At 41.0% G+C, this 230,000-nt stretch overlaps 11 protein-coding genes and 4 long non-coding RNA genes across 32 annotated transcripts in view; 10 read left to right on the forward strand and 5 right to left on the reverse strand.

Annotated features, from left to right (window-relative positions):
• Window positions 1-10,349: 10,349 nt before the first annotated feature.
• LOC121718422 lies at window positions 10,350-10,576 on the reverse strand. The gene is made up of 2 exons (XR_006033942.1): window positions 10,533-10,576; window positions 10,350-10,448 (listed from the first exon to the last, which is right to left on the reverse strand). It is a non-coding gene; the product is annotated as an uncharacterized LOC121718422 (long non-coding RNA).
• Window positions 10,577-20,439: 9,863 nt separating this feature from the next.
• Window positions 20,440-66,901, reverse strand: LOC121718260 (NACHT, LRR and PYD domains-containing protein 12-like). 3 transcript variants are annotated; one of them, XM_042103192.1, is made up of 10 exons: window positions 66,878-66,901; window positions 34,163-34,451; window positions 31,890-33,438; window positions 31,245-31,418; window positions 30,870-31,043; window positions 25,198-25,371; window positions 24,482-24,655; window positions 23,950-24,123; window positions 23,443-23,489; window positions 20,440-21,602 (listed from the first exon to the last, which is right to left on the reverse strand). In XM_042103192.1, exons 2-10 carry the CDS (start codon window positions 34,416-34,418, stop codon window positions 21,052-21,054), a joined length of 3,273 nt encoding a protein of 1,090 aa, XP_041959126.1. In that variant the 5' UTR covers window positions 34,419-34,451; window positions 66,878-66,901; the 3' UTR covers window positions 20,440-21,051. The 3 variants fall into 3 exon arrangements, with proteins under 3 accessions (XP_041959126.1, XP_041959125.1, XP_041959128.1); XM_042103191.1 differs by lacking the exon at window positions 66,878-66,901 and adding an exon at window positions 39,748-39,878; XM_042103194.1 differs by lacking the exons at window positions 25,198-25,371; window positions 66,878-66,901 and adding an exon at window positions 39,748-39,878.
• LOC121718259 (NACHT, LRR and PYD domains-containing protein 12-like) lies at window positions 47,356-66,885 on the reverse strand. Of its 2 annotated transcripts, XM_042103189.1 has the most exons (10): window positions 66,791-66,885; window positions 66,030-66,318; window positions 56,735-58,286; window positions 56,081-56,254; window positions 55,706-55,879; window positions 51,961-52,134; window positions 51,319-51,492; window positions 50,820-50,993; window positions 50,555-50,601; window positions 47,356-48,370 (listed from the first exon to the last, which is right to left on the reverse strand). In XM_042103189.1, the coding sequence occupies exons 1-10, from the start codon at window positions 66,824-66,826 to the stop codon at window positions 47,790-47,792; spliced, it is 3,375 nt and encodes a 1,124-aa protein (XP_041959123.1). In that variant the 5' UTR covers window positions 66,827-66,885; the 3' UTR covers window positions 47,356-47,789. The 2 variants fall into 2 exon arrangements, with proteins under 2 accessions (XP_041959123.1, XP_041959124.1); XM_042103190.1 differs by lacking the exon at window positions 51,961-52,134.
• A 2,234-nt stretch (window positions 66,902-69,135) lies between the features above and the next one.
• On the forward strand, window positions 69,136-106,740 carry LOC121718313 (sulfotransferase 6B1-like). Of its 3 annotated transcripts, XM_042103315.1 has the most exons (10): window positions 69,138-69,514; window positions 86,378-86,395; window positions 86,432-86,486; window positions 102,573-102,813; window positions 103,242-103,354; window positions 103,667-103,756; window positions 104,018-104,141; window positions 104,563-104,657; window positions 105,922-106,072; window positions 106,410-106,740. In XM_042103315.1, the coding sequence occupies exons 1-10, from the start codon at window positions 69,447-69,449 to the stop codon at window positions 106,535-106,537; spliced, it is 1,083 nt and encodes a 360-aa protein (XP_041959249.1). In that variant the 5' UTR covers window positions 69,138-69,446; the 3' UTR covers window positions 106,538-106,740. The 3 variants fall into 3 exon arrangements, with proteins under 3 accessions (XP_041959248.1, XP_041959249.1, XP_041959250.1); XM_042103314.1 differs by having other exon boundaries at window positions 69,136-69,514; window positions 86,378-86,486; XM_042103316.1 differs by lacking the exon at window positions 69,138-69,514 and adding an exon at window positions 85,668-85,820 and having other exon boundaries at window positions 86,378-86,486.
• LOC121718431 lies at window positions 71,727-88,545 on the reverse strand. Its single transcript, XR_006033951.1, has 3 exons — window positions 88,462-88,545; window positions 88,135-88,140; window positions 71,727-71,738 (listed from the first exon to the last, which is right to left on the reverse strand). It is a non-coding gene; the product is annotated as an uncharacterized LOC121718431 (long non-coding RNA).
• On the forward strand, window positions 77,679-85,531 carry LOC121718326. Its single transcript, XM_042103344.1, has 4 exons — window positions 77,679-78,206; window positions 82,852-82,923; window positions 83,012-83,468; window positions 83,588-85,531. Exons 1-4 carry the CDS (start codon window positions 77,927-77,929, stop codon window positions 83,616-83,618), a joined length of 840 nt encoding a protein of 279 aa, XP_041959278.1. The 5' UTR covers window positions 77,679-77,926; the 3' UTR covers window positions 83,619-85,531.
• An 11,064-nt stretch (window positions 106,741-117,804) lies between the features above and the next one.
• Window positions 117,805-128,536, forward strand: LOC121718323 (sulfotransferase 6B1-like). The gene is made up of 7 exons (XM_042103342.1): window positions 117,805-118,169; window positions 125,124-125,236; window positions 125,520-125,609; window positions 127,342-127,465; window positions 127,582-127,676; window positions 127,843-127,993; window positions 128,405-128,536. Exons 1-7 carry the CDS (start codon window positions 117,992-117,994, stop codon window positions 128,530-128,532), a joined length of 879 nt encoding a protein of 292 aa, XP_041959276.1. The 5' UTR covers window positions 117,805-117,991; the 3' UTR covers window positions 128,533-128,536.
• LOC121718412 lies at window positions 128,449-143,525 on the reverse strand. The gene is made up of 3 exons (XR_006033929.1): window positions 143,446-143,525; window positions 136,851-136,918; window positions 128,449-128,519 (listed from the first exon to the last, which is right to left on the reverse strand). It is a non-coding gene; the product is annotated as an uncharacterized LOC121718412 (long non-coding RNA).
• LOC121718318 (sulfotransferase 6B1-like) lies at window positions 129,103-152,848 on the forward strand. Of its 3 annotated transcripts, XM_042103331.1 has the most exons (8): window positions 129,103-129,196; window positions 145,610-145,820; window positions 146,899-147,011; window positions 149,909-150,007; window positions 150,454-150,577; window positions 152,050-152,144; window positions 152,347-152,506; window positions 152,718-152,848. In XM_042103331.1, exons 2-8 carry the CDS (start codon window positions 145,610-145,612, stop codon window positions 152,843-152,845), a joined length of 930 nt encoding a protein of 309 aa, XP_041959265.1. In that variant the 5' UTR covers window positions 129,103-129,196; the 3' UTR covers window positions 152,846-152,848. The 3 variants fall into 3 exon arrangements, with proteins under 3 accessions (XP_041959265.1, XP_041959264.1, XP_041959266.1); XM_042103330.1 differs by lacking the exon at window positions 129,103-129,196 and having other exon boundaries at window positions 145,521-145,820; XM_042103332.1 differs by lacking the exon at window positions 129,103-129,196 and having other exon boundaries at window positions 145,521-145,820; window positions 152,350-152,506.
• Window positions 129,187-143,534, forward strand: LOC121718319 (sulfotransferase 6B1-like). 3 transcript variants are annotated; one of them, XR_006033907.1, is made up of 8 exons: window positions 129,187-129,407; window positions 131,464-131,576; window positions 131,796-131,894; window positions 132,940-133,063; window positions 135,639-135,733; window positions 135,916-136,072; window positions 136,736-136,931; window positions 143,459-143,534. XR_006033907.1 is itself a non-coding variant. In XM_042103334.1 (8 exons), exons 1-7 carry the CDS (start codon window positions 129,197-129,199, stop codon window positions 136,861-136,863), a joined length of 927 nt encoding a protein of 308 aa, XP_041959268.1. In that variant the 5' UTR covers window positions 129,187-129,196; the 3' UTR covers window positions 136,864-136,869; window positions 136,938-137,199. The 3 variants fall into 3 exon arrangements, 2 of the variants coding, with proteins under 2 accessions (XP_041959268.1, XP_041959267.1); XM_042103334.1 differs by lacking the exon at window positions 143,459-143,534 and adding an exon at window positions 136,938-137,199 and having other exon boundaries at window positions 136,736-136,869; XM_042103333.1 differs by lacking the exon at window positions 143,459-143,534 and having other exon boundaries at window positions 136,736-137,199.
• Window positions 138,576-143,534, forward strand: LOC121718322 (sulfotransferase 6B1-like). Of its 2 annotated transcripts, XM_042103340.1 has the most exons (7): window positions 138,586-139,309; window positions 140,437-140,549; window positions 141,318-141,407; window positions 142,013-142,136; window positions 142,496-142,590; window positions 142,753-142,903; window positions 143,331-143,534. In XM_042103340.1, the coding sequence occupies exons 1-7, from the start codon at window positions 139,108-139,110 to the stop codon at window positions 143,456-143,458; spliced, it is 903 nt and encodes a 300-aa protein (XP_041959274.1). In that variant the 5' UTR covers window positions 138,586-139,107; the 3' UTR covers window positions 143,459-143,534. The 2 variants fall into 2 exon arrangements, with proteins under 2 accessions (XP_041959275.1, XP_041959274.1); XM_042103341.1 differs by lacking the exon at window positions 141,318-141,407 and having other exon boundaries at window positions 138,576-139,309.
• A 2,291-nt stretch (window positions 152,849-155,139) lies between the features above and the next one.
• On the forward strand, window positions 155,140-155,531 carry LOC121718404. Its single transcript, XR_006033921.1, has 2 exons — window positions 155,140-155,189; window positions 155,401-155,531. It is a non-coding gene; the product is annotated as an uncharacterized LOC121718404 (long non-coding RNA).
• Window positions 155,532-165,187: 9,656 nt separating this feature from the next.
• On the forward strand, window positions 165,188-170,590 carry LOC121718321 (sulfotransferase 6B1-like). The gene is made up of 7 exons (XM_042103339.1): window positions 165,188-165,569; window positions 166,746-166,855; window positions 167,129-167,218; window positions 167,337-167,460; window positions 167,981-168,075; window positions 169,303-169,459; window positions 169,844-170,590. Exons 1-7 carry the CDS (start codon window positions 165,371-165,373, stop codon window positions 169,969-169,971), a joined length of 903 nt encoding a protein of 300 aa, XP_041959273.1. The 5' UTR covers window positions 165,188-165,370; the 3' UTR covers window positions 169,972-170,590.
• A 24,111-nt stretch (window positions 170,591-194,701) lies between these two features.
• vipb (vasoactive intestinal peptide b) lies at window positions 194,702-197,647 on the forward strand. Of its 2 annotated transcripts, none has more exons than XM_042103385.1 (7): window positions 194,702-194,863; window positions 195,112-195,222; window positions 195,412-195,522; window positions 195,701-195,805; window positions 195,964-196,095; window positions 196,528-196,604; window positions 197,136-197,647. In XM_042103385.1, the coding sequence occupies exons 2-6, from the start codon at window positions 195,119-195,121 to the stop codon at window positions 196,568-196,570; spliced, it is 495 nt and encodes a 164-aa protein (XP_041959319.1). In that variant the 5' UTR covers window positions 194,702-194,863; window positions 195,112-195,118; the 3' UTR covers window positions 196,571-196,604; window positions 197,136-197,647. The 2 variants fall into 2 exon arrangements, with proteins under 2 accessions (XP_041959319.1, XP_041959320.1); XM_042103386.1 differs by having other exon boundaries at window positions 196,528-196,600.
• Window positions 197,648-207,246: 9,599 nt separating this feature from the next.
• Window positions 207,247-230,000, forward strand: part of slc29a1b (solute carrier family 29 member 1b) — a 37,700-nt gene continuing 14,946 nt past the window's right edge. The window contains exons 1-9 of one of the 7 annotated variants that reach the window (XM_042103289.1): window positions 207,247-207,458; window positions 223,828-223,928; window positions 224,404-224,485; window positions 225,096-225,292; window positions 225,936-226,075; window positions 228,122-228,256; window positions 228,484-228,581; window positions 229,072-229,141; window positions 229,326-229,402. In XM_042103289.1, the coding sequence (XP_041959223.1) occupies window positions 223,900-223,928; window positions 224,404-224,485; window positions 225,096-225,292; window positions 225,936-226,075; window positions 228,122-228,256; window positions 228,484-228,581; window positions 229,072-229,141; window positions 229,326-229,402 (828 nt within the window). In that variant the 5' untranslated portion in view covers window positions 207,247-207,458; window positions 223,828-223,899. Of the gene's footprint in view, window positions 207,459-209,394; window positions 209,731-216,770; window positions 217,003-221,554; window positions 221,766-221,893; window positions 222,205-223,827; window positions 223,929-224,403; window positions 224,486-225,095; window positions 225,293-225,935; window positions 226,076-228,121; window positions 228,257-228,483; window positions 228,582-229,071; window positions 229,142-229,325; window positions 229,403-230,000 lie in introns of those variants that run through there. The other 6 variants (XM_042103287.1, XM_042103285.1, XM_042103286.1 and 3 more) reach the window with 6 other exon arrangements.

Consider the following 230,000-nt stretch of genomic DNA (forward strand, 5'->3'; position numbering starts at 1 on the left):
GTTTCACATCCAAAAATAAAAGATCGATAAAACACATCGCAACTACAGATCAAAATGCAATTTTGCTAATTGCAGCACCCCCTACAGGTCAAAGGTCAACACATTGTTTGAGCGTCCTCCTAATGGGGTCCTGAACCTATGTAGTAAATTTGGTTATGATACATGGCAGGGTTGCTGAGATATGAGCTCACTTCCTGTTTGGCGGCTTCGCCGCAAGTTTCGATTGGCTGTTACAGCCGAATGCTACTGTCAATCGTTCCAAAAAACGATGCACTGATAAGGCATGGTCTGAAGATGTTCTCTGCCAATTTTGGTGAGGATCCGCTGAAATTTGTGACCTGCGAAAATTCGTACGTGTTTTTGATTAAATCCAATATGGCGGCCGAATCAATTACGATGACATCACAAGTTGGCTTGGGTCGGCCTAAGGACCTCCAACAGTATTACCAGACACCACTAGTGCGTTTTAATTCTAAGCGCAACTGCTGGTACAGGCCAAAAGGCATGTTTCTTAATTACAGCGCCCCCTAGAGGTCAAAGGTCACCAGATTTCTTGAGCGTCCCCCTGATTGGGTCCTGAGTCCATGGACTAAGTTTGGTTATGATAGGTGAATGGGTTGCTGAGATATGAGCTCACTTCCTGTTTGGCGGCTTCGCCGCATATTTCGATTGGCTGTTACGGGCGAACGGTTTGAGTTCCGAAGACGAAAAGGAGTATCTTTTGTGAGGCTTGGTCTGAAGATCATGTGTGTCAAGTTTGGTGATGATCGGACAAAATTTGTGACCTGTGAAAACTTTTTAGTGTTTTTGATTAAATCCAAAATGGCGGAAAATCCATCATGGCGGAAAATGACGTCATAGGATGCGTTGAACTCGGCTTGGTCCAAGGATTCTAACAATACATCATTTTTGACAATCGGGTCATCTAGTCAAAAGTTACGCGCGTGAACGCACGTCCAACTTTGGCCTATTGGCTAGAGCGCTCAAGGTGCCGGTATGAAACATGGTGAAATTAATCATGAGACTGTCCCCAATCAGTGTGCCAAATTTCACAACTTTTCACCAGACGGTTCTATGGGCTGCCATTGACTTCAATGACGGAAGCGTAATAATAATAATAAGAAAACGTAGAAACACAATGGGTGCCTTCGCAGCTTCGCTGCTTGGCCCCCAAATATGGATTTGCCATTCTAAATGCAGTTTAGAGGGAGATGTGGTATAGCATAATGACTGAGCTAGGAATGCAATAGGAGCAGTGCTCATGATGCAATACAAGGAACAATCATAGTCAGAATTTTGTTAAAAACCGACAAAAGGTCAAAGTCTGGTAAATTATGATAGAAATACTGTAACTTTAAGGTCTAGGCCTTCTCATTAAAATCAACAGAGAGCCTAAATCAAAGCTTACATAAAGAAATGTCAAGATGGTGGCCAGCTGGCCATTTCGGTGCTCTAAGTGAGTGGCTTTGAGTGAGTGACATTTAAATGATAACTCAAACACCTAAAATAAAATAAAAAGGCTTATAATTTAAGACCATTACTGTGTGTTTTTAAACATTCATTTCTGAAGAAATGCTGTTTTACTTATAAATGCTGCACTGTCACTTTAACAACATTTATCTTTACGTTCTCATAATGCCCTTTTGCCAGCTCTTGTTTATTTAAGTTACATTGATAGCACGATATTAACAATAATATGCACAATGTTAAGTTGTTATAAGCAGCCTTCGTTGCTTTGGAAATGGAAGTGTGCAATGACATGTTGCTTCACATTTCTTTTTGCAATTAAAAGTGAATTATGTGCCTGGTAGCCACCTAGCTATCTGAATGGAATGCGTTTCAGTCGACTCGGCATATCATGTGCTTCATGAAATGCTTGGAAAACGAATTATTGAAGACCCACCAATTCCATTCTAGTACTACGTGGTGGAGATTGAGAGAACCCAAAAAGTATCAAACTTGCATGTAACATGGTGTTAGTGCATTTTGACATTGTAAACGTTATTGAGTGAAACGCCGTTGCAGTAAAGCTACTTTTCATTGGCTATATTTGGGTGCCCCCTCTGTCCTTTGGTGCCCTACAGTATACGCAAAGTGCATGATGCGCGTGGTGGGAGCGGTGGCATTGCCATGCTACACAATCTTTTTCTGCATTTCTATCCCTTTATTCTCTTTAATTCAAGTTCACAACACAAAGCTGACATGCACTACTAAGAGCATAGTTTGTGTTTTAACAAGAATAAAAAAGGCATGGCACCACTTTAGATGTTTCATTAAACTACTTGTGCTATTTCGCGAGGCATAGAGAGATCTTTCGGTTTCGCACACAAAGTGCACTTACTTAACTATTATGTTGTTCATATCCATGTCTCTGACAAGATGAAAATAATGAGCGTAGGCTTATGTCTATCCAGCAAATAATCCGACTTCGAGTCTGCTGCAGCCACAGTCATCTTCAACTAGTATCAGGAGATAACGTTCTACTATTATGCGCGATTTTTTCTTCTCTGTTGTTCTCGCGGTGGTGTTTGCAAATATGTATAAAAAAAAAAACACCACTTAATTTCGGGTTAAAATGTATTGTAACGCGCGTTACTGAAGTTTTTACCGAGTAAAATATTACCCAATTTTTTTTTAGTAATGCCTTACATTACCGCGTTACTGCAAACAGCAATATATTACAGTAATTACATTACTTTTGTAACGCATTACTCCCAACACTGCTTTCTACCGAAGCTGCAGAGGGAGCTATGTCGCGAAAAATGCGAGCCCAAATCAGACGAAAACCCAGAAACAGCGAAGGAATAACCAGTCCTGCATAGGGCTTCTTTAAAAATATTTTGTTGCATAGAGAGCAAGTCCACATTTGTTGATGAATCAGTAGAGAAACAAAAGGACCTACATGTGTGTGAGTGAGCAGTGTGGGGCAAGTTACTTAGGACGAGTAATAAGGTAGCCTACTTAACTTGAAAAGTAGTAACATTACTTACCACTTGGTGTCAAATGTAACTACAGTAGGTAACTGTTTCGAATATGCACATTACCAGCCATTTACCTGCAATATCTCTTTGTTGTTGGCTAATTTGGATTGTATATAACATTTAGCGTTAGCTTCACTGTTAGTTTGTTAACTAGCAGATTAGACATCTTTCGTGTGACTAACTGTCTGACCTTATTTGTTGAAAATAAAATTGCTTTGATATCCTAGAATATGTACATTGACATTGAATTTAGGTGTAACAAGTAGCCTATTTATATGATGTTTTGAGGTTTATGTACATGCTTGCTGATTTGATGCTAGCGGACCAGGAAGAGAGGTAATTTCCTTCCTACAAACACAGAAGTGTAATTATATTTTCAGCATTGTCAGTGGTATAAAATAGCATTTGTTTTTTTGACATATTAACTACCCCTTTGGCATTCACTGTAAGCCCATTCAGTGATAATGCAAATAAACAGTCTTGCTCAAAACTCTACCAATTAACGTAATTTTGCTCTCAATCAAAAGTTTGAACTTGTTATAATAACTACCTTAAATAGACCCTAGGTTGTTTTTACTCTGGAGTTATACTTTAAAGGCTTTCATAGTTGATTTCTACTGGATTGAAGAGGCTTGCTTTATACTGAAAAGGAGTGTGTCATCAACAGTGGCATGACTTCCTGCCATTGTGAATGAAAACAAATTCATCAGGACATCAATGAATAGAATTCAGAGTAGAAAAAGGACACATCCACTCTAAGAATAGTATGGATGTCCTTGTGAGAACCCATAACCAGAGCGGGACAGTAACGGAGTACATTTACTTGAGTACAGTACTTGAGTACAATTTTGAGGGATCTGTACTTTACTCGAGTATCAATTTTGGGGAGTACTCATGACTTTACTCAAGTACATTTGAGAGGCAAATATTGTACTCTTTACTCCACTAGTGTTAATTTCGTCAGACAAGATGAGAGGAAATATGTTCGTCAACGACCTTTTTTTTCATGACTAAGACGAGACGACGACGAGAGGGCACTAATGTCCTGAAACAAGACTATCTTAAGATGCATTATTGTTGACGAAAAAAGACGAGACTAAAATGTTTTGCATGAAATAAAAATTAAGATAAAATCTCTCTTCATTTTCGTCTACAAAATGAGAAGACAGAATATCTAGCTGTTATGTTTTCAAAATATTCCGAATGAGTTCATGCTCCTGTAGGCTAGTCTACGTGCTGTTGCTGCAACCCTGTGGCTGCAACACGAAACTACATGGAACAAGAACACCGGAGATTTATGCAAGAGTTAAGCTAACTTCCTAAGCTTTATGCCACAATGCTACATACCCAGAAGTTGAAGCTTCTCTCATACAAATTAACATTCCCCAGAATGTCCATACGAAAATGTTCAGCATGTAATGTCAACTATTTATCTAGTTACACTGATGATGCAAAGTTTGCTAGCAATAAGCTAATATGGAAAGTTCGCTAGCAAGTTAGCTATGGCTAAGATGGAGAGTTTGTTTGGGGAATGTGTTGCGTGGCGAACATTGCAGTGCAGTCAAATCTTTTACTGTCTATGGTCAAATCACAGCTGAGCTATAACTGTAGCTTGACTTACCTGTGCATGTAAACATACTGACTGACAAAAAATCAGAATGAGTAATACACTATTTGACTCAAATGGTAATCAGAAATAATTTGTTAAATAATAATTAAAAGACTAAAATGTTTTGACTAAAACTGACTAAGACTGAGATACCTTTAGTTTTCTTTTGACTGAAACTAGACTAAAATGACGAGACTTTTAGTCGACTAAAAATTGACTAACAAAAATTATATTTGAATGACTAAATATGACAAAGACTAAAAAGGACATTTCGTCACAAGACTAAGACTAAGACTAAATTAAAAATAGGAGACAAAATTAACACTATACTCCACTACATTTCTATCCATAACCGTGAGTACCCGTTACTACTTCTAAAAAAAAGGAAAAAAGAAAAATCTCGGAAACCCTCAAGTTGTTGTTTCCCTCTCCTAACGTGATTGGATTGTGCAGGCACCACTGATTGGGACAGCCTATCAGCAATCACCTTCAGCTTTCCGCCAAAGTCAACTCCATGGTTAGATTTAGATAAGAGACGAAACCATGGACGAAACAATGGATGAAGACGCAGCAGGTCCATCCCGGGAATGTGCCAACCCGTGGCCCCACCTCACCAGACTATTTCAATTTTCTGAACAAGTTAATGATAGTGTTCGCTTCAAGTGTTTCAATTACAAAATAGTATTTTGTATTTGAAATACGTATTTTAAATACATGTAGGCCTATTAGAAATACTGCCCATCCCTGGCAACATGGTAAAAAGATGAAAATGACTTTCAATTCCTTTTACATTCTCCAAGGTATTAACATTAACATTTTTCATAACTCCATGTAGGACGTTTCTGTACATAAATGTAAGCACTGTGGCAGTAGTAATTCAATATTTAGAAAATGTACTCTTGATACTCAAGTACTTTTAAAAAGAAGTACTTCAGTACTTTTACTTAAGTAGACATCTGACTGTTGTACTTTTACTTGTACTTGGGTTGGCTTGTAAATTTAGCAAAGGGTATCTGTACTTTTACTCAAGTAATGAAGCTGTGTACTCTGTCCGCCTCTGCCCATAACCCATTATGAGTCAGAATGTTGTTGTTGTAAACATGTAACTGAGGGCAAGGGCAGTGACAGAGAAATAATGTGTGACATGGTTGGCTGTCATATGTGTCATCATGTTTTGTGTATCGTCTGTCTACTTTTCTCACAGGTGAAAGGTCACACACATCTGTTTGATGATGATGTGTGTGTATGTGTGTTTGTGGGTTGGGGTGGTTGGGTACCAAAAGTAGTGGGGATGAGATCATCCAGTCGTTCAGTCCCAGATTGCTCATTCATAAACTCATACAACCATAAAGGCATACTGGGCCTCATAACTAAATGTTTCTCCTGACAAAATTTCAGGGAGGTGTAGATTCTGGTTTAGTCTGGCATGTGGCTGACTATCTACTGGCAGCTATTAAGCTAGTAACCCATTTACAAAGTCACTGACAATTTTTTCAAGTCACACTATGCAAGATTTACACCCTTATGAAGACAATTTGGTGGTAAACTAACTTGTAACAGGTGAATCGTTCACCTAGCATATAGCTATACAGTATAGATGTAGCGAGTCCCTACCGAGAAAATCAGCCATGCAACTTCTAAGAGCGGCGCCGTGAAACATTACCTTGTCAGTATAGCTCTTTGAAGATAGTTTTTGCCTGTTGTTAATCCTTTACCTGCACAACAAAAGCATTTGCATTGTGTACAGGGGGGATAAGCTGTGAGAAGTTTGCTATTTACAATAGCAGAGTAACATGTAAATACATCGTGACTCTAGAGGGAGCGCTAAACTCGCCAAAAAGACCTAAACCTGCATAGTATACCTTTAAACTAATCTTGTTGTTGTGTGCTATGACTGATATTATGTATATGTTGTGTATGTTGTGTGTGTGTGTGTGTGTGTGTGTTTCTGTATGGAAAAAAGTACACGTTAGCAGTCAGATGCATTTCATTATATGTTCAATCTATTTCCAATCCATTAGGGACTGTTCGTTATTTATTGAAGGGGCCACTGGAGGAAAATAGGGGAGGGTCATGTCTTTTTATTCTTTGTTGAGGGGAGGGTCAACCAACTTTTTTTTGTCTAGGAGGGGGGGCACAATGGAGAAGTTTGCCTCGAACGTCGACTACTAGGCTGCAGCCTTCCATGCCGCGGTCCATCCCTCCAATGAGCGTCGTCAAACAGTAAACGTCATTGACAGCGCCACAGTTTGTCTGAAAGAGCGACAAGATACTTGAGGTTGGACGCTGTAAAAGCCGGCGTCTTTGGAGCTAACAGTGCTAAAATCAAGGATTTGACAATAAAAGAGTTACACATGTACACCGATGTTTGGTATTAATGTATCTTACAACCTATTAGCCTACTAGATCAATGGAAATGGGCCTGTGTTGCGCTGTATCAATGTTACGTTATATCCTCAGAAACAGACGATAAAAAAAACGTAATTTCATGGATGTTTATGTGTCTGATTGGTGGGCAGTTGTTTATTCGATGCTAATTGGATGTGATAATGATGTCGTATCTTTCTTGTCACTCAATCTGTGAAATTGTCACTCTGAGGTAAATTGCAGGAACGGAACACCCAGATCAATGCAGTGATTAATTTGACCATCATTCAAAAGGTAATTGACTTGTCAATGTAGCCTGAACAAGTGCAGACGTTACCTGTATGTTACTTACCTATGTGTTGATATTGTGTGGCCCATGGGTTCATCTTTGATCAATATTAGCTAAATAAATAACTGTGGAACTGGGATTGGCGAAGAAACTTGATTGTTTGTCTATTCCTAATGGAAATTCTTCTTTGAAATGCAGCACAAGCTAGTGGACAATGGCTAGACTAGGTTATGAAGTAATGGTCTACATTATGTAATGCTGTGTAAGTGTTTATGTGCACAGCAAGACACTTATTAGCTATTCTTCAAATTTCTTAAAGATATTACACTAAGCACTTTCACTCACAGAAAAAAGATCAGATGGTCCAAAATGAACAAACTTTATTGGAGATACAGTAAGCAGTGTTGGGCAAGTTACTTCAAAAGCGTAATGCATTATTGGGGGCCAAGCAGCGAAGCTGCGAAGGCACCCATTGTGTTTCTATGTTTTCTTATTATTATTATTATTACGCTTCCGTCATTGAAGTCAATGGCAGCCCATAGAACCGTCTGGTGAAAAGTTGTGAAATTTGGCACACTGATTAGGGACAGTCCCATGATTCATGTCACCAAGTTTCATGCCGGCACCTCGAGCGCTCTAGCGCCACCAACAGGCCAAAGTTGGACATGCGTTCACGCACGAAACTTTTGACCCGTAGGCCCAATTGTCAAAAATGAGGTATCGTTGGAATCCTTGGGCCAATCCGAGTCCAACGCACCCTATGACGTCAATTTCCGCCATGATGGATTTTCCGCCATTTTGGATTTAATCAAAAACACTAAAAAGTTTTCACAGGTCACAAATTTTGTCCGATCGACACCAAATCTGACACACATGATCTTCAGACCAAGCCTCACAAAAGATACTCCTTTTCGTCTTCGGAACTAAAACCGTTCACCCGTAACAGCCAATCAAAATTTACGGCGAAGACGCCAAACAGGAAGTGAGCTCATATCTCAGCAACCCATTGATCTATTATAACCAAACTTTGTACATGGACTCAGGACCCAATCAGGGGGACGCTCAAGAAATCTGGTGACCTTTGACCTCTAGGGGGCGCTGTAATTTAAAAACATGCCTTTTGGCCTGTAGCTGCTGTTGTGCTTAGAATTAAAATGCACTAGTGGTGTCGGGTAATACTGTTGGAGGTCCTTAGGCCGACCCAAGCCAACGTGTGATATCATCGTTATTGATTCGGCCGCCATATTGGATTAAATCAAAAACACGTACAAGTTTTCGCAGATCACAAATTTCAGCGGATCCTCACCAAAATTGGCAGAGACCATCTTTAGACCATGCCTTATCAGTGTATTTTTTTCTGGAACAATTGATAGAAGCGTTCGCCTGTAACAGCCAATCGAAATTTGCGGCAAAGCCGCCAAACAGGAAGTGAGCTCATATCTCAGCAACGCTTTCATGTATCAAAACCAAACTTAGTACATGGTCCTCAGGACCCATCAGGAGGACGCTCAATAAATTTGGTGACCTTTGACCTCTAGGGGGCTCTGGAATTGGCAAAAATGTATTTTGGCCTGTAGTTGCTGCATTATTCTGCAATGGAGGTCAATGGCAGCCCATAAAACCGTCTGGTTCATCCTGATGATGCATAAATAATTTGTTGACCTTTGACCTCTATGGGGGCATTGAAATCACAGCAAGCATGATCATATCTCAATCGATCTTTTATTTTTGATGTGAAACTGATGACAGCAAGTTCCATCTAGTTCATTCTAATGTGTGCGTGCAAGGGTGGGACGGGGTGGGATGGGCAGGGGTGGTTGCGGCGGTGGGCTGGCTGGGGGAGGGGGCGGCGACACTCAGCCCTGGTTCAGCCCCACAAAATCAGTTATGTTTTGATGTGAAACTTGACCTTGTAACTCAGCCAATCTTGGGTTGTTTGGCATGGAACTTGCTGTGACTGCTTAATGCTATATGCCTGATGCCACAGCATTGAGTTGCATGGCAAATCTGGCCTGCTGATCTCTCTGCTTGGCCCCCACATTGCTGCTTGCAGCTATATTTTATTACTTGTTACTGTCATCTCAAAGTAATTTGTTACATTACAATATTACTGTCCTTGAATTGTAAGGCATTACACTACATTTACATTACTTTCACCAAAATAACAGGAAATATGGATTTGGTGTTCTCAATAGATCTTCATGTGTTCAATGCAGCTCATTACACGGCAGGCGGTGATGTGGTATGGCATAATGACTGAGCTAGGCTTAAAAGAACACTATAATGGTTGCAGTTATGGCTCATGGGACAATGTAGGCCCCAAATGCCAAAGGTCACTCACAACTTAATATAGTAAAATATAGCCATAGTGAAATTGTATGTTGACTTTAAATGGTTCTCATCATTGCTGGTTGCCTTTCCTTCCACTTACAGTGGTGTAGACTTAATGCAAATAGTTTGAGAATAATGGCTACGATCTTTGTCTGTAAAAGCAACATTTTAGTTATTCTCACTGCTTGAAATGAGAAGTATAGCCTAACCATGTTACAGTAGATTTGTTGCATGAATGGCAGAGATAACTCAAATTCCCTTTCTACAGTCATCTAAACATATCAAACATATATAACTAACATATCAAAAAGGCAGAGATGTCTTTGTAAATTTACATTTCTTACCCTAGTGAGGATTCAAGGATGTTTACAGTCACTTACATGCTTAGAAATACAATAACTTATGTTTATGGGTTGTTATCAGATGTTATCTTTCCCAAACTGATGTATGTGTAATGGCGTGGGCTTGTTCACACCATCACATAATGGGGGAAGAAAGACAGTTGTAAAAATAGTAATTTATTAAGAAAAAAGCAAAGCAAAGCACCTAACCCCTCATTGCTCCCCGAGTGCCGCTGTTGCAGCAGGCAGCTCACTGCGCCGGGATTGGTGTGTTTCACCTCACTGTGAGTTCACAGCTGTGCTGAGTGTGTTTCACTAATTCACAGATTGGGATAAATGCAGAGACCAAATTTCCCTCAAGGGATCAAAAGAGTATACTTATACTATACATGAACTCTTCCCATGTCAAAAACAGACAGTATGTTACCATGTTATTTTCACCGCTGTTTATTTCTTTCATTGACAAACTGTAGGTCTATACTTTTTTTCCAGTAATGGAGGCCAGCTGGATTGAAGCTTTGGAGCAGTCTCTACGAAAAGAGACAAATCCACATGTTAAGAGAACAATTGTCGTGGTGAGAGACAAGAGTAAGGATGCTTTTATGACATCCCACCTTCAATCCTTGGAAGAAAATGGCCTTGGAAATTTTACAAGCCTTAAGTTGCTTGCATAACTTGCATTAAGTCTACACCACTGTAAGTGGAAGGAAAGGCAACCAGCATTGATGAGAACCATTTAAAGTCAACATACAATTTCACTATGGCTATATTTTACTATATTAAGTTGTGAGTGACCTTTGGCATTTGGGGCCTACATTGTCCCATGAGCCATAACTGCAACCATTATAGTGTTCTTTTAAGCCTAGCTCAGTCATTATGCCATACCACATCACCGCCTGCCGTGTAATGAGCTGCATTGAACACATGCAGATCTATTGAGAACACCAAATCCATATTTCCGTTATTTTGGTGAAAGTAATGTAAATGTAGTGTAATGCCTTACAATTCAAGGACAGTAATATTGTAATGTAACAAATTACTTTGAGATGACAGTAACAAGTAATAAATAATGCATTACGCTTTTGAAGTAACTTGCCCAAAGTTTGTTCATTTTGGACCATCTGATCTTTTTTCTGTGAGTGAAAGTGCTTAGTGTAATATCTTTAAGAAATTTGAAGAATAGCTAATAAGTGTCTTGCTGTGCACATAAACACTTACACAGCATTACATAATGTAGACCATTACTTCATAACCTAGTCTAGCCATTGTCCACTAGCTTGTGCTGCATTTCAAAGAAGAATTTCCATTAGGAATAGACAAACAATCAAGTTTCTTCGCCAATCCCAGTTCCACAGTTATTTATTTAGCTAATATTGATCAAAGATGAACCCATGGGCCACACAATATCAACACATAGGTAAGTAACATACAGGTAACGTCTGCACTTGTTCAGGCTACATTGACAAGTCAATTACCTTTTGAATGATGGTCAAATTAATCACTGCATTGATCTGGGTGTTCCGTTCCTGCAATTTACCTCAGAGTGACAATTTCACAGATTGAGTGACAAGAAAGATACGACATCATTATTACATCCAATTAACATCGAATAAACAACTGCCCACCAATCAGACACATAAACATCCATGAAATTACGTTTTTTTTATCGTCTGTTTCTGAGGATATAACGTAACATTGATACAGCGCAACACAGGCCCATTTCCATTGATCTAGTAGGCTAATAGGTTGTAAGATACATTAATACCAAACATCGGTGTACATGTGTAACTCTTTTATTGTCAAATCCTTGATTTTAGCACTGTTAGCTCCAAAGACGCCGGCTTTTACAGCGTCCAACCTCAAGTATCTTGTCGCTCTTTCAGACAAACTGTGGCGCTGTCAATGACGTTTACTGTTTGACGACGCTCATTGGAGGGATGGACCGCGGCATGGAAGGCTGCAGCCTAGTAGTCGACGTTCGAGGCAAACTTCTCCATTGTGCGGAGGGGGGTCACCCAACTTTTGTATTCATGAAAACAGCAAAAAATCAAATTGGCTTATAGAAAAAAGGGGGTCCAAGGCACTCTTCTTCAAAAATATAAAAAGCCTTTATTTAACTGGCTAATTCATCATAGAACGTTTAAAAACATAGGGAGAAGCAACCCACGCGTAGCGGCACAAGCAGCCTTCTTCAGAATGTGCTTCACAGACAAACAATTTCCCCTTTTGTAGGCTAATTGGAAACACCTGAGTGATATGGTGAATTACCACATAAAACATGCCAGAACAGTCCAGATGGCTGGCTATAAATGTTCACATACAAAAAAGACAAAAAAATGAAGACAAAAATAATCCACTAGGTGGCTATACATCGTAAATATAAGCCTCCAGAGAGAGTACAAGGTATAGAGAAAGACTATTACCAGTTAAGCCTAAGCAAATACATACAGAGAAAAGATGATCACAAAAAAGGACTGAAATCTATTTCTTCATTCAACCCAGGGTAAACTGTGGCCTGTAGATTGTAAATGTAGAATGTTTCTCTTTGTAAAAGTAATTTTAATCGGTCACCACCCCGAATGTTCTTTTTAATAGTTTCTAAACCCTCTACCATAAGGCCTTCTGGATTGCAGTTGTGCACATTTTGGAAGTGTTTTGCCATAGGGTAATCCAAATTATCTTTTCTAATGGCGTTTTTGTGCTCACATGTCTTTAAGGCGTCTCTTGGTTCGACCAGTGTAAAAGCATCCACATTTGCATGATAACCTATATACTGTACCACAAACGGAGTATTGCAATTACAGTTTTTCTCAGTCGCTTTGGTGCTTTTTGCAGATCAGAATGAAAATTCTCATAACTATTAGTTCAACCTCCACAACATTTAGTCATTTGTGCACATCATAGTAGCAAATTCTCCTTCCTCTGAACAAATTGAAAATGCTTTTGGACATGTATCAGTTGCTTTCATACAATTCTCTGCTGTTTTTTAACATTATCATTTGCTTATGTCATGTCAGTCAAAATGAACTATACTTATGAATGCTGAATAGTCGTTCCCTATAAAACTAATAGTCTTCATTTCATTGCTTGAGTCATTACATACAAAATTGTTGAACTAGTTATCAAATTCTGTCACAATGTTGTAGAATTGCAAAGAGTATACAGTAAAAATGTACGTATTCAGTGTCTTGTACTCACTTACTCGCCTTATGTGTAACTTTACTGTAGTTTTCAAATGCCTGTACAAGTACTGTATAGTGCTGTCTTGAGCATGTTCAGGTAGTGTCACCGAGTTCTGACCTTTTTTTGCATTGGAAAACACTGAGAGAACTGTCATAATGAAAACATGACAAAGCCATTTGACTATCTTGTTCATAAACGATGGTGTCAAGACTTCTCATTTTGATGACACTGACAGTTTCATTGACATAAATATTTGCTTTTGAGGAATGGACTATCCATTTTGAGCAAGTGACGTGCTTTTGCAGGTCATCCACTAGGTTTTGCAGTTTGCACTAATTGTTTTGAGAAATGCACTAACTGCTGTGCAAATGTTAATAGTGATGTGAGAAAAGCACCAAAGCGACTGAGAAAAACTGTAATTAATGTTTTTATATTATGCGTCTTGTTTGTCTTGAAATCACAGAATTGTTTGCATTCTTTAATGTTGGAACAATGATTGCAAGATCCACATCTGTAGGTACCTTTTAACTGTCTATGAAGCCAAGTAACCTGTTTTTTAGCAGGGAGATGACTTGGTACTAGCCTATCACGTAGTGTGGGAGCCCTCCTAAAGCTGATTATTGGTGGTGCAGAAAACACTTCTCTGAGTACCGGGTCACTCTCGATGAGATTCCAATTTGAGTGTATTATCCTTGTAACAAAATATGCCTGGTTTTGGAGTTTTATGCTCCTGGTTTTCTGGAGTAGCTCTGATCTAGGAATGGACTGAGCTTTCCTATAGGCATTTTGTATAGTTTCTGTGTGGTCAAATCAAAGTGGCTTGTTTGATTGTTGATTTCTGTCGCCATATAACGTTCTCTTTCGTTCCATAGCTGTCAACATTGAACACTGAAAATAAGGGAGATTTCCCAGGTTTCTCACCCAAAATATGGGAAAATGTCACATTCATCCCCATTAACTTTGGGGTTGGAGCAACAAAGTAGTCTTCTTTATTCACGCCTAACAGCCTAAATTTATAATTTGATCAACTTTATTCAGCCCTAAAAAGGCTAAATTTACCTTTGGTTTACATTTAGTTTACTGTGTAGCTTAACTTTAAACAGTGTGCATGCTTAACATAGTAAAGCATAGCCTACTTGTGCTTCATTCATCCACACATCCAGCTTCTAACGTTTTGACAAGCATTTCTACCAATTGACCTTGTTCCTGCCCATCTCTAGCTTTGCTGTCTCCATCCTTTCTGTTTTTGTTGTTTGCAAAAAATATATATAGTATTTATGGGTAACCAGCAACAAGTGCAATTTGTTAATCGCTGTCATTTTCTCATTCGCAAACAAAAATGTGTTATGTTCCAAGTAGCAGTGCGTAATTCTGCTTCATATAGTTGAACAAATACATTTGGTTATGCATATAAATATTCAGTTTATGGTCTACAGTGTAGAGTTGGTAAGTTATGGTAGGCCAACTTGGAGTGAATATACAAACAGGGGAAATTCTTTGTCTACTCGTAGCTGAGTAGCCTGATAGGCAGGTGTGCACGTAGACATACTGTAGGCTACGGCCGAACACTGCAAGCGCTAATGAGTCAGGCCAGATGGCAGGACTAATGTTAGGAGAGTATTATGGGATATTCTACGGGGAAATATTAAAACGGCAAGACAGCGGGGAAAAATTAAAATATGTGATAAACCCGGAAAAAGTTGGCATGTTAGGTATGTTTCGGTCTCTGTGATTATTTGTGAAATTCTGCAAACAGCCTTTTCAAGTCATTTGAGAAGGAAGGAGTGCAGCATGCAAGCTCCCAAATTGACGCTCGTCGGAGAAATGGAGTTTTGGATAATGTCAGCTTCGGCAGCTTTACAATGACTGAGGAAGCCTAGAGACGAGTCCATAGCAACCAGTTCATGTGTTGAATTTGTTATTACCCAGTGTCCTTTGTTGAATGGTCTCAATGTTTTATTTCATGTGAATACTATTTACTAGAGAAGTAACTTATTTCAAGTAGGCTAATGGAGTTATACAGGAAGTGTGCATTTAGTTTCCATGCTTATTGTGTATGCGATGGAGCATACAGTGTGTAAAATTTTTATTTCGGGCTTTCTGCTATATGAGAGCCATCACTCTACTATTATTCCCAGTCATTATCATGGGAAATATGTTCAGATATGCATCACATTATTATAATGGCATTGTATAACAACCCTTATAGTACAGTATATTTTAAATGTTTCAAATGTATTTATTTCTTGCTTTTATTTCCCCCTCCAACTTGTTGAGGCCCCCCTGGCACCCCCTCGCGGCCCCGGCCCCCACTTTGAAAACCACTACAATAGAGGGTTAATACATAAAATCTCTTGCATCCTCTTAAGATGATGATACATGGGGCAGCTTTTTGAGAAAAGTTGCTGGGCAACCATATAACCGGTTCTGTGTGTTCTGATTACACCGTCATATGCACATAATGGTAACAATGTACAGTTTGTCCACCTATAATGGCTCTACGTAATGAGATGTAATAGCTCTATACACATTACATGCACACAACCACACAGAATTGTACATTCACATTTAAATGAAACACACACACATACACATACACACATGCACCCATGCGCGTGCACATACACACACACACACACACACACACACACACACACACCTTCAGGCACCCATTACATTACATTGCCTGCTGAACCATCGGCCTGTTTTATGAAGGTCATTGGAAGGCTGGATTCAGTCCAAAGAAGTGGAAATGGATCTAATGTAGTCTGTCACCACCCTCGATGGCCCATTCAGATCAACTCTGCACCACACTCAACATGGCTGCCGTCAGACACAGGTTAGCTTCACCCCACTGTAACAGAGAATATAGTCTATCACTGTAGGCCGCAAGAGACACACTGTTGCCTGCTGTTGTTCTCAGTTGAAAAGCGCTAGTGCTAACATAGCATATAGGTCTCATCAGCCTACATTAGCCTATAGAATCTCTCTAATACGCACAATCAAGGGCGTTGGACTGGGGGTAAAGGGGTACGGATTACTAGGACCCAATGGGTGGAAAGGGCCCCAGAAAAGTCAGGAATATATTTTAATTTATCTGAATATTTTCATTTCCAAATTGAATGTCAAAATGAATGTCAGGCAAAATGTAAAATGAGTGTATTGGCTGAATAACTTAGTTGATTGACTGAATTTTGTATACAGAAATAGTGAAGACTAGTTTAAGGTCACTAGATAGTAGATAGGTAGATTCATGTGTGGCTTGATTATTTTTGAAAACAATAAATCCCATCAGGACATCTTATGCAAAGGGCCCAGAATTGTGTGCTGTGCCTCTCCACATAATACCACCACTCTAAGCAGGCAGGCTTGATTGTGGATATATTTTTCCTTGAATGCTATAACCTAAAATATGTGTATTACCTAAGTCAGTAAGCTACGCCATGTGGTAGCCCAAAATGTAGCCTATATAACTCTTCAGTTGGCAGGCTAATACACAATACAGGTGGTCCATAGGTTATAATAGCTAATAGCTAATGTGCAACAGTTTGTTGAAGAGCATCTCGACACTTTAACTGTGGGCACAGGAATAGAGGAAACCAGGGCAGGGGCGCTGCTAGATAATTTGGGCCCTATGACAGTCCTGTGTGTACTCCTCACACAACATATAGACCCTTTCAACAATAAAAACAAAAACAATGCTTGAACGTTCTATTTGGGCCCCAATCTACTTCCTCTGCATTAAGATAACATATGGAATGTTAAAAAGGAAGTCTTGTGGGGCCAAATATGATGCTGATAATGGAACTCTCTTGAAAGGGTCCATAGGTTATAGCTACTGCATGCACACATAGCAATCTCTCCATCCTAGTAATCTTGAAGATCCCATCACCACCTCAAGCTCCATACCAAACACTCCTCCCAGCCCTATAGATTAGGTATGGCCATTTTAGCCCTATAGATCCCAGCCCTGTACAGTAGATTTGGTATGGCCATCCCAGCCCTATAGATTATAGATTAGGTATGGCCATCCCAACCCTATAGATGATAGATTAGGTATAGTCATCCCAGCTCTATAGATTAGGTATGGCCATCCCAGCCCTATAGATTAAGTATGGCTATCCCAGCTCTATAGATTTGGCATGGCCATCAAGGGCAGGCCTGCTGGAGAAGATCAGGGTCAACCCCCACCCAGGCTTTTCCTCACTTCCTAACCCTGACCTAAAATCATTTTCCAAGGAACACTGATCATATGCCATCCCTGACATCTTCTTTACATCCAGGCGGTATGGGTGTGCATGACCTATATAGCTGTCAGCTATACCACCTCTAAAATAATTATATTCTAACAAACAGTTCAAAAGGGATAGTATATACCGGTACTTACATGATTATTCAAAAGTGATATCACCAACCTCTATAATTAAGAACAGTTGTTGAAAAGTGATATCACCAACCTCTATACTTAAGAACAGTTGTTGAAAAGTGAATGTACCAGTTTGTACCATTGGCTCCAAGTTTAGAAGCACTTAAATTTCCTTTCCCCCCCCCCCCCAGAAGCTCTAGACACTCTTGAAGTTCTGTTTAGCACATCAGAAGATTCCGGCTTCCGGTTCTAACCCTTAAGAGACTCACTCAGGTCTCTTAAGGGTTAGAACTGGAAGACCTGCTTTAATCTTATTTGAAATTTCACTCTAACATATACCCTATAACCTGCAAAATGTTGTAGACTCCTTAAAAAGGTTCCATCACTGAAGGAAATAATATCAAAAGCACATTAGAACCCTATGTTCCTGAGCACTGGGCCTCAATTCCCTTGTGCTGGTTTCACATAGTCTGTTTTTGTGTCTGTCTTTCCCTTTCTCTCTCCCTGCGTCTTTCTCTGTCTTCCTCTGGACAGATGGACCACTCATTCCTTATCCCAAAGCTGCTTACCCACCCAGGACTGGGGGTCCAGGGACGCGGCCCTGCCCTGGCTCCACAGAGAGAGAGAGAGAGAGAGAGAGAGAGAAAGAGAGAGAGAAGAGGGAGAGGGTGAGAGAGGAGGGAGATGGGGAGAGAGAAGGCTTGTCCTAGACACTGCCAGATGGAAAACAGGCTCCATTAATTCCTAAAGAGAGGATTGAGCTCAATGCATCAGTCCACTAAATGTGTGTATATTGTGTGTATGTGTTGTAAGAGAGATGTCTTTAAGTGTTTGTGTGTATGCACGCATACATGTGTATTTCACCATACATTTAAGTTTTGATTGCATTTGTTTGCACATACCTCTGTATGTGTGTGTGTGTGTTTGTGTGTGGGTGTGCGCACGTGTGTAAGTGTGTGGGTGTGCGTGTGCGCGTGTATTTGAGTGTGTGTGTATGTGTATGTGTTTATCATGTGTGTGTGTGCAGTGACATGAGCAATGGCATAGCGGATTTGCACCCTTTGACTCGCCGGCTGTTCACATCCACGGAGGACGTGCATGGAGCCTCCACCTGACCTGCGCTTGAACTCCACGCGCATGCATGTGCATAAATACATACATGAGACACACATGGAGCGCAGCAGCGCATTACCACCAAAGATCAGCGAGGGGGAAAACAGACACATGGATCTAATGACAACCCAACTGTGCTAACCAACCAATGGAAAACATACAGAGCATACAGAACATATAGAACATTTAGAACATGTAGAATGCATTAACACCAAAGATCAGCGAGGGGGAAAACAGACACATGGATCTAATGACAACCGTGCTAACCAACCAATGGAGAATATACAGAGCATACAGAACCTATAGAACATTTAGAACGCATTAACACCAAAGATCAATGAGGGGGAAAACAGACACATGGATCTATTGACAACCCAACTGTTCTAACCAACCAATGGAGAACATACAGAGCATACAAAACCTATAGAACATTTACAACGCATTATCACCAAAGATCAGTCGGGGGAAAAACACATGGATCTAATGATGGCTCCCTCACAACCCAACCCATGGAGGAGAACATAGAACATACAAAACATATAGAACATACAGAACATATGGAACATAAAACATACTGTAACATGCAGAAATATGTGGGTCATTTTCCATAATGATGAAGGAACCGGAGCAGGCAATTAATTGCTGATGTAAATATAATTGCTGGTCAAGCAAATTGAATTACTGTAGAACTAGAACATCAAATCAGATTTACCACAGAAGTGATTGATGAGATATAACACCACATTCTAAGTAGTAAAACGTGAAAACAGAAAGAGGACCGTTAATGGAAGAAAGAAGGAATACAAGGCACAACACAACACAGTACACACTGTATATACTCATAAATTCATAAAGTGTTTTATGAATAAATAATGCCGAATTGAGAATTATGTCAAAAACGTTTACGTAGGCCTACTGTTTTACGTATGTAGGTCTCTTATGAAACCCTTCCTCTGCATTTCTGTAGCATTGCCTCAAGACTGAAAGACAATGGTGAGCCATTCTAGGAATGGAATTAACACTGGTTGTTGTTTATGCCACCTCTGTAGTATCTGATCATATCACTTCTGTTTGTTGTTTTGCCCAATGTCCTGATATAAAATAAAATTGTATGCCATTTCAACCTCTACATAATCACAGTTTTGTGAATCATTTTTTGAATATAAAATTATTTTAGAACAATTTAGACCAAACATTCAGTCTGCATTGATTGCTGGAAAAAAAACATATGACAATGGGCAGGGAAAAAAACCCAAACTATTAAGGAACCAGAGAGATCTCTGAACCCTATGAATGGACGTTAATCATACTGTACTCTCTGTCTCCCTTTTTTCTAATCTCATGTCTTTCTTTTCTTTATCTCTCTCTCTGTCTCTATCTCTCCGTCTTATTCACCCCGCCCCTCTTTCTTGCTTTTTCTCCTCCTCTCCGCTGCTTGGTAAACTCAAACATTTCCTGTACCAGTGCTGACCTCTAGTGCCCGTGCTCTGTACACTTTATTGTGGAGAGACAAAGGATTGTTCATGAATGAATGAAAAAATTAACGAATGAGAGAAAAAATAACCCACCTGAAATTAAACCACACAAATAAATTAATCCGATCTCACTGGGAGAGTAATTGACTGAATGATTTGAAGATGAAAGAATGACTGAATAGTCAGTGTATGCAGTATACCGCAAAATAATACTTTACAGGGTGATTGAATTAATTAATTGTATACCTTAATGAATGATCGCATTGCTCGATGAATGCATGGAAAAAGGTAAAAATGAACAAACACCAACTGTTTCAGTTACAGTATTGTTACTATACTACACAACCTAAACCAACACATACAATGATGGAAAATTATCTGTAATAGTGTAAGTGTAAGTTGAAGATTACCTAAAAACAGTTATTTTATTTCAAGTTCAAAGAAGCTTGTTTGGCAGGAATGTGTTACAATATTGGAAAAACAACACAATGGACACGCAATACAACAAATTCAAAATATTATACATTTAAATTGTGCATGAACTGTGCAGTGTAATACAACACACATACATAATTCCTATAAATTATGGAGATCCTTGTTACAGATAATGTGTGTGCTAAAAAGCAATCAGGCAAATTGTTTAGCCCACCACAGATACATAAACTTAAAAGATGGGCTTAGAAGAGAAAACATCTATTTCCTCCGTTTTATTCCTTAACAATTTTATGAACATTTAACTATGAATATAATGTTAAATCAATTGAATTCCTTGATTTCTAGGAACATGTTTATCAACATGTCAGAAAATGTTTAATTAATTATTATGTATTAGATAGATAGATAGATAGATAGATAGATATATACTTTATTGATCCCCAAGGGGAAATTCAAGGTCTATTATATATATATATTATGTATATTTCATTACAGAATGTCATGACACTGTTGTTTGTGAGACACTTCTGCAGGCTCTGGTGCTCCTCCAGGCTTAGTAGATCATGTGATCTGACACAAGTCCACTGTGGACTTATGGCACCTGAACCCAGGATAGAGGGGCTCAGTGAATGTGGAGTGGAACGTGTGCAGGTGAGTGAGTGTGTCGGAGGAGACGCTGTAGAAGGACAGGGCACCTGCGGGCCAGTCCAGGAACACACCTACTCTTTTGGAGCAGGGGGGTGGATTAAGTATCTCAGTCTCCTTATTATTGTGGCGGGCAAAGTGAATGAAACCATCGTGTGAAGTGCCAACTCCGGTAATAGTGTCAACAATTTCCCCACAGAAATTCACAGTCCATGACTTGTCATCATCTCCAAGACTGCAGTTAGAACCATTCCCTTTTCTCTGGATGTTTTTGTACGTCATTCCTATCGAAGCCATATGACCAGTCCACTTAGCCTCCCAATAGCAGCGTCCAGACAGACCCTCTTGACACAGCACCTGACAGCAGTAGGAGTCCAACTTGTCATGGTGTTTAAAACTTTTCTTATTCAAAGCGAGGAAGATATTTCTGGTGGCCGTGCTTGGGTCCAGTGTGAGCTCACAGGCATCTACAGATAACAGGAGAGGAGAATGGAGAAAATGAGGTGTAAAAGTGAATGCAAACATGTAATGGTTGTGTCAGCTCAATGCATGGGACACAAATTAGATTCACTGAAAATTAATTCCTGCAAAGACACACCATTTCCGTAAATACTATGGGCAGAAATACATCAACGTGTGTGTGTGTGTGTGTGTGTGTGTGTGTGTGTGTGTGCGTGCATTGCAGGTGTCTGCTTGATGAGCACAACCACATTTTATGAAAAGTCTGTTGAAGCCTGTTGATCAATCCAGCAAAAGAAAGTGAATGCTCTACTGAAGCACAGCAAGGTGCTTAATTAAGGGGTAGTGTTCTTAAACCACCTACGCATACAACAGGGTAGCTCACACTACACCTTTATATTGGATTGTGATTGATATGCTCACCAGATGGGCAAGCTACTTAGAAAATGTAGTGAGCTAAGCTACCAGTTACTCTATATAAAATGATGCTTAACTGCATAAAAAGCTTCCTCTAGACAAAATGTAGCAAGCTAAGTTACATACATTTCGCAAAAGTAGTTTACTACATAAAGTCAGTGCTATTTGAATGGCCTAACAGTTCAGTGTCCAGTTCAAAAACAATAACCCTTGATTGTTACTCTCACAGCTCCAAAATCAATTTGGGGAAAAAAGGCTCCACATAATAACAACAGGCGGGTGCTGAGAGAGTGTGCATATGGCCCATGGGCATGCTCAATTTGGGCATTTCTTAAGCTTGCAGGATCAACTGCAAGCTAACTCAAAACCCATTAATTATATTTGAAGTACAATAGCAAAGGAATACACTATGTAACTGTGCGTGCATGCATGTTTGCATCTTCATTGTTTGGTGTATTTTTGCATGTAAAAGCTTCATCTTCCAATTGGCTGAAATTGTGGTACTATATTTAGAAGTACAATGAGGCTACCCTGTCAGTTTATCTTACCATGGGCAAGTTAAAACTAATACAACAAAATTTGACAGCCTATTTTATAACCACGCAGTAGAAACCAGACTCTACCACCAACATCTTTGCAAGCACAATTTTGTTGCTTCAGCTCTGCCATTAAAAATGAGTTTGTCTTACACCGAATAGAGTAGCCTAAATGTTTCCCAGCCAATGTAGTGCAATGAAGGGCCAAAGCCCATCTCTTCTTAGATTTAATTGGACACACATATCATGTTTGTCAGATCCATTGAATAGAACTGAACTTGCATGTACATGTATATGAGTGGCCAGAAGGAAGTTCTACTGTGAGCTCCACAAATGCTCTGGAAAATGTAGCTTCTGTAAAAGATACTGCACTACAGTACATGGTCAAAAAACAGCTGAGCTATTGAAAAGCTATCTGCTTCAGAAAATAGCTACACTACCACCAAGCTACTGAGAAATGTAGTTAAGCTAGTAGCTTCGCTACAAGTAATAAGCTACTGCCCATCACTGGTGCTCACAGAGTAGGCATAACATGTTCGACTTCTCACTGGAAGACAGTTGACAAATATGTCATACATTCCAGATCCATTCCTATCTGCACCTGAGTCTACTTGACAAATCGGATGGACCAGATTCAAAATGTTGTTTAATTCGTCTGATTATGGACTAAAATCGGGTCAAGATCATATAGTTTCTGATGGGATAACTCGGCACCAATCAAAGGTGTGGTGCGTGTTACAGTTTCAAATCTGTTTTGGGACCAAGACCTTGAAGCAGCAAAGACAAAGTAATGTACGTGTTGCAGTCAAATGCTGTTGCAAAATATATGTGTTGATTCAGCAATGCAAATACAAAGAACAAATAAATCATTAGAGTATTAAAGTCGGTGACTCACATTTTCTTATTCCTGGTTTACTCCTAAACTCTCCTCCATGGTCATACCTGAAGAAAGATGAAAGAAAATTATTTTTTTGTTTTTGTAGATCAACAGAGAGAGAGAGAGAGAGAGAGAGAGAGAGAGAGAGAGAGAGAGAGAGAGAGAGAGAGAAACATTACTGTGCCAGGTTTGACCATGCACAGTTGAATGCAGACACAGCTACACAGGCGTATGCATGCACAGAGGGATGACTGGAAAACAATAATAACCCTTAAAGGTGTGGTTTTTTTTAACATTCTAACATAAGATTCCGTTCCGCAACAATTGAAGATTCTAAAATTCTATGTTGAATTCAATGAACCCAGATATTCTTTCGAACGTTCATTTTCCAACATTCCTATCACACCGGTGTGACAGCACACCTTTTAGGGATAATAGCCAGTCTCCACGTGTCTCCAAGTGTCAACTACAGCAGAAAAATGGATGAAGACTAGCGTGTCATCTAAGTAAACACCCAGCACTTACTTGAAAGTCTCTAGTTTACAATTGGGATCATTCAGTCTTTCTGTGAGCTCTCTGACACCTGACTCTCCTGGGTGATTGCAGCTGAGGTCCAGATGTTTCAGGTAGGAAGGGTTTGATTTGAGGGCAGAGGCCAAGAGAGAACAGCCCTTGTGTGTGATCACACAAAGAGACAACCTGAAACCAGAGATCAACAATTCATAATAGCTGCCCATAATAACCACTACCAAATAGATTTACAGTAAGATCATTATCAATAATAATAATAAAGCTAATCATTTTAAAAGACAATACTATCATTCTAACTCTGCATGAAGTACGAGTACAAATAATTCCCTGAAGGTACTAGCTGGACGCGTAGTTCCAATTTGCATGAAGCAAAAATGCATTCTAAGGGAAAAGAGAATTATTGAATTATATATTCAGTCAGAAGGGAAGTGCCTCAGTCAAAAATAACAACATGCCCAGTATATATTATATACTGCCTCAGGCTGGGCAATGTGCTACTCTGTGTTATGAATGGTTTATAACTGACCTCAGTGTCTCAAGCTTGCAATGTGATTCCCACAGTCCAAGACAGAGCAGGTCTATTCCTTCATCCCCCAGGTCATTCTCACTCAAGTCCAGTTCTTTGAAATGGGAAGGAGTCCTTTGCAGCACTGAAGCCATCATTTCACAACTTGCTTTGGAGAGGTGACATCGATTTAGCCTGTTTAAAAAAATACAGTTGAAGTACAGGGACTAAAGATAAAAATTAGCTTGAAAAGCTAAATCGGGTGTATTTACATGTCTTATGCATCCTAATAGATTGTCATAATATGTTACTATTCTGTCATTATCAGTCACATATTCTGACAGTATATTTGGAGTATATAAACTCCCTATTTTGAGCGATACTATATACCAGTAACCTTACAATACCAACTGGATGGATAACTTAACATTATTAAGGATTTACCAAGAATACATGACCTATTGATTAAGAACAAGAAATTGTTCAATACATCCTAATAAATGCGAAATGATGTTTAATACAAACCTTGTTGAGCACTAATACACACATATGTTAGTTGTATTAATGGTTAACATGTGTTGAGCAAATTAAAGTGTTACCAAAATGACATTTAAATGGTCATAATGGATAATTTTATGAAATGAGACATTGGCAGTATGTTCACTGAATGAGGGGACAGCTGAAATATTGATCAGTGATCAGCCCAATTCTGATTTGTTACATGCCACATAACTGACCTCAGTGTCTCCAGCTTGCATTGTGGTTCTCTTAGTCCCACACAGAGCAGCTCAACTCCATCATCCTGCAGGTCATTGTCACTCATGTCCAGTTCTCTGAGATGGGATGTCGATACTCGCAGAACAGAATCCAACAGTTCACAGCTCTCATGAGAGAGGTGACAACGGTTTAGCCTATTCACAAAAATATAAAAAACATAAAGAAATAAAGAATGAACTGCATTATATCATCTCTTTATCTCAGATTATTGATTGATTAATTGATTGATTTTATGATATTTTTACACTTTACTTAAAGCAAGCAAAGACATGCTATGTCACATTAGAAATGATTTTAAGGTATCTGTCAGGATCCTGCAGGGACTAACTAACTTTGTGCCACCCTGGTGGCCATTTTGTATATTGTCCTGTGTTTGTTTGCTTTGGCTGTTCCCCATGTGCTTTGTGTTTACCTGTCTGTCATCTTTCTTTGTCCCTCCCCATCTCCTTATATGGTCTGCACTTCCTGTCTCGTTAGTTTCCCTCCATTTCTGCTTGCACCTGTTCCCCATTATTGTCTTGTTGGTCTCGTCCAGTCCTCTGTCTTTCTGTTAATTAGTCCCCTGTTCCTCTGTCCTTGTCAGTGCGTCTCTGTTCGTCCTGTCTGAGTACTTTTGTTAGTTTGTTAGTTGTAGAGCCACAACTAAGTGTGTTTGTCTAAACTGGAAGAGACTTGCACTTGGGTCCTCCAGCCAAAACCTGACAGTATCATTCCATCTTGTGAAATCACTAAGCATAAGTTGTTATAATGCATACCCAGATAGCAATTTCCTTTGGGCCGGATCCGTATAAAAGCCTTTAGATCCGCCTGTAGCGGACATACGGTATCTGACAGAAGGCCAGATCTGCTCCTGATGGAGGTTTCAGCTCTGCTAGCAATGCTGTTTTATTACCGGTTTACAGATTTGTCCCAGGTCCGATTTCCACAACTCAACTGGAAGTCAGGAGATGCGATTAAAATACAAAACACTGATTTGGCCCACACCTGGATTACGGATATGAGCCAAAGGACCATTTTTTCACAGCAGACCCAGGTGGTAATGACATTAATTAAGGTGCTGATTCTGCTAAATTGACTGTCCTTTCCCTGCTTCATTGTCAACTGGCTGCTATAGAAAAAAAAAAAAGGTATTTTGGAATGGCACAAATTTAGAAACCATGGGGGTGCACTATGTTCCCATGGCCACTTAATTTCTACAGTAAGACTGGAAAAGAAGATATAGTTGGCTTAATATTGATCATATGCTCGTTTCATTATTTTTATTATTACCTAGCAGTGGTAAAAGTAGTCAATTGTTGTTTGTGTCAGATCTAACAGTGCAGTAACAGACAACCCCATATTCTTGCCACGCATGAAGAAGCAGTAACGTTAATCAAGGATCTTTGGTTTGCTCACTATCAATCTTTTGACATGATTTGCCAGCCTAGGGTTGGACTAGGACGCAGCCCAACTTTTCAGGGTAAGCTATCTGCTTTTTATCTCTGTTGGTTTATTCAGAGACAGCAAGCAGCCGAGCGATTGATAACTTCACTGTAAGGTTATATGCTATTATTTTCCAGCAATATATACTAGCTTAGCTTGAGCAAAACAGCCATCACAATAACTATTTTGGGAATACAGTGATGACGCTAACAGGATCACTGATGATAAAAAACGAGTGTAATTGTGACTTAGCCTATTTTCAAAAAGGAATAAATGGCTGATGTTTATTTTGTGTTGTTTCAGATTGACCATAGAGCTGGTAAGTCCCGCCCATCCGCTAAACCCCCAGTGGACCTCTAGATTGAAAAATCGTCAATGCAAGTGAATGTGAGAAAATAATTATTTTCTGGTCCCGTTTAAATTGTGCCATGAATGTGAACATATGTTGTCTGTGAATTTTTAAATTAATTTTTCATGTTACGAGTTTGACAGTATGTTATATGATTCTTCGGCTATCAGTTGTGGAAAAGACATAACGAGAAAGACTACATGTCGCCTGTGACGTGAGCTAGCTCTAATCGCTAACATTAACTGAGATGCTAGTTTTTGTAACGGCAGGAATGAACACACATGGTAACAAAAATATTCGAAACATGTCTAGCTTCACTCAACACATTAACACTATGATACAGTGTGATTGAACACAGTGAACCATACAACTTTACAAAGTCGATCTTAATAACCCTCTACATCTCGACCAACTGATGGTTGTTATGGGAAACTAGTTCGCTGTCGTCTAGCGGAAAGTTGTAGTCCACAAAGTGCTCTCACACAAAGTTTAACCGCATCAAACTTCTACCCGCTCAATTGTAGCAATCTTTACATGAAAATTTATATTAAAAATTCACAGACAACATATGTTCACATTCATGGCAAAATTCAAACGGGACCAGAAAATAATTATTTTCTCACATTCACTTGCATTAACGATTTTTCAATCTAGAGGTCCAGTGGGGATAGCGGAAAGGGCGGGACTTACCAGCTCTATGGAGATGACTGAGGAAAACAGCCTGAATATCGATGGGAACAGTGGAATTAACATGATTTAAACTTTGTCTGGGATTGCACTTCTACAGCCAGGTTGTTGAATAAAAATAATAAGACACTAATGTGTAACGTCCCCCCACCCCCGCCTATTGTGTTTGTAGCCTAGTTTATGTTTATTAGTTGGGAAAACATTACAAACTTTAGCCTGGGTGAACCTATAACGAACCTGTTAGCAAATATGTAGCAAAAAGATTTTTCAGGATAATTAATTACCAATCACATTTCACATGTCAAATAAAGCCGGCTGATATCTGATAAACGGGTCCGTACCACACACAATAAGCGGACCCGTATTGCATATGATAAGCAGATCTGGAACACGTCAGTAACACAGACTATTATACGGAACTGGGCCAGTCTTAGACCTTATTAGCACCAGATCCGTCAAACGGATCCAGACCAATTTTGGACCGTTGTGCGTTTGGACGCCGTATCAGGTCCATTATGCAGATCCGTGCCGGACGTTATGGTAGGTGTGGCCCAGTTCCGTCCCAGTGTATTTTTGCTATCTGGGTAGTGTCCAGGATGCGTAGTTATGAGTAGGTAGGGTCGGAGGTATAATACAATATACGTTGGTCCACAATGATATAATCTGGTATAATCATTAGTTATAATGCATTAAAACTGATTGGTTCTCAATACCAATTTCAAGTTTTTGCCTGAAATTGCACAGCACCTGCTTCAGAGGCCACTGTTTCCACCTAGTTTGGCCTATAATCAAATGCTTGACCTCTTTGGAAAGCTGAGACACGTTTGTGCCACAATTGTAAACCAATCAGAAAATCCAGGGGAGATAAGTTCTCATTGACTGCTGAACTTTCCCACTGACGGTAAATTATGCTAGGCTTCGGGCTTCTACACACAGTTGCGTTGCGTCAACGCATGCCAGTGGGTGTTCCCGACGGTAGCTATGCAAATGACTTAAGGTATAGCCTTAATTTGATTGGCTGGTGCCGTCCGTCGATTTGGCTTGATTGGCCGGTGCCGTCCGTCGGTGCAGCAACAGATGAACTTCAACACGAGCGACTGGAGCAACGCGACGCAACAGACCCACAATTCAGTTCGGCAACGGATGACGTAGGCCCATGTAAAGTGAATGGGATGCGTCTCCAGCACTGCAACGCACACAACTGTGTAGGAGCCATTTCTGACTGAGCTAGCTCATTGTCCCCACCCTGGACTTCAGCAGCCAATGAGAACTTATCTCCCCTGAATTTTCTGATTGGTTGACAACTTTCTACAGTAGCGGACAGGTGAAGTTGAACGAGCGTGAGAGAGATCTCCAGAGGGAGCGGAGGAACAGTATGTGAGCGCATAAAACTGAGTGAAACTAAATGAAAGGGGGCTGCTGTTGCCTTGTTGCACATACATATTGATCTTAGCAAACATGCAAAAAGGAGCACAGAATAGATTCCTTTTTGCTCAAATACAAGATTTTTGTGCTCGAGTTTAATTTTTCCTCAAAATATAATTTGTGTGCTTGCTCAAAAAATTATTCTGTGGTCAAATTGTTCTACAGCTTGCTCATAAAAGAGGCACAAATGTAACTCCATAGATTTCATGATAAATTATAGTGGATGGAATCCACTATCTTGAAATCTACTGGCTTCTTCTTCTTATTATTATTATTATAACCTTTTCTTTTTACCTTTTCAAGAATGAATGCGACTCTAACCGCTTAACGTACAGACATGTTGAAATAACCGTTCTGAAGGTCTGGAGTGGGGCAATAGAGCTGTTGTTTCAGATTTTTAAAAAAGTTTATACTTTTTGAGAAATAGGGGATTAAAAATGTTAAAAAGCTCATTTCCCCCCCATAGACTTGAATGGCTGTGATGTCATAATGGTCTAAAGCCAGTTGCGCTCGTTAAGCTCCCAGAGTAGTTCACGGGCTAATCAGAACACTGGCACAGGTGTCACCTGTAAATCCAACTGTCTCAGCTTCTAATGCATACATTGTGGCGCTCCCCAAAACTACACATCCTGTGTTTCCCGTGTGTCAAAATAAAAGTCACAGCCATATCTCATGCTTTGCGCATTATATCTCCAGAACGGCTTGACGCATATGCTTCACATTTGGTACGTGTTTGTATGGACTCAAAGATGAAGTGAATTGATGTTGGAAGTCAAAGGTCAAGTCCATGAATACTCTGAGCGCGATATCTCAAGAATGCCTTGACATATATGCCTGAAATTTCGTATGAGTGTTTGTATGGACTCAAAGATGAAGTGAATTGATGTTAGAGGTCAAAGGTCAAATGTCAAGGTCAAAAACACCTTGACACACAAGGTTTTTTGGTACGATGGTTTGTATGAACTCAAAGATTAAGTGATTCAATGTTTTTTTTTTCCAGGAATCTCCCCACCAATATTAAGCCAGCAGCTTTCCATCCACTATTGTAATTCCTCTGGCATTACATTTCTAGTTATTCATGTGTTTACATTTGGTAATAATAAACTACTGAACAAATGCTTTACTACTGAAGTTATGTTAAGTAAGCATTGACAAGTATAAGGGTGTCACTTTACTTCAGGGTACACAAAAGTGATAAGTAAAGGTGATTTCATGATGGATTCACCATGTGTTGACATACACACCCATCTACTGTACACATGCCTCTGCATTGTAAAATCCTACCCCGGGGTCTCTAAAGTCCCTGAGGAGATTTATTCATTGCACAGGACTATCTACTGGCTGGCAAACAGTAGGCCTATGTATGAAATCTGAATAATATTGAATTGCCAATAAAATAAGTGAGGTATTCACCAAAAGTAACACTGACATAATCTCTACTTCATTATGAATTCATCATAGGCTCAGTATGTAAATATTATGAGTTATGAATTAGTTTACTGCTTGCACCTTATAAATTCATCATGAATTAATAATTAATTCATCATGAGTTCAGTATGTACACATTTCACTACTCGCACATATTAATTGTACCCTTAGTAATATACATGTAACTATTTAAGAAATGGGGAATTCATCATTTATAACAAAGGAAAACACACTGATAACATCTAGCAAATAAGACTCTATTAATGAGGGAAAGCACATTTGTTAGCATAATAGTAATTTGAGAGAATGCACATAGCTGACCTCAGTGTCTCCAGCTTGCATTGTGGGTCTCTTAGTCCCACACAGAGCAGCTCCACTCCTTCATCCTGCAGGTCATTGTCACTCATATCCAGTTCTCTGATATTAGATGCTATCCCTTGCAGCACTGATGCCAATAGTTCACAGCTTGCTTTAGATAGGCAACACCGATTTAGCCTATGGAGATTAAACTTTGTATCACTGTATTATCCCTTATCTCAAATGTTGAATATAGCATGTTAAATATGACACTTGTATTTATGTTGATACAGACAGAACCATACTTAGCAATAAAATGGAAGCATCTCTTTCATCTAATATGTCAGAAAACAATCCTATAATGATCAAAGGTGACATTTCTTATTATTCTATACTCACCAAACTCTCCTAGAAACTTTGACTACAGAGAGCATTCTGTGGAGCCCTGCTTCTGATCTAAGGTATTTCTTCAGATCAAACTCCTCCAAGTCTTCAGCTGATATCAGCAGCAGGTAGGCCAGAGCTGAGCACTGGGCTGGAGTCAGGTTCTTCTCCTCTTCTGAGTTTATGTGCCTGAGTAAAAAGGCAATCACTATATTTTATAAAATTTCTGACCATTCAAAACGCCTATTTTTGTTAGCCTCTTATCAAAACATTAAGATTTACACTGAAAAATGCTATTGAAAATCGTCTCCGAAATAGACCTGGTAAAATGTTTTTAACATTTTAGTCACTGTTCCACATCAATGCTCTTTGGACATTTGGAATTGCAACTATAACAACAAAGTGGCAACTATAGTGTAGTCAGTCAGACAATCTGATGTATGTAGTCTCTCATTTTGCCAAGTGGTGTAAACATGATAATTTGTAGTTATATGCCATGTTTACTAAAGTACTAGCCATCTCTACTTCACGTTTTGGAGATATTTGCCTCCGCCTCGTCCCTTAATGCTGTATAACGGAACACATTATCCATAAGCCATTATCCTTTACTTAACATATTGAAGTTGACCAACTTATCAACAAACAAATTGACATAATTACCCGATGATCTCCTCCGCCAGTGAACTGTCCCCAAGCTCATTTAAACAGTGGAAGAGTTTAATGAGCTGTTCTAGTGAGACGTCCTCTTTGATCTTCTCCTTGATGTATTGAACTGTTTTCTCAGTGCTTACTTCTCTGGTAGCTAACTGTGGCAGCACTACATCCAGTGGGGGCTGGATTTCAGGCTCCAACATTGGAGCCAGGCCAAGAAGGAAGCACAGGAATAGGTCCAATTGTCCAATCTTGCTCTGCAGGGCCTTTTCCACAGCAAACTCATAAAGGTGAAACCTTGATGGTGTAGACAACCAACTGATCTTCTCACTCACAGTCTTAAGAAGAGGATTTTCCCCATGACCACTTTCATGAAGAACATAAAGAGCAGCAAGGAATTCTTGTACACTGAGGTGCACAAAGCTAAAGGTGTTCTCTCCAGTTATGCCACTTTCCATTTTCAAGATCTCTGTGAACACTCTAGCATCAAAAGCTCCAGATTTCACATCAAGATCACATGCTATCAAGTCTTTCTCGAAAAACATCAAGGTGCCTTTCTCCAGATGTCTAAATGCCAGTTTCCCAAGTTTAATAAGGAGCTGTCCTTTTTCCAGTGCACTCCAGTGAAGGTTTTTTATCTGAAGAACACTGAATGATGCGTACATTTCAGTCAAAGTTTTGGGTGGCTCCTCTTTGTTCTGATCTTCCAGTATCTCTTCCAGCACGTTGGCTACAATGTGGCAGAATAGTGGTATCTGACACATGACATGAAGGCTTCTTTTGTTGTTGACAAATTCAATGACTCTGTTGGCCTTTTCTGGATTCCTGATACTCTTCTGGAGGAACTCAATTTTCTGGGGGTCATTGAATCCACGCACCTCTGTCTTCATGTTGAAGTACTCACATGGGATCAGACTGGCAGCTGCTGGTCTGGTTGTGACCCAGATGAGTGCAGAAGGTTGGAGGGTACCTTTGATGAGACTCGAGATGAGGATGTCCACGGAAGACTTCTCATAAGGGTCACAAATACACCCATCAAAGTCTAGCTGGAGTTGGCTTTCGTTGAGGCTGTCAAAGACAAAAAGCATTTTGCTTTCACTGAATTCAGGGAGGTTTCTCAAATCTTCGAGTTCAGGGTAGAACCCAAGAATAAGATCAAAAAGGCTGTAGCATTTTTTTCTCCTTAAGTTCAGCTCTCGGAATGGAAGAAGAAAAACAAAGTCTATGTCTTGATTTGTTTTTCTCTCAGCCCAGTCCATGACAAACTTCTGCACTGCAACGGTTTTCCCTACGCCAGCAGTTCCCAATGTCAAAACTCTTGTGGCAGATGTGGCAGCAAACATTTTCTCCAAGTCAATTTGCTTAGCTTCAGAGCTTGGTCCTGTTCCAAAGTCTTCTCTCATATGGCTTTCTTCGATACGAACGTCAATATAAGTATCTTGTAATCTGAAATCTCCAGACTCTTGATGTACGACAGGAAATCTGTTTTTCAGGTGCTCCTGAAGCTTTTGTATTAGTGATGATTTCTTCCTTGTTGCTGCATGTGCTTCATCATAATCTAAAGACAACAAACATAAGATATAATGTGATGAAATGGGTGATTATCAAGCAAATATCAAGTGAATATTAAATATCAACTGAAATATAATGTAAACTATTTGATAGTCGTTTTTCCTTACTGTTCTGTTTTTGTGTATTGCATCTGCTACCTTATGATTTTCAAAATTTAGCACTATAGCAGTATATATTTTTGCCCTTTTTATGATAGGACAGTGAAGAGACAGACAGGAAGCAAGTAGGAGAGAGAGATGGGATGGGATTGGGGAATGACCCGAGTCAGACTAGAGCCAGGTAGAACTGCTAATTAGCTAGTCAAATCGTCTGTGCTAAGTACACCCACAAAATAAATACATGGCTTGACTTTTAATATCTGAAAAGCTTTCCCCCTCTTTTCAGCCAATAATATAGTTAACGCTGCCACTGTTTTTTTTTTTAAAAAGGGTGCCTGATATGAGCTCACTTCCGGCCACATTGCCTGCCCCCCCCCACCCCCCCCACCCTCCTCGTCTTGGAACAACATACTTTTGTATCCACCAGTAATGTGGACATATTAGCTTGGGAGTGAGCACATGCATTTTAAAAGGTTGTGGCAGCTAATTAAGAGGCTATCTGGTTGAAGCTAACCTTCTGACCCTCGCTCTGGGAGCAACAAATAATGAATACATATTTCCTCCCATACACAAGCAAGTGGCTCATCATCAGAGACTGTACTGTATACTTACATCTCTCTAGATCTCTCTCCAAGTCCTCTGTCAACTGATGGTTGTTCATCTTCCGCAAGATGGTCAGCGTGATGCTCCCCGCGTCCGTGCCGTACACCTCCACCATCAAGTCCACGGCGTCGTCTGTGTCGGCCTTCTCCAGCTTTCCCCATGCGACTCTGCCCTGGTCCCGCAGGTAGTGCTTAAACCTCTTAAACTCTGCTCCTGTGAGGTTGTCCAGAGTGTTCCTCAGGACTTCTTCCAGGTTTGTGGTCATTGTATGGTTTATTGGTCCACTACTAACTGGATGCTTTGGGGTAAGGTTTCAAAAATGCATTTTAATATGTAAATATTTATCATTGTAATACAAAATCATACTTTCTAAATTTCACAGGGAAACCTCTCTCTCTCTCTCTCCCTGTGTGTGTGTAAGTTTGTATGAAATATGTAAATATGCCATAGCATAACTGAGTCATTAAGTTCAACATCTAAACCCCGACATATTTTACTCTTTTTTATATACTAGGCCTAGCTTGATACAAGTTACTTCCTTTTTTTACTGAAGTATCAAGTGTTAGCCTATAACTTTTCACATTTGACTCATGTAAGGGTACGTTCAGACTAACGGTGGGTTTCCACACAGCGAAACACCTCGCGAATTTTGGCCAGCGAAATTTCGCCTCAGGGGTGTGACGGCAAAACCGCTAACCTTTTGACTGCAGTGCCTAGCCAGTGGTGGCAAACGAGCTAATTAGGCTAATCAGCTAGTTCAAAAGTTTACTTAATGAAGATATCCAGGGGTCTTTATGCCTCGACTAAGTTGTTTGTTGCCAATAAACAACAATTCATGTTCATAGAAACAACAAGGTCAATAAGATATTAAGAAAATAATATATTTCATACATGTGTTGCAGCATGTAGCCTAGCTGTCTCCTAGGTTTACAATGAAGTCCAATATCCAAACACACTAGCAGTTGGGTCGGCTAGCTGAAAAGTTTGAGTGCTTAGGATAATTCCGGTATTTAGCACTTTGAGTCCCTTTTCTGATTTGTTTTGGATGAACTAGAGTGGAGGACACCGAGTCAGAAAAGTCGAGAAAGGACCAATCCTCAAAATGTTGGTGTCCACCACTCTAGTTCATCCAAAACAAACCAGAAAAGGGACTCAAAGTGCTAAATACCGGAATTATCCTTTAAACGAACATATGGGTCATTCTATAATTTGGGGTACATTTCAAGTTTAGAGAGAAACAAAAAAAAAATGTAATGAGTTTTTATCATTAAACTTTTTTATAGTCATAGAACACACTTCAAAGTTAATATGACAAGTATTTGCTGAGCTTAAACCTTCAAGTATTTATTTGAAAAAAATATGTAATAACAGAAAAATCTGTCAACTCTGTTAGAGACAAACTCAGTAAATTATATATATTTAGCAAATGTGATACATTTTTAAATTATGCCTTCCCTAAGAGAACTTTTGTCTCTACAGTCACTGTAGCAACTTTGAATTTGATAAGATTGCTATTTTTTGTCCTGATATAAAAAAAAACAACACATTCCACTGGCAAGTTTCAATAGGTGCATATTTTCTAAAAAAGGTAGCTTTTACATATATAATTTAAAAAAAGAAATCATGTGGTAAAAATATTAGTAACACATCTTCTGATATACATTTGAAAAAAAACAAACAAACATATTTAGTCATCATTTTAAGAGCAAAATCTTAAATTAACAGAGTTGACACTCTCATTAAATGCTATTGAAAACAGAGTTGACAGCACATCATTGTCAACTCTGTTATCATTAATCTATGCAGAATTAACAGAGTTGACGATAACGGAGTTTACATTTCCCATCATTTTGTGACTTAGCTCCACATCCTAACCTCAAACTAGTTACTGCATATGTATAAAACCAGAATTTCATGGCTTTTAATCATATTATCGGTTTTTAAAAATTGAGTGAGAGTTTCACTCCAATTACGCAATAACAGAGTTGACGAATAATTAATCTAATGTTGGTGTAGCCTATCCTCAACATTTTTGTTCAAATTAATGAGAGAAGAAGCTTAACATATCTCACTGCCTTTCCAAAGTTTCAGAGGAATTGACATCTCTCTGTGTAGGCATCATGCTTCATATCATGGCCGGGTCTAGAATAGAACTGGGAGGGGCAATGTCCCCCCAAATATTTCTTCTGCCCCACCTAATTGGTCAATTTTATGTGACAGCTATTGAATCTACCAATCACACTTTTCTAATTTGCCCCGGCTAAATTTTGAGGCTGCTGATTTGCTGGTTGGATAGTATAAATATCGGAGCAGCAGCGTTCCCCCACTATTCCACACTGTGTGAATAGCACTTGCTGTTTCATACTTCAGTATTAGAGGGTTATATTTCCATACTAGATATATAGATTCTTGTTACTGGTTTAAATAAAGACCTTTAACTGTAGTGTTAGTGTGTATAATTCTCGTTTTGAAGGTTCGTTTTTAGCTAATGTGCATGTTAGCTTTCTAAGGCGATCTAGCCAGTTAGTTTGTTAACATTGGCCATTCCTATAAGCAGGGTGGGAATTTTGTGGCGGCCATGTTGTTGCCTTTTTGAAAATCGGAGGTTCACAGGACACGGTGGCCTTGGTGCTCCATTCTTTCCATATTCTGCTTTGCGTCTGACAAGCTATTTTTATTTAGCCTATCAAATTAAGCTTAGCATTCACAGCGCAAATTTTATGCAGTGGAGAAAGTGACAGCGCATGGCAAGAAAGCAAGTACGTCCAAATTCACCCACTCTTTGCTGAACTACTCCTCAAGTAGCCTACTCGTCACACAGATATCACATGTATCACATCACACGAAAGAGCTTTTTCTCAGCTTTTAAACGATGTTAGCCACTAGTCGTTGTGGTAAATGGTTTGTGAGAAAAGTAACTTTAATTTAATCATATTACATTCTGCACCCATCTCCCTACCCATTCATCTCGGTGGAATACTTTACAAACTTTTCCCTCAACACATGACAAACCATATATCAGAAGAAACAGCAGACCTTACCAAACACAAAGGTGTAACGTTCCCCTGTACAGTTAGCCATTCCAGAGTAATCCGGTTTTACATTTGCAGCAATGTCTTAATGCATGTCTCAAACTTTGGGCTTCAGGTTTCACAGTGTGTTTAAATTGTTCAATACATGATTTCATAACAGGCCAAATACAAAATAAATGTTACAAATATCGCCTAGATATCTGTAAATATTAAAATCAGCTCACTAAGAGTTTGTCAAAGTAGCCTTAATGATCACAAAATGGTACACATGCTTGTAGACTATTTGAGTTTCTTAAAGCTGAACTGCTTAAATTGTTCAATAGGCTACATGATTTGGGCTTTAAGTTTTACAATGTGTTTAAATTGTTCCACATGATTTCATAACGGGCCAAATACAAAATAAATGTTACAAATATCGCCTATATATTGATAAATCAGAGGACAGCTGACTAAGAGTTTGTAAAAGTAGCCTTAATGATCACAAAATGCTAAGCATGCATCTAGGCTATTTGAGTTTCTTAAAGCTGAGCTGTGCTTAAATTGTTCAATACATGATTTCATAGCAGGCCAAATAGAAAATAAATGTTAAATATAGCCTAGATATCTGTTAATATTAAAATCAGTTCTATGATTTACAGTTCTATGTAATATGTCATGTTTCATGTTCTGTTTCATACCTTGATGCAGGTCTACTGCTGTGAATAGGCTAAATATAACTTTTATAATTTTTATGTAGCTTATAGCCTACTATATAGTTATAGTTGGCCTTGGTGCCCTGACGTGTGGCCTTTGTGCCCAGCACCAAATATGCTCAACTGAAGGCCAGGTGGCCTGCCCCTAAAATTATGAAATTCCAAGCCTGGTTATAAGCATAGCATTTGACACTCAGTCTGCTTTTAACATCAGGCAACTTATTAAACTGGACCTTTTCGCCTACAAACTTACAGTTCCGCTTCCAAAGAAGCTCTGGTCGCATTGTCAAGGACGCTTGTCAAAAAAGTCCAGGGAAGCTTTGGACGCTTTGGCATAGACAGCGCTTTGGCCGCTCTGACGTGACAGCATTTTACGTTCCATCGTGTACTTTATTCTATTCGATTGGTTGCTGGTCGTTGGACGCTGAACCGCATCATAGATCATTACCGCATCATTAAAGGAACCGTATGTAAGAAAAATATTTCAATGAATCATAAAATGGCCCTGATATATGTCACTAGACATTAAGAAATCGTGTTTATTTCAAATACTTATATCACTGACAACAGTAGTTCGGCCAGGATATTGTCATTTAAAAAGTGAAGTTGCAGCCCTCAACTGATGTTGATGTTGTGTTTTGTCATGTCATGTTGTGTTTTGGCCTGATGCGCCACCCTCCACCTATCTACTAATCACAAAGTCAGTAGTGTTTCGCCATCCGGGTTGGCAACCTCGAGTCAGGGGGGAGGGGGAGGGGATACACCGCTCTTCAGTATTTTGAAAGTGATTGCAGTACCAGTTTTGGCCACAATCTTACATATGGTTCTTTTAAGTGTCTTTTTCTCAGCTGCCTGCGTCGGTTTTACATTATAACCCTATGGAGTAGACCGTGTTTTCAAAAAAGTCGTCGGCTTCTTTTAAAACGCGACTGCAACCGTCTTTTCTGCAGCTCAGAAGTTGAGAAATGTTCAACTTCTAGCGGGAAAACGCCATACGTCATGCTGTCTTTTTTACAGATGACCAATCACAAGCATTACCGAGACCTGTGGTTTCCCATGATGACAACCAAGTAAAAAATGTAGAAGGTGACAGAACACCGGTCGAGAGAGAGACTCATTTTAGTGTCTGAGCATAGGGAATTGTTTGACATGACTTAACAACTTTACCATAACATACCAAAAGCAATAGCCAACGTGAGTTTTCTCTTCCGCGACATTTTGTACCCACGTAACGTTAGTCACTTTGTCTATCGCAAAAAGACGCTACCGGCTGCTTTTTGGAACAAGAACGCTGGCAGATTTATTTTTCAAACTGAAAAAGCGGTCTGCATAACTTCCTTTGTCAGAAAAAGACGCTATCTGAACGTACCCATAGGCTACATGCTGTCTTTTTTACAACTGACCAATCACAAGCGGATTACCGAGACTGTGGTTTCCCATGACAAGTAAAAAATGAAGAAGGTGACAAAACACTGGTCGAGAGAGACTCGTTTGTGTCTGAGCATAGGGAATTGTTTGACATGACATGACATGGCTTTTTGGAACAAGAACGCTGAAAAAGCGGTCAGCATAACTTCTTTTGTCAGAAAACGACCGGTGCAGACCGCTTTTTCAGTTGCCAGCATTTTTTTTTTGTTTTTGCGATAGGCAAAGTGTTAACGGTAAATTCTTGTTCCAATCTGCCAGCATTCTTGTTCCAATTTGCCAGCATTCTTGTTTTTTTTTGCGATAGGCAAAGTGACTAACGGTAAATAGGCCTATCGCGGAAGAAATAATTGTGGTTGACTATTGCTTTTGGTAGGCCTGTTGTTATGGTAGGCTAAAGTTGTGACTTTACTAAACATATCAACATCTTTGCCATGATCCTTACCTCAACACCAGCCACTTCTCAAATGTTCTTGAGGACACAATAATTCCTGATGATTAGGATATATAACGACCACAAGTGAGGAAGAACAAAAACGGGAAGTATTTCCCTCCTGGCTGCAGCTTGCAGATCGGGGTGGGGCTTCTCGATATCAGAGCCCGTCTACGGAGAGACTTATCGAAATTGGTTGCAGTTCCATTAGAATTCCACTGGGGGTGATCGCGGGCGAGCGCTGATTGAATGGGGTCTATGGAGCTAGACGGCTAAATGTATCTCTTTCACCTGCTTGTCGTTGAACAATCGCAGATTTTATTGTAGTTTATGAAAGTTCAATATGGATTTTAGATCTAAAGACTTATGTCCTTTTCATTTTTTACAGGTTGGGTCGTTGTTGCCTATAACACGCTAGCATTGAATGCTAATGAATGACGTAATTGACATATTTGAAAGGATTTTTAGAACAATAACGTGACTTTAAAAAATATAATAATCAACAATGTGTATTTTCTTTGTCTCCCCTGTCGAATGCAACATTCAAATTACTAGACAAAAAATATATATCCAGAGAAAAGTGGATATTAAGGGGTACAGCTCCATAGACCTCCATGCATTCTCCGTTCGCCTGCGAGCGCCCTCACGTGGAATCTGAGGAGGAACTGCAACCAGCCGAGAAACCAAAAGTAACCAGACTGTGCCAGTTCTCTTCCTAGACATTCTCTGCTGATATTTCAAAATACAGTTTTTCTCAGTCGCTTTGGTGCTTTTTTCAGATCAGAATGAAAATTCTCATAACTATTAGTTCAACCTCCACAACATTTAGTCATTTGTGCACATCATAGTAGCAATTTCTCCTTCCTCTGAACAAATTGCAATACTTTTGGACATGTATCAGTTGCTTTCATACAATTCTCTGCTGTTTTTTAACATTATCATTTGCTTATATCATGTCAGTCAAAATGAACTATACTTATGAATGCTGAATAGTCGTTCCCAATAAAACTAATAGTCTTCATTTCATTGCTTGAGTCATTACATACAAAATTGTTAAACTAGTTATCAAATTCTGTCACAATGCTGTAGAATTGCAAAGAGCATACAGTAAAAATGTACGTATTCAGTGTCTTGTACTCACTTACTCACCTAACTACAGCAATGTGTAACTTTACTGTTGTTTTTAAATGGCTGTGCAAGTGCTGTATAGTGCTGTCTTGAGCATGTTCAGGTAGTGTCACCGAGTTCTGACCTTTTTTTGCATTGGAAAACACTGAGAGAACTGTCATAATGAAAACATGACAAAGCCATTTGACTATCTTGATCATAAACAATGGTGTCAAGACTTCTAATTTTGATGACACTGACAGTTTCATTGACATGAATACGTGCTTTTGAGGAATGGACTATCCATTTTGAGCAAGTGACGTGCTTTTGCAGGTCATCCACTAGGTTTTGCAGTTTGCACTAATTGTTTTGAGAAATGCACTAACTGCTGTGCAAATGTTAATAGTGATGTGAGAAAAGCACCAAAGCGACTGAGAAAAACTGTAAATGTAAACACTGATTGGCTTTTACAAGAAAGGTGGGACCAAGGTGGTTTAACCATTGATGTGCTTGGATGACATCACATGACATCATACCCCTTCAAATTTCCCACCCCAGTTGATGAGCTAGGACAGGGATTCCCAAACTGGTAGGCTATGTGTACCACCGGTGGTACACAAGTTGCTTCTAGGGGGTACGCAAGATGAAAAGGGCTATGTCGTAAAGGTGTTAAAAATGAACTTTTTAAATCTTATGTAATTAATTCATAAATATATAAATAATTTCAAATCGGGTTATGATATGGAAACATGAAATGAAAGGAAATCATTTGTAAGTAGGCTATGTTTTCATTAAAAATAGGGTGGCTTATTACTGTAAACATGATCCCTGGAATGTGCCAATATATATATAATGTGCTGCTTTTTAATGTGTCGGATGGTGGGGTACGCCAGCTTAGTCAGGATGTAGAAGGTGGTCTATGGGGGAAAAAGTTTGGAACCGCTGAACTAGGGCAACTGCAGAAACACTCTCGATTCTGCTATGATTTCTCTCTATTTTTCATATATTTACAGCATTTAAAAATTACTGAACGCAAATATGGTCTGTTTTTACCATTTAAGTATTATTTCAATACGATTTTTGCCTTTTTATTCAATAAATTAGGTATGCTGCCAAATGGCAACATTGTGCAACAATGGAACAATGGAGTCAGTGGATGAGTGGATACTAATACTGAATATCTTTGTATGAACTAGACAAACATACAGATAACTAAATGTATGGATGCACAGATATATAGTCAGATAGATGGAAAGAAAACACTTTTGGAAAAATACACTTATTTGTTTAGAAAACTAGATGTACCACATAGCGGTACAAAATATGACCGCCGCTCTGTCCTCCACATTCCCTCCGCAGAAATAAATCACGCTTGGCAATTGGTCTAAATCTCCTACTCCTGCAACTCATGTAAGTAAGTGTGTGTGGGTGTGTGTTTGTGTGAGTGTGTGTGTGCATGTGTACTCCCTTGTGAGTGTGTGTGTGTGTGCGCGTGTTCATGCATGTGTTTGTGTACAGTTTATGAATGTAGGGGGTGTGCGTGTGTGTGTGTGGGGGGGGGGGGGTGTTGTGTGTGTGTGGGTGTAATGGTGTGTGTGTGTGTGTTTGTGTGTGTCAGTCAGTGTGCATACTAAACTGTAGTGACAGTACTCCGTTACCCTGCCCTCCCCTTCAGGAAGCGTGCCTATGTGCTTCACGCACATTCCTCACACATCCACCAGCTGTTCTTTTCCCATTTCAGGGTGCACCACACACTGCTGCTTCACCCATCTCTGGGGTCCCTCACACAGGGGTCAACCTGGGGGTCTCTCATACCATATGAGTCATACGGCTCACACATTGGCACGCCTCCGATGGCCTCACAGTAAGCCATCTCACCTTTGACACCATGTAGCAAAGGGAGAGAGCACTCACCCCACCTGACCTTGAGCCAGGGTGTCCGGGGTACTAAACCTGTAGCCAGGCTCATTGGTATACCAATCAGAGCACATATTCCACCATAACGGTAGAATGTAACACAGACGGTACGCCATCACAAAGTTGCCCTTGTTCCACCAAGCAGCACGCGCCTGGACCACACTGACCACTGGCCAGATTTAACACCAGTGAAAAGGAGGTGCAAATATCATTAGGGTGACCTGATATAAGTGCAAGGTCTACTTCTGATTTTACAGTGAGAAGAACTGCTTTCAAACTGAGTAACATGCTTACAAACAATAAAATGCATACAAACAATTTTTTTTTAAATGTTAATTTGAAAAAACCTGTGATAGGAGAGACGAAGTGATGACACCACCAAGTATCGACTCCCCCTCCCCCCATTTTACTTTCCCTCGTTTTGTAGTCTTGCAGTCCTCTCTCTAAACTCCGAATAACAATGTACCTATTTCCTGTGTCCGTAAATACCGAATGTAAGTTACCTACCATACTTCATCATTAAGCCACCGAAATGTTATCTTGTTAACTTGTTGTATATTGTACGTTTGCGTAGTTTAAAGCCATATCCTGTTCTTGTGGCTGGCTAGTCTAGTTAATTAACCTGTTAGCTTACCACTTCACCTACTTAATCATCATTTTCCATGTGTTGAAGTATCCTAGTAATGTCTGTTAACATTAACTGTGTTGCATTAATATGCTTAATAACGTAGCAATTGCAAGTTAATCATTTAGTACCTTATATTCACTTGCAGTCTGGTCATTCCTTATACACTGGCGCCATCTAGTGACAATTCATTATAACTGTAATGGTAATCGGAAATCTCATGAACAACATTAATTAATGGCTGTGTTAGTAATCCATGTTTATTCCTTATTTCATTTCAGAAACCACACACACAATCACATACATATATTGAATGAATCAAATGGACACATACAAAACATTATTTGTCAACTCAAGTTAGCCTATGAAACTGTGAAGATTAGAGAAGATAAACAGTGGATCTGTGTCCGTGAATTCTCTGACTGGAAATCGCAATCCATATCTTGCCACTCTGTCAAAACCTTTTATCCTGGAGTTCCAAGCTACGTCACAGTAATTTAAACTCATTTGAAGTGATAAAAAGGACTAAACATTTTTTAAATGATCGTATCATAATGTGTGCAGTAGAAGTATATATTTTGTTATTGTTGAGAAATCTTATTGACTTTAAACTATGACACCCAAAGCTGTTAGCATGCGCGATAGTTCACCTTCTGCAAATAGGGAGGGATGGAGGGAGTGATTGAACAGTACGTACATTGTATGTGTGTAAACTAGCCTACCCCCGGATGAGTTAAATGCAGAGGACACATTTCGTTCAGGACAAATAGGTAGTAGTAACTTAACCTAACCCATGCATTGCCCATGTTATAGATTCGCTTTGAGACTAGAACGCGGGATGTAGAAATTCTCATGTCATGATTAAATGACCTAAGATCGTTGGTCCTATCCACACCTACAGTATACATAGGCTACATCTCCACTAAGGGTGTGACGATTTCGATTTTATTTCGAAATCGATCGAAAATACATCTCAATCTCGAACTTCGAATTTAAAAGTAGAATCGACGATGCAGCCACACCCCCAATGTCACGTCCAGCATATATGCCAAGACGCACAAACACACACGCACGTGCTGAACTGCAGCGTCAACACTCCTCTAATCCATAGTTCGAATTACAGGGGGTACTGGGGGGTACTATACCCTCCAATGAAGACCCAGTACCCCCCAAAGAGACAGAAATATTAGTTTTGGGGGGGGGGGGGGGGGGGGGCAGATAATTTTTCTGATATTGTGAAAAAATACCATTACAGTTACAATACAAGTCAACTCCTAGTTTTACTGTAGGAACATTTTAATGTAAAGCGATTTCAGACACCCCTATTGTGGACCGTACCATTTTTAACCACCGTGGCGCTAGAAGCAACTGAGATAGAGAACGACTTCAACTTCTCAAGCAAGTGTCAACGTTGAATGACAAAACGCTAGTTAAATTCCTCCAGTAGGCTAAATTCAGTTTGCTGCTGATGTGCATGGGTACAATGTAAGTTGCTAGCTGACGTCTAGCTTGTTGAGGATTTTACTACCTTCATTTATAAACGTGTTTTGTTCTTTCATAGCTCATGTCACGTCTTCATACATTGAATTACTGGCTACTTACCTGCTCCTTACCCACTGAGGCTAGTAAAAGTGGACATTGGTTAGTTACCATTACCAAGGTTAGTTAGCAAGATAGGCTAATTCTCTAATTAAATCAAGCTTTACAGTGTGGTGAGGTAAAATCGATTGTCATTTCCAAGGAGATGAACTCCATAGCCTAGGTGTCCATTCTCATTTTATCTTGAATAAATTGCCTTGTGCTTTTTTGAAATTACTTTGGCACAGATCCTGTGTTTTTATATTAGCCTACCGGGCACAAGAGGGTCTGATGTAGCTAAGCCTATGTTATAACATCAGAGAAACTTTGAATTTCCCCTTGGGGATCAATAAAGTATCTATCTATCTATCTATCTATCTATCTAAACCTGTGGAAACATAAAAGTAGCCTAGGCTAAATATTATGTGCTAGTATTTTAATTTGTTTTTAATTGGTTGGTATTGTTTTTACATTCTATTATTTCATATTTTTAGTTTGATAAATGTAGTTTCATCTGTGAACCCTGATACTATCTTAATGAAACTAGGATTTTATTTTATTCAAAGAGACACTATGAGGAAAAGGAAAGGGCACACAGACATCAGGCACTTTTTTGGTGCTAGCAGGAAATATTAACACTAAGATCTACAACCAATTACATTAAAAGTGCAGGTGCAGTTAGGTTTTATACACTGTTCATATGTGTTAAGGAAAGGGGGGCCAGCAGACAGGAGAGGCACAGGATATAACCGTAAACAGGCTGCAGGGAGACGACAGGATATATAAGAACAATGAGATATTCTGTAGCCTACTGATTATCAGTTTGTTTAGACCTTGTTTAGACCTTGTATGTGTTGCACAACACATGTTGCACTTGGTGATCACGGTGGGGATTGATATGGTAGTGGACCATGATGGTCATAGAAGAAGTGAAGGAGCATACCCCCCAATTATGGTGGGGTAATTCGCACTCTGCTCTAATCCCCTCTTGCTACTTTTGAAATCACCGGTGTGGAAGTATTCATTTATTCACGTCAATTAAAACTAACTTAGCCTACTCAACTTGCAAGTGAAAAGGTGATCTAGTTACAGTCCAAAGTTACTTTAAGGCTTAAAATGCACATTGATAAGTACATATTCCATGAACACTAACCGTGGGTCTCTTCGGAGTGTGCTGAAACAATCAAATTCTGTGTTGTTTCATTTCACTATGTTCAGGTCTCTGTTTTAGCTTAATGTTAGTTCTGTTTACATTACAACCTCGCGGTTGGAACGGTTTCAAAATAAAAAGCGGTTTCAAAATAAAAGCCCCCTGAAACAGAAAAGGAAAAGGCCAAAAAGAGTACATAACATATAAGATCTAAAATCGAATCGAATCGTGACTTTAAAATCGAAAATTTCATCGAATCGAGGATTTGAAGAATCGTGACACCCCTAATCTCCACACACACACAAACTAACCACACTGGGTGTTAGAATAAAGACAATAATTGTGGAATTAAAAGTGACTGGACTGAACTGTTCTCACCGACACCTCCTCCACTGGTATCAAGCCAGCCATCTGCACATGCCTCTCAAAACTTTTCACAGGGCTTAGCTTATAGAATCTCAACGGTTCTCATAATTCCCATTTTGCCTGCTCTTGCTGCTCACTTTTGATGCTCAAAACCATACACAGCAAATGCTTGAGTGTTATTTTCCCAGAGTTTAAGGTTGTAGAATATATGTTTTATACTGTGGAGTATTATTGAGAATTATGTACACTTATCAGTGCATCTTAGTGGTGTTCGTTCTTTCTTCAGTGTTGGCCCAGAGTTTATTTTTACTGCACTAACTCCCGGGGTGTTTATAATCTGATTGAGTCCTTATCCCTTGTTCTTCCTCTTTCAGAATTTCCTGTCTTTCTTTTCTTGATCGATTTTCTCTCTCTCTTGGTAAACTCAAACATGTCCTATACCAGTGCTGACCTCTAGTGCCTGTGCTCTGTACAAATTGTGGAGATAAAGGACTGTTTATGAATGAATAAATGAATGAATGAATGAATGAGAGAAAAATAACCTACCTAAAATGAGACTACACAAGTAAATTAATCTGTGAGTACATAGACATGCATCAGTCTGTCTCTCACTGTGGGAGAGTTTGACTGAATGATTTGCAGATGAAAGAATGATTGAAAAGTCAGTGTATGCAGTAGATTAATACTGGGTGATTGAATTAATTAATTGTATACCTTAATGAATGATCACATTGCCCTATAAATGCATGGTAAAAATGAAGAAACACCAACTGTTTCAGTTATAGTATTGTTACTATACTACACAACCTAAACCAACACATCAAATGATGGAAAATGATCTGTAATAGATAATTTGAAGATTTATTTTATTTCAAGTTCAAATAAGATTTATTGGCATGAATGTGTCACAATATTGGAAAAGCAACACAATAGACACAAAATACAACAAATGAATGAATTAATTAGATTTGATATTTTTCAGTGCAATACAATACACACATAAATAATCCATATAAATTATGGAAATCCTTGTTACAGATCATGTGTGTGCTAAAAAGCAATCAGACACATAAACTTATAAGAGAAGAGAAAACATCTGGTTCCTTCGTTTTATTCTTTAACAATTTTATAAACATTTAAATATGAATATAATCTTAAATTAATTGAATTCCTTGATTCCTAGGAACGTGTTTATCAACATTTGAATTAATTATTAGGCTATGTATTATGTATATTTCACTACAGAATGCCATCACACTGTTGTTTGTGAGGCACTTCTGCAGGCTCTGGTGCTTCTGCAGGCTTAGTAGATCATGTGATCTGACACAAGCGCACTGTGGACTCATCACACCTGAACCCAGGATAGAGGGGCTCAGTGAATGTGGAGCGGAATGTGTGCAGGTGAGTGAGCGTGTCGGAGGAGACGCTGTAGAAGGACAGGGTACCTGCGGGCCAGTCCAGGAACACTCCTACTCTTTTGTAGCAGGGGGGTGTATTAAGTATCTTAGTCTCTTCATTATTGTGGCGGGCAGAGTGAATGTAACCATCGTGTGAAGTGCTAACCCTAGTAATACAATTATGTGAAAACATGCTAACAAATCTCCCAGAGAAACGCACAGTCCAAGACTTGTCATTATCTCCAACGCAGGTTCCAACCCAACCCTTGTTTTTGTATGTCACTCCTATCGAAACATAATTACCACTCCACTCAGCCTCCCAATAGCAGCGTCCAGACAAACCCTCTCCACACAGCACCTGAGAGCAGGAGTCAAATCTGTCTGGGTGGTCAGGATATGGCTGTAACTCTGTCACATGTGTCACCCTTCTGTTATCCTCAGAGAAGGAAAGATCTCTGGCAGCCGTGTTTGGGTCCAGTGTGAGCTCACAGGCATCTACAGACAACAGGAGAGGAGGAGAGAGGAGGATGTGAGGTGTGAAAGAGAATGTTGATCACAGACACACACACACACACACACTCTAACACACAGTTGAAAAAACACGACATGCGCACACACACACACACACACATACACACACTCTAACACACAGTTGAAAAAACACGACATGCGCACACACACACACACACACTCTAACACACAGTTTAAAAAACATGACATGCGCGCGCACACACACACACACACACACAATGACAACCAGCCGAACCAGGCAAGTCCATGTCTGTGTCCCTTAAAAGGTCAAAACTAGTGGAACTAGTGAGGATAGCACCTGATCAATATATCCGTATACCAGAGTCATGTGAAGGACATATAAAGGGATGATGGGCTCTTGTAATACTGTACACTCAACACAGCAGGCAATATGTTAATTTAATTACAACATAACATCTTTATGGGGAATTTACTGTAATACAATGCACACAGGGATACTATTTCAAGACCAGGAATGTAGTGGTAAAATAAGAGGTGGGTAAACTATGAGGTCTGTGATCACGGTGAGGTGGACTGCGCCATGCTGTATCGGATTTTTAAAAAAGGCATTTAGAACATGTTTGATGATGGTGATGGTTATTGTCCAATGTTTATAACAATACTAGTGGTATTAAATGGTTCCTAGAGTGTTCATGAATGTAGATATTGTAAATGTGGATAATACAGTGTGATTTTTGAATGTTAAAAGTTGCAATTGGTGAATGAACTCTTTTGAGAGGTGGATAAACTCTAATAAGAGGTGGATAAACTCTATTTCTGAAATTTCAGAGGTGGATAAACTGTGTTTGCTTGTGTTTAGCATCCCCTACATCCCTGAATGCGCACAACTATACAGTACATGCAAACATGGTTGTGTCAACTTAATGCGTGGGACACAAATTAGGACGTTCACTGTAAATCAGGGACGTTGGAAGTATTTTCTGAGAGGGGGTGCAGATGATTTGAGCGGGGGTCCGGGGGTTTGTTATTGTGCGAATGGGTTAGCAAAACTATAGCTTTTGGTGAATGGAGATCATCACCCATATGTTTGCGCAACAGTCCGTTCTGCGTTCACTCCAATGAGAGTTAAATACATGTTTTAAAAGCTGTGTCATCACCACGGGTTATTTGCTACGATATTTACAACAAGTTGTGACTTATGCCCATTAACTTTTAAGTTAGGCTATAGGCCTACAGCAGACTAATTTCGAGTGTCAATTCAAAGACCTGTTTTAATCCATTTTTGGATTAGACTAGCCAGTCTCTATGCTGTTTTCACGGACAGCAAGGATCTACTTCGTCCCTTGTTTTAAATAACGTTGTTTGTTGTTTCTACACACGTCATCTCCAGTGGTTCAGTTTTACTTGCGCAGACGCGCTCATACATTGAATGAGCGCTGACACCACTACCCCCTAATTGCATGTCTCTTTATTTGGTAACACTAAAAACGTAAGTAAAAAAGTAAAATTTATTTTTCTTTTGGTTTATGTCGCAAATAATCCGCAGACTAGCAATCTCCTCGTCGAGGAGGCCCTAAGCCTACAGATCATAGACAGAGCAAGCATGCTCTGGGAACAGAACACAGTTCCCTGTTTAGTGTAGCCATGGGTCTGTCTACAAGGAAAATGACAAGTGTCTTAGTGCGCTTCGGGGGTAGGGGTGCGGTCACAGCTGTAAATATAATTTCCGTAAAAACTACTACTAGGAATGGGCAGAAATACATCAACATGTGTGTGTGTGTGTGTGTGTGTGCATTGCAGGTGTTTCTTAAGCTCAATGTCTTTGATTTTTTTAAAGGTCTGTGTTGAAGCCTGTTGATCAATCCAGCAAAAGAAAGTGCATGCTCTGATTGGGATAACTCGGCACCAATCATAGAAGCAGTGCATGTTACAGTTTCAAATCTGTTTTGGGACCAAGACCTTGAAGCATCAGTAAGGGGTTTTGGTCCAAAACTATCAATCTAACTACTGAAATGAATATGATGAACTGATACTGAAATTACAGACAAAGGAGTATAAAGACAAAGTAATGTACGTGTTGCGATCACATGCTGTTGCAAAATATATGTGTTGATTCAGCAATGCAAATAAAAAGGACAAATAAACCATGTAACAAGTATGTACCAAGTATTAAAATCGGTGACTCACATTTTCTTATTCCTGGTTTACTCCTAAACTCTCCTCCGTGGTCATACCTGAAGAAAGATGAAAGAAGAAAATTACTTTTTTGGTTTTGTAGATCAACAGAGAAGAGAGAGAGAAGAAAAAACATGCAGCCACAGCCACACGGGCATATGCATGCACAGAGGGATGACTGGAAAACAATAACAATAGCCAGTCTCCACAAGTGTCAACCACAGCACAAAAATGGATGAAGACTAGCCTGTCATCTAAGTAAACACCCAACACTTACTTGAAAGTCTCTAGTTTACAATTGGGATCATTCAGCCTTTCTGTGAGCTCTCTGACACCTGACTCTCCTGGGTGATTGCAGCTGAGGTCCAGATGTTTCAGGTAGGAAGGGTTTGATTTGAGGGCAGCGGCCAAGAGAGAACAGCCTTTGTGTGTGATCACACAAAGAGACAACCTGAAACCAGAGATAGTTTGGTTTGGAGATTGAGTTGCTAACTAGTATTACTAATTTCAAAGCTAATCATTTTCAAATACAGTACTACCATTATAACTCTGCATACAGTACGAGTACAAATAATTCCCTGAAGGTACTAGCTAGACACATAGTTTCAATTTGCATTAAGCAAAAATGCATGCTAAGGGAAAAGAGAATTATTGAATTATATTCAGTCAGAGGGAAAGTGCCTCAGTCAAAAACACCTACATGCCTAGTATATATGTATACTGCATGACGAGCAGGGCAAGGTGCTACTCTGTGTTATGAATGGTTTATAACTGACCTCAGTGTTTCCAGCTTGCAATGTGGATCCCACAGTCCAACACAGAGCAGGTCTATTCCTTCATCCCCCAGGTCATTCTCACTCAAGTCCAGTTCTTTGAAATGGGAAGGAGTCCTTTGCAGCACTGAAGCCATCATTTCACAACTTGCTTTAGAGAGGTGACATCGATTTAGCCTGTTTAAAAAATACAGTTGAAGTACAGGGACCAAAGATGAAAATTAGCTTGAAAAGTTAAATCTGGTACATTTACATTATGCTATACTGTCATAATATGTTACTATTCTGTCATTATAAGTTACATATTCAGACAGTATATCAGGAGTGTATAAACTCCCTATTTTGAACCATACTATATTACATTACATTACATTTAGCAGACACTTCTTGACCAAAGTCAACAAATCAGTAACCTAACCTTATATTAATACCAACTAGATGTTTATTAAGGATTTATCAAGAATACATAACCTATTGATTGAGAACAAGAAATATGCCCATTTCAATTGTTGAAACATTGAAATGGGCATAATGGATAATTTTATGAAATGAGACATTGGCAATATGTTCACTGAATGAGGGGACAGCTGAAATATTGATCAGTGATCAGCCCAATACTGATTTGTTACATGCCACATAACTGACCTCAGTGTCTCCAGCTTGCATTGTGGTTCTCTTAGTCCCACACAGAGCAGCTCCACTCCTTCATCCTGCAGGTCATTGTCACTCATGTCCAGTTCTCTTAGATGGGATGTCGATTCTCGCAGAACAGACTCAAACAGTTCACAGCTCTCATGAGAGAGGTGACAACGGTTTAGCCTATTCACAAAAATAAATATAAAAAACATAAAGAAATAAAGAATGAACTGCATCATGTCATCTCTTTATCTCAGATTATTGATTGATTAATTGATTGATTATATGATATCACTGAGCTAGCTCATTGTCCCTGCCCTGGACTTCAGCAGCCAATGAGAACTTATCTCTCCTGAAGTTTCTGATTGGTTGACAATTGTGGTACAAATGTAACGGTGACGTTGAGCGAGCACGAGAGAGATCAGCGAGTGGAGGAACAGTTTATGTGAGCACGTAGAGTGAAACTGAATGAAAGGGGGCTGTTGTTGCCTTGTTGCACATCTTAGCAAACATGAAAAGACATCTGTGGAGCACAGAATAGATTCCTGTTTGCTCAAATACAAGATTTTTGTGCTCGAGTTTCATTTTTCCTCAAAATATAATTTGTGTGCTTGCTCAAAACATTTTTCTGTGGTCAAATTGTTCTACTGTTCGCTCATAAAAGAGGCACAAATGTAACTCCATAGATTTCATGATAAATTATTCATGTGGTTACATTTGGTAATAATAAACTACTGAACAAATGCTTTACTATTGAAGTTATGTTAAGTAAGCATTGACAAGTATAAGGGTGTCACTTTACTTCAGGGTATACAAACACTTATACAAAAGTGATAAGTAAAGGTGATTTCATGATGGATTCACCATGTGTTGACATACACACCCATCTACTGTACACATGCCTCTGCATTGTAAAATCCTACCCCGGGGTCTCTAAAGTCCCTGAGGAGATTTATTAATTGTACAGGACTGTCTACTGGCTGGCAAACTGTAGGTCTATGTGTAACGGATGCCAGCTAGCTTAGCTGTGCTTGTGGAACGTTGGTAAACCTCACTCCCCGACGCCTCAAGAGTGCTGCTGGCATGCGAGCCAGTAGCCTGGGCTATGAATTTTACATATGAAATCTATGATCTAATCATGTTTTGGTACTTGTTGTCTAGCAGATACCAGTGAGAATTGAGTGTGGATAATGCAATTTAGTGAGGCAGTTAGAATCATATAGGCCAGACATGTCAAAGTCGGATCCGGAATGAATTATCTACGGCCCCCGGGATGATATTAGTTAAGTATTAGAACCGGCCCGCAGGCCACAGCCGCCGGCTGCTGTTTTGCACGCACCAATACTCCATTCCCCACAATGCAACGGTAGCCCACAAACTCACTGCGGCGCCGCAAGTGGGCCTCGGCTTCATTATTCATCAGTATTCAGTCAGGGCAAATGTCAACTTTCATCTACCCCCCTCCCCAGTGTTGTGCCTGAACGCGTTCATTGAACGAAAGTTTTGAGCGAACGTGAACTGAACGTACTGTATTACTACTGCCTGATGAACGTACTATGTGAACTTGTTCATTCTGGTGTCTGTGAACGGCACGCTCTTTCAGTTTAACTTCGTTGAATAGGGTGCCAGATTTCTACAGAGCCTTCCACGCAAAAACCCGGCTAAAACACACCGTAAAAAGGCCTTAATATGGCAGAATGCAGGTCACCATTTGTCAAACTATGGGCCGCGGTCCGCAATGTGGACAATGGTCTGCAGAGTGAAATTATTCCTGGGCCATCGTCTGATAATTTGCTGCGCAATTGATCAAGGAGCCGCGGACAGAAAAAGAAAACATTGCAAACATTTATGCAGTTAGTAGGAAATACTTGTTTGGTGTCATCAAACATAGAGGCATAGAATTAAAGCGTGGTATGAGCGTTTATTCAATGCATGCGTGTGCATGTTGGTAGCAAAGCTAAGCTTCAACCTATTGGAAGGCTATTTAATTATGAAACAACATTTAATAGAACGACGTGGATTTATGCAACTTCCATAAAAAACAGAGCACAGACTATATAAAACATTGTTTGCCATTAAGTATTAAAGTCAGCCAAAAGCTATTAATTAGTCTTAGTTAAAGATAGTTAAAGATCTCCAGATCAGTGATTTACACATGATCTGATCCACCATTTACCATTCACAAAAGCTGGTATTGTGTTTCCTGAATCCTTACATTCAGGCATTCAAATTAAATGTAATTAAATAGCATATAAATATTCTATCAGTGTATGATGCTTGCATGAGGGAAACATCCCAAAACAACGGCACCCATAAACCCTATAATTTATCATGCAAGCATCATGCAACAATGCAAAAACAGTAAAACTATTGTAGGCTTATTATATTTTACATTAGTAAAGCAGTACTCTGATGTGCATGTTTTCACAAACTTTTGTGAACAATCTTAGCACTTAAAAACATTGTCTGTTTTGAAGTGCATGTATAGCAATATTAACCTGACCCTAGCCAGATGAATGTCGTTCCGCTTAGCTCCGCCTAGCTTCACTCACATCCATCTGGGACCTCTTCCATTGAGAGTGATTTCTCCAACCAACTTTATGGTTTAGCCATTCAGGACGCAGGGCGGGAGTTTCATAGATGTGACATAGCGTAGAAGCGACTGTGAGTCTGTTATTAGCGTCACGGGTTGGCTTCGTGTGAGTGGTTGAAGTAGCACGTCAATAGATGACGGACAAGTGGCTTATTCAATCATATGCAAGCATTTTTTGATTAGGCCCAGCCTTCTGAAGCAACACTTCAATGGATCGGTTCCAGATGGATGAGTGGAGCTAGGCGGAGCAAAATTCATCTGGCTATTGCCAGGTTATAGCAATATAGTATAAAAATAATAATAATTCTGATATCATTATGATAATTTGATGGGGGGTGGGAGGAGGGGTGGGTTCATGTAGGTGGGCCCTATGACCCCAAAGTATGCCTTGACTAGGCCTCAGGTCAAATAAATTTGAGAAAGGCTGATGTAGCATCGTATGATCATTTAAACAAGTTTTAATGTTTTAAAGGTCGGTGAGGATGGGAAAAATCGTACATTTCTGTGCAAACTTTGGCCGCACTTCAGTCACAGTCATTATTCATTTAATCATTAAATACAATACAGTACACGTCTTGGTTCAATAGGTTACGTGCAGTCATTTTAATATGTTTCAATAAACATTCAACCAGTCCGGCCCTCGGCTTGTAGCTAATTTGTTTTTTTGGCCCTCTGATGTATTTGACTTTGACATGCCTGATATAGGCCTTTCAGCGTGATTTATTTTTGTGGAAAAAATGTGCTAGACTGGGCGGCGGTCATATTTTGTACTGCTCTGCGGTACATCTAGTTATAAATTCATATGTTCACTATGTACATATTATGAATTAGGAATTAGTTTACTGTTTGCACCTTAAAAATTCACCATGAGTTAGTGATTAATTCATCGTGAGTTAAACATGTACACATTAGGAATTATGTATTAATTCACTATTTGCACATATTAATTGTACCCTTAGTAATATACATGTAACTATTTAAAAAATGGGGGAATTCATAATTTATAACAAAGGAAAACACACTGATAACATCTAGCAAATAAGACTCTAATGAGGGAAAGCACATTTGTTAGCACAATAGTAATTTAAGAGAATGCAGGGGCACCTGAACGTTTGATCTGTGGTAGTTTCACACAAGTTTATTACATGCCACATAACTGACCTCAGTGTCTCCAGCTTGCATTGTGGTTCTCTTAGTCCCACACAGAGCAGCTCCACTCCTTCATCCTGCAGGTCATTGTCACTCATATCCAGTTCTCTGACATGAGATGCTATCCCTTGCAGAACTGATGCCAATAGTTCACAGCTTGCTTTAGATAGGCAACACCGATTTAGCCTATGGAGAGTAAACTTTGTATCACTGTATTATCCCTTATCTCAAATGTTGAATATAGCATGTTAAATATGACACTTGTATTTATGTTGATACACACAGAACCATACTTAGCGATAAAATGGAAGCATCTCTTTCATCTAATATGTCAGAAAACAATCCTGTAATGATCAAAGGTGACCTTTCTGATTATTCTATACTCACCAAACTCTCCTAGAAACTTTGACTACAGAGAGCATTCTGTGGAGCCCTGTTTCTGATCTAAGGTATTTCTTCAGATCAAACTCCTCCAAGTCTTCAGCTGATATCAGCAGCAGGTAGGCCAGAGCTGAGCACTGGGCTGGAGTCAGGTTCTTCTCCTCTACTGAGTTTATGTGCCTGAGTAAAAAGGCAATCACTATATTTTATAAAATTTCTGACCATTTAAAACGCTTATTGTTATTATTGTTAGCCTCTTATCACAACCCCCCCCCCCCCACACACACACACACACACACCACTATATGAGACACCTGAAATAGACCTGGTAAAATGTTTTTAACTGTTCCACATCAATGCTCTTTGGAAATTTGGAATGGCAACTATAACAACAAAGCGGCAACTATAGTGTAGTCAGTAGTCAGACAATCTAATGAATGTAGTCTCTGATCTTGCCAGGTGGTATAAACCTGATACATTTTGTAGTTATATGCCATGTTTACTAAAGTAGGCTACTAGCCATTTCTACTTCACATTGTGGAGATATTTGCCTCCGCCTCATCCGTTAATGCTGTATAACGGAACATATTATCCATAAGCCATTATCCTTTACTTAACATATTGAAGTTGACCTACTCATCAACAAATTGACATAATTACCCGATGATCTCCTCCGCCAGTGAACTGTCCCCAAGCTCATTTAAACAGTGGAAGAGTTTAATGAGCTGTTCTAGTGAGACGTCCTCTTTGATCTTCTCCTTGATGTATTGAACTGTTTTCTCAGTGCTTACTTCTCTGGTAGCTAACTGTGGCAGCACTACATCCAGTGGGGGCTGGATTTCAGGCTCCAACATTGGAGCCAGGCCAAGAAGGAAGCACAGGAATAGGTCCAATTGTCCAATCTTGCTCTGCAGGGCCTTTTCCACAGCAAACTCATAAAGGTGAGACCTTGATGGTGTGGACGACCAGCTGATCTTCTCACTCACAGTCTTGAGAAGAGGATTTTCCCCATGACCACTTTCATGAAGAACATAAAGAGCAGCAAGGAATTCTTGTACACTGAGGTGCACAAAGCTAAAGGTGTTCTCTCCAGTTATGCCACTTTCCATTTTCAAGATCTCTGTGAACACTCCAGCATCAAAAGCTCCAGATTTCACATCAAGATCACACACTTTCAAATCTTTCTCATAAAACATCAGGGTGCCTTTCTCCAGATGTCTAAATGCCAGTTTCCCAAGTTTAATAAGGAGCTGTCCTTTTTCCAGTGCACTCTTGTTCTTCAGGTTTTTTATCTGAAGAACACTGAATGATGCATATGTTTCAGTCAAAGTTTTTGGTGGCTCCTCTTTGCTCTGATTTTCCAGTATCTCTTCCAGCACGTTGGCTACAATGTGGCAGAATAGTGGTATCTGACACATGACATGAAGGCTTCTTTTGTTGTTGACAAATTCAATGACTCTGTTGGCCTTTTCTGGATTCCTGATACTCTTCTGGAGGAACTCAATTTTCTGGGGGTCATTGAATCCACGCACCTCTGTCTTCATGTTGAAGTACTCACATGGGATCAGACTGGCAGCTGCTGGTCTGGTTGTGACCCAGATGAGTGCAGAAGGTTGGAGGGTACCTTTGATGAGACTCGAGATGAGGATGTCCACGGAAGACTTCTCATAAGGGTCACAAATACACCCATCAAAGTCTAGCTGGAGTTGGCTTTCGTTGAGACTGTCAAAGACAAAAAGCATCTTGCTTTCACTGAATTCAGGGAGGTTTCTCAAATCTTCGAGTTTAGGGTAGAACACAAGAAGAAGATCAAGAAGGCTGTAGCTTTTTCTTCTCTTCAAGTTCAGCACTCGGAATGGAAGAAGAAAAACAAAATCTATGTCTTGATTTGTTTTTCTCTCAGCCCAGTCCATGACAAACTTCTGCACTGCAACAGTTTTCCCTACACCAGCAGCTCCCAATGTCAAAACTCTTGTGGCAAATGTGTCTGCAAATATGTCCCCCAACTCAATTTGCTTAGCTTCAGAGCTTGGTCCTGTTCTATTTTCTTCTGTCATATGTCTTTCTTCAATATGAACCTCAATATAAGTATCTTGTAAACTGTAATTCCCAGACTCTTGATGTAAGATAGAAAACTTGTTTTTCAGTTCTTCCTGAAGTTTTTGTATTAGTGATGATTTCTTCCTTGTTGCTGCATGTGCTTCATCATAATCTTAAGACAACAAAGATAAGATATATGATGAAATGGGTGACAAACAGGGTTCTAAATTAACACCCGCCAACCCGCCAAATGCGGGTTAAAATCAATTTTGGCGGGTGTTAATAAAAACTTACTAGCCAGTTTGGCCAGTGAACCATGAGGCATTACATGCATGATACATTACAGCCAGAAAACACATGGAATTAGAAGAACAAACGGAGCCAGAGCCAAGGGATTGGCGAACGTTCGGAGAGCGTACACTATGGCGGATTTGAGGCTAAATAGTAGATCAGTTCCACCTAGCCATTCCTTTGAACCCCATTCAATTTGACATCAAATAACGTCACAGCTAAAGCGTTTTAAGCCTTTATATGAACTTTTTCTATTTTCGGAGTAATACAACATTGTGTGATTGGCGTCATAACCTTGTAACTGACTTACCGGCTGAGTAATAATCTTTTTTCCGAAATCAATGCTAACGTGACGTAATTATGACCGCCGCGCAGCCCAGTGAGTTGGCCAAGCACGCCGTGTCCGAGGGAACCAAGGCCGTCACCAAGTATACCAGCTCCAAGTAAAGCCTGACTTTGAACGCGCTTTAATCCAAAGGCTCTTTTAAGAGCCACCCACGTTCTCTTTGAAAAGTAACTCCAATATAAACAGGCTACACTTTATTCATTCACATACAATACTTATCTGAAATAAAGCGTACACTCTTAAAACCAGTTTGTTGAAAACAACACAACTTGCGTTATTTTTAACACATCTCTATGTCCAGACAGGGACAACACATTAGTTTTAAGAGTTGTACCTAAAATGTATCAAATGTTACTTCCTGGATTAGGTAGAATGCGTAGCCTACACTTAGAACCTGTTATTTACCATTGGTCCATATTTTGCCACGGCTGCGTCATGCTCCAAACGGCCGTCAAGGGACAGAATGGACTCCAGCGAATGAGACTATGAACTAAAACCGGGTATACAGGGGCGAATAGGACAAGTTAGCTAAAAGCTATGAATCCTGCGTCAAGGAAGACTGCGGCTGTGTTATGCTGGTCTCATTATGACCGCCGCACAGTGAAGCGGCGGTCATATAGGTTTAGTCAGATTTTTTATGGCCAAAATTTCGCATGGCCAAATTTCCGTCAAGGTTTCCCGGGACATTGAAAGACCGGGGTACACGAAACTTGGTGGGCATGTAGCCCCACATGGATAGCATGGAACCATCGTTTTTCGTTTTGATCTGTAGCCCCCCCGCTGGACTGGACCCCCCGAAAGGAGGATAGGGCAGACACAGTTTTCTGTGAATATTTCAAGAACCGTAGGGTTTAGGACATGGCTGACATGGTCAAAACTGCACGAAATTGAAAGTGTAGGGTCATTATGACACCGTCCGAATGCATGCCAAGTTTCGTGGACTTTCGTTCAATTAATTTATGTGTACATTTAGTGACCGTACACCAACAGAGTTTTTCTGTGAATATCTTGAGAACCGTAGGGCCTAGGATGACCAATTTTTTGCGTATGTTTGCCTCCAGGGGTCATATTAACCTATTCCATATGAACACATGTGCATAAACAGATACACACGTGTAACGGATGCCAGCTAGCTTAGCTGTGCTTGTGGAACGTTGGTAAACCTCACTCCCCGACGCCTCAAGAGTGCTGCTTGCCTGCGAGCCAGTAGCCTGGGCTATTGGCTCAATTGTTAGTGCACTTGCCTCCCGAGGTGCTGCTGTTCGCGGGTTCGAGTCCGGGCGTGTGCAGGGCTGAATCGCGCAGGTTCAACACAACGCAGGTTACACACGCACACACATACATTCACAGTAATCATACGTATGACACATACTCACACAGTAGACATATGTACGCATGCATGCACATGCACACACCCACCCACACACACATAAACATAAACATGTACACGCACACATGCACACAATTCAAGAATTTCTCAGAATTATGAACAGGCAAGATGGGGGTGGGGTTGTATAAAATGTATTTTACATGTGAAATCTATGAACTAATCATGTTTTGGTACTTGTTGTCTAGCAGATACCAGTGAGAATTGAGTGTGCATAATGCAATTCAGTGAGACAGTTAGAATCATATATGCCTTTCAGCGTGACTTATTTTTGTGGAAAAAATGTGCTGGACTGGGCGGCGGTCATATTTTGTACCACTCTGCAGTACATCTAGTTTACGTAATGAGCATGCGAGAGCGGGTTAAAGCGTCGCACAGGAGCAAAATAACCGTATTCTCTGGATAAGAGTGTAAGCATCTGACCACAACATTTCAGCAAAGTTTTGATGGATTGACTATGAATGTGGCGAGTGCTGTTTATATCAAATCTACGAACAACTAGGACATTTAAGAAAATTAAATTTAGACGTGGTGGTAATGAAGTAAGTGGCTACATTAAAAGACCAGTATGTAGGAAATAATGGAAAATAAACTGTAACCATTTCAAAAATGATCACCATATGTTGTTGTCAGAGAGTAAGGAAACACGATGAATTGAAGTAATGGCTTATTTGACAACATTACTCTAACCCGTAAAACCCTGTAAAACCCATGAAAAAAATGAGTTAATGGGCGGAATCTCTTGGAATTTTTGTTTATGTTTTGAACGATTAATTCTAGAATAGCGTATTAATAATGGGCTAGCGCGTCCTCCTATTTGGGTTGCCAAATTAGTAGTGCTGTCAAACGATTAAAAATTTTAATCACGATTAATCGCTGAATTCCTATAGTTAATCACGATTAATCACATATTTTATCATATAATTAAAATTCTATTATTTTGCATTTCTGAACTTTCCAGGAGTCCATATTAACAATAAAGCAATTATTGTTTATCTTGATTGGGATTCAAATGAAAGCAAAGCAAGTTACTTTATTAACTGAACTTTAAGACATAGGTCTATTTGATTATTTCAAATCAAATTTCAAAAGATGTGCAGCAGACCTGAGGCAACACAATATATTCTTCAGAAATATAGCTGATATAAACTGAAATAAATGCTACTGCAGAAGTGCATGCATGAAAAAATCTTTGGCAGCACACAACTAATGCGTCAGCCTAGGCTACTACTCTTTGGCCGGCTCGTTAGCCCAACCAAATGTGTGCAGCATGCCTTTACGTAGCCTACTAACGGCGCATCATCATAAAGATACATTTGATCTGCATCACGCCCCATTTTAGCGGAAAACCCATTAACATTATACCATTGAAAGACAGCTAGTAATCACACGTTGACGTTACATCTAGTTATTAATTCACAGAACATTCAGTCATTTTAATAACACGGCAGTTATGAATTACTGTGTTTATGTAACTTACTCATGTCGAAACGATGTACATTACCAACCTTATTCGTTTGCAATACCCCATGTATTATACAAATTTAGCATGTACACTTACCATAATATCCCATGCAAAACGGTTAGCTTGCTAGCTAGCTAACTGTGGAACTTCAGTATAACATAGCCAATTATCTCACCTAGTTGTAGGAAATAGGCTACGTTCATATTACAAGTGATAGAATGAATGTGTGACTTATGTTTAGTTCATGTTATGACATGTAAAGTTAAGCTTGCTGAACTTAATTAGTCAGCCACGGGCAGTTTGACTGTGCCTATCTATACATCATCACATTAACCCCATAAACACACATATAACTCTTACACCAACCTTATTTTGTGCCTTTTATTCATGTTTGTTTCAAGATTTAGTAAGTTTACTATAAGCATGTTTCGCTCTCCACTTTTATGCAGCATAGATTTCCATTATATCAGTCATCTTCCCCCTAAAAGGTGCAGCACATACAACGTTCTGTTCCATTCCATTCGTCAGTGCGTATTGTTTAGTTTCCGGTCTGGCTAGATCGGTGTGGTGTTGTAGTTGTTCTAACGTTACTAGTTGTTGCAACAGCATGTGAAAAAACTACAAAGTTTGTTACACCAAAATGAACGTTAATCTCGCGATAAAAAAATTGACGCCGTTAATAACGCGTTTAACTGACAGCACTACAAATTAGCAAAAGCCAACTGTCAACAGCTGTCAGTTGTAGTCATGAACGTCTACGAGAGTCAGGCAAATTTCCAAAATTAAAACAAGAAACAAATTAACGCTAACTTCAGCTAAATATGTTAGGTAGAGGTATTTTTTGTTTTCACTGTTTCCGTAATGTGTAGCTGGGTCATGGTTGGAGAAACGTTAAAGCAGCTGCAGGTCAACTAACGTTAGCTAAGTCTTCATTACATCTGGCAACCCAGAAGAGGCTCGCGTCTGGTAGTTTTGAGATTGTAATGTAGTCACCAGTGTTTTGATTTTGGCCTACAGAACGTTCGGTAACAATCCTACAAATCACACCTTTAATCCAATCTCTTGGTGCAGCTATCACAAGAGTTACACGAGTCAGACTACGTGCCTACGTTACATCTACGTCCCCTGAGCCTGCGCAGAAAGCCTAGTCGACCAATAGGAAACGGCTGAAATTTGCTTCACCTGTCTCGACTGACGTCTACGTGATGACTCCATATCTTTTGTCCATATCTTTTACTGTCTATGGCCAGAGCAGGGAGCATAGACTGAAAGAGGAGGGAGTTAGCCAATAAAGTAAAGTAAAAAGTACATGACACATGTACATAACACAAATACATAACATGTTACAAAATATTAACGCAATAAACGCATTGTGTAAACGCAATAAACGCATACCTATTTCCTTTGTGGGGGGCTGATGTCATGTAACGAAGGTCGCAAAACCTGAAGCAGCAAGATTGTTTATGTTATTGTCTATGGAGTTAGCTGAAGATGGGAACGTGAGGAGCTTGTAGGCGAAAATTTTCAGTTTTAAAAAGTTGCCTGATCAGTGATCACCTCCACCACACGCCTCAAGCACTGTGCAGTAGGGCACTGAGAGACAGAGGAGGGACCAACATTTAGCCAATAAATAGTAGCTGTACCGCAAACTGTTTTTCGCTCTACAATGTCAACATGCACCAACAGCATGTTAAATAAAGATGATACTTTTCAGGTCCTCTCTAAAGATCCAACTTGAACGCTGTGCGTCGGGGTCCGGTTCGCCCTGTCGGGACCTATCTCCCGACAATGACCGGCGTTCTATACATTATCCCTTACGGTACCGATCCACTTGCACGACACTTAATTTTGTTATGTTGCATAGATGTCGCGCTGCCTCCCCACGTTCAGTCGTGTGTGGGCGTTTTGTTTAAAATGTCAGTTACCAGCTCATACTCAGTTCGTTTTAACGTATCTTAAGTGTTTTTCCACAAATGGACCACAATTTTTCAAACTATGCAAGCCATTTGAAAATCTTGTTTTATTTAAACTACTCAATACAATCTCAAATCCTCACCAGAAACAGTCAATATATATTCATCCAAATCCTAGTTTCGTTTGTTTTATGGACTACTAGGTGGTCGTGGAAGAGATTGTTACAACATTATTTGTCTTGTAAGTGGAACCAAAGTTTTACATGCACCGTTGTGGTAGAACAAAGGACCTACAACCTCGTCCTTTCATTGGAGAGTCGCCTCGCGTTCAACGGATTCATTTGCATAAAGATGGGCTTCGCCCAGCTTTTTGACGCGCGACATATTTTCAAATGCAGCGCTGCCTTCCCGGAATGCTTTGCGGGCGCGTTAAAGTCGCTTGACGTCACCCATAGGACTAGAGTCAGAGAATGTCTAATAGAAGAGAATTGGCACTGTCTGGTTACTTCCGGTTTCTGGACTGGTTGCAGTTCCTCCTCAGATTCCACTTGAGGGCGCTCGCAGGCGAGTGCAGAATGCATTGAGGTCTATGGAGCTTTACCCCTCAATATCCACTTTTCTCTGGATATAATTTTTTGAGTAGTAATTTGAATGTTGCATTCGCTAGGAGAGGCAAAGAAAATACACACTGTTGATTGTTATATTTTTTGAAGTCACGTAAGTCTTCTAAAAAGCCTTTCAAATATGTCAATGACGTCATTCATTAGCACAATGCTAGCGTGATATGGGCAACAACGACCCAACCTGTAAGACATGAAAAGGACATAAGTACTCGTTCATTCGACTTTAGATCTAAAATCTATATTGAACTTGCATAAACTACAATAAAATCTACGATTCTTCCACGACAAGCAGGTGAGAGATACATTCAGCCATCTAGCTCCATAGACCCCCATTCAACCTGCACTCGCCCGCGATCACCCCTAGTGGAATTCTAATGGAACTGCAACCAATGTCGATACAATGAGGCTTAATAGGAAGTGCCAAGGCTCTCCGTAGACGGGCTCTGCTAGAGTGGAATGCAACACGACAAAATGAAGTGTCGTGCAAGTGGATCGGTACCGTTACTTACAAGTGGCAACCGTTGCTAAGGTGGAAAAGCCATGCCTTCAACAGCACTCGCGTTAGCTTATGTTTGAAACGGTAGGCTAGGTTTCTATTATCTAGATCTAGATATTTCTAGGTTGAAATGTGCAGTTTTTACTAGAAAATACGGTCATTTCCATGGACGTTGTGTTAAGAAATTAAACATGTTCTAAACGCTGACGTCGATGTGCGTCACATGCTGCCAAGAACCCTTTGGTTATGCCAGTTTTCAGTATACAGAGGGCTTACCGAAAACAACCAGTAAGCAAAAATTAGCAATAAATGGTAACTTTATATTGTAAGTACACGTAATAAAGGCTGATATTTTAAACGAGCTGTCTAAAACGGTTAAATGTGTTTATATGAATGACTTTAAGAGGCTCAACTTCACACTAACATTTTTAAGACAGGTGCAGGGTTGTCTTAAAGTTACGAGGAAAATTGAGAAGGAATGTAAGAACTTTGTTTTCAAGAATCTCATTTGTTCTTAAGTGTTTTTCTTAGGAAACATCTTAAGAAGAAAGTTAAGAAAAATCATAAGAATGTTATTCATGAATATCAAATCTTCTTAAATTTGTTCTTAAGACAAAAAATAAGAAGAAAGCACGACTTAAGAAGTATTTTTGTCTTAAGAAAGCTTTGTGAATACGGCCCCTGGTTAGGTGCCTTGCTCAAGGGCACTTCAGCTGTTCCTACTGGTCAGGGTTCAAGCCGGCAACCCTCCGGTTACAAGTCCGAAGCGCTAACCAGTAGGCCACGGCTGCCCCAAAACTGCTAACTGCTAATATAACCGCTAATTAGCTAGCCTGTACACCCACAAAATCTTGACTTTTAATATCTGAAAAGTTTCCACCTCTTTTTAGGAAAAAACATGGAGGTATTACATAGAATGAGCCAGGAAGTACTGCTCACATACATTTCAATAGCCAATGCTAGGGTAGCCATTTCAGCCAAAAATATACTTAATGCTGCCACTATTCTTTAAAAATGGCACCTGATATGAGCTCACTTCCGGCCACATTTTCACATGGCCACAAAATATGTTGTCTGGTTAACCCCACCCCACCTCATCTTGGAAACATAGTTGTGCATACTTTTGTGTCCCCCAGTAATTTAGACAGATTAGTTTTTGTGTCCCCCAGTAATTTGTACAGATTAGCTTTTGCGTCCCCTAGTAATGTGGGCATATTAGCTTGGAAGTGAGCACGTGTATGCATTTTTAAACATTGCGGCAGCACATAAAGATGATATCTGGTTGAAGCTAACCTTCGGACCTTCCCTCTGGGAGAAATGAATAATGAACACATAGCCTACAATCCCTATATCAAGCAAGTAGCGCATCATCAGAGACTGTACTGTATACTTACATCTCTCTAGATCTCTCTCCAAGTCCTCTGTCAACTGATGGTGGTTCATCTTCCGCAAGATGGTCAGCGTGATGCTCCCTGCGTCCGTGCCGTACACCTCCACCATCAAGTCCACAGCGTCGTCTGTGTCGGCCTTCTCCAGCTTTCCCCATGCGACTCTGCCCTGGTCCCGCAGGTAGTGCTTAAACCTCTTAAACTCTGCTCCTGTGAGGTTGTCCAGAGTGTTCCTCAGGACTTCTTCCAGGTTTGTGGTCATTGTATGGTTTATCGGACTGCTAATAACTGGATGCTTTGGGGTAAGGTTTCAAAAATGCATTTTAATATGTAAATATTTATCATCGTTATCATCGTAATAAAAAAACACTCTATGCTCTCTCTCTGTAAGTTTGTATGAAATATGTAAATATGCCATAGTACAAAATACATAACTGAGTCAGTAATTTCAACATATAAACCCCAACATATTTTATATTTATATGTAGGCTATTTATTTTATTTATACATTTGACTCATGTAAGTCTGATTATGAGCTTAACTGTGATCATAATTCTGAAAAATAGACAGGCAGTTTAGCTTTAGTGAAAATAGTAAAATATCTCTCCCACACAGCGAATTAGATCCTACCCACTATAACCGGAGCCTTTGACAGCCCTGTTTAACAGAAATCAACAATACATAAATAAATAATCAAAAAACCTTCATTAGGTTGCCTAAATCTCCTGCCTATCAAAGTTGCATATTTGCCGTTAAGCATGATGTACCTGTATATTTTTCTTTTGATCAAGTTTGTAAGTCATCTCATATTTCGCAAATTACTAAACATATCAACATCTTTGCCGTGATCCTACCTCAACACCAGCCACTTCTCAAATGTTCTAGACACAATAATTCCTGATGATTATGTAACGACCACAAATGAGGAAGAGCAAAAACGGGAAGTATACATTTTATTTTATACCATGGGCTAGGTTGAAAAGGGTGTCGTTTAAAAAGTGATATAGCCTACTACACCTATAAAATTATTATGACGTTGCTTGACCACGCCTGAGTTAGTCCGCTCAGCTGTGACTTATTAACATTCCAAAGTGTTGCAATAAACAGCTGAAAAAACTAACGATTTTAGCTCTAAAACTCATTTAGTAGGCCTATTAATAATTTATTTCATATTTATTTATTCGTAAGTGACCATGGTATAAACGGGATAATACCCTTCGATGCGTCCTTTATCAGAAATAAATGGACTCCGCTTTGCGTCGGACGGTTCACACATCCGCGCCGTCCATTTATTTCTGATAATGGACACCTCGTAGGGCATTATCCCTTACATCAGTGGTTCTCAAACTGTGGTACGTCCGGGTACCACTGGTGGTACGCGGACTCCTTCTAGTGGCACTCTAGGTGTCTCCAAGATTTATTTTTATAAAGATGACATAATAACTTCAGATGATATCAAAATATACTTTATATAATTTAAAATCCTTAACCACGCGATCAACAAAGTTAAATTTAAACAATTTTTTCATTAACAAAAGCAGGCCTATATTTATTTTTATATCAATGCCAATGGTTGACAAACTAAGCTGTGATGGCAAGCAAAGAAAAAGGAAACAAACATGATGGATCAAAAACATTCATGCAATCATGGCTCCAAACGGGAAGTATTAGAAAGAGAAGTATGTCGAGCAGAAACTGAAGTTGGTGACAAAGAGCCCATGCACATGTGACTAGTGAAGCTTCCATGGCACCTGCCAGCCACAACGCTGCAAAACAGTAGCCTATGTACAATATACAATATGTGAAATTACCAATAAAATACAATATTTGAATTGTATTTTAATGCCAGTCATAATGGTGGTACTTGGAGAGCCAATTGTTTTCTGAGGTGGTACTAATTGGGAAAAGTTTGAGAACCACTGCCTTACATATTTGTATTAGAAATCTTATTGACTTTAAACTGACACCAAATACCCCCTTATGTAAATAGGGATGGAGGGAGTGATTGAACAGAACGTAGGCCTACATTGTATGTGTGTACACTACCCCCGGATGAGTTAAATGCAGAGGACACATTTCGTTCAGGACAAATGAAGTAACTTAACCTAACCCAATGCATTGTCCATTTTATAGATTCGCTTTGGGACTAGAACGAGGGATGTAGAAATTTTCATGTCATGATTAAATGGTTTAGGCTACAGACAAGTCTGTTTCAGATCCTCTCTTGATAACCACATTCTCAAACAGATGTGCAAAAACAGGAAGGTGTTTCAACCAGTGGTCTGGAGGGGAATTCCAGTTGTTTACTGAAATTCATGTAATCCTTAGACATCCTATTTTATTTTGGGGGGGGGTTGCCACCAACTGCTCCAAGGTGTTTATGTGGTGGCTGCTAGGGTGCAGAGGCCATTTGCCATTCTGCCTTCATACACCGCTCCCCAGCCTGTTAGGGAAGCGTCTGTCGCTATTACTTTTCTCAGAGACACCTTCCCTAACAGGCCTCCCATGAGGAAGATCGTGGGGTCCTGCCACCAGTGCAGGGCTGTGAGGCACGGTGCAGTGACCGCCACCATGCGATCAGGGCTCAAATTATGTTTTTGTCTTTAAAGGTGTCATGTGTAAGAATTGAGGTAAAAATATCCAAAAGATGAGCTACACACATCAAAATAATTAGAAGAAATAAGGGCGATGATGTCATTAAAAAAATAACAAGGTATAGTGCTGCAGAGAGCATGCTAAATTACTAGCCACAGCCCGACAGGTGTCATAATACCAGTTTCGGCCATGGGAGGCAGTATGCGGAAAACATAACAGCTAGCCAAACTGCAATACACGTGTCTCGGTTGTTACTCTACGGTAAACCAGCTCACTTTCTGGAGGTATACTGCCCCCATCGTTTATGGAATGTGGAGTATGAATATACATGGCACCTTTAAGGGGGTCTCTCTATCTCATAAAAAGTTGGCACATCCCGCTTGTTGTATACTTACGAATAGCAATGACATTTCATACCACTAGGGGTAGTCTATGCATTTAGGTAGATAGTCTTGCACTGCCTCCTTGTAACTGTGTATGAGTTAACGTCTCCTGTTAGAAGAACGTGCTGTTCCTGAGCTCTGAAATACTACAGTATTCATTTGATTACAATTCATATAAAAGCTGCCACTCGGTACAACATCCTTTGTGGTCCTGGTTATTATCCAAGTTACCACATATTTTTGGCGACGAGGTGAACTTGAATTGTTTTTCCATCGCGTTTTGTTTTCAGTGTTAGCTAAAAACAGTGTGCTAGCTAGCGAACTTTAGGCGACTATCTTCATGAGTGGAAGCTCGAGCAGTGCAGAGGAGCACGGTGAAGAGAGAATCAGAACGCCAGTGGCTGTAGAGGAGCGACAAGGATAAGGAGAAGAGCACAGCATTCAAATGGCTACGTTTGGGACTATCGGTGAATTCGTGGAAGGAGACGAGGACTGGACAGAGTATGAGGAAAGGTTGGGACACTTTTTTGCTGCTAATAGAATTGCAGAGGAGGCTAGAAAGCGCTCCGTTCTCCAGAGTGTGTGTGGAGCTAAGACATACAGTATAAGCTGATGAGGAACTTAGCCACACCAAAGAAACCGGGGGAAATTGATTATACTGAACTGGTCAAGCTCGTCGGGAATCACCACAATCCAAAACCATCAGTAATAGTCCAACGTTTCAAACTTCACAGCCATTTTCGGAAGTCAGGTCAGTCTGTAGCTAATTTTGTTGCAGAATTGTGGCAACTGTCAGAACATTGTGATTATAAGGACGTCTTAGATGACATGCTTCGTGACAGATTAGTATGCGGCATTAATAATGACGCCATACAGCGCCGTTTGCTGGGGGAAACTCCACCACTGAAGAAAGCGCTAGAAATATCGTTCGGAATGGAAATGGCGGCAAATAATGCCAAAGACATTCAAAAGGGTCAGGCTGGATCGCAGTCATACAGTCAGTGGCTGTGCACCACGTGAACAGAGAGGCTGCAAAGTCAGGCTCAAGCACACACACATCACGTCAAGGAAGATGACGGAGAGGCAGCGTGTGCATTCCATAGACTGTATATATAGAACTGGACAGTGTGGCTGCATTCTACAGTGTTCTATGGAATTGAAGCCGCCGAGGCGACGCCATATTGGAAAATTTGGAGCCAATTTGAAGTGCGGCTGCGCAGCAAAAGTTGAAGCATGCGCAGTGAAGAGGAGTCGCGGTCAGGCACGCCCACTCAGTTGCCACTCAGCGAGTTAAACACGCCCCTTGTCAAGTGAAACCCGCCCCCTTCTCCTTTCCACAACGCAGGTCGACTCGGCGCTGAAGGCTAGCTGGCTGGATGAATTTTACGGCTGTGACTGAGTTAGCTAAACAGTACAAACAACAATCGGTTTGTTCTTGTCTGGTAAGTGTTGCGTATCAACTGAAACGTTTTTTGTCTATTGGTGTTCTTAAATACGTCTGAGAGCTTATTATGTTGATTATAGACTGTGACAATTTAGTATGGTGAATACTAATGAGCTAACAACAGAAATGCGGACAGCGAATTACATGCTAACGTTAGCAGCTACATTAACGTTACCGGGAGGCTAAGTTAGTCATTGAAGTGAAGATTAGCACACAGCTCCCTTAACAGTCGATGCATGATATAATTGGTTTTATTAGTTGTTGCTGTTTTCAAATATCATGTATGCCATCTCAACATGGAGTTACCATTGACTGTACATGGGGATTAATAACACTAGACAGTCAGTACAGTATATGATGTGATAAAGCAACGGTATGATGTGATAAAGCAACGCAAGTTAACGTTAACGTAATGTGAAGCATGGACCTCATCAACCTCGTGTTAATGTAACTACTAGCCATTTTTTCTAACGTTAACGACACCTCTGTTAGAGCTACTTCTGTGATGGTAGGTCGGTAGCATAGACTGTAAAAAATAGATCGGTAGGTCAGTAGTTGTAGACCGCATAAGTGAATGATCGATAAATGAAACGCCTGCATTAAACACTAGCTGCTACGCCAAGAACCAGTCACTTCCCAGGGATATCGGTGAACATTTGAGAAAGACCTTAGTTTGTCATCTAACGTCCATGATCAGTCATACTGATAACGTTATTTTTCAAGCTGACGCAAGTTAATAACATTCACACCGCATATTTAAATGTGTAGTTAACATTGTAGGTAGGCTGTGAAGTTTATTGCACACATATATTTAATTAATTGGTATTACTAGTGGTGTTGAGTGCCTGATTAGATGCTTTGTAATGTTGTAAAATTGTCTGACTAACTTTATTGTAACTTTCCTTTTTGCAGGTAAGATATGGGTGATGACTGAATGTACTGGAGGTGGCGGCAAGGTGGTCTACATTAGTCTGCAAGCAAGGGAATGCCTACGTGAAGATGTTTGGCTGGGGTGGTCTGAGGTGGCATGTCCTCCCCCTTTCTCCAAGTACCCTGACATCCATCTCCCTGACATCATCACCCACCGTCACTGGATCAACCTGAAGCCCCTTATACATGGGACATGGCACAGCACCACTACGTTCTGAAAACACATGACTTTCAATAACTTGCATGGCACCAAGAAAGGTCTGCTTCTGCTCTGAACCTTCTGTTAATGTGACATCATTTATACTTGAGGCTGTACACATCCCTTTGTTTCTATTTTCTTTATTGATGTCACCCAAACTTCAACTTTCTGTATGCCCCTGAACTCACACAAAATGTAAATTGCAATGCGCCATTTAACTAGTGGTGTAGTAGAGTTAGTTAGTTGTAGTGGTGGGTATACTGTGAGCAACCCCAAATGTTATTAAATACATATCCTTGCCTATTTTAAATGGGTTTACTGTGTAGTCCTGTGTATCACGTAGACTATACCACGGTCATTTAACTGCCTTGGTATTTAAGTCAGAGGCCATTGCTTAGTATTTAACTGTAGCCTACACAAAGATGTAGATGTTACAAGAATGTTAATATCAGATTAATTATTGGTTGATACTAAATCAATATTGAATGTTTTTTATTTATTTTGTGTGATCTATCATTCAGAATGCTGCAACATGCCACAATCAGCCAAAGAGGACACATCGTAACTCCTCTCCTAGTTACTCTCCATTGGCTCCCTACAGTAGACAGAATTAAATTTAAATCTCTCACTTTGGCCTATAGGACATTGACTGGATCTGCTCCTTGTTATTTTAATTCAATGATCAAGATATACATCCCCAACCGCCCACTGTGGTCTTCTGATGAACTTCTGTTGTGTCGACCAGTCTTAAACGCTAGGTCAAATTCAAGACTCTTTTCCTCAGTGGTACCATGTTGGTGGAATGAGTTGCCCAGTGCTCTTCGTTCTTGTGATAGTTTTTGGTCTTTTAAGCACTTCTTATACATTATGGTTTGTATGCAGTAGTACTGTTTTATTTTCATTATAGGCTGTTGATTAATTTGACATTGTTTATTATTGATATTCTCCTTAATGTAGTCTTACCATGTTATTGTTATTATATTATTGATTGAATGGGCATTATTATTTATTATTGCTTTCCCCCCTCATTGTTTATTTCATTAGGCTATTGATTGATCCCTGTTTTAAGTATTATATTGTTTTGTATTTGTTAAGGGTAACCATAACCATCATAATGTGGTATTTTCTTATGCACTTGAAACAAAGAATAAAAATGTTTCTTTAAACGTAGTACCACTTTATTTAAATCACACACTGAACAGCAAAGTAGCTTCCTGATTATGTGTAAAATGTTTAGAGTATCCTGTCCTGATGTAGTAGGTCCATGTTCTCATATTTTTACAGCTGACATGAAGGCTGCAGTATTACATTTTTGATTTATAATGGAGCACCCTCTCTGGTGAAAGACTAGCAAGCCTGTGGTAGAGGCATACGATTACAGACATATTGAGAGGGCCTATCAATGAGTTGTCACAGTTTTCAATTTAGACGTATTATTTTGAAATGATGTACGTCTACGGGAGGATTTACCCCGCAAAATGCTACGGGAGGATTTCTCATGCAAAATGCTTCTCCAGCAGTGCAATCGCAGGTAACAACGATACCTTAACGCATTTTCAGATACCGCTGTTCTGAGCATACTAAGCAAATTGGCCATTTGTAACTTTGAATCCCTCCTCACGTTAAGCTATGGTCCAATAATGTGTTCACTAAAACACAAGTAACGTTATTTGTCGGGCTGATTCATAAATGGGCATACCGAGGTTGTCGACCTAGCAGGCTAGGTGGCGTTTTTTGCCATTCGCAAAACTAAGCAAGAGTTAACGTTAATGAAACTTTACATCGCCTTCTCCAGTGACAAAGTATATCCAAATGAAGTTGCAACGATGATGGCGGCAATCACTGGTTACGTTAAACCATTTCAAACAAGTAGGACTGTAAATGATGGTGACTATGGCTAACGTCACTTCGGATCAATATAGCAGAGCCCTTTTACTTTACCTATCAACTGGCTAATGCTAGCATGATGTAGCATGCTATGAGCTAATATACTTAGCATCTACGAAAGAACAGAACATATCTTTTTTCACAAAGAATCTGTCACAACTAACAACGATGTCTCTTACCAGCAACTACACAATGTATGACTATCAATATGTATTTAGTCAGACTGTGATAAGATATAGCCTAATGATAATAACAGCAACACTTATTTAGGTTAGATTATGTGTCGAAATCATAGGGTCGAAATCAGGTGTTAAAATAAGTGAGCGATGACGCGGTAGTGTCTGCAGCCAGCTGTCAATCATAGGTGTAAACACGCCCTTTTAGATTTGTTAATATAACATTAAAAAAAATAATTTCAGCGAGAAAAGAAAAATTGTGTGTATTGAAGCATCTTGAAAACTATTTTTTCGAATAAAAAGTTGTTGATACAAAAATAGTTTTAGATGAGAAAAGTGACACGGAAAGTTGGCTACTTGGCCATTGAAATACATGGGGATGGGCGGAGTTACACATTGTACTGCAGCCAGCCACCAGGGGGCTCTGGACTAACGCTCGCATCACTCTTAACAGACGGCACACTGTCCAGTTCTATATATACAGTCTATGGTGCATTCAATATGTTTGCAGTGGACACAGATGAGGGACCACCTATGCCCTACTATGCAACAGTGACTGTTGAAGGACAGGACATTAAGTTTGAGGTTGAGGTCATCAGTGAGGAGACCTACAGGAGGACATGGGGACATAAGCCACCTCCTATTAAGCCTTCGAATCTCAAACTAAGGACATACACAGGTCAGGCCATACCTCATTTGAGGGTGTTACATGTGAACATTTCAGTAGGAAGTCAGAGGGCTGAAGGCAGACTTGTCATAGCTAAAGGTAGTGGGCCTAGTCTTTTGGTCTTGACTGGCTACGCACAATTAAAGGAGAATTCCGGTGTGATATTGTCCTAAAGTGTATTGAAACATGATACCGAGTGTGAACGTATGTCTCATAGCCCATCTCGGCTTGTCCCCTGCACTCCAAAATCTGGCGCTAGTTAGCCGATGCTACCAACAGCTTTTTCAATAGTGGTGCTTCGGCATCGGGCTAGCATGCAAATAAATCACTGTTTTACACCCATTTAAGAGGCTCAATGTATCTCCACACTTCATTGGTAGACTTCCTAGGGCCCTGACATTTAAAACGAGACATTGAGAACTTTGAAAAAGCACTGGTAGTTTACTTACAAGACAATTTATACAGACAGTATCTTCACGAAGTTTAGCGTTTGCAGCCATCTTGAATTTAGTCACGATAAGTCGAGCAAGGAGTAAGAATGAACAGGTATGATAAGGGATCAGATTCCAAAAATAATTCAGTGGAAATGCATGGATTCCAGTTGCCATCGTTGTATCATCCATGTAGGCTAGCCCAATGGATGCCCATGTAAATAGACAAAACACTCGCATCAAAGCAGCGACTTTTTCGGACTTGCGAGTGCTGTCAAATTGATCGTATGTGGTTTGCTCATATAGTCTAGTGGTGTGGTGGTTAAGTGCAGTCATGCTGTTTTCAAGACCGTATGTAGGTCTATGTCCAGTAGCAGCCTATATTTTAATTTAACATTTTTAATGGTCTTATGGGGGGGGGTCTTAGCTTCCAAGGTTGTAGGTAAAATTCCATCACACCTTAAAAGGGCTTCAATAAATTGTACAGTAGGTACCCTTTGAGGCTTAGGCTATTTTCAGTGTCGGCCTAATTTTACTATTACAGTAAGCTCATTGTAAGGGCCATCTGTTATACTAGGCTATATAGTTTTCAAGACAGTATAGGCTACCCATATCTGGGAAAGTGTATGATGTGATCATGCTTGTATTAATAATATACAAAACACTAAAATATTTCTATAGTTATTTTTGTAAGGGGTTACTCATAAGTGAAGTGAAACCTGACTAAGAGAACACTGACAAGACTTGCACAATAATCCTCTCTTGAGCCATCGCTGACTAGATGTGAAAGTTGCAGAATACCATGGAATTATAAAAGCAGATGTACAGATTGAGAAATTACACACTGCCTTTTCTCTCCTGTAGCATTTGATCAGTGTTTGAAGTTAAACTAGGGTAGTACCTAACTATAGCTACTACAAACTACTCCATAATCAAACAATCATCAAACAATATTCAAACCTAAACAATTGCACTCTATACTAAGCTATGACCCTTTTTAACCAGATAAGTCATATATTAGTTCTTTGAGGCCTAGGCTATTTTCAGTGTAATTTTAAGCTCTTTGGTCATTGTAAGGGTAATCTATTATGCTATAGGCTATATATAGCCTACGTTTCAAGACAGTATAGGCTACCCATATCTGTGAAAGTATGATGTGATCATACTTATGGAAGCCTATATGAAGGAAAAATACTTTAGTCTCATGATTGTTACATTCAGATCACCTGAAGCATGATGGTAGAAATATCTATCCAAAGCTCAGTTGATCTGTAGCTTGGAAAACCCAGGCTAGTTGATCTGTGCATGTCGTGATCAACTTTTGATTCTTTGATATGGAAACCAAGTTCCTTATTTTGGGCTATAACATTAGAATTTCAGCTCAAAGTTGTAGAAATTTGCTGCAATTGGAAAACTCTGGAACGGCTTACTGTACAGAAGAATGCTTCATATTGTCGTGTCTGCTGTTTATTGTTATGGTTTGCCCTGTATTGAGTGACGCGTTTGTGAGATATACCATTGAGAGTAATGGGTGGAGATGGTGGAAGCGCATTGTGCAGAATGGAAATATGCTGAAATGTCATGTGTCCAATGTTTTGTCGCGAACCGTTTATCATAGCACATGGCCGCTAATATCATTGGAAAGCTCCAATTGTGCTCTTTCATGTGACATCTGTGTGATTTATGTGAGAGAAGTATTCCGTGAGCAATTCAACAGAGAATAATGGATGTGAATTTCGACGCATATTATACTAAACGCAACACAGTCTCACCCCTAGTCGTCACATATTGAGGCTTGGTCACTGCCCCTTGTCGTCAACTGTTGAAGCGGAAGGTACCCCCATTGCGTCGCTACTGGGCGATGAAGGCCGCCCCATAGACCTGAACGTAAATCCCTCGTCGTCGTTTTTTTAACGCATAGGGCTATCCAATTGACTTGAATGTAAAACCCTCATCGTCACATTCTGCCGCTGCGGTCAACGAAGGAGAATTTTGGTTTTCTTGGCATTGAATTTTGGCTGGAGAATTTTGGTTTTCTTGGCGTTGATGACAAATAACTGGACTAGATACTGGCGCTATCTTGCAATGAAAATGCGCGAGGGTTAGCCTTCTTAGGATACAGGATTTTTATTTTCTTCTTATTTTTTTTAGGCTACCAATTGGCCAGACCCTCAACTTCGGATTTTGATGCAGGGGGTCAACAAGCGATTCACGCTGTGGGCTTTGTAATAATAATAATAATAATAATAATAATAATAATAAGCTACCGGTAGGCCTAGTAGTAGGCTTATGATTATTACTGTAAAAATCGCATAATTCTTGCATAGCCTGTTTGACGTCGGCCAATCAACGTCAACAGTGATCGTTTACATCATGTTATGCGACGATCCCAAGCACCATTGCGTTTTTTGACTCCTTAACGTAAGTATTGCACTCAAACTAAAATTGGACATGTAGCTTTTTGACAATAGGAAATAATCAAAGCATGCCATTAAGTTGTCACTGGATGTTGTGTTGTGCTTGGTAGTGTTTAAGCGCACTGCAGGGATTTTATGGTAGCCTACAGAGATTGGCATAAAACTTGTTGCACCATGTGCTCTTGGGGCTAGCGGAGGCCTATAGCTTGTGCATTTCCCCTTTCCATTAGCCTACATTCTTGCAACTAGTAGCCTAGTTGTTGAGGAGTTGAGCCACCACGTTCTGCTGCTATAATCATAATCCTATTCTGTCTTGGTGTGTGTGTGTGTGTGCTAGGCTATTTAGTATGTATAATATTGTAATATGTATCTTGGTTACTTAAATAATAATAATGATAACTTGCTTTTATATAGCGTCTGTCATGATACCCAAGGTCGCTTTACATTTCATGTAAGCAGGCCTCAGTTAAGAGATGTGCTTTAAGAAACTTTTTAAACAGGGCCAGTGAGGGGGCTTGCCAGATATATAGGGGTAGCTGGTTCCAAAGAGTGGGTGCAGCTACATGGAAAGCTCTGTCACCGAAAGTCCTAAGTCTGCTGCGGGGGATGACCAGCAGGTCCTTATCAGAGGACCGCAAAGACTTCAGTGAGGTGGAGGGGTGAAGGAGTTCAGCAAGGTAGTGGGTAGTAAACACATTAAGTGATTTGTAAGTGAGGAGGAGGATTTTATAGGAGATATGGGACTTGATAGGAAGCCAGTGAAGCTGTATCAAGATGGGGGTCATGTGCTGCCAGTGCCACCAGTGTAAGGACTCTGACCCTGAGCCGAACGAGCTCTTGAAGGAGGTCGACAATCTTGTCCAGCAGGCTGAAGATAGGGATGAACTCCAAAAGCTCCAGCAGTTCATCAGCATGCCACAGGAGGCAGTACCATCCGCCAGCCAGCCATCCGCCAGCCACCCATCCACCAGCCAGCAACCTGTGAAGTGGGTGAAGAGGGACAGCGATGGGAACATTATTTATGCAAGGCCAAGGTCATCCCGAAAACAGAGAGGTCAGATTTACTTTACATTCATGTTAATTTAATGTTTAGCCTGGTTCTCATACATACTGATCAGCTTTGCATCTCAAGTCTGGCCAGGAGGCCTACCTCCACTACTTCTACAGAGAACTAATCAAAACCTTACTTTCACCCCAACATGACAGAGGCGGGCTTAACACGTGTTTTGTTTAAAATATTGATGCATCCCACTTTTTTCTCTGTAATCATTGGTCAGATTGGTTGTAGGGATATTCAATACCTGCAGAGGCATTTTTATCTGTGTCTGTTAGACCTGCCTCATGAAGGCTGGAGCTGACATGAAATTGGCCAGACTGATATGCATAGCGGATCAGTACGTGTGAGAATCCCGGTTTTCAAATTTTACATTAAGTCATTCCTTAAATAATGGCCGGGGCCTTTATTTACTTCAGCTGCACCAGACCCAGGGTTTTATTTTAGGTAGGCTTTGTATTACAGGCAGGCCTTTATATCTTGATGTAGGCAATCCTTTGATGGATATGGTGTCTGCATGCATGGTGTGCCTGCACACCCTTCCAATGTTTTCATAGTTTGACCCCAACCAAAGTTTCGGTATTGACTACATGAATACACTAGTGCATACCTTGCTGAAATGTTCTGCTAATTATAATCACCTGGTTTTCTGTTGGAACAAATAGCCTATTTAAAACTTTTACTTTGAAGCCAGAATGCCCAACTCTGGCTATGCACAGCGGCATGAAAACCCAATGTCTATAAATGGGAATAGCCTACAACTGTGTGAATTATGTTGATAAAACAAGACCTCCGTAATTTTTTTGTGCTTCAGCAAATTGTCCTGCAGCTTATTACAGTAGATGTCCAGCAACGGTATTTCATGGAAAGCTTTACGGTCGCTATTTAGGTAGATGTGAAAACAGACACCTTGATATTAAGAGTAATCTTACTGTTGACAGGTGATTTCACATCAGCAAAACTAGTGACATGACACTTCCTAGTTTGGTGACATGATGATGGGAAAGGCAGAGATGCATTACGCATGGCTCTACTCAAAGGCTGCTCTGCACTGTGCTGCGCTGTCAGCAGGACCTATTACTTCGGCCTGCATCAAACACGCATAATGCTTCCAAATAGGACTAATTTTGTATTTTTTTAAAATCTGGCCTGAATTTTGGGTCCAGCCTTAATTTTCTTGCATCGACCACAACCCCGGACGTAATATCAGGCCCGGTTATTATTTAAAGAATGACAGTATGTGATTAATATATTACTTACTTGTGGCTACCATCAATGAAAAGCAATGCTAAAACTTTGTATCATTACAGTATGTATAAAAGGTGTTTGTGGTGATGTATGTGTGTGTAATTGTATGAAAGCTGTTTTTTTTTCTGCTACACCAGGTCCCAGTCACAGCCAGGGTCATAAGACTGGGCTGACCTTTGAAAATCAGAGGTTTACAGGCCTCGGTGGCCTTGGTGCTTTCAATAATCTGCTTTGCGTCCTACTAATAGCGATTTTTATTTATCCTGTGGCCTGTCAAAATAATCTTAGAATTTGCACTGTGAATGCTATGTCTTTTACGCAGTGGAGAAAGTGACAGCACAAGAAAGAAAGTTCTTCCAAGTTCACCCATTCTTCTCATCACACAGACATCACAAGTATCACATGAAAGATCACATGATTTCCCTACCCATTCATCTCGGTGGAATACTTCACGAACCCTTCTTTTAACACATGACAAACCATATATCAGAATGAACAGCAGACCTTACCGAACACAAAGGTGTAAAGCAGTCCCCTGTACAGTTAGCCGTTCCAGAGTAATCCAGTTTTGAATTTGCAGTAAATTTCGACATGCATGGATGTCTCAATTTTGTGCTTTAAGTTTTACAATGTGTTTAAATTGTTCCACATGATTTTATAACGTGCCAAATACAAAATCAGTGTTACAAATATCGCCTAGATATTGGTAAATCAGAGGACAGCTGACTAAGAGTTTGTGAAAGTAGCCTTAATGATCACAAAATGCTAAGCATGCATGTAGGCTATTTGAGTTTCTTAAAGCTGAGCTGTGCTTAAATTGTTCAATACATGATTTCATAACAGGCCAAATATAAAATAAATGTTATATATAGCCTAGATATCTGTAAATATTAGATGATCAGATGATTTACAGCTCTATGTAATATGTCATGTTTCATGTTTTTGTAATGTTTCATACAGTGATGCAGGTCTACTCAGTGAATAGGCTAAATACAACTTTGATCATTTTTATAGCCTACTACTGTATAGTTAACTTTGGCCTTGGTGCCCTGACATGTGGCCTTAGTGCCCCCCACCAAATATGCCCAACTGAAGGCCAAGTGGCCTTGCCCCCAGAATGGTGAAATTCCAAGCCTGCTCCTATCCATATGATTAAGCAGTCACACCTTCATCAAATGTATGACAAGTAGTAGGTCTGGTCAACAAATTCACCAATGAACAGGTCACTCTGAATCAGACAGAGCAGCAGCCGGTACACTCCAGTAAAGACCAGTCGGCAGCCTGTGGTGACAGTGCAAGCTTTCAGATGAACTCACATCGACTGTCTACATCACCAATAACCAAAGAAAAATCAAGAGAAAGACTTAATCTCCTCTGTGAACTGTGGAGATTCAAGATGTAGAGTTTTCCGTGGGTCCAGTCTCCTGCCCAGCACTGAGCCAGTTTTCTTAACAAGCTTGTCCTGCTGCTTGGTGTCCCTCTTGGTCAAACTGCCCCCTCCAGCACACTGCCGCATAAAAAAAATACACTGGCCACCACAGTGTTAAAGCTAAAGCATCTCCACACACTCATCAGAAAGAATAGGCGGCTTAGTCCCTTCCTTTAGAGAGCTAGTCCAACTTAGCATCTATGCGCTGTGCAGTGGTGGGTATAGCCGACGTAGCCTATCCATCTCAAATTTCAGAAAAAGAGTTTATCCACCTCTTGGCAGTCTCTGCCTAAACCTCCTAATTCATTTTATGCATAAGCATAGGCTACCTCACTGTGCAGTCCACCTACGGTGGTCACTGAATTCATAGTAGCCCAAACCGACCTCTTTTACCACTACACCCCTGTTTATGACAGTGAAAACTGTAACCTTCTAACGCACGCACATCTCTCTTTGCATCTAGACTCCCAGATTGTTGTAGACGTGAACCGATTCAATATCATCCCCAAATAGGTAGTGTAACTATGCTGACCAACTTATTTTATATTTTTAAGATGTTTAAGCGGGACCATTACAAACAACCAACAGAAAATGCTTTTAAACTCAAATGATATATTGTGATGGCTTAAATCGATGCAAAAAGTCATACAGAAACTTAAATCATTCATAAATCTGTGGTAATATTGAAATAGTCATAAGAAAATAAAATATGGGAAAAGTCTAAATGAATCTCGGAAGAGAAAGGAGTTATGATAAAGTTTGAGCTACTTCACAACTGGCGGAATAGAAGGAGACTCGGTAGAGACGAGCGTTACCAGCTGAAGACTGGCCATGGGAGCGTAGAAGCTACGAGTTGGAACAAGGGACTTTTGGCAACAACATGACAAGGGCAAGAAGTCGTCTGGCCTAGCTGCAGATCCATTCCTCTCATGTGCAACACAAAGTAGTTGAGCCGGTCCTCTTCTGCATTCTGCACAGGATCCATGCGTCTTTATAGTAATTCCTCCCAGGCATAATCCACAAAGGTAAATCCGGAGTGCTATTTCAATCTTCGGTGTATTTCTGTCTTTCAAACGGTCCCGCCACGTCTCACACACCCTCGGCAACCATCAGTCAGCAACTTCCGCATCAGCTGATGCTCAATCAGTGCTTTCCCCCCACATGTTTAATGAGACAGCCTTTTATAACCAGCTGATGGTAACGTAAATCACTGCAATTATGTGAAGCAAAACAAACCCATTTGCATAAGCCAAATCAAATTCCAGATAAAATATAAATATTTTTTTTAAAAACTATAATATTGGGAAAGGAAAGGTAGGCTACTGTAGCTCACTTGATGGGGTGCCCTCTTCCTCCTAAAATCCACCATAATCTCCTTGGTTTTAGCAGTGTTGGAAGTGGAGACAGCATACTGCACCAGTTCTTAAAGCCTCCGCCAGGTCCATGTACTCCTGCTCTTGACCACTCCTGATACAGGCCACAATATGTGTGGCATCAGAATATTTTTGCATGTGGCAGGACTCTGATTTGTATTTGATGTCTGCTGTATAGAGTGTGAACAGGAAAGGAGCTAACGCAGTCCCCTGTGGAGCACCGGTACTGTTACTGTGACTGTCCCAGAGACACAGCTCCCAAGCCTGATGTGCTGTGGCTGTTTTGTCATGTATTCTGTAAAACAAGTGTTCAGGGAGTGATCCAGTCCCATCCCTTCTAATTTGTATTGCAGTATGAGGGCCTGAATTGTATTAAAAGCACTTGAAAAGTCAAAGAAAGGGTTTCCTCACACAACTTCCTGGCTCCTCCAAGTAGGTGTTGGCTTGGTGGAGCATGTAAAATACTGTATCCTCCTCTCCAACATAATCCCAACACAAGAGAATTCAAGGATTTTTATATTTCATGTCAGGTACAATTTCATGTTGAATGTTTGATTAACTGGGTAACATTCTTAAATCCTTTTTGCACTGACAGTAAACCCAGCTGATGTGGACACCTTGGGTGAAGTTCATCAAATTATTGATGAGCCAGTGAGACAGGACAAAGGTAAAAACATAATGTCAAAAAATTAACAATCATTGCATTGATACATTTATTGTCAGTTATATTAGATGCACTGCTTTGTTGTTACCAGACACCTTAATTGAAAAGCTGAGGTGCCTCCTGGCTGATGCTGGCATAACGACAGATCCGCCAGCATCACCATCTCCATCATCATCATCATCATGGACACATCGGAAGCAGGTGGCCAGTGAGCACTGGAGCAGGGCGAGGGAGGACATGACGGCCAACCTTCTGGCAGCTGAAAGACCCCCCTGCCAACCTTGTCAGGTTTGCCGGCACACAAAGGCTGTGGTACGCTGCAGGGACTGCCTTGCTCAGCTTCTATGTGGAGGCTGTGACCAGGCAGTACATAACAGCCATCCCTTGCACAACAGAGAGGCCATGTTTGAGGGGTTTTTCAAACCTCTAAGTCCCGTTGTAGGAGTAACCCGCAAGGATGACCGCTACTGTTATGTTAGTTATGGTATGTATGAAAACAGGGTGTCTTGCTGGACCTGGCAAGATGGTCATTGTGATAGGAATGAATGGTGAGATTTCTTCTTCTGATGCATTACGGTATAGTGTATGATATTAAGCAGATATATTCTTTGTTATTTACAATATATACAGTAGATACAGTATCACACCAAACTTATGACTTCCACAGGAAGACACCAACTGGCCCTACCTTCACTTAGATGTGCTACCTGCCAGGCCACCTGGAATGCGGGCTTACCTGACCTGGTAGCAAGTGGCTACTGGCCGGCCACACCCAATTTTGAAACCATTTACTCTACTGACCTATTTTGGTCATACTCCAAAATTAAATTACGGGCACCAGGTTTGTCGAGGCAGGCATTTTTGGGGATGCAGTCAAATTTTCCTACTTCCTCTAATTAACACCTGATGCATAAATAAAACCAAGCCTGTCTTTTGTGCAAATGTATAGTGGTTCAACAGTTCAAAATGTATCTATGTAAATATCGTTCAAAAACCATGACACAGTAAAATAAATCAAACGCCTTATAGGTCACATAGCATGAATAGATACATACTGTATGCCAGTACTTACCACGCAGAACAAGGCATCCAGTGCACTTTAACTTCTTCCTTATCCTACAGAAACACACACACACACACACACACAGTTAATCATATTTCTGTGGTTACTGTGACCATACAGACACTCGTTCACACTTGGCTATATGCGCTGGTCAGGAGACATGAGTTTACCATTTGAATGCTGTCTATAGAGTAATATTGCACATTGAAGAGAATATCAGAGAAACAAAGAAATATTGTTCTAGATCTTACCTGTATCATTCTTTTCTCAACAATACAGTCATATTGCCACACTTTTGTATTGTAGCATTTTCGACACCCTGAAATAACAAAGACAAAAAGTCTTGTTTGAAAAACAAACCCTAGGTTATCAATAAATGGTAGTATATGTTAAAAGCATTTGCTATAGATAGATAGACAAATAGATAGATGCACAGATAGATTTATAGAGATACTATTAATCATATACAAATACATATACTGTATCTGGAAGGAAAAGAAGGTGACCGATCACTCCTCATGGGTGTTGTTGGGAAGGACCGGCTCTGCCGCTGCCTCTATGGGGCATGGTGGGCACTGACCATCCCTGCTGTGGTGCTGAGCTGCCATGCACCATATCTTAGTTATGCTGCTTTAGCCGAGTGCTGACACTAACCTCTTACAGTATGTGTTATGCCGTACAACTCTCTCTCTCTTCTCACTATATTTTACACATATATCTGTGTGAATGTATGAAGTATGAATCTCCTAGACTGGCCTTACTCTTCCCACATCCTCCGTCCACATATACTACAATCAGCTCTGCTGAGTGTCATGCCTGCTGTTCACTCCCTGTCTCCCTGTTATCAACCCCTCCTGCATGGACTGCAACCAACTTCACAGGAGATCCAGACCAGGACCGACTCTCCTCCTTCCTAGAGGCCCTGCGACTGACCCCCCCCCCCCCCCCCCATGATGGCACTGTCAAGATGACCTCCACCTAAATGCTACCCCCACGACTGATCCCACTCGCTGACTCTAACATTATGTCTGGCAACTACTATGCTGTCCAACCAGAACTTGTCTGGCTACGACGACACTGTCCAACAAGAGCTTTAGACAACCACCTATGGCTTGACTACCATGTTTTGGGACAATTTTTGTAATCTTGTTGCGATGATGCTTTGCCAAAACCATGGACAATTTTGTTATCTATCACTTCTGGTAAACTACTGACTGTACAAGTACTTCATTGGCCCCTGGCAGTTGGGTCGCACCCTTGAGTTGCAGATATGCCCAAGTTTTTTTCCTAAATAACTACCAGAAGGGAGTGTGGGTGCGCCTGTCTGTAAAGCACCATGAGACAATTGTATTGTAATTGGCGCTGTAATTGGCAAATATAATTGAATTCAATTGAATATGAATGGTGTGCCATTACAGTAAAGTTACATTGTAACATGTGAAACGAGTGACTTGGAAACATGCAGAAAGGTGCAAAGGTGCTATATTTGTCTTGTGTATATAAGTCTTGTGTATGAATGTAAACCTGTAACTTACTAGGCTTTGTTTCACAAAATCTGGAATCAACATTAATCATGTAGTTTGTGTTGGGTTTAAACAGGTTACAGTGCAATTACCTTCAACTGACATTGTGCCAGGGAGGCCAGTGCTCTTTTTCACATTGTAAAATACTGAAGCAATAGATACAATTGCCCAATTCTTGTAAAAGCTTACAATACCAGCCATTCACACAACCATCACAATGAAGTAGGCTATGGAATAGCAGCCCAAGAGCCTCTCACAACCAAGACAACCCAAGGGAATCCTTATGGACCTATTGATCCAGGTTCAACTTTAAGGTACAGGCTATGTAGCATAATGGGAGCATGTCAGTAAAACAAAAAACTACAGGGCAATTAATCTGAGGAATTTTAGGCCGACAACTTTTTTTGGCACTCACTTTCAGGTCAAATTGTTTTGCAGGTATCTGGAGAGTTTAGTTTCTCACACACTCTAGCCTAACTGTTTTGCTTCCTCTGCCCACATATACTGCAATCACCTCCGCTGAGCGTCATGCCTGTCATTCACTCTCCGCCTCCCTGTCATTCACTATGCAGCACTGGGTGGAGGGTAGGACATGAAAATAAAAGAAAACCCTTGACAGAATCACACCAATCACAGTCTAGCAGTGCCAATAAGGCTCAGAGAAAAGTGCTGCAGAGAAAGATCACTTTACCTTTTTTTCTTTTATTTCTAATTTGAGGCTGGGACTGATGGACTGTGGATTCTGGAGGTTGGGGAGGTCCCAAATAACATTAACTTGTAAACTTAACTGTAATTAACAATTTGCATAAACATAAAGATTGGCTGCAGAGAAAGATCACTTTACCCTTTTTTCTTTTATTTCTCTTCTGAGCCTGACCCTGGAGCTGAGGCTGGACATGGAGCTGAGGCTGGTCATGGAGCTGAGGCTGGACATGGAGCTGAGGCTGGGGTGTGTGGACTACAGCCTCAACTTGGAGCAGGTGAGCACCAAGTTGAGTCTGGGGCTGGGGTGTAAATGGCATAGAAAACAGGTCCAGGATAACACCGTCATCCATCAGCTGAGGCTGGGTCAGCTGGACAGGTAAGGGCAGGGTGTCTTCCTGAGACTGCTGGTCAGGCAGGAGGTTGTCTTCAGGTTGCTGGTCAGACAGGGAGTCATCCTCGGCCTGCTGGAGAGGCAGGGGGTCAGCCTGGGTCTGCTGGTCAGGTGGGGGGTCATCCTGGGGCTGGATGTTTGTTCCTGTTGAGGAGGTCCTTATTCATTTTAATCTGTATTCATTAAATAAAATACACTTGAAAATAAGTTTAAAAAAATAATGAGTTTAGCAAAAACCTAACCTTGCTTTTTCAGTAAATACTCATACGCCTTTTTCATCGCATCAACAAAAGGCCTCATGTCTTCCGTAAGTGGCATTCCTAAAGTGATATCAGCCACCCATGAATGCCTCTGCTTCCTGGCTATACATAAAATGGGCATATACTCCAAGGCAGAAAGTTTCTGCACCTGAAATGAGTAGAAGTACTTGAAAAATGAGAGAAAATGTCATGTTGCAGTGGTATCACACATACACAAACATGCACCTGTCTTGCAGCACTTTATACATCCCCCACAGCTACATGGACCTGTCTTACACCTCTCCACACTAATATCCCTCCACCTACAATCAACCAAAAGACCTGACAACCCAAACACATTGTTTGCCCTGCTCTTTTGCCCCCCCCTCCCCACACTGCCCCCACCACCACACACACACCACTGCCATCACCAGTAAGCCCCCCCCCCCCCTCCTCCCCCCACATGCACAGCACACTGTCGCTCCACCCCTGCCTCACCATAACCTCCACCCCACCCATACACACAGTTAACTGTAATCCCCCCAGCTATCACCTATGCCCATCCTCAAGAGGACCCCCAAGCTGCCCCATGTCTATGCACTCCTCACATAAACATTCCTTTTTTTCTACTCAGTATGAAATCACACCACATTTGCATGACATCACATCACGTATGTAATAAATATTCACATAAAGTCAGGCAATGACTGAAAACAATGTATTGATTAGGGATTACATTTCTTAACACTGAAAGGAGCAGTTCACACAAGGAGCAAGTGAAAAGTGATGTCATAAAGTGACCTGTCGGAACCCAATCCGTACCGCCTACCTGATCCGTTGTGCGCATGCGCACTACTTTGCAGTCCATTAGATTGTTTTACTTTGCTACTTTGCAGTCCATTAGATTGTTTTACGACTTTACCCAATTCGTTCTTCGCGGGTTTGTTTACATGAGGCATAGCTGCCACGAAAAATCGGAGGGAGACGGACACACATAGAAAGATAGCAGACTTGAATTGTATTTAGCTTACTTGTATTTAATCAGAAAAGGGTTCAGATGCTCTCAACTTTTTACAAAAACTAGTCCTAGACCCTGGCCATGGCACAACTGGCATTTTCAGATCGCACCCCAACTCTACCACTCTCCCATTCTCTCCAACTCTACCCCTCACTCCACTCACTGTCAAGAGTCCTATCTTATTAAAGGCAAAATAGGCATAATAGCTAATAAAAGAAAGGTATTTTTATGCAGCCTCCAAGGTCAAAACAAAGGTTGGCAGTTCTAAATAATACTTGTTCCTAAATAACATTTATGAACATAACAGTAAATAGCATTTACTTACAAGAAAACATTTGGTTAGCACTTTTAGAGAGTTAATCAGATGTATAGGATAGGCTGTTAGGCATATATGTGCTGATGAGCAAACTGAGAGAGGAGGAGGAGCGATTCTGTACACAGTTCGAATCCATCCAAATGTTGCCCTGTTTATGGTGTGCTACCCTGACACACTTGTTACTAAACACCCTGAGCACAGTGTGTGCATGAGTTCGGTGTCTTCTTTACATAAATTCTAAAGAGGGCCCAAACAATAAAATAATAAAATAAAAAAAATAAAAAACTAATAAAAATCAGAACCCGGAGTGTGCTGCACTTCTATGATGTTGAACAGTTAGGCTATGCCAATAGCCAGCACCTAAGAATTCTGTGGACACCACAAGAATACATACAGTACCTGTGGGATGCATTCATTAGTCTCAGTAAAAGGAAAGTTATATAAAACCAAACATTAAGTCATACCTGTCAACATTTAGCATTCCAAAAACGGGAGGGGTCAGTGTTTATACCGGATCTGTGTTTGCATATTTAATACGTTTCATACACGTGTTTCAACACTGCATTTCGGTCGTTGCTTTTACCTTACCATTACCTTACGCATGCCAGTTATGTATCCACCCTGCCTGCAGCCTACTTCCAAAACTCCAAAGCTGCTTGCTGTCAGATTTGGTCCGAGGGCACAAGTTCAGTGTATCAACAACACTCAATAACAGTTTATGTGGGTGTATTTCATACACAATCTGGCAACCTGAATGGATCAATGATTTTTGATCAAAATGAAGTTTGATGGCCATGCAAATTACGGGAGTTTTCCGGGAGAAATATCAAAACGGGAGGGTGCTGGGAGATGACCTTGAAATACGGGAGAAACCCGGGAAAAACGGGAGTGTTGACAGGTATGCATTAAGCCTTTGACAAACCTTAAATTTAGAGAAATCACATCCTACATACTTAGAAATGATAGTTAGATGTTGATAGTTTGACAAAGCACATTACATTGACATCCATAATATGGATGTTAAAGGTAGGGTCCAAGATGTTTTCATGGAGCACTTTTTACTATATTGCTTAAAATCCTCTTCACACTACAATTGTAAGCAATTACTGTAATTAAATACTCTAACACAAAAATAAAAAAATGCAGTCACCTGTGCAATGTACAGGACTGGAAAAACACCATCCAATGATTTTGAGCGTCCCATCGAAATGATTGGATGGTGATATTTCTATCAAACTCAACTGCCATTTATCCCTCCCGCTCGTCTTGTACTCTGGAGTTGGGGCTACGGGGAAAATCTGAAGAAACATGTACTTTTCCAGGATCTTGTAACCTACCTTTTAGTGAAATGTGCTTTGCGTTTCATTTTGACAAGCACTCTATTCATGAAGTGTGAGCATTTTCACTTACTGCAATTTGGGCAGAGGACACCACCCTTGCTGCATTGCGGTTTTGCCTGACCCCATCAGCCCACTCATCATTAAGCCGCTCTTTTGAGACCCTTCATCTTTTTACTCTTACTCAGGCTTACATAGCAGGCACTGCAGCATTTCCTGTTTGCCTGGTTCATCACCTGGCAAGCAGGACAAGGCCTGAATTTTCGCTTTGTCATACTGAAATATACATATAAACACACAGAGATTATTTCTATTATGTATCTATTATATATATTATATTATATATCTATTATGATTTTTAACAGTCAGCACATTTAAAAGTCATAAAGGTTGTCCTAAAACCACAATCCACACAGAAATAGCCTTTACGACACACATTCAATGACAAAATTAAATTAATATAGGCCTAATGCTCTCAGATGTCCTATTATTAGTCTTGGACCGTTAAAAACACAGATCTATGTCCAACACTCCCATATTAAATGAGCAGGGATGGCTCTGTTGACCTAAAAATGGGCTTGGCCTATTATAGCACAGTATGAAAAAAACACTTAGATGATTAACAATGACTAATCTTAACAGTATTTTAGATAGACTCCTTCAAGGTCTTGAGTGCTCACATTTTACATGGAAATCAAATGTGTAGGCCTATTCGCATAATGCACTTGGGTGAATTTGAAATGAATTTAACATATTCTAAAACTCTGGCCCACCTTGGCTAGTCTACTTTCTAGCATCTTACAGATTCTTTAAACATGACACATCACTCCCGTAACTAGAACAGTGCACACGATACGGCAACACAATGATAGGTGGCCTAAATAGGGTAAATAAATGTAAGTGTGCATCCACCTTTACCTACTTTATTCGTTGCAGTTGAGAAGCGCAGATAGCAGAGAAGCGGGAAGCGGGGGTGCTTGGGAACATTCACCGCCCGATTGTTTTGCGCATGTGCGCAGCATTAATAAAAGTCCTAATATTAACATTTCAGCAACTGTGTCACCAAAGATGTTTACAATCAAACACAATGCAATTATGTGAGAATATGTATAAAGTTGAACACTGCCATGACATACACTAGGGCCTACTTAAGACATTTATAAAATTCTGCATTTGCACATAATTAACCAAACCCCCGCGTCAAAACATGATGTTGAGGGATTCAGGCAATGTTCAACGGTCAATCTGGCCATTGATCATCAGTTTATGGTTTGCACTACAAAGTTCCATCTTCTATAGACTTTTTTTTATTATTATTGTGCCTCTGATAAACTATACCAAATATTATTTGTAGTGGTGAATAAACTTAACGTTTGGGTTAACGTTTGGGTTTACACCCCGAAAGGCAACTTCTAGCCTACGTTTCAAAATCCCACAGCACTATTGCGGACAATATGGGACAATATTGCGGCCTATCCTGTGCTCTCTTTAACACACCATTTAATAGGCCTACCACTGTTCTAAACATGTTGTAATAGCCTAATAGATTAGGCCTAATAATAATTTTAAAAGTTTATGACCAGCACAAAACTTTTCAATGCATTCTTTCTCCCCTAGTTGACACTCCTGCGTCTAAATCCGACTGTGAGATTCCATATGAACTGCATTAATGTGTTGAATTAAACTGTTATTTTCTTGTTTTTTATGTTTATTTCTTTTTTTTTATCGCAAAATGATGCCTACATCTAATGGAAAGGGGAAATGCCTGTGCACAAGCTATAGGCCTCCGCTAGCCCCAAGAGCACATGGTGCAAGGTTTATGCCGCTACCATAAAATCCCTGCAGTGCGCTTAAACACTACCAAGCACAACAACACAACATCCAGTGACAACTTAATGGCATGATTTGATTATTTCCTATCGTCAAAAAGCTATATATCCAATTTGCATAACATGATGTAGACGATCACTGTTGACGTTAATTGGCCGACGTCAAACAGGCTATGCAAGAATTATGCCATTTTTACAGTAAAAATCATAAGCCTACTACTAGGCCTACCGGTAGCTTGTTGTTGTTGTTGTTGTTGTTGTTGTTGTTGTTGTTGTAGTAGCAAAGCCCACAGCGCAAATCGCTTATTGGTTTGACCCCCTGCGTCAACATCCGAAGTTGAGGGTCTGGCCAATTGGTAGCCTAAAAAAAAAATAAGAAGAAAATAAAAACCAAAGAAATGGAGCCTGGAAAACCCTACACAGACATCACTACAGACTTTAGCAGACTGGTTTAGAAATAATTTAATAGCCAGAAATATGCCTGCCCTGCCCTAATAAAGAAATATTTGGTTACTGCGAGTGAATCCCGTTTGCAGCCGTAGAACGCAGGACAAATTAAACATTCTGGTTTTCTCCGAGTGCAACGATGATAGACAGACATCATTTGGACAAAATATAGAGCATATTAACCTCCGTTGCTCAGCCAAATGCCTTCTTGTTACGTCCTGTTATCACGGAGTTACAGGCGATAAACGATTTTTGATGGTCACAAGTTTACTTCATTAGCGGTTTATTTTTTTTGATTATTAAAGAGTGTTTTTCATTTAAAGGTTTGACTTCGTGCTTATTCAGTAGAGCATTTAGTGCTCTTCCCAATCCCAGACGTTCACATTGCATGTTTGTTTGTAATGGATGCAACCACGAGATAGGCTACGCATTTCACGGCAATGAGACATGAACCAAGACATATAGCCCAGCAGCAATCTAGGGACTGTTCGTTATTTATTGAAGGGGCCACCGGAGGAATTTTGAGTGCTTCAGTCAGAAGTTGCATGACCCTCCCTTGCCTGCTAGAAATTGTTCAATGACCCTCCGACAGAATTGTTAAAAAAGACATGACCCTCCCCTGCCAATTGTCTTCCGCCCGCGCTGCTTTGCGCCACAGCCACACACTGTGATAACGTTCTTAAATCAATCTTTCCTGTGAGCTTGCATGCTACCAGTCCTTCCTTTTCAAATGTGTTGTGCCTGTTTGCACAATTTCACAAATAATCATATGTGATTAATAATAAGACAAATAATCCCTGTGCACGGGGACCGAGACAATGCATGCTAACTTTTTCCGTGTTTCTCACGTATTTTAACTTCCCCCCGCTGTCTTGCCGTTTTAATGTTTTCCCGTAGAATATCCCATATTTTAATACTCTCATAACAGCCCTGCCATCGGGCCTGTCTCTGTGTTGTCCTGTTACTACCCCTTGCCCTTCCAACGAAACAGATGTCTTCAAATCATCGTTTTCCTTGCTTGAAGGCGAACTTAGAGTGATGTTAACCTATTTAAGTTTAACGGCGTGATTGTCGTGAGAGCACGATTCATTGGCGCTTGCATGTTCGGCCTTATGTCTAAGTGGAGAAGTGGAGAAGCTGCTTTTATCCATTATGCCCCCAAACTATGGAACACCCTGCCTTTGTACATCAAGCAGGCGAGTTCAGTAAATATTTTTAAAAAAGATCTGAAAACATACCTGTACAGGAAAGCTTTTAGTTAACTCATCTTATCCTGTAGACTACTTTTTCAGATTATTCTACATCTGCTGCTATTGGAGGGCGCAGCCAGCCAGAAGCAGATGGGCTCCCCCTATTAAGTCAGGTTCTGCTCAAGGTTTCTTATATGGGAGTTTTTCCTTGCCACAGTTGCCATATGGCGAGCTTGTGGGGGGTAAGAGGGTTAAGGCTGCCAGTCTTATGACGTCATTTTCTATATTTTTGATATGTTGCTGAGTGGATCATAAACGGCCCCAGCAATGAAGAAAAGTGATTGATAATGACTGACTGACTATTATTGTGTTACATGCTTCAAATGTAAAGCACTTTGAGCTGCATTCTGTGTATGAAAGGTGCTATACAAATAAAGCTTATTATTATTATATTATTATATTACGTGCGCACCTGAGGCTACTCAGCTACTAGAGAAAGAATTTCCCCTGTTTGTATGTTCACTCCAAGTTGGCCTACCATAACTTACCAACTCTGCACTGTAGACCCTAACTGGCTATTTATATTTTTCTGTGAAATAAGCAAATGTATTTGTTCAACTTTATGAAACAGAATTACGCATTAGGCTACTTGGAACATAACACATTTGACAAAGGACAGATGTATGTTATAGTGACAAAATATTAACTTTCAGTGTTTTACGATGTCTTTGTCATGGGGAAGTTTTTTTCCCCATGCATTTATTCCAGGCTACTGTCAGTGACTGCCGTGAGAGAAGCGGGTTCTGTGTTTCGTTCATGTCAGTGACTGATGCGTGAAAAGCGGGGTCTGTGTTGCGTTGCGAATTTACTCCTTTTGAAACAATGAGTGTGCGCGTTTGTATGGTTATATTGCTTGATAGGGGGGATTCCAAGCAGCTTTTAGCCATAAGGCTACTTTGAGAACATTTCCTAATTCACCCGACACTAATATTCAAAATGTTGAAAACTATTTCGGCATAGCCTATTAACTGACCACCCGATTCACGTTGACTGGGGGGCAGGGGGGGTCATCAGACATTTGTGCCCAGTTAATCCGGCCCTGCCCCCAACAAATCACACCTTCCCACTAGCTGTGACAGCTTAAAAGAAGTCAAGAGGACTCCTAACTCACAGACATTCACAAACCGGTTTTGTGGCATTTCGCCTGTTTTGAAATTCTATGCGGCTACAGGAGCTTCCAATCGTGAGGAAGCAATTTTGCATTGTAGGCATAACCAACATACAATAACGCCACCAACAACAACCAAAACTAGGCTACCCATTGTCAACATGTAAATTAAATGTAACATTAGGCCTATTGTGAATCAAATTAAAATGTTCTCTTTTGCAAACGTAGGCATAGGCATAGTAACAGATTAATTTAATAATGTTACAAAGATACTACATCAATCCGTATGTTTCATTAGGCTACTAGGCTATTTGTTTTGCCTTACTCTTGATTCATTTAGGCTAGGCCTTTTTATTCAGTTATTCATCATCTTCTGTCCTTGTGTAGCGCATGCATTCTCAGACCTGTCGTCTGCCACTCATCGTAAGGGAGGTGTTTGGAATCATTCCCGCGTTACAATCATCAGCCAATCAAGGTGGTCACTTCAGTCAAGCTCGTGCATGAGTAGCCTAATAACGTCATCCATAGCAACGAAGACTCACTCACTCTCGCGCTCAGCTCCAGAATCAGCTCCAGAATCTGTTCAGGAGTTGTCATTTTCCCTTACTAAGAGTAGCCTAGGTCTGAAAGGCTTTGTGAATAACTTAATAAGAGAAACTCCTATAGCTAAAATCTTTTATTGCTATTTAGGAGTAGCCTACTCCTTGTGGTAAGATAAAAGGCTTTGTGAATATGGTCCCTGGTGTCTAACCCATTTACACAAAATAATGGTTGAATATTAGGCTACTGATGATCATTGTTATTTAAGAACATGCAGAGCACCAAAAACATCTTGCTCGTAAAAAATTATCATACCGCACATTGTGGCGTGTCTGTTATTTAACCTACTTACTGTAGGCTGTGCAAACCACAGGCCTTTATTTTGGGCAAGCCTGCATTCGAGGCAGGCCTTCTGTTAAATAATTTTATATATAGCCTGCGCTAACAGTAATCCTCCTGCCCCCGATACCACTATCATCAGTCAATGCCTCCTTGATCAAAGTGGGGAATGAAAGAAAAAGTTTGAGATAGTGTGGAATGCAAGTAATAACACAATCCTGTGTGTCTCAATTGTCCCCCGCTGACCACCTCACATATTTCTCTAGATTTTGCAACGACCTTACATGACACAATGCCATAAAATGCCAGTGTTTAGGACACCGAATAATGTTGGTAATGGTACCAGTTAGGCCTACGTTCAACAGTAACATAAGTGTAATGAGCTATTCATTGTCGAAGGTGCATGGTGAAGTGAAATTCTTACTTTGGAAAACAAACATTTGCCGATATCATTGGATAGGGAATAGGCCTACTTGTTTATTTTTTACGTAGCCTACAATGGCCAGTTCAGACAAAGCCGAGTAACAGTATTTTATTTTACTTCTTATGGAATAGGCCTATATTTTTTTCACTTTTATAAAGGCTTTGTTTGAATGCTGTTGGAACAAATAGTAGTTGATTATAAAGGCAATATTCTGTGTGTTCTGGACTGCAGGTAACTTGTTAAGCCAGTGGTTCTCAAACTTTTTCTTTTATTCCCCACTTTGATCAAGGAGGCCATACTTTATTGTTTTAACGATCTCTATGCTACTCACCAAAATGTAGGCATGGGAACATGATGAAGTATCCAACTGTCGTGTGTTAAATTGTTGTGATTACGAGCCAGTGGTTTTCAAACATTATGCGTGACTCGGACATCTATGCAACAGACTCATATCGTCCTCGCATTCGCAAAATGAGGACATACAGACTGCTCAGATAACAGGTGTACCTCCAGTTATGCACGGTTTTAGTCAAGTCATTTAAATGTGCTGGTGAAACAGTTGTGTACTCTGGGCACAGTTCTGGGCACAGTTCTTCCAGAGCTTCGTGCCAAGTAATAAGCGTTGAGTTGAGATGTTTGTGTGAATGAAACGAAGCGTATAGGCCATAGTGTGACATGCGTAAACCAATGGTGTAGAGATGACGCCACAGGGTTTTATTTAAGAGAGTTTGTATGTAGGCAATTTATATTCACAATACTTAGGCCTACTAAAATAAATAGTATTTTATTTGTATTGGTTGTTTAGAGTAAAAAAAAATCGGTCGGTCTTAACGCAAGTTTACAACCGGCAAGTCGGTCGGACTAAAAGGGGAAAAAAATAAATATTTGGGTCGGTTCTAAATTGACAGGGTCGGTCGGGTTACGGCAAATGAAAATATTTTTAAGGATGCGCCTGGCAGTGTTTTTTTGCGCGTCTGCAGAAGTCAGCCAAATATGAATGTAATTCTGCGGCATAAAGCAGATGTATTTGTTTATTGTACAGAAAAATAAAAATGACATGTCAAGAAGTCAATTGACTACATTTCAGTCAAGAAGTAGGGCAAATTAATTTACGAAACCAAAACGTGGGTCATAGTTGTCTAAGCCTCTATTGCGTAGCCTGTTAAAAACGTCGCCAGATAGTATTAAATCGGCAAAAACATTGTTTTCTGCAGAAGCCTACCCAAGGCTACAGATTAATTCTGAACAGTTATTTCTCTACTGGCTCAATTATCACACCACTGTTTTGATTTGCGTAGCTGCGTTACCCCCAACACTGACAATAATGTAGACAGCAAATTTCGATTTCGATTTTCGTTGCCACCGTGTAGTCAAGCCTTAAGACATACCCAAGTAGCCTAAATCGAGGTAATGTTTAATTATGCATGATTTATTTTGTTATTGAATTCGTAGGCTGGGATTACTCTCGGTAAGTCTCCTGCTTTTTCAGTAGGGGCGGCAGGCAGAGCGATGTACAGTGGCAGAGCGACGCACAGTGGCTGAAAGTTGTACTAAAGCTTCACGCAGCTTCACGCCTCGTAATGCGCGACTGAAGTGGTCATTTGAAAGCGATGCCCACTGTATGCGCCATAGGCTGAGGGCCTGGATGTGGGAGAGAATGTATTGTTTGTTCGTGGCGGGAGAGATTATTTGCTGACACCGGTCACACTTTTCTCCTCTCCAGCAGAGCTTCAAGAGGGGGAAATGTGTGTGCAGAAGTGCTTGTGTAAACTGACTGTGAAATGGGGAAGTTGGACAGGCCATGGCACAGTGCTGATACTTTTTTAACATTTCCCTGTACCAAAGCACAATGAACTGCCACGTCAGACGCCTCGTCTTCTGTGTACGGGGTGAAGCGCTGTGGGCGAGAGGGGACCAGACAGATAGCCCTAGGAGCTGGCTGTCCGTCCTGTTTTGTTGTTCCCCTGAGGGTTGCCCGACTGATGCCTGGCGGCGGCCGAGGAGAGGGCGTTCCTCCCCCAGGACCTCGGGGCTGATGCCCTAGGCTGGATGTCCGGGGCTTGCTCTGCTTGCTGGGGTCTGGGTGGCCTGGCAGGCTGCTGGAAGCTCATCGGCTGCTGCGGAGGTGACGCTGGGGCACGAGCCGCTGAAGCGGGGCGGGGTGCCGGCTTGTGAGGCAGGCATGAGTGGAAGTGAAAATGCACAAGTTTGAGCACTGAAAAAAAAAGACATTATTTCCCATGTTCTGTAATGCCGATATTACACCACTTGTGTCAGTATAATGACGGGGGAGATTACACTGTGGAAAGTTGATGTCTTGTCCAATGTTTTGTAAGTGTTATTTCCCTCAACATACAGTAAATTGTCAGGACATCTCTCTACGCTTTAGCAGATACCACTACTCTTAATACTCTCTCCTAGATAACAGCTGTAATACATTACAGTAAGCTATAAGCCCCTAGAGGCCGTAGGTTCCAGTTATTTTAGAACATCTAAGGGGTGCGACATGAAACAGTGTGCCTAAAACCCCCCAATGGAACCTACAGTCTTGCTGGTCTTATTGCTTTTCAAAAATGGTTACTACATACAGTATATCTTGCAAGAGGCACAGCAATGATAAATGCAATGATGTATTCATAATCATTCTAATCCGCCAAGAAATATGTTTCTAATATTAAATTGGGTTGTTGTGGGTATAAGGGTCAAATTTCCTCCTAATTACAGGATGACAGGCTGAAAGAGCAAAACATAATCTAATTTTTTTATTTTCGTAATATAAGTTGACATGACAATAGTGAGATAGGGGCTGCTAAGTGCACATTTTCTCTGACATGAATAAGTTGCAAAAACATGGCAAGATTTGTATTTATTACTGGAGTTGAAGACAACTTGCATGACGATTAGCCAGTGAGTGTGGTGCCAAGCTTATTATGCTTTTGTGAAAAAAAAGAAAGAAAACAAAATAGTACAGGTGACCCCAGCCATTACAACAAAAAAAATTGCCAAGTCCAAACATACAAGAGCGAAGTTTAACTGGTACCAACTCCGAAACATGTGCCCATGACAGTATCTTATGTATGACACAGTAAGTGCAGATGATTCTGTTGTTATCACAGCATTTTAGAACACAATTCATTAGGCTACTGCAAGCAGAGCCATATATCTATAAGGCTCTGACTGCAAGGGTTGGTTGTCGTGCCATTCTGTGGCTGTCAACACCTCTCTTAATTATTCCGTATTAGTACTATTCAGTATTAAGTACCTATGCCAATTTAAAACTATCTCTGGTAAGAACACATTCATTGTTTTTAAGTGTATATATAATGTGTCTTTAAGTGTATATATAATCTGTCTTTGTAGTGAAAAAAGTACCTATATGGCAAGACACTGGTGTGATTATGAATGATATATGGTTCACAATATGGTTTGTGTATTAATTATGCATGATTTATTTTGTTATTGAATTCGTAGGCTGGGATTACTCTCGGCAAGTCTCCTGCTTTTTCAGTAGGGGCGGCAGGCAGAGCGATGTACAGTGGCAGAGCGACGCACAGTGGCTGAAAGTTGTACTAAAGCTTCACGCAGCTTCACGCCTCGTAATGCGCGACTGAAGTGGTCATTTGAAAGCGATGCCCACTGTATGCGCCATAGGCTGAGGGCCTGGATGTGGGAGAGAATGTATTGTTTGTTCGTGGCGGGAGAGATTATTTGCTGACACCGGTCACACTTTTCTCCTCTCCAGCAGAGCTTCAAGAGGGGGAAATGTGTGTGCAGAAGTGCTTGTGTAAACTGACTGTGAAATGGGGAAGTTGGACAGGCCATGGCACAGTGCTGATACTTTTTTAACATTTCCCTGTACCAAAGCACAATGAACTGCCATGTCAGACGCCTCGTCTTCTGTGTACGGGGTGAAGCGCTGTGGGCGAGAGGGGACCAGACAGATAGCCCTAGGAGCTGGCTGTCCGTCCTGTTTTGTTGTTCCCCTGAGGGTTGCCCGACCGATGCCTGGCGGCGGCCGAGGAGAGGGCGTTCCTCCCCCAGGACCTCGGGGCTGATGCCCTAGGCTGGATGTCCGGGGCTTGCTCTGCTTGCTGGGGTCTGGGTGGCCTGGCAGGCTGCTGGAAGCTCATCGGCTGCTGCGGAGGTGACGCTGGGGCACGAGCCGCTGAAGCGGGGCGGGGTGCCGGCTTGTGAGGCAGGCATGAGTGGAAGTGAAAATGCACAAGTTTGAGCACTGAAAAAAAAAGACATTATTTCCCATGTTCTGTAATGCCGATATTACACCACTTGTGTCAGTATAATGACGGGGGAGATTACACTGTGGAAAGTTGATGTCTTGTCCAATGTTTTGTAAGTGTTATTTCCCTCAACATACAGTAAATTGTCAGGACATCTCTCTAGACTTTAGCAGATACCACTACTCTTAATACTCTCTCCTAGATAACAGCTGTAATACATTACAGTAAGCTATAAGCCCCTAGAGGCCGTAGGTTCCAGTTATTTTAGAACATCTAAGGGGTGCGACATGAAACAGTGTGCCTAAAACCCCCCAATGGAACCTACAGTCTTGCTGGTCTTATTGCTTTTCAAAAATGGTTACTACATACAGTATATCTTGCAAGAGGCACAGCAATGATAAATGCAATGATGTATTCATAATCATTCTAATCCGCCAAGAAATATGTTTCTAATATTAAATTGGGTTGTTGTGGGTATGAGGGTAAAATTTCCTCCTAATTACAGGATGACAGGCTGAAAGAGCAAAACATAATCAAATTTTTTTCTTTTCGTAATATAAGTTGACATGACAATAGTGAGATAGGGGCTGCTAAGTGCACATTTTCTCTGACATGAATAAGTTGCAAAAACATGGCAAGATTTGTATTTATTACTGGAGTTGAAGACAACTTGCATGACGATTAGCCAGTGAGTGTGGTGCCAAGCTTATTATGCTTTTGTGAAAAAAAAGAAAGAAAACAAAATAGTACAGGTGACCCCAGCCATTACAACAAAAAAAATTGCCAAGTCCAAACATACAAGAGCGAAGTTTAACTGGTACCAACTCAGAAACATGTGCCCATGACCGTATCTTATGTATGACACGGTAAGTGCAGATGATTCTGTTGTTATCAAAGCATTTTAGAACACAATTCATTAGGCTACTGCAAGCAGAGCCATATATCTATAAGGCTCTGACTGCAAGGGTTGGTTGTCGTGCCATTCAGTGGCTGTCAACACCTCTCTTAATTATTCCGTATTAGTACTATTCAGTATTAAGTACCTATGCCAATTTAAAACTATCTCTGGTAAGAACACATTAATTGTTTTTAAGTGTATATATAATGTGTCTTTAAGTGTATATATAATCTGTCTTTGTAGTGAAAAAAGTCTATCTATATGGCAAGACACTGGTGTGATTATGAATGATATATGGTTCACAATATGGTTTGTGTATTTCCTCTTTACAGCTAATGTACGTGAACAAGAAAGCAGGGCAGCAGCACTCGCCTTGTTCCCTAAACCACTCTCATGACAAGAGAAATGCGCTGTCATGGCTATACAGCAGAGCACGTACTGTTGGGGTCCGCACACAATATGCAGGCACATGTAGCATGTCACTGTTATGTAGCCTGCAGGTGCACTACTACAGCACGGCCTGGAGGAGACACACCTACTGCAGGTGTGCCGTCCGTCTTATTGTGTCAGATGGATGTATGTATTTGTGTGTGTCTGTGTGTGTGTGTGTGTTGCGCTGAAATCATGCTTACACAACTGCAATAGCTAAGAGCAAAAGGCACCGCATGCAGAGTCCTAGTTTGATTGCCATTGTGTGATTTGTTGCCATGAACAGTGACATGTAAGATGGATCATCATCAGCCTGTGTGTGTGTGTGTGTGTGTGTGTATTGCGCTGAGATCATGCTTACATAAGCTCAATAGCTAATAGCAAAAGACGCATGCAGAGTTATAGTTTAACTGTCATTGTGTGATTTATTGCCATGAAGAGTAACTTGTATGGATCATCATCAGCTTGTGTGTGTGTGTGTGTTTGTGTTTGTGTGTGTCTCCAGTTGGCTAAAGTGAATGGTTCATTCTACGGTAGCAGTATTCCATTACTGTAGACCACATACCTGTACACATACACTCAGCTATACAACAACAACAATGAAAGAACCATTGCATCCAGTGAAAACAGTTAAATTCCTTAACTGAAATACAGCACACATACAAATACAGCACTATACAATTAACCTTCATGTGGTAATTCTCTTGAACATTGTACAACTCCTTGAGATTTGAAAATCCACTGAGAATGCTCTGCACTATATGTAACATAAGACAAGTTTGTGAGCTCAGTGCATGTCTTGTATGAGACTAACACAGACTATTAGTTATTAGTAAACCTCAGGCCATGAAATAGACTATGGACCCACTGCAAACACAAGAAAGTTGCCCCTATTGTAGAAGGTGATTCAGGAGTCCATTATCCAGAGGCCTTATCAATCTCCCCCAATGAAGTGTTCAATAAAGGCCGGGGTGACAGAGGAGATTAATATGGTCACTGGGGTTTGGGCCTGGCAGGCCAGAGCTACTACACGGCAGTGTATAGTTCATGATGAACTATAACTGTGTGTTATACCCATGGGAAATATGTATGAGTAGAAATATGTCAAAGTCTCTTGTGGTTTTAAAATGAGAGCATAAACCACAATCATGTAGTGCACGGCAAACATTCAAGAACTGGATTGAAGATGCCATTTTACTTGTGTTGTCTTGCTTAACGGTGCTCCAGTTCCAGGAATAATTTTTTATATATTATATTTTTTTATATTTTATGAAAAATTTCACCACACATACACACACACCACATACACTGAACCAGCTGAATCATGATCTTTCCATCGCTCGCACATAACACGTGTCAAACACACACAGACACACAATATCTCTCTCTCTCTATCCCTCTCTCTCGTCACCTTTGTCCAATTGCTACACCCACTCTATGAGTTAAATACGCCTCTGCTGTTTACTTTCTCACTCATTGACTCACTCACTCACTCTTCCACCAGTGCTCCCTCTCGTTCCTTCTCTCCCTCTCTCTTTCTCTCTCTCTCTCCCTCCAGTGTTTCTTCTCCTCAACGCTCTCTCTCTTCGTCCCCCTCCGTCCGTCCATTATGACCCAAGTGCCGGCTCCGCACCTCGCCATACTGGAGAGGTCCAAGAATGTCAAGGACGAGGACAAGATGTACCGCTTCGAGGGTCGCCTCTACCCCTCCATCGTGAGCCCCGCCGAGAACCTGGAGGCCCTTAGGACCATGGAGGCGCGGGCCGACGATGTGATGCTGGTGGCCTATCCCAAGTGCGGTGAGTAGATGTGGGAAGTCCTCAACTTGTATGCTGACTGGTTCGTCTGGTTCATTCATTGCCTGCCAAAGCACATCTACTGTATAGTATGCAGGGCAAAAGGCAAAGCATCAAGTTTCATTATGCAACGACAAAAAGGAAAAAGAAAACTAAGACAAAGGAGACTTAGGGGAAAGAAATATGATAATCAGTGCCCAGTGTACAGTCATTTCTTAGGTATATGGTGTAGTTCAACATATTAGTCTTTGGAAGAGGAAACATGAGGAGAAGTTTAAAACAATGAACTCTGAACCCTGGCATGCTTCACCTGTGTATGACGTAAGTGTAGATTGGCCTCTGATTTCATGTGGAAGCTTTCATCTCTGTTTTCTGCATATATCACACCACAGATCTCTCATTGTTTCTCTGATTGCAACTCCATTTCCCAGGATTCAACTGGATGGTGGCAGTGCTGCGGAAAATCATAGCAGCATCCAGCGGAGTTAAGGAGTCCTCAGAAATGGCTCCACTGATTGAGTTCTGCACACCAGAGAGACAGAAGGTATGAGAACCTCTGGTGTTGATCTGTCACATCTACAAAAATAAATAAATAACTAAATAAAAACCTTGATTGGGCTTTTTAGTCCAGATAGACCACAGTAGGTGCAGTTATGAATCTGATTAATTTTGAGATCAGTTGAACCTGGTTGATCCCTTTCTCTCTCTCTCTCTCTCTCTCTCTCTCTCTCTGTCTCTCTCTCTCTCACACACACACACTCACACTCACACACACACACACACACACACACTGTATATGCACACACCTAACAACAGCACAGCACTTAATCCATTTTCATGTGCATTCTCTTGGCAGGCAATAGCTGAACAGCCTTCTCCAAGGCTTCTTGGTACGCATCTGTACCCTGAGATCATCCCCGCATCTTTTAAAGACATGAAAACTAAAGTGAGTGAGGAACTTTCACTCCAGTCACATTAATGAACTACATGCTGTTTACATCTATGCATTCGGGGAGAAAAAACTGTCTGGCGAAACCATTTTTATTTGACTATGTCCAAAGACCCAATTAATTGCCCTTTTTACGACTTGATAACACACATTGATTGGGGGGGAAAAAGTTCTGTTTCAGAGTGAGGTCCTGAATTAAACCAGACACCATAAAACCCCACTGTATGAGGTGTGACTTATGACCTTTGACCCCTGCAGATGCTGGTGGTGTGGAGGAACCCCAAGGACACGCTGGTCTCCTACTTCCACTTCATGAACAAGAACCCAGTGCTCCCCAGCGTGGAGTGGGATCAGTTCTTCTCAGACTTCATGAGCGGAGAAGGTACATGTTGGCTGCAATTTGAAAGTGCTTCTGTGTCCGCATAGCAACTATAACCTGCACAGATTGTATAGCCATACAACAGTTGTAGTTCAAGTCCTCTGGAGACTAACTGATTTCTTTCTAACAGATTTTCTCCACTATAATTGATTTGGAGTTACAGGGTTATGGAGTGTCCATCTTTGGTCACTGTGATCATGGAGCCTTTGACCTCTGACACAGTGCATGGCTCACTGTTGAATGGGGGAGTGAGTTTGTTGCGCTTTGGTTCATTTTTCCATCGGTAGTTTTGGCTGCACCGAGCCATGGCGAGCTCATTTGCATTTCCAGCTCATTGCTGTCTATGGACTCCTAAATGTTTTGTGGATTTTGCTCAGTATTTATTCTAAAATACCTGTCTTCTCTGTCTGTCTGTCTGTCTTAGTCGGCTGGGGTTCATATTTTGATCATGCTCTCGCCTGGAATAAACTTATGGATGATCCAAATGTAAAGACTGTTACATTTGAGGAGTTGAAACAGGTATGCACACACACACACACACACAGCCCAAAAAAACACAGACACATGCTAGCAAACACTGATATTCCTCCAAACACATACTCAAATGCATAACAAACTAGCTGAAGCTTATATTCAAAAAGCACATGCATATATAAACATTGGGCATACGCACTAAAATCCTGTTTAAAGGTGCAGTCAAGAGGTTGTTTCTTTATGTTTATCTTTATATTCAAAATTATTAGCAGGCTGATTAACTTTTTATTAGGTTTTTAGTAAACACAAAGACAAAACAAAAAACAAACAAACAAACAAAACCGTCATCCTCATAACATGAAGTCAGGGAATAGTGGCCAAAGGGAGGGGGACTGGTCATCCAGTGGGGCAGTAACCAAAGAAAATTGTTCAAGGAGGGATTAGCAGGCACTTTTGTCCAAAACAATGTAAATTATATTTTAACCAAAAACCAAATGAAACGCGCTAGAGAGGTAGCTAACCCCTCCCTTCAATATACTCCACACAGGGTTTCATTTTTGTTTGGGGGACAGGCTGACTGGATTTGTTTCTAGTTTTTGGGCTGCCTACAGAGACCTGTTTTTTTTACAGTGTACTCACGGAATGGGCAGCTAGCGGATCGTGGGGAGATAATTACTGAATGTGACAGAACATTTTATGGGCTTTAAATCGTGTACAATCGCTGACCACATCTTTAACAGTTTTCTACACATGAAATGGTATTTTCCAGAGAAAAAATGCTTACCTCTGCACATTGTCTCAATGTGGGGTATGCTTGAAGTGTGTGTTTTGGCAATGCCAAGAGGAACTAACTCTGATGAAAGCCAAATGGTCTGTTTATGAATTAGTGTGGTCATTTGCACGTATTGTTTATTGTGCATATTGCAACCATCACTGAACTTTGTAGCTGGTCCTCATGGGAAGTCATGACTTCATGATATAGGTTTATTAAACTGAGGCCGATATCAACAGTTGTTTTGTAGTTCTGTCAGGCAAGTCTTTGCAATAAGCAGTACTGGTTTACCATTTGACTTCTTAATGTGCATTAAGCAAGAAAATCTGGAAACACTTGAAATTAATATTCCATCTTCTAATGCACATTCGATTTGCAAGAGGGCGGTGGATTAACTGTCGATTCACATTTCTACACAAATTGTGAGATTGTGTGTACAGTACACATAGATTTACGGCAAGTTGTACACGTCAATTGATACAGTACATGTGTCCCATGGTCTTGAAATCACACATCCTTGTTCCCCTACCATTCCAGGACCTGAGTGAGGGCATCAGGCAGATCTCCCAGTTCTTTGGCTTCCCCCTTACTGAAGAGCAGGTCCAGACCATCTACTCAGAGACAACCTTCAGCGCTATGAGTACCAACAGTGTACACGGAAAAATGGGCAGTGTCTTCTTCAGAAAAGGTGAGCTTGATTATCTGCGTCTGTTAATTTGAGTTAATTTGCGTTTCTTTTTTCAGAAATGTTGAAATGTCTGTCTATTTTAGTATTAAACATTGCATAATATAGGCTTTAGCAGACTAGCAAGCTTTTGACATTGTAAGCACTACTGTTATGTTTATGCATGTTTTTTTAGGTTATCCATTTTAGACCAAAACTCCTTTTTCCAGCAGCCATCACTGGCACTGTCCCTTACAGAAACCATATCAGTCTTTATCAGTATGTTTTAGTCTACAGTAAAACACTTAACTGGATTGCGGTCAGTGTTTTACTATATTATCACTGTTCTTGTCTTGACCAGGTGAGGTGGGTGACTGGAGGAATCACTTCAGTGAGGCCCAGAGCCAACAGATGGACGAGGAGTTCAACAAGAGACTAGCAGGAACCAAACTGGGGGCCCTGCTCCAATACGACACCTATTGCAAGTAGGGAGAAAATAACCAATGTGCCAACGCCTTACAAGATGTGTATTTTTAAATAGACATGTTAAAATATTGTTGTTACAAAACACAATGTGTGAATAAGTACCAAAATAATAAATAACAAAATGTTACAAATTTAAATGAGATTACACACTGAAGTATTCTAAACATGTATAAGCTTTTTGAGAAAAATAAAAATCCTGAAATCTGGAAGTATTTACATTCTTTACCACTAGATGGTGGTGTGACACACACACACACATACACACATCCTTGTTTTCTTATTATTCCATAATGGGGATTCTAATTGAATCACTGAAGCAAAAATAGTTTCAGTGAACAATTAAGCACAGTAATATTACACAGTGTAGGTGAAACTACAGAGACGGGTCAGTGTCTACTGCACTATAACGTGATCAAGTCAGCACCCTCTTCCACCCACCATGGAGAACATTAAAGAATCAATCAATTACTTCTGACCCTTTCAGGCAAAAGTAAGAAGGAATTTACCACTTTCAAGGCATGTTCAACTGGGCAAGTGACAATCCTTAACCTTGACTGAAGGGTTCCCACACATTCTGGTCATTATTGGGAAAATAGGTCCCGACAGGGCGAACCGGACCCCGACGCGCAGTGGAGGGGTCTTGTTCCGCCCTGAAGGGACTTATTTTCCAATAATGACCGGCGTTCTATAAATTATCCCGCTTATTACACGGCTACTTGCCAAAATGAAATAATAAACTCCCCACTATATGACTTTATCTTACATAGCCTTGCCTATTTGTTACCGTTCATCGTGGCATTTGCTGAGAAACAAATAGTTTGCAACAACACACGCTGAACTTGAATCAAACATTCTTTAAAACACAGCTGATCAACAGTCTGCTTTCACTTTTGAATGAAGTTCCAGTCCTTGCGTAGTGATATGAAATACCTGAATTAGAAGCACATACTTCGTTGCCATTGACAGCGGTCAATATTTTTTTCAGAGGTCCTTTCATCGAAAATAATGACCGCTAGAACTTTGGGAAATCCCATTCAAGTCAATAAAGCATTCTACTTGCCTTGTGAAGAGCTGTGTAATAAATTATATTAAAGAAAATGTAATTGCATTTTAGCCCCTTTGTTCAAATTGGCTGCTATGTAAATCTCGGTATGAATTTTGTGAAACATAATGTCTCCATCAAGATGTTGCTGTATTGGGCTTGTACATTTGGTGGGTGTTGATGTTGAATGAGAGTTTAAATTGCTGCAAGCCAGTGAGAAGCTTAGGGCTGTTTCATTGTCTTTGTTAGATATTCCCACTAGAAACTCCCCTGACAAAGTTGAAAATGAAAAGGTCAAAAGAGCAATTAGTGTACCAACTGCTAGTTCATAAAGCTAGTGCTAGTGCTAGTTCATAAAGCTAGTTCATAAAACTAGTTCATAAAGCTAGTGCTACTTTATAAAGCTAGTGGTAGTGCTAGTTAATAAAGCTAGTTCATAAAAGTCATCGGCCTCATCTGCCTCCATATTGGACGTACAAGTCAGTCACCATCAAGGGCGCCTGCAGGAATAAATGTTATGGTATGCACACCCATTCTCTCTCTACCCGTAGCTGAGTAGCCTGATGGTTCAGTGCGCACGGCAGAATGTACACCTGCATACGGTGTTCATTTTAGGACATCCTCAGACTCAGGTGTCAGACTCAGAAAAACATCTGTCATCTTCAGACAAAACTGCCTCAGCGTCAGAAAAACTTCTGTCATCTTCAGACCAAACTGCCTCAGCGTCAGAAAAACCAGACTCAGGTGTCAGACTCAGAAAAACATCTGTCATCTTCAGACAAAACTGCCTCAGCGTCAGAAAAGCCTCTGTCATCCTCAGATAAAACTGCTTCAAACCAAACGGCCTCAGAAAAACATCTCAAAGGAGTCAGTCTCAGAAAAACCGCTGTCAGAAAAAACAGAGTCAGATGAAAAAGTCTCAGATGAAAAGTTATCAGAGTCAGGTATCAGACATCAGATGAAAATTAGTCGGGTCTCAGGAAAACCGCTGTCAGAAAAAGTGTCAGACGAAGGAGTCAGATGAAAACGTCTCAAATGAAAAGTTATTGTGGGGAAAGAAGAAGATGACGGATACAGAACGGTGAGTTTAATATTATGCTTAATACATTCATTCTGTCACTGGCATGTTATATTTGGTGCTTGGATAGATGTAGAAATTATAAGTAAAGGTAAAAAGTGATCCAATGGTATACACATTGTAGGAAATCGATGTATATAACTTAGCTAACCTCACTTCGCTAGTAACATTAGCAGCTGCTGTGAGGCACATACCGGAGTATGCTACATAGCCTACTACATACAGCAAAATAATTAGTTTTTCGTAGGACTACGGTACGTTCAATGAGCTAGGGAAAAGTGGGTTAAACATTTTTCCACCACAAAAGTCCAGAACGTCACCTGGACCATTATTTCTTACTTTTGCTAACCGTTTCCCAGTTGTAGGCTACACTACCTACCAGTAAGAAACCTGCAATCATCATCACATCATTATTCCCAAACCCCCATAAAGACAAATGTGCTATGCCATGATGTAATACCATTACATGAAATAGCAGATAACACGGCACATTTCTCTAAATAAGTTAAGATAACATCTCATATCAAATTAATTCAACAACAACTGCTAACGTTTTATAATGGTATTATATGGTATTACATCATGGTATAGCACATTTGTCTATGGGTTTGGGAATAATGATGTGATGATAACTTTTCATCTGAGACTTTTTCGTCTGACTGTTTTTTCTGACATCGTTATTTCTGAGGCTGATTTTCTGAGACCTGACTCCACTTCTTCTGACAGCGTTTTTTCTGAGATCTGACTCCACTTTTTCTGACAGCATTTTTTCTGAGACCTGACGCCACTTTTTCTGACAGCGTTTTTTCTGAGACTGACTCCTTTGAGATGTTTTTCTGAGGTTTGAAGCAGTTTTGTCTGAAGATGACAGAGGTTTTTCTGAAGCTGAGGCAGTTTTGTCTGAAGATGACAGATGTTTTTCTGAGTCTGACACCTGAGTCTGGTTTTTCTGACGCTGAGGTAGTTTGGTCTGAAGATGACAGAGGTTTTTCTAACACTGAGGCAGTTTTGTCTGAAGATGACAGAGGTTTTTCTGAAGCTGAGGCAGTTTTGTCTGAAGATGATAGATGTTTTTCTGAGTCTGATACCTGAGTCTGGTTTTTCTGACGCTGTAGTTTGGTCTGAAGATGACAGAGGTTTTTCTGACACTGAGGCAGTTTTGTCTGAAGATGACAGAGGTTTTTCTGACGCTGAGGCAGTTTTGTCTGAAGATGACACATGTTTTTCTGAGTCTGACACCTGAGTCTGAGGATGTCCTAAAATGAACACCGTAATACCTGCAAACACCACTGCTCACCATCACAAGGCAAATCATGTAAGACACCATCCAACCCCTCAGACTGAGAGACAAGCTCTTGCAGATGGGAGTGGACGCTCACCTGGTATCCTGGATTACAGATTACCTGACCGAGCAGCCACAGTTCGTGAGACTGAAGAACTGTCTCTCTGACACTGTGATCAGCAGCACTGGAGATCCACAGGGAACTGTTCTCGCCAGTCCTGTTCACCCTGTACACATCTGACTTCTGCTACAACACTGAGTCATGCCACATGCAGAAGTTCTCTGATGATACTGCAATTGTGGGGTGTATCAGGGACGAGCAAGAGGAGGAGTACAGGAGCCTGGTGGAGGACTTTGTGCAATGGTGCAAACTCAACCACCTTCAACTCAACACTTCAAAGACCAAGGAGATGGTGGTGGATTTCCGCAGATCAAAGCCTGCTCTGCTACCAGTCTCCATTGATGGGGTCAATGTCAAGTCAAGTCAAGTTTATTTATATAGCGCATTTCATACACAGAGGTCATTCAATGTGCTTTACATAAACAAAACCAAACAATAATAACAAATAAAAGCATAGAAGGGCAATATAGTCAAAGAATAGTTAAAAGGTAAAGATCATAATAAAAAGAAAACATAAACACAAGGTAAAATCATTTAAAAATTAAGAATAATTAGTAAGCAAAAAACGTAAAAAAAGTAATAAAATACAAAGTAGAATAATTATCAAGGCAGATTCAGAATTTGTAACTTGGCACAGTTAGCAGAAAGCATCTGAGAACAGTTTGGTCTTAAGTCTAAATTTAAAACTGGCTACAGTTGGGGGCTTTTTGATGTCATCCGAAAGTTGGTTCCTCAGCTGAGCCGCATAGCAGCTAAAAGCTGCTTCACCATGTTTAGTTCTAACAGTAGGTTTTACTTGCAGGTTTTTCACCTGGGGCCTGAGAGGACGAGAAGGTGTGTACTGCTGAAGCATGTCTGACAGGTATTTAGGTCCTGCTCCATTTACTGATTTATAAACAAGCAATAGTGCTTTAAAGTCAATTCTGTGACTTACTGCAATGTGGAGGTGGTAAACACCTACAAGTATCTGGGCTTACACCTGGACAATAAACTGGACTGGTCAGCCAATATTGAAGCTCTCTACAAGAAAGGGCAGAGCAGGCTGTACTTCCTGAGGAGGCTGCGGTCCTTCAATGTCTGCAGTAAGCTCCTCAGGATGTTTTACCAGTCTGTTGTTGCCAGCGTCCTCTTCTATGCTGTGGTATGCTGGGGAGAAAGCACAAAGAAGAAGGATGCTGGGTGACTAGACAGGCTAGTAAGGAAAGCGGGCTCTGTCGTGGGAGCCGAACTGGAGTGCATCACTTCAATATCAGACAAAAGGACCCTGAACAAATTGATCAACATCTTGGACAAATTAATGTCATCCACTCCACAGCACTATTACAAAGCAGAAGAGCTTGATCAGCTGGAGACTTCGCTCACTGTCATGCACAACTGACAGACTGAGGAAATCATTTGTCCCCAGGGCCATTGAACTGTTCAATGCTTCACTTAAGGGTAGAGGAGAGATAGACTTCTCTGCATAGATCTCTCCATGTTTGTGTACGTACTGTCCACTAGCCTACTGTTTTACTGCTGCACTGTTTACATGCTATATTAGTACATATGCACAACCCCTCCCTCCCGCCTGGACTGTGGCCGTACTTGATGCTTTTAAAATACCAATGACCAATACCAATTGACCAATGACTATTACCTCAACCTCTTGCACTGATATAGTTTTTTTATATTACCTTGTCTACATTATACATTATTCTCTTATATGTCCATATTTATTTTATGCTGGTCTCTAGACGTCATTCTTGCACTGTTGCACTGTTGGACTTACTTATTTGCACCATCATCATGACAATCACTCTCATAGAGCACCTTACAATGCACACTGAATTACAGGCTCAGTCCCTGCCCTGTCATGCTTGATCATCCTTAAGCACACTATGTTGATATTTGATTTAGTTTATATAGTATATTTAGTATTTAGTATTTTAGTATCATGTTTATCTTCTACTGTCTCTATTGTACAGTGGAGTTTTTTTATATGTATATTACTTTTCTGCTGTAAGTGCATGTTGTGTGTGATGTCTGTATGCTACTGAGACCTTGAATTTCCCCTTGGGAATCAATAAAGTATCTATCTATCTATCTATCTAGTTATATCCTTGTAGACTTTCATATCAATTGTCACATTGAGAAAAATATAAATCTTTGTCTTAAAACATGCTGTGTTGGGTCCTTGTATTTATGGGAAAGTCCTCAGAAAGTCGATGTTGAAGTAAGAAAGTTTATGTTGAAGTAAGAGTGACCAATGGCAGCAGAAGAAATATATATTTTCTGAAGCACTGATTTCAGTCCTGTCTGGTGAAGAGATGATCTAATTCATAGTTGATTATACATAGTAAGTAAAATGTAAAAAAGATGTTAGCCTATAGTTGGACTGAACCATGTGCTTTTGAGACGGCAAAACAAATGTCACTGCAATGTAAACAAAGACTGGCACACCGCCACACACACAAACACACTCTTACACACTCTCACAGATGGATATAGGCACGCACCCTCACATGTGTGCGCACACACACACACACACACACACACACACACACACACACACACACACACACACACACACACACACATATGTACACACTCAAACACACTCATGCAATGTCACTCACCACTAATGGTTTCAAGTCACGCAAGAGCCAATGACTTTGCATTCTTTGCACTCCTTGAACTGCAGTTTGCTTTGTGTGTGATCGGAGAGTTCTTCTCACAAGAGGAAAAGGTGATAGATGTGATCAGATACACACAAGCGCATACACACACACACGGAGAGTTCTTCTCACAAGAGAATTAGATCATCTCTTCACCAGACAGGACTGAAATCAGTGCTTCAGAAAATATATATTTCTTCTGCTGCCATTGGTCACTTTTTTTTCTGGCAACTACCCTCCATGCCTATTGTGTTACTAATCAGTTTGATTATGTAATCAATTTTGTGTTTTTTGTTTTGAAAACTGACTTCTATAGTTATAGCACATACATTATTATAACCGCCGCGCAGCGAAGCGGCGGTCATATAGGTTTAGTCAGATTTTTTTTTTTTCTTTTTTTTTTTCTTTTTCGCATGGCCAAATTTCCGTCAATGATTCCCGGGACACTGAAAGACCGGGGTACACGAAACTTGGTGGGCATGTAACCCCACATATGGAACCATCGTTTTTCGTTTTGACCTGTAGCCCCCCCGCTGGACTGGACCCCCCGAAAGGAGGGTAGGGCAGACACAGTTTTCTGTGAATATCTCGAAAACCGTAGGGTTTAGGAGGACCATTTTTTTTGTATGTTGATCTCAAGGGGCCATGTCAACCCATTCCATAACCACTCATTTCATGAATAGCGCCACCTAGTTAAACACAAAAAAGTAAAAATGAGGTGTTGTAATTGAAGGTATCTGTGACCTAACATAGTCAAAACTGCACGAAATTGGAAGTGTAGGATCATTATGACACCCTCTGTATGCACGCCAAGTTTTGTGGAATTCCGTTCATGGGGGGCCACACAATAAATTAATTTATGTTACTATACACCAACTGGCCTGTAGGTGGCCGGAGACAGTTTTCTGTGAATATCTCGAGAACCATAGGGCCTAGGAGGTCCACCTTTTTTATGTATGTTGGTCTTAAGGGGGCATGTCAACCCATCCCATTACCACTTATTTCATGTATAGCGCCACCTAGTTAAAAATTAAAAAGCAAAAAATTAGGTGTTTTCATCACAATATCTCTGGCTGACAAGGTCAAAACTGCACGAAATTATAAGTGTAGGATCATTATGACACCCTCCGAATGCATACCAAGTTTTGTGTACTTTCGTTCATGGGGGGCCTTACAATAAAATAATTTATGTGTACATTTAGTGACATACACCAACAAGGATTCCCGGGACACTGAAAGACCGGGGTACACAAAACTTGGTGGGCATGTACCCCCACATGGATAGCATGGAACCGTCATTTTTCGTTTTGATCTGTAGCCCCCCCGCTGGACTGGACCCCCCGAAAGGAGGGTAGGGCAGACACAGTTCTCTGTGAATATCTTGAGAACTGTAGGGCCTAGGATGACCAATTTTTTCCGTATGTTTGCCTCCAGGGGTCATGTTAACCCATTCTATGTGCACACATGTGCATAAACAGATACACACGCACAAACATACATTTACAGTAATCATACGTATGACACATACTCACACAGTAGACATATGTACGCATGCATGCACATGCACAAACACACATACACCCACACACATAAACATAAACTTGTAAACGCACACATGCACACAATTCAAGAATTTTTCCCGTCATCTACTTCCTGAATTTTTGGTCATTGATACCCGGGACACCGAACCACCGGGGTACATGAAATTTGGTGGGTATGTAGCCCCACTAGACTTTTACGGAAAAATTTAATTTCGTCCCCGGGGACCACAACCCCCAAACCCGCCCAACCCCCCCCCCCCGTGCTGGGCCCCCCGAACCGCAAAAAAAACTGTTTTTCCTAAATAACTACCTGAACCGTGGCACTGAGGATGAAGAATCTTTTATGGTATGTTGGTCTCGAGGGCCCACATCAACCTGGCTCATAATCACTCATTTGTGATTTGCACCCCCACCCCCCCGGTAAAAAATGAAAATGCAATATTATTCTGCTTTAATCGCCCCTATCTTCAGTTAAGATGTTCAGAACTGCACCAAATTTTATGTGTATGATTGACCTGGCATTCTCTGGGGGTATGCCAAGTTTCGTAGAACTTCATAAATGGGGGGGTCTAAAAAAATTAGGTTATGTGTACATTTAGTGCCTGTACACTCATTGGCCTGTAAATGGCGGTGCACACATATACACATGCACACACACAGGCACCCACATACTATCGGTATTAGAACGGCCGATACATAATTACAAATTCAGTAGGATTAAAAGAAAGCCAAAATAAATATTCATCATCATCATCATGGCTGCATTTTCAGTATTGGCGATAAGTAGTCGTTTGTCCACTAGATGGCGCATCGTTGCAGTGAGACGTAATTTTGTTGGAAGTTAAAAGTAGGTTGGAAAAACAATGGACGCTTCCTACAAGGACTGTAATTTACCGCAGCGAACATCTAATAAGGATAGGACGATGTTCACATGAAGTGTAATTCCCATTTCTTCTTGAAGCTAAAATAAATCTGAGGATGTTTATCGGACATGCTTGGTTTTTACTGCAGGTAGTTAATCTTGTAATATCAATAAGGACCTAGGTAATGTTACCGTTAGCGTTGGTTGAGTGATGGAGGCCCATTTGATTTATTGCATTTGTAGAAAACTATAAATGCGGTTATACCAAGAAAATTGATAGCAGCACTGTTTGTATCTTTCGACTGTCATTTATTGCACGTGCTACAAAATCATTCTGTGCAATGGAAGATTTACCAACGTTACACCGGTCTGATACATGTGTGAGACTGAGACGCCTGCTTATTTTGTTTTAAGTGCGTGCAGGGTGTGAGAGTGGAATCGATGTGCTTTGATTCCAGCTTGGTAGTTGTAGTCTGTGAAATTAAAAAGCACGTGTGTGTGAAGTATCCAAACAATGACACCTTCATTTCATTATGGCTGCTTTAGCAACACACCTTAAGCTACTGTGTAGTGGGTCCCATTTAGAAGTGACTACTTCATTCGCGCTTTCCTTGACTCATGGAGCTGCGTGAATGTTATTACAACTTTTCGCCACGATATGGAAGTTTAAGTCCGCTTGATACTGTAAGGTGTAAGCCATTGGTTTCCAAAGGAGATTTTATTTGTGTCGCCAGCATAGCCTATTGGCAATTTATGTTGTAAATAGGCCTACCTTATAATCCTACCTGTAGCTTAGGGAAGCTAACAGCTTTCTATTAGGATCTAGTTTGTTAGTTACTGTTTTGTCATAACTCCCTGATGCATTTTTGCATTTAGAATAGCCAGAGCGTGTATATCTCAATCGGAAAATTAAACAATATCGGGTGCCTATGGACTAGGCTGGGTGAACCCAGCCTAATCTGCCGGCTATTTATTTTTTGATTTCTTAAAAGATTGAGCTTGGTCTGATGAAAGCCAGACTAGCCATGGACCTCAGTTACACAATGCAAGGGAACATGAATCAGCCTATATTTGCACGAACAATAACGGACAAAAACTCTTCAACTTTGGCCCGTTAAAATGTGTATGAACAGTCTAGCGACGCATTTCATCAAGGCCCATTTGGACATGTCAGTTATTTGCACCACTGGTTAGATGTAAAACAGCATTTCGTTTCAGACAACTGTTACTTAATTTGTGCATTAACAATAACGTTTCAGACTATTACTTAATTTGTGCATTGACAATAAAGTATTACATGAACTAAGGATGACTAAAATCTTATGTAGAAGAAGAAACATTCACAAAAAATCCATCCATCCAAAAATTACCTTTGTTTTTGATAGCTGTTGAAAACGGCATGGAACTGACAGAGATGTTTTTGTTTATAAATACATAAAAAATAAATAAATAAATAACATTATGCTGATACCTTTTGTTTTTCCCAAATACAATGTAGCCTACAGGTGTAAGTGACCTTTCATCAATCCAGTTGCAATGGATGAACTGTGATGAACTGTCCCTACTTGTGACTGTTTAGAGATTTTAAAGGTTTTATAACAATGCTACATCTTCTTTGGCTATTCTACAATCTATTCACATTTTCAGCACCAGTAGGCTTTCTGTGCAGCCGCACACACACACTCAGGCATGCCAAACAAGCATACACAAAAGTTTCAAGAGTGGGGGATGGAGTAAAATATGGAGACAAATTGAATTGTGATTTATTTTCGCGGAACTGATGTACAGGACTGAGCGGCGGTCATGTTTTGTACCGCTATGCGGTACATCTAGTTTTATTTACTTTATCTGTAGCTCACTCAGAATGCAAATATGTACAATGTATAACAGAGCCTAAATGAACTGATAGCTTTTTTTATTACTCTACACTTTTGGCAATTCCTCCAGTGAGACGGACTCTGAGCTCATCAGTAACAGCAGATATGAATGATTTACAGCTGGTACTTGAGACCGTGTGTGCACTCAAGAGCAAGGTTGAATGGAACGGTGTGGAGGGATCACACAGCAATGCAAATGTTTTTAAAATGAACTTACAATATGATGATTGATACAAATTAAAGAACATATTCACCATGTTTGTACAGGATTTAACTTTTTTTCTGGAGAAATGAGATGTAAATTCAATTTCCCCAGGTGAAGTTGTGGACATTAGTTGTTTGTGTCATGCATAGACTGGAAACGATTGTCCAGGAAAGTTGTTGAAAGGGGGAAGAGGGAAAGTTGTTGTGTTTGAGTCAGTTCGGCTACAGAGGATGCAGAAAGCGGGTCTGTTTGTTAGTTCTGGCACGTTCAGCCCCGTCCTGTGACGTAAAGGAGTTTCATAGCATTTAGAAAGAGACAGAGGTCTTTCTGATTCTTTCTTTTAACATACAGTATGGTATACAACCACAAAACTTAGATAGCAGATACATGGACACAAAAGGACACACATTCACATACACACATTCTCTCACACACACACACACATTCTCTCTCTCACACACACACACACACGTGCACTATTTACATAATAATACACGTTGAAACCCTATGCTTTTTGTATTACACATCTTCTATCTACAAATCCCTCCCACCCACATGCTACGGTCACTAACCCACTAATTAACTCCTTCCCTCTCTGCCTGTCCCTAGAATAAATACACACCTCCTCTCGCTGCACTCTCAGTGATCACTGCCTTTCCTCACCCTCTCTCTTCCTCACCCTCTCTCTCTCTCTCTCTCTCTCTCCTTCTTCATCATTCCTTTTCTCCTGCACCTCTCTTTTCCTCTCCTCAACTCAACTGAGTAGCCAACATTTCTGGACCTCCAGCGCCCGGTATGAACTTGGGCCAGTCGCGCATGGAGATGGCTAAGGATGTCAAAGACGAGGACAAACTCTACAAGTTCGAAGGGGTGATCTACTCCTCCATCATGAGCCCGGCCGAGAACCTGGAGGGCGCTAAGACCATGGAGGCGCGGGCTGACGACGTGATGCTGGTGGCCTATCCCAAGTGTGGTGAGTGGGTGTGGGTGTGCACCCTGAAAGAAAGGGGGAGGTGCTGAATACTTTCAGGGACTTGGTTGGGTCTCTTCTGGTTCATGTGTGTAAAGAAGGAGAAATGTTTGTGGAGATTCTGAAGATATAGTGAGGCTTTGCAAATATTTAGGTTTACAGAAATGGACTTTTCACACATTCACACATTACTTTGACAAAAGCAGATATGCACAGGACCAGAGGTCTGTGTCAATGTGTGTACCACATACTGTATGTGTGTTTACACTAATACTGTAAATGCATAACACACACACACAGACACACACACATAAAAAATACAAAGAAATCATTACCGACCCCACCTTTCCTTGTGATAAGTTAGCCAGCATGTTCCTTCACTGAAACCCTGTGGTCAGTGTGCAAAATGTGAAACAACAGGAAAATCCAAACTGGTATCAGGTTACAGGATGTTGCACAACTAATGACCAGCGACATGCCTTGGGTATACAGTACAGAAAGAAAGCCTCTTTAGAACACAATACAATACATGCTGAAAGGCCAGAGGTGGGTCATTGGGCTGTTGCTGCACTGTCTCAGATTTTGCTCAAACCTTGTCTATATCAAGAATATGGGTCTCAAAACCAAGGCCTGTAAAATATTTCTGTTCAAATCATATGTCTTTTATTATTTTCAGCCCTTGAAATTACTTCAGTTTTACAGCCTGAAAATCACCTTGTTTGGTAAGCAATGTTTGGGCATAATGAAAAGTATCATTCATAGGCAGCCCAAACTTTGTAGGGTGAAAAACAAAACTGTTATTAGTGTGACTGAACCATTAACCATTCATTTTCTACAAGGCCCTAGATTTGGGGGGAAAAGTGCAAAAAGAGTGACATTATGGGTATAAATACATGTCTGTATTCCACCCTACAAAGTTTGGGCAGGCTAGGAATAATAGTTTTCAAGATATTAATGCCTAAACATGGCATCCAAGTTAAGGCATTAAATGATACAAAATCAAGGGTGAAAAAAATACGAAAACATTGAAATTTAACAAAAATATCTTACAGGTCTTAGTTTTGGGACCTAAATATTAGGTAGACAAACAAAAAAAATGAGACGGCCACCATTTCCCTGGATTTTGTCTGATTTGACACGGAATGCATCTGATATGGTACATAGTAGATACTGTGTGAGATAGAAAAAGTATATGACAGCAATGATATAGCCCTTACAGCAATGATGTAGGCCTTACAGAAACTAGATGTACCGCATAGCGGTACAAAATATGACCGCCGCTCAGTCCTGTACATCCGTTCCGCGAAAATAAATCACACTTCAATTTGTCTCCATATTTTACTCCATCCCCCACTCTTGAAACTTTTGTGTATGCTTGTTTGGCATGCCTGAGTGTGTGTGTGCGGCTGCACAGAAAGTAGCCTACTGGTGCTGAAAAGGTGAATAGATTGTAGAATAGCCAAAGAAGATGTAGCATTGTTATAAAACCTTTAAAATCTCTAAACAATCACAAGTAGGGCAGTTCATCACAGTTCATCCATTGCAACTGGATTGATGAAAGGTCACTTACACCTGTAGGCTACATTGTATTTGGGAAAAACAAAAGGTATCAGCATAATGTTATTTATTTATTTATTTTTTATGTATTTATAAACAAAAACATCTCTGTCAGTTCCATGCCGTTTTCAACAGCTATCAAAAACAAAGGTCATTTTTGGATGGATGGATTTTTTGTGAATGTTTCTTCTTCTACATAAGATTTTAGTCATCTTTAGTGTAATACTTTATTGCCAATGCACAAATTAAGTAACAGTAGTCTGAAACGTTATTGTTAATGCACAAATTAAGTAACAGTAGCCTAGTCTGAAACAAAATGCTGTTTTACATCTAACCAGTGGTGCAAATAACTGACATGTCCAAATGGGCCTTGATGAAATGCGTCGCTAGACTGTTCAAACACATTTTAACGGGCCAAAGTTGAAGAGCTTTTGTCCGTTATTGTTAGTGCAAATATAGGCTGATTCATGTTCCCCTGCATTGTTTAACTGAGGTCCATGGCTAGTCTGGCTTTCATCAGACCAAGCTCAATCTTTTAAGAAATCAAAAAATAAATAGCGGGCAGATTAGGCTGGGTTCACCCAGCCTAGTCCATAGGCACCCGATATTGTTTAATTTTCCGATTGAGATATACACGCTCTGGCTATTCTAAATGCAAAAATGCATCAGGGAGTTATGACAAAACGGTAACTAACAAACTAGATCCTAATAGAAAGCTGTTAGCTTCCCTAAGCTACAGGTAGGATTATAAGGTAGGCCTATTTACAACATAAATTGTCAATAGGCTATGCTGGCGACACAAATAAAATCTCCTTTGGAAACCAATGGCTTACGCCTTACAGTATCAAGCGGACTTAAACTGTCATATCGTGGCGAAAAGTTGTAATAACATTCACGCAGCTCCATGAGTCAAGGAAAGCGCGAATGAAGTAGCCACTTCTAAATGGGACCCACTACACAGTAGCTTAAGGTGTTTTGCTAAAGCAGCCATAATGAAATGAAGGTGTCATTGTTTGGATACTTCACACACACGTGCTTTTTAATTTCACAGACTACAACTACCAAGCTGTAATCAAAGCACATCGATTCCCCTCTCACACCCTGCACGCACTTAAAACAAAATAAACAGGCGTCTCAGTCTCACACATGTATAGGCAAAACTGTATCAGACCGGTGTAACGTTGGTAAATCTTCCATTGCACAGAATGATTTTGTAGCACGTGCAATAAATGACAGTCGAAAGATACAAACAGTGCTGCTATACATTTGCTTGGTATAACCGCATTTATAGTTTTCTACAAATGCAATAAATCAAATGCCTCCATCACTCAACCAACGCTAACGGTAACATTACCTAGGTCCTTATTGATATTACAAGATTAACGTACCTGCAGTAAAAACCAAGCATGTCCGATAAACATCCTCAGATTTATTTCGGCTTCAAGAAGAAATGGGAATTACACTTCATGTGAACATCGTCCTATCCTTATTAGATGTTCGCTGCGGTAAATTACAGTCCTTTTATGACGCGTCCATTGTTTTTTCCAACCCACTTTTAACTTCCAACAAAATTACGTCTCACTGCAACGATGCGCCATCTAGTGGACAAACGACTACTTCTCGCCAATACTGAAAATGCAGCCATGATGATGATGATGAATATTTATTTTGGCTTTCTTTTAATCCTACTGAATTTGTAATTATGTATCGGCCGTTCTAATACCGATAGTATGTGGGTGCCTGTGTGTGTGCATGTGTATATGTGTGCACCGCCATTTACAGGCCAATGAGTGTACAGTCACTAAATGTACACATAACCTAATTTTTTTAGACCCCCCCATGGATGAAATTCTACGAAACTTGGCATACCCCCGGAGAATGCCAGGTCAATCATACACATAAAATTTGGTGCAGTTCTGAACATCTTAACTGAAGATAGGGGCGATTAAAGCAGAATAATATTGCATTTTCATTTTTTACCGGGGGGTGGGGGTGCAAATCACAAATGAGTGATTATGAGCCAGGTTGATGTTGGCCCTTGTGACCAACATACCATAAAAGATTCTTCATCCTCAGTGCCACGGTTCAGGTAGTTATTTAGGAAAAACTGTTTTTTTTTTTGCGGTTCAGGGGCCCAGCACGGGGGGGGGGGGGGTTGGGGGGTTGGTGGTGGTCATTGGAAATGAAATTTTTCCGTAAAAGTCTAGTGGGGCTACATACCCACCAAATTTCATGTACCCCGGTGGTTCGGTGTCCCGGGTATCAATGACCAAAAATTCAGGGAGTAGATGACGGGAAAAATTCTTGAATTGTGTGCATGTGTGCGTGTACAAATTTATGTTTATGTGTGTGGGTGTGTGTGTGTGTGTGTATGTGCGTGCTTGTGTGTTTGCCTGCGTATGTGTGTTTGTGCATGTGCATGCATGCGTACATACTGTATGTCTACTGTGTGAGTATGTGTCATACGTATGATTACTGTAAATGTATGTGTGTGCGTGTGTATCTGTTTATGCACATGTGTGCACATGGAATGGGTTAACATGACCCCTGGAGGCAAACATACGGAAAAAAATGGTCATCCTAGGCCCTACAGTTCTCAAGATATTCACAGAGAACTGTGTCTGCCCTACCCTCCTTTCGGGGGGTCCAGTCCAGCGGGGGGGGGGCTACAGATCAAAACGAAGAATGACGGTTCCATGCTATCCATGTGGGGGTACATGCCCACCAAGTTTCGTGTACCCCGGTCTTTCAGTGTCCAGGGAATCCTTGTTGGTGTACGTCACTAAATGTACACATAAATTATTTTATTGTAAGGCCCCCCATGAACGAAAGTACACAAAACGGCATGCATTCGGAGGGTGTCATAATGATCCTACACTTTTAATTTCGTGCAGTTTTGACCTTGTCAGCCAGAGATAGTGTGATGAAAACACCTAATGTTTTGCTTTTTAATTTTTAACTAGGTGGCGCTATACATGAAATAAGTGGTAATGGGATAGGTTGACATGCCCCCTTAAGACCAACATTCAAAAAAAAGGTGGACCTCCTAGGCCCTACGGGGAGCGAGTTGACCAATCACAGTTATGTGCATAAAGTTAAAGCAAACACATAGCCTACATTTTTAAAATAGTTTTCTTTGTGCATGTTGATTAACTAATGACAGCCTACTATTGTCTGCTCCACATTAGTAGTCTAATTCTGCATAGAGTTAATTTAATGATGGTAATGATTTAATGATGAAATATTGCTGAGTGTTGATGAAATGGTGGCACAGGCCTATTGGTTGTACTGACTCCTTCACATTTTCATGACCTAGCCTAATTATGACCGTTGCGCAGCGAAGCGGCGGTCATATAGGTTTAGTCAGATTTTTTTTTTTTTTTTCTTTTTCGCATGCCCAAATTTCCGTCAATGATTCCCGGGACACTGAAAGACCAGGGTACACGAAACTTGGTGGGCATATAACCCCACATGGATAGCATGGAACCATCGTTTTTCATTTTGATCTGTAGCCCCCCCGCTGGACTGGACCCCCCGAAAGTAGGGTAGGGCAGACACAGTTTTCTGTGAATATCTCGAAAACCGTAGGGTTTAGGAGGACCATTTTTTTTTTGTATGTTGATCTCAAGGGGCCATGTCAACCCATTCCATAACCACTCATTTCATGTATAGCGCCAACTAGTTAAACACAAAAAAGTAAAAATGAGGTGTTGTAATTGAAGGTATCTGTGACCTAACATAGTCAAAACTGCACGAAATTGGAAGTGTAGGATCATTATGACACCCTCTGTATGCACGCCAAGTTTTGTGGAATTCCGTTTATGGGGGGCCACACAATAAATTAATTTATGTTACTATACACCAACTGGCCTGTAGGTGGCCGGAGACAGTTTTCTGTGAATATCTCGAGAACCGTAGGGCCTAGGAGGTCCACCTTTTTTATGTATGTTGGTCTTAAGGGGGCATGTCAACCCATCCCATTACCACTTATTTCATGTATAGCACCACCTAGTTAAAAATTAAAAAGCAAAAAATTAGGTGTTTTCATCACAATATCTCTGGCTGACAAGGTCAAAACTGCACGAAATTAAAAGTGTAGGATCATTATGACACCCTCCGAATGCATGCCAAGTTTTGTGTACTTTCGTTCATGGGGGGCCTTACAATAAAATAATTTATGTGTACATTTAGTGACCGTACACCAACAAGGATTCCCTGGACACTGAAAGACCGAGGTACACGAAACTTGGTGGGCATGTACCCCCACATGGATAGCATGGAACCGTCATTTTTCGTTTTGATCTGTAGCCCCCCCACTGGACTGGACCCCCCGAAAGGAGGGTAGGGCAGACACAGTTCTCTGTGAATATCTTGAGAACTGTAGGGCCTAGGATGACCATTTTTTTCCGTATGTTTGCCTCCAGGGGTCATGTTAACCCATTTCATGTGCACACATGTGCACAAACAGATACACGCACACACACACATACATTCACAGTAATCATACGTATGACACATACTCACACAGTAGACATATGTACGCTTGCATGCACAGGCACATACGCAGGCACACACACAAGCACGCACACACACACACACACACACTCACACACACACACACATAACATAAACATAACACAAACAATCAAGAATTTCTCAGAATTATGAACAGGCAAGATGGAGGTGGGGTTGTATAAAATTAATTTTACATGTGAAATCTATGAACTAATCATGTTTTGGTACTTGTTGTCTAGCAGATACCAGTGAGAATTGAGTGTGGATAATGCAATTTAGTGAGACAGAATCATATAGGCCTTTCAGCGTGATTTATTTTTGTGGAAAAAATGTGCTGGACTGGGCGGCGGTCATATTTTGTACCGCTCTGCGGTACATCTAGTTTAATTAGGAACCCCAAGGACACTGTGGTTCTATCACTTCATGAACAAGAACAAGAACTCCATCGTGAAGTGGGACAAGTTCTCAGACTTCATGAGTGGAGAAGTGTAACAGAGGCCGCTCACGACCCTCGAACACGACACCTCAATACACACTGGCATGGGAGTCGAACGCTCTAACCACTGAGCTAAAAGCCCAGGCTTCCAACTCAGTGGTCAGAAGTTTTCTTAAGGGGTATGAGGATTTACATGCACAACTAGCATGTTAGCTCAGTTCACCTCCGTTACAGAAGGTAGGGACAAATTTAAACTGTGTGTGAAGGCACAGGATGGAGTGTTATGTTAGGTAGTCTTGCTAAACAAGGGAACCCCCATCTGATTGAACCCCTATGGGTTGACAGTGTTTGCACACAGAGATGAACATGTTTGAACAGAACTTGTTCAGCTAAGCAGCACCTTGACGACCGTTATCCCTTACATACCACACCTGTGCTGTATCTCCCAGGATTCAACTGGATGGTGGCTGTGCTGCGTAAAATGATGGCCGCGGCCAGCGGGAAGAAAGAAACCCCTGACATGCCACCACTGATCGAGTTCTTCTCTCCAGACACACAGAAGGTGAGGAAGGCCTCCACTAGGCTATTAAATTGGTCATGTCCAAGATTAAAAATAAACTTGGGTATTTAAGTCAACAAACAAACAAACAATTGATTGAGTGAGTGAGTAAGTAAGTAAGCACGCTCATACAGTATGCACATGCATAAAGCCATGGATATTTTGATATATCACTGTCACTACCTGCAATCAATAGGTTAGGGGATAGTTAAGAACAGAGTGTACATTTGCTCTCTCTCATGCTCTCTCTCTCTCCTCTTTCTCTCTCCATTTGTTTATTGAACAGCTCATAGCTCAGCGGCCGTCTCCGCGGTTTCTGGGGACTCACCTGCACCCCGTCAACATCCCCGTTTCTTTTAAAGAGAAGAAGACCAAGGTCAGAACAGATCGCAGGACATCACAGTTTTATTCGCTCTACTAATGACTATTCATGCCTTTTATACTCACTTTATACACTTTGACCGTTTGGGACCCTAGTTTCCCTAGCCAACAACATTTCCCTAGCTAACAACGGCAATTACAGTGCAAACGGACCCTTTCAAGTTTTCCACATGTCATTCATAGTGACCATTTGGTCCTCTTTGGTTACCTGTCTGACCAAGGCAATTTTTCCCCGGTTACTCAGTTTGACTGGGAGGCCAGATTTAGGAAGACTGTTGGTTGTGTCAAATCTTTTCCATTGGAGAATAGAGGCTTCCGTGCTCTTGGGCACTTTCAGTGCTGCAGAAATGTTCTTGTACCCTTCCCCAGATCTGTGTCTTCACACAACTCTGTCTCACAGGTCTACGGACAATACTCTTCACCTTGTGGCTTGGTTTTCACTCTGACATACGCCATCAACTGTTAGACCTTATATAGAAAGATGTGTGCCTCTCTTGATAATGTCCAATTAATTTATTTAGGCACAGGTGGACTCCAATTAAGTTGTAGCATCTCAAGGACCATTAATAGAAGTAGGATGTACCAGAGCACAATTGCAATCATAACACAGGGTCTATATACTTAGGCTATGTAAATGAGATATTTCAGTCTTTTATTTTTATTTATTTTATACATTTACAAAACACTCCAAACTCCTGTTTTTTGTGGAGTATTGGAGCATTGTGTGTAGATTGATGAGATTTTTTAAAATCATTTTTAAGAGTCTGAAACATAACAAAATGTGGAAAACTTGAAAGGGTCTGAAAACTCTCTGGTTGCACTGTATATTCCATGAACGTATAGGGCTGTGAAATTAATCAAACTAATCGATTAATAATAAATTATGAATTCATATGAAAGCAACATAATCAAAATATAACAGTTATTTATTTTACAATTATTTTGTATGCAGATTTAGAACATGGATGATGTTTCCAAAATCATAGATTAATAGTGTTGAATAATCATGATCTCAATATTAACCAAAATAATCATGATTATGATTCGGACAGTCCTTCCATAAACTATCTTTACCCAGAAGATGAAATTGCACTAATGTATCATATGGTTAAAGGAACTGTCTGTGGTTCTGGCAATAGGCTGTTCCATTTGCAGAGCCATAATGTTGTCACACTGGTATTTAGTTTTGAGGACACTCACATGGATGACAATGAGAAGCATTTAGCTGAATTTGACAAAAAAGTCTACTGTAATCGAGTTGAATTGAAATTTCTTTATTATGGAGTTATTACCTTAGTTGAGCTCCCACGGTAGATGTATGTATAAAAAGAAACAATATACTGATGAACAATCACTCAACCTTCATAAAAAACTATATTTATGTTGTTTATCTATTTTCTAAAAAAATCACTCACTTTTTTGTTGCTACATGATGCAGATGTGACCGCTATAGCAAATAATAATCCCTGGTGGGTTGCTTAGCTACAGTATCACCCTTGAGTAAACGCTCTTTGCAGAAACACTGCACAGTCTGCAGTGATAAGTGGGAACCTCTGCAACAAAAAAGGTTCTCTTTTGGGTTGCTTAGATATCACCCTTTCTATACACACTCTTACACACTCATTCTATTCTGTTTTGAAGTGAGGTCCTGAATTACTGTAAATCAGACACCATAAAAACCCCACTGCACCGTATGAGGTGTGTCTTACGACCTTTGACCCCTGCAGATGCTGGTGGTGTGGAGGAACCCCAAGGACACTGTTGTCTCCTACTTCCACTTCATGAACAAGAACCCATTGCTGCCCAGCGTGGAGTGGGATCAGTTCTTCTCAGACTTCATGAGCGGAGAAGGTAGGGACAGACTCTGAAGGCTTTGTGCAACACAGCAGTTGTAGTAATGTAGGAAATCCAGTATGGTATTATTTAATTATGTCTATGTGATGACGCTTGCATGTTTATTGAATCAGTGGTTTGGGGTTCATATTTTGACCATGCTGTTGCCTGGGATAAGCTCATGGACGATCCAAATGTGAAGATTATAACTTACGAGGACCTCAAACAGGCAAGATTAGCATACACACATCCATGCATGCCTGCATTCACACACACACACACACACACACACACAATCCAAGTCATGTGCACTCACAGGTGCATTATGAATGCACAGCCATAGACTATGTGCCACACAGTAAATAACACACATCCTTGTTCTCCTACCATTGCAGGACCTGAGTGAGGGCATCAGGCAGATCTCCCAGTTCTTTGGCTTCCCCCTTACTGAAGAGCAGGTCCAGACCATCTACTCAGAGACAACCTTCAGCGCTATGAAGGAAAGTGGTTCTCATGGCAAACTGGGCAGCGTCTTCTTCAGGAAAGGTGGGTGAGATTGCACTGACACTCGATGAAGACACAGAGCTGAGATGTTTGAAGTGGATGGTAGAGTGTAGTAGGATTTTTTGGTGTCTGCTTTGTAGACCTCTCTCAGTTTAATAATCACAGGATGATTTGTATATTGATCGTTTCAGACCCTGGGCTCTGTAAACAATTTCAATTGTTTTTGGTGATATGTGAAATTTAATTGAATTTCTTCATCACTGTGAGAGTCCTCTGAGAGGAAATAAGAGAATAATATGTTTGAAACATCACCATGCTTAAACACCGTTTTCTCCCTTTTACTATAAATGCCCTGAACAAAACATATTTATCTGTATATTATGGTTTCTCTCACACATAAACAGATATTTTGTGATAAAAATCATCTCTAAATCACTTCTCTGTCTTGACCAGGTGAGGTGGGCGACTGGAGGAATCACTTCAGTGAGGCCCAGAGCCAACAGATGGACGAGGAGTTCAGCAAGAGACTAGCAGGAACCAAACTGGGGGCCCTGCTCCAATACGACACCTACTGCAAGTAGGGAGCTGTTACACAGATCCCTTGCTTAGTTGAGCATTCGGTATTTTCTAGCATATCAATAAAAATCAATAAAACATACCTAATCTTCAGTGTATAGAAATCCCTACACAAATATGACACCTAGTGTACTGCAAGTAGAGATAAGCATAGTGATAATGCTGTTGAATATGCTGTTATTTGTAATGATTGATTTTTAATGAAATACACGTGGCATTTTGGGGTCAAAGTGAATTCATACAGAAGTGCAAGTGGTTGGAAAATTAATTCATAATCAATAAAGTGTTTCTTTGCATGTGTGTTTGTGCATGGATATTTTACCACTAGATGCTGTGACAGTGCTAAGGGAACATGTGTACACACAGACAGACACAGACACAGACACACTGGCTCACCCAGATCTCGCCTAAACTAAATCAATCAGAAGTAAACTACTGATTCCAGTTTCCGCACATACGTTATCACTGATTGGCTAACAAAACTGCACATGAACTTCACAAGGACACACTTACAAGCAGAAGAAACACACCCATACAAACACACACACACACACACACACACGCAGAGCAAAGAGACACTCCCCCTTCACATGTGATCTCAAGTGATATTGCAGCAGTTCGACATCTGAACTCCAAACTCGACAGTATTTTTTTTTTTAAAACAACATCATGAGTCTATCCGCTGCTCAGCAAGGAGGTGCCCCGACATGGAGAGAGGCCAGAATGGAGATGGCCAAAAGACTAAAGGACGACGAGAAGCTCCACTTGTTTGACGGAATCCTCTACCCTGTGGTGCTCTGCCCGGCCGAAAACATCGAGGCCCTTAGGACCCTGAAGGCTAGACCAGACGATTTGGTTCTGCTTTCCTTCCCAAAGTGCGGTGGGTGTTACAGAGCTGCTGTGCAAACAGGCTACCACAAATGTTAGCAAAAAAATAGGAGTGGAAAATAGTTAGTTATTTTAATGTCAATGTATCTTTATACCAGCTGCAGAGTCTCACTGGTAGTGAGGAAGGAGCTACACGGCATATCTTTCAGAAAATGACTTCCTAATTCTCCAAACAAACTTGCGTAACACAATTACTTCCTCTCCTTTCACATGACTGGCTGACTGAGTCCAGCCTCAGCCAATCAGATTCCTCCTGTGGTCCAAAGAAAAGAAAAGAAAAGTTAGCAACGACGTTGCTCAACCACCATGGTATGACGGAACTTGCGACCAAACAACGACACTGTTACACCTGTTTCCAGAAAGCATCGTACCTGTGTCGCAATTCGCTACCTCCGACGTTCGAACACCATAGTTCCAACAACGTTGTTGATGATACAGCGATACATATAATTGGTGGAAACAGTGGCAACGTGTAATACCCCATCCCCTAGAAATGTTCTGTCACGGCCTATGTCGACATGTTTCTAATCTAAACCGAGTGATTAATGCTGGTATTGTCATTGCCATCAGCCAAAACCTAAACCTATTGCAAGCATATACAACAGTTAACTTAAGCAGACCAATGTGAGTCATTATTTGTGTTAAATATCTATGTGTTGGAAAAAATATATAGCCTGGACAAATATCTGGGTATCCCATGGGTTATCAACTGTCTCGTGGCTTAACGGCAGCGCGTTGGTGCACTGCACGCTCGGCCGGAGTTCGCATCCTATCTCTTCTTTTCATCTCTGAGTAAGAGTAGGCCTACGAGACACAACAATAGATTTTGACCATACATATTTATGTATATAGTTACTCTACAGACCATAGGTACAATACATCAGTCAAAAACAATTGAACCTACGTGTCACACTAGTTCACCTGCAGGTAGCGAGAAGCAAGAGTACAATCTCACATCATAAGAAAATCGAACCTACAACGTTGGGATAACTAGATGTACCGCAGAGCGGTACAAAATATGACCGCCGCCCAGTCCAGCACATTTTTTCCACAAAAAGAAAACACGCTGAAAGGCCTATATGATTCTAACTGTCTCACTAAATTGCATTATCCACACTCAATTCTCACTGGTATCTGCTAGACAACAAGTACCAAAACATGATTAGTTCATAGATTTCACATGTAAAATTCATTTTAGATTGTTTGTGTTATGTTTATGTTATGTGTGTGTGTGTGTGTGTGTGTGTGCGTGTGTGTGTGTGCGTGCTTGTGTGTGTGCCTGCGTATGTGCCTGTGCATGCAAGCGTACATATGTCTACTGTGTGAGTATGTGTCATACGTATGATTACTGTGAATGTATGTGTGTGTGTGTGTGTGTGTGTATCTGTTTGTGCACATGTGTCCACATGAAATGGGTTAACATGACCCCTGGAGGCAAACATACGGAAAAAAATGGTCATCCTAGGCCCTACAGTTCTCAAGATATTCACAGAGAACTGTGTCTGCCCTACCCTCCTTTCGGGGGGTCCAGTCCAGCGGGGGGGGGGCTACAGATCAAAATGAAAAACGATGGTTCCATGCTATCCATGTGGGGTTACATGCCCACCAAGTTTCGTGTACCCCGGTCTTTCAGTGTCCCGGGAATCAATGACGGAAAAAAAAAAAAAAAAAAAAATCTGACTAAACCTATAATAAATAAACTTTAATGGCACCCTTAATAAAAGGCACCATAAATAGTGCACCCCCCCCTTTCCGAAATCAGAACACAACAGAGCTACTTTGCTACAGGAATTCAGAGATATTTTTCTACAGACTGAGGTCGGTGCATTCCCCCTATATTATATCAGATTTATGTTCATACTTTGCTTCAAAAGACTCATATTTAGTTTGTTTATTATTGCACTTCTTAACCAGAGAGGGACCCTGAGAGGAAATCCAGAAAACCATTTTGGTATACATATCTCCTAGTTTCATTTGTGCATATAGACTGATAGATAGATAGGGCATAAAAGCTGTTTTATGGTGTAGTTTGATGTACCTTTTCCCAGGATTCAACTGGACGGTGTCTCTCTTACGGAAAATGCTGGTTGCAGCAAAAGGGAAGAGTTTCTCATCAGAGATGCCTCCACAGCTTGACTTCTGTTCGCCAGAGATGCAGAGGGTAACAGACATGACTGAGTAGCAAGGCACTGGTGTATTTTGTCATTCTTTCTGCAACTGATATGCAAAATGCACTTTCTTACGGCAGACACATTCATTTATTCTCCACTGAATTCATCTAGACATTAAATGTATCAACAAAATATGAACACTTCAGAGACACCATGGCAGGGTCAATTCCAGTATCCTCTATCATCGAGATGCTCGGTTTGTTCTACAGACAATAGAACAAGAGCCGTCGCCAAGGTTACTGGGCACTCATTGTCACATGGGGAGACTGCCTCTTCTGTCCCAGTCCATCAGAGACAACAAGACAAAGGTGAGCTCAACCCATGGACTGTATCTAAGGGCCTCTATCCCAAGGTCTGTGCACTGGCCTGGTTGAGGTTGCAACCCTTATTTTGATGCTGATGTTTGTTCCCACATACTGACTTGGTTCATGAAATATATTAGGCCGAGTTAGGCCAATTTGTTTTTTTAATGAAACAAAAAATGGTGTTCATGATACTAAGGTTTCAAGTGATTTGACAACTAGTAAAAATAAGCATTTATCTTATGCTAGTAAGATAAATTACTTTTATCTCCCCCCCCCCCCCCCACCACCACCACACACACACACACACCAAAAATTAACCTGACTGACGTCATTGGTTATAATGCATTACGAGTGCCCCTTTTCCATTATACAATTTTCATAATTTCAAAATCATTCTGTATTTGCCCACATACATTTTTTTCACATTGAAATATAATGGATTGAAATATAATAACGGAAAAACGGGAAGGTATGCAACGGGGTGGTACATTTCATGATAAAATAGCTTGTTTTATCCAATAACGGTCAAGTTATTGACTTAACATACATGCCTTCAATTAGAAATGTCATTTGCTTAGCAATGATAGTGTTAAAACTGTAATGAAAAACAGTTATTCCTGTCTTATTTGTGTGACGGGGTGGTTGGATTAACCTTGACGGACCCCCTCATAGTAATGAAAACACAAGAAATTAACAATGTAAAATAATGTCTGCTTAGTTTCGTGGGTGCTCTACAGGCAGACATTAAAACAGGGTCTTTGTGATTTTATTTCAAGTAACAGTATGCTATTTACAGACAAAACAAATCACAAAAAGTCATAAAATATTTACCAAAAAAACATAATTTTATTCTGAATAAATATGTCTAATGTCATCAGGAAAATATATTTAATTCTGAAAATAACAGAAGTTTGGTGAGAATATAACATTTACATGATATTTTAGCTGTAAATGTCATGTCAGTGTGATACTCTAAGAATAGTATTTTTTGTATTATTATTTCTCTGCTGCATTTCTCTCTCTCCTCCTCTCTCTCTCTCCCTGTTAGATGCTAATGATGTTCAGGAACCCAAAAGACACGGCTGTCTCCTACTTCCACTTCATGAACAGTAACCCAGCTCTTCCCAGCGCCGCGTGGAACTCGTTCTTCTCAGACTTCATTACTGGGAACGGTGAGTCGACACAGTCGCAGGCTGCGGACCCAGAACTCAACTATGACCACACACACAGAAATATGCTATAGCCTACCTTCAATTTCTACTTACCGGAGTCCATTTCTATAATGCTAGATCTGGATTAGTTGATCACCTTGATGGGTACTCATTTTTGCATTTTATAATTGGCCTGGGATTGAAAAAAATAAAAATAAAAATCAGCCTAGATATATATCGTCTGCCTTGCCAATGTAATTTGTTTTCTTTCCTGGTGGGTCATGTTGGTGACCAAGTTGTTAATAACACATTTTTTTCCGAATTGTTTTCACTGTGTTTTAAATTCATAATGTATTATATCAGTCCACATATTGCTTATTTTTTGGAACCCTACCCTAATGAAACATGGAATGGTCCAGGGAGGGATGTGTGAATATCTAGCCTGAATCTAGATCTTATAATTGATATGTTGTAGAATATATAGCCTGAATCTAGATTGGTCAGGGAACATACCTCACACATACCTATAGACCAAGAGAAGTGTTTATTGTTCAGCTTGCAAAGTAAAATGCCACAATCTTTAGCAATTTAACGTCCATGTGCCCTATAATCATGAATCTTGGCATAATGATGAAAGACTGGGCATCACGGCCGAATTACAGCCATGGCAATATCCTTTACCATCCCCACTCCCACTCGTGTCATATTGCTTAAATATTGCCCAATGTGTGGTTGCTGCAGTGCATAGTCTTTATAGCTTTTATGTGAGTGACTTTACTTGTGAGCAAATGCTACAGCAAGTGTGGCAGTCCAGTGTTTTTGAGTTAATAATAGTCTTTATTGCTTTTATGTGAGTGGCTTTACTTGTGAGCAAATGCTACAGCAAGTGTGGCAGTCCAGTGTGTTTGAGTTAATAATAGTCTTTATTGCTTTTATGTGAGTGGCTTTACTTGTGAGCAAATGCTACAGCAAGTGTGGCAGTCCAGTGTATTTGAGTTAATAATAGTCTTTATTGCTTTTATGTGAGTGGCTTTACTTGTGAGCAAATGCTACAGCAAGTGTGGCAGTCCAGTGTGTTAATAAACCCGCCACAATGTTCATCTCATCAATTGAATTTGATCATTAGTCATTAAGATGGTGGTGGTCTTGAGGAACTCATTTGATTACTGTCTGTGGGCTGCTATGAGTGACACAAGCACAGTGGTCTGACGCCAGAAGAAAACAGAACATAATGCCAGAATACAAGTGAGGACATTTTAAAGGCGCTCTAAGCGATGTTACGCGTTTTCTAAGCTAAAACATTTTTGTCACTTACAGCAAACATCAACTCACCATCCAGCTGCCTGTGCCCTGAATACACTGTTAACCAAAAAGCTGTATTTGCGGACAGCCCAGGCTCCAAAAACAGCAACAAAAACAACCTGGTCCAGCCGGGACCATAAAAATATAACAAACTGTACTAGCCAATCACTGACGAGATGTGCGTTTAGGAGAGTTTCACTTGCACGGGAGGGAGGGAGAGGGTGTAGGTAGCTAGCTCTCTGTTTTGTTTGAACGTCAACAAAACATTGTTTAGAGCACCTTTAAACTGTATACTGTTAAACTGTATGATGTCTTGTGTAGTTTAGTGTGGGGGATGTGTGTCATTATGTGTAGACATATTGTGCTTTTTTATGAAAGTCATGCAATCAACATGTGAGGGGATCTGGGAAAACCCATTATGATGAAATCAAAAATACTTGATTTCTGCTCTGTTTCAACCCACTCTGGTGAAATTTCACCAACTTAAGATTTTGATACCATCCTGGCAACTTCCTGGATACCATCCTCACAAAATGCTGGAAGTTGCTAGGGTATCAGAATCATAAGTTGGTGAAATCAGTGTTCTATACAATGATAATTGTAAAGTTTACACATCTGTACAATAATTTCATCTGGTACAATCCCATAAAAATTAGACCTGAACCAATGCAGTAAGGCCTGAATAAATGGGATTCTTAACAGAGTGTGAAAGAGTAATAGTATATAAGGGATAATGTATAGAACGGCAGTCATAATTGGGAAAATAAGTCCCAACAGGGCGAACCGGACCCCGACACGCAGCAGAGGGGTCTCGTTCCGCCCTGAAGGGACTTATTTTCCCAATAATGACCGGCGTTCTATACATTATCCCACTTATTACACGGTTACTTGCCAAAACGAGACAATAAACTCCCCACAATATGACTCTTTAGCCTACATAGCCTAGGCTATAGCCTATTTGTTACCGTTCATCGTGGCTTTTGCTGAGAAACAAATAGTTTGCAACAACACACGCTGAACTTGAATCAAACATTATTTAGAACACAGCTGATCAACCGTCTGCTTTCACTTTAGAATGAAGTTCCAGTCCTTGCGTAGTGATATGAAAGACCTGAATTAGAAGCACAAACTCCGCTGCCATTGACAGCGGTCATTATTTTTTAAAATAATGACCGCTAGAACTTTGGGAAATCCCATTCAAGTCAATTGAGCGTTCTACTTGCCTTGTGAAGAGCCATGTAATAAAGCTAGTATAACACAATGCTTACCACTGTACATTTCTTATTTTGGACAGTAACATTTGGGTCCTACCTGGATCATATTGAAGCCTGCTCCAAACTGGTCGATGAACCCAATGTGATGACAGTTATTTATGAGGACCTAAAGGAGGTAATAAAAAAGAACCAAAAGTGTCATCTAGGGTCAGAACACACAAACACACGCACATGCACGCACGCGCACGCACACGCACACGCACACACACGCACACACACACACACACACACACACACACACACACACACTTATCTTTCCCTCTCAACCTCAGCCTCTACAAACCCCTGTTTTAGTAGGACTTGACTGGAAATCTCCGGCGGATCGCCCGATTCCTGGACGTCCCCCTGACGGAGGAGCAGGTCCAGGCCATCTCAGCCGAGAGCACCTTCAGTGCCATGAAGGAGAACGCTGTCAACACCCACGGCAAATTTGGCAATGTCTTATTCCGGAAAGGTGGGTTAGCAGTGGTGTCTTGCCAAAGCAATCTCTCCCGTAGAGCGCAGTAATAACTATGAGTAGTAACGGGTCAATTTACTTTATTGTATGTTTTTTTTTTGTATGGTGACAAGTGCATAATTAACCCTTGTGTTATCCTCAAATCTTACCAACACTCTTTATCCTTGGGGTCAATTTGACCCCAGCTAAATAAACCCTCAGAAAATTATTATAATTCATATTGTTACCCAGATTTTTTGTGACAGGTACTTAACAGGAGTGTAATAACCACCATCAAAAGCCCTACAAAACAATCCCACCACCCCCCCACACCCCTTTATGAACCTTGGAACCCTGGCTGGCAATATTGCCCATCCAGTGTCAGCAGCCCAAAGGCTTGCTGTTGCTTCCCCTTTTGACTTATACAGTCCTGCCAAAATGACTTATATGTAATATGTACTTGTGTATGTAATAATGATAATAACAATATGTTTTCATACTATTCAAATAGTAATATCCATAATGTGTCAAATATTCATGTATCCTATGTGTGAACCATATATTTTATGATGTTAAACGTTGCTTGGGGTCAAATTGACCCCAAGGATAACATGAGGGTTAAGGCAAACAGCTGCCCCAAACCTGCTTATGTGTGTCTGTTTGATTATCTTGTGTGACCAGGTGAGGTGGGTGACTGGAGGAATCACTTCAGTGAGGCCCAGAGCCAACAGATGGACGAGGAGTTCAACAAGAGACTAGCAGGAACCAAACTGGGGGCCCTGCTCCAATACGACACCTACTGCAAGTAGGGAAAGGCAGCAGGGATCACACTTCATCTCTGTGGGCCCTGCTCCAATACGACACCTACTGCAAGTAGGGAAAGGCAGCAGGGCTCACACTTCATCTCTGTGCTCACAGTGGACCCACCCAACCAAGACCAGATTAACATGTGCTGATTTGAATGAGAGATGTGGTGAACATTAGAATGTGGACGTCTCTTCTGTTAACTTTAATAAAGGACAATCAGTTCCCTGTGTTCAAAAAACAACATTTTAAACTACCTGCACGTTGGATGTATTTTATGAATGAAGACATGTCTGTTGTGTGCAATATTAACAAACATAAAAAATTCACAATCTTTCATAGGGATGTCTTATGAATATATGAATGAATGGAGTTTTATTTAGCAGACTCAAGTCCATAAATATAAACATAAGACAAGACGGATAAAATACACAGAATATAAAAATCAATGCAAATACAAACTTGTAATAGGCAAATCATTCACATAACATAGCTATACAGCATAGACATACCGAAAAAACCAGCCATGCAACTTCAAGAACAGCAGCCCGACAAATCTCGTGAGAATCATAAAACATTAGGCTACCTTGTCACTAGATATAGCTCTTGGAGATAGTTTGTGCCTGTTATTAATTCTTTACCTCCACAACAAAAACATTTTCATAGTGTACAGGGGGGATAAGTCACAGGAGGTTTGCTATTTACGGAAATATTTAGGGAAATACATTTTGACATCATAGCCATTTGCTAAAGAATTGCAAAACATTTTTCATTCTGCATATCATTACTGTCAGGTGGAAACCACCTAACTCCATAATTGTTTTTTTTTTTTTTTGTGACAACGCAGTGTTAAAATATTTTCACAATTTCACAATGGGAATTTCAGATCAGCAAAACATGTTTTACACACACAGACACAGACTCTTATAACACACAAAGCCAAATGATTATATTTTACTTGTTGTTGGTTCAGTATTGCAATTTTGCAGTCCTTACAGTTCTTTAATATAACATTCCTATACTGTAGGATTTCCCATATGAACTAGGTGTTTTCAATCTCAAATTTTCACCCTAACTCAGTAGGCTACTACAGTATCTATTTGTCTCCCCATCCTCTACACACACAGATATATATATATATATATATATATATATATAGAGAGAGAGAGAGAGAGAGAGAGAGAGAGAGAGAGTAAACTAGCACTAAACTCAGTTCTCTCTGCGTAGAGGAGGATGCGAGAACAATGCTTGTAGTCAGACGCTGTTTACAAACATGTAGGGTGTTTTGTCTCAAAATGCAGGTGCAGGTGCATTTTCAGTTACATATTTGACCTGTTGCAGTTGGCCATTATCATTCTTACTGGCATGAACAGAGAAAGAGGCACTTTATATGAGAGATGCTGATTCCACTGAGAGGGCAGACATTTTTATTGAGCCTCCAGATGCTGAAAGTGATGAGAGTGTATGTAAGATACCTATTGTACTGATTATCAAAATGTGAAGTAGCAGTGACCCCACCTGGTCTTGAACCCAGGTCTCTGGGATAGCCTGAAGCTTGACCGCAACGTCAAAGAGCCTGGCCTGTTGATATGGTGGTCAGAGCGCATACTCAACCTTTGGGAAGCATGCCCATGGAATTCACACACACTTTCACGCAACCACCAGCCGTACTTATCCCAGGGTGCCCAACACACGTGCTTCACCCATCTCTGGGGTCCTTCATAACAGGGTCAACCTATCCTGGGGGTCCCTCACACCGCTCACACATTGGGCAAGCTTCCGATGACCTCATGGCATCAGCACTCTGTCCAGTGACGTAAAGGAGTTTCATAGCATTTAGAGAGAGGTCTTTCTTATTCTTTCTTTTAACATTAGTAGTATAACCACAAAACTGAGTTTGCAAAAACATGGACACAAAAAGACACACACATTCATATACATACACACACACAAACATAATACTACACACACACACACACAATTGTGCACTAGTTACATAATAGTACAAGTTAAACCCTTTTTTATTAACTTATCTTCTATCTGTACAGATTCCTCCCACCCCCATCCTACACTCACTAACTCACTAATTCACTCTACTGTATGCCCATCCCTAGAAAAAATACACTCCTCCTCTCGCTGCTCTCTCTCACTCTCTGTGATCCCTGCCTTCCTTCTCTCTCTCTGTCTCTCTCTTCCTCCATTCTTTTTCTCCTACATTTCCCCTCTCCTGCCTCAACTGAGTAGCCAACATGGCTGGACATCCAGCTCCCAGCATGACCTGGGCCCTGACGCGCATGGAGAAGGCTAAGGACGTCAAGGACGAGGAAAAGTTCTACAAGTTCGAAGGGGTGATCTACTCATCCATCATGAGCCCGGCCGAGAACCTGGAGGCACTTAGGACCATGGAGGCGCGGGCTGACGACGTGATGCTGGTGGCCTATCCCAAGTGCGGTGAGTAGATGTGGGCGTGCACCCTGAAAGAAAGGGGGAGGTGCTGAATTCTTTCAGGGACTTGATTGGGTCTCTTCTGGTTCATTTGTGTAAAGTTTGTGGACTTTGTGTTGCATAACATTGCAAGACATTTGCCTTTGCAAATATTTAGCCCTACAGAAATGGACTTTGGTGTTTATATTCACACAGTACTTTCACAAACACAGACATGTTGTGATATGTGCCCATGTTCTGTGCGCTCTGTATGAGCGTGTGTACCACATATTGTATACACTGTATTACACACACAGACAAATAGGAACAATGTAATAACATCAGATGACACAAAAATGGCCAATGACTTAAATATTTTCTATATGAGATTTGAGATGCATGACTTCTACAAAAATTTCTATTATTTGTTATTTGTTTTGCAAAAATCCACCGCTCCCGGTTCATCTGGTCCAATCAGCGCAGGGCTGTGTGAGATCTGACTGCAATTGAAATACATTAGTCTGCGAGACGTGACCCCATCACAAAAAATCTTCTAAATATTGTGATGGTATCACAATCTAATAGATTTCTTTTCATGATGCCATCACAAACTGTCGTGATAATATCGCACAAACTCGATGGGAGGGTGCTCGGTGGTAGTGGGGGAGGGGCATGAGAGTTGTAAATATTCAAAACGTTGGCTAAGTCCCCTTAGTCTGCTAGACTTGCCGACTGCTTTAATATAAGAAACTTCTAAAAGGAAATCTTGAAGACAACAAAGACGAGGCTACAGGAGGTTGCAACTTGCGAGGTTATCCGGTTCCCACTACTGACCATTTTTAAACTCAGATTGAAATGGAGCCTAGTGACTACCAGGCTCATAATTCACTTTTAATTGCAAACAGAAATGTGAAGCAACATGCCATTACATACTTCCATTTCCAAAGCAATAAAGGCTACTGATAACAACTTAATATGAATATGTGAACAAGAGCTGGCAAAAGGGCATTATGAGAACCACAATGACTCCATGCTCTTAAAGTGACAATGCACCATTTATAAGTCAAACCACATTTGAAATCTTTCACAGGTCAATCTCCACACAGGTACACCTGTCTAAATATGCCATACGACACCTGTGCTGTATCTCCCAGGATTCAACTGGATGGTGGCTGTGCTGCGTAAAATGATGGCTGCGACCAGCGGGAAGAAAGAAACCCCCCCCATGCACGCGCTGATTGAGTTCTACTCGCCAGACGCGCAGAAGGTGAGGAAGGCCTATAATTATTTTCTGGTCCCGTTTGATTTGTGCCATGAATGTGAACATAATGTCGTCTGTGAATTTTTAAATATAATTTTTCATGTTACGAGTTTGACAGTATATTATATGATTCTTCGGCTATCAGTTCACGAGGTTTCCAAACTTTGCACTGCTGAGGCCCAATTTCAATTTTGAAAATCTTCTGATTTGCTTGAGACATTAACAACTTTATTTTGAATTAACACACTTTAGTTTAGTGTTACCCATATAATAACACCCCCATCAAATATGTTCTGGATCAACATCAAATGAATATCTCTAGCTATGTTTTGAATTTTAACTATGTAATCATTAACTTTTAAAGTATGTCAACCTCAAATATGCAAAACTGAAAATAAATAAAATAATGAAGGCTACCTCTCGCGGTCCATCTGCAATACCTAGATAGTGGGCCGCCGCCTACATTTTGGGAAACTGTACAAGGCTTTAAATAGCACATGGTCATATCTAAGATTTAAAAATTGCCTAAAAAGTGTCTATTTAAGTAAACAAACAAACAATTGAGTGAGTGAGTGAGTGAGTAAAAAAGTAAGCACGCTCATATGCACATGCATAAAGCCATGGATATTTTGATATATCACTGTCACATAATACTACTTGCAATACTACTTATAGGGGATAGTTGAGAACAAGTACAGAGTGTACTGTACATTTGCTCATTCTCTCTCATGCTCTCTCTCCTTCTCTCTCTCTCTCCCTTTGTTTATTGAACAGTTCATAGCTCAGCAGCCGTCTCCGCGGTTTCTGGGGACTCACCTGCACCCCGTCAACATCCCCGTTTCTTTTAAAGAGAAGAAGACCAAGGTCACAACAGATCACATGGCATCACCGTTTTTTTCCTTCGCCTAATGCCTTTCCATGCCTTTATACTCCTTTGGACACACTCTGAACATTAGGTTTCCCTAACTAACAACCTGTATTATATTTCATGAACTTATAGGGCTGTGCAATTAATCAAGCTAATCAATTACCGGTAATTATAAATTGTGAATTCATAAAAACACGATGCAAACATACGGAAGCATATTAGGGCCACATGAAGAGAAAATATTTTGGAAAATTCCGAGATAAAAGTCAAAATTCAAAGTTCAAATTCAAAAGTCAAATTTTTCCAAAATGTTTCCAAAATCATGAACTAACCTTTTTTGCCACCATGAAACTGCAAAACCCCTGTCCTGCTTTGTTTAGCTATCACCCTGTAAACATTCTTTGCAGAAACACTGCACAGTCTGCAGTGATAAGTGGGCACCTTTGTAAAAAAAAAAGATTCTCTTTTGAGTTGCTTAAGTATCACCCTTAAGTACACACTCTCTCTATTCTCTTTTGGAGTGAGGTCCTGAATTAAACCAAACACCATTAAAACTCCACCATATGAGGTGTGACTTACTGTATGACCTTTGACCTTCCAGATGCTGGTGGTGTGGAGGAACCCCAAGGACACGCTGGTCTCCTACTTCCACTTCATGAACAAGAACCCAGTGCTCCCCAGCGTGGAGTGGGACAAGTTCTTCTCAGACTTCATGAGTGGAGAAGGTAGGGACAGACTCTGAAGGCTTTGTACAACACAGCTGCATTAGGCACAATACAAAATAGTATGATGTGATGATGATGTTGTTTTTTAATAATATAGCAGTTTAAGTATGTTCTCTTTCAGTGAAAGCACTTTGATGTCACCTACAGTATGGGATATCGCCTCTGGGCATACTTACCTACTGAACCCTTTTCAGCCAAATGTGTGCTTGTGCCAAAGCGTCAAAGCGTGCACGATGGAATATAAAATGCTCGCGAGCAAGTAATTCTTTCTCTTTCCCCTTAGTAGTAACAGGAGGTGTTTTTTGTGTGTGTATTTTTTGTTTGTCCATGTGATGACGCCTGCATGTTTATTGAACCAGTGGCCTGGGGTTCATATTTTGACCATGCTGTTGCCTGGGATAAGCTAATGGACGATCCAAATATCAAGATTATAACCTACGAGAACCTCAAACAGGCAAGATACACACATCAATGTATATGCATTCACTCACACGTGCGCGCGCACACACACACACACACACACACACACACACACACACACACACTCCCAGTCATGTGCACTTACAGGTGCATTATGAATGCACAACTATGTGTGCAACATGGTATTGCATTGCAGGACCTGAGTGAGGGCATCAGGCAGATCTCCCAGTTCTTTGGCTTCCCCCTTACTGAAGAGCAGGTCCAGACCATCTACTCAGAGACAACCTTCAGCGCTATGAAGGAAAGCGGTTCTCATGGCAAACTAGGCAGCGCCTTCTTCAGGAAAGGTGGGTGAGATTGCACTGACACTCAAGTAATGATGAAGACACAGAGCTGAGATGTTTGGAGAGGATGGTGGAGGGTAGTACAGTAGAAAGTTTTGGTGTCTGCTTTGTATATGTCTCTTAGTTCAACAATCACAGGATGATTTGTATGTTGATCGTTTCAGTGATATGTGAAATTGAATTGAATTTCTTCATCACTGTGAGAGTTCTCTGAAAGAAATAAGAGAGGAATAACACTGTTTTCCACAGTGTTTTCCACTGTAGACATGTAATATGTTGTTGACCCTCAATACCAAATAAATATAATTATATATACTGTACAGATATCAATGAAAAACGGTAAAGGCCCGGAACAAAACACATGATTTCTCTCACACATATACAGGTAGTTTTTGTTACAAACTCTAAATCACTTCTTCGTCTTGACCAGGTGAGGTGGGCGACTGGAGGAATCACTTCAGTGAGGCCCAGAGCCAACAAATGGATGAGGAGTTCAACAAGAGACTAGCAGGAACCAAACTGGGGGCCCTGCTCCAATACGACACCTACTGCAAGTAGGGAGCTGTTACACAGATGCTTGCCTAGTTGAGCTTTCGGTGTCTTGTAGCATATCAATAAAAAATCCATAAAACATTTACCTAATCTTCAGTGTCTAAATCCCTGAAAGTTTTATGATTGGTTTTGAATGAAATACATGTGACACACACAAACATACATGTGTGCCACATGTATGTGTGTGTGTGTGTCACACACACACACACACACTCCAGCACACCAAACCAAGAAAACACAACGTACAAATACAGTAGTGTCACTACGACTCCATGATTCTAGCCTGCCTCGTTGACACCAGACCCTTCACAATTGAGATTTTGCATTGGTTCTCGTAACAAATTGTTTCAAAAGGGCAAAAATCGTGTTAGCATCTCATTAGCAAAGGTTTTACATTACATTACATTTGGTTGACGCATTTTTAACCAAAGCGACTAACAACATGGTAAACAGTTGAATTAAAGCAATTCTCTCAACAATTCTAGGACAATTTAAAGGGGACCTTGGCAACTATTTCAAAGTAATAAACCCATTTAGAAATCATTTGGATGGTTAAATGACCTGTTCAGGTGAAAACTTGCCCCTAGCGTCCCCAGGCGGAAAACTGCCCCTAGCGTCCCCAGGCGGAAAACCAACCTTGCAACATTGAGACTACCATCCCGGAAAGTGAGAAACAAGAAACTCATTTTAAACTGTGTACCATGTAAAATCCACATTGTTCTTCCAAACTTATGCTAACTGTTTCGCTAGGTTGTAAACAAATCCATGTGCTTTATCGTTACCTTTTTCCACAGTTTGAAATAGCATAATGCACAATTTCTCCAGCAGAGGGGGAAATCCTGCCAAGTTTACCTTTAAAAAAGGTAGAGTACAATAAGAATAAGTGCATCAGTGAGTGTCAGTTCAAGACAGGTGGGATGTGCTAGGATCAGTAAGACTAGTTGTAAGTAGTGCTATGTGAGGAGATGTTCTCTGAAGAGCTGGGTTATCAGGAGTTTTTTGAAAATGGAGAGGGATGTCCCTGCCCTTGTAGGAACTGGCAGTGCGTTCCACCAACGAGGAACAACAGATGACTGTTGAGAGAGACTGCTCGTTCAATGCCTTTGGATAGGCAGGAGTGAGACAGGGCGATAGTTCTCGACTTGAGCAGGGTTGAGAGAACGGTGTTACCCGAGCCATTTTAAATGCTGTTGGAAATGTGCCAGAGGTTAGTGAAGCATTGATCACGTGTGATATCTGTGTCTAGTACAGTCCCCGTGTTTTAGGGACATTGGAAATGGGCTTCAATGGCCTCTTGGCCAGATAGACCATCAGAGAAAACCCCAAATTTGCCGCAGGTTTGTATGGGTAATCCCAGGCTAGCGTGATTCTGGTAAGTGCTTCTCTATGTGCAATCTAATAGTCTAATTAAAGAAGCACTATGCAGTGACTGCTACACTAAACCCCTAGCCATCAAGAAAACCAAGTTAAACACATACAGGGCTCACAATAAAGTGGTCGAGCAAACACATTGTTCAAGAGACTATCAAACCACATTACAAAGACGAAGTTCACCCAAGGGTAGGCTACTTACAATTTCAACAGCAACAAAGCCAAGTCAGCGTCTGTTTTGCAGTCTTCTTCGAAACTACAATCTGACTACATTTTCAAGGCGAGATGGGATACATCCGGATTTACACGGATCGGGTCCAGAAAGTTGCATATTCGTTTTTTCCGCGGAGAAGCGATAGGGGGAGACGAAGCACCCACCAAACGACCCAGAAAAGTCATTTTTGCTAAAATTGTTGCATAGTGCTTCTTTAATGTTACTTCTAGCAACAACCTTTGTGACTTTGAGAAGGAACTCTGACTGATCTCTTACCCAGATCTCGCCTAAACTAAAGCAATCAGAAGCAAACTTCTGCTTCCAGTTCCCCTACACACCTTATCAACAATTGACAAAAACTTATCAATGATTGCAAAAAAAAAAAAAAAACTGCACATGAACTTCATAAGGACACACTTATTGGAAGAAAAACACACGCATGCGCGCGCGTGCGCGTACATACACACACACACACTCAAAGAGAGAGAGAGAAAGAGAGAGAGCAAAGAGACACTCCCCCTATGCAGTAGTTACATCTGAACTTCAAACAGCAGTATTTTTTCTTAAACAACATGAGTCTATCCGCTGCTCAGCAAGGAGGTGCCCCGACATGGAGAGAGGCCAGAATGGAGATGGCCAAAAGGCTAAAGGACGACGAGAAGCTCCACTTGTTCGATGGAATCCTCTACCCTGTGGTTATCTGCCCGGCCGAAAACATGGAGGCCCTTAGGACCCTGAAGGCCAGATCAGACGATGTGGTTTTGCTTTCCTTCCCAAAGTGCGGTGGGTGTTACAGAGCTGCTGTGTGAACTCTGTGCAGACTTTCACAAATGTTGTGGAAAAAATGGAGTAGAAAATAGTTTGTTATTTTCATGCAAATAAATTAAGAGTTTGGTTCCAAAACATATCCACCATTTTAATGAATTTTCATAAATACTTTTTTTTACATTTTGTTTTCGAAGTAATTTCAGTAGAACTGTAATACGGTATTGTTACTTGATTTATCTTTACTCAATCAAAACAACACAACTGCAGTTTGATTGATATTACCTGAAATCCACAATTAAATAATCTGACTTTTTAATGTTTTTAAAAACAGATATAACGTTTTGGCACCAAACTCTTCATATCTTTATGCTGGCAGAGTCTCACTGGTAGTGAAGAAGGAGCTACAGGACATATCTTTCAAAAACTCACTTTCTGACTCTCCAAACAAGCTTGCGTAACACATTCACTTCCTGTAAAATAGAGCTCTCCCTTCACATGACTGGCTGACTGAGTTCAGCCTCAGCCAATCAGATTCCTCCTGTGGTCCAAAGACTAGTGTGCAGGGCCAGTGAGTGCAGAGGCACAGGGCAGCACTTTCAAACAAAGATTGTACGTTGGAGTAGGGAGGAGAGGTGGCACCGGCACAGGGGGCCATGTGCACTGCCCTGAGCATGTGGGGATGAGGACTATATAAATAAATAAACTTTAATGGCACCCTTAATAGTGCACCCACCCCCACCCCCCGCTCCCTTTTCCGAAAAAGGAGAGCTGCTTTTCTACAAGAATTCGGAGATATTTTTCTAGACTGCGATCGGTGCACTCCCTCTATATTATATTGGAGTTATGTTCATACTTTGCGTCATACTTTGTTTATTATTGCACTTCTTGCAAAGGGCACCCCCCCCCCCCCCCCCGCCAACTCACAAACACACACACAAACAAAAGCAAAATCAAGTCTGAGCCATTTTTGTGTGTCTTTTTTGGTATATACTAGTTTCTTTTGTGCACAGGCTAAATAGGCAGATGTGTGAGAATTTTTAATAGTTCTGCATAAAACCTGTTTTACGATGTAGTTTGATATACCTTATCCCAGGATTTAACTGGATGGTGTCTCTCTTACGGAAAATGCTGGTTGCAGTAAAAGGGAAGAGTTTCTCATCAGAGATGCCTCCACAACTTGAATTCTGTACCCCAGAGATGCAGAAGGTATCCCTCATGACTGAGTAACATTTTCCTGCAAAGCACTGGTGTATTTCTTCATGCTTTATGCACACGCACACACACGCACACACACACACACCATTACCACCACACACCCACTCACAAGTAGCCTGGCCATTTGCCATCCCCTTGGTACGCTTCGCTTCTACAAGGGTCTGGGATCTCGGCTATTGACGAAGCGGCGGTCATATAGATTTAGTCAGATTTTTTTTTTTCTTTTTCGCATGTCCAAATTTTTTTTCTTTTCTTTTTCGCATGTCCAAATTTCCGTCAAGGATTCCCGGGACACTGAAAGACCGGGGTACACAAAACTTGGTGGGCATGTAACCCCACATGGATAGCATGGAACCATCATTTTTTGTTTTGATCTGTAGCCCCCTGCTGGACTGGACCCCCCGAAAGGAGGGTAGGGCAGACACAGTTTTCTGTGAATATCTTGAGAGCCTAGGGTTTAGGAGGACCATTTTTTTTGTATGTTGATCTCAAGGGGCCATGTCAACCCATTCCATAACCACTCATTTCATGTATAGCGCCACCTAGTTAAACACAAAAAAGTAAAAAGGAGGTGTTGTAATCGCAGGTATCTGTGACCTAACATAGTCAAAACTGCACGAAATTGAAAGTGTTAGATCATTATGACACCCTCTGAATGCACGCCAAGTTTTGTGGAATTCCGTTTATGGGGGGCCACACAATAAATTAATTTATGTTACTATACACCAACTGACCTGTAGGTGGCCGGAGACAGTTTTCTGTGAATATCTCGAGAACCGTAGGGCCTAGGAGGTCCACCTTTTTTGTTGTATGTTGGTCTTAAGGGGGCATGTCAACCCATCCCATTACCACTTATTTCATGTATAGTGCCACCTAGTTAAAAATTAAAAAGCAAAAAATTAGGTGTTTTCATCACAATATCTCTGGCTGACATGGTCAAAACTGCACAAAATTGAAAGTGTAGGATCATTATGACACCCTCCGAATGCATGCCAAGTTTTGTGAACTTTCGTTCATGGGGGGCCTTACAATAAAATTATTTATGTGTACATTTAGTGACCGTAAACCAACAAGGATTCCCGGGACACTGAAAGACCGGGGTACACGAAACTTGGTGGGCATGTAACCCCACATTAGTGTTAATTTCGTCAGACTAGACGAGAGGAAATATGTTCGTCAACGACCTTTTTTTACATGACTAAGACGAGACGATGACGAGACGGCAGTAATGTCCTGAAACACTGACTAAGACTATCTTAAGATGCATTATTGTTGACGAAAAAAGACGAGACTAAAATGTTTTGCATGAAATAAAAACTAAGATAAAATCTCTCTTCATTTTCGTCTACAAAATGAGAAGACAGAATATCTAGCTGTTACGTTTTCAAAATATTCCGAATGAGTTCATACGCAACAGCTTTCCTGTAGGCTAGTCTACAGTACGTGCTGTTGCTCCAACCCTGTGGCTGCAACACGAAACTACATGGAACAAGAACACTGGAGATTTTGAGGAGATTTCTGCCAGAGTTAGCAAGCTAACTACCTAAGCTTTATGCCACAATGCTACATACCCAGAAGTTGAAGCTTCTCTCATACAAATTAACATCCCCCAGAATGTCCATACGAAAATGTTCATCATGTAATGTCAACTATTTAACTAGTTAGACTGATGATGCAAAGTTTGCTAGCAAGTAAGCTAATATGGAAAGTTCGCTAGCAAGTTAGCTATGGCTAAGATGGAGAGTCTGTTTGGGGAATGTGTTGTGTTTGGGCGCATATCGCCATCTAGGAAGGCGGAGTAAAACATTAATACTTTGGCCTATGACAGTGTTTCTCAAACTTTTTCAGTTTCAGGACCACTTAACTAACCCTAGCTAAAAATACATTCACAGTAATCAGCACAGCACATACATACATTCACAGTAATCATACGTATGACACATACTCACACAGTAGACATATGTACGCATGCATGCACATGCACAAACACACATACGCAGGCAAACACACAAGCACGCACACACACACACACACACACACACACCCACACACATAAACATTAACGCGTACACGCACACATGCACACAATTCAAGAATTTCTCAGAATTATGAACAGGCAAGACGGGGGTGGGGTTGTATAAAATGAATTTTACATGTGAAATCTATGAACTAATCATGTTTTGGTACTTGTTGTCTAGCAGATACCAGTGAGAATTGAGTGTGGATAATGCAATTTAGTGAGACAGTTAGAATCATATAGGCCTTTCAGCGTGATTTATTTTTGTGGAAAAAATGTGCTGGACTGGGCGGCGGTCATATTTTGTACCGCTCTGCGGTACATCTAGTTTCCTATAGATGTACAGGCTAGTGCACGGGCAACAGGAGGTGTCCACTACAAAACAACAAACTCACACACATAAAGACACACGCACACACATACACATACAGTAGACATGCCGGCATACGTACACACGCACTCACATGCACACACACAGGCACGCACGCACAGACTCACACACACACACACACACACAGGCCCGCACATAAGTACACACATGCCACGCACATACACATAATCACAAAAACGTACATGCACGCATGCACAAACACACACACACACACACACACATACACACACACACACACACACACATAAACACACCCTCACACACACACACACACACCATTACCCTCACACACCCACTCACAAGCGAACACACACACACAGAGAAGCACACGTATATACAAAAGCAAACACACACATGCACACACTAATTTACATACACAAAAGTTGCAAGAGTAGGAAATGGAGTAGGAGATGGAGAAAATTTACATTTGTGATTTATTTTTTCATCCACTATCATCGATATGTTCTGTTTGTTCTACAGACAATAGAACAAGAGCCGTCGCCAAGGTTACTGGGCACTCATTGCAACATGGGGAGACTGCCTCTTCTGTCCCAGTCCATCAGAGACCACAAGACAAAGGTGAGCTCAACCCATGGACTGTATCTGAGGGCCTCTATCCCAAGGTCTGTGCACTGGCCTTGTTTTGGTGCTGATTTTTGTTCCCACATAGTGACCTGGTTCATGAAATGTGTAGCCTCTGTTGGTGCCCAGATTAGGCCTCAGTTCGTGCTCGGCAACTTGAGACAATACACATAGGGCAGGGTGGTGCTTCTTCCCAGTTTTTCCCTAATTTGATTTTCATGAAACACACATGGTGTTCATGCTACTAAGGCTTCAAATGATAAGAATTTATCAATTGAAGGATAACCTGTGTGTGCCTCCCCCTCGCACACACCCCCCAAAAATGAACCTGGCTGACGTTATTTGATATAATGCTATATTGATAGCATTATAAGTTATAAGATATAATATAAGTTTTCTATCAATCTCTCCATTTCTCTCTCTCTCTCTCCCTCCCTTGCCAGATGCTAATGGTGTTCCGGAACCCAAAAGACACGGCTGTGTCCTACTTCCACTTCATGAACAGTAACCCAACTCTGCCCAGCACTCAGTGGGACATGTTCTTCTTAGACTTCCTGACTGGGAATGGTGAGTTGAAGTAGTGAGCCCAGAACTCACAAAGTAATATGTGCTATCACCCCGAGAGAGGAAATACTCTTCTTTGATTGGCTGGTAGGGTGGCTATTAATTAATTAATTAAGCAACAAGCCCCAAAAGACCATAGGTTACACTGATTATAGAACAGCTAAGGGGCTTTGTTAGGCATGACGCACATGCGGAGTGCCTAAAACCTACCTTAGCTGTTGTAGAATCAGTGTAACCTACGGACTCGAGTGGCTTATTGCTTTTTTAAAATGGTTACTACATATATCTGGCAAGATTTTATAAAATGAAGGCACAGCAACGAGAAATATAACGATTTATTCATAGACAATAATTCTTCCGGCAAGAAATATATTTCCTCTATTAGAATGGTTGCCAAGCAACATTGAGATGCAGCAACTCTACCTTTTGAATCAAGTTTGTGGTATAGGCTAATATAGAGCAAAATGCGGTCAAAGTGTGAGGTTGTGCTGGATTATACGGCATTATAACGGCATTGAACACGATTCAGTCAATCATAATTAAGGACCGGAACTATCCATTTTAGAAATTCTGAATAACGGGACACCTATGAAGTAGATTTGGTAAAAAAAGACTTTAATCACCGTTCCATATCAATGCTTACTGAATGGTAAATATAACTAGTAGAACGACGGTTGACGGTTAATCCTTCGCAACAGTGGAATCAACTGTAAACAATGGGAATGGTGAGTTGAAACAGTGATCCCAGAACTCACAGTAATATGCCATAGCCTAGGCTACCTTCAAATCCTACTTACTTGAGTCCACCTCTACGATGCTAGATCAGGGGCAGTGTCTTACTTTGATGGGTACTCATGTATGCATTTTGTAATGGGTCTTGGAATGATATGCTTTTTGTAATGGGTCTTGGAATGAATCAATATCTAGATAATCCGCCTAAATATGTTGAAGAGATATGTTGTAGAATATTTATCCTAAATCTAGAGTCTCCAAATTGATCAGGTAAGATGAATCTACAGACCAGTAGAGGATACTTTTATTGTCTGGTTACAATAACAATGTTTTACACTGTGTCTATTTCTCAACAATTGTAATCTAATCAACAAATCTAACTTTAATCTATCAACAAATCTAAGCAAGGAAAGGCCAAACAAATAGCACTTATATGTAAACATGCCGTTCTATGTAGTTTGCCACTCTAACTACCGTTTTGGTGGTGAGCAACGCAGATACAGGACACACAGAACTGAAAAAGATGAAACATGGCGGAGATGCAACGGCATAGCTACTACATCGAGTCGATGCAGAACCAGAACTCAGCCATAAAATGTCACAATCTTCAGTACTTTACTCATTTTTATGCCATATAATTGAGTCCTGAATAGAATAAGGCTTAAATGAATGGGATGCTTAACAGAGTGTCAAGGAGGATCACTATGCTAGTGTAACCCACACATATTTCTTATTTTGGGCAGTACCATTTGGATCCTACCTGGATCATATTGAAGACTGCTCCAAACTGGTCGATGAACCCAATGTGATGACTGTTATGTATGAGGACCTAAAGGAGGTAAGAAAAAATAACCAGAAGCGTCTGGGGTCAGAAAACACAACACACACACACAAACACATGCGCACATGAGCACACACACACACACTTTCACACACGCACAGACACACACAGAGACAGACACGCACAGATGCGCACACATGCACACACGCGCACACACACACACACACACACACACCTCACCTACAAACCCCGGTTTTAGCAGGACTTGGCTGGAAATCTCCGGCGGATCGCCCGCTTCCTGGACGTCCCCCTGACGGAGGAGCAACTCCAGGCCATCTCAGCCAAGAGCACCTTCAGTGCCATGAAGGAGAATGCCGTCAACACCCACGGCAAATTTGGCAATGTCTTATTCCGGAAAGGTGGGTTAGCAGTGGTGTCTTGCCAAAGCAATTACTCCCTTAGTGGTAGGGCAGTAATATATACCTATGAGTTGTGTGTTATTGGTTAGTAACGGGTAAATTTACTTTATGTTTTTTTTTTTTTTTTTGTATGGTGACAAGGGCATAATTAAGGCAAACAGCTGCCGCAAACCTGCTTACGTATGTCTGTTTGATTATCTTGTGTGACCAGGTGAGGTGGGTGACTGGAGGAATCACTTCAGTGAGGCCCAGAGCCAACAGATGGACGAGGAGTTCAACAAGAGACTAGCAGGAACCAAACTGGGGGCCCTGCTCCAATACGACACCTACTGCAAGTAGGGAAAGGCAGCAGGGATCACACTTCATCTCTGTGGTTCACAGTGGGCCCACCCAACCAAGACCACATTAACATGTGCTGATTTGAATGAGAGATGCGGTGAACATCAGAATGTGGACGTCTCTTCTGTTAACTTTAATGAAGTACAATCAGTTCCCTGTGTTCAAAAAACAACATTTTAAACTACCTGCATGTTATATGCAGTATTAACAAACATAAAAAAAAATCACAATCTTTCATAGAGATAATGTCTTATGAATGTATGAATGAATGAATGAATGAAGCTTTATTTAGCAGACTCAAGTCCATAAATACAAACATAAGACACGACAGATAAAATACACAGAATATAATATGTGCTGATTTGAATGAGAGATGCGGTGAACATTAGAATGTGGAATTTGCTGGTCTGTGTCATATCCAAGTACAGCTATGATCACAAACACTGATTATTGATTATTGATCACAACTGTATTAAGAGTTGCAAAAATTGTTTCATTATGCATATGTTACGGACTCTTCTTGTTACAATTCAGAAAATGCCAATAAAATCATGAATGGAAGAGAATGTGATTTTTACACCTGTGATTTATACATCAGTGTGGATGCATCTGCTGAAAAACATAGGATATCATGGAAAACCACTATATCCCACAGAGGTCTTGCTATCATTTAGGCCACAATTACCTTATTGTTCTCTATTTCCATTTGCCTGTGAGTGAAAGAGTTACTTATAATGACCAATGTATACACAAAAGCTATTGTAGGTTATCTAATCTCTGTGGGCGTAGACTTACTTAAATCAACATAGTTGTTTTTGGACTGACAACTGTCCACTCTCTGCCACTGATGTTCTATTGTGGCAAAGTCTTTAAAGTCATGCCGATATTAAGCTCGAAATACAGTTTAAACATAGCCTACAGTTAAGCTATGTAGCCTACACTAACACACAATATGTGACATGGACTAGATGTACCGCGGAGCGGTACAAAATATGACCGCCGCCCAGTCCGGCACATTTTTTCCACAAAAATAAGTCACACTTGTCAAATTGTGTTTATTTCCTACTTTGTTCCTGCTTAGCTTCAGTAATTCAGCAAAGTCAGGGTATCTGCTGGTCTGGCTGCTGGCTAAAAACAAAAGGTGAAAGGCATATATGATTCTAACTGTCTCACTGAATAGCATTATGCACACTCAATTCTCACTGATATCTGCTAGACAACAAGTGCTAAAACATGATTAGTTCATAGATTTCACATGTAAATACATTTCATACAACCCCACCCCCATCTTGCCTGTTCATAATTCTGAGAAATTGTTGAATTGTGTGCATTTGTGCCTGTACGTGTTTGTGTGTGTGTGTGTGTGTGTGTGTGCATGTGCATGCATGCGTACATATATCTACTGTGTGTGTGTGTGTGTCATACGTATGATTACTGTGAATGTATGTGTGTGTGTGAATATCTGTTTATGCACATGTGTGCATATGGAATTGATTAACATGACCCCTGGAGGCAAACATATGCAAAAAATTGGTCATCCTAGGCCCTACGGTTCTCAAGATAACTAGATGTACCGCAGAGCGGTACAAAATATGACCGCCGCCCAGTCCAGCACATTTTTTCCACAGAAATAAATCATGCTGAAAGGCCTATATGATTCTAACTGTCTCACTAAATTGCATTATCCACACTCAATTCTCACTGGTATCTGCTAGACAACAAGTACCAAAACATGATTAGTTCATAGATTTCACATGTAAAATTCATTTTATACAACCCCACCCCCATCTTGCCTGTTCATAATTCTGAGAAATTCTTGAATTGTGTGCATGTGTGCATGTACACGTTTATGTTTATGTGTGTGTGTGGGTGTGTGTGTGTGTGTGTGTGTGTGCGTGCTTGTGTGTTTGCCTGCGTATGTGCTGAATGCATACCAAGTTTCGTGGAATTCTGCTCATGGGGGGCCACACAATAAATTAATTTATGTTACTATACACCAACTGGCCTGTAGGTGGCCGGAGACAGTTTTCTATTAATATCTCGAGAACCGTAGGGCCTAGGAGGTCCACCTTTTTTTTGTATGTTGGTCTTAAGGGGACATGTCAACCCATCCCATTACCACTTATTTCATGTATATGACCTTCATCTATCTGGTGTAATCTTGATGCTCCATCATCAAAATGAGATTTGTTCAGCTTATAAAGAAAGGCACTGGCAAGTTTCATCTGGTATGCATAGCAGCAAAGAATGGCAAGATAAAGGTTATAGGCAGCATATATAGGCAGCATTGCCAAATTTGCCGTCAACACCCACGGCAAATTTGGCAATGTCTTATTCCGGAAAGGTGGGTTAGCAGTGGTGTCTTGCCAAAGCAATTACTCCCTTAGTGGTAGGGCAGTAATATATACCTATGAGTTGTGTGTTATTGGTTAGTAACGGGTCAATTTACTTTATGTTTTTTTTTTTTTTTTTGTATGGTGACAAGGGCATAATTAAGGCAAACAGCTGCCGCAAACCTGCTTACGTATGTCTGTTTGATTATCTTGTGTGACCAGGTGAGGTGGGTGACTGGAGGAATCACTTCAGTGAGGCCCAGAGCCAACAGATGGACGAGGAGTTCAACAAGAGACTAGCAGGAACCAAACTGGGGGCCCTGCTCCAATACGACACCTACTGCAAGTAGGGAAAGGCAGCAGGGATCACACTTCATCTCTGTGGTTCACAGTGGGCCCACCCAACCAAGACCACATTAACATGTGCTGATTTGAATGAGAGATGCGGTGAACATCAGAATGTGGACGTCTCTTCTGTTAACTTTAATGAAGTACAATCAGTTCCCTGTGTTCAAAAAACAACATTTTAAACTACCTGCATGTTATATGCAGTATTAACAAACATAAAAAAAAATCACAATCTTTCATAGAGATAATGTCTTATGAATGTATGAATGAATGAATGAATGAAGCTTTATTTAGCAGACTCAAGTCCATAAATACAAACATAAGACACGACAGATAAAATACACAGAATATAATATGTGCTGATTTGAATGAGAGATGCGGTGAACATTAGAATGTGGAATTTGCTGGTCTGTGTCATATCCAAGTACAGCTATGATCACAAACACTGATTATTGATTATTGATCACAACTGTATTAAGAGTTGCAAAAATTGTTTCATTATGCATATGTTACGGACTCTTCTTGTTACAATTCAGAAAATGCCAATAAAATCATGAATGGAAGAGAATGTGATTTTTACACCTGTGATTTATACATCAGTGTGGATGCATCTGCTGAAAAACATAGGATATCATGGAAAACCACTATATCCCACAGAGGTCTTGCTATCATTTAGGCCACAATTACCTTATTGTTCTCTATTTCCATTTGCCTGTGAGTGAAAGAGTTACTTATAATGACCAATGTATACACAAAAGCTATTGTAGGTTATCTAATCTCTGTGGGCGTAGACTTACTTAAATCAACATAGTTGTTTTTGGACTGACAACTGTCCACTCTCTGCCACTGATGTTCTATTGTGGCAAAGTCTTTAAAGTCATGCCGATATTAAGCTCGAAATACAGTTTAAACATAGCCTACAGTTAAGCTATGTAGCCTACACTAACACACAATATGTGACATGGACTAGATGTACCGCGGAGCGGTACAAAATATGACCGCCGCCCAGTCCGGCACATTTTTTCCACAAAAATAAGTCACACTTGTCAAATTGTGTTTATTTCCTACTTTGTTCCTGCTTAGCTTCAGTAATTCAGCAAAGTCAGGGTATCTGCTGGTCTGGCTGCTGGCTAAAAACAAAAGGTGAAAGGCATATATGATTCTAACTGTCTCACTGAATAGCATTATGCACACTCAATTCTCACTGATATCTGCTAGACAACAAGTGCTAAAACATGATTAGTTCATAGATTTCACATGTAAATACATTTCATACAACCCCACCCCCATCTTGCCTGTTCATAATTCTGAGAAATTGTTGAATTGTGTGCATTTGTGCCTGTACGTGTTTGTGTGTGTGTGTGTGTGTGTGTGTGCATGTGCATGCATGCGTACATATATCTACTGTGTGTGTGTGTGTGTCATACGTATGATTACTGTGAATGTATGTGTGTGTGTGAATATCTGTTTATGCACATGTGTGCATATGGAATTGATTAACATGACCCCTGGAGGCAAACATATGCAAAAAATTGGTCATCCTAGGCCCTACGGTTCTCAAGATAACTAGATGTACCGCAGAGCGGTACAAAATATGACCGCCGCCCAGTCCAGCACATTTTTTCCACAGAAATAAATCATGCTGAAAGGCCTATATGATTCTAACTGTCTCACTAAATTGCATTATCCACACTCAATTCTCACTGGTATCTGCTAGACAACAAGTACCAAAACATGATTAGTTCATAGATTTCACATGTAAAATTCATTTTATACAACCCCACCCCCATCTTGCCTGTTCATAATTCTGAGAAATTCTTGAATTGTGTGCATGTGTGCATGTACACGTTTATGTTTATGTGTGTGTGTGGGTGTGTGTGTGTGTGTGTGTGTGTGCGTGCTTGTGTGTTTGCCTGCGTATGTGCTGAATGCATACCAAGTTTCGTGGAATTCTGCTCATGGGGGGCCACACAATAAATTAATTTATGTTACTATACACCAACTGGCCTGTAGGTGGCCGGAGACAGTTTTCTATTAATATCTCGAGAACCGTAGGGCCTAGGAGGTCCACCTTTTTTTTGTATGTTGGTCTTAAGGGGACATGTCAACCCATCCCATTACCACTTATTTCATGTATATGACCTTCATCTATCTGGTGTAATCTTGATGCTCCATCATCAAAATGAGATTTGTTCAGCTTATAAAGAAAGGCACTGGCAAGTTTCATCTGGTATGCATAGCAGCAAAGAATGGCAAGATAAAGGTTATAGGCAGCATATATAGGCAGCATTGCCAAATTTGCCGTCAACACCCACGGCAAATTTGGCAATGTCTTATTCCGGAAAGGTGGGTTAGCAGTGGTGTCTTGCCAAAGCAATTACTCCCTTAGTGGTAGGGCAGTAATATATACCTATGAGTTGTGTGTTATTGGTTAGTAACGGGTCAATTTACTTTATGTTTTTTTTTTTTTTTTTGTATGGTGACAAGGGCATAATTAAGGCAAACAGCTGCCCCAAACCTGCTTACGTATGTCTGTTTGATTATCTTGTGTGACCAGGTGAGGTGGGTGACTGGAGGAATCACTTCAGTGAGGCCCAGAGCCAACAAATGGACGAGGAGTTCAACAAGAGACTAGCAGGAACCAAACTGGGGGCCCTGCTCCAATACGACACCTACTGCAAGTAGGGAAAGGCAGCAGGGATCACACTTCATCTCTGTGGTTCACAGTGGGCCCACCCAACCAAGACCACATTAACATGTGCTGATTTGAATGAGAGATGCGGTGAACATCAGAATGTGGACGTCTCTTCTGTTAACTTTAATGAAGTACAATCAGTTCCCTGTGTTCAAAAAACAACATTTTAAACTACCTGCATGTTATATGCAGTATTAACAAACATAAAAAAAAAATCACAATCTTTCATAGAGATAATGTCTTATGAATGTATGAATGAATGAATGAATGAAGCTTTATTTAGCAGACTCAAGTCCATAAATACAAACATAAGACACGACAGATAAAATACACAGAATATAATATGTGCTGATTTGAATGAGAGATGCGGTGAACATTAGAATGTGGAATTTGCTGGTCTGTGTCATATCCAAGTACAGCTATGATCACAAACACTGATTATTGATTATTGATCACAACTGTATTAAGAGTTGCAAAAATTGTTTCATTATGCATATGTTACGGACTCTTCTTGTTACAATTCAGAAAATGCCAATAAAATCATGAATGGAAGAGAATGTGATTTTTACACCTGTGATTTATACATCAGTGTGGATGCATCTGCTGAAAAAAATAGGATATCATGGAAAACCACTATATCCCACAGAGGTCTTGCTATCATTTAGGCCACAATTACCTTATTGTTCTCTATTTCCATTTGCCTGTGAGTGAAAGAGTTACTTATAATGACCAATGTATACACAAAAGCTATTGTAGATTATCTAATCTCTGTGGGCGTAGACTTACTTAAATCAACATAGTTGTTTTTGGACTGACAACTGTCCACTCTCTGCCACTGATGTTCTATTGTGGCAAAGTCTTTAAAGTCATGCCGATATTAAGCTCGAAATACAGTTTAAACATAGCCTACAGTTAAGCTATGTAGCCTACACTAACACACAATATGTGACATGGACTAGATGTACCGCGGAGCGGTACAAAATTTGACCGCCGCCCAGTCCGGCACATTTTTTCCACAAAAATAAGTCACACTTGTCAAATTGTGTTTATTTCCTACTTTGTTCCTGCTTAGCTTCAGTAATTCAGCAAAGTCAGGGTATCTGCTGGTCTGGCTGCTGGCTAAAAACAAAAGGTGAAAGGCATATATGATTCTGTCTCACTGAATAGCATTATGCACACTCAATTCTCACTGATATCTGCTAGACAACAAGTGCTAAAACATGATTAGTTCATAGATTTCACATGTAAATACATTTCATACAACCCCACCCCCATCTTGCCTGTTCATAATTCTGAGAAATTGTTGAATTGTGTGCATTTGTGCCTGTACGTGTTTGTGTGTGTGTGTGTGTGTGTGTGTGCATGTAAAGTGTCAACAGCAAGTGTAAACAGCTGCCCCAAACCTGCTTACGTATGTCTGTTTGATTATCTTGTGTGACCAGGTGAGGTGGGTGACTGGAGGAATCACTTCAGTGAGGCCCAGAGCCAACAGATGGACGAGGAGTTCAACAAGAGACTAGCAGGAACCAAACTGGGGGCCCTCCTCCAATACGACACCTACTGCAAGTAGGGAAAGGCAGCAGGGATCACACTTCATCTCTGTGGTTCACAGTGGGCCCACCCAACCAAGACCACATTAACATGTGCTGATTTGAATGAGAGATGCGGTGAACATCAGAATGTGGACGTCTCTTCTGTTAACTTTAATGAAGTACAATCAGTTCCCTGTGTTCAAAAAACAACATTTTAAACTACCTGCATGTTATATGCAGTATTAACAAACATAAAAAAAAATCACAATCTTTCATAGAGATAATGTCTTATGAATGTATGAATGAATGAATGAATGAAGCTTTATTTAGCAGACTCAAGTCCATAAATACAAACATAAGACACGACAGATAAAATACACAGAATATAATATGTGCTGATTTGAATGAGAGATGCGGTGAACATTAGAATGTGGAATTTGCTGGTCTGTGTCATATCCAAGTACAGCTATGATCACAAACACTGATTATTGATTATTGATCACAACTGTATTAAGAGTTGCAAAATTGTTTCATTATGCATATGTTACAGACTCTTCTTGTTACAATTCAGAAAATGCCAATAAAATCATGAATGGAAGAGAATGTGATTTTTACACCTGTGATTTATACATCAGTGTGGATGCATCTGCTGAAAAAAATAGGATATCATGGAAAACCACTATATCCCACAGAGGTCTTGCTATCATTTAGGCCACAATTACCTTATTGTTCTCTATTTCCATTTGCCTGTGAGTGAAAGAGTTACTTATAATGACCAATGTATACACAAAAGCTATTGTAGGTTATCTAATCTCTGTGGGCGTAGACTTACTTAAATCAACATAGTTGTTTTTGGACTGACAACTGTCCACTCTCTGCCACTGATGTTCTATTGTGGCAAAGTCTTTAAAGTCATGCCGATATTAAGCTCGAAATACAGTTTAAACATAGCCTACAGTTAAGCTATGTAGCCTACACTAACACACAATATGTGACATGGACTAGATGTACCGCGGAGCGGTACAAAATATGACCGCCGCCCAGTCCGGCACATTTTTTCCACAAAAATAAGTCACACTTGTCAAATTGTGTTTATTTCCTACTTTGTTCCTGCTTAGCTTCAGTAATTCAGCAAAGTCAGGGTATCTGCTGGTCTGGCTGCTGGCTAAAAACAAAAGGTGAAAGGCATATATGATTCTAACTGTCTCACTGAATAGCATTATGCACACTCAATTCTCACTGATATCTGCTAGACAACAAGTGCTAAAACATGATTAGTTCATAGATTTCACATGTAAATACATTTCATACAACCCCACCCCCATCTTGCCTGTTTATAATTCTGAGAAATTGTTGAATTGTGTGCATTTGTGCCTGTACGTGTTTGTGTGTGTGTGTGTGTGTGTGTGTGTGTGCATGTGCATGCATGCGTACATATATCTACTGTGTGTGTGTGTGTGTCATACGTATGATTACTGTGAATGTATGTGTGTGTGTGAATATCTTTTTATGCACATGTGTGCATATGGAATTGATTAACATGACCCCTGGAGGCAAACATATGCAAAAAATTGGTCATCCTAGGCCCTACGGTTCTCAAGATAACTAGATGTACCGCAGAGCGGTACAAAATATGACCGCCGCCCAGTCCAGCACATTTTTTCCACAAAAATAAATCATGCTGAAAGGCCTATATGATTCTAACTGTCTCACTAAATTGCATTATCCACACTCAATTCTCACTGGTATCTGCTAGACAACAAGTACCAAAACATGATTAGTTCATAGATTTCACATGTAAAATTCATTTTATACAACCCCACCCCCATCTTGCCTGTTCATAATTCTGAGAAATTCTTGAATTGTGTGCATGTGTGCGTGTACACGTTTATGTTTATGTGTGTGTGTGTGTGTGGGTGTGTGTGTGTGTGTGCGTGCGTGCTTGTGTGTTTGCCTGCGTATGTGCTGAATGCATACCAAGTTTCGTGGAATTCTGCTCATGGGGGGCCACACAATAAATTAATTTATGTTACTATACACCAACTGGCCTGTAGGTGGCCGGAGACAGTTTTCTATTAATATCTCGAGAACCGTAGGGCCTAGGAGGTCCACCTTTTTTTGTATATTGGTCTTAAGGGGACATGTCAACCCATCCCATTACCACTTATTTCATGTATAGCGCCACCTAGTTAAAAATTAAAAAGCAAAAAATTAGGTGTTTTCATCACAATATCTCTGGCTGACATGGTCAAAACTGCACGAAATTGTATAGGTGTAGGATCATTATGACACCCTCTGAATGCATGCCAAGTTTTGTGAACTTTCGTTCATGGACGAATAATAACATTTACACTAAAATAATTTATGTGTACATTTAGTGACCGTACACCAACAAGGATTCCCGGGACACTGACAGACCGGGGTACACGAAACTTGGTGGGCATGTAACCCCACATGGATAGCATGGAACCATCGCTTTTCGTTTTGATCTGTAGCCCCCCCCCCCCCGCTGGACTGGACCCCCCGAAAGGAGGGTAGGGCAGACAGTTTTCTGTGAATATCTTGAGAACCGTAGGGCCTAGGATGACCAATTTTTTCTGTATGTTTGCCTCCAGGGGTCATCTTAACCCATTCCATGTGCACACATGTGCATAAACAGTCAACTTTGTGACAGAGAGCGCTGTGGCCACCCATGGCCAATACAGCAGCATCATATACCGTAAAGGTATTTTGGCTCATATGGTATTATATTGCCGTATATTAATATTGCTCATAAACTTGTAGGGGTGAGCTGTTTTACCTGTTCAGCCTCAGCAGTCTACTGTATATTCTATTGCCTATATGCTGCCTATATATGCTGCCTATAACCTTTATCTTGCCATACTTTGCTGCTATGCATACCAGATGAAACTTGCCAGTGCCTTTCTTTATAAGCTGAACAAATCTCATTTTGATGATGGAGCATCAAGATTACACCAGATAGATGAAGGCCATGAGGGCTCCTAAAGGAGCATTCTGAACCCCTAGACAAGGGTCTAATGCACATTTGTAGCAGATCTTACATTCAAGGGTCCTTTCATACCTGTTTCGTTTGGAACAGTCAAATGTATGTCTGGAACCTCAAAATCGAAGAAACAATGTTGCCAAGTAGGTTAGTTGCGCTTGGAGTTTTGTTTACAAGTGTTGTCCCGCTCTAAATGTTGACCTGTGAACACAAACACAGGGACAAGCTTAGAATAGGTAATCTAGGAAAAAAGGTTTTACCAGAGACTTTCTAATGAGGAGACACAGCACTCAAAAAATCCTCCATGGAAATGCATTGGGTTAGTTTGTAAGGCCAATATGGCAGTTGTCTACACATATCCCGTCGCTTCTACCGGCAATAGCCCACATGTGAAAACATCGTGCCAATCACATGGTTGCACAAACGTGCAGTCAAGCTTTTGTGACAGTGTGGACTGTTGTGATTTTGCAGCTGGAGCCGTAAATGAGGTTAATGTTGTGAAGCCGTGCGCACTACTGTTCTACCCAAAATAATCGCCCTAGCTGCCCTGTTAACAGGATGGTGACGAGTAGAGGGGCTTGAAAGGAATTCAGTCCTATTAATCAATAGCCTATGCTCTACTAATACAAAATAAGAAGCCAGAAGTCAAGAAGCAATAACCCTGTTTCCTGAACTGTTACTGCATCTGAACTACGTTGAAACCTAGTCCTTCATTACAAAACCCAGGGAAGTCCTAGACATTTTTCTTTTGTTCTACAAGAACTGAAGTTATTTCATGACAGCTACAAATGGATCTCTTGACTTTGGCAACCTTCCTACTAATGGCCACCTGCAGATAGCCTTTAGCCAAAAGCAATTATGGAGCCTATTACTTGAATTGACTGAAAGTACTGACAAGAGTGTTGATTAGTGACAGTGCAATTAAGAAATCAACATGTGCCAAGGCATTGGATTACTCATAGGTTAAAGAAGGCCAGGGTAAAAGAAGGTCAATGTATTATGTCATTGTGGGTGGCATTTCAGACAATTTCAACAGGCTATCAGAAAGATAATCAGGATACAAACGTTTTTTCCTTGCTGGGGTGTGAAGCTATGGCCATCAACACCTGTAAGCTCCAATATAGCCTTGTCCTTGCCTGGCTTGACAGTGGGCTTGTGGCTAATGTATGGTGGTATTTGTCTGTGGTTTGTGTAGCAATGCTGAGTAGAAGTCTTTGCCAGCATGCAGAGATCAGCAGTTTTAAATAAGCTCTACCCCCATAACAGTTTTGTAAGCTTTGTTCTGGTGCTCAAATTCTGCATATAGATGCATCCAAAATATACAGAGTCAAAATCAACTAACACAGTCGTACAGGATTCTGTTTTTAAGAAACAAAAAGTTCTGCCTCTAACAGGTGAGGTGGGCGACTGGAAGAACCACTTCAGTAAGGCCCAGAGCCAACAGATGGACGAGGAGTTCAACAAGAGACTAGCAGGAACCAAACTGGGGGCCCTGCTCCAATACGACACCTACTGCAAGTAGGGAGAAGATTGGATTGTGTCTGAACAGAAGCCATTATGATTGTATTTTTTGTAATGATTAAAGCCTGTCAGATTATGTTTTGAAATAACATCAAATGAATGTCTTTTCGATGTGTTAAGTCCAGTCATTTGACCGTTCATTTTGATCAGTAAAGTCTAACTCATAAAGTCCAATGTCAACAACAATAGCTGTCAAACCCAAACAAACACAAACGTAATAAAGATAGATAGAGAGATTTTCTGTATTCAGTTTTTGCAAATCATTTGTGGAGAATATGTAGGTGCATAGTAGGCCCTTATGTATGTATGTGTGTGTGTGTGTATGTGTGTGTGTGTGTGTGTGTGTGTGTGTGTGTGTGTGTGTGTGTGTGTGTGTTTGTGTGTGTGTGTGTGTGTGTGTGTGTGAGCAAGGGGGAAGGGGCGAAGGGCAGTATTCAGCATTCAACCTCATGAATGTCATGAAGAATAACAGGTCCTCTGCCTAGGGCTCATTCTGACAACAAAAGACAACTAAAAGAACTTCTAGAAATGTCATTCTGACATACTAAGGCGTAAGGTTCCAAATTTAGTTTTGCTCAAAACATTTAGTATTTTTTTTGTTTTTTGAGATGAACCGTTTAGCGGTTGCTTGCTGTATTATAGCAAAATACTTAGAAGAAGTTTGAAAACCTAAAGCATCTGTCAGCATGACAGCTTTCTTCTTAGACTGAATCATGCTGTTTGACTGAGACTAGTCATGGGCAAGCCTTTCTGACAGGCTACAGGAAACTCTGTTTTTTACAAACACGCCCTATCACACACAAGGGGAGGTGGCTGCCTGAGGCTCATAAACAAAGCCATGCTCTCACGCACTCTCGTGCGAACCAGGCTTCAGATTTCCAGATGCGTGCGTGCCTGCGTGCGTGCGTGCGTGCGTGCGTGTGTGTGTGTGTGTATATAACCCTCATCTCTCACCTCATGTCAGACTGAGGACAGACTACACTGAAACATTGCAGGCGGCATCAGCAGCAGCAACAACAGTTGCACTGAAACAAGGATTGTCCTCTTTTCAGTAGTTTTTCTGAGTCCACTTTCTTGAGCCTGCTACGAGACATGGCCCAAAAACTCACTTTGGAAGAGAGGGTACAGCAGAACAAGGCTCGGGCTCAGAGCATGCCAGACGAGGAGAAGGTCTTCAGGTACAAGGGGATCCTCTATCCCACAATCATGAGCCCGATGGAGAATCTGGAGGCCCTTAGGACCCTGGAGGCGCGGCAAGAGGACGTGGTGCTGGTGGCCTACCCAAAGTGTGGTGCGTCTGGCTGTACGCGAGTGGACTGTAGATTAGTGGTGTTGCACTCAATGCTCTCAGATCAGGGGGTGCGGTGGGGGTTACTTATAGTACTTAGCAGTGATCGAGGTCTTCAGTCACCAGTGTCTTTATATTTATATATTTTTTTAAATAATAATTATTTTGTTTGCATTTTATGTGGTGTTGACTGTGAAGTTAAAACAATGCTGTTCTTATAATTTTGAATCCATTCTCACTTTATAGCACCACTTCAAATGTGCCTAAAATGTATGCACTGTATTAGGTACAGTGTGCAACTTTATCTTATATTCAATATATAACTAAGCACATTACTGTACAGTTCAGTTTAGTACAGCACACATGCAGTATATTTGTATATTTGTAGACGGATCATAACTGTTATCCAGACTAACCTAGTGTTTCTTACTGGTCTGATCAATGAGGTGAGCAAGTAACACGGAGAGCAAGGGAGACGTGTGTTGTAGCATCAGAAGTAATCACGACGGCCAGAATACAGACACACTGCATGAGGCAGTACAAGGAGCAATAATCAGGATCCTGTAACAGCAGCTGGAAAGTACAGACACAATGAACAGGCGCCAGGAATGTCGTAAAGTCCACAGAGAGATAAAGAGTCAGATTACACATGCTCTTGCATTACTGACCAACTTTTTCTCTTTCCCCTCTTCAGTGATTTTGTGAAACACTGACTTAGTCAGCTGGTCTCTTCTGCAATTTGGGTGCTTCCAAATGTTTGTAAAAATTAAGCAAGCTTAATGGGACAAGTTATTAACACATGTACAGCTCTGGAAAAAAAAGAGGCCACTGCACATTTTTCTGATGTCTTCCTACGGTTGCTGAGTGACATTCGAATGAGTTGACATGGTCATATGCAAATCTGCAGTGGTCTCTTGATTTTGAATATGACCGTCAACTCATTCGAATGCCACTCAACAATCATAAAAATGACATCAGAAAAATGCAGTGGTCTCTTTTTTTTCAGAGCTGTACATGTGTTAATAACTTGTCCCATTAAGCTTGCTTAATTTTTACAAGCATTTGGAAGCACCCAAATTGCAGAAGAGACCAGCTGACTAAGTCAGTGTTTCACTTTTTCTAGAGTGTGTATGTAAATATTCCACTAACTACTGAATGGCCTGGTGTTTCCCCTAAAAGGATTTCATTGGATGGTGGGAGTTCTACGAAAGATCATGTCAACAGCTGCAGGAAAGACAATCGAAATGGGCCCTCCTCATTTAGAGTTTATGTCTCCAGATATGCAAAAGGTGTGTACTGGAATGAAATCACCCTATTCACTAGGGTACCATGATACAATTATGAAACATTATCACCCTATTCCGTATGGGTACCATGATACAATCATGAAACATTATCACCCTATTCAGTATGGGTACCATGATACAATCATGAAACATTATCACCCTATTCAGTATGGGTACCATGATACAATCATGAAACATTATCACCCTATTCAGTAGGGCACCGTGATACAATCTAATAATGTTGGGTTGCAACCACATTTGTGTTTGGTTCTGCAGGCGTTAGCACAAGAGGCTTCTCCCAGGCTAATGGCTACTCATCTGCACCCTGATGAGATGCATCCCTCCTTCAGGGAGAAGAAAGCAAAGGTTGGGTTTTGTGGGGTTGTGGGGTTTTGTCTGTCTATGATCTATCTGTTCATATCTGTCCATCCATCCTCCTGACAGTATAAAATGATACTGCTGTTCTACCATGTTCCTTTGATAGATCTTGGTGGTCTGGAGGAACCCCAAGGACACGCTGGTCTCGTTCTATCACTTCATGAACAAGAACCCAGTGCTGCCCAGCGTGGAGTGGGACAAGTTCTTCTCAGACTTCATGAGTGGAGAAGGTGAGGATGAGAAGACCACAGCACAGCACAGCACAGCACAGCACAGCACAGCACAGCACAGCACAGCAGACTTTGTTGTCAATGGTGGATGAAAAAAAAAATAATTGAGCTTAAATCATCAATTTATGACAAAGCTCCTTTAAGTATGATGTGTTTGCACTTTTTGCACTAATTCCTGTGACTGGGCATCCTCCTTAAATTATTACTATACTGGTTCAAAGCAGTATATAGTCTATGAGTAATTTAGACTCCCAAATATTAATATTTACTGAATGCTTCCATTTTGTTTTTGTCTTATCCCTGCACATTAGCTGGATAATGGAACACTACTGCAGTCTAATGGTTATGGTCATGGTACAATGATGATTGACAGGTTAAAGATAAAAAAAATCAAATGAATTTTGATTTGATTAATGTTATGCATGTGCACAAATAGGCACACATTGTATTCAAATAACAATGGGAGAAATGGGATACATGTCAATAATATATGTCAATAATGGTTATTTTTTTGCATCAGTGCTGTACGGCTCATACTTTGACCATGCTGTAGCCTGGGAGAAGCTCTTCAATGACCCAAATGTGAAGATGATCACATTTGAGGACATGAAAGAAGTAAGGCCGTACTTATTCAGCTCCACACAAGATGCAATGCATATACTGCATGTATAAATGTATCTCAATTTTCAAATATACTGATATCATATAGCATAGCTGTCAACGTGGAACATTGAAAATGATTTCCCAGGTTACTAATCCAAAATACGGGGACATTTCAATGTTCATCTTTCTGTTGCTATCCCTCTGCTGACAGCAAGAATTCATACTACAAAACTGCACTAACTAAACGAGGTGAGAAGCTACTGTAGGTCTAACGTGACTTTGTTTGATTGACATCAAATTGTGCTCTCACAACAACCACACTGTTATCTTAAATAGGCTTACATCACTCTAAGTTAAAAGCAAGCAAAACAATGCTTTGAAAACATCTGTTTCACTGGAAGGGCAAGGGGAGACTGACAGGGCTAAAGTTATGAGAGTGTTAAAATATGGGATATTAACTTTTTAAATTTGAACTTTTTCCCCACTGTCTTCCCGTTTTGGGTAAATATTAACCCTCATGTTATCCTTGGGGTCAATTTGACCCCAAGCAACATTTAACATCATAAAATATATGGTTTACTTTTTTTTTTTGCTTCATGTTTCATGACTTTTCCTCAGTTGAAGGGTAAAACAATGTTCCTTGGGGTCAGTTTGACCCCAGCTGTATGAAACATAGGATACATGAATATTTGACACATTATGGATATTATTATTTGAATAGTATGAGAACATATTGTTATTATCATTATTACATACGCAAGTACATATTACATATAAGTCATCTTGGCAGGACTGTATAAGTCAAAAGGGGAAGCAACAGCAAGCCTTTTGGCTGCTGACACTGGATGGGCAATATTGCCAGCCAGGGTTCCAAGGTTCATAAAGGGGTGTGGGGGGGTGGTGGGATTGTTTTGTAGGGCTTTTGATGGTGGTTATTACACTCTTGTTAAGTACCTGTCACAAAAAAAACTGGGTAACAATATGAATTATAATCATTTTCTGAGGGTTTATTTAGCTGGGGTCAAATTGACCCCAAGGATAAAGAGTGTCGTAAGATTTGAGGATAACACAAGGGTTAAAACAGGAAGAGAGTAGGGAAAAAGTTAAAATACATGAGAAACCCGGAAAAAACGGTTATAGATATATTGTGTCATCACATTACTCAGAGGTAATTCTGTTCATTTAGCTAATGTACTCAAATGATATGTACACACATCCTTGTTTTCCCTATAATCCCAGGACTTGATTAGGGGCATCAGAGAAGTCTCACAGTTCTTCGGCTTCACCCTAACTGACGAGCAGATCCAGACCATCTCAGGTCAAAGCACATTTGATGCCATGAAGGACGATGCTAACAAAACCCATGGCAAATTCAGCCATGTGGTGTTCCGTAAAGGTGTGTTAGCAGTGTGTTGCTATGATTCAGTGCTTAGCGCAAACGTGCTAGCCTTTCCAAGGGCTTGATTCCCATTGGGAACACTGATATAATTGAGTTTTCACATACAACCATAGATTACAGTAATGTGCTAAGTATAAAGGTTTTGGACAGTTAAGATAAGATAAGATAGCCTATTTAAGATGTTTTGTGAAAATACAACTTCTGATGACTATAGCTGATGTCAACAATACACATTGTCGTTTAGCCTACTTGCAGTAGTGCTTTTCTTTGTGTTTAAATACAATGGACTTCAATGGCAATTTAGGCAAATAACTGTGCCACTATTACTACTTGTGGGAACTGTTGTCAGTGATCCCTGTGTGATTGTTTTGTCTTGACCAGGTGAGGTGGGTGACTGGAGGAACCACTTCAGTGAGGCCCAGAGCCAACAGATGGACGAGGAGTTCAACAAGAGACTAGCAGGAACCAAACTGGGGGCCCTGCTCCAATACGACACCTATTGCAAGTAGGGAGCTGTTACACAGATGCATTCTTATCTTTGCCTGAGACAGGATGGCACGTCCAGTCGAAGCACAGAAGTGAACACAAGCAAATGAAGATAAATATCTTTTTGAGTTTCAACTCCTGAACGGAATAGTAAACCTCAAATAAAACAAAACTAAAAGCTTTGATGAAATGTGAAGACCTACTGTACTTTAGCTCAAAAATACCATTTCACATTGTGTTGTCATCATCATCATTCTTGTCATCATCTCCATCATCAGCAAAGAGAAATGAATAACGGAAGAGTCAAGTTTCCAGTTGTGACAGACTCAGGACACTGTCATGAAACCTTTGCTTATCCAAGATTTGTCAATACTTTTTAAAGGAAGTTTGTGTAACATTTAATTCCTGCTTCTGGCATTACTTAATAGTGCTAATGCAACTGCCTTTGTGAATGAAGATTTTATTTCTCTTTCAAATTTACTTCCCACTCTTAATTATGTTATAGGTGGTGTTGATCCGGGGATAATGTCATTTTGTAATATAGTTGACATATAAGTCACTTTGGACAACAGTGTCTGCTAAATCTAATTAACCCATCTATTATACCTCACATGAAATCACAATAAATGTTTACCTTGTAAATTCTGCATTTTTAAAAAATTGTTTACATACATTTTTTTTCCCATTGCTTTGTTTAGGACCTGAGTACTAAATTTCACTTCTACATGAAAATGTAGGAATGACAATAAAGCTTCTGGAATCTTGAATCTTAAATATAAGAAATGGTAGTCTTACATATTCTGTAGAACAGAGTCCTCTGGTGGTTAGGAAAGAATACAACAGGCACACTTAATAGTGAACTTTTCAAAAAAAAAACCGGAAAAATTGAGTTCACACACACACACACACACACACACACACACACACACACACACACACCTTTGTCCTTGAAGCCCAGGAATTCCAATTTCATCTTCCAAACACATGACCCGATGACCCATCATTGGAAATGTCAGAATCCTGGAGACAAAAGAGAATGGAGATTGCCCTCAGCACAATAGATGAGAACAACTTGCAGAGGTTGGCCTACAAGAGGTTTCAGTGTACACACAGCAGTGATGTGCTCCGTCAAAAACCGGCTCTTAGAACCCTGGATGTGAGGTGATGCTAAGAACAACAATGGAAAAAAAATGAATAATGCAGTTAATAAAGTATCCTATTATCATATAACCGGAAAATACAGGCATGTATTGTACTCCCTACAGAGTAATCGCAGTTTTTGTTGTATTTGATCAGTGTGCTAAATTATGAACTCCAGGTGCTTTAATCAGGAAGTAGGGTAAGAATACCACATTGTGATTTGAGCATAATTTAAAAAATCTCTTATCGCTGCCTCAGTAAGAATTTTTTTTTTGCTTGTCAATAATGATTAAACATTTACCAGTTATACGGTGTTATGTGTTTTTAATGCAAGTGTATTTTTACTCTACTTTTTCATGATTATAAATATATTTGCTGTCTTACTTTGCCTTATGCTTGTAGAATGTTTTCTATATTGACACATCATGAGTGGTAGCAAGGGGCACTAAAGTGAATCTCGAATCCTGAGAATGTACCACACATGTTCTTTGGAAACTCACATCCTAGCTTTTCTTCTAGGACGTCGTCCCATTTCTTTGGGAGGAGGAGTAGGTCCAGGGGCCTCATTTATAAAAGTGTTGCGTAGAAACCATCCTTCATTTGATCTTAGATAATTTCTGAAATGATCGTACGTGTGATTCAGAGAAAACGAACGAATGTGTGTACACCACTCTTCCAGATGTGCCCATTATAAATCACAAATGAACGTCAACTTGTGCGCAGCCGGATGGTTTTAGGCCTCCGCCATGTAAACACCCCCTCATCAATATCATTAGCATATGTTTTAATGAAATCACTGGCCTAAAAGCTGTAGCTTATGTAAAATTATATATTAAAAACATTGTATAGGCTTAGCCTATGCCATCTAGCCTATGTGTATGTGTCAGATCGAATAGCTTAGCCTAACTAATTATGTTTTTTCTAAGCAAAGCTTTCTGGAAAGATATCTTATGCATCCATGTCCATTGTCCTCTGCTCGCTTTCATTCATGATGCTTGCATAATCAACATTTAGCACGGTCTAAGATCAAATCTGTGCGTAAGAACGTTTTATAAATGAGGCCCCAGAACATCTGCTCAGAGATAACCTTCAGTGCCATGAAGGAGAACACCACAAACACTGCATCATTTTCTTCAGAAAAGGAGTGTCATAAGTAATTTTTTAGATGGATTTTTTCTTGACTTTAATATCCAGACTAATGCAAAGTTTGCCGTCAGAGGATGTTTATTGACTGCTCTGAATGTTGGCTATGTTTATGCACACACTTGTTGTTGTTTTTGTTGTTGTTGTTGTTGTTGTTGTTGTTGGTGGTGGTGGTGGTGGTGGTGGTCATTGTAACTAAACAAACACAGTTGATTCTAACAATACAGACATTGGACCATTGGATCATAAGAGCAATAACTACATCTTGGTTTATGAAATGGTCCACGGGCTGTCTGTGATCACCCCACTGCACTGCTCCCCCTTAGCTGTCATAGCAGAGTACACGTGACGGCATGGAGGTGACACAGTGACCCCTGGTGGACCCGTGAGTGCGAGGTGAAATGGCAGGAACCAGAATCTGCTCTGTGTGTACTATAGTAGATCTTACTCCCGGCCATCTTAAAACGTGACATGTGTTTGTTGTGTGTTTTTTTTTCTATAAAACATATAAACAATGTGTATTTATTAGTCTAGTGATAATTTGAAAGATACTTTTTGAATATTATGAGTTTTTGCTTAATAAATCCACTTCATAGCACTCTCACTGTTATGTGTCAGATGTTAAGACAGTAGGCTTTTCACTAATCTATGCAAAAATAAGTCTGCATGTGGTAATTGAGTTGTACATCTTTTTGCTGTTTTCAGTACATCATAAGTCATTGCAGAGTTTCTTGAATTGCTTGGCATGAACTTTGTCATCTTGCCACATGATTGGTGATGTGCATTAGACAGTTTATGTCTATTTATCTGTGTCTCCATATATTTTGCTAGTGATATTTTTAGAATTGTTGCTTTGCAAATATTTTAAGAAGCTTGTTCCGCTACTGCAGTCATTTCCAACACTGTGTAATCAATATGTTCAAAACTAGATGTACCGCAGAGCGGTACAAAATATGACCGCCGCCCAGTCCAGCACATTTTTTCCACAAAAATGATTCTAACTGTCTCACTAAATTGCATTATCCACACTCAATTCCCACTGGTATCTGCTAGACAACAAGTACCAAAACATGATTAGTTCATAGATTTCACATGTAAAATTAATTTTATACAACCCCACCCCCATCTTGCCTGTTCATAATTCTGAGAAATTCTTGTGTGCATGTGTGCGTGCACACAGTGGCGTAACTATAGTAGGTGCAGCAAGTGCAGTCGCACCAGGGCCCGTGACCTCCCGGGGCCTGTCGCTACCCCCGCCCTGCCTCCTTTTTTTTTTTTTAGAACTTTAGAATGTTAGAGCACGGAGAGTGAAGCGTCACTTTGACGAACTATCGGAAGATGAGCGCTTAACCGATGCAGAGAGATACTTCAAAGTGCAGGTATTTAATGCAACTCTGGACATCATAATCAGTCAGCTCTCCCAAAGATTTGCAAGTATGCGGGAAACTTGTCATGTGTTTGAGTCTTTACGTCCTATGACCCTTCAACTCGCAGGTGATGATGAACTGCTTGAAAAGGCAAGACGTTTGTCAGACCATTATAGCAGGGACATTGCACCGACATTCCCAACACAACTCCTCTCATTCAGGTCTTGCTTTAAAGCAGAGATTTCACAGAAGTCATCTATTTTTCAACTTGCCAAAATGCTGGTGGTAGATTATGACAGTGTAACATCCACATTCGGGGAAGTGTGTACTCATGTTGTTTCTGACATTGCCTGTGACTGTGGCAACAGCTAAGCGATCTTTTTCCAAACTCAAACTTATTAAGACCTATACCTAAGGAGCAGCATGGGGCTCCATGGGTTAGCTATCCTGTCCATTGAAAATACGAGAGCCAGAGCATTAAATATTGGGAACATCGTTGACGATTTTGCACAACGAAAGGCTCGTAAGATGGCCTTCTTCTAATGGCCTAATTCACGCATATTGGGGATTGTATGCATATGAATGATTTTATTTGGTTTCTGGACGGTTAAATAAGTTAGGCTACTTTAAGTTTTGTTTCTGCGCAGTGCGAGTTTATAAGCAAGCAATCTACGCTTGAAGTTTCAGCAGAGGGTTGAAGAGGCGCATTGAGTGTTCCCATAATTCCATGCGAGTTGATGTTAATGCAGTAATATTAGATTACCCTGGTCTGCAGGCTGTTAATAAAATTATTTTTTAATGTTTTCACATGTAATGGATATGTAGTCGTGTGTTTTTTATTTGAAATTGTAATCTGTAACTACTAAACTACTTCGGTGCCTCAGGCCCTTTGCATAAACAATTGAAGTCATCCTTAGTGTGTATTGCATGTATCAGAGTTAATTCATCCTGGGCCAAATTTCGTTGGTATGGGGCCCGCGTAGCGCTCACGCACCTGGGCCCATCATTGGTTTGTTACGTGTGTGTGTGTGTGTGTGTGTGTGTGTGTGTGTGTGTGTGTGTGTGTGTGTGTGTGTGTGTGCTGTGTTCCTGCGTATGTGCCTGTGTTTGTGCATGTGCATGCATGCGTACATATGTCTACTGTGTGAGTATGTGTCATACGTATGATTACTGTGAATGTACGTGTGTGCGTGTGTATCTGTTTATGCACATGTGTGCACATGGAATTGGTTAAGATGACCCCTGGAGGCAAACATACAGAAAAAATTGGTCATCCTAGGCCCTACGGTTCTCAAGATATTCACAGAAAACTGTGTCTGCCCTACCCTCCTTTTGGGGGGTCCAGTCCAGCGGGGGGGCTACAGATCAAAACGAAAAATTATGGTTCCATGCTATCCATGTGGGGTTACATGCCCACCAAGTTTCAGTGTCCCGGGAATCCTTGTTGGTGTACGGTCACTAAATGTACACATAAATTATTTTATTGTAAGGCCCCCCATGAACAGTTTTGACCATGTCAGCCAGAGATATTGTGATGAAAACACCTAATTTTTTGCTTTTTAATTTTTTAACTAGGTGGTGCTATACATGAAATACTGTATATGGTAATGGGATGAGTTGACATGTCCCCTTAAGACCAACATACAAAAAAAAGGTGGACCTCCTAGGCCCTACAATTCTCGAGATATTCACAGAAAACTGTCTCCGGCCACCTACAGGCCAGTTGGTGTATAGTAACAAAAATGTATTGTGTGGCCCCCCATGAGCGGAATTCCACGAAACTTGGCATGCATTCAGAGGGTGTCATAATGATCCTACACTTCCAATTTCGTGCAGTTTTGACTATGTTAGGTCACAGATACCTGTGATTACAACACCTCATTTTTACTTTATTGTGTTTAACTAGGTGGCGCTATACATGAAATGAGTGGTTATGGAATGGGTTGACATAGCCCCTTGAGATCAACATCCGCTTCGCTGCACGGCTCGGCGGTCATAATAAGTTTCTAAATATTTAACATCCAATCATCACAAACCATCTACCTCCCTGCCTATGCAAGCTTCCTTATAACATCCAATCCATTTTTCACAAAGCCAACTTGAGGATGAAATGCATCAGTACAAAACAGAATGGAAATTGTCTGAAGGAAATGGAAAGGTATTAGATAGCAGTGTGGGGGAAATGTCGGTGGTCTAATCAGTTTTGTTGAGAAAACACAGAAAGTTCTGTTTGTGTGAAAACAAATCACTTTGGAAACAGGATTCCACTAGTTGTTCCACAAATGTGTTTAAGTGTGGTGAATTTATTGATTCTGGCGCTGCCTCCCAAGCCAATGAAAAAAAACAATAAAACCAAAACAAATGGAAACTTATCAGTGTTTTGAGATGAGCAGCTGTTGTCCAATTAGACACGCTTTATGACAAGTCTGACAGATATAAATAAATGAATGAATACAAACAGGACAAAAAAATATCTGCTTTTGCTGATGATCTTATGGAAGTTGCATCAGAGTTTTGTTGCCTGACTGACTGAGTCCTTCTTAGTCTGGGTGAACCCAGACAAACCAGTTAGCATATGTGAATTTGCTCTGCAGGTGTGTCTGGAGACCCTGTCACAGTGATTTCTGATTCACCAAAAACCCAGGAAGCAATCATGACTGCCTATCCATCATGGAGCGGGCTTTACATAATAACAGTCAGTCAGCTCTGTTAAACACAACCAATGGCTGTGTTGATGGCGTCAGACTTAGTATCAAGCTATATGGATGTGTATATTCTTTCAAATTGAGTTAAGAACTGTATAACCTTCATTTACATGAAATATGTGTTTGCTGTACTTCCACAACATTTGGCAAAAGTGTAATGTACCTTTTTAAGTTTAATTTCACTGTTGTTCATGCCCCTTGTAAATCGGACGTGAATGGAAGTTCCCTAGACCTGTTCAGATTTGAGAATTGGACTGGTGTTAGCCAGAATAACTACCTCTGTTGACTTCTCTTGCAAGCCATTTCATGTTGACCAACGACTCCATTTTCTATTGTAATGTACTCCATACCAACTAATGTCCTACATGGGACAGTAACAGGAGGAAAAGATGAAAGGCCTTAGTATGAATAGGATAAACTAGAGCAAACTAACCCAAATAAACTAGGTTTTATATATTTATCATACTTTGTAAACCATTTGCCAAAATAACTGCACCATTCACCTATCACTGTCAGGTGTCAGGGTGTAATAGCCACCTGACTTTGGGAAACGTGTCTATACTCATATATATTTGTCACCATCAACCAATCATTCATGCATTCAGATAATTTAGGTTTCAATCAATCAATGGTAGGATTCAGCCAATAAATTATAATTCACTGTGACTGAAAAAAGGAAAAAATTGTTTTTTTTCCATATCAGGACATCACAATATGGTGGAGTATCAGCAACATTACTGTCGGTAAGGCTGCATGTTGTTTGGCCAACATAAAATTAAGAATCAGTGACTCTTGACCTTCTGTCCAAGGGATCTGTCATATATGTTATGTCTTGTGTGGTATGAATCATATCAATGTTTTGAGTAATGATTTAATCGCCCTCGGTTGCTTTCACCCACCCAGTCTTTTCCAGTCTAATTCTCCCTGTCTAAAGAGGTCTAATAATATCCTCCTCCCCCCTTCCCACCTCCTCTCCTGTCCTCCCTTGACTGCTTGTTTCCTCTATACTCTTTTCCTCATCTCTCCTCTCAGTGCCTGTCGCCTCCTCTCTCTCTCCTTTCCTCTTCTCCCACAGACATCTCCACTTTGGTCTATTCCACCCATCCCATCTTTTCTGGTCAAATTCTCTCCATCTTTGTGAAACTCTAAACCCTCCCCACTCCTCTCATCCTGTCCTCCCCCCAACCTTCATTATCCACTCCTCTCATCCATATTCTGTCCTCCCCCTCTCTCCTCTCACTGGTTCTCTTGTCCTCCCTACTCTTGTCAGTCTCCTCTTCTCTTCCCCTGCATCTCCTCTCCTCTCTCTTGTTCCCTGCTCTCCTCATCTGTTCCACGGTCCGCTTTCCTCTCACGTCTCCTCACTCCCCTGTCCTCCTCCTCCTTACAGATTTGGTGCTCTCTCTGCACCTCCTCATCCCCCTTTTCCTTTCCTCCACACCACCCCTCCTCTCTCTACACCTCCTCATCCTCCTTTCTTTTCCTCCACACTACCCCTCCTCCTTTTATCTCTCTTTTTCTCATCTCTCCTGTCCTTCTCCTCCTCTCATGTTCTTATACAGATTTTCTGCTCTCTTCTTCCTCCCCTCTCTTCTCTCCTCCCCCCTTTCTTTTCCTCCACACCACCCCTCTTTCTAATTCCGCTCCTTTTCTCACCTCTCCTGTCCTCCTCCCCTCCTCTCCTCTCATTTCTCCTGAGAGCGGCCATCTCTAAGATCTAATAAAGAGTGGCGCCTACTGTCTACAGCCAATCTGGGCCAAACAGCACAGCACAGGCAGAGTTGGTCCCAGAAGTCTGTGTGTGTGTGTGTGTATGTGTGTGTGTGTGTGTGTGTGAGAGAGAGAGAGAGAGAGAAGTGTGTGTGTGTGTGTGTGTGTGTTTGTGAGAGAGATAGAAGTGTGTGTGTGTGTGTGTGTGTGTGTGTGTGTGTGTGTGTGTGGTGAATCCATCAGCTGCAGGGACACTTTCCTGAGCTTTTCATGAGTCCTTCTGCATCTTGATGATGTATGGTATTTCATCTCCTAAAATAACACATCACTAATTGCTGTTGTGATTGGTGGTTTACATCTGGACAGTGTCCTGCTCCGCGGTCAGGCCTCTTCCACAGTCCCCTGGGTTTAGTCCCCCCATCCTATGCTCTTTCGTTTTCCTCTTCCAGAGAAGCAGAGGAGGTCCTAATCAAATCAGCCATCTTCTATTACCTGACACATCTCACACATCTGTGAGGGATTGGGAGATTCTTTGTATGTTTCCGATTATCTGGAAATGTTGACAATATTCACCATGTAGTGGTGAAAAATCTGTGGGGAAAAAAAACCCCACCAGGGCCCATATTCACAAAACATTTTACTCCCATTTTACTGCCAAGAGTACTCCTACTCTAAAACACGTTGACAGAGCCACATTCATTGTATGTGTAAACATACTCGTCCAATAAACTGTTTTTTTTTGTTTTTGTAAACTGACTTGCTTGGATGGGGGTAACGGATTACTGTAAATGTCAAGCCGTGTCTTTGTGTGAATTCTACATGCATGCAGTCGGCATGAGCTGTATGGGAATGTATTACTGTACTGTAACTGTGCTCTTGTGTTTTGCAACTAACAGTTTTTTCGGTACTTCCGAAGATGACTCTTCATTATTACACAGCCACACAAGTCACCAAAAGAAGAAGTTCCATTAGCAGTAACAGTGTATTATATCATTAGTGGTGGTATCGGGGCACAGCGTATCTCCTGATACATGGACGAGACAGAAGGTACCGTGATTAAATAAGTTCTTTAAATTGCAAATGCTAATGTGATTGTTTTTATTGGACATACAGTAGGTTGGACAAATACTTTCCTGTTGCCATTGATGTTTTGATCTGTTGTTTCCAAGATAATTGGGGGCCAAGCAGCGAAGCTGCGAGGCAACCCATAGTGATTCTACGTATTCTTCTTCTTATTATTATAACGAAACGCTCATTTGCCATTGAACCATACAGTAAAAAGTTGAGAAATTTGGCACATTGATTCGTTACAGGCATATGTTTAATTTCACAAAGTTTGATGTCTGCACCTGGAGTGCTCTAGCGCCACCAACGTTTCAAATTTTGTATTACATCTATGCACTTACCGTACACCACATTTTGAACATTAAGGTATATTTGGAATCCTTGAACTCGACGCACCCCATGACGTCAATTTCCGCCATGTTGGATCTTCCGTCATATTGTATTTATTCAAAAACACTTAAAAGTCATCAAAGGTTATAAAGTTTGTCCGATTTTCACGAAACTTGACGCAGATGATCTTCAGACCATGACTCACAAATGCATTGCTTTTTGGAGCCATATTCAAAACCCATCGCCCGTCGTGACCAATCAAGTTTGGCGGCAAAGCCGCCAAAGAGGAAGTGAAGTGATCTCAGCAAGGCTTTCGCGTATCAACACCAAACTCAGAACAGGGTCTCAGGACCCAATTAGGAGGAGGCTCAATAACGTTGATGACTTTTGACCAATAGGTGGCGCTATAATTAGCAATATTACGTTTTGGCCTGTAACGGGTGATGTGTTTGGAATTAAAACATATTAGTGATGTCTATTAATACTTTGAGAGGTCCTTAGGCCGACACATGTCAACATGTGATGTCAACATAATTGATTCGACCGCCATATTGGACTTCATCAAAAACATTTAAAAGGCATCAAAGTGGGCTCATATTTCAGCAATGCTTTCACGTATTGAGACCAAACTTAGTATATGGACTTGGGACCTCATCCTGAAGACGCTCAATATATTTAGTGACCTTTGAACACTAGGGGCGCTGTAATTATCAACACTTTCTTGTATCGACACCAAACTTGGTATGTGGACTCGTGACTACAACCTGAGGACGCACAATAAATTTGGTGATGTTTGAGGTATGCGTATGTGTGGGGGGCTATTGGGGTGTGTGGGACAGGAGGTTTATCTGTGTATATGTGTGTGGTGGGGTGGGTGGGAGGTTAATTTGGTGTGTGTATAATGTAGAAACATTGTGTTGCCATTACAAATCCTGCTCAACTGCTTGGCCCCCTCATTGCTGCTTGCAGCTATATTTGTTGGTATGATTGTCGGTGGTTAGTTTTAGTACGTAACACTGTGTCAGTCGTAATATGAGACCCCTCTGTAAGTGCCAGTTTGGAAATGTTGTAATAACCTCAGGCAAGGGCGTAACTTTGGGTTTACTATGGGGGGGGGGGGGGGGGGGGGGGGGGGTTAAACCAAAGATCCTTGAATAATAGCTCCGCTTTAACCCTCTCTGGTTAAACTCGCGGCATATTTATTAATTTATTTATTTACTGAATAATTTTCTTGTGTAAAAGGTAACATGCTAATTTGCCATTCCTGTATTAGAAATACATTGTGATACTTTTACTGATTTAGGCTACTTAACTTTAATGCAGCTGTTCACATGACTATTTATGCCATAATGACACAGTAGTTAAATTCAGCAGCAGTGGCAGCTTCCAAGGTCTCTTATCTAGTCATCTGTGCCTCCTGGACCTGCACTGCCTGTCTCTGTGATCTCTCTCCCTCACACCTCACCCTCAGTCGCCTCTTCCTCTCTCTCCTTCTTTACTTGCTGTTCCTCCTCTGTCGCCTCCTTCTCTCTCTCTCTCTGGTCACCTGTCTCTCTCTCATCACCTCCTTGGCCATTTCCCTCTTCTCCTGATATATATATATATATACAAATCTCAGTTAATGTTCAAATGGTTTGAGAGAGGTGGTATATCCTAATCCCTTTTGGAGAATGTGTGTTCCCTCACCAAAAAGTTGGAAAGCATTTTAAACACATTTTGCCCACTTACTAGCACATTAAGATTGCTACAAAATAATAATAACAATATTATTAACTAGAATGCATTTCTGGTGGGAACTGCGAAGTGTGCTTGCTCTGGTGCGGTGACCAATGTGAGAAGACAGTGCTACGTTGAACCTGGCTTGATCCAAGGATTCTAACAGTGCCTTTCAGTGTTGGAGCAGTGGCAATTTCTCAAAAGCTCTAGGAGAGGGCTATTCAACTATTGGCTTGCGGGGTGAATGTGGTTAGTTGGATTTTACCTGCGGGCTGCCTTCAAATCTAGCCTTCATGAGGCCATCCTTAAAAATATTTTCGTTTGCCGTAACCCGACCGACCCTGTCAATTTAGAACCGACCCAAATATTTATTTTGTTCCCCTTTTAGTCCGACCGACTTGCCGGTTGTAAACTTGCGTTAATACCGACCGATTGTTTTTTTTTTACTCTAAACAACCAATACAAATGCAATAAAATAATATTTCTTTTAGTAGGCCCAAGTATTGTGAATATAAATTGCCTACATGCAAACGTGGCTCACTTAAAAAAAAACCTGTGGCGTCATCTCTACACCATTGGTTTTACGCATGTCACACTATGGCCTACGCTTCGTTTCATTCACACAAACTGATAACGCTTTTACTTGGCACGAAGTTCTGGAAGAACTGTGGCCAGATCTTTTCTCATCCCTCCTCCCCCTAGTCTAACGGTGACCGTGTCGGAGTATTGAAATTGGTTGTGGTCTATTCAGCATTTCTCAAAATATGGGTCCGCAACATGGAGACTGCTGGTCCGCGGAGTCGTGGAGTGAAATTAGGCCCGGTGCTTCATCTGATAATTTGCTGCGCAGTTGATCAAGAAACCGCGGATCGACGAAAAAAGAAAACAAACGTTTCTGCTATCGATGTCATTAAACATGGAGCCCTACAATTAAGTGGTGGTATGAGCATTCATTCAGTGCGCGTCTGCGCGAGAGAAACTGAAACTAATCGATAACGTTGGTATCAAAGCTCCGCTTCAACCTGTTGGAAGGCTATTTATTTATTTAACGAAACTTAATAGAACGACGTTGTTTTTTGGAACTTCCTTAGAAACAGAGCAGAGACTGTATAATACACTGTATAGCATTGAGTATTGTATAGTCAAATTTCAATATAACGTGGCCAAGAGCTATTGAAGCCTTCTTTCTGGGTACATGTAGATGAGCCCTATGACCCAAAAGTCTGCCATGACCGGGCCTCAGGTCAAATAAGTTTGAGAAAGGTTGGTCTATATAACCTGCATCAGAATGAGGTTTGCAATGGTGCGCCTGAAGGCACGGGTTGAAGACCCAGTCAGTTACGTCACGATATGCACATTTGTGTAAATTCATTCATTGAATCTTGAAAAAAAAAATATTGACCTACCTACCGACCCATTTTTATTTTTTTTTGGCTGTTACTGCAAACAAAAATATTTTTAAGGATGGCCTGACTAACATCAAATCAATAAAATAAAACAACAGCAGTGATTGGCTGCAAAAATAAACAATGTTGCGCGGCTTGCACCTCTCACACTGGGCTGTCAGATAACCTACAGAGGAATTGACCAATTTCACTGTGGTTTATTTACGAAATATGAAACATGACAGAGGCATTAAAATGCTCAAGCAGCTGTAACCAAGCATGCTAAACTCGACATCCGAACAGTATTCTAAGCGTTAGAGACATGGCTTGATTGTAGTAGCCTACATTAGGGAGACTAAACTATGTTTTGATAAGACCTTAGCAGAGTTAACTTGAATGCTGCAGTTTTGATAAATGCACATGCAGAGGAGAGGCAGACGGTTATTTACGAGAGAAAGCGGGGAGGGGCCAGGAAAGGCTGCATGCGGAAAAAGTGCAGCTCAATGAAAGTGATTGAATTATTTTTAAATTATTCATAGAACATAGAACATTATTGTGTGGCGGCCGGTTTTGATTTCGTGGCAGCCTGCCACAGATTAGTCAATGTATGGGAAACACTGATGTAATGTATTCCAACCCCAGCACTTTATGTCTGTTTTGAATTGTTTTGAGAGCCTATTGATGTATCTCAGAATAAAGGAATGTCCACCACGTCCAGTGTTTTGTCACATCACATGAGGCGTCGCTCCGTCGATAAAAATCACTCGTATTACTCCTTATGCTATTGTGTCATTTTGACCACTGGACTAGCCTACCTGCTTTCTAGCCTACCTGCTTTCTGCTTTCAGCAAGCACACTTATAATAATAATAATAATAATAATAATAATAATAATAATAATGTTGTTTCAATGTTTCCCAAGCAAAGAGCAAGCCTACTCACATGCACCGTCATTAACTGTGTGTATGTGTGTCAGACATGACTGATGAAGGGCTAGGGCACGAAACGTTACACGGTGATATACCATTAAAAACGCTAAGGAGCAGATTCTGGTGTGCGGATTCATAGTTTCTTTTCCACGCATGTGCTTTTCTGTCCAGCACCCATTACTCATCATTGGGATGTGCGTGCTGTACCTTTGAACTCTCCTTTTCGTCTTTCCACATTCAGTTAGCATGCACCTGTCCGCTTTCTCCAGCCATTCATCCCAGCAACTGCGCCAAAAGTAAACAATCTTTCGGCAGAGAAAGCAGGTTGGGTAATACCAAGTAGTCGGTAGGTGGGGGGGGGGGGGGGGGGGGGGGGGGTATGATAACATGATACTATCTTGCTGGCAAATGAATTAAATTTTCAGATTTTTAAAATCTGAATGATGTGATGATATTGGGTATATTAGCTGGATCTGATTTCTGGGGTTGTCATGACCCCCTAACCCCCATGCAAATTACGTGCCTGACCTCAGGCCTATAGGGGGCAAGGTGAATAGGAGTATAGGGATAATTTGAAGATGTGGATTAGGAAAAGGGGAGAGCAAAACATTGCACCAAAGACGCCACCTCAACCCTGCTGCTACTGATAAAGATTTGCTAGCATACATGCTAACTTCATCCAATATTGTATGCGAACAACGTCGACTCTTAGCATACAGGTGACTCCAGAATGGACCTTGGACACCTAAGACCTGCTCGAACCCGGTGTTGGAGTCATGTCCATTCTGGACAAAAGCATTCACTTTTGCTAACTTATGTAACAAAAGTAAGTAAGTAAGTAAATTTAATTTATAGAGCACATTTAAAACAGTTTCCACTGACCAAAATGCTGTACAGAGGATATGGCTAAAAATAGAAAATAAAAGCAAATCAGAACAAGCAAAATATAAAAGGCAAGCACAGAGAAAGTAAGCAAGACAAATGCAGAAATACAATAGACAAATAGACAGTCCTAAACAAATAAATAGCAACAGTACAGAAGACACTTGAATATGAAGAAGAGAGGAGAGAGATGGACAGCTAGGAAGCAGGGAAGGACAAGGAGTAAAGGTGGGTCTTTAGTCTTGATTTAAAAGTGGTGATGGAGGGAGACAGTCTAACATCTGGGGGCAGACAATTCCACAGACGTGGGGCTGCTACCGCAAAAGCTCTTTGCTTGAGGCGAGTGCGGGCCACAGAGAGAAGACCCTTGTCGGCAGATCTAAGGAACCTGGATGCTGAGAGGGGATGGAGGAGGTCTGAAATATATGAGGGAGCCAACCCATGCAGTGCCTTATAAACAATCAGAAGGACTTTGAAGTGGACTCTAAAACTAATGGGGAGCCAGTGTAAGGAGGCCAGTACAGGGGTGATGTGTTGGTATTTCTTGGTGCCAGTAAGCAACCTAGCAGCTGCATTTTGTACTAAGTGCAGACGAGAAAGTTGGGACTGGGGAAGACCAAGATAGAGGGAGTTGCAATAATCTAACCGGGATGTAACAAATGCATGAATTACTGTTTCTAAGTCCTTGGGAAACAAAGAGGGTTTGAGATGGGAAATAATTCTCATCTGATGGAAGCTACTCTTGATAACAGAGCTAATCTGCCTTTTAAAACAGAGCTCTGAATCAAGGATGACACCTAGATTTTTGGCATGTGGCTTGACAAAAGAGGAGAGGTGGGCTAATTTTCCTTCAATCAGGGGTCTAGCTTTAGAAGGACCAACAATTATGACCTCTGTCTTATCATCATTTAGCTGAAGGAAGTTATTATTCATCCAGCACTTAATATCCTGGAGACAATCCAGAAGAGGCTGAATGGAGTTATCAGATTTTAAGGGCAGGTATAACTGGGTGTCATCAGCATAGAAGTGAAAAGAGATGTCATATCGCCGGATGATGTCACCAAGGGGGAGCATGTATAAACAGAACAGCAAAGGGCCCAAAATGGAGCCTTGTGGGACCCCATAGGAGACAGGAGCTGAGGAGGAAGAGGAGCAACCAAGGGATACTGAGAAGGTTCTGTGTCTGAGGTAGGAGCTGAACCAAAGTAGTGCTGTCCCCATGCTGGAAAAATAGCTGGTGGTTATGGCTGAGGCACTTACAGACTATCTGGAGATGTGTGAATTAATCTGCAATACATGAGGAAGCCAAGAGTGCCTAAAGGGTACTACATACTTGACGTTCCTGACCGGTAGCACAACAATGTGATGTCAAAATGACGTAGATCTCTCTGGTGCGCCAGGATTTTGGCCGGGTAGCGCACCACTCTATTTTTTTCAGCGGAGCGCGACAAACCAGAAACCGAAAGATGGACTAGTTCGAGGGCAAGCAAGAGTTGCAATTCGGAGGACCGTTTTGTTACAGTCGTGAATTTTTAATAGTTTGATGGATAAGTTAACAAAGTTACCAGCGAGTCGCAACACATGGAATTAAGAGAAAATAATATAAAATATTAATTTTCAACCTAATGATATCTACTAAGACCTGAATAAAATCTCTTTCCACTTTATGAAATTACACAAACTCATCCAGCTGCTAGCTAGCCAGTTAACTAAAATGTTTAAATCATTCAAATTTACTTCGGGATGACTAAAGTATCTATCTATCTATCTATCTATCTATCTATCTACCTGCACACACCTTGGAAACTAGATGATAATGATGATGGTAGTTTTGAATAGCAGCAACCAAAGTCTGAAGTACCATCACAGAGGCTAGCTAGTGTTTTTTACTGCCATTGACGCCAATGCTTCTGACAGCTTCTTCTACTGTGTAACGTAGTTAGCGTTAGCTTTATTGCACTTAGTGTTGCGACCACCACGCGCTAGTATAAATGGTTACGGCACTCCCATGATGTCACATTGTTGTGCTACAGGTCGGGAACGGCGAGTATGTAGAAGCCATAAGGTGTCCCATTTTCCTCCCTCACCCTAATCAGGGTTGGCTGTAATCCCAAGGATTCTTTCACTCCCAGCCCCTTCCATAGCACTAAAGGCTCTGGTACGGTCCCGCGTCACATTTGCGCGTGTCGAAGACGTGCGTCATTTTTGCCGTGGACGTGAAGCATACTCCAACTTCTACTGTCCTGAATGCACGTTAAATCATTAAGGTTAGTGCCTGCGCACTACGGATTAACTGTGATACTCTGACCCACCAACTGGGGGCGGTACGTCGAGCCTGAAAGTAGGACACAACCACCAAAGAAGCCTGAAACGCCTGAAGAAAAGAAGAACGTGGGATGTGCGAGCACTGAACGAAGGAAGAGCTAACGAAGGAAAAAGCACCACGAGTACTTTCGCCTGTCTGCTGGGAAGTTTGATAAGTTGGCCCATCGTACCGCTCCATGTATCATCCACCAGAACACACACAGCACACCTGTTGGTATAGCTGAGAGACTTGGTGCCGCGAGGGCAGCAATATTAGTGCGATACAAAGTAAAGACATTTTTCTAAACACAACAGTGTAATGGTAAGAAAGAGTTGTGCGTACAGATGTCCTCAATTAAATTTGTATTTCTCACACCTGCCTCATACCAAAAGGTATGAACCAAAAACCTGTAATTATGACGTGTCAATAAAAGTTTTGAAGTAGCCTAACTCTTTGTGTTCATAATGTATAATGTCTCACTGTGATAATGGGTGTATTTAGAGCAAGAGGTAGCCTAGGTTATTCTTTCAATTATTATTATGATAACGCATTATTGGACTGGGCGGCGGTCATATTTTGTACCGCTCTGCGGTACATCTAGTTATAATCACTATTGATAACGCATTATATACGGAACAGGCGAGAATGCATCTCGATCAACAAGTGTTACTGGGTTTTGCCTGAACGTTGTAGATAGATACCTTTATATGGCTCTGGGTTTCGCGATTTGATTTCAGCATTGTTCAGTAATAGGTGCTAGGCTACGCTCATTTTTAAAAGATGCATTTAATCCAAAGTCATGTCAGCTCTATGCAGGGAGTAGGGCTGTCACTTTTTATTCGAACATGACGTGAAATATCCGTAGTCGAACTATAAATAAACTATTCGGTTTTTAGTGCTGTGTAGCGCATTTCTACAGTCTATGATTAGTTTTATTTTATTGTTTGCCATCTCATTCAGTGCTCTATGATCCAGGGCTCATGACCAAATCAAGCCAATATAATAGTAGCCACAACCCTGTTTCGACAATGAAAGATAACGCACAGAACGGCCAGCCTGAACGGACAATTACATCCCAACTCATCTAAAATGTGGTGTCTTGAAATACATTGGGTTCTACACCATAGATGGTAAAGTAACCGTTAAAGATAATGTTAAAGAATGTATCTGTGGATTGTGGCTTTACATCGGTTGAAGTTGACTCCATGTCGTGGTGTTTCACGTAACTCGATAGCCAGGCAAGCTGAGGACAGGCGTTCTGCTCCATCGTCGTTATGGTAACCAAACAAGTCTTCTTCTGTCTAGGTTTGTTTCTAGGTTTTAAGCGTTGTTCTTCTATGTGGTCCACCTACTGGAGGGGAGTGTTTACAGCAGTTCCATTTCACACATGCGCAGTCTATGCGTCACTTTGACGCGCGGTCTTAAATTTCGGTCGATTCAAAGACGCGACGCAAGCCGTAAAAATGACGCAATTCTCGTCACACGAGACGCAGGGACGCAGACGCGGGAGCGTACCATAGGCTTAACTTGGATTTGAATTCATATCAATGCACTACTCTTATCCAATTTACTACCCTTATCCAAACTACTACCCCTTACCCAATTTACTACCCTTATCTGGTTCATTAGGGTAAATCCTTCTAACTTTCCCGCCTCTTGCCCTGAGTCATTTTCATTCTGGAGAGAACAACATTGTGAGCTCATAGCGCACTGGTCGCTGCGACATATTTGGATGGCGAGGTCCCAATGTTGTGGTAACTTGGCACCAAATTAAAACTTGCGTAAACAATCTCGGTACCAACTGCCAACGTTATCAGTTGACCAGGCAACCATGACACTGCCACTACCACTTTCTGACAACGTCGCTGCAATGTCATGTGTTAGCTGGGAAAACTGTTGTGTTTTTTTTTCTTTTTTTTTATCAGTGACTTGTCTGATGATTTTCACAAACAAAATCCTGCTGCATGAACATGCCCCCCTAGCTGTAATAACATAGCATAGGCTCTTCAGAACATGCATGTGCAAAGCAATCAGATGAATTGGAATTCAGGCACACAACACTCCTTTCTAGAGCCCTCATGCTCATAGATTTTTTCTGGCATGTAGTCATTTCTCTCTGATTAGTGAGCTGGTAATTTCATCTTCCCTGTCATGGATTCTCTTTCCTCCTGCCCTGCGTGTGTGTGTGTGTGTGTTTGCTCTCTCTCTCTCTCTCTCTGTGTATGTGTGTGTGTGTGTGTTTGCGCTCTCTCTCTCTCTGTGTGTGTGTGTGTGTGTGTGTGTGTGTGTGTGTGTGTTCTCCTGCGCTGCTCTTTCCCAAAGGAGTCAAATCTCTCAGAGAATGGCGCGCACACGGCATCAGCATCCGTGATGAGAGATAAACAAGTGGGTCTGGCTAATAGGTTTGCGGTGATGGATGAGGAAGGATGGTTGTGGTAGAGTGAAGGGCTTCTTCAGTAATGGGTGTGACACAAAGACAAGAGAAACGGGGGGAGAGAAAGAAATAAACTAAGAGAGATTGAGAGAGAGAGAGAGAGAGGAGGGAGCATATCAAATTTGCTAAATAAAATCAGGGCAAAGTGGTGAGTTTCATCTTGAAAATGCAGTGCATGGAGAAAACATAATAATTTCAGAAACAAATATAAATATTGAGCATTTCAGGTAAAATCAATCAAACAGCTGTTGGGTTGTTTTAATAATAATAATAATAAGAAGAAGAAGAATGATAAGAATAATAAACTAATACAGAACATTAAAGAAAATAGATGTTTTCAGATGTTTTTGCATATGAAATTTGAAATTTGGGTGCAAGCCCTGACCGCCCCCCCCCCCCCCCCCCCCAATTGCCTTTGGGTCACATCTTAGTGTCTTCCCAAATCATAACATGATGACATCTACGAATCTTACCGTTTGTGGCATCACCATTTTGGTCACGCAAACATCTCCCCCCTCCACTCCAAGCACACCGATACACAGTGCTCTGAGTGAGAGCAACACAAGCGCCGTGTGTGTGTGTGTGTGTGTGTGTGTGTGTGTGTGTGTATGGCACCCACCCCAACATGAGCGCTGTGTCCCTTCCCAAAACGAATGCCGTGTGTGAGTGTGTGTGTGTGTGTGGCACCCTCCCCAACATGAGCGCTGTGTCCCTCCCCAACACAAGCGGCGTGTGTGTGTGTGTGTGTGACACCCTCCCCAACACAAGCACCTTGTGTGTGTGTGTGTGTGTGTGTGTGGCATCCTCCCCAACATGAGCGCTGTGTCCCTCCCCAACACGAGTGGCGTGTGTGTGTGTGTGTGACACCCTCCCCAACATAAGCACCTTGTGTGTGTGTGTGTGTGCGTGTGTGTGTGTGGGTTTGTGTGTGCCACCCTCCCCAACATGAGCGCCTGTCCCTCCCCAACGCGAGCGGTGTGTGTGTGTGGCACCCTGTAAATGCCAGCCCTCGCCTCTGACTGTGGCCTTTTCATGGCGTCTCCGCTCCTTGATGTGACACGGCTTGAGACATGACTTGTGAGATAAGACTGACAACTCACAGCAAAAGGGGTAGTGGTGTGTCTCTCTTTGTCTCTGTATGTGTGCGTGTGTGTGTGTTTAGGTGGGTGGGTGAGTGTGTGTGTGTGTTTAGGTTGGTGTGTGAGAGTGTGGGTGAGAGTGTGTGTGTGTGTGTATAAGTGTGTGTGTGTGAGTGTGTTTTTGTGTGTGTTTCTCTCTGAGTGTGAGTGTGAGTGTGTGTGTGTGTGTGTGTGTGTGTGCTTTAATTGTAATATACTTTTAGGTGCCCCCCCCCCCCCCCCCCAATATTCAGCTAGCTCAAAGAGCCCATTGTGTACATTTAGGATTTGTTAATTATTTATTGTTAGCATCATTCCATACCAATACTACTTCTTTATACAGTCTATGCAAACTACATTTACAAAATTAACGTATTTAATAATCAAATTATAACAATACGTCAGAGGAAGCAAAGACATTAGCGTGAGAATATTTTGTAAAACTGGTGAAACGGGTTGTGTTCTTCCTGGGGATTTTGAATTATCGCACCTGTTAAACTCTTGCAGGGACAAAATGCAGACATTTTGCTCTACACTTTTGTCCTCTGCCTCCTAGTGGATACTTCGATATGTTAAGACGGCAAAATTTGATTTTTGCTACCTCAGAGCTAACTTGCAATGCAACTTGCCATTGGTAGTTAGCTTCAGTTAACACCCGGATCTCCTTATATGGTCAAAGATGGCAGCTTTTGGTTCCTTTTTGTAGGCAAACCTCAGAGGTCTATGTTGACTCAATGGTACGGCCTTGGTGCTACAGTCAACCTTCCCTTCCCCGCTACACCCTCATACACGCACTGCTCATCTTCTTCTTCCTGTGAATCAGCTGATTACAATGACAGGCATGTGTCTGGGGTGTGGATCTGGACGGAGTCAGCCAAATCCAGTTATGATGTCACTTCCACCCCAGTTCCACGAATGACATATATACAGTACATGTACATTCACTGGGTGAAATCAGTTCCTGCCATTCTATCATATGTACAAATTCATGAACCCATGTGATATGTGTATATGTTTTATTTCAAACAATAATGTCTAACAATAATACTGTTTTTCTCTTTTTTTTGTGCCATTCTATCTTATGCCTTTGAGTGCTGAATAAGCATTACAACATTACATCACAACAAAACAACTTGGTTGTGCAACATCTGCATTGGCTTTCTACTGGAGGTAAAGGGAGAAGTGAAAAGGCAGTGCATTCTTTCTCATAAATAATGACCAATCTCTACATCTGCCGTTTTTTCATTTGTATTTCAGAATTATATGGTGTTCTACAATTGTCACGTGTACAGTAAGTGGTGGGTCAAGAGAGGATTATTGTCAGTGCTTTCCTGGCAATTCTCTGTAATGAGGTCTCTACACTTAACTGACATCATATCATCTCTACACTCTCTTCCTCCGTCGGTGATATAACCATTTATCATACCATTTTCAAGTTTTTAAACACGTGATTATTTTGGAAAACAGTGAATGATACTGAGTGAGTGATAGAAGGGGCCATTTTGAGCATTTTTGCATATATTAGGGGCATTTTTCCAAGTAATTTCAGTAGTACTGCAAATGGGTTTTTGTTACTTGATTAATCTTTACTCAGTCAAAACAACACAACGACAATTTTATTGATATTACCTGAGATACACAATTAAATAACATTTAAAATGGATGGTTTTCAAAAATGGAGATATTGTGTTTTGGAACCAAACTCTTCATTTGTTTTGGATCATGGCTACAATTTCAAAATCTTTTTTCTGTTTTATGTCAGACTCTAACTGCTCCGTGGGAGTGCGCTGCTTGAAAAAGTTTAGTCATAGTTTAGCAACGACCGTCGGTAAAGGACAAAAGTTGAGCGAGATCGTTTTGAGTGCACACTTTCTGTAGTTAACGATTTTGAGATACACATGCAAGTGGCTCCATAGGTTCTGATATATGGCAGAGTTCTGTGAGGGACTAGGGCATGCGCTTTCTAACAGTTCGCCTACACTACACCCTCAAGGCCCATTCATCTGCAGGGAAAAACCTTGAAATTTGGAATAACACTTTCATTGAACCCTGTCGAAGAAAACCTTGACATAAACGCATCACACTACATATCCAATCTGTGTTAGTCACCATGACAGTTGATATGACTAGTAAGATGTCATGTCAGTTGTGTTAACAGCTCTTTACTGATGACGAACACATGACAGTGATACTTCTGGTGAAATTAGAGTAATCGGCAGAGTAAAGGGTCAAAGTCTTGATATGTGCTACACAAGAACTAGTCTTAAGAGGAAAATATTTTCCAAGAGGTGCTAAAGATGATAAGAAATCGATTGTGTGTGTGTGTGTGTGTGTGTGTGTGTGTGTGTATGTGTGTGTGTGTGTGTGTGTGTGTGTGCATTTGCCTTTGTGTCCCTGTGTGTGTCTTCTGAGTGACCTCAGAAATTAGCCATTACACCAGAGAGAGGGGCTGACCATTTCATTATTCCCTGTCATTTCCTTGTCCAGTCATTCAATCCCATGAGCGTGCTCTCAGGAGGGTCATTTGGTATGCACACAGGCCACCATTACGGCCTGACTCCAAACCCAGAAACCTTACCAGGCCACTGTCCCTGCCAAACGAGGGCTCTGCCGCGACTGGACAGCATCTCAATCTGTCCCCTACCTCGACTGTAATGGATTTCAAGTTATTTGATTTTGAACAGTAATTAATGGCATTGCCTGGATTTTGTGCTGGCGTTTCGACAGCAAACAACTTGGTTGGGTAGTATACAGGACACTGTTTGTGCAGTAACAAATGTGAATGGGAATGTTCTGTTGGAATCAATATTTGTTTAAACTGCTTATTTTTGACAAGTAGTGTTCTTTGATGCTAAAAGATGTAACCCTTCAAATCAAGATACTGATGATTCTGATGAGGACGACATCAAGGGGCTTCATGTTCTACATCCTGAGGTGTTTTAACAAAAGTGTGAATGGTAAATAACATAGAGACTATTGAAAATGTCAGTCTCGCTGTCATTTAATAAATGTCATTGCACAGTAATAACAGTCCGGACAAAGCCGGATGAACCCCTCCTCAGTTCATCCCAGCTGGAAACCATTTAAAGTTCCACTTTTAGGCTTTTTTTTATTTTCTTCTACAAGGCACTCTTCGGCTTTGAATTTGTGTTTTACTGTTGTGTGGATATAGGATTTTTTTTAGACCTATAGATTTTTTTTGCCTTGCCTCTGCCTGCCCATACAGCTCAAATTTGCTGTTAACTGCAAATATCCAACAATAAATGACATGACTGGAAGCAAGTCTAGCTGGTCGCCCACTCATTTCAGTTTAAATTAGTCTCATCGCATCGCAGCCTCCATTTGAAGAACATTTGCTTTTTTGTTTAAGTATGCCCCTGGATCTGTTAATGATCCTGATGGAATGCAACACACAGATATACTTCAAGTCACCAAGTAGAAAAGGAAACAAGCATTGGTCATTTCTTCATATTTCCAATACACTTGAACTTGATTTTGCGATTTTGTTTATCATGATAAACCTTTATGAAGAGCTTATAATGGCTACAACAATGGGATGCCTTTGTGATTACATTATGTGAATATCTGTTCCAGCATATGACTAACCATTGGTGATGTGGGTTTAGGTTGAGAATCACACAGAACTGCTTAATTTAAGATGCTCTCTGGTATTAAGATATGCCTCACATAATCTGATTTGCAAACCAGAATCTCTAATGCAATTTGCCTGGTGACCACTGCATACAACACTGTGTGTGTATAAGTGTGTGTTTGTTCTCTCTCTCTCTCTCTCTCTCTCTCTCTGTGTGTGTGTGTGTGTGTGTGTTTGTTTTCTGTGTGTGTGTGTGTGAGAGAGAGAGTTGAGGGATTGATGGGGGGGGGGGGGGCACACTGGTGCTATAATGATGAAGACTGGCACAAGGCTAATGAGGGCCAAACTGATTTACTCGAACCCTTCCAGATGATCCAATGTTATAAGACAGACTCCATGCAAAGCCCAAGAATGGAGTTGAATCCTCTGGGACGTACCGAGCCCTTTTCTGCTAAATTAGGAAGCTAGGAACTATTTTCAGTCTTGGTTGGGCCATTTTGCATTAGTAGCCATTTTGCTTCACTCTGAAAGAAGCCAAAAAAAGACAGATGCAACTATACCCCCCCCCCCCTCCAAAAAAATAAATAAAATGAGTCCTGCTTTCATTCAGTTTGTTGATGGCCACATTGGCATGTGTAACCATTCCATCGATTCTCATACACTTATACCTTATGGAGAACTCTTGAATTCTCAATTAATATTTGCTTTCTGCCACAAATAAGCATGTCACAAATCCACACCACAACTCAATGAGTCAACGTGCGTTTTGCGTTCTTCGTTTTAAAAATGAATTTCCACCCGGTCTTACGCATTAACCACCGGTGACGAGGGAGTGTATTCTTCAGGGATGCGTCATGACGCACTGAGAATGAAAATTTGATTGCCCTTCAGTACCGGTCAGATATTAAGATGTATAAAATGCGACCACAGACATAGCGTTGGCAGTCGAAGACACTTTGGAGTTCGTAAGAAAATTAAGACCTCACAAACTAGAGATTTTTTTTTTCGGTAGGGGAGTACACAGACTGCATTTCAGAACCTTGGAGAGCTCTCGCGGATCGCTCCATCTGGGAACAAGTGTCTTAGCTGATAATTGTACGTTAGATTTGCATTGACTGTGGCATTTTATCACAACCACTGCAAATTCCAACATTCGTTATAATTTACATATAGACAAGCTTCGTAGAGAAGAAAAAAAATTGCATTGTATTTTTATTCGCAGCTTTCTTGTTGATAAATTACGCTTTTGAAGACGATAGAAAAGAAAAACCGATCTACATCTTACAATCGTATACCTTCTTAGGAAACCATTCAGTGCTGTTTTTTCTCTCTCTCACGTTTAGCACAACTATGAGACAAATAAGCGCATCCCAACCTCTGGTCCTAGTGGTACTTCTGAGCGCACTGAGTTGCAAGACCCTGGGTCTCCCGGCTCTTTCCATCTCAGCGATGAGGTAAATTGATATCTAGTTATGATACACTTTACATGAATCCGTTGTTGACTGTTTTCCAGTGTGCACATAATGGATCTGGTAAAAGTCCGAAGCAGAGGTGTTTATTTCCAAAGGTCGTGTATATATCTACAGGCGAGGTGGTGTGTGCGTTATCGCTTGATATCCAAGTTCCCTTGTGTATTTGTTTAGATCAGAAGATCTTGACGGAGATGGGAGTGACAGCGACCTTTCCAACAGTCCGTCAGCACAAGACTTAGAGAGCTATAAACTACTTTATGAGATTGCAAACACTATCGCAAGGTATTGTATGACATGATAGACAGTTTAATGCATTTCATTGTTTTATTGTGTGATTCATTCCTACCGTTTTTATTTATCCAACGTTCATGTAGCCTGCATAAAATACTAGTCTGTCACAAAAAAAATGTATTTGTACATGTTATTGTAATCTGAGCCATTGTGCATTTGTGATTTGTAGACCAAGAAGACACGCAGATGGTCTTTTTACTAGTGGTTACAGCAAACTCCTCGGTCAGCTTTCAGCCAAAGAATATCTGGACTCCTTGATGGGGAAGCGAATCAGGTAGGCTACTAATCATTAGTCGGTTGATCATCTAATGAAGAGAATGTAAACGACACCGTGTTAACAATTAGCCTAATCATTGCAAAACAAATAATTCCATCTGTATGCATCCACAACTACGAGGCTAAGTTCTAACTGGTGTGATTGTATCTTTGTAGTGATGACCTCGATGATGAACACTTGTTAGCAAAGCGTCACTCGGATGCGGTCTTCACCGACAACTACAGTCGTTACCGCAAAGAAATGGCAGTGAAGAAGTTCCTCAACTCCGTCCTGACAGGGAAAAGAAGGTACAAATTATTTCGAGACTTTCAAGCATTTTGTTGAGCTGGGTTTCAGCTTTAGAGAGTAGACAATGAAGACAAATCCCAGTCGTTTGCTCATTCTTAAGTGTAAACATGGAACAAAGGGTAGCTTTTTTATCGGTGGCTTTTGAACTCAGTCTTATCCCATTGGCGAACGTTAACTAATAAAACATGTTTCATTAGTTTATTTTATCAGACAGATTTAATGTTTTGATGATGTTTTAAGCCCCCACCGTCGACTTCAAGGCTCCTAACCAACCTTAACCCTAACCCTTGCCTAACCCTAGTGCCTACCATGCAGCGCTGCCTGGAAGACTACGTTAGAGGAAACATGCATTGTGAATAGTGCTGAAAACACACTGCCTAATGATATGCAAAGGACGCGCCCATTCATAATTGTGTCTTTTTCTCTCGCAGTCAAGAGGACTCTCTCTCTATGCCCGAGGAGTCGATCATATGATGCAGCAGGTTCTTAAGCCATCGTCCCAAAGTAGGTGTGTGAGTATTTGGCATTAGCTCTGTGTCTTACCTCATTACACTTATACCTTTATGGGTCAGCATGTGCTCGCCAACACAGTTATGCGCTGTCGCGTTTTATTAATGTATATGCCCGTGCACAATGTTGAAAACGTATGTTAATTACTTAGAATCGATTTAGTTTTTATTTCCCCTTCAATTTTCTGTAGAAAATACAGGATGTGCCCTTTTACCTGCATATTCGGTGGCATCGCTGGCAGCGCGCTAAGTCAAAACATTTCAACAAAATATATCCAAAGAGGACAATGTGTGTTTCATACTGTATACCCTGCGCCACATGGTTGAGCATTAGATCATTCTAATGATCGGATTAACTAATGCTGTAAGGCCGATGATGGGAATATGCCGAGGTTGTGCGTAATGGCGCATGGCGCATGACGTATGCCATTTGTTTAATACGCACAGATCCAGATCCTCGATCAGTGCTTTGTTGGTGTGAGTGTAACGAGCTTAGCATATCCATGACCTTCCCGTATCTTCTCTTCTAGACATAGTGATGCATAGCAGCGGTTTTATTCCTCACCAAGACGTGCCCTCAGTCGGATGCCAAACCTGATGTTTACAGATGCCATTGCCAACACACAGCAAGCAACAATATTTGCCAAACTACCAGTATGCTCTATCATATACAGCAAGCCATCGGGAGGTGCAGAAGAAAACATATTTATATAAATATTTCTTACACTTGCAGTATGTATCCAGATGTTGTTATCTATCTAAAGACACTAACAAATTGCAACAGATATTAATGACGATGTCTCTGCACTACATGAGAGACTATCTGAATGTGAACTTGCAAACTTGCAAAAACATTTTAAAAAATAATAAAATAATAAAGCAATGAATTCGAATGACGTTTTTAACTATGGCCTGCAGTCTTAGTTGTTACAGACCAGTAACAACATTCTATTGTTACAGACTAGCTTGTCTTAAAATATACCTTAATGGAGTTTGGTTTGTTGATGAATGTATTTAAACATGTACAGATAAATAAAGTGGACAACAAACACTGGGTGATATGCTGGCACATACACTGCCCACTCCTCCGCTTTACTATAGTTAATAGTTACTCGGCGCGACTCTCTGCGACTCTCTCTCTCTCTCTCTCTCTCTCTCTCTCACACACACACACACACACACACACACACGCAGAGAGAGAGCGAGAGAGACTAACCAAAACATACCAGGGCGCAAGAGAGACAAACAGACATAGAGAGATGTACGCACACACTTAACTCAGGTGGCCAGATGGGGAGCTGCAGGTGACTGCGGAGGAGGTGTGTTGCAAACTTTACTGGGAGTGGGGGACACAAAGAAATGGCAGTTGTATGTCAAGACATCCCCCGGGAGTTTCTCTCCTGTGGGTCTGTGCGCACGGCACGTCTTTGACATTTACCTGTGGTGTTAACGGTGCAGATGCTCCATGCTCAATAACAGCAGTTGAAGGGGTTCTGAGTCTGAGATCTTATATTTCTGCAAATAGTGATTCTGAACATAAGTAGCACTAGGTGCAATCTCATACTCATTTTTTTTATTTTGATAATTTTGTCATTGCTTATTTTGACATCTCTGGGAAGCATGATATATTAGTGTCACTACTTTATGTCGTACAGCAGAGGGCGCGCGTTACAACTGAATCTAAAACATGATCAGACCCGTGACAAGATGTTCATGAGCTGCATTACTCACGGTACCGAAGAGAAAATTGTTTGCGTGACACCAGCTAGAGCGCTTTGTTTATTCGTCTCTTTTGCCAAGCAAACCTGGAATATTCTCATTAACACATTTGTGGTAAGTTATTAGTTGACAAAACCCCGAATATGTAACGTTTCTCGGCACATATAATGTGAACCCCTTGAACAGTTTAGTTTTGTTGTTTTATCATGAATTTCTTATTTTATCATTACCCGTTTTTAAATATGAACTGTCAGGTATGTATATGTATCACATGCATGGACTTGTTCAGAGAGAATTGTGTGAGAAGCCAAAAAATCATGAAATAATGAATGTACAAAAGTAAGGGAACACCCAGCTGCACAAGGAAAAGAGTAGCACTGTAGGCTGTCAAATGCAGAGCCGGACAGTATACGGAGTACATTTACTTGAGTACAGTACTTGAGTACAATTTTGAGGGATCTGTACTTTACTCGAGTATCATTTTTGGAGTACTCATGACTTTACTCAAGTACATTTGAGAGGCAAATATTGTACTCTTTACTCCACTACATTTATATCCATAACCGTGAGTACCCGTTACTACTTCTAAAAAAAAGGAAAAAAATAAAAATCTCGGAAACCCTCGATTTGTTGTTTCCCTCTCAAACGTGATTGGATTGTGCAGGCACCACTGATTGGGACAGCCTATCAGCAATCGCCTTCAGGTTTCCCAAAGTCAACTCCATGGTCAGATTTAGGGCCTGTCCACACGGAGACGCTTTTTAGGTTAAAGCAGAGGTTTTGCTTCGTCTTGGCCGAGCGTCCAAACGAATCCTGTAAACGCACTGCCCGAAACCGCACTTTTCTGAAACCTGGTCCCAGAGTGGAGAAATCTGAAACCGTAGCCCGTTTGAGTTTGTTTAGACAGCGAAACCGCACATCCTGCTTGCGTATCGATGATGTCATCGTCACACCTCAGCTGCCCTGGACTTGCACTTATAGTATTGCCTAACAATACTAGTTTTCATACATGACATTACCTACGATTACACTCCGTTAAGATAAATATCACAACTGATGCTGCGCAGCGCCGATAGCTTATGACTTGGTGGACTGAACACTGTTTTTCCCGGTGTTTTTTTATGCATTCTAGCTACTGTCAGTGACGCGAGAGAACTTAAGTTATTAGGAAAGTGCGGTGTAAGTTTAGGCTACATTAATTTGTGCGTAGTGCCAGTGTCATTCATTTATTTTACATGTCTTACAACACATATACATGCACAGTCGAGTGAAATCAGATATAAGCATACAAAGACGTTTAGAACTCACGTTAAGCCGATGGTAGCACACTGAATGCGAATGCACGATTTGATGCAGGCAAAAAAGTATTGACTGTTACTAACGAAGGTTTTATAGCAATATTATAAATGTGGCGACAGAATAGCCTAGAACTTGGGTAAGCCTTGCATTTAGTAGCCTAATTGCGGTGATAGCCAAAACTAATGTGAATCACGGACTATCCTACAACCAAAGAAAGTAAAGGTGATTAGTAGGCCTACCTGCGTTAGCCAAATAAAGGACGGGACTGCACCCTTCACAAACCGTAAAATAAAGTTTATTTGTTTTACAGTTGGCTACAGTTGACAGTTCACCATCAGTCCACACAAACAATTCTGGTTTCCTTGCACTAGCCATTTCGCCGTAGCCTATTCTGTCTGTTTTTAAAGTGCAAGTTTTGCAAGTTTTGGTGAATTTCTGTAAAGACACAGTGCCACCTATAGGCCTGGGGTATGAAGTAACGTGTTGAGTCGAGTTGAGTTGTGTTGAGATGGATCCGTTTGGACGCAAATATTCTTGATACGGTTCCAGGGAAGATGGAGGAAAAAAAGATCGGTTTGGTACGTGTGGACTAGGCCTTAGATAAGAGACGAAACCATGGATGAAACAATGGATGAAGACGCAGCAGGTCCATCCCGGGAATGTGCCAACCCGTCGCCCCACCTCGCCAGACTATTTAAATTTTCTGAACAAGTTAATGATAGTTTTCGCTTAAAGTGTTTCAATTACAAAATAGTATTTTGTATTTGAATTACGTACATTCTCCAAGGTATTAACATTAACATTTTTCATAACTCAATGTAGGACGTTTCTGTACATAAATGTAAGCACTGTGGCAGTAGTAATGCAATATTTAGAAAATGTAGGCTATTCTTGTACTCTTGATACTTCAGTACTTTTAAAAACAAGTACTTCAGTACTTTTACTTAAGTAGACATCTGACTGTTGTACTTGAGTAAAACTTAGCAAAGGGTATCTGTACTTTTACTCAAGTAATGAAGCTGTGTACTCTGTCCGCCTCTGGTCAAATGACAGAGGGTGATTGTCGATCAAGTGTGTGCAAATCTGTTGGGGCTCTGTCCAGTTCGACGTTTAGTTTTAGCTAATAGCCGTCAGTGTGCAGAGGACGTTAGCTGTAGCAAGGTATGGGTGGCATACTAAACCTGAAATTGAAACAGCTGAAAGTTACACAGTAGATATAAAGGCTTTTCTTAAATGTGATGATGCCCCCATGCTATTTTGTTTCTCCATTATAGGCTATTCAATATTATAATGTGAGATGTCCAAAAAGCAATCCACCAAAGATTACAGAGAGCAAAGTGATGAACTGAAAATTGGACTTGATTTGGGCAATAAAAACAACAGTCTGCTTTTTTTGGTGTCTCTCAGACTCGAATCAAAGTCCTTTTAGGTAAGTCTCTCCACTCGGCAGCCATATTGCAACGCTTTTTGGGCACTCATCGGGCATCCTATTCGGCAGAAATGCGCGTGCACAAGGCTTCAGACACCAATCTTGCTCCAGCAGCGAGTTCACAACACATGATTGGCACGATGTCTTCACAACACTCCATATGATCGGCTCAATGTATTCACATCACACCACATCATTGGCTCAATGTATTCATATGTCAACGTTTTGCCGAGGAAGGGGTGGGATATGTGTAGACAACGGCCATATTGGCGTTACAAACTAGCCCCATGCATTTGGAGGATTTTTTGAGTGCTGTGTCTCCTCATTAGAAAGTCTCTGCTCGAATCACTTACCTTGGCTGAAAACGAAAGCAGTAGCCTACTTTGGGTTCCCTTTCAGCAAAACAGCACAATGTCCATCCACAGAAGGAAAAATCCATTAGGATTGACCAAAAAACATTGATTCAGACAGCAACAGACATTTTTTTACTTAGAAATGGCAGTGGCTACACTGAAATGTAAATGTTTCGGGGTCATGGAAATATTATTGACTGTGTTAAATCTGGTCAAGTATTGCTTTCACTTCACTTCATTGCAAGTATCACTTCAATATCAGACAAAAGGACCCTGAACAAACTGATAAACATCTTGGACAATGAGTGTCACCCACTCCACAGCACTATTGTTAAGCAGAAGAGCCTGATCAGCTGGAGACTTCGCTCACTGCCTTGCACAACGGACAGACTGAGAAAGTCATTTGTTCCCAGGGCCATTGAACTGTTCAATGCCTCACTTAAGGGAAGAGGAGAGATAGACTTCTCTGCATAGTCTGTCTGCCTCTTCACCCCCTCCATGTTTGGTACTGTCTGTCCACTAGCCACTTGTACCACTGTCTTTATGCCTCACTGTTTGCGTGCTATATTAGCACATTAGCACATATGCATAACCCCCCCCCCCCTCCATGCCACAGCCGAACTGTGGCCACACTTATACATTTTCTTAAGTAGTTAAATATATAGATATATAGACTTTACTTTACTTCTGCATTGTTGCACTGTTGGACTTACTCATTTGCACTATCACCATGACCACTATCACCATTGCACTACCACCATGACACTCATTCACACAGAGCACCTTACCATACCTTCCTATGCACAGAGAATCACAGGCTCAGTCCCTGCCTCAGTCATTGCAAGCGCCTCTGATTGATTAATCACCACTATGTGGATACTGTTTTTAGAATTGATTTAGACTAAGTGTTAGTTAGTATAATTTGTATTTTTGTAATTTGTATTTTAGTATATTTTTATATATTGTATTAAGTGTTAGTTAGTATAATTTGTATTTTAGTATATTTAGCATATTCTTTATCTTCTACTGTCCTTATTGCTTAGTTGTGTTTTTATATTATATACTTTAATTACTCTTTCTGCTGTTAAAGAATGTGTTTGTGTTGTATGTATGCTGCTGAGACCTTGAATTTCCCCTGGGGATCAATAAAGTATCTATCTATCTATCTATCTATCTATCTATCTATGTATCTTTCAGATAGCAGGAGCATTACTTCAAAACCTGGCAAAATTATTTACCTGATTATCAAAATAGATTCATTCTCTGTATGATGGCACCTACCATGTTTCAATGCGTGCTCAGTCACACTAGGTGTGTTTTAGAATTCTAAGGAATGTTTGTTTAAAAGTAACAATACATGGCTGTTTTTTTTTAAATATCACGACGAAACATTTAAAGTTTTAACCTCACAGCGCCTTCTAATCTGATGGCATTTCAGACAGTTGATCATTGCCGCCTGTGCCAAGCACAACCAGAGTAGGTCAGCATTACTTATGTGATGTTGAGGAAGAACCCTGCGGACAACAACCGTGTCTAACATCAATGTTTGGCGTTTGGCGTTTGGCGTCCGGTTTCCTCCCCTCGCCCCGGGTGTTTATTGTGTCTTTCCACCTGAGCAATGGCTTCTGCTCCCAAAACATGGGGCTTCAGGTGTGAAGCTGTTTGCTGGGGCATCAACATTATAATGGCCACAGACAAAAGGCGGAAGGACACGCAGCTACTCTGCTCAGAGACAGAGAGAGAGAGAGAGAGAGATAGAGAGAGAGAGAGAGAGAGAGAGAGAGAGAGCAGGTTTGAAAAGTCCAATAAGCTCTATGCTCATCTCAGTTGTAAAATTGGCAAAAATTGTTCCCTTTTCTGTTCCTCTTCTTTCAGAGTGAGACATGCAGGTCAGGATGTCCAATCAGGAGGGACAAATGGACAGCTCTGTCCTGGACAACTCTATTCCCCACTGGCTGGAGATGATGCTGAGCTACAGCCATACATGATCCTACAGATACCAGGCGATAACAACACACCTAGTATCTGTGGCAACGGTGCCAGCACAGCGCAGCCCTGATTTCTGCCCAGAACTGTCCCAGAATCCCTTGCTGTCGCCGCGGTGACGGGTTTGGAGGAGAGGTCCACTGAAGAGACGAGGGGTGACAGGAGTGCACGGGACGATGAACAGAAGATGACAAGGGATGACTAATTGTTAAAAATAGCAGTGGAAAAAGAATGGTGAATGAAAGGGGAAACAGTGCATCAGCAACATTCTTTTAACCACGACCCCCACCTAACCCCCCACAGCAGCCTCTGTCTGCCCCCACCCACCACCAAGGAGCTCGTGGGTCGGAGGAAGGGAGGCATGAGGTCCTCACTTCCCCTCCTGTCACTGCATTGTCTGTCGGGGGACAGCAGGCCTTGGAGGTCACTAATGTAATTGCAGGATCACACACACGCATGGGTGCACACGCGAACACACACACACTCACACACAAGCAGTTCAAACAGCTACACACACACACAACCACACACAGACAGCCACATATACACACATCCAGACACAGACACATTGAAAGACACAAACACACTGTATTTGATATTTTGCAATTGTTTTATCTTTTTAATTTAATTTGTTAAATATACAATTTAAATTGAGGATATATGGGATGTCTCTCTCACTTTCCCTCGCTCTCGCTCACACACACACACACACACACACACACACACACACACACGCATGCACACACGCACACACACACAGACACACACACACATTGAGTTATCACCTCACCCCAAAAGCATCCAACCTGTGCTGCACCCTTCCCACGCCTGCTGCTGCAGACTATCAGTTCAATCAGAGTGTCCGTGTACTTTAGCAGCGTGCCAAAACTAAGTTCAAGAGTCCGCAGGGACGCTGTAGCCACCTCCGCCACTAGGCTAGTCTGACCCCTCCCTCTCCTTTTCCTCTTCCTCCTCGCCCCTGCTGTTTAGTGGCTGTCTGTCTGCCTGACGGGCTAAGTGGCTCACTGACTGGTTAAGTGGCTAATGACCAGCTAAATGGCTCACTGACTGGCTAAGTGGCTATTGCCCAACTAAATCACTGACTGGCTAAGTGGCTAATGATCAACTAAGTGGCTCACTGACTGGCTAAGTGGCTAATGACCAATTAAATCACTGACTGGCTAAGTGGCTAATGACCAACTAAGTGGCTCACTGACTGGCTAAGTGGCTAATGTCCAACTAAATCACTGACTGGCTAAGTGGCTAATGACCAACTAAATGGTTCACTGACTGGCTAAAGGGCCAACTAGGAGCAGAGGCTCACTGACTGGCTAAGTGGCTAATGACCAACAAAGTGACTCACTGACTGGCTAAGTGGCTAATGACTAACTAAGTGGGTCACTGACTGGCTAAGTGGCTAATGACCAACTAAGTGGCTCACTGACTGGCTAAGTGGCTAATGACCAACTAAATCACTGACTGGCTAAGTGGCTAAGTAGCTAATGACCAACTAAGTGGCTCACTGACTGGCTAAGTGGCTAATGACCAACTAAATCACTGACTGGCTAAGTGGCTAATGACCAACTAAATGGTTCACTGACTGGCTAAAGGACCAACTAGGAGCAGAGGCTCACTGACTGGCTAAGTGGCTAATGACCAACAAAGTGACTCACTGACTGGCTAAGTGGCTAATGACTAACTAAGTGGGTCACTGACTGGCTAACCCACCAACTAAGAGGCTCACAGACTGGCTAAGTGGCTAGGCTACCAACTAAGTGGCTCAGTGCCAGGCTAAGTGGCTAATGACCAATTAAGAGGCTCACTGACTGGCTAAGTGGCTCTCTGACTGGGTAAGTGGCTAATGACCATCTAAGAGGCTCACTGACTGGCTAAGTGGCTCTCTGACTGGGTAAGTGGCTAATGACCATCTAAGAGGCTCAATGACTGACAAAGTGACGCTGATTGGCTGGGTGGCTGGCTGGGTAAACAGGCCTTAACAGAGAGAGAGAGAGAGAGAGAGAGAGAGAGAGCAAGACAGGGGAGTTATTGCTGTGGCAAGTATACTGTATCTGTGTATCTGATACAAACTTTAATATTTGGTACCTATTGTTACTAACACTTTATGCTCAGATAAACAAGTTGTGCAATGTCAATACAATACAGTTCATTTTAATTTGAGATATGTTTTCATTGAAAAGAGAGAGAGACAGAGAAGAAAATGGAAATTGAGATCAACTTTGAGGAAATGAAGACAAATAGGGTGGAGAAAAGACAGAGGAAGTGTGTTGGGATGAGAGAAAGAGAGGTCAGAGGAAGGGGCCACTCTGGGTAAATAATCTGTGCAGTCAGCCAGGCAGGGGAGAGTGTGAGAGACCTAACCCAAGAAAGATAGAAGAGAGAGAGAGAGAGAGAGAGAGAGAGAGAGAGAGAGAGAGAGAGAGAGAGAGAGAGTTGCCATGCCAGTGTTTCCTTTTCAGTGTATCAGTGTGTCATAAATCCTAGTTAATTAAATTAATAGTAATAAAGTTAATCTACTCAATCATAGTAATGTCCATATTGTTCAATAACACATTATCAACTTTAGGTTTTGCCGGGTTAATGCATGATTGGGTCGGTAGCCTGTGGGCAAATAAATAATGTCATACATTTATTTTTTCATGCAATGACTGACAAACACTCAGCTAACATTACCATATTTACTGAGGGAAATATGTCATCCTATGAAAAGTTACAATACGCTTATATTATGGGATACCTAACTTGTCAGTCAGAAGACTATATGTGTACTTGTAGCCTGGACTTGGAATAATTGATTGATTGATTGAAAATCTTTATTGACATAATGTATTTTGTAGAAATGATGGATGCAGTGCATCCATGTAGTATGCAAAAGCCATTTGGATGGTTTGCATACTGCCACTGCAGTATACTGTTGAAATATAATAGAGAGCTTTAGAGGCTGCTAAAAGTATCCCTGATATCACCTGATTTAACAACGCTTTAGTTGATCTGACAAGATTAAGCAGGATGGATATGACATAGACACACAAGCACACGCACATGCACACACACACACACACGCACATGCTCTAACCATCTAGTCCTTCTCTTGCCAACAGACCAACAGATGGATGATAAAGTAAAAATCAGATGAGATGAATATTAAAGGCAGCGCTAATATCAGAACACAATAGATACACACACACACACACACACACACACACACGCTTATTATTGACATTCACATTATTATTATTACTGCGGCATGGCTGTCTCAGGTGAGTGTACTCTTTTCACAGCTTGTATGTCATGTGCAATTCTGTGGAAGTGTCTGTAAATATCAGCTTTACAGTGTGTGTGTCTGTGTGTGTGTGTGTGTGTGTGAGAGAGAGAGTCAGTGCATTGTGTGTGTGTGTCTGTGTGTGTTTGTGTGTGTGAGTGAGTTCAGTGTGTGTGTGTGTGTGTGTGTGTGTGTGAGTGAGTTCAGTGTGTGTGTGTGTGTGAGTGAGTGCAGTGTGTATGTGTGTGTGTGTATGAGTGCGTATGTGTGCACATGTGTGATTGTGTGTGTGAGTGTGTATGTGTATGTTTGTGTGTGAGTGAGTGCAGTGGGTGTGTGTGAGTGAGTGCATTGTGTGTGTGTCTGTGTGTGTGTGTGTGTGTGTGAGTGAGTGAGTTCAGTGTGTATGTGTGTGTGTGTACCTGTATGAGTGAAGTGTGTGTTTGTGTGTACGTGTACGTGTACTGTATGTGTGTGTGTGTGTATGTGTATGTGTGTGTGTATGACTATGTGTAAGTGTATGTGTGAGTGTGTGTGTGATTGAGTGTGTTTGTGTGTGTGTGTGTGTGTGTGTGTATGTTTGTATTTGCGTGTTTGTGTGTGTGTGTGTGTGCATACACCTTTGCTTACAGCTCCACTGATGCCTGCGTGTCTCCCTGCAGGTTGGGTAGAGCAGAAGATAAGACCCCCCCTCCTCCTCTCCACCTCCACCCTGCTGCTCTTTGACCCGTTACAGTGCAGACTAGAGTTCACTTACTGTAGTGGAAGCCGCCTCTCCCAGACGCAGGTAGGACCTCACAGTGTGTGTGTGTGTGTGTGTGTGTGTGTGTGTGTATGTGTATGTGTGTATTTGCGTGTTTGTGTGTGTGTGTGTTTGTTTGTTTGTTTGTGTCTGTTTTTGTTTGTTTGCTCAATAATGTGTAGGGAGTTAGGATGAGTCGGTGGTGTAGTCGGTGGTGTTTTGATGCAGTATTCGCTGCTGCTGCTGGATGTTTGCTGAACAAATTCAAGTTGTAAGAGATACAATGATTATTTTTGTTAATGTGTGGGGAAAATGAAAACAGTGACATGGTAAAAGCCTTTAAAGAGATGCCCTGATAGTTGTGATGGGATGTTTTGTGAGTGGGTAGCCATTCAGCGAGATAAAATAGCCCCTGAACATATTGCCCTGGAGGTGCAACATGCGGCAGCAAAGTACTGATATCCCATAGGCCTTCAATGGTTGTTGTAGTGTGGTGTTTCTGTGATATGTACCTGAGTGCAGTATTGTTGATGGGATTAGATGGATTGGATTGAACTTTTGGATGTAAATAATTTAACCCATAATACATAATATAATGATGTGATTAGCTAATTTATCTAATCCATAATGTCCGAGGATTAGATCAGCTATGTCCTCACATGCTCCTGTGCCATTTCCTTTATAATCACTCGGGTCAATATCACTATCACTATCGGTAACGTCAACGAATCCCCTGCATTCTTAACAGCATTCTTATTAGCCACGTTTACATACAGGATTTTTCTCAGTCAGATGAGAAAATCATTCCGATTGTTTACATGTCTTAATAATCTAATCTGATCAGGTGCCTCAAGCAGGCTATACAGGTACCAGTGTTTTATACAAGTGGTTTGGTTAAGATCTTAGATGGTAACGATGGTGTCATAATTGGCTATACAGTGGATCTTAAAAATGTTAAAAATACTCAGAGGTAGTGAAATAGTTATAAGAGCAACTGTTTTCATGTAATAAAGACAAGTAATCAGCATGCATAAACATTATTCAATCTGATTTAGGGTTTACTAAATCTTTGGCTGTTAAATCGGATTTCAAAAGGAATATACCCCCCCCCTTTCGATCCGATTAAACTTCCAATCCGATTTAGCAGTTTTATTCTGATCAAGGAGTTTACATGAGTAATTTTTACTCCAACTGAGCCATGAATCAATTCTAAACAAATCAAATGTGCGTATGTAAACCCACTGACTTGGCATAACATGAGATTCATTCAGTATGATTTGTGAAAATTAAACTGTGTTAAACTAAGTCAATAAAACAATCTCAAACACCCTATGTTATAACTAAATCTGGAAAATGGAGTGATCCAAGTTTTTAACCCCCCCCCCGCAAAAAAAATACTGTCTTTTGTTCTAAGACACAGATTAGGCCTAAATGCGCCAACCTCCCCCCTACAAAAATGTGTAGTAGACTCACCTTAGATAAATCCACTGACTAATCACCCCCCCCCCCCCCCCCTTTTTGTGTGCATGTGATACAAAACCACAAAAGGATGAATGGAAGACAAAAAAAGAGTGTCATGAAAATTCCTGTGATCGCAGTACATCACAAGGAGATAACGAAAAGACCTCTGTCCTCCACTGTCCTGCTCACTCTCTCAGGGTCACCTCTCACGTAAAACCGTCCGTGTACGCGGTGGACGATGGTATAAACTCTACATTGTATCTTTAAGAGGGGCGGGAGTACACAACAAAATTCAACAGGGATATGCGAAAACAGACATGTGTGGGCAATAATATTGCGTAATAGAGAAAGTGCCGAGCTAGCAGCCACAACTTCTGTATCTGCGACAGTGTGTGTTAGAGAGACATACAGAGACAGAGAGAGACAGACAGAGACAGAGAGAGAGAGAGAGAGAGAGAGAGAGAGAGAGAGAGACAGAGACAGAGACAGAGAGAGAGAGAGAGAGAGAGAGAGAGAGAGAGAGAGAGAGAGAGAGAGAGAGAGAGAGTAGACACACTGGAGAACTGACTGTCGATCACTAGTTTGTTTGCCTGACCTACTGGACTGGGTACATGACAAAGAGAAAAAGTCTACAGGCTTTTGGGGATCAGATTCGAGAAGTCAAGAACAGAGACAACTCAATACAAGACTTGAGACAGACAAAGGACTGGAGACAGACCACAGAGGTGTCAAGAGAGAGACACAATCTTCAGAGGACTTGAGACAAACCTCTGGAGGATTTTGAGACTCGACGAAGACAACTCTGATCGTTGAGGCTTCTTGAATTGACTCCTTGGGAATCTGCACCTGTGAGAAGGTGAGGCCAGATTCCTTGCAACTGTTTAACCTGCAGGGCAGGGAGTACAGTATCAAAGCAGCACGGTATTAATGTATTAAGTATGAAAGGGTTTGATCAGGTTCCTTTAGAGTTTGCAACCCCTAGTTGACAGCAGATAAAGACAGGACAAGATCTGTGTTGACAGATGAGGTCTCTCTCTCCAGAGTTGTCGGTTTCCATATACATTCCCTGCTAAACCTATGTTTAGAGGCACCAGACTAATATTCCAACAGTCCAAAGGATTTTCACCTTGTTCCCCCCCCCAGTGTATTGACCTATTGATCTACTCAATACACTGGGGGGGGGAACAAGGTGAAATACTGGTTTAACCGTCAATATGGATGTTATGCTGTCCATTTCTTTGCTTGTTTGCTCACTCACTTGTTTCCGTCTGTCTGGTTGTCATGGTAACTGCCCCAGCGTCCAGACACACCGGAGGCCGGAACACCTCACCTGTTATTGTTGCAGGGTTATGGAATGTGGTGAGGGCGCGTTGGCATTATCGTGACAAGGGAGGAAACTTAAACGAGTCCTTTATGAAGACAAGGAGTTGAGCATGTGGCATCTCAGTGCTATAGAGGGTGTGTTAAGGACACTGTCAACATGTTATTTAGGATGTATGGATGTATTCTTCCACTTCAATTTCTTTCAAGTATTTTTTTTCTTAGAGAGATTAAAAGTAGAGAAGGGTAAAAGGCCACACTTTGCATGATTTAATAATTTTATAACACAGATGCATTTTCATGTAGTGGCTTCTTTAGTGTGCTCGAAAGTTTAAAAGTGCCACAATGCATGTCCGTAATTTGAAGTCATTTAATGTCTGGCACTATGAGCTGTCGTTTCTTTCCTCCCGGACTGGCGCTAATCAGGGCTATTGTGTCACAGGACAAACCCTGTTATAATGTTTCAGTCTTCATATATATTATTAGTAACTCATGTAAGTATTGATGTTCTTTTCAAGCGGATGGGTATCCAATTCACAGATTAATTAACCTTAGATTAATGTCAAGTTCTCCCATCCTTGTCTGAGCCCAATCTTGCTCAATTCAATGCAATCTTTTGCAATTGTTTGTATACCTCCAAATAAACAAAGACCCCGCTGTTCCCTACATGCCCTTCTCAGGAAGGCCTGATGGAGGACTCCACCCTGCGTTCCTTTCCTCGTCTTTTTCTCTCATCCTTTTCTCACACGTTTCCACACCTCATGCTAGTCATTGGTGTAAACACACTCTACTGTTATTGCTATTCACGTCACATATGGCAAACTGTGCCGCTTCATTGTAACATAGTTAAGGAACACCCCAAAAAAAAAAAAAAAACTCTGCTTTTTGTTATTACCACAATACCATTGAATTGTTTACACAACCATTCATGCTTGGCGTCAATCATGTCTTTCAACAGCAGGGACAATGTTGGAAATAAGTCTCTGTCTTTATCGTTTTGTCCCTGACATGGCCTTTAGTTCTTATATTATCTCATAAGTATGCTGCTTATTATTATATTATCCCATAAGTGTATCCCAAATATGTCTAATCAAATCAAATCAAATCATGCTTACCTGCATTCCTTATAATGTCCACAGAACTGCCCTTCATCACGTGCATCGGCCTTTTGTCTATATTTATTGCTGGCCCCCTGTCCGCTACCTGTCGATATTATCTTATCTGCAACGGCGCTGCATTGGGCAACCCCTGTGCTTATGTGAACCATTGGGCCACAGGGCTCATTGTTTTAGTGCTGGCTGCAGAATGCCTGTGTAAGATGTGCCCGATACGAAGGTGAAGGTTGCGAAATGTAGCGCACCGCCAAAGTAAACGTGAGTGAGTGTGCACGAGTGTGTGAATGAGAGTGTTTGAGTGTGTGAGTGCAGCTCATGTGTGTGTGTGTGTGTGTGTGTGTGGCTATGTAGTGATGGTGAAGTATCTGGCACCTGGCTGTGAAAGGGGAATGTTAAAGAGTAGGCACCGACGACGGTCACACACACACACACACACACACACACACACACACACACACACACTATACATACACTCACACACTGACATTCAAGGTAAAGGTGTAAAGAGTAGCCCCAGCTATCAGCTCAGGTTTTCACTAGAATGATATCAATTATCTTTCATGCATATCCAAGTGTATACATCTTGTTTGTAAGGTTTTGGGTCGAGGATTTTGCCTCTGATGAAGCATGGTCCGCAAGCTTGAGTAATTGTGCAACACTACATTCCAACATAGAGATAGCCTGGAGATTCCAGACCCTGGTACCCTGGTAATCTAGACAGATTAAGGGTCTGGCCATGAATAATGTAATGGCCCAACTCGAGGGGTGGCACCAAGCGTGCATTTGAAAATCTCTCTGCACGCAATTGGGTAAGACTATACGACCAATGTTTACTGACTGATTCCGGACCTTGACGCAATTGGATAACACTACGACTGTCATCTGTTTAGCTCGCCTTTGGCCCGCCTATATCAGAAACACAGATGTCATTGGCTCCCCGCAATACAAGTGGTAAAGGTAACATGCATCATTACTCATTGCCAGAGTGTCTCACAGAGACAATTCAAATTGTTCTCATTGCGAGAACTCTGGATTTTCCAGGGTAACATAGAGACACAATTTATCAAAGACTTATCAATGTTCATGAGTCAGCAAGGACAATCACTTTAATGCAACATTGTCACACTTTGGCTAAAGAATGCTTGCAACATTTTAGATGACAACTGACTTGCAACATTCTAGATGACAACTGACTTGCTTTGCATTGCTAGCCTGGCGAGCCAGACCCACATTAAAATGTAGGGTCTGGGCACTCACCGTTCGCAGTGCTCAGTCCGAGGGGCGGGATAATCAGTTGTCTTTCAAATTCCCTCTGCACGCAATAGGACGCAATAGGATATTTGTTTTCAAGTATCAGGGAATTCAAGCCAAACCGTTGCAACTCTGCCATCAATCATTATGTTAAGCCCACCAAACGACTCTATACACGATTTCAATGTCCTGATTAAGTTTCGATTTCTGGAGCTCACAAGCCAACGGAGAGTTGCTAGACTAGCCCTGGCAGCCGCTAGGGGCGTGTCTAGATTTCTAGGCTATTGCATTGCAGGAGCAGCAGCTGAATTACTGTACCAGAATTACCTGCACCAGATCAGGAGGTCAGGACTGCATAGATAGATAGATAGATAGATAGATAGATAGATAGATAGAAACTTAGTCCCGCCCACAACATTTGAGGTTGGGAAGTTCGGTCTGGACTTGTTCCGTTGTGGAGCAACTATGCCCAAACCAGAACTGTTCGGACCAATTCAATTGTACGATGATGGACAAATGAGCAACAGTGCCTCATCTATCATGTCATCTGAGCACGCTTAGGTTGATTTTGTATATATGGTTTCAGATTTTGCAGATGGTTTCTAAGACCCCGTTTCCATGCGGTTTGGCCTTTCATTTTCATTTACACGAAAACTGAGGTTTTATCACTGAAACAATTATTTCTGAAAACTCCGGCCGAAGTGGATATGTAGGAAAACTCCGGTTTCACTTTCATCAAGGGAAAACATCATTTTTTGTATTCGTTTGTTTGAAATCTCTGATTGGCCACCTGTTTGCTAGAGAGTTTTGGACACCCTTCCCCGGCAGGTTTTAGCATCTGTGTGAACATTTTGTGTTATTCTGTGTGAACAACATAATTATTTTTTAAAATGAAGGAGGGGAAATATACATTTTTCCTAATAGCATACCCTGCTACATATTTTGTTGTCTTAGATTGTGTGGTAAACAGCGCGATAACTTAAAAAACAAAACAAAACAGAAAACAATGTTAAGGCATCTGTGGAGAAGAACAATGGTTTGAGTGTTCTTCCTACAGCTCACAGTAAGTAAGCTCTGATTGCTCTGATTGTTTAGGTCTATCCAATTGAGTGCAAAGGCGTTTTCCCCACTGTATCGGCTGAAACACACCCCATAGGCCTAATCATGTCCCAATGGAACAGTATCAGACTCAAATTCTTACTAGAATTGAGTATGACGACGTCAGGCTAAACACTCATTCAGTAACTCACATTAGAACTGCTTTGTTTGTCTGCAAATCATTACAGCAGCAATACAATGTGGGGTCACTCAGACCAGAGAACAGCTGGATTTGGAAAGGATCTGTTACAGCTCTGGCTCAGATAAGGTCCGCAACAGGGCCAGATGTTCAGGAGGTCACAGCTGCTATGAGACCACAAGACATGCAACATTTTTTTGCTGATTGAGCAACAGGATTCTCTGAAACTGAGCTTCCTCTTGTGTTAGCAGAACGTGAGCTGGGAGGCTGAAACAGCAAAAAATCACAGGATGGTAGTCATGCAATCATCCCACAAAGTCATAACAAAGTGAAGTCCAAAAACACTGCAGATCAGAAGGGAACACAGGGAGTAAGGAATAGGGAAATTGCTACTTGATCAAAAGTTTCAAAGCGTCAGTAAATTGTCACAGTCCTCTGTGGTAGAGGCCAGTTTCCACCACTACCACTTCCACACCCGAGTCATGATTACTCGTCGAAAACAAGGGCTTCTCACTTCCCCTTTCCAAAACATGATCTCTTGCAGGACTGCAAAAATATGGTGCACTTCTGACTGTCCTGAAGTGATTTCTTTTTAGCTCATGAGGTGTTTAGCTTTGGAGCAGAAGCTGTAGTGAATGGAGAATACGTAGCGGATAGCACATGATTACATAGCGGATAGCACATGATTAGCATTTAGCCTTTTATTTGTCTTGTAATGACAATGACACACACCACTGAGGTCATTGTTATCGGGAATACTCATCCTCGAGATCAAACAAGCATGTCAGCCTCCTTAAAAGAAGAGGGTGGTTGATTGTAACAATACTTGGTCAACGTTCAGAGAGGGGTATTACACATCCACGTCAAATACCACGTCACCGACGCAGGTAATCACGTTGAAAACAATAAAAACCAAGTGATAATAATATCCGGTGGTCTATTTCAGGATATTGTTTTTTAATTGCAGGGGCTTACTTCCTCTCCTGTCCTTAGTGAATGGGTAAGCCATATGGGCGATGGTTGGCAGCAGATTAAACAGAAAAAAAACTCCCAAAATTCCCCTCTCCTTGACTAACCTCACCTCACCTCCCCTCCCACTCTTGCTCTGGAGTCTTTTGGCCAAGGTTACCCCAGATGACCTGCGTGTCTCTCGGAGGAGTCGGCCCTCAGTTGATACTACTCCCTGAACTGGACCCAGGCCCTATCTACAACAGGTGCCGTCCAAATTAAGCAACTGTGTGCGCTACTGTGGAATTCTGGGAGCATCTAACATTATCACATGAGCTTGTCTATTAATACAGTGTTTATATCATGTGCACTATAAATGTGCTGTGCAACTCATGAACTAAATGGGCTTAGGAGAGTAATGACTGAGCAGTGAGGCAGAATGTTATGTACGTAGAAATGTAGCCTACTGTCAAGGCAGTCAGATACAAGTCACAGTTTGTTTGCAACTGGTAGCAGTTAGTAGTTGAGCTAAACAAATCAAACACCAATGTTCACCTTGCAAGTTCAAGCCTGACGTTTAAAAGACTTTTTCCACTTCATGCCTCTTGAGTCTTGACCAGCTTTGTTAAAGTAATATGCTCAACATGAAAGCGGCTGACCTGTTCTGTTAGATCATTTATTTCTTTTTTTGTTTTAACAGGGATCTCAATGGCATTAATTTTTGCAGGGGTTTGAGGGCCGTGGGTAGGGTGGGCTACTTATCCTTCAACAACTATTTTCAACTGACTCAGAATTTCTATTTTCAATGGAATCAAATCAAAATTCCTCCCTACATACTGGAAACTGAGGGAAGAGACATTACCCAAAGCTATTGTTCACTCTCTCTCTCTCTCCTCTCTCTCTCTCTCTCTCCTCTCTCCTCCTCTCTCTCTCTCCCTCTCTCTCCTCTCTCTCTCTCTCTCCTCTCTCTCTCTCTCCTCTCTCTCTCTCTCCTCTCTCTCTCTCTCCTCCTCTCTCTCCTCCTCTCTCTCTCTCCCTCTCTCTCTCTCCTCTCTCTCTCTCTCTCTCTCTCTCTCACACACACACACACACACACTAATGGGTTCCCCAGGTGTCTGAGTCTTCCAACACAAACAACACAATGCGAGGCCCGCATGCCCAGGAACACCGCCACTGACCAGCGCACGGCTCGTTCCAGGGGCGAGGCCACCCTGGCCGTCTCCGTTTGTCCGTCGTCTCCATTATGGCATCCTTTCTCACCACGGACTGAGACAGATTCTGCCGGAGCGCCGGGGGCGCAGAACAATCAGGCAATCACCGTGGCCAATCACGCCGCCCCCTGCGCAGGATGTTTCCCTAATCTAGGTTCAGGGGTGCCTCGCCTTGCATTGCCTCTATAGCCTGCGGTATCCTGTTCCTAAAGGAACGTGCCATGTTTTCACTGGAAGTATAGTTTGTGTGTGTCTGTGTGTGTGTGTGTGTGTGTGTGTGTGTGTGTGTGTGTGTGTGTGTGTGTGTGTGTGTTTTCTACCTGTGAACACCCTTGTGAATGCATTTTGACCAAACCATAAAGATGTTTACACTGGACAATTAGTGTCTCCATCTGTGGAAGAGGAAATCAGTATTTGCAATGTTCTATGAAAAGGCCTCAAGAGCCACAAGATATTTAGAAGAAAAAGAAGAGAAAGAAGAAGAAGTTATTGACATTGGTCAGCTTATAACTCACACCTATTTTATTTAACCCTATTTTATATTGATGCAACCAGAGAAGCAATAGTAGAAACAGTCTACTCAACTTGGCATTAGTATTGCCACGGTAGAATTGACAATCTATTGACTGCTCTCTCTCTCTCTCTCTCTCTCTCTCTCTCTCTCTCTCCCCTGGGGTGTCCTGCTGTTGTCGGATGCTGTTATGTAAATGGGTAGCGTCAATCCTCTCCCTGAACCAATACCATTATTATCCATTTGCAGCACACCCTCTTTTATTTTTAGTTCACTTGCCCTCCATTTCTCTCTCTCTCTTTCTGTGTGTGTGTGTGTATTAGAGGTGTGCATGTGTGTGTACTGGAGGTGTGTGTTCCAGGGAGGCAATGACGTTAACAGGCATGAGCATGTGTATTAGAGAGAGTGAGAGAAAAGTTAAAGAAATGAGGCTTTTGCGTCTGTCCTTCATCACTTCATTATATGACTGAATTGGCGCAGGATCCCTGTTGACTAGCCGACTAAAGGAGGCCAGAGAGGACAAGAGCAGGTAGAGGTGAGACGCGGGGCTGGAGTCTTTTCGGGCCCAGAGCTTTCTTCTCTATAATGATATTACAGGTTAAATGCTTCGGTGCAAGTTGCAAATATGCCAGATAACTTTCCTTCTCTTTCTTTCTTTCTTTCTTGTTTGTTCTTTTTTCATGTTTGCTTGCTTACTTTGCTCGATTACTTCATGTGTTTTTATATACATTTCCACATAACATTTTTTTATCATTATTATTGTATTCAGTTCTTACAAGGCCTGTTCAACTTTGCCGGTATCAGTTCCTGAGTTCTGTAAAATTTAATTTCGACACTTTGGTAGACAAATGTCTGCTGTTATGCAAATTATGCTAATTAAATGGATATGTAAACAAATGCATAAAAAACAATAGAATGAAACACAGGATCATTGTAAAGAAGGTGCACATTGATTCTGGGGAATTACTGACTTTCCCAAAAATGATGAGAATAATTCACTATAGATTGATCAAAATCAAGTACTAGAATAGTAATTTTCTTGCTTTAATGATTTTCTTAAAATATATTCTACATCTTTATTGATATTTGTTAGTTCGTATCATACCTGACAATAATGTTTTTATAGCCTGGAAGCCATCCCGAACTTAACCTCGGCCCCGGAATTTGAGGTCGGGAAATTTGATATGGAATTGTTCCATTGAGAAGCATCTATGCCCGAACCATAATTACGTCTCAATTAAGCAAATATCAGACTCAAATTCTGAATAGAATTGACTATGACTATGCCAGGCTACTGTTTTTATTGTATGTATATGTAACGTCCAGTAGAGGGCAGTGTAGCCTATGAGCAACTGAGTCGAGAACACCCTGTCCAGAACACAGGAGCTTGGAGAGTTTGGAAAGCCATCCATCCAAAAATCTGTTTTTTTTTTAATATTATAATTGTTTGTTTTATTTTGTTTTGTTTTCCTCAGTCCATGTTTATTATTTGATTTGTTTTGTGTTGATAAGTTATTGAATGCATTTGTACATGCTACCTCTGAAAAACAAAAATGACTTCAAGTCATTGAAACCCCCCCCCCAGAAAAAAAGGTAGTAGTAGTTTATCTGCCAACCCTCTCCCTACACAGATCATTGCCCCCCTCAGAATGTTTTATGACTGTGTTTCACACGTCTCTCTTCTCTCGGGCATGCCTCGCACAGCTCTATCGGATCTCTCTCTCTCTCTCTCTCTCTCTCTCTCTCTCTCCCACCTTCCTCGGAGTGTGAACCATCATTTCCCATGGATATCTCTGGGTAATGACTATGAGCTATGCATACTGTAAATAGCCTTTCAGTGCGTTGGAGGTGGGATAACTTATATATCTTGTGCGGGGTATGTTGGCGGTATCTTGGGTTAGGTGGTACAGAATGTCACGGGCATGGTGTTGAGGTGGGGAGTGAATTGAAACAGACCCCTGGCGTTTCCCTGAGCACGTTGCGTTAGGCGGTCAGGTGTCATGTGTTTCGGTAGACCTGAGCTGAACTCGATGTGAGATTTTGTGTGTGAATATCTGAAATATTTGTGAGGTGTGTGAGGGGAATAAGACAGTGGATCTGGGGTCCAGAGGCTGATTGCTCTCTCTATCTCTCTGTGTGTGTGTGTGTGTGTGTGTGTGTGTGTGTGTGTGTGTGTGTGTGTGTGTGTGCGCATGTGTGCTTTTGCACGTGTGGTTGTGTATGTGTGTGTGTGTTGGGGGGGGGGGGTGCTTTTGTGTGTGGGTGTGTGCATGTGTGTGGTGAAAAAAAAACCACATCATTGTCATCAGTACTTAGGTCAGCAGCAAGTAGCCACCACACGACTCAGACACACACAAGCAAAAACAAAAACAAAGACTCATTGGGGTGGATGGATGTCCCATTTACAAATTCATGAACAGATGTCATTACGTTTATATATTTATTTTTTAAATATAGAGTAATCGTGTTCTATAGCCCTGCTCTTCCCCTCTTTGTATTATAATATCTAATGGCATAAGTTGTATTTTTATGTAAAAACATAGACCCTTTTGGGTAGGCCTATGTGTGGCCAGATTACCATGGTTCAGTGTGGTCATGTAAACAGTATTAAAGCCAAAAACAACTGCACCCTAGACCCTAGACTGGATAAGTCCTTATGTCCTCTTTGCTCATTTCCTCACTCAACCATGTCACCTTCTATCGCTGCCCAATTGGCATCATCATGCGCTCTCTCTATTGACTAATTTTTGTAGGCTCTGTACTTAGTGCAGTATTTTGCAGATTGACTTGCTTTCACTAAAAGTGTTGTTCCGTCTTCATGCAATTAAGGCCGTGTTTGGTACATTTAGCCTATAGCCTATATTTGTCTCCACAATTAGAGTTCCAGTGTAGAAAGACTATGCATGTTATTGTTAGCTTTAATGGCAGAAATGCAGGGCATTACCCCATGATGATGACACCATTATAATGACATCTTAGTTACTTTACAATAAAATATTGCATATAGTTGACATTGATTGGGTTTTGCTTGTACAATTGTGCTTTGCACAATTAGTGTCTCACGATTGTGAGTGTGTGTGTGTGTGTGTGTGTGTGTGTGTGTGTGTGTGTGTGGATGCTTTTGTTGGTGTGTTTTATTATGCCTGTCTGTCATCTCCTCAGTAACAGTTTCTAGAGCATGACTGACTCATGTACATGACAGAGATGATAATCAGTTATTGCGTTTTTATTTCTCCAGAAATGGCAACACTCAAGGCCAATTCCCTGGAAGTCTCTAAAGAACAAAACCTGTTTTGTAACTTTGTATGTTGTTCTTACAGATATGTGAAATTGACAGACCTCATATGACACAACGACTTTGATTTCTCAAATGTAATGTTATAATTTGATAATGAAATAAGAAATGAACTGACGATGGATATTATTCGTTTCTACATTTAGTTTGCATAGACCATATCACTATTAGTGTCGGTATGGTGTTACAATATTAAATGTCCCATCAACAATTAATGGGAACAAATGACTAAGTGATTATTTTGGACAGGGGTGTGACAGGCTATTGTAACATTACTTTATATGGGAGGACATTTGGAGCATAGTTGAATATTCGGGGAGACAAAGTATATTATGATTATGGCCTTGTGTGTGTGTGTGTGTGTCCGTGTGGGTGTGTATGTGTGTGTGTGTGTGTGTGTGTGTGTGTGTGTGTGCGTGCGTGTGTGTGGGTGTGTGGTGAAAAAAAACACTTATTGTTGCCAGTGCTTAGGTCAACAGCAAGTAGCCACCACACGACTCACAGACACAAAACAAAAACACAAACACAAACAAAGACTCATCAAACTGTCAACAAACTGAGCATTCATGTCTGTCAACACCCACTGTTCTGGATGTTTCATTATGCCTCTCCCTTTGTCTACGAACAACAAAAATAAAGGAAGCCAAAGAAAGAGTCGGAGAAGTGTATATAGAGATGGGCAGAAATTAAACAGCAGCTCCTGTGCAGAAAATGTCAATTGTGTACAATTCTTCTTATATGTTCATTCTTCTCCTCGTATGCAGTGTTCGCTAACCATGTGTGAGCAGCACATACAATTATGGCTCCTTTTATATACAGTTACAATATATATATATATATATATATATGTATATTAAAAGCTCTTCACCACTGATTTATCATGTACTGTACACAGGAAGCATGATTCCTATATAATCTTTCACAGACATTCTCCGTAACTGTTGTTAGTTGGCGAGAAAGTGGGGTGGGGGAGAGTGGAGATGTTAGTGTGGCTGTGTTGACGGCTTGACCATGGGCCAGCGTGGAAGCAGTGGTGAACGCAGGGAGATAAGACGGGCGGCAGGCGCACACAATGGGACGCCGTGGGGAGGAAGTGGCGAAGGACGTGCTAACCCACACAGATCCTGTGAAATGTGGACCTGTCATACCTTTAAACCGCAGCCATTTACAAGGCGTTGACAGGATATTACCCTCCCCATATAAGTAAATGCCACACACACACACACACACACACACACATCTCTACCCATCTCAAGGTTGCTAATTTGCATTAAACAATGTGGGGTAAGACCTTACATGAACAATGAACCTCAACTTAGCTAATCAATCACATTTATTGCTGCATCTTCATCAAGTTTTTCACACACACACACACACACACAGACAGAGACAGAGAGAGAGAGAGAGAGAGAGAGAGAGAGAGAGAGAGAGAGAGAGAGAGAGAGAGAGAGAGAGAGAGAGACCACACACACACACACACACACACATTCACACACACATTAATACACCCCCCACCACACATCTATAAACAAACACACACCCATATACACATCCACCTACACCCCTGGCTTCTGACATATCGGCTCTTGCTACTGACTTGACCTGATCACTGACCCCTAGAATCCCCACCCCACCCCACCCCATAATCATCAACCCAAATAGTTTGTGTATCATTTTGTGAGGTCACAAAACCCAATCCTGTTGTGACAACCACGGCATTCCGAAACAAAATCCATGGGCTTTATGACTTCACAGATGATGAGAGGGACTCCAGAATGCTCAGTAAACCAGAGCAGAGTCACCACCACAGTCACCACCGCAGCCACAGTGCACAGCCACAGTCGCGCGCTTCATGCCCGCGTCTGGGAGGAGTAGATCAGGAGTGCTGAAACGACAGACATACAGAGTCACGGTGCAGACGGAGAGATAGTGCAGGGCCCCTGCTATCAGCTGTGAAAAATTCGCCAGACTTCTGAAAACCGTGCACTGATGAAGAAGTCCTGGTAAGTGTTAGGGTTTGGGAGTATGCAAGCGTGAGTGTGTGTGTGCATGTGCATGTGTGAATGTGTGTGTCAGACAGAGATAAAGGGAGAAAGAGAAAGACAGAGTGCATGCATGTGTGTGTATGAGAGAGAGTGCACACAGTATGTGCATTTGTGTTCATGTGTGCATGTGTGTGTGTGTGTGTGCGCGTGTGTGTTGCAAGGAGTTTGGGGGTGGAGCTGGCTAGTGACTGACAGGCAAGGAGGTGGGGTGGCATCTTCACTGAGCGAGAGAGAGTGTGTGTGTGGTTCTGCCTGCCAATCCAGCTGTATAAAATGGGTCTGCTCTATGCTGGACTGGCAGTGGCTCATGCTGGTGGTCTCTGTGTGTTAGTGGTTTTGGGGAAACTATCAGTGGATTTGACAGAAGACTTGGCAGGGACTGAGAGTATAGGTTTGTGTGAGTATTTTATCTGCTGGGATTCGCCTCTTATAATGTTTATGATGCATCTCACAGCTGGTAGAAGGCTCTTGGTCAGGCTATCCATTTTGGTTGGTCTTTGACTATGTATTTGAGTAACATAATGTTTTTTATAAAGTTTTTGGGGGGAGGTATGGAGGGGATTGCTTATGTCCTGTGTATTCTAGATTTGGAATAATCACTGTCTTGTTTTGAAATAGTTAATTTGAAACATATGCCAATAAATATCCTCTATGATCAGTGTATTGTGGAGGAACAATTGTTTTTTTTTAAAAGTGTAGGTTAATTGTCCTTGATCATGTAATTAATGATGTTATTCAGGAGAGGACAAGTGAGTTTATATAGTTATGTTAATATGTATATGATAATATATTATTACATCATCTGTTTCAAACAGAAAGTGCCTTGGAGCTTTTTCTTGTTTTGGATGATCCGTTTCCCATGCAAAGAGCACCTCAAATATATAACTTTGAGACCAGGAAGCATTCCTATTGAAACATTTTGTTATATTATTACATCACAGCATGGAAGCATCATATGTTTAGGCATAGATAAGCCTGCTAGACTCCCTGCATGGAGACTCGTGGTCTGATGCACTCAGTAAAGTTACAGTTACAACCATCACACAATACCTTCACATGTTACATGTTATTTGTCCTGATATAATATGTTTGTCTCTGGCTGAGTGTGAGAGCTAAGAAATCACAGAGCAAAATTGGCTCGTGATATGAACCCCTGCTGTAGGTACATTTAGTTGTTCTTTAGTGCTTTCACATTCAGTGTCTGAGGCTGACTATGATGGAGTTGCAGCATTTTGAAAAATGAAAGATCTGAAGGAATAGTTTCAGCCTTACTGCTATTCTTCTATTCTGGCTCAGCATTCAAAGCAAATGTGAAAGCAACATGTGCTGTATTGCTGCCTTGGACAGAATCACTGTATGTGAGACATGCAAACTTAATAGTTCAGTGTTTTCATTATTTGTTCTTGAATATAGTGTCTGTAGTGGAACTATAGTGCCATATCTTAGAGAATTTAACCTACTATGCCACAACTTGGAAAGCCTGGTTAACACCAATTGAGATTGAGAGTAGGTCTGGAAAGGCTTCATTGACTCCAGAGGTGTAGCCAGCAGTGCAATTAAACTTAATCTTAAACCGGTGCATTAAACTCTTACTAAGTGCAGCAAACATATTTCTTGAAACACAGATTTTAAATGCAGTTGTTTACTCAATTCCAAAGAAAATACAGGTCCATAGCTGTTTAACCCTGTCACCATCAGTGTAGCCATTGGTTGTGTTAAATGCACTGCTCTATCTGTCATCATATAAAGCCCGCCCCATGCCAGATAAGCGATTATGATTGGATCCTGGGTGGTGATTTTAGAAACAGGTATTAATGGGCTCATTTCCTGACAGACCTGCAGAGCCAAATTCAAATTTTCTAACAGGCTCATCTGGGTTCACCCAGGCAACAAATTGGATGCCTTTAAAAAAAAAAAAAAAAAAAAAAAGATTGATTCCACTTCCACGTTTGTCTACCATTGATGTTTTATTTGATTTATATTTGATATATTTCTTTCTTTCTTTCTTTCTTTTTATTAGGTCAGGGTGACAGCTGATGCGTGACTTTGTACAGCACTGAAGGACAGCGGCATCACCTCAAAGGTCACAGTCATGACGGCCAACAACGCTCCCAAAGACAAGTAAAAACCCACGCTTCTTCTTATCCCTGATCTATCACAAGCTTCTCATCCCTGATCAATCACGTTCACGCACAATCAAGTACACATTAATGTCGCTTCCGACTTTGTTTGTTTGTTGTTATTTGCTTGTTTTGTTTGTTTCTTTGAGGATTTGGTGAGTTAGTTTGGTGTTTCCTTTTGCAAATTTGCAACGTATATACAGTATTTACTAGTCCTATTTGACCATGCTCTGAATGATTTTGTTGATTGATGTGTTTGCCTATAGGGATTGTAGTCTTGAGTCCTGAAACTCTAGACCTGTCTCATTGGATGCCTAAATTAAATGCCTTCCCAGTAGCTCAGTGAAACACAATCTGTTATTTCCCCAAAGCCACATACCAAGCAGGGGATCCATCTGAGGAAGAACTATTCAACTTTATATGTAAGGAATGAGTCACTAACTCCCTGTTTCCTGCAATGACCTTTGACCCGACAGATATAAGGCTGTATGGCTGATCTTCTTCACCCTTGGGCTAGGCACTCTGTTGCCATGGAACTTCTTCATGACGGCTACCATGGTAATATGCTTTGTTTGGATTTTGAATCATTTGAGGTTATCCTTTCCGACCCTTTTCCACTCGGCTAACTAAAGGCCAATTCACACCAAAGATTCGCAGAGACGAAACTGTTGCAAAGAGGAGTTGCAGCGGTGTGAATTAAATGTTGCACGTTGTTGCCAGCTGTCGCAAGCCATTGGAAAGCATTTTTCATGTCAAATTGCAAGTTGCAAGACCTTGCAGTTCCAGTATTCAGAAACAATATTTCCAGGTCTCGGAAATATTGTTGACATTGAAAGCTGTCGCAGTACTCTGACCACCCCCCCTACAGCAAATTGCTGGTTTATGTCTTGTCTCATATGGAAAATTCCAAACTGGCTACTAAAACACACATTACACTCAGCTACCTTTGCCTGATTCTGAGCAAAGACAGCAAAAACTGTTTGCTCTGCCTCCTTATCTGAATCCACGTGGAGCGCTAATCTCTGCTGGCTGTGTCTATTCAGTGGAAAGCAATCAGAATGCAATTACCTGCCGTTTTGAGTGCAGCTCGTTTCAGTTCAGTGCAGTGTGGAGTGTTTCATCCGCTCAGTGAATCTCATCGCTAATAATCCTTCGTCTCCGTCTCCAGTACTTCACCAGCCGGCTCAAGGACCCCGCCACGATGGACGCCGACCGCTCCAACGCCACCGACGCCCCGACCACGCTGGCCCCGGGGGAGGTGCTGGACACGCGCAGCGTCCTGGAGGCAAAGTTCAACAACGTCATGACGCTCTGCGCCATGGTGCCACTGCTGGCCTTTACCTGCCTCAACTCCTTCCTGCTTTGGTGGGTGACCCCTGAGGTCAAAGTGCAGAGGTTGGGAGGTCATAGGGGTCACATTGGGGTCTTGAATTAGACCAGAGACGGTTGATAAAAGTTAACTATAGAATCTTTGATTAGACTCCTCAGATGACTTGAAATTACTAGATTAGTAATGAATTACTAGATTAGTGCAGATTATTTATGGGTATCCTCATTTATTGTGATGTCCAAATTCCATGATAGTGTTTGTTTCATGCAGTGTGTGGTTTGGATGAGCCAGACCGTCTTCAGCTTAAAGTTTCTGTCCAAAATCGTGTGATTGTAGTAGATGGGTGTGCGTACCATAGCATTCATTCCTGCAGGCGACCCTGAGTCTGGCGATCGATGCGGGTGGCACTCTCACCTGCTGATCCAGTAACAGGAGATAGATATCTTCACCTTTAGCTTAGTATCTGGTCAAAACGTGCGTCATATTCATGTAAGCCATGTCTGCATTAGATTGTGATCTGTACCAGGCAGAATGTGCTTGCTCTGTGCGTAAAGCCACTCTCCACTTTCACTATCATTAAAGGCATAAAAAGGCCAAAAAAATATTTGTAAAAAAAAAAATGTATGTGATAAAATGATGTACACTAACAGCTAATTACATTTGTGTGACTCTCCAAAGGGTTCCTCAGAAGTTAAGGATCATGGGTAGTCTGTCAGTGATCCTGCTGGTGTTCATGGTGACAGCCATTTTGGTGAAGGTCGAGATTGCACCACTGCCTTTCTTTGTGGTGACTATGATCAAAATCATCATCATTAACTGTGAGTGACAACATGAGGTTAATACACCTCTCTGCTATTATCGTAAAACTCCAAATAATAGCCCGGGCTTTTATTTTCCCACATCGCCAAACTGCACCGGCTAGTATTAGAGACAGGCGTCTATATGAGACAGGCCTTTAATTCCCTTTACACAAAACTTTTCCTCTGCAAAGATGGGAAATATTATCGAATTAATAATTTCAAACACACTGAATATCTACCTATATGACTAGGCTATCTGATGACAATTACGGATCATCATTTAGTGTTGAGATGTTGTTCATTGAGTGAGATACAGTAAGATCCAAATAGCGGGGATAGCCAGAACAGATGAAACACGTTTTAATTAAACGTAATCTACAAAGAGATCGTATCACACTGAAAGCTCATATTTTGTCACTAGCAAATAGCCTATATTGGTCCTTTGTCAAACACAGTTGCATTATCAGCCCTGACCAAAACCGTTCAGGAATTATTTATGCAAAAGTGGAACGTGCTTAATGTTTCATTCTCCCTCCTTTTCGGCATGAATGAAACAGCATGAGAGAGCATGAACCATATTGTTTCTCCCGTTTTGTATTTGCCAAATTTGACAACAGTCTACATTCAAATCATAGCCTACTTCCAGGCGCGCGGGAACATATTTTTGACCAGGGGTGCTGAATAACAAAATAATCATGGATGTCCGACGATTTCTCCCCCAGCATATGATTTGAATTTAGACAGCTAAATACGCCATTTCACCGCCGTGTATGAGTAGGTCTAAGAGTGAGAAGTTTTATAATGCCCTGGGCAGCCACATTCCACTGCAACTATGCGCAGCACTTGCCACTCCGACTCATCAATAAAAACTGTGCGCGCACACACCAGTCCCATAGAAGCGCACTTGACTTTACATCATTAACCTATTTCAGTAGGTTATATAGCCAGAGAATGTCCGTAGACGGGCTTTGATATAGCCTAGTCTAAGGTAAATTCATTTTCTGACTTTTTTTCTCTTTATCGCCATGGCATTTAGAATAAAGAATAACGTTCGCGAACCGTTCTGGTTTTGTTGCCAGCATAAAAACAAGCTTACCATCGGCCTATCCGCAAATTTTAAACACAAGGGATGAATTGAACGATGACGAAGTCGGACATATAGGCATTCATATTGGAAAAAAAAGTTATACAATTTGGAACTCTAGCTTTTCCCCACCGCAGTCTTTTAATGCCATCTAATCATAACTTGCGCAGTCTGCGCCATACTTAAGCCCAAATCAGACCTAAGATTCACAACGAGATGAGCAGCAACTTGATGCAATATTCTAAAACCTTGCAACTGTGACCAGACATGTGAATGCTTTGCGACGGCTTGTAACGACGTGCAACATCTAATTCACACTGCTGTAACCTCCTTTCTGTAACGGTTTCGTGTCATTGCGAATCTTTAAACAGACGATCTGACGGGTTTTAGAAGATTAAATACAACCCGAAACTAAAAAACAGACCAGGCCTCTACTGGAGACCGGCCTTTAACCCAAACCTGTAGCCACGCCAGGCGTTTAAAAGAGACGTGCGTCTCTTAGGGACTCGGCGATTATTTGAAGTTTTATGGTAGGCTACATGCATGATCAACCACCCCTGAATCACAAACTACTGTCTTTGTAATACTTTGGCATATCAGATTTCATAAGTCATATCAAGTCTAAACACACACACACACACACACACACATGTGGTAAGGAAACCACAAAATCTCTCTAAAGCTCTCTACAAGCTTTCTAGCTATTTAATATTCACACAAATAAAAATGCCAATTGACTCTCAAGAGCTGCCTGAAAGCACTTCCCATTGCCCATCCCGTTTCCTGTGTCGCACTCATGTTCCAAGCACAATTTAGTATTCAGAGACGTGATATTCTACCAGGCTTGACGTGTTGCTCAGATATTCTTTTCTGGAAAGCACTTTCCATCGCCCAACCCTGTTTCCTCTCTCTCTCTCTCTCTCTCCATGTTCCCTCTACCCTTCTCCTCTCCTCCTCCTTTCTTCCTCTTCCTCCACCAGCTTTCGGGGCCATCCTGCAGGGCAGTCTGTTTGGCATGGCCGGCCTGCTGCCCACCTCCTACACCACACCCATCATGAGTGGCCAGGGTCTGGCAGGGACCTTCGCCGCCTTCTCCATGATCTGTGCCATAGCCAGTAAGTCTTCAGCACACTGGCAATGTGTTTGTGTGTGTGTGTGTGTGTGTTGTATCTCTCTCTCTCTCTGAATGTGTCAACGGTTACCAAACTTTACCTGAAAGACTGCAATAACAGTGCTGATAAATATACCTATAATGTAGCAGTATAATAAGTATAATGGATGTAACCCAATCTTCTCTTATGTATATGGTCTCTCTCTCTCTTTCTCTCTCTCTCTTTCTCAGGTGGCTCTGAGCTAAGTGACAGTGCATTTGGGTACTTCATCACTGCCTGTGCGGTTATTGTCATAGCCATCATGTCGTACGTCCTGCTGCCTAAGCTGGTAAACATCCCAGTCTTACAGCTTTCTTTGACCCAGAGAGTATCTCTCACACCTCATTTGCTGAAACACTCATTTGTGTATTTATCACCTCCAGGTTAGAATAACTGTGATGCCTTACTCTTTGGAGTCTCGGCAAATAGAATAATTCGATTACAATGTATACCAATATTTCTGCTGCAAGGGTGCTCAGCCATACTAGGCCACCATCACCACCATCCTCCAGCAACTACACTGGCTGCAACTGGCTCCCAGTTCAATATCCCACCCAATACAAAATCGTTCTGCTCGAACACAAATCCCTCCATAATCTGGTCCCTTCCTACAGTATCTCTCAAATCCCTTAACTCCACACACGTCGTCCTATGGCATACATTCCATTTTCTTACAATGTCTTCTTTTTTTTACATGTTCTATCTGTCTGTGTATCTATGTTCTCATTGATCTTGCTGGGTGCTTATAGTAAATTTTGCGTCATGTTATTCCTCAACAGGAGTTTTTCCAGCACTTCCAGAACAACAAGGGAGTGGACGATGAGAAACAGATGGATCCGCTGACGAAAGGTAATCTGCTGGGAGTCAGTCCGTTTGTGGTTTTTATTATTTTATTTTTTTTAGAATATTTAGCATGTTTTTATCATATTGTAGCATATTTGTGTTTATAACAACATTCTGGCCACACAGCTACAGAATCACCAGAGTGCCACAAAAGCAGTAAATTAATGGATAATTATCACTTTTATCGCAGGATCTGCAGCAGAGAGTCGACCCATGAGCTCACAAGACTCCCAGCAGAAGCCCTCAATGCTGGGCATCTTTAAGAAGGTACGACCCCCCTCCCTCCATTTCTGAAAGATGGGAAAGATTTTTTTTATGGCTGTTGTATTTTAGGGAATGTTTGAGCAATAACATGAATTCTGGATGCTACACTTACAGTGCTGTGCTGATTCAGAATTAGCATGGAGCATTTTCTAAGAAAAAATATCACTGAACTTTGTAAGTTTCTGCTACTTTGGTAAGTGAGAAGGTAGCAGAAGTGGAATAAGGGGCCAAGGGTGGGCCAGTATCAAATTGGACTATTGCATTGCCATGCATCGAAAGCTGTAGTCCAGTGATTCTCAAACTGTGGTACGGGTACCACTGGTGGTACGCAGACTCCTTCTAGTGGTACTCCAAGAGATTTTTTGTTATGAAGATGACATAATCACTTTATATTCAAAATCCTTTACCACACAATCACTGAAGTTAAATTTGAAAAAAAGTAGGCCTATACTCTTTTTTTATATCAGCCAATAGGAGCATTAGCAAATGGTTGACAAGCTAAGCTGTGATGGCAAGCAAAAGAAAAAGGAAGCAAACATGATGGATCAAAAACATTCATGCAATCATGGCTCCAAACGGGAAGTATTAGAAAGAGAAGTGT

This window comes from Alosa sapidissima, chromosome 9 (assembly GCF_018492685.1).
Source record: "Alosa sapidissima isolate fAloSap1 chromosome 9, fAloSap1.pri, whole genome shotgun sequence".
NCBI lineage: Eukaryota > Metazoa > Chordata > Actinopteri > Clupeiformes > Clupeidae > Alosa > Alosa sapidissima.

Coding starts and splice junctions, on each gene's coding strand:
- LOC121718260 (XM_042103192.1), bottom strand. CDS start 34,418: ATGACCACAAACCTGGAAGAAGTCCTGAGGAACACTCTGGACAACCTC. Junction 24,656..25,197: donor TGCAAGCTGGAGACACTGAG/GTCAGTTATGTG, acceptor TTTTTTAAACAG/GCTAAATCGATGTCACCTCT. Junction 23,490..23,949: donor TGTAAACTAGAGACTTTCAA/GTAAGTGCTGGG, acceptor ATCTTTCTTCAG/GTATGACCATGGAGGAGAGT.
- LOC121718259 (XM_042103189.1), bottom strand. CDS start 66,826: ATGACTTACAAACTTGATCAAAAGAAAAATATACAG. Junction 55,880..56,080: donor AAAGTTTCTAGGAGAGTTTG/GTGAGTATAGAA, acceptor TACTCTCCATAG/GCTAAATCGGTGTTGCCTAT. Junction 50,994..51,318: donor TGCAAGCTGGAAACACTGAG/GTCAGTTATAAA, acceptor CTCTGGTTTCAG/GTTGTCTCTTTGTGTGATCA.
- LOC121718313 (XM_042103314.1), top strand. CDS start 69,447: ATGGCTACGTTTGGGACTATCGGTGAATTCGTGGAAGGAGACGAGGAC. Junction 102,814..103,241: donor GGTGGCCTATCCCAAGTGCG/GTGAGTAGATGT, acceptor TCCATTTCCCAG/GATTCAACTGGATGGTGGCA. Junction 104,658..105,921: donor CATTTGAGGAGTTGAAACAG/GTATGCACACAC, acceptor CTACCATTCCAG/GACCTGAGTGAGGGCATCAG.
- LOC121718326 (XM_042103344.1), top strand. CDS start 77,927: ATGGGGGTCATGTGCTGCCAGTGCCACCAGTGTAAGGACTCTGACCCT. Junction 78,207..82,851: donor GTCATCCCGAAAACAGAGAG/GTCAGATTTACT, acceptor TTGCACTGACAG/TAAACCCAGCTGATGTGGAC. Junction 82,924..83,011: donor GCCAGTGAGACAGGACAAAG/GTAAAAACATAA, acceptor TGTTGTTACCAG/ACACCTTAATTGAAAAGCTG.
- LOC121718323 (XM_042103342.1), top strand. CDS start 117,992: ATGAACTTGGGCCAGTCGCGCATGGAGATGGCTAAGGATGTCAAAGAC. Junction 127,466..127,581: donor AGACTTCATGAGCGGAGAAG/GTAGGGACAGAC, acceptor TTATTGAATCAG/TGGTTTGGGGTTCATATTTT. Junction 127,994..128,404: donor CAGCGTCTTCTTCAGGAAAG/GTGGGTGAGATT, acceptor TGTCTTGACCAG/GTGAGGTGGGCGACTGGAGG.
- LOC121718319 (XM_042103333.1), top strand. CDS start 129,197: ATGAGTCTATCCGCTGCTCAGCAAGGAGGTGCCCCGACATGGAGAGAG. Junction 133,064..135,638: donor AGACTTCATTACTGGGAACG/GTGAGTCGACAC, acceptor TATTTTGGACAG/TAACATTTGGGTCCTACCTG. Junction 136,073..136,735: donor CAATGTCTTATTCCGGAAAG/GTGGGTTAGCAG, acceptor TTGTGTGACCAG/GTGAGGTGGGTGACTGGAGG.
- LOC121718322 (XM_042103340.1), top strand. CDS start 139,108: ATGGCTGGACATCCAGCTCCCAGCATGACCTGGGCCCTGACGCGCATG. Junction 142,137..142,495: donor AGACTTCATGAGTGGAGAAG/GTAGGGACAGAC, acceptor TTATTGAACCAG/TGGCCTGGGGTTCATATTTT. Junction 142,904..143,330: donor CAGCGCCTTCTTCAGGAAAG/GTGGGTGAGATT, acceptor CGTCTTGACCAG/GTGAGGTGGGCGACTGGAGG.
- LOC121718318 (XM_042103331.1), top strand. CDS start 145,610: ATGAGTCTATCCGCTGCTCAGCAAGGAGGTGCCCCGACATGGAGAGAG. Junction 145,821..146,898: donor GCTTTCCTTCCCAAAGTGCG/GTGGGTGTTACA, acceptor ACCTTATCCCAG/GATTTAACTGGATGGTGTCT. Junction 150,008..150,453: donor TCAGAGACCACAAGACAAAG/GTGAGCTCAACC, acceptor CTCCCTTGCCAG/ATGCTAATGGTGTTCCGGAA.
- LOC121718321 (XM_042103339.1), top strand. CDS start 165,371: ATGGCCCAAAAACTCACTTTGGAAGAGAGGGTACAGCAGAACAAGGCT. Junction 165,570..166,745: donor GGTGGCCTACCCAAAGTGTG/GTGCGTCTGGCT, acceptor TTCCCCTAAAAG/GATTTCATTGGATGGTGGGA. Junction 167,461..167,980: donor AGACTTCATGAGTGGAGAAG/GTGAGGATGAGA, acceptor TTTTTGCATCAG/TGCTGTACGGCTCATACTTT.
- vipb (XM_042103385.1), top strand. CDS start 195,119: ATGAGACAAATAAGCGCATCCCAACCTCTGGTCCTAGTGGTACTTCTG. Junction 195,806..195,963: donor TTGATGGGGAAGCGAATCAG/GTAGGCTACTAA, acceptor GTATCTTTGTAG/TGATGACCTCGATGATGAAC. Junction 196,096..196,527: donor GTCCTGACAGGGAAAAGAAG/GTACAAATTATT, acceptor TTTCTCTCGCAG/TCAAGAGGACTCTCTCTCTA.